General features: G+C 36.7%; 8 protein-coding genes across 32 annotated transcripts in view; 3 read left to right on the top strand and 5 right to left on the bottom strand.

Annotated features, from left to right (window-relative positions):
• The first annotated feature begins 4,909 nt into the window (after nt 1-4,909).
• sesn3 (sestrin 3) lies at nt 4,910-26,006 on the top strand. Of its 2 annotated transcripts, none has more exons than XM_067365425.1 (10): nt 4,910-5,129; nt 15,922-15,987; nt 18,311-18,505; nt 18,587-18,769; nt 19,083-19,331; nt 20,969-21,101; nt 21,384-21,502; nt 21,592-21,782; nt 22,164-22,308; nt 22,397-26,006. In XM_067365425.1, the coding sequence occupies exons 1-10, from the start codon at nt 5,076-5,078 to the stop codon at nt 22,481-22,483; spliced, it is 1,422 nt and encodes a 473-aa protein (XP_067221526.1). In that variant the 5' UTR covers nt 4,910-5,075; the 3' UTR covers nt 22,484-26,006. The 2 variants fall into 2 exon arrangements, with proteins under 2 accessions (XP_067221526.1, XP_067221525.1); XM_067365424.1 differs by lacking the exon at nt 4,910-5,129 and adding an exon at nt 8,057-8,332.
• Nucleotides 26,007-26,133: 127 nt separating this feature from the next.
• bloc1s3 (biogenesis of lysosomal organelles complex-1, subunit 3) lies at nt 26,134-31,083 on the bottom strand. Of its 4 annotated transcripts, none has more exons than XM_067365433.1 (3): nt 30,370-31,080; nt 28,100-28,259; nt 26,134-27,186 (listed from the first exon to the last, which is right to left on the bottom strand). In XM_067365433.1, the coding sequence occupies exons 2-3, from the start codon at nt 28,108-28,110 to the stop codon at nt 26,580-26,582; spliced, it is 618 nt and encodes a 205-aa protein (XP_067221534.1). In that variant the 5' UTR covers nt 28,111-28,259; nt 30,370-31,080; the 3' UTR covers nt 26,134-26,579. The 4 variants fall into 4 exon arrangements, with proteins under 4 accessions (XP_067221534.1, XP_067221533.1, XP_067221532.1 ...); XM_067365432.1 differs by having other exon boundaries at nt 29,199-31,080; XM_067365431.1 differs by lacking the exon at nt 28,100-28,259 and having other exon boundaries at nt 30,370-31,083.
• Nucleotides 30,098-44,144, top strand: slc19a3a (solute carrier family 19 member 3a). Of its 3 annotated transcripts, none has more exons than XM_067365427.1 (7): nt 30,098-30,224; nt 31,182-31,337; nt 33,865-34,519; nt 37,586-37,798; nt 39,763-39,955; nt 42,921-43,062; nt 43,477-44,144. In XM_067365427.1, the coding sequence occupies exons 2-7, from the start codon at nt 31,191-31,193 to the stop codon at nt 43,642-43,644; spliced, it is 1,518 nt and encodes a 505-aa protein (XP_067221528.1). In that variant the 5' UTR covers nt 30,098-30,224; nt 31,182-31,190; the 3' UTR covers nt 43,645-44,144. The 3 variants fall into 3 exon arrangements, with proteins under 3 accessions (XP_067221528.1, XP_067221527.1, XP_067221529.1); XM_067365426.1 differs by having other exon boundaries at nt 30,102-30,224; nt 31,176-31,337; XM_067365428.1 differs by lacking the exon at nt 43,477-44,144 and having other exon boundaries at nt 30,102-30,224; nt 31,176-31,337; nt 42,921-43,461.
• Nucleotides 44,145-44,283: 139 nt separating this feature from the next.
• On the bottom strand, nt 44,284-72,756 carry agfg1a (ArfGAP with FG repeats 1a). Of its 6 annotated transcripts, none has more exons than XM_067365418.1 (14): nt 72,306-72,754; nt 57,871-57,964; nt 53,194-53,309; nt 52,619-52,781; nt 51,813-51,972; nt 51,109-51,228; nt 50,249-50,320; nt 49,269-49,472; nt 47,615-47,774; nt 47,457-47,536; nt 47,269-47,373; nt 45,727-45,876; nt 45,474-45,559; nt 44,284-44,520 (listed from the first exon to the last, which is right to left on the bottom strand). In XM_067365418.1, the coding sequence occupies exons 1-14, from the start codon at nt 72,470-72,472 to the stop codon at nt 44,461-44,463; spliced, it is 1,737 nt and encodes a 578-aa protein (XP_067221519.1). In that variant the 5' UTR covers nt 72,473-72,754; the 3' UTR covers nt 44,284-44,460. The 6 variants fall into 6 exon arrangements, with proteins under 6 accessions (XP_067221519.1, XP_067221523.1, XP_067221520.1 ...); XM_067365422.1 differs by having other exon boundaries at nt 51,109-51,223; nt 72,306-72,360; XM_067365419.1 differs by lacking the exon at nt 50,249-50,320 and having other exon boundaries at nt 72,306-72,751.
• A 1,787-nt stretch (nt 72,757-74,543) lies between these two features.
• Nucleotides 74,544-79,468, bottom strand: mrpl44 (mitochondrial ribosomal protein L44). The gene is made up of 5 exons (XM_067365607.1): nt 79,255-79,468; nt 78,203-78,425; nt 77,884-78,129; nt 76,549-76,727; nt 74,544-75,396 (listed from the first exon to the last, which is right to left on the bottom strand). The coding sequence occupies exons 1-5, from the start codon at nt 79,422-79,424 to the stop codon at nt 75,219-75,221; spliced, it is 996 nt and encodes a 331-aa protein (XP_067221708.1). The 5' UTR covers nt 79,425-79,468; the 3' UTR covers nt 74,544-75,218.
• A 1,634-nt stretch (nt 79,469-81,102) lies between these two features.
• Nucleotides 81,103-97,309, bottom strand: mffa (mitochondrial fission factor a). Of its 5 annotated transcripts, none has more exons than XM_067365197.1 (8): nt 97,159-97,309; nt 90,402-90,615; nt 90,064-90,233; nt 89,829-89,920; nt 86,457-86,621; nt 83,943-83,996; nt 83,743-83,827; nt 81,103-82,403 (listed from the first exon to the last, which is right to left on the bottom strand). In XM_067365197.1, exons 2-8 carry the CDS (start codon nt 90,613-90,615, stop codon nt 82,272-82,274), a joined length of 912 nt encoding a protein of 303 aa, XP_067221298.1. In that variant the 5' UTR covers nt 97,159-97,309; the 3' UTR covers nt 81,103-82,271. The 5 variants fall into 5 exon arrangements, with proteins under 5 accessions (XP_067221298.1, XP_067221295.1, XP_067221296.1 ...); XM_067365194.1 differs by lacking the exon at nt 86,457-86,621 and adding an exon at nt 90,944-91,060; XM_067365195.1 differs by lacking the exon at nt 86,457-86,621 and adding an exon at nt 90,944-90,977 and having other exon boundaries at nt 97,159-97,296.
• egfem1 (EGF-like and EMI domain containing 1) lies at nt 90,521-176,213 on the top strand. 2 transcript variants are annotated; one of them, XM_067365191.1, is made up of 32 exons: nt 90,521-90,640; nt 91,508-91,605; nt 102,350-102,484; nt 106,907-107,016; nt 107,086-107,190; nt 121,135-121,257; nt 127,128-127,250; nt 127,853-127,978; nt 128,078-128,200; nt 131,383-131,505; nt 131,726-131,863; nt 132,490-132,606; nt 132,802-132,924; nt 134,036-134,266; nt 134,357-134,488; nt 136,616-136,744; nt 138,865-138,993; nt 139,074-139,208; nt 139,287-139,421; nt 140,622-140,753; nt 148,958-149,086; nt 154,572-154,700; nt 157,358-157,486; nt 162,056-162,187; nt 164,436-164,564; nt 164,778-164,906; nt 168,651-168,779; nt 168,948-169,076; nt 169,187-169,315; nt 171,739-171,864; nt 171,939-172,067; nt 175,092-176,213. In XM_067365191.1, the coding sequence occupies exons 2-32, from the start codon at nt 91,508-91,510 to the stop codon at nt 175,154-175,156; spliced, it is 3,951 nt and encodes a 1,316-aa protein (XP_067221292.1). In that variant the 5' UTR covers nt 90,521-90,640; the 3' UTR covers nt 175,157-176,213. The 2 variants fall into 2 exon arrangements, with proteins under 2 accessions (XP_067221292.1, XP_067221293.1); XM_067365192.1 differs by lacking the exons at nt 90,521-90,640; nt 91,508-91,605 and adding an exon at nt 99,197-99,342.
• A 19,700-nt stretch (nt 176,214-195,913) lies between these two features.
• Nucleotides 195,914-255,000, bottom strand: part of mecom (MDS1 and EVI1 complex locus) — a 236,012-nt gene continuing 176,925 nt past the window's right edge. Inside the window, exons 1-16 of one of the 9 annotated variants that reach the window (XM_067364508.1) lie at nt 228,805-229,231; nt 227,214-227,330; nt 220,322-220,424; nt 219,992-220,238; nt 219,577-219,724; nt 219,070-219,250; nt 212,913-214,314; nt 212,724-212,814; nt 211,053-211,079; nt 205,544-205,710; nt 204,546-204,623; nt 203,170-203,339; nt 202,903-203,047; nt 198,187-198,426; nt 197,917-198,088; nt 195,914-197,817 (exon numbers count right to left, since the gene is read on the bottom strand). In XM_067364508.1, the coding sequence (XP_067220609.1) occupies nt 197,689-197,817; nt 197,917-198,088; nt 198,187-198,426; nt 202,903-203,047; nt 203,170-203,339; nt 204,546-204,623; nt 205,544-205,710; nt 211,053-211,079; nt 212,724-212,814; nt 212,913-214,314; nt 219,070-219,250; nt 219,577-219,724; nt 219,992-220,238; nt 220,322-220,370 (3,246 nt within the window). In that variant the 5' untranslated portion in view covers nt 220,371-220,424; nt 227,214-227,330; nt 228,805-229,231 and the 3' untranslated portion in view covers nt 195,914-197,688. Of the gene's footprint in view, nt 197,818-197,916; nt 198,089-198,186; nt 198,427-202,902; nt 203,048-203,169; nt 203,340-204,545; nt 204,624-205,543; nt 205,711-211,052; nt 211,080-212,723; nt 212,815-212,912; nt 214,315-219,069; nt 219,251-219,576; nt 219,725-219,991; nt 220,239-220,321; nt 220,425-227,213; nt 227,331-228,804; nt 229,232-255,000 lie in introns of those variants that run through there. The other 8 variants (XM_067364507.1, XM_067364506.1, XM_067364502.1 and 5 more) reach the window with 8 other exon arrangements.

Genomic DNA, 255,000 nt, shown 5'->3' on the forward strand with positions numbered 1-255,000 from the left:
ATGAATTATATTTTGAGAATAATATCATAAAGAATTTTATTAAGAATCCCCAACCCTTTTAATGGTAGGCCTACTCTATGACTATGTAACTCACGGTTAAAAAAACAAAACTGCAAGCATTTGGCGGAAGAACATTGTTTTGGTGGTGCTCCGGCTCTGTGTGACTGTGTGGATGAACATGGTTCTTTCTCATAACTAAAAAATGAGAGAGATTATCCTACTGCTTATAAAACATCCACTACGAGGCTTAAGAGATATAATCAGTTTAGATGGAAAGGATCTCAAGCTGACTAGTTGAAGATGTTACTGAAGCTAAGAGCCATTAATAGACATGGTACTTGTTTAAAGGGTTAGTTCACCCAAAAATGAAAATTCTGTCATTTATTACTCACCCGTAAGACCTTCGTTCATCTTCAGAACACAAATTAAGATATTTTGGTTGAAATCTGATTACTCAGTGAGGCCTCCATAGCCAGCAATGACATTTCCTCTCTCAAGATCCATTAATGTACTAAAAACATATTTAAATCAGTTCATGTGAGTACAGTGGTTCAATATTAATATTATAAAGCGACAAGAATATTTTTGGTGCGCTTATATATAGTGCTACTTATATAGTGATGGCCAATTTCAAAACACTGCTTCATTAAGCTTCGGAGCGTTATGAATCTTTTGTGTCGAATCATGATTCGGATAGCGTGTCAAACTGCTGAAAACACGTGACTTTGGCGCGCTGATTCGACACGCTGATTCATAACGCTCCGAATCTTCCTGCAGCAGTGTTTTGAAGTCGGCCATCACTAAATAAGTCGTTATTTTGTTTTTTTGGTGCACCAAAAATATTCTCTTCGCTTTATAATATTAATATTGAACCACTGTACTCACATGAACCGATTTAAATATGTTTTTAGTACATTAATGGATCTTGAGAAAGGAAATGTCATTGCTTGCTATGCAGGCCTCACGGAGCCAATGGATTTCAACAAAAATATCTTAATTTGTGTTCAGAAGATTAACGAAGGTCTTACGGGTGTGGAACGGCATGAGCATAAGTAATTTATGACATAATTTTCATTTTTTGGGTGAACTAAACCTTTAAATAAATTCCAGCACAGCACTACAACACCTATAATGAAATGACCCTTCACAATAGATCTATAATAGATTAGATTTCTCAATAGATTTCTTCAGAACAGCCAATGCTGTTAGAGAGCTACATAGGATATGGAAATTTATCTCATCAATAAAATAACGTATTCACCTGTCGAGTAATAAAAACGCCATCACTGCGTCACTTTTACAACATTTCAAATCCCTCAGTTCTCGCCATCTACGAAAAGCCAAGCCAATGTTACTCCGTAGAATAGATACTCGAATATACTTGTTACATTAAGCTCTATCACGTTCTCCCCCACAGCATACACACGTAAAGTAGCCGGAGCAACTTTTCTCTACATACGGATATGACGAGACACACACAGGCGAGTGACGAATGTACGCGATTTCCCGCGAAAACCACTTATAATATAGTGAATCACAGTAAAACAAAACACATTTTGGATGATGTATTGAGTCTTAAAGGTGCCATCGAACGTTTTTTTTACGAGATGTTTTTACAAGTCTAAGGTGTCCCCTGAATGTGTCTGTGAAGTTTCAGCTCAAAATACCCCATAGATTTTTTTAAATTAATTTTTTTAACTGCCTATTTTGGGGCATAATTAGAAATGCACCGATTCAAGCTGCTGCCCCTTTAATCACTGAATAAACAAAGATCACACAGCTAATATAACCCTCAAAATGGATCTTTACAAAGTGTTCGTCATGCATGCTTCATGCATACATCGGATCATGTAAATATAGTATTTATTTGGATGTTTACATTTGATTCTGAATGAGTTTGATGGTGATCCGTGGCTAAAGCTAACGTTACACACTATTGGAGAGATTTATAAAGAATGAAGTTGTGTTTATGAATTATACAGACTGCAAGTGTTTAAAAATGAAAATAGCGACGGCTCTTGTCTCCGTGAATACAGTAAGAAACAATGGTAACTTTAACCACATTTAACAGTACATTAGCAACATGCTAACGAAACATTTAGAAAGACAATTCACAAATTTAGCACTAAAAATATCATGATATCATGGATCATGTCAGTTATTATCGCTCCATCTGCCATTTTTCGCTGTTGTTCTTGCTTGCTTACCTAGTCTGATGATTCAGCTGTGCACATCCAGACGTCCTGCCCTTGTCTAATGCCTTGAACATGGTCTGGCATATGCAAATATTGGTGGCGTACATATTAATGATCCCGACTGTTACGTACCAATTCAAGGGCACCTTTAATTCAAATGATGTAAAATTTGTACCTTTAAAGCAATGCATTATTACACAGTACAATTCAGTAAATACATTATTTGTCTTGTTTGGTTTTATAGAATGACCCTTGAAATGTTTTGCAAATGTTGAATTGATGGCTAAACCAAAAACTATAAACACTAAGAAAGTAATGATAGTTATTAATCAAAGCATCAAAAAGACACCAAAAGTGCTCTGGAATACACAAACGAGTGAAAGAAAAGGGAGGTGTTAGATTTGATTGACGAGTTTGATTTAGCCTACTGTTTAACTGGATCAAGTCTGATTTAATCAAAATTGTCATAGAAAGTAAGTCAATATGAGGTTATCACAGCTGAAATGCTTGTTTGACAGGCTCTCCCACTGTCTCTGTATCTAAACATGTAATACACAGGAAAGGCTTGCAGATCTTTCATCTGATAGAACAGACACGAGTCGGTAAGTCTGCGTTAAAACTAGGAAGTTAGGCCCATTAAACAGCAAATAATATACAGGGTCACTTTCATATTTGCATATAACTTTACAGTCAAAACTTTGTGGAAATGTGCTCGAATAGAATGGAAATGGGCTACACTTTGACAACATGTGTCCTTTGGCAGCAAATGAGCCATTGCTAGAATACAGGCATAGATACTAACTCACAAACTCACAAAGCTGGCTTCCTAAACAGCCCTTCACAGAATAGGAGGAAGTGGGTGGCAGTCCCATTGCAGGATTACATCCCGTTTAAAGCACCGCGCACACACACACAAATAAAAGTAAAATATATTATATTAGTGTACATTGTTCACATTAAATCAAAAGATTAAAACATTTGTCAAGCTATTTGCTTCAATGATAAAAACTAGTCTGTGTGCATTAGTTATAAATGAGTAAACAATGATGCAACAGTCTCAAAAAAGTTTCACATTTAGATTTTCTGGAGAAACAAACCATTACATGCTGTAAATTGTGTGTAAAATCAACTGATATGATTTCTAAGTGTGTTGCATAAAATTAGATTGTCTCAGGAAGTTCACACCAGCACCATTTAGTCATTGCTATGATACAGCATTGTGACCTCAAGGCTGATCAGTCAGCACTCTGATTGGCCGATTTCTCACTCTCCTGATGACATCACGTTGTTGCCGGGTGAAATTGAACTCTGGTGGCAGGGGAGAAAAAAAAAAAAAGACTTGTCAGTTTGTTTCTTTTTCAACCAAGATCCGTGCAGATTTTCTCGGCTTAAGGGTTTAATGTTTAAGGATCACCACAGAATTTGCTGACTTAATGCTAAAACACTGCTGTTACCCTGTCATGCTTTGTAACGGAAAAAATCCCCTAACTTTAAGTTTAGTGACATTTTGCAATCTGTCTGAACAGAACATCACAGCATGAACAAGTTTATGTAGGCCAGCATTCATTTCATTTGAACTCTGCAACATCAGTCTGAGATCATCGGAATGTTTTTAGTAGCACCCCGTGGGCCGCCTTCGTGAACCCATGGACAATAATCCTGCCGGGGTCTGGCTCCCGTCCACACCGTCTGATGGCCATTCCGCTCTGTCAGCAATTCCCATCTCTATTCAAGGCTCCTGTTCGCATGCACTGTAAAAGCCAATTGTTGAGTTGTGTTGCTGCATATGCACTCTAGACAATGATTGCCTTGACTTGTTTGAGCAGCCAGGCTTATTTTTCCTAGAAAATAAATCAGTAAAAGAGTGCGATCAAAATGTTTTAGAAAAAATATAGAGACGGTGAAATCTAATCAGACGTCCTGATGCAATACACTGTTTTATTAGATGTTATGTAGCCTTCTACATTATATGAGCCATAGACCTCAGCACAGAGTTTCATTAGGAGCTGTTAAGTCATAAAATGTTCACCCCCTGCCTTCATATATAATGATTGAATGGATTTACCATTGTGTGTTAAAAATAATACAAGGTCGCTCCCGACTTTCACAGAATGTCTTAAATAATTGTTTTATATGCAGCCCACTTAAAGTGGGGGGACATGTCTGGACAAGAGAGAAAAAGTTGGAGGGGGGAGTGGCTCATGCAGAGAAAATTGGGAAGTCCGATTCTTTTTAGCGAGTTCGTTCTTTTGGACGGTTCAATGAACCGATTCATTTGAGCCATCTCTCAAAGGGTTTTCGTACGTTCTCATTTTTTCATGTTAAATTGATGCGTTTCTAGCAAAATTTGGACAAATTAGCTATCTTAAGACATTTTAAACAAAACAATAACGATTCTGATTCTATAGTAATGTAAATAATGACAGTAGGCTATGTAGCCTATTGTTTGTCGATGTGCCATAGCGAAATGTTGCCTTATTTGTTCTAACATTATATATAAGTAACAATATTAATGATTAGTATTATTAACATTAATTATTGATTATATTCATAATCTTTTTTCCCCATCTCAACAGTTTTAACGAAGTCATCAGTTAAGTGATTCACAAGCGACTTACGAATCGGTTCACAAGAACGATTCACTCGGGAGTCGGAGCGAAAGAGGCCAGCTGAGGGGGCGTGTAGCGCACGTTCATGCTGAAGTTGGACACTTGGAGAGCTTTGCGCACTGCGAAGGCAGACACGAAGGGATACGGAGGGGTGCCCAGTCCTCCCTCAGGTCTTAATCGCCCATAGAAGAGCTGGCAGCGAACATGCCCAGACCAGTACATCGTCACTAAGACCGGGATTGAGCTCTTCGCCTGGTTGAAGCTTGCCAGAATGAACGAAAACGCAGATATCTGCAACCACTGTCGGAACATGATCAGGGAGAAGGTAACGTTGTTTTCCATGTGTTTAAATTTGTTATTCTGTTTTAGTTTGGGCTTATTGTGTCATTAAAACATGCAATTGATCCTGATGTTGATCTTGGTGATGGGAAGCTGCGTTGTAACGTTTGGGTTGTGCATGAGTATTACATATTTGTCATATCTCTGGCCATCCAGAGGTTTATTTAGTTACGTTTTTTTTTTTAATTAAATAACTAGTAATATATATATATATATATATATATATATATATATATATATATAAAATTATTCTAGTACATGTTGTTATTATTTCTTGTTTTTTATTTTTATTGATAGTTGGATTAGTATTTTTTTCAACAATAACTACAAATATATATATATATATATATATATATATATATATATATATATATATATATATATATGTATATATACCCTCATATCACGATGCGATACATATCACAATACAATATTATTGCAATACTTCAAGATATATGATAAAAGGTTAACAAAAAAACCAATTGTACCCCCCTGGTAACCCAATGCACAGGACAATGTTGATACTAGAATAAAAATATTCATTGTTCTGAAGCTGAAAATACAGAAAAATACAAGTGTTGCATGCTTGCACTCTGTCATTAAAGGTGCAATATGTAATTATTTTTGCAGAAAAATATCCAAAAACCACTAGGCCAGTGTTATATTTTTTTTTCACTTGAGTACTTACAATATCCCAAATGTTTACAACTATTTGTAAATCGTGAGAAAATTTTAATTTTAACCAAGGCTCCGGGACGTGTGAGGAGTCGCCTGTCAATTGCGTCTTACCCGCGTTACCCTCAGTTTCCGGTTTTATTTCGTAGAAACCATGGAAACACCAAAGACGCTTTAATATTGACATGTTTTATTAGGCAAAGGAACAACTGTTTCGATATATTTATAGACATAAAGTGAATAATTGTTATATAGCTCGACATGTTTAGTCTTATTGTTTAAATCTAATTTTCCTGATTTTTTGAGAGTATCATGCTTTACCATGCCTCAGAGAAAAACACTATTTTGTGAAGTAGCTAACATAGCTATTTTTAGTAACAGTAATACAGCATTTTCTCCATCATACAATATGTTTTAAATGTAATTGCCTGCCATTTATCAACACAAGCCATCCAGAATTTAAAAATCGGTTAAAATCGATCTTACTGCAGTGTGTCTCAAACAAGTGTCTCACAGCAGTCGCCGAATGAATGCACAGAGTAACGTTATAACATAATTTTAAACACACTCAAATGTATCTAATATGATAAACAGAGCTGCGTTACCTCATACTCATGACCGGAAAAGCGGAAGTGCTTCATACTACAGTAACGATAATAATCGCATCCATGAACATGATTTCTTCCCGAGTCCTATCCTTATTCTTTTGCACCATCCGTTGAGGTGAGGACCACATGTCCCACGATTCCGCGCTCAAACTTGGCGTCATCAAGCTACGCCTTTGTTTTGAATAACGCTATAGCGGACATACAACTAGATATATTTAAAATAATGTAGGCTGCATTTTACTGGTAACACAAGACATTTGGCATTATCAGGACTCTGTAAACTTGAATTTTTTCTCACACAGTAATTTTGATTTTGGGTGAACTATACACAATATATATATATATATATATATATATATATATATATATATATATATATATATATATACACACACACACATGTGTATCAGAGGCCAACTAACTTAGTGACCTACTCATCTCATGTGAAATTCTGCCATCATCTCTCTCTATTTTCTTTGGCTGGAAGATGTTATTTTTAGCTGTCATTAATCATGTCGAACACATGTGACCTACTTCTGCTCTGCACGTCTTCCTCTCACACACACCCTGCCAAAAGTTGTTTTAGCTCAACCTGGACTTTAATACAGAAACATGAGCTGGCATTTATCAGATTGAACTATTGGCTGAAGGCTTGCGAGCTGTTTGTTTGATCTTCCTGTCTCTAGCTGCAGCTGGGAGCAAATACTGCGAGTTATCCTGTGGCTGTATGCAAACCTGTATTTTGAGTGCATGTGTATGTGTTTGGAAGACGCCTATTATATGAGAATGGTTTGAGGGATTTGTGGTCATTTGGTCATGTTGAGAAGATTCTTCATTACCCGTTCCCTGGGCGTGATAACTTTCATCAGCAAATAACTAGTCTCTTCTCACCTGTTGCTCTAGCTGGTTCGGACAAATCAGTTCAAATTATTATCAGTCTTGCCTTGGCTTGCAGAAAAAAAATATTATAATTAGAGCCAAATTATAACCAATTATTTCCAATTAAAAAGTTCCACAAAGAACTTTTTATTCTCTAGTTCTTTATACCACTTACGTATTGGTGCATTAAATGAATAGTTCACCTAAAAATGAAACTTCTGCCATCATTCACTTATCCACATGCATTCCAGTCTACAAAATGTTTGGAATGACAAGAGAAAATTATGACAGAATTTTCATTTTTGGGTTGATCCCTCCCTTTAAAGAACTCATAAATCATATGAAGAATATATTATGTGACATCAGACACTTTTTAAATGCTTTTTAATCTTATAAGAAACTCCATTTTTCTCTTTTTATCACTCAATCCAATTTCTACCTCATCTTTATTGCTGTTTCTGTGACACGCTTCAAAGAACAAGCAACAATGACTCTACTGTGGATTCTGAACGCTAACAAAATTGAGTTGCTTCAATGCAACCAGTTTTGTATTTCAGTGTTCCTTGCTTGAAAGAGAGACAGACAGAAGCTCCATATAAATTGTGCAGCCAAACTGAGTTTTGCTGATTCAGCATCTGACACACTTCCTGTTCCCCCAGCTGCCGTGTGCGCTGGCGTGACATAATTGACCAATGAATCGCACTGCCACATTACCACATAGTGACCCGTCGGGAACAGCATCGGTGTCTGTACGTTCTGTAGTCATGCTTGAGCAGAGATCTGTGGGTAGACATCGCCATGAGGACTACAAATACTCAAACCACTAATTGAATGAGGACGCAAGTGCCGGCCGGGGACATTTGTCATGGTGCCACCAGGCGTCTGCTCAAGCAAAACTAAAACCTGTGCGTTCTGCCAGTGTTGCATAATCTTTTATGAGTTTAATGGCATCATTCAAGAGCCACAGATTCTGACGCAATCAAGTGATCACCAGGGAGAGATCCTCATGAGAGAAAGAAAGACAACGGTAATGCTGTTATGTCAGAAAATTATATATAAAAAAACCTGAAAAATGGCTTTTTCATGTTCTAAAAATATATATTTGCCTGTATTTACAGCACTTTTTATTGATTTTCATGTGCAACTGGTGTACCATAACTTTATAATAATGGAATTTATTTTATCAGTACTGGGGTTGAATGAAAATGCTATTCTTAAAATATTAATCTTTGGCCTGTAACTCGTCCGGCATGATTTGTGCTACAGTCATGATACCAAATTGTGTGGAGTATTGAGAACAGTGTTTTTTAGTAGTATACAATAATGTAATAGGGTCATTCCGTGTCAACTTAACCAGAGGTCCTTGGCTAAAATTTGTCATTTTGTTAATATTTTTTCTGTACAAAGACAAACATAAATAGTGATGAAATCCAAAATATTAAATGTCACAAATGTATATTTACTGAGTAATCCACTGTTTTGTAGAGGGGGGTCAAAATTACCATTTTCACCTGAGATTGAAGCCAATTTACAGGGGTGTAAAAATGACTGTCAGTATCATTATTTTATTTTTACACAGAGATTGGTAGGTCCATTAGTAAAATCTGTTGACTTTAGCAATCTTTGTTTCATTATATGCCAACAGTGATGGTTCGAAAATGGGAAATTTTGCCTCAAGTTTGCATGCCTGTAACTCAAGTAGTATTAAAAATATCTTAATATCTTTTTAGATTCTTAATGTCATTTTAGATTCTTGTTCTTATGAATCTTAATTTTTAAGGCCCTATATGGTTAAATCCCATAGATATAGTGATGTCAATGCGGTAACGTGTAGTATCGATACTGCGTATTTGAACTCTTGGTAGCTTCAGAAGCTGTTAAAATGAACAAAATCCATTCTTCCAAATATCTCTAAAACTAATTAAAATATAGATTCTTATAAGTGCACTTTTGAGAGCAAGTTAATGTGCCTCAACTTAACCATTTTCAACTTAAAACATAACTCAGAGAGAATTCTTTTGGTAGAGGGAAATAAGATATATTTATAGTTTAAACATTATTTATTCTTTAGACATTCCTCTTTAAATGCAATAAGTATCAGCTTTCTGCAAAGTGAACCACATTTGGTTTTCGATCACTGAAAATGGGTAAATTTCAACAATTTGAACATAGAACTGCTTTGAGATCCCCATCTCTATTGGACTGAACTATATAGGGCCTTGGAAATTAAGATTTCAAAAGGAAAGTTTATTAAGAATGAGAATCTAAAAGAATAAAAAAAATAAAATAATGATGCTGCCAGTCATTTTTACACCCCTGTAAATTGGCTCCAAATCTCAGGTGAAAATTGTCATTTTAACGCTCCTCTACAAAATAGTGGATTACTCAGTAAATATACATTTTTTTGACATTTAATATTTTGGCTTTCATCACTATTTACGTTTGTCTTTGTATCAAAAATTTGAGCCTAGGAAGTTTCCGAAATCGGTTGATTTGACACGGAATGACCCAGAATTAATTTATATTTTAATTTGAAATTTTAGTTTTAGCTTTTGGCATTTTTTAAAAGATGTAATATAAGTCTAAGGTGTCCCCTGAATGTGTCTGTGAAGTTTCAGCTCAAAATACCCTGTACAATTTTTTAAATAAATTTTTTAACTGCCTATTTTGGGGCATAATTATAAATGCGCCGATTCAGGCTGCGGCCCCTTTAATTGCTCGTGCTCTCTGCCCCCTCCTGAGCTCTCGACTCTATCATTGCATAAACAAAGTTCACACAGCTAATATTACCATCAAAATGGATCTTTACAAAGTGTTCGTCATGCAGCATGTCTAATCGCGTAAGTACAGTGTTTATTTGGATGTTTACATTTGATTCTGAATGAGTTTGATAGTGCTCCGTGGCTAAAGCTAACATTACACACTGTTGGAGAGATTTATAAAGAATGAAGTTGTGTTTGTGCAAAATGGTACCTCTGGTTTATTCTAAAACACATTTTAAATGCTCTATTGTTAAGACCTGTATTTTACTGTAAATTACACATCACCCTCAATTCAATTTTTCCTTGATCATACCATGCTAAGAACCTGATAAGGTAATCCCTAGTAAACCGCTCATAATAACTCTCATTACATTCTGTTAAAAACTTCACCGGAGATCAAACCTAATCCTAATCCTCACTGAGACTGAATATTTGTTAACATATCTGGATGCCGGAGACTCATTAGTGGCCTAGTGTGCCAGAATGTTACATCACACAGCTCTCTCACTCTCTCTCTGACCCTTCCTCTTCCATATTTCATCCATGTAGTCATTTCATGTTTCTCTCTCTTCAGACTCAGTCAGGGTAAGCCTTTATTGTTTAAACTGAGCACAAAGCGGCTGTATTGGTGTGTTTTTGTGTGAGCTTTTGTTCTACATCTACCTATGCTGTCATGAAGACAAACATTTCTGCACTTTACCCCAGAACATAGAAGACACAATCAGGCTGTGCTGACAGACCCACTTTTTTTCCTCCCTCTTCTCTCTTTTAAACAAACTTAGACTTTTTGCATCTTCGACTGAAGGCAGAGCGCCAGGAAGGGAAGGGAAGGGAAGGAAGCATATAGGATTCCTGGACAGCCATTTCGACTCAAAAGCTTGACTGGGCAAAAGCAGAGTGCTGGAACAATAGCATTCTTTAATACATAAAACCTGACATGTCTACAGGCCAGAGTTCTGACTGTTCAGACACCTCCACTGTAATCCAGAGTCCATTTGAGCATTTTTAACAGACTTAAGTAGATCAAAGAGTGGTTGTTTGACGCTTAAAAGCACAACCTTGACTTTTATGAAATGACCTGTACATACAGTACAACCATAAAAACCACACTTGTAAAAATGAACACTGGTAACCAAATTAAAATTGCTTGGGTGGTAACCTTAGAAATGCAGTATAGTGGGTTTTATGTAACCTATAGTTTCAAAAATAGATAAATCCATGAAATCATAGTACTGTGCTTATTGTAGTAGTTTACATGGTAAAAGTGGTAATACTATGATTGTAAAAGTAACATGGAAATTGTGCAGCCAAATGATAACTACAGTGTTAATGGTAGAGATATAGTACTAAAAATCATTCTAAATATAAAAGAGTAGTCCACACCACAAATATAACTATAATATTGTTGGAATCACTTTCAGAACGATTTTCTCCAGCTGGTGAACGATAAAAACATTGACAGCCAATCAGAATCCATCCTGCTTTAAAAAGCGTGAGCATTTAAAATGCACGCGCTTAGAATAAACAGAATGTTATTGTCCGTTGGTGTGGATGTTAATGTAGTTTATTATTAAAGATATTTTTTATTTTACAGATAAATAAATTTAGATATAATAATCAACATTCAAAAAAAAAAAAAACATGTAAATTGTACACAAGGCAGGTTTTGCATTAACTTCTAAATCTAATTATAAAATTATTTTCTACTCCAATTTATTTTTGAAATGATCATTTACACACTGTCATAACTTCTTTTCATGACAAATTTAAGACAATACTAACAGGTAAAGTAAATATAATGAATATATAAACTAATGTAGTGCATAGACTTGTACCGATATTCGGTAATGCGATAAATCGCGATAATGAATAAGCACGATATCGGCACTTCAGAATACTGTAAATAATAATTTATTACCAATTATTAATTTTTTTATAAGGCAATTAAGAATACTTTACCCATCAATCATATAAAATGCACAACGCCACTGTATTCTGCGTCAAAAGGACACGCGCTCAGATGTAAACAATCCCAACGTGCACGAGAAGCACATGGCGGAACCAGTGAAGGAGACGAGCTGAATGAAAGTGCGCGTTCACTCTCTGACAGCAGAGGGCGCTGATGGAACAGCAGCATGCAGCGGTTACCACGGAAACCGTGCAAACAAAGTAACTGCGCTAGTGAAGTTTTTAAAATGCTTCAAACAGCCATTCATTTTTTTGTAATTTCAGTGTTGTTCATCAAAGCACCAAATACTGAAAAAAGACTTAAAAGGATATTTATTTTCAAACCTAAACATTTTTATGTTTTAATCTGGACTACAACATGCCCTAATGATTAGAAATGTTCTGATTATTTGTTATTGTTCAGTAAAACTTTGAAAACATACAGCTTCATTAGTTAACATGTTAATTCATTATCACTAAACTGACAATAAAAATACTTATAAAGCATTAATTATTATTAATTAATGTTAATTTCTTAGTTACTGTTTAATAACATTGCTAAAATCGAGATAACTTAATGGACCTGAGATAAAACTAACAATGATCAGTTGTGTTTCTAAACTAACATTAACAGAAAATAACACTTTCTGTTACAAATGTAGCTATTGCTCAATCTTAGTTAATGCATTAAATAGAGTAAAGTGTTATCTGTTGTTCTTTATAGCCTCATTCTTTTGCATTTTAATCTGTTTGAAAATTTCAGTCAGAGTTGTTTTTGTTTTATTACAAAAAGAGTTCTTAAACCTGTTAAATTATGTTAAAAATTGTTTTGCAACTTATTTTAATACCGTGATAATACCGTATACCGTGATAAAAGCTTCATCAATTAATCGCAACATGAAAATTTGATACCGTCACATGCTAGTGCATATATTTAGTGAAATACTCCCTTCTAGAGTTAATTTCTCTAGTGAACTATCATGCTGTGGACACTAAATGACTTGCCTGAGGCAAATGTAATGCTATGTGATATATTATTCTCAAGTCTTTCCACAGCTGAAACACTGGTTGAGAGATTACATGTAAACATATCTATGCGTAGATTGTCTGTTCTTCTTCTTCTGCACTTTTTCCTCTTGTGGCTGTTAGCAAACAGCATTGCATTACCACGCGCCCCTTTCTGGATTCATCGTCTGAGACGTCCGTACCGTGACGGTTCAGGACGAATACATGTACCGCTACACCCCTACTAGTTAGTAAAATTTGTTAGTGTTGTTAGTACAGTTTATTTAAAAAAATTAATATTAGTATTGTATTGTATTAGTATTAGTATATTAGTATTAAATATAGTATTTGGCTTACTATGGTCAACTTTTGTAAAGTTTTTTAATTAATAATCACATTTTTACTTTTACCAATGAATAGTTCTACATTTTAATTGAATCCAGAATCTGATGCAAGATTTGACATTTTTGTTATCATAAATTGATATTTGGCTCTTTGTCAGTAGCCTTTCAGTCTTTTTTGTATTTATTCATGCGCATAGATTCAAATGTATTCATATGCATAGATTCAAATTTCAGATGTTCTTTTTTCTCAGACCTTTTACATAGAATTTACTTTTTGATTAACTTTCTTAATATTCTTATTAAAGATATGATTTTTTTTTAAATCTGGACGCCGTCCCAGACTGTTTGAGGAAGACGCTTTCTCTATCCGTGGACACTCATGCTGCTGTCATGACAACAGAATCGTTACCATAGTGCCACAGAATGACAGTCTCAAGCATTATCTGTGCTGATAGTATGCTGTGCTTTGATTGGCCGGGAGCGGTGATGCGATTTCATGGAGCAGGTCACAATGGTCACAGTGCTGTGTCAATGTTTCCGTGTGTGTCAAACAAGTCGGGATGGCCAATCAGTGCAGCCTCATTGCAAATACACACAAGCATTACATTAAGCACATAGAACAAATTAGTTTAACATATCCCGTGGCTCTCCTTCCGTCTTATCTGTATCTGTTCTCTCTTGCTTTATATGTTTGACTATGATTATGTAACACAGATGAGAGAAAGGCTTCTTGTGATGAATAGTACTTTAGGAAAATACACTCACAAGAAGACAAAGACTCATATCCTTTGCTTAATTAAAATGTACACTACTGAACCAAAACAATTATAGTTTTAGTTAACACTGACAACAATGGTGTGCGCACACTCTGAATGTTGGTTTCAAATGCCTTTTCTGTATTTTTTTCCCATCTCTGCCCTCTCTCTGTTTGCCGCTTGCCCTCTTTCTTTGCACAGTCTATTTACTCTCTTGATTTTATATGTAGAGTCTTGTTCTCTTTCAACAGAGCTGTGGAAGTAAGAAACCAACAAGTCCCAAAACAAAACTCTCCTTGTCTTTGTGTTGCTCAATCATTCCTCTCACAGTTTTTGCATCGTTGGAAAAACAACTTGACTGCAAATATCACCTGTTTGAGCAGTTGTGTGTGTGTGTGTGTCTGGGTGTGCAGAATCTTGGTAGTTCTTGGGTAGTGTTTTATAAACAGCACAGGTTTACATCAAGGCCGCAGAGTGGAGGCAAAACACGTCTGACCGCAAATACAACACCGTTTTGTGTATTTGTGGTGGTTAAGGGTAAGGGGTGGGATATCCTGAACAAACACACACCATGAAGAGAAGGAAGGAAGGATAGATAAAGTGCAAGGGAGGGTGAGAATGACAGGGAAAGAGATTTGGTGTGTCCAGGCTTTGGGCCACTGAACTGAAGTGACCCTTACACCCTTGTCATTATCGCCAGTTTAGAGAACACACACACGCATAGATAAAACAAACACAGCTTTCGTGGAACTCCTTACCTTTCACTGTAACAGGAACAAAAGACTGGGAGAGACTTTCAAAATAAACCCAAGCAGAGAGACTCAAAATCGACCTGTAAAATCAATGTTGCGCCCTTTAAAATATACATTAAACACACTATGAGGCTTTTATTACATTATCTATCTAGGATTTTCCTTCTCTTTGTGCTTGTTAGGCAATTTCTGAGGCAGCAGTGTCTCTAAAATAATGACTGCTTTTTTAAACATATTTTCACTTGCCTGCTACTGGTTAAATAAACTGATAGGCCCGCCCCCAGACGCATGCCATTGGTTGAGCGACTGTTGCTGTGCAGAATTAAGCTACAGATGGGTTACCTAGTTAGCTCTGCATATTAACCTGAAATTGGAGAAAGTATTTTAACATAAAAATACACACTTCAATAATAAAAAGTTTAATTCTATCAGGATATTTTCTAGCCTGACTTCGTCATACTCATATTCTAGGCAGAATGTGAGTCTGATACTGCTCCATTGCACTTGAATTATGGGGCGTGTCTTAACCGAACCAGTAAAAAAAAAACTCTGCACTCAATTGGATAGACCTACAACCAATCAGAGCAACGCAGTAAGTGACGTATGTTGAACTTGTACTTAAACTTTTGCCAAATCCCGTTGGAAGGACGGCAAACACATCTTTCCCATCGACAAATGCCGTGATTGCGGTTCTTTGTTCGTCTTTTAAAATTAATGCGCTGTCGATTTCTTTTATTACAGACGTGATAGCGGAATCTAAACATCTTACTTCTCCAGCTGCAGTCATCGTTGGTGAAAATCGATTCAACCCAATCGCTCTTTGATGACGTGGGTGGTTACGTAACCGCAGATAGCCTGTCCATCATCGATTAAAGCCCGCCCTGGCAATTTGATTGGCTCGGCCTTCTGGGAGCCGAGCATAATTACTCCACAATGGATCGAGTCCAGACCGAACTTCCCGTCCAAAAAAATGTTGTGGGCGGGGTTCGGGCTGGCACCCAGGCTAGATATTTTCATCATATTCATGATAAATGTTCTTGTTGTTCCTCAGGCAAAAGGAATGAAGATGTCAAGACACATATCAACAGGACCAAGCTCATTTATTCCAGAAAATGAGGTAAAACTAATAAAAAATATTATTATGTTTCTTTGTGCAGAGATGGTACAATGGTAACACCATGTTTCTTTGGTTACTCCATGTATATATACTACAATTCAAAAGTTTGGGATTTAGCAAGTTTTTTTATGTTATGTGTTTTTGTTGTTGTTGATAACTGTTTATTGAGTTTTTCTTTCTTTTCTTTTTTTTAAAGGCAAAGAAATTAAAGAATAAGTTTTTTATGTTTTTGAAAGAAGTCTTTTATGTTTACCAAGGCTGCATTTATTTTATTAAAAATACAATTTTAACAGTAATATTGTGAAATAGTTTAACAATTTAATAAAAATAACTGTTTTGATCTATTTTAAATCTATATATTGATGGCAAAGCTGAATTTTCAGCATCACTATTTCAGAAATCATTCTAATAGGCTGATGAAACATTTATTATCGATGTTGAAAACAACTGCTTAATATTTTTGTGTATATATACATTATACATTTATTTCAGGTTATTTTGATGACTAAAAAGTTAAAAAGAACAGCATTTATTTAAAATAATATAAATCTTTTGTAACATTACAGGGTTAGTTCACCCAAAAATGAAAATTATGTCATTAATGACTCACTCTCATGTCGTTCTACACCCGTAACACCTCCGTTCATCTTCAGAACACACTTTAAGATATTGTAGATTTAGTCCGAGAGCTTTCTGTCCCTCCATTGAAAATGTATGTACAGTAGACTGTCCATGTCCAGAAAGGTAATAAAAACATCATCAAAGTAGTCCATGTGACATCAGTGGGTTAGTTAGAAGTTTTTGAAGCATCGAAAATACATTTTGGTCCAAAAATAACAAAAACTACGACTTTATTCAGCATTGTCTTCTATTCCGGGTCTGTTGTCAATCCGGGTTCACGACTCCGCAGTGACGCTGCTGACGTAAGACGCTACTGACGTGTTATTTGGTGCGCCTGAGCTTCGTTTACAGTCTGAGGGAGACGCACGCTGTATTCAAGCTATTCTACATTGTATTTTGGTATTGCTATATTTTTTAAAATGGTGCGGATGTCCTAATTGCCAAAAAAAAATGACGTAAAAGTGCATTACCAATAGAATCAATTCAATTGGAATCAAATCAATTCAATGGAAAGGATTCCGGAAGAGGATACAATGCTGAATAAAGTCGTAGTTTTTGTTATTTTTGGACCAAAATGTATTTTCGATGCTTCAAAAACTTCTAACTAACCCACTGATGTCACATGGACTACTTTGAGGATGTTTTTATTACCTTTCTGGACATGGACCGTATACCGTACATACATTTTCAATGGAGGAACAGAAAGCTCTCGGACTAAATCTAAAATATGTTAAACTGTGTTCCGAAGATGAACGGAGGTCTTACGGGTTTGGAACGACACGAGGGTGAGTCATTAATGACATAATTTTCATTTTTGGGTGAACTAACCCTTTAACAATTAACAGTTATTAAGCTATTAAAAGTATTAATTTCGTTTGAATAGTTTATGGGTTCATTCAGGCCACTTTCACACAGCAGCAGAATACGTTTGTGAGTCCGGCTTGCGCATGTTTTACATTGAAGCTGCTGTCGGTTAATGAAGATTTGATGGATGAACTCGTGGCTTATCTTGACACTGTCCTGTCTAAAGTGATAAGACTTTTCAGTATTATGTACATCGCCTTCTTTTAAATGACTTTGGTCACTCTTGCTATGGTTACTAGTAAGAGAATACGGGCTTGACTCTCGTTGCACGTTCATACAGACAGTGTTCCAGACGCTACTGTAAACTGCTGTTTGAACGAGACATTTTGAGACTCACACATGTCAGCAAATGTGGTTATCAATCCCAAAAACTGACAGTGTGAACGTGGCCTCGGACCCGTAGTATATGTCAAAATACCACAGTATACTTTTTTTCTCTCTTCTCTCACACACTCACACGATCGAGTTCATCCAGCTCGAGTCAGTTGGTGTTCATTTCATTTTTGTTTTGAGTTCAGCTGGTTCAGGAGATGATTTTCACTGAATCCAAGTTAAGCGTGCCGGGAGATCTAAGAAAGTGTATTTGGATTGTAAATTGAATTATAGCATCTGTCCTCACTTCGTTGAATTAAGATGAACCTGAGCCAGAGTTCAAATCTTTCTTGGCTCTGATTCATAGCATCGCACATTGGTGCCTTCTCATGTTGCAAAATCAGACAGGCTTTTGTTCTATACTCCACACATTTAATTTGCATTACCATCTGACCACAGTACTATGTAAGGAAAATACAGTCAATATGTTGTACTGTAGTGAAATGTCCTATGTTTGCCCTCTCAGATCATCGGAGCCATGCCTCTGAGTGATTCCACAGTGATGTTCATAGACGAAGAGTTCAGCGGCCGCGTGGACAACCTGACGCAGGTGATGGGGCTCCACCCGCATTATCTGCAAGCCTTCCTGCGCTGCCACTATTACCTCTTGAGGATGGACGGCCCCCTACCACTCCATTACAGACATTATATCGCTATAATGGTACAAATGCACACAAAAACACTTTCAAGGGAGACTTTATTAAACTGTATTTGTGAGTGATTTTTCTTCCGTATTTTCCAGGCTGCAGCACGGCATCAGTGTTCAGCGCTGGTGTGTCAGCACGTGCAGGAGTTCGAGCAGATAGGCGTGTGCTCTGATTGGCTGAGAGGTCTGGAGTTCTGCCCGCAACGACTTCGCAACCTCAACGAGATTAACAAGATCCTCGCGCACAGACCCTGGCTCATTACAAAGCAACATATACAGGTAACACACTAGCGATCGTGTTTATTGCTCAGTATTCCAGCTCATTTTTTAGCATTTAATAAAGTTTAATAATAAACACTCCAATAAAAATTATATGAGTTGAATATAAACATTTAAATTGAGTTTTTTTATATTACCTTTTTTATTGCATAATTATGGTTCTACTTCAATTTGTTGTTGAAATATAAAGATTTAAAAAAATTCAAACACAAATTAAATAATGCAGTTAAGTAAAAATATAGCTTTTCTGAGATAAATGTAATGTTATGTGACGTATCAAATGTTGATGATCTTACCATCTTTTGTTTCTCAGGCTCTGGTGAAGACAGGCGAGCACAGCTGGTCTCTGGCAGAGCTGGTTCATGCTGTTGTACTGTTGGCTCATTTCCATGCCTTGGCTAGTTTTGTGTTTGGTAGCGGAGTCAACCCTGACCCTGAGGTCACAGAGGTCAACGGGGTCACGGATGACCTTTGCCCTCCAGCCATGGCGGGTTTATGCACCTGCCACCTAACAAATGGCAACCAAGCCAACGGGAACCCCCTGCGTAACCCTAACACTGGGGTAGGAAAACATTATAGAGTATCCATGTTAGGGATGTGCTCGTAGCCGAATACTATGTTGGAAAGGAAATGACGCATTCTGCCGAGCCCTAAAAGGAACGTGGTGATGGAAAAAATACGAGATGGGAGAAAAAATATATTTTTAGTGTTTTTGAGTTCTCTCGCAGTTATATAGTTGGGTAATTATATTGTATATCATTTTGGGGTATCAGGGAGTTGTTATCAATATGCGGGATATTGAAATCGCACGCTTTTTACTTTCACGATCACGCGTACTCTGTGTATAGGGAGCGGAGGTAGTGACCACACATTTTACAAGATAAGATATTTGTCAATGACCCTCAGGATGTGTTGCGCACCAGTATCTTCATGTGATAAGTGAAATCTGATGTACTGTAATGTAACCGACTACTGCAGTAAACCTAACTATGTCCCTTTAGGGGCTCCGTAGAATGTGTCTGAATTCGGATTTAGGCTTTAGGCACAATGCTAAACAATCTGTTTTTGTATTTGCATGTCAGAAAAACATGCTCAGATCACATTCAGATGAAAAAATAATAAAAAAAAACAAAAAACAAATAATAGTTCTATACTATATATTGTACATAAAATTATATAAATTATATATATATATATATATATATATATATATATATATATATATATATATATATATATATATATGTATGTAGTGGTGTTTTCTTTACCAAGAAAGTGGCAAGATGAAAACCACTATTTTCCGTTTCAAACTTTCACATAGCATCTTTTGGATATAAAAACATTAAAAATTCAAATCTACATTTTGATTTTAAAAAGTTTATTATAAAAACGTGTTATTTTTTTCCCAAAATGCAATAAATCCATGACACTTTTTTTCAAAATGCAATTAATCTATCAATGTAAAAGTGATTTTCAAATTGAAAATACACAACAAAGTAAATTTATTCACATGACAGAGTCTAAACTTTGCCAATATTTATATTATATACAGACATTTTACTAAAAATAGTACATTCAGCCGTCGCTCCCAAAATTGATTCAACGGGTCATCTTGTTAATGTTATAAATTATTTGTCATTACCGATTAAAGAGCATCTGGCGCCACCGCACAGTTAAAATAAACACATTTGCCCAGTACATTGGTATTAAAAACGCCTTTTTAAAAAAGCCTTCAATGTTTACAGTGCGTGGAATCGAGCGCTGTGATTGGTTGAGCGGATATATCGTGTTTTGCAGAAAAAGGAGACTGCCGTTTGTTGCGTTTTGGGAAGAAAGGGAGAAAACATGACAGAATAACACGACGGATATCGCATTTTGCCCAACATTAATAAATTACTTTTTAATACCGACCAGATACAATACTGATTTTGGTGGAAACTCAATTTTTTCGAAAATGGCGTTTATCGCGTTTTGGAACCAAACTCTTTATATGTATAAAATACCTTACATTATAATATTATACATATACATTTTTTATTTATTTATTTTTTTTTAGGGTGTGCTCTTTAAAAGTTTTATGACATTCATCTGTATATTAATTAAATGCGTATTCTGTGCAGTGTGTGATTCAAGATTTGTTTGGACAGCGTTTTTAAGTGTAGCATCTCATTTTTTAAACTCCATTCTCGTGTATTTTAGAGCGAGCTGGAAGCTCTGATGGAGAGAATGAAGCGACTGCTGGAGGAAAGAGAAGACGATGATGCGTCAGAGGAGGAGATGTTCACTCGCTTTGAGAAAGAAAAGAAAGAGAGTCTTCTGGTGGTGTCTGCAGGTATTACAACACAGATACTTTCTACCCATCTTCTCTTCTTCAGTTTCATACTACAACATATTTTCTTTCATCATGATATTACATACTAATATAAGCTGAAACTTTTAAATATGTGGTAAAGTGGGAATTAATATTAAATACTGTCATGACTGTCATCATCTACTCAGCTAGGATTTTATTTGCCAAGCTTGAATTTGAACTATTGCTTGAAAACAAAAAAATGATCTAGCAATCTTTTGTTTTTGCGTATTTGTATTAAAATGTTGTGCTTTGCATATTCAGGGTTTGTTGAGGAAGTGGTGCCCCCTTCTCCCGTGGCTCGGTTTGTAGACGACCCGTCGTTTGGATACCAGGACTTTGCACGACACGGAGAAGACAACCCACCCACATTTAAAGCACAAGTATGACAATCACATACACACATAAACAGCATTTCAATACCCTATTGAGAATGAATGATTGATCATATTCGATCTTGTTCACTCTATAGGACTACTCATGGGAGGATCATGGTTTCTCTCTGGTGAACAGGCTCTACTCTGACATTGGTCACCTATTGGATGAAAAGTTCAGGACGGCATGTGATCTGACCTATTACAACATGGCCAGTCACGAGGGGGTGGACACCAGCATGCTGCGCAGGGCTCTATTCAACTACGTCCACTGTATGTACGGAATCAGGTACGTCCACGAGTGCGTAATTAGCATTATCATATTTCCATTTTTTCAGTTTTCTGTTTACTCCAACTTAAGTTCAAATTTGTCTACCTTTTCATCGAATATTTATATTTTATTTCAGCTTTATTTCAATGAACGGAACTATTTTTAACAATAACAACAATGGTGTGCTCTATTGTAGACTGCACATTTTGGCAACTGTAGTAGGTAATCCGGGTCTCCCCTGCTTACAGATAGTAGAATGCAACTGTAAATCATAGTGTACACTATGTATGCCCATAGCGCCCCCTAGTGTACAAGCACAGTACAACCAGGAGTACTGAACCCGGCCCTTTACTGCCTAGTATTGAAACATGAACATGTTTTCATACTGTGTGTCTGCAGATACGACGATTACGACTACGGTGAGGTGAATCAGCTGTTGGAGCGCAGTCTGAAGGTTTACATCAAAACAGTGACATGTTATCCAGAGCGAACCACTCGCCGCATGTACGACAGCTACTGGCACCAGTTCAGACACTCCGAGAAGGTAAGTTATTTTTTCATGTGAAGTTTTTATTATATTATTATTTTCTAAATATGTTGATATTCTTAATTACTCTTTTTTTTGTATACAGGTTCATGTGAATTTGCTTCTAATGGAGGCTCGAATGCAGGCAGAGCTGCTCTATGCTTTGAGAGCCATCACTCATTATATGACCTGACCAATCAGACTTCACCATTTATATGACCTGACCAATCAGACTTACTCACCCACAATATGACCTTTATTGCTCATATGACATTATTATTATGGCGAAATTTAACCTAACATATAGTTTTGAATTTTTACAATTGTGCCCAAAATTGTGTATACTTTTTCTTGAACTGTTCAAATCGCTAACTAAATGAAGGACATTTGAGTATAGAGCATTCTGGGTATAATCACAAACTTTAAATTGGGCTCTAAGGGCATGTTTAAATCATTGGTCATCAAGAATTGTGGGTGGGCAGAAATGACTTTTGCTGGATTAATATATAATCCTTAATGGTCAGACAAATCCCCTTGGACTTGACCTGGTCAATAAGGCGATCATTTATGACATGACTTGACAAATCACATTTTAATGTGCAATACTTTCTCATTGAAATCTCAATTATACTGTAAGCTGAAATACTGGAGGACTGAGTTCATAATTTTTGAAACAGGAAGTTGTCATTTTTTTTCTTTTTTGCACATTTGAGAAAAACTGTATTTTGGAACAGAGTACGGTTTTCCTTTTGTAAGATCATAAATGACTAACAGAATGTGAGATTTTTTTTTCTTCTTTTTTTTAAAATCCCTTTTTTTCATTTTCATGTATTGTTTATTTCATATTGAATGTATTGTTTATATTTTTTTGTAGTTTGTTTCTAAACCTTTTCAGATAAATTTAGTTTGGTTTAGTTGTTTACCTGGAAACTAAGGCTTTTGTAGCATTATTACTGTACTATCAGTCCTTTACTATTTCCTTTCAATCTCAGTGTTATAATTCTACAGAAGAGGATTGGGGCCAAGCAATAATAAAAAAATAAAACCATCTCGAGATTAAAGTTGTGAAATTTTTAGAAAAATCTTGTTAAATCACGAGAACAAATTCGTTAAATTATGAGGAAAATGTCGTTAAATTTCGAGAAAAAACTCATTAAATTACAAGAAAAAAGTCGAGATAAAATGTTGAGAATAAAGTAATTAAATTACGAGAAAAACGTTAAATTATGAGAACAAATTCGTTAAATTATTAGAAAAATGACGTTAAATTTCGAGAAAAAAACTTTTGAGGAAAAAGTCGAGATAAAATGTTGAGAATAAAGTCATTAAATAACGAGAAAAAACTCGTTAAATTACGAGAACAAATTCGTTAAATTACAAGAAAAAACTTGTTAAATTATGAGAACAAATTTGTTAAATTCTGAGAAAAATGTCGTTAAATTACAAGAACAAATCCGTTAAAGTATGAAAAAAAAGTCGTTAAATTACAAGAACAAATTCGTTAAATTATGAGAAAAAGTCGTTAAATTACGAGAACAAATTCGTCAAATTATGAGAAAAATGTCGTTAAATTTCGAGAAAAAAAGTCGAGATAAAATGTTGAGAATAAACTCGTTAAATTATGAGGAAAAAAGTCATTAAATTACGAGAAAAATTTCGTTAGATTTCGAGAAAAAAAGTCGAGATAAAATGTTGAATAAACTCATTAAATTATGAGAAAAAAGTTGTCAAATTACGAGAAAAAAGTCGTTAAATTACGAGAAAAATGTCGCTACATTTTGAGAAAAAACTCATTAAATTACGAGAAAAAAGTCATTAAATTACTCATAATTTAACAAATTTGTTCTCATAATTTAATGACTTTATTCTCAACATTTTATATCGACTTTTTTCTCGAAATTTAACAACTTTAATCTCGATGGTTTTATTTTTTTATTATTGCTTGGCCCTAATCCTCTTCCGTAGAATTCAGATAACAACATTATTATTTTTTTTTTTATCATTATACGTTACTGCCAGCTGCAATAGCTCTACTAATCACATCTTGTAACTTTATTTCTGTATGTGTGAGCTTCAACATGTAGCGTGTCTTATTTCTGAATGTGTCTGCGTAGGACAAAGTGTTTGCACATCTGTTGTGCGTCTCTTTGCACTGGTGTGCCTCTGTGAAAGAAAACCGTGCACATGAGCGCGAGAGAGTTCATATGTGTGAGTGTTATGTGCAGGATTGCCTGTAGGGAGCGTCTGAAAACTAACTACTTTTGATACTATTACTGTCCATCAAAGCATTTCTCAAAGGTTTATTTATATCGCTTTAAGAATCATTGCTTCATATTTGCACAACTCTAATCAAGGTGCAGCATCAGTATCCTATCAGTAAAAAATAGATTAAGATTGTGTCTGAAAATAAATGTATAGTGAAAAGATAAGCTTTATAGAATGAGACAAAGTGTTGCCAATCTTTTAGACAGTGCCTTATTCATGTTTAGAAACACAGGTTTAGTGATTTAGTCATAGGTACACCAGAGATTGTTACAAATGTATCACTGGAGTAGGTGAAACTGTCATCAGAGTGCCTTTCAAACTTAGCTGTAGGTGTTTCAAAGTGTATGCAGCAGATATTATGGAAAAAGTCCTTTGAAAAATGGGCATATGTATCTGTTGCATTTTCTATATGTGATTATTCCGATCAAGGTGGTGCTATGAAGCTTTCATGCTCTCCACTCATAATAAATTTATACATTTCCAAAATGGCAGCACTGGAACTTCTCTCCAGTGGCTAATTCACATACCTGTATGTTTCAATAAAGTTTCTAAACAAAATCAGTCTATGAATGATTTTTTTTGTGGCTAAAGGTCTAAAAAAAGTATCTTCTGTTGCAAAACATGCAGCAGGTGTAAACAAATGAAATTCATATTTGTCGATTTGATAAGTAGTAACAGCAGTGACCTTCAGTGTGACATGGTTTAGTTTATATATATTTATATATATATATATATATATATCTCCATCCTCGATCAGGCATAACATTATGACCACCTTCCTAATATTGTGTTGGTCCCCCTTTTGCTGCCAAAACAGCCCTGACCCGTCGAGGCATGGACTCCACTAGACCCCTGAAGGTGTGCTGTGGTATCTGCACCAAGATGTTAGCAGCAGATCCTTTAAGTCCTGTAAGTTGTGAGGTGGAGCCTTCATGGATCGGACTTGTTTGTTCAGCACATCCCACAGATGCTCGATTGGATTGAGATCTGGGGAATTTGGAGGCCAAGTCGACACCTCAAACTCATTGTTGTGCTCCTCAAACCATTCCTGAACCATTTTTGCTTTGTGGCAAGGGCATTATCCTGCTGAAAGAGGCCACAGCCACCACACGGGCCAGCCTTCGCTCTCCACGTGCATCAATTAGCCTTGGTCACCCCATGACCCTGTCACCAGTTCACCACAGTTCCTTCCTTGGACCACTTTTGATAGATACTGACCACTGCAGACCAGGAACATCCCACAAGAGCTGCAGTTTTGGAGATGCTCTGACTCAGTCGTCTAGCCATCACAATTTGGCTCTTGTCAAACTCACTCAAATCCTTACGCTTGCCCATTTTTCCTGCTTCTAACACATCAATTTTGAGAACAAATTGTTCACTTGGTGCCTAATATATTCCACCCACTAACAGAGATAATCAGTGTTATTCACTTCACCTGTCAGTGCTCATAATGTTATGCCTGATCGGTGTGTGTATATATATATATATATATATATATATATATATATACACTGCTAAAAAGCCAAAAGGTGATTAAAAATTGTGAACCTAAAATAAAAATTTAAAGAAATGGTGACTATTTTTGGTATTTTTATTTTTTACTTCAATAACTAAGATACATTAAAGCAAATGCTGACTAGTTACATTCCCTAAATCATAGACTTTCCTATATACATTGATCATTTCAACCTGTATGTTAAAAAAAAGAAGAAAATTTGGTTTACACAACAGACAAGTTAACCTTTTTTTATATACCTATATAATTTATTTTCTTTATTTCCTCAGTGCATTCAGCAAATCAGCCCAAACTAATTTCAATGTTATTAATTTGGATGATCACTGATAATCATGACCATGTTGTGGTCAATAGGTTAATAACACCTTCCATTCTTCATGTAGCATACAAGAAATTTTTGTTTTTGCTTATATTGGACCTTCAACAGGCCAACAACATGCCCATATTAAACAATACGCAACATTTGTCATTTAAATTCAGCTGTCTCAACTTACTCTCAAACATTTGATTAAGATTGTCCAGACACCGGGTTAGGCATGGTGATGTCCGGCAGCAGGTGACAGCTCGTAATGATGTCAATCTTCTCAGACACTGACTTCAGGTCCTCTAGAATGAGTCTAATGCTGTGGGACGCGTTGATGATGCTTGTCTGAGAGTTGTTCAGATGAGCAGTGGCCTGTCTTATGTCCCTCGCAGCGTTCTGATACACCTGTTTCAGGCTTTGATTGACATCAGTGCACAATCGTGCATTGCTCTCCTGCAGTTTCTGCTGGAGTAACGTGTTAAAACGACCTGACTCAGGTCTGGACACAGGCGACAAACTGTCCTCCTGTCCGCACACTGTCGCAGGTGTGTTTCTGATCACGATGAGCGGAGGAAGATCCTTGCGGAGCATCTGTTGTTGGCTTTCAGAGGCCAGTCTGCGCGCTCTCTCCTCCTCATCCTCGCTGTCTGTCTCGGGTGCCTCTCCTGCCACCTTCATCCCTGATGATGATGATGATGATAACGCAAGGACAGGAGGGGCAGAGGTGATGTACACTTCATCATCCGAATCAGTTTCTGATGCTTCTCCCTGTACCACAATTTGAAATTTGTTGCTTGCCATTATTGCACACCTGGAAGATACATTTAAATCAGTTGATTACTCAATAAGCTTTACGAAAAAGTATTTTACCATGGTATAATATGGTGTATACATTATATACATACCATGATTACATTTCATACTTTATAGGCCTACATTTACATTTTATTCTACGTCAAGACACTTTTACATTTTACATTCATTTACATACTACTTCTACTTCAGGTATTTAAAGAAATATAATCAGCCTGAAATCGGCTGCCCCACGGCGCCTGCGGCTCAGACTCCGGGCCGATTGTGGCACATGTATATTTGTTACGGCTGTAAAGCACCGGGCCGATTGCTGTTCACAGTAACTGGCCCAACTTTGGCTGTAGAAATCTGGGCCACTTCTGCCAGTGACTTGGCTTGTTCACTCACAGATGGTATAACGTAGCAATAATTATCATAAAGTTGACTAAAATGACACATTTTAACTAACGAATTTGTCAAAAACATGTTTGCGGTAAAACTTAAAATAATAAAAGTGCCGTATAAGACAGAAAATTCTCCAATATGTATAATATCAAATCTATTTCTAAGTAGGCTAATTCAGCAATTCATTATTTTATACGTTTTTAAGTATTTTAAACATCGATGTTGTACGGTACCTGCAGAGATTTATATTAACCTCTTTTCTCAGCATAAATGACTGTACCCTCCCGTGAGGTGCATGCAGAACTCGGGACGTTTTAAGACGTTTAATGTGAAAAGCTTAACATGGTTTAATTTACTAAGGCAGTGTTATTAACAAACTAAACTTAGTAAACACTAAACTAATAAATCATGCTATGTACAGAAAAGCAGATGAGCCCAGAATATGAATGCAACACGTTTAATTAAGCATTTTACTCCCTTAAAGGATTAGTTCACTTTCAAATAAAATTTCCTGATAATTTACTCACCCCCATGTCATTCAAGATGTTTATGTCTTTCTTTCTTCAGTCGAACAGAAATGAAGGTTTTTGATGAAAACATTCCAGGATTATTCTCCTTATAGTGGACTTCAAAAACCTTCCCTATTCTACTTAAGGAACGAACGCAGCGCCAGTTCCATTTTTTTTCCTGTAAGTAGAATAGGGAAGACGTAGGACATACGGTGTAAGCTTTTTGAAGAATACAAAAGTGCGGTTTTGGCAGAAGCACTTGGAAGGCGATCATCTGTTTGTATAAAGCATATACATTTGTATTTTTTTTTTTTTTAAATGACCGATCGTTTCGCTAGATAAGACCCTTATTCCTCGTCTGGTATCGTTTAAAGCTCTTTGAAGCTGCACTGAAACTGTAATTTTGACCTTCAACCGTCTGGAGGCCATTGAAGTCCACTATAAGGAGAATAATCCTGGAATGGTTTCGTCAAAAACCTTAAAGGTGCCGTAGAACATCTTTTTAAAAGATGTAATATAAGTCTAAGGTGTCTCCTGAATGTGTCTGTGAAGTTTCAACTCAAAATACCCCATAGTGTTTTTTTATTAATTTTTTTAACTGCCTATTTTGGGGCATCATTAAATATGAGCCAATTTAGGCTGCGGCCCCTTTAAATCTCCTACTCCCCGCCCATGGATCTCGCGCTCGCCTTTAACAGCATAAACAAAGATCACACAGCTAATATATCCCTCAAAATCTTTACAAAGTGTTCATCATGCAGCATATCAGATTATGTAAGTATGGTATTTATTTGGATGTTTACATTTGATGAGTTTGATAGTGCTCCGTGGCCAACGGCTAATGCTACACTGTTGGAGAGATTTATAAAGAATGAAGTTGTGTTTATGCATTAAACAGACTGCAAGTGTTTAATAATGAAAATAGTGACGGCTCTTGTCTCCGTGAATACAGTAAGAAACGATGGTAACTTTAACCACATTTAACAGTACATTAGCAACATGCTAACAAAACATTTATAAAGACAATTTACAAATATCACTAAAAATATCATGATATCATGGATCATGTCAGTTATTATTGCTCCATCTGCCATTTTTCGCTATTGTTCTTGCTTACCTAGTCTGATGATTCAGCTGTGCACATCCAGACGTCCTGCCCTTGTGTAATGTCTTGAACATGGGCTGGCATATGCAAATATTGGGGGCGTACATATTAATGATCTCGACTGTTACGTAACAATCGGTGTTATGTTGAGATTCGCCTAATCTTCGGAGGTCTTTTAAACAAATGAGATTTATATAAGGAGGAGGAAACAATGGAGTTTGAGACTCACTGTATGTCATTTCCATGTACTGAACTCTTGTTATTCAACTGTACCAAGATAAATTCAATTTTTAATTCAAGGGCACCTTTAATTTCTTTTTGACTGAAGAACGAAAGACATGAACATCTTGGATGACATGGGGGTGAGTAAATTAACAGGAAAGTTTATTTGAAAGTGGATTAATCCTTTAACGTGGCTTGATGTAAAAGACAGTGGCATTTAAAGACCAATTTAGTAAACACTATACTAACAAAGCATAATACACAGAAAAAACAGTTTGTGCAGAATTTTATCTTTTAATATCATTTAGTAGGCTCCATTAAGCTTTTTCTTTATAACGATTTTCTATGGGAGGAAAACACAACCAATCATATTCTGGGCTCATCTCCTGCTGTACATAGTATGGTTTATTAGTATGATGTTAACGGAGTTTGGTCTGTTAATAACACTGTCTTCTTAGCACATTAAGCTAGGTTAAGCGTTTTCCTGGTATAAAAATCGCGCATCCTGTATTGTTTGTCTACAGGAAACCCATACGCTTTTTGAAGGCGGAAGCCGGAAGCTAGATATTTTAGTTCATTTCATAACTTGTAAATTTTTTTTTTTTTTTTTATACAGAAACGCATCGCTTCGCTTCAAAAGGCCTTTATTAACCCTCCGGAGGATGGATGCTCTTTCTTCAGCTCATATTAATTGTTTCCCGTTCACTGCCATTATAAAGCTCAGATGCATCAGGATATTTATTAATATAACGTTACCTCTGATTGTGTTCATCAGAAAAAGAAACTCATATACGTTACACCCAGGATGGCTTGAGGGTGAGTAAAGCTTGGGGATAATTATCATTTGAAAGTGAACCAATCCTTTAAATTGTTTAACGCGTAACTTAGGTTTTGATATTAATTTTGCACAGTAGTTGTATTAAGAAAGCCATTCAAATCAAATGTGCGTGTTTTTTCTAACCTGCTGGTGTTTGTATCCACAATCCAAATGTCATAAGATCTGTCACGAGAAAGCAAACATGAAGCAAAAAGCAGCAGAAACAGCATCAGGACTTTAAAATAAAAGTCCATCAGAATCAGAAGTTTATACGAATTCAAAATAAAGGCCCCAAAGAAATATAAACATGCGACATAAAAATAAAATAATAAAATAAAATAAAATAAAATAAAATAAAATAAAATAAAATAAAATAAAATAAAATAAACAAAAAGGTGTCCTCCATCCTCCAAAAATCAGGGGGAAAAATCCTATCCTAAAAAATGCCAAAAGAATTGGAAATATGTGTGAATTCAAAATATAAGCCCTAAAGAATAAGAAGTTTGTGAGACATTATAGTAAATTCTAGTAATCAAAAGTCAGAAGAGAAGTATGCTGCTGAAAGTTTGTCAAATCAATGAATTATAATCACGAATAAATTAAGGAAATAAGCAATGCATATGAATGAATGAATGAATGAATGAATGAATGAATGAATGAATGAATGAATGAATATCCATGTAGAAAGTATAAGTTAAAATAGGGAAGGTTTGTTTGGCTATTGCATGTTTCATTATCTGGTGAATAACAGTAATGCTCAGAATTAGTGTGTAATCAGAATGATCTAAGAACTTTGGTCACTGGTTGCTCATTTACAGCACACACAGAAACTCTGTGAGGTGATTAGAGGAAGAGAGGAACAGTATTTCTATGAAAACAGATCTCATACACCTGTAAAGGTAAACAGTGCATGCAAAAATAGTAAAATAAAGTGTTCTTTTTAAAATAAGATACAGATTTTGAAGATGGAGACTCTGAAGCGATGGATGAGGGACTGGAAGTATCCGACATCTCTGTTATGCATCTATGGGTTCCTCAGCACAGTAAAGCCCTTAGAACCATTTCTCATTCCATTCCTAACTGGACCAGACAAGAACCTAACCATTGAGCAGGTATAGTGACCTTTTAAATGTTTAATTATTAACATAATGTTTTTGGATTGCAGAATCTAACTGCATGACTCATGGCATATATCAATCTCAGTTGAGCTTAAAGGAATGGTTCACCCAAAAATTAAAATTCTGTCATCTTTTACTCACCCTCATGTCGTTCAAAACCTGGAAGAGTTTGCCTCTATGCAACACAAATGAGGATAGTTTTGTCCATACAATGAAAGGATTGATGTTCTGGATCCCATTGATGTTAATTGTATGGACAAAAATATTCAAAATATCTTCTTTCATGTTACACAGAAGAAAGAAAGTCACAGATTTAGAATGAGGGTACGTAAATGACAGATTTTTCATTTTTGGGTCAACTATGCCTTTAAATGGTAAATTAATTCCAGAGAAAGCATAACCTTCTATGGTCAATTATTGTGATTCTGATATAGTTACTGAGTTAGATTTGTGCAGTGAAAAAAATAAGTATCAATACTGTTATAAAAATGCAGTGAATAGAAATAATATTTTAAATTATTATAATTTTTTTTACTAATATATTGTATATATTATTTTTATAATACGCTCTAAAAAATGCTGGGTTAAAAACAACCCAAGTTGGGTTGAAAATGGACAAACCCAGCGATTGGGTTGTTTTAACCCAGCAGTTGGGTTAAATGTTTGCCCAACCTGCTGGGTAGTTTTATTTAACTCAACTATTGTTTAAAAATACATACTGCTTACTTAAAATGAACCCAAAATATCTTGTAAATTAACATTTATTAATATGTTTAATAAATGAACATTTTAATTTAATTTTAGATTAATTTTAAGTCAGCCATATAGTCATTTTCAAACAATAGTTGGGCAAACATTTAACCCAACAGTTGGGTTAAAACAACCCAATCACTGGGTTTGTCCATTTTCAACCCAACTTGGGTTGTTTTTAACCCAGCATTTTTTAGAGTGTAGTATTATATATTTTTTGTCTTGTTCTTTAGTAATTATATTAATTATAATCACTTATTTATAAATAATTATAATGCATTTTTGCATTAATCAATTATTGTGATTCTGATGTAGTTACTGTGTTAGATTTGTGCAATAAACATTATCTATACTGCTGTAAAATATGCAGTGGATAGAAATAATATTTAAAAATCTATATTTGGCAAGTTGACATGGCATTTCAAATAGTAACAGCATTGTGGCATGCTATATTTAATCTAAAATTATAATTATTTTTATTTACATATTATATATATTATTATTTGTATAATATGGAGCCCCACACATGACACGCAAGAAAAAAAAAATTAAATTGTGCGCACAATTTACTATTTCGTTCCCTCGATGCGCAAGATTTATAAATCGAAGGAACACAATTATAAATCGTGCGCATGATTTAGCTTACTATTTTTTTTCCTGCATGTCATGCCCAGGGCTCTGTAGTATATCATTTCTATATTATTATTTCTATTATATTGTTTCTTGTTCTTTATTAATTATAGTAATTAAAGGTGCATTGTGTAAATTTTAGCGGCATCTAGTGGTGAGGTTGCGAAATGCAACCAACAGCAGCCCACCCCACCCATTCGCGTGATTTGAGAAGCTACGGTGGCCGTCAAGCCGACACAAGACAAAGATGTTGTCGTCTGAGACATTAGTACGTTAGCCAGTCAAGCAATGAGGTTTCTTCTTACTTCTCACAAAGAACGGTTTCTGCTTCTAGTAAACCAGATGACTACTACTACTACTACATAGGGCTGGGCGATATATCGCATGCGATTGTCATGCGCATTTCGTCAGTAAAGCCGGTTCCCTGATTACCGCTAAATCGCCATCACCTGCTTTCAAATGGAGCGGCATTTAATAGACAGAGCTGTAGTTCACTGATAAGCCACGCAATATCGTGTTCATTATCGAAGGCGATTCATCTGCAATATGAGCGCGATATTGCGTAGCTTTTCAGTGATCTACGGCTCTGTCTATTAAATGCCGCTCCATTTGAAATGGGTGATGGCGATTTAGCTGTAATCAGGGAACCGGCTTTACTGACGAAATGCGCATGACAATCGCATGCGGTATATCGCCCAGCCCTACTACTACATGTGTATTCAATGTAGTGACAATGCAAGCTGTCTCTAAAAACACGAATGATTTAGAAGAAGAACAACATACTGACTAAACGCACTCTGTAGAGTGTTTGTCCGTTTAGGGCTACTGTAGAAACATGCCGACGCAAAATGGCGACTTAACATGTAAGGGGACCCGCGGTGTATGTAGACAGAAATGACTCATTCTAAGGTAATAAAAACATAACGGTTCATTATGTAAGGTCTTTATACCCACTGAAAACATAGTTATGTATATTATATTGCATTTCTGTCAAAAGATCCTCCCAAATTTTACACATTTCACCTTTAATTATAGGCTACATGCAGTTTTTTTGCTTGAATCAATTGTTGGGATTGTAATAGTTATTTGTGTAATAAATCTAGTTTGTTGTTGGTGGTAAGTAGTTGTTTTTTCCCTCAAGGTAACCAATCAGATATTCCCAGTGTGGACGTACTCTTACCTGACAGTGCTGGTTCCTGTCTTCCTCCTCACTGATTGGCTACGTTACAAACCTGTGGTGGTCTTCCAGTGTTTAGTCCTGTTCATCACCACAGCAATGATACTGTGGTGTAAGGGTGTATCAGAGATGCAGGCCGTGCAGTTTACATATGGAGTGGTGACGTCCTGTGATGTTGCTTACTTCACGTACATCTACAGCATGGTGGAGTTGAAGCACTACCTGAAAGCCACCTCGTACTGCCGGACCGCACAGCTGCTGGGATACACTGTTGGTTCAGTATTAGGCCAGATCCTAGTCTCTTTTGAACTGATGTCCTACAGCTACATTCTAGTGTTTACACTTGTTCTCACCGCTGTTGCGTTGATCACCTCCATTCTTCTTCCAATGCCTAAGACAAGCATGTTCTTCCACCAAAGGAGAAGAGCTAGTGGAGAGACCGATGGTGAAGGGCATGTTGGGACAGTTAAACCTCTGGAACCTGAGGAAGTGTCTATTACAGAGGTGGATCTTCAGAGCAATGAGCAAAAAGATGGTGCAGAGGTGGATGGATCCAGACGGCAGCAGGAAACACTGGAATGTTCCAGTGATAATACAAGTGCAAAAAGTTCCAAGACAGGTAGGAATCTGCCTCATTAGTAAAATCACATGGCTAATAATGTGTGATTGTGGAAGTAGCTAATAGACATTTTTAGACTTTCGGCTCCATTGTCTCAAAGTCAATGTTTTTTTTTTGACTTGGTCTTCGGTTAAATGCCTGAAATAAGGTCTGTGGTGAACACAAGAGCAAGATATTTTCATGTTTTATTCTACAACAAAGTTGGAATACGAACACAGCTGCAGTTTCGTTTTTTTTCATTAAGTTGAATAGGGAAGGCGCAGGACATTCAGCGTAAGCGTTTTGAAGAATGCGGAAACGGGAAGTACGTTCAAGGCGATATTTTGTGTTTATAAAGCATAAACGATTGTATTTTTTTCAAAAATGGCAGATCATTTCGATAGTTAACACCCTTATTCCTCGTCTGGTATCGTTTAAAGCTCTTTGAAGCTGCACTGAAACTGTAATTTTGACCTTCAACCTGTTGATAGCCGTTGAAATCCACTATATGGAGAAAAATCCTGGAATGTTTTCATCAAAAACCTTAATTTCTTTTCGACTGACGAAAGAAAGACAGGAACATCTTGGATGACATGGGGGTGAGTAAATTATCAGGAAAAGTTTATTTAAAAGTGGACTAATCCTTTAAGATATTTTTTATGAAGTCTGAAAGTTTTCTGTCTCTCCATAAAGATCCAACGCAACTACCACTCCAAGGTCCAGAAAGGTAGGAAAAATACATAATAAAATACTCCATGTGTCTCCAGTGGCTTAAACTCAAATTTACGAAGTGACGTGAGTGCTTTGTTTGCTCAGAAAAAAAACACAATTTACCACTTTATTTAGAAAATAATATTATCCAAATCATGTTCACGCACAATGCCAGCTCTCGCGTGAATGCAAAACACGTGTCTTGAAGCTTGAGTTGACGCATGAGTCTGAACACAACACGCTTACGTCTTGAAGATCTCATGAACGCATGTTGTAGATCAATATTTTTCTAAGTAAAGTGATAAATTAGTTTTTTTTTTTTTTTACGCAAACAAAGCACTCGTGTCGCTTAATAAAATTGCGTTTAAGCCACTGGAGTCACATTGAGTACTTGTACTAATGATGTCTACCTTTCTGAAACCTGGTTGCTTTGGATCTCTATGGAGAGACAGAAACTTCTCAGACTTCATCAAAAATATCTTAATTTGTGTTCTGAAGATGAACAAAGGTCTTACGGATGTGGAACGACATGAGGGTGAGTAATAAATGACAGAATTTAAATTTTTGGGTGAACTAACTCTTTAAATATACTTGGCTTGTACTGACAGAAAAGTTTAAATTTAAGTATATTTGGCTTATACTTGTACTCAATTTTTTGAGTGAGATATTTAAAAGTATAAAGTATTCTAAGTATATTTGGCTTGTAGTTGTGTTTACTCGACTATTAAATACTTTTTTTCAAATAGTTTTACATGCTGTCTTATAAACTTACATTGTAAATATAGATTTACAAAGAAAACAGATATGATCCTAATTCTGAGTATATGAATTTTTGTGTAGTCCACTGGTAGTGTACATAGAAATTTACTACAAATCTACTTAAAGTACAATATTTCAAGTATAAAAATTAATACCTAAATATGATCATAGTAGTATACTTAAAGTGCAAAAATAATATGTAAATACTACACTATAAGTATGATATTAAGTTCACTTAAAGAAAACTTACAAGTATACTTGCAGCATAAAACTACTAAACTTGTAATTTACTGAGAGTATACTTCAAAATGTACTTTCCTAAACTAAAAATGTGCTACAAGTATATAACTACTAAACTGTAGTGTACAATTACCTCAATATGCAATAAAAGACTCTGAGGTTTATATCTCTGAGGTTGATGAAGATAAGATACTCCAAATTATTAATAAACAATACAGCATTCATAAAAAAATACAGTGCCAGTTTGCTAAAGCCCTTGGTAAATTTGATAAATTTATCTATTAGAGAAAGTAAATTCCACTCAAATTGGGAAACGTCTATTATAAACCCCAATTTTTAAGGCAGGATCAGTTGATGAGGTTTAGAATTATAGATCAATTTCTATACTCCCTGCAATTTCTAAAATTTTGGAAAAGTTGGTAGCTGAACAACTTATCAACTATCTAGAAAAAATTGATCTACTTCATTCTAAACAGTTTGGTTTTAGGCCTAAGCATTCAACATAAATGGCTAACTGTTTTCTCAGAGTTGATAAAGGGATCTTTAGATAATGTAGTAGGCGCAGTGTTTTTAGACCTCAAAAAGGCATTTGATAGCGTGAGTCATGAAGAAGGTTGTTTTTCAGGGTTGGAGCTAAACTCTGCAGGACAGCGGCTCTCTAGGACCGAACTTGCCTACCCCTGGTTTAGATCATATCACGAGATCAGTGTTAAAATAAATTAGATCATCTTTATGAAACTGTGAGATGGGTGTCCCTCAAGGGTCAATTTTAGGTCCATTGTTGTTTTCCTTATATATCAATGATTTACCAAATTGTTGTAAGGAAACTAAATGTCAATTATATGCAGGTGACACATTTTGTGTATCAGCATTTATGTATCAGCACAGACTCCACGCCTAGATAGCAGATATATTAACAAATGAAATGACTGACGTGTCACAGTGGCTGCAAAACAACTGTTTGACCTTGAATTGTTCAAAAACTCAATGTGTTTTTCAATGGAAGGAAATGAGTGGTTTACTTAGTTTTGAAATTTTTTATAAATTTGTCTCGTACTTTTGATGAAATCCGAGAGCTAAATAATTTAACCGACACTTTCAAGATCCAGAAAAGTGGTTCAAACTTAATATTATGAAGTGACAAGAATACGTTTTGTGCGCAAAAACAAAACATAAATAATGATTTTATTCAACAATATCATCTTCTCTTCTGTGTCATTCTTATACGATTTTTACATTCAGCGCTTCCAGGTTCTACGTCAGATGCTGACACAGGAGCTGGCCAATACTGAGCCAGCGTTCTGACATAGAACCTGGAAACACTAAATTGGCCTAAATTGATGTAGTGGAATTCTGATTGGCCTGATAATATCCCAGGTGGCTGTGGTGATGTTCTGCTCCGGTTGTGGAGGGATTTCCTGCAGTGTTTCTCCTCCCGTACACTGCTTATCTGGTCAGCGTGGTGGGCACTGTCTACCTGCGGCTACAACCAGACGGTGAACTACGTCCAGTCACTGTGGGAGCATGTGGAGCCGTCTAATAACTTCACAGTGTACAATGGAGGAGTGGAGGCCCTCTCAAACCTGTTTGGTGAGTAAGGGACAGTAATTTGGAAAAAGTTGGCATTAAATGGAAGCTGCGACAGTCCTTTCTTCCTTATTGTGATGTATATCTGAGTTCAGTGGCTTCTCAAACAAGAAAAAATCTAGGCCGGGACTTGACTGGATGCTTGGATAGTTGTGATTTGCTATAGATTTCAACTGTGCCCGCCCCCTTTTTAGCGGCGTTGGTTCTGGAAGTATTTTTTCCATTCATTTCTCTCATAGGGATTTCAAAAAGTTTTAGTTAAAGCTTTATAAGCCATGAACCAATCCAACCAGCTATGAGGTGAAAGATAACATTACAAACTTTGATTTGAAACAAAAAAGTATTTGAAAATGAACAATATATTTTAAGTGCAAAATATGCATATATACACTCCTTCAAATCATTGAATTCAGGTGTTCCAATCACTTCCATTGCCACAGGTGTATAAAATCAAGCACCTAGGCATGCAGACTGCTTCTACACACATTTGTGAAAGAATGGGTCGCTCTCAGGAGCTCAGTGAATTCAAGCATGGTACCTGATGGTTGCCACTTGTGGAATAAGTCAATTCATGAAATCTCCTCACTACTAAATATTCCATAGCCAACTGTTAGTAGTATCATAACAAAGTGGAAGCAATTGGGAACAACAGCAACTCAGCCATGAAGTGGTAGGCCACGTAAAATCACAGAGCGGGGTCAGCGCATGCTGAGGCACACAGTGCGCAGAAGTCACCAACTTTCTGCAGTCAATAGCAACAGATCTCCAAACTTCATGTGGGCTTCAGATTAGCTCAAGAACAGTGTGTAGAGAGCTTCATGGAATGGGTTTCCATGGCCGAACAGCTGCATCCAAGCCTTACATCACTAAGTGCAATGCAAAGCGTCGGATGCAGTGGTGTAAAGCACACCGCCACTGGACTCTAGAGCAGTGGAGACGTGTTCTCTGGAGTGACCAATCACATTTCTCTGTATGGCAATCCAATGGTCGAGTCTGGGTTTGGCGGTTGCCAGGAGAACGGTACTTGTCTGTCAGTGCCAAGTGTAAAGTTTGGTGGAGAGGGAATTATGGTGTGGAGTTATTTTTCAGGGGTTGAGATTGACCCCTTAGTTCCAGTGAAAGGAACTCTTAATGCTTCAGCATATCAAGACATTTTGGACAATTTCAATTTCAACTTTGTGGGAACAGTTTAGGGATGGCCTCTTCCTGTTCCACATGACTGAGCACCAGTGCACAAAGCAAGGTCCATAAAGACATGGATGAGGGAGTTTGGAGTGGAGGAACTCGACTGGCCTGCACAGAGTCCTGACCTCAACCCGAGAGAACACCTTTGGGATGAATTAGAGCGGAGACTGTGAGCCAGACCTTCTCGCCAACATCACTGCCTGACCTCACAAATGCACTTCTAGAAGAATGGTAAAAAATTCCCATAAACACACTCCTAAACCTTGTGGAAAGCCTTCCCAGGAGAGTTGAGGCTGTTTTAGCTGCAAAGGGTGGGCCAACTCCATATATTTAACCCTACGGATTAAGAATGGGATGTCATTAAAGTTCATATGCATGTCAAGGCAGGCATCCCAAAACTTTTGGCTGAAATATATCGAAATATTTACATTTTTGAGAGCATAAGAAGACAGTCCCGATTATGTCATTTGCAATGCTTCATGGAAGTAGGTGGAGCTAACAAGATCTTTTGGTGTGGTTTGTTTCTTTCAACACTGATTGGATGGAATTTTCTGTACAGCATCATGGGTAATGCAGTGTTTCACCACAAATTCCACTGTTAAACATGATTATTTTAAAAGTAAGTTGAGATAATGTGAGCTGACGGCTTTATGCTGAATGCTGTCATTTAACAAACTTGTAGCTTACAGTAAGGCTGTCTTTAAAGTTTTAAAAGTTATTTCAATTTCTCAGAGAAACAGTAAATGTGACCCCCCCATATACTGGCCCTCACTGCATCACAGGGGCGGCAGCGGCATATGGTATCGGGTTTTCATCTGCAGACTGGTCTCGCTGGGGTGAGATGGCTCTGGGTGCGCTCTCTGCCCTGGAGGGTGGTGCTCTCTTTGCAATGGTCTTCAGCGCCAACATCTGGGTCTGCTACTGTGGCTACATCATTTTTAAGAGCCTGTACATGCTGCTCATCACCATTGCCATGTAAGTTCTGTTCAAAATATGTGACTTATTATATAAGCGCCTGCTTACAGCTCAGATGTTTATTTCTTAGTAAGTTAAATGTCATCATGAACCAAATTTTGCTGAATATAATCTATCCCTGCTCCAAACTAATGGCATTATTACTTGATAAACATTCAGAAATGTATACATTATCTTATCTGACCACTTGCTGTTTCACCTTAATTGGTGTAATGGTAAAGATTTTGGACCTGTAATGCTGACAGTCAGATTTCAGGTCCATTTGTTTTAGTTGAAACCTGATGATGTAAAGCATTATAAACCTTATATACAGTAGATGCAATAAAAAAGCACATATATCAAAGGGTAAGAGGGCAGAAAATTGCCTAGTCATGGTAATAAAGTTCTTGGAGGGTGGGCATGGGAGCACCAATAATCCTCTCAGCAGTCCAAACTATCCTCTGTAGGTGGTAAGTGGGAGGAGTGCTGGAGGGGTTTCTCCTGAAGTCCACCATCATCTCCACTGTTTTGAGTGTGCTCCAGGATGTTATGACTGCACCAGAAAGCAAAATGCTCAACCTCCTGCCTATATACAGACTCGTCACCGTTGTGTATGAGGCTGATGATGGTAGGGTCATCTGCAAACTTCAGGAGTTTGACAGAGGGGTCTTTGCCAGTGCAGTCGTTTGTATACAGGGAGAAGAGCAGTGGGGACAGCACACATCCCTAGGGGGCGCCAGTGCTGATTATGCAGGTGTTAGATGTGAATTTCCTGAGTCTCACTGGCTGTTGCCGATCAGTAAGAAAGCTGGTGATCAGGTAGAGGTGAGCACAGAGAACTGGGTTAATTTAGTCTGGAGGTATTGAAAGCCCAACGGAATTCCACAAACAGGATCCTCACATAAGTCCCTGGTTTGTCCAGATGTTGCAGGATATAATACAGTCCCATGTTGACTGGATCATCCACTGACCTGTTTGCTCAATAAGCAAACTGCAGGGGGTCCAGTAAAGGTCCTGTGATGTCCTTCATGTAAGTCCAGTCTCTCAAATGACTTCATGACCACAGATGTAAGAGCAACAGGTCTGTAGTCATTAAGTCCTGTGAATTTTTTTTTTTTTTTGGATGGGGATGATGGTGGTGCATTTGAAGCAGGCTGGTGAACCGTCTGGACCAGGTGCTTTCCTTGTAAGAAAAGCACCTGGAAGACCTTGAAGACCCGACACATCCTTTTCACAGACCTGTGCAGGAGGGGGAGGGGATTTGCTGAAGGTGTTGATCAGGTTTGCTTAACAAAACCAGCCCAACTGCTATTCAAAAACTGACCCAAACTAGCCTAATTGCGTTCCGAGGATTAAAAATCACGGTCCCTGGGTGGTTTGCATCAACCCGTGGACTAAAAAAAAAAAAAAAAACCCACGGCAACAGTGTAAAAGTAGCCCAATTCCGTGGGAAAACCGCGCACTTGGCAACACTGATGTTGATGGTGGTGTAGATAGACCATCAGAGTGGTTATGGGGTACGAGACAGTTTCAAATCTGCGGTAAAACTCATTCAGATCATCAGCCAGTTGTTGACATCTTGTAGTTTGTCTTTCAAGCCTTTCCATACTGAAGCACGGTCATTAGCTGAAAACTTGTTTTCCAGCTTTTTTGAGCAGCTCCTCCTCGGTCGGCTGTCGGGCAGGTTTTGTTCGTTGGCTGACTAAGTTTTCTCACTGTTGGCTGAAGTTGGTCCTTGTTTGCTTTTTTTTTTTGGCCGATTCGACATGTTGAATCCGTGTCGGAGCTCGTCGGTCCATTCTGATTGGCTGTTCAGCTGCGTGGTATAGAAAGGCGCTTCTTACGCAGGCACAGAACTTGGCCATCGGGTGTCAGTTTGGTGTGTCGGGGCAACTTTTGACCCAGATGTGAGCTGCCGACATGAGCCAACCCTGCAGCCTGCTTTCGTCGCAACTTGTTCAGCAGTGTCAGCTTGGTGTGTTCCGGGCTTAATCTCCTTTGTCAAGCCCTGTCCCAAATGGTACACTTCATGTGCACTTTCGGTCTTGTGGACTTACAATAGCCACTGCGTGCACGTGTCCGTTAAGTCCACAAGACCGTAGGGTGTCCCATTCGTCATTTAAGCTTAAAGAAGTGTGCTCGTGAGCGCCCCCTTTGCGCCTCAATGCACTTCTGCTGAGCCCGCAAGACTGTGAGCTACGCAGAGAACTTTACCTGGCAGTCAAAGCGGCATTACGTTGTGAAAGTGCGGACTCAGAGGAAAACCATGAGGGTTTAGGGTGCCATTTGGGACAGGGCCTCAGAGTGTTTTTGGCCTAGTTCTACAAGATTTTGTCCCCATTCCTGTAGGTATCTTCTTTGGCCTGACTTAGCTGAATTTCACTGTGAACCATGTTTTTTCATTGTTGTATGTTAAATAAGTCCTGGTAGGAATGCAAATATCCTTACAGAAACTGACAGAATCTGTGAGCTCATCTAGATCTACAACTTTTCTAGTCAAATAATATTTTTTTTGTTTTTGTTTATAGAGATTGCACACAGAAAGAGCAATGTCTAGACCAGTGGTTCCCAACCATGTTCCTGGAGGCCCCCCAACACTGCATATTTTTTTATCTCTCTTTTGTTTGACACACCCATTTCAGGTCTTGGATGTCCCTACTAATGAGCTGATGATCTGAATCAGGTGTGTTTGATAAAGGAGACATGTAAAACATGCAGTGTTGGGGGGCCTCCAGGAATGTGGTTATAAACCATTGGTCTAGACAATTAAAAACTTTAGAAAAGCCTTATTAAAATTACCTAATATTTAATAGTTTTCATTGACTGTGACAACCCTGTGAATTTCATTGTTACTTATCACAGGGTCCCCAGACCTAATGAATTAATTTTAATAAAGCAGCAGGAAGAAAAGAAAACACATCTTCTCTAAAATCAACTCTTCATAAGGTAATGAATGCACTATTATATCCATGTCCATGTTTCATAGGTTCCAGATAGCAGCTGGGTTGAACATGGAGCGTTACGCCCTTGTGTTCGGAGCCAACACCTTCTGTGCTCTGGTCCTCCAGACAATCATCACCTCAGTGGTGGTGGATAGCAGTGGGCTTGGTCTGGATATTGTCACACAGGTGAGGTTACACTCTTTGTATAAATTATGTTATATGGTAAAAAACAGCATGACTCAGATGCTAAATTTCTATTGGATACAAAACAATTGGGCTTTTCACACTGCTTAATCCTGCTTCTACATTACAAATGAGAAACGTTACTTTACCTGGGGTTGAAAGTGGGGTTAACACTGCTTTTTACCCAGGATTATGACAGCCTACTCCAGAGCAGGGTTAACACTATCCAAAGCATCTTTTAAACCAGGGTTGACCCAGGTTTTATCAATGTACAGTGTGAAACGGCAACTTTTGAATACCCAGAATTAATTGGTAACGCCAAGTTAATTATGAATGTGAAACTAAAAAACTAAAATGTGACTAAGATGCCAGAACAGTGTTTGCATTCAGACGGTTGTTGTGTTACTTGTCTTACAGTTTACTGTCTACGGGGGATATTTTTCTGTTATTGCCATCGTTTTCTTCTTGAGGGGTTTGTATATTATAATGTGCCGAAAACCTGAGATGGAAACACCGAGAGAGAATCCAGAAGAAACTTTAAAGGAAGTAGATGATGCTCAAATCATCACTGCAACAGAATTCTGAACAAAAGGAACAGGAAGTACAAGAAGTTTAAGCCATTTTGATTAATAAGCAAACTTTTTTTTTTTTTTTTTTTAGGTAAAATTCATTTTAATATATATTGTATATTTATTTATATATATATATATATATACACACATTAACTTAGATTTCTGTAACATAAGTGGTCTTGATTCAGAGTCTTATGAGTTCAGGAGGAGTTGACATCCAAAAAGAGTCTTGTAGCTCCTCGTAATGTTTTTTTTGCCTCATTCTCAGAAACTCCAAAAGCACAAAAAGGCGATGTCAAAAAGGAATTCCACATTCTTGCTTTATGTTATTCACAGCATGGCGGACGTCAACGCCATATATGCAGCATATGTATGTGTGCGTACGTGTGTGTATGTGTTAAAGATACAAATACTGATATGCACAAAGATCTAAAATTTAGCAATTTCTATGAAAGAATTATATACAGAATTGCAGCATTAACATGAACAGGAGGTTTGCAATAACTTAGTTATCCGCCACGTTGTGCAGATGATTTCCAGGCCAGTTCACAGGAAAGACAAAAGGAGCATGGTAAAAAAAGCTCCTTTTCTCCAGACAACCCTGCATCATGTTTTTTTTTCTGATGCTATGGATGTTGCCATAGACAGGATCATGTATTTATTCTTTTTTTTTTTTTTTTTTTCCTTTTTCAGTCTTCTGATCTTAAAATTCAGTAAAAAAAATTATTTAAGAAATTGATGTTTTTTTTTAAAGCTACTTGCGCAACAAAACAGTGCAAGAGGTGCGAACGAGTCGCAGGTCACCCGCCCGCCGGAGGCCAAAGGAGTGCTATAAGAAGGGGTTTGTGGATGAGCCTCCTGCAGGAAACTGTGCTGCTGGTGCCCCTGCCTGGAAGAGAAAAGAAAAAGAAAAAGATAAACAAAAACCCTTTAAATTGAACTTTTAATTTTAATTTAACTAAAATTAAAATTCTTTGTAAAATGGATAAATAAATAAACAAATACTCAAACATTTGGAATTAAATGTAGATTTAATAAAGATTATGTAAAATAAGCAAATAAATACAAATAGGAGTCAAATTAACATTTAGAATAAATGTAATTATATAATATTATTAATTACAATTTATAATAAATTATCAATAGATATACAATATATAATTTAAAATATTAATTATAATTATAAATGAATTCTAAATAACAGATATACCTTAGAAATAAAAAAATATTGTGTAAAAAATAAAGACTCAAATGAACATTTGGGATAAAATGTAGACATAAATATTATAATTATAATATTTTTATGACTAGTTACAGTTTATAATTATTAAATTCTAAATAACAGATTTAGCTTCAAAATACAAATACTTTGTAAAATAAATAAATTAATTAGATAGATAAAGAGACTGGAATGAACATTTGGGATAAAATGTAGACTTAAAATATAATTAATATATAAATTAATAACAATTTATAATTGTTAATAAATTCTAAACAACAGATTTAGCTTCAAAATAAAAATATTTTGTAAAATAAATAAAGAGACTCAAATGAACATTTGGGATAAAAATGTAGTTTTAAAATATATAATTGTAATATATAAATTATCCATTACAATTTATAATTGTTAATATATTCTAAATAACATACTTAACTTCAAAAATAAAAATATTTTGCAAAATAAATAAAATTCAAATTAACATTTGGAATGAAATGTAGACATATATATATATATATATATATATATATATAATATATATATATATAAATAAAAAACATAATTAATAAAATGAATGAAAAAATAAAAATTGCAGTCTTGCAAAAATGTGTTCTTTTACTCACCAGGAAGGGATTGTTGGTTATTCCAGGACCCGTCATGTTCTGTCCAAAAGGAGCGACCTTACCCTGACCAAATGCAGCAAAACCTCCTAACAAAACAAATAAGTGACTACAAAAAAATGTGACCATGTGAAAATCTTTTTTGCTAAAGTACAGCAGAATCATTCTACAAAAAGCTGCATAACGGTGGACTGAATTATAAACAATCAATATAATGACATTAAAATCTGTGCAACAAGTTTTTCTGAGCCCTTACCGTTGGGTTGTTGGGGATACGCGTGTGGCTGGTTGAACGGCTGTCCAGGAAACGCCTGCTGGAAGTTTCCACTGAAGCTGGTGGGAAGGTTGTATGCAGCAGTGTTTCCAAACCCAGTCGGCATGCTCATGGACGGTGGACCGAAAGAGGCTACGGGATACAAAGAGCTGTGCGTTAACATCTCAGGTTTCTAACCCTAATCCTAAAAGTCAGAGCAAGTTACTACATTTTAATTTTAAATGTAGAAGATGAATCATTTGAAGGAATCATTCAAAATAAGAACAGTAAATAGGATCATGTTGACTTAAAAAAAGAAAAGAAAAGAAAAAAAATTTTTTATCCCGAGTACAGAAATCTCTGGCAGTAAACCTGTAGAGCAGATAACAAAACATGACAAATCACTACAGCAGAAAAAGAAGGAAAGAAACAATACACAGCCCTCAGAGAAGAACAACCAACAGATATACAAAAATGAAATTGATCAAAAGTGACAGGATCATGTGACACTGAAGACTGGACACTGAAAAACACGACAGCCCCCCCCATTAAGTTACTTAAACTTATTTCTTCTCCTTAACTCCAATTTTCGTGACAAGTTTTGGATTTTGAACTCAAGTTAATAAGTTTTATAAGGGTATAAAAGTTAGTTCTTAGTAGCATCATTTGTTTGCAGATGACACTTGGTTTAATATTTTGTATCTAATGAAATCATTTTTAATTGCCTACTGAAAGTATATGCATTTGGTCAATTTTCTGTGACAGCTGGAGACCACTGATGTGAACATGGGATATCAATGCAAAAGGATAATAAGACAACACATTATCTGGGGTTCATCCACCTCAGATGAAAGACAACACAAGCACACCTTTCTTTAATGGGGTCAAAATGTCAGGATGACCACAGAACTGTGGTCAGTGATGTTTATATTATCCTACTAATCTATGTCAAATCTAAGCCCCAGAAAAGGAAGAGAAATAAGGGAGAAAATGAGAGAAAGAGAGAGATGGACATACCAAAGTGGGCTGCAGGGTAAGCCTGACCCTGCAGGGGTCCTAACATGTCTGAACAGCATGTCAAGAACACAACCAAACAAAATCATCAGTCCCGTTCTCATTTTTGGCCTATATATATATAAAAAAATCTCCTAAATCAAATTTAAATGAAGACGTCTTCTCTGTTTTCTTTCTCTCTCTGGAACACGAACACACGCTCTGAACATTTATTCGCCGCAGGGATATAGAAATCTCTGCAGCTCTTCTGCAGTGCCTTTGTATCGCGCGTGTGTGTGTGTGTGAGCGATCTCAAGCTGTTAGCTCCTAGCATGGAGACTGGGGGTATCTGACCCACTTAAAACTCTTCACAAAGCCCTCTGGTGTGTTAAATAAATAATGAGACACAAAACAAGAGCTGCTTCTCCTGTCTTAAACTCTTTCGACACCGAGGACAAAGTCTGCTGTGAATTCAGAGAAGATTCTCTGCAAAGAAAACGCAGAGTTTGACCGATCGACTCATAAACTAAGATTTAGCAGCTACGCCGATACCTGCTGTGGCCACGCCCACTCCTGGTGCTGCTCCTCTCCCATTGGTCTGAAATGGGTTAGTGGCCTGCGGAGCCCCGGGAGCGACGAATGGATTCGTTGAAGGCCCTGTTAGAAAACGCAATCGAGTTGTAGGAAATACGATGAAGGCGGCAGAATGGAAATCTCCAACAGATCTGAAAGACGTTTACCTGTAAAACCCTGAAGCATGCTGGGTAAACCCTGTTGTGCTTGAGCTGGAGGAACGGCTGTAGAGGATCCAAACATAGACCTGAATGAGAGAAAGAGTTCAACACGACCGAGAAATAGACGATGAGAGGAAAAGAGACATGTCTCTTTATAGCCTCACCCTTGTGTTGTGGTGGCAGCGTTGTAGCCGCTCACATTTGGTGCTGAGGAGCAAAAGACAGTGTTCAGTTCAGCTAGAGCAGAGTAGCGATCGCCGCCCAAAAGAGCTGCCTGTGGAGGGGGCGGACCCACACCTGCTGATGGAGGGGCGGAACTCGTACCTGCAGAGGGAGGCAGAAATTGGCTATTTTAAACCATTCTTTGTTCACATGGACCCAAGCACTTTGGCATTCATGCTAGCAGAGATAATTGCTGAAGCTTTAATCATGATATATGGTATTATCACGATATCGAAATAATTTGCCAAAAAATTGTTGTCATACTATAAAAGGTTTAATAACAGTTCGTTCATGTTAGCTCAACTCCATTAAATAATAGTTACAACTTTTGATTCTAATAAAGTGTTATTAAATGTTGAAATTAAGATTAATAAATGCTTTAGAAGTATTTTTCATTGTTCGTTTATGTTAACTAATGAATTAACTAATGTTAACTAATTAAGCCTTATTTTAAAGTGTGAATGAACAGAATCAGAACGTATGCAAACATAACCTAGGGCATGTTGTAGTAGTCCAGATTAAAGCATATAAATATATTTAAATTTGAAAATAAATAGCATTAAGTCTAAGTATTTGGTGCTGTGATGAACACCATTGCGAATACAAACATCTGAATGGCTGTTTGAAACATTTAAATGCTAAAAGGTGGCAGCTCCTTTGTTTTACAGGTGTTACCGGGGTAACCGCTGCGTTTCTGTAAGTGCCATTTGCTGTCAGAGAGTGAATATGCATTTTCATTCAGACCATCTTCACTCATTCTTGGGCTTGATAATTTTAATTTTTGGGTGAAATAACCCTTCAATGCACAGGACTCTAAAGGTCACGATACACAGGGCAACTTTTTGAGCAATGTTGCCGAGTAATATTGCTTGGGCACTTTCCAATTGAGAATGAGCAACAAATTTATATCTGGATACTTTAGATCGGTCGTGGGCAATTTTTTGAGATCCTCCAATCAGAATGCTAGCAGTCGATCACGTGACCGGTTTGGAGATTTCTAAAAAAATTCAAACAAGATGGCAGCCTCTCGATGGCAGTGGAGCGAAGAAAAGTAGAGTGAACTTATATCTTTTTACGCTGAAAAGTTGTCATGTGTCAACCCAAAACAGGAAATTTACCTCATTTAACGCTTAAAATAACAACAGGCATCCAATTTAATGTGTGTTGGCTGTAATTTAGCAAACAAATGTTTTCAGTTAAATTCTAAAAAGACACGTTCTGTTTATATTCTGTAGTAGCATAGGCTGTAGGGCAAATGGCATGTGAATTTAGCTTTTGACGCGATCGACGTGGGTTCGAATCCGCCTTTTGCCAAACTCGCTCTTCTCCCTTTTCTTATCAAAAATCAGATCAGAAAGGCATTTATATTTAATAAAAATTAAAATATTTGAAAGGTTGAAATAAAGTGCCTAACAAGTGTTTATAAAAAAGTATTTATTGGGTTGGCAATAGATTTGCTCCTCTCTGATTAGTTGCTGCCAACTGTCCGTTGCCTGTCTCATCACCTTAATACAGTCTTTTAAATGTTTAGAAAAATGAGTCTTGCTCAAAAATTGTCATTTCATGCCTAGACAGGGTGAGTATGTGAAAATGTACCTTGCTCAGGTTTGGTGCTGAATATGTTGTCAAGGTCGGCGAGGGCTGCGTATCGATCCGCAGGGACACTGCCTGCGTCCACTTTATGCCCCTCCGCCACAGAGTTACTCTGGGTGGAGCTAAACGAGGCAAAATCAGCACTGCACGATTTGGGGAAGTTATCGAAGTTCGCAAAGTTGGCATTAACTAGTCCTGATGAGCTACCTGTGGAAGGAAAAGAAAGGATGAGCAAGTATGTGACAGAGGGAGAGAAAAGATTAATGTTCCCTCTAAGTTTTGTTGTCGTGGAGCAACAACACAGTAGAAAGGCTAATTAACAGATTGTTTTGGGCAGACCGAGATTTTTAACAGAACCATAAACTTAAAACATGGACATTTTTTAAATAAGTATTTATACAATAATCATTTAAGCATTAATAATAATAATAATAATAATAAGAAGAAGAATTATTATTATTATTATTATTACATAAATAATTACATAATTTACTCAAATTAATTAATTCAACAGTATTTTTTTAATTTTAGAGTTTTCTGCAGAGCTGCTTTATAGCCAAATTTTACGGTTTTAATTAAATTTATGACATTAATTTTAAAATGATAAATATTATTTTTATTTTATTTTATTATTAAAATGATTTTGTTTTATCTCAAGAAATCTCAAGAATAATGTGTTTTGTTCACAGTAAGAGTATGTGCTGAATGTGACCCAAAACATTCAGTTAGCTCAGGATTCAAGATTTTCCCTATACAGGTCAGCTTTATCCATGTTTTTTCCATCTAAACAGGAGCAACAACAGAAGCACAAAGCTTAGAGGGAACATTGAGTGTCCTTCAAATCAGAGATATCTCAGGAGAATACCTGAGGAGCTATATAAGGAAAATCGGATTTGACAGCGTCAGGAAAACCACTTCAAACAGCAAATTAATAGGGGGGGTTAGTGTGTGCACAAGACACATACACACAAGCTTTGACTTACTGTGCATGGCCAGTGGAGGCAGCGTTGAGGTAAACTCTCCCACACTTCGACTAAATGGGAGACTGTTGTACACTGACGTACACAGGAAATGAGTGAATGACAGCGCAGGTATGTTAAGAAAAGCAGGAAAGAAAAAAGTAAAGTAATAAAAATTATTAAAAGTTAATTTTAATGTTTTTGAAAGAAGCCTCATATGCTCATCCAGGCTGCATTTTTTTGATCAAAAACAGTAACAGTATGAAATATTTTTATAATTTAAAATAACTGGTTTTGTATGCTAATATAATGTTATTTATTCCTGAAATGGCAAAGCTGAATTTTCAGCATCATTAATTCTTTAGTGTCACATTCTTCAGAAATTACTCTGCTCATTATTAATGTTGAAATCTGTTGTGCTGCTTAATATTTTTGTGGAAACTGTGATACATTTTTTATTATTATTTGATGAATAGAAAGTTCAAAAGAACAGCATTTATTTGAAATAGAAATCTTTATAAATGTCTTTACTGTCACATTTTGATCAATATAATACATTCTTGCTAAATAAAATTGCTCATTTAAAAACAGAAGGAAAATAAGCCAAGCTGATATAGTGAGGAACTAAAAAAATGACAGAATAATAAAATCTAATTTTTTTTATTAAAAGAGAATTAAGTGTATAATTAAAACAAAACACTGATAAAAAGAAGGAATGGCTGAGAAGCGAGAATGTAAACAATCAGTAATGAAAAAAAGAGACAGAAAGACTTTCACCATCACATTTCAAACAACACAACATGGACAAGGATTAATTTCTTAAGGGGAGGCTTGAGCTAAATGGATGTTCATGAATCATGTGCCTGGCTGTGTTTGTGTTATACCTGGATGTGTGGGCTGAAATGAGTCCTGTGGAGCTGGTGGAAATGCTGCTGCGGTTGGAGCAGCAGAACTTTTGAACGCATCAAAATTGGCAAAGTCTGCATTAGCATTCGCATTCTGCTCTGTTGGGGTCCAGACATACAAACACAAACAGAAAATGGGATGAGGAATGAAACTATGGGATGAACGTGTCCAGCGTTTAGGTCAATTTAGTTTCTTTTCGGTCAGGAAATGGAAGATAATTGAATTCTTTAGATTAATTTATTCTCACATTTCAGTTAAAATAAAATCTTTAAAAAAAAGCTGACTTAAACGCTGGTTGCGTATGAAGACGTTGAACACACTGATATAAAGTGGAATGATACAATGATGAATTGGACAAAACTGCTAAAACAGAAATTAAAAAAAATAAAAAAAGATGACATGAACAGAAAACCTCTACCCAGAAGCGCTAGCTCCAATCCAGCCATACAGACCTCTGGACCTGGTTACTGGCATTAACCAATACAACTTAAGACCATTATTCTCAAGAGACACCAGTGGCATTAGTGGTTTTATATTTCATGAGGGGATTTGTGGCCGTGGCAACACTGTCAATAAGTCTAGTGCAGGATGATGGGAAACCAGACCACATCAGAGTTTGTCCTGAACCTTCAAGTACTGATTTTTAAATGGATGGTTTGTTGTAGTGTGAGTGTGTTCTTACCCGAATGACTGTTGAAATGTGCAAAGTTGGCAAAGTTTGCGTTGCCTGTGGATTGAGAATGCGGACCAGCAAAAATGTCGCCACCCAGTTCGCTGAGCAGATCGAACTTCCTGTCCTGATACTGCTGCTGGGCCAACTGAGCACGTGACACAACCGGAGACTGAGAGGGCAAAAATAAGACCGGAAACTCTCATTAGGAAAGTAAAGATGGCCAATATTAATGTAATCTTAATCACAAATATAATTTGGGGTCGGTAAGGAATGTGAAATAATATAACAATTTCGTAACATTAAAAATGTCACTTCTGATAAATTTAATACATCCTTGCTGAATAAAAGTATTAGGGAGCTTTTACTCTTGGTTCGACTGCCTGGTCCGAATCAAAGTTCGATTGTTCCCCCCACTTGATTGTGTTCACATTACATTATTTGGATCCGAACCTTGATGCGTTTGCATCACAACGACACAGGAGAAGGCGGAAAAATGCATAGCGTTGCTCACCTCACTTTTTATATTTTGGTTTTTGAAAATGTGGTTTTGATTTCAAAGCACTTGCATCTATTTATTATATCAGCAGTAAACTGTACCAGAGTTCACATGAATCGCACCCCAGATCACCATTTTTATGCAGACTACTGGTTTGTGGGTGCACACCTGAAGGATAACTTCATTCAAACTAAACAATCTCTGACACCAATCAGACCCAGATGGGCACCAAAAGAACTAGTATGAAAGCAGCCTAATTTCTTAAAAAACCCCCCCAAAAAACTAAACTAAACGGTTGCGTATATATCAGTTGTGTTACCTGGCTGGGTGTGTTTTTGCTAAAGTGTAAACTGGGTACTGATTCCTCCAGTAAGGTTTTGAGAGGTCGGACCTCTGGAGTACTGCTGGTGCTGCTAGCAGATGAACCAGATTTAGATGCATGAACCGACGCCACAGTCTTAGCCTGCTCTGGAGGAACATACCTGAGAGAAAAGATTGAGAGAAAGACATTTAAATGAGCAGAGCCCACATACACCGTGATGCGTTTATTTATTATCTTTATCATGCCAAGAAAAATATTTGCCTATGCAAATCCAATCTTTGAGGCGTACAGTGAACACTGGGGAAGTTTCCAGAAATACCATGTAATACTTAACCATTATGACACCTCAAATACAATAAAGTGCAAATCAAGATTATATGAATCACTTACATGTGCTATATTAATATTTTATGATATAACTTATTTAATTGGTATGTACCATGTAGTCATGTAATAAAAGGGATAATGTACAGCCCACTTTGTGTAAGGGTTTGGTTTTTAATAACAATGACTGACTGTTCATGATTCCTCAAATATCAAACATAAACATTTCAGCCTGTGCTCTTCCTCACCATCGCTTCTTTTCGTATTTGTCCTGAAGAAACTCTTTGACCTTCTGAGGTTCTCTGAAGTCTGGGATGGCCAAGTTTCTGTCGTCATAAAGGCCGAGCCATATCTGTTTACATGCCTTCATATGCATGAAAGCACACACACAAAGAGAGAAAAAGATCAGACATTTAAAGAGCAAATATACCATAAACGTGTGAAACAGAGATTCATCCATGTCAGAAAACATGAAAAAGACTTGATTTCAATAGATTTTAGAGAAACGCAGTCCCTTTATTTCTCAGTTTATTAGACAGCATCTCTTTCCCACTGCCTCACGTGTGCAAAAAAAGCCAAAAAAACAATGCAGGCATTCATACTAAGGAAAGTCTTGCTTTGAATACATGCACTCACACATTCTCAAGAAGGAAACCAATATCTCAAGACGACATCTTAGAAAACATTAACACTCTGAGGTCTGACGGTATCGCCGGCGATACCACCGTGGTTTTTTTCTTATCAGTGTGAAAGAGACTCAAAATACTCTGTCAATGTTGCACATACAATTAAGAGTTATACACCATTTTAATCTGTGGAATATCTTCTTTCATTTGTGTACACTCAGAGTAAAAACAGAATGTTGTGCTTTTTGTAAAATAAAGAAAACTAACATGATGCGTGATCTCTCCTCTCCCTCTGAACGAACTCCAATCTGATAGTTCTCAGAAAATGAACTGTAACTTAGTGAATACTAATGACAAAAAAATTACACTTATGTCTAAAAAAACGTTAAGATGTCAGGTTTTAAATCATGTAAGTCAAATCGAAAACAAACCTTCTTTGTTTATGTAATCTGTATGAAAAGAGAGCCATGTCAGAAATCCGTGATTCAGCTCATTATCTGCTAATGCGGCCACGCCCACGGAGCCAGCGCTATTCAGACGCTAATTCAGTCAATACATGCATTCATCGTCTCAATCGTGTATTTATTATCTTGAAAAGTGTTTATCTGGATGTAAAAGTCATGGTTAGCGATCTCTAGAAGACATGCAGTTACTTCCTGTTTACTTGTCTTCTACAGATGAAGTTTAGATGAGTTTTTGTTTCTTTAGCGCCCTCCGGCTGCAGTATGTATTGGAAACTCCATTCATGGAATAGCCTCTTCTTCTTTTAGATGAATTTGTGGACTAAAATGCACAGAGCGCCCTCCGACTTCAAGGATGAATTGAAAACACCAGCGCTCATAGTAATGACAATGAATATTAAGTTAATATAACTCCTCTGTATAGAAAATTGACATAAGCATATGAGAATCCAATATTTCTCCAAATGTGCATGCTTTTAAACTAAAAGCCTATATTCAGACTCTTTGCATCACAGAAATACATTATATTTTAAAGTATAATATAAAACCATTACTTTATATTGTAATAATATTTTTCTGTATGTTTCATATATCATGATGAGCTTGAGACATCACAGAAGGTTTTTTTCACAGCCTACCTGACTGAAATGCCTCATTAATATGCAAGTCATTTCAGCTCATTACTATCCAATTCTTTTGTCTTCTCAGGTGAGAATGGCCCATTTTCAGTGGTGATTCACGCCTCCTCGCATACTGTGTTTCTTGGCAAAAAGTGTCTTACAAAAACTAAATCAATATATTGTTTTATATGAAGGAGTAGGCAGCATAATTTTTACATAATTTTGAAGCAAAAACTCTAGTCTACAACCTCCAATACCCTAAAGTCTTATGAACACAGATTTATTATACTTTTTTTGGCCTTATTTCAGTGACTTAAGTTTTTTGTTTTTTCAACAACCACGCATAAATGTTATTCCTTCAAAAACACAAACATGTACATACATGTTCCTCACACATTATTGTAGCCTAGTTTGTGCTGAATACAGTGTAATGACACTTTTTCCATTAATATGTTTATGAACAACTGAAAAAAGCACAAATGTCAGGGCATGTCAAAAGTTCTCCAGGCCCCAAATCAGCCTCAGACTCCAGAGGGTTAATAAACTCTTCTTGGTGAGTCATGCACACACCAAGATCTCACAACTGATAAATAAATAGGCAAAGCTTAAGGCAGGACATGCTGTCGGTGTGTGAGAGAGAGAGAGAGAGAGAGAGAGAGAGAGAGAGAGGGAGAGGAGAGAGGAGAGAGGAGAGAGAGAGAGAGAGAGAGAGAGAGAGAGAGAGAGTGTAAAGCCTCTCAGAGCAGTGAAGACACTGCCTCCATTTAGAAATAATCAATGCAGACACACATTTGTGTGTGTAAACACACACACCCCCTTAAGAAATAGTGGTAGCAGCTTATTAATTATGTATAGCAACTGCAGAGTGAAGACACACATTATCACTTGACTCTCATAAGAAGCCCTACAGACACTCAAGGAAGGGCTCTTTGACCCTCAAACATTATGTTTTTGTATGAACTCATGCTGATCCAGGAGAGGCCGGGTTGGGCTCATCCATGAGAATAAAGCTAAAATGGTACTATATGGTACTAATACTAACTAAACTGACCACTGCAAAGTACACAGTACAGTATATACTGAATACTATCAAAAAAAGTATGCATTTTTGTTCAAAAGTTTTATTGTAGCATTAGGGATCAAAACTATCAAAATACCAATAAACTGATAATTACTTTTGTTTTTTGGCCAATAATCAATAAATGGTCAATGGTAAGTTTTTGTTGTTTTAAAGGAATTAAATAATTAAGTATTAAAAGGATTAAGGGAATAAATAAAAGTAAACATTGTAAAATAAATAGGCCTGATCAATTTAAACTATTTGCAAATAATATTTTGTTTTAAAATATAAGTTCACTCTACTGATATCTGATATGTCACAAACGCAAAATGTTTCTTGTCTTCTCACATTCAGTTATGCGTTACATTAATCAAATGTAAATTATGCCATATTTTACATTCAAAACAGACATTTTTTTTGTAAAAGTTGAGTTGTTTCCTGTATTCCAGTAATATCCCTGGATATTACTCTCGGTCATTCAGCATTCACACGAGTTCACGCAGTTTAATATTGATGTTTAGCTGTTAATTTCCACGCACTCTTTCAGATAAAACTAAAGCGTTGCACTAGAATTCATCCTCGTCTTCTGTAAGACCCGCCTTCTTTGATTTGATTGGCCATCTCACTCATTTCGACATTGACGAGTGCTGTTAGACTATTGAGACAGAGCTACCTAAACTTTTAAAACTTTTTGTCCTCCAAAAAACAGTTACGCGCAGCTGTTTAAGTGCCCCCCCCCCCAAACTCCACCTATGCCCTAATTTTAAGACATAAGACATGTTTAAGTTATAGTACCATGTTTTTGTGACAACTGGTGGGCTTTTTCTCATGGGATCATAGACAGCAGGAAAAAAAAACAATGATAAATGCAAAAAATAAAACACAAATAGTGATATAACTTTGCATAGTTAGAACAGCAAAACATACCAGCTGTTAAGAGGAAGGTGAAAACGCTTTACATAAACTACTGTTCAAAAGTTTGGGATCAGTAAGTTTTTTTTGGAAAGAACTTAATATTTTTATTCAGCAAGGATGCAGTTACTGTTGCAATAAAAATACATTTATAATGTTTCAAAGAAATACTGCTCTTTCTATTATCAAAAAATCCTGAATTTCTTATCAGCATATTGAATGATTTCTGAGGGATCATGCGACACTGACAACTGGAGTAATTATGCTGAAAATTACATAAATATAAAATAAATTACATTTTAAAAAAATATTAACATATATTAAAAGTTATTTTAAATTGTAATAATATTTCACAATATAATTTATTTTTTGATCGAATAAATACAACCTTGATGAGCACAAGAAACTTATTTAAAAAAAAAAAAAAAAAAAAAAAAAACATTTCTTACAGACCCCAACATTTTGAGTGTTTCTTGTGTTGTTCAATAAGGCAGTGTGTGCATATTTTTGGAGCAATGCATCAGTCACTTACTAAGCTGGACAAATTACTGAAGATCTGCCAACTTCAACAGTTTGCGTGACATGCCCTCATCATCGAAAACCAAATCATAAGTTCAGATTGACTGATGCTGCGAGACTTTAATACACCAAACCCGCTGTCTGATCAGACTGGTTCGAACTGGACCCACATAAAACAACTTCATAAAACAAAATGTGTGCACACGATCATTCTGAAGTTCACCATGGTTTAAATGGAGGATTATAGCGTGTGCGTAATGAGACACAGAGCGCTCAAATAAGTCGAGTCTCCTCGGCACGCAACATCATTTCCAGCTCATCCTCGTAAATCATGCCTCACGAGACCTGGGAAAAATCCCAGGAATGTTGAGAAAAGGAAGGGGGAGATGAAAAGTGGTCAGAAGAAGCTCTTAGAGAAAAACAGATCAATCGATCTATCTGTCCGTCTGTCTATATCTCTCTATATATACACATAGGGCTACTCTATTTTTAGAACAACTGTCTCATTATTTTATTGATGTAATTCGCTGTTGAAGCAGGGCGTTTTCAACAAGAAAAAAAAAAAAATACCAGAAATTCCATTATCTTATCAACATGCGACAGTGACATTGTAAATCATAAACTCGGTGGCGTCCAACTATCAGCACAAACAGTCCACAGAGATGACGACACAATCGCTGTGTCAATAAAAACATCACTGCACTTTGACTATGCCATCATCAATTACCTCATTTCCATGCTTCTGTAGAAATTCAATTTCCTGTTGCGTGAAAGTCGTCATGGAGATAGACTTCACTCTGTGGGGAGGATTCAGGCCTCGTCTAAAGGGGAGAGAAAAAGAAAAGGGTAACAGATTAATTAAATAAAGGAAAGGTTGTTAATCTCCTGTAGTGTGAATTAGATTTTCTGCTCACTCTCGCTGTAACTCTTCATTACAAACCTGCTTATTACACACAGATCTAGGACAAGGACAAATTCAGACTGCTTGGCACCTCGCCAAATCTGTGTGGGGAGAGAACGAGGGGTATGTGTGTATGCGGGGGTGGAAGAGACTGATAGTTTAAAGAGAGTGGCGAGCTAATGCTGCCTTCAAATCACATCGGAATGATCGCATTTAGGTAATGAGCCAACATAAACGGCACTAGACTGCTGTAATTCACTGTAGGATTATATTGAGTTTAGACTTTTTGAGCTGGCAGAATGTCAGTTAAAAGAAAAGCTAATAGAAGCTAATTGATATGGGTCAGGATTAAGTTATTGTAATTTAGTTTGGAAGTATTTGTTTGCTGTTGAAGCTTGTCAGAAAAATAATGCACATTTAGCCATTTCATGAGGCGAAAGGCTTTCCCCATCATACTTTGTAGCAGAACTAGAATGATACAATACATAAATCATTAATTACACATCCAAGGCCTAGTTAAAGAAAACTGAATTTCTGTAAATCATTAGTCAAAGCGTTCTTACATAAACTATTGAAATTAATGCATCGACTAGAAGGATGGTTTACAAATTATAAAATTAGTTTCGCTCCTTTTTTGGTGAACAACATCCCTAATGTCATCTTTAGCTCTTCATTTTATTGTAACACTGCTAAAAACGTTTCCTGTTTTTGCCAGGAAAATTTAAAAAAAGAGAAAACGTTCAAAGTCTCTTATGCTCAACCATGGCTACATTTATTTGATCGAAATACAGTAAAAACAGTAATAATATAAATTATTTAAAATGTAATTTATTCCTGTGATCAAAGCTGAATTTTCAGCATCATTACTCCAGTCTTCAGTGTCACATGATCCTTCAGAAATCATTCTGATATGATTTGATGATCAAGAAATCAAATGTTCTTATTGTTTACTCCAAACATTTGAATGTTAGTGTAATTGCCCAACACATTGTCCATTTTCTTTCCACATAACTTCATAATTAGCAAACTCTAAATTACAAAACATAGGAGCTGAAGACAAATGGATGACCATCTGATGATCCAATGTGTCTTTGAATAGGTCCGTGCACAGCCTCATCATGATCTTTGAACACTTGATATCTGAATGCCCAAGAGCAATGTAAACATGTGTAAGGGCTGCCCATTAGAAAGCCCGCTTCCTTCCTGTATTTACCCTGTTAGCTTGCTCAGATTTGCTCTCTAGGGATCCGAGTGTGTGTACTGGAGGACATGCTGCCTCTGATTCTCTTACGCATCCGTTTTGTTATTTCCACCCCCTGATCTCTTCCATCTAATGATGCCATTTATAACTAACAGCTAATAACTAACAGGAAGTTCATTTAGGTGGTTAAATGAAACAATTCACAAAATATCGAAAATTCATTTACTAAACCTCATGATATCCTCTCTTTTGTGGAACACTCATTTTTGGGTGGACTATTGCTTTAAGAAAGACTCACAGACGCACCTGTTTCTATGCCAGTGGAATGGGAGGGAGCGTTTAGTACGTGTAAGTATGGAAAAAACATCTAAATCTACTCTGCCGTCCCTCTGTGCTGAAACGGGTGACGGTTCATCTGACACCTGAGCTGCAACAGATGTTCAAAACACCATTCACACAAACACGCTGCCTCGAAACCCCCAAAAGGCACATCCAAACACGCCAACACAGCACTTCTGCACTAACAATCGCTGGCTGTTTGCATATGGAAATGCATGTCATGTACACTGGTAAATTCCCTCCAAAACATTTCCCCCTTCTGGGGATGTCACCTGTAACTTCCTCTATATATATATATATATATATTATATATTATATATTATATATTATATATTATATATTATATATATATATAATTTTGTGTATGTGTGTGTGTGTGTATTTCCCCTATGGTGACACGAGGCATTCAGTGATAAATTCTGAAGGGCATGAACAGAAAGGCCTTGGTAAGATTAGACCAGGTGCTAAATTATTCACACAACCTGCTGCGGGCCATTGGCATGAGTTTGGGATTCTGTAACCGTGGCCACCAAGAACCGGCTTCAACAAATTTCCTCAAGCTGAACGTCTAACTTTCCCAAAGGTCCCAAAACTGCCTGTAACCAATGCACCAGTAATAATACTTCAGCAGCCTCATAATATAACCTTTAATAATTATGTAAATGTGCTATGAATATGTTTTTACATTATTCACTTGACAAGATGTTGTCAAGCTCCTAAAAAGATAACAACAGCCACATAAAATTGATTATACATCTTTTGCACTATATTACACCTTTTCTGAAATCATACACTAGCTTTGTGTAGGAAACACACAAGCATGTACAATGTTTCTGGCATTTTTCTGCTTTAATGACAAAGCTGCTCATTTTCAAACACACACACACACACACACACACACACACACACACACACACACACACACACACACACACACACACACACACACACACACACACACACACACACACACACACACACACACACACACACACACACACACACTTTATATAAGAACACTTGATCAGGGGAGCAGGGAGCGCGAGATTTAAAGGGGCCACAGCCTGAATCAGTGCATAGTTAATGATGCCCCAAAATAGGCAGTAAAAAAATAAATTAAAAAAATCTATGAGGTATTTTGGGGGAATAAATTAAGGGAACAAATTAAAGTATGATTTTAGCTACATCTTGATTTTTAGCTGTTTTGGCTAATTTAAAACCTTGTTTTCTTTTATTTTAAGAAATATAAGCCAACTTGCAGCCCACTTGGGAGTGTTCTTGGGTCGCCTAGCCCCGGCCCCCTTATTGTGTAGCTCTCAAAACAAGGGTAAACTAAGTCCAATGAAGTCATAAGATTTGATTGACATGATGGAGATTAAATGATGAGAAAGTTTACATTTTTTGGTGAACTTCTAACCATAGTATTTCTAAAATTCATCAGATCTCTAGTGATTGACGCTTTACTGGTCACAAAATAAAATTAGCCAGTACACACAGAATACAAACAGAGAACCAAAACATATTCCTCATATTTAAAATGCACATATTTTATATTCACGTCATTGTTAAAGTTGTCATCAAACAGAAGTTGTGATAGTTCTTCTGTGTGATAGTTCTATTGTGTGACATATATACGGTAAACGGCATATATGTCACACAAAGTTATTCTGATTTAAGATTATGACAGGGCTTTAAAAAAAAAATGTACACTGATAAATCTTTTAAAATAAAGACTACAATATTCCATAACAAAAGAAACTCATTTCAACTCAATGTTAACTTTAAAAACAACCTGGCTGTTCGTAAATGGGATCAACCTCAAAGTGGGTGAACGGTCTCCTGTTATTCAGCCTGCATTCTATAAAAAGGGGGTCCTCATTTCATCAGGCAAAAAGTACGTCACACACTTGCCAGACAAGAAGCATCAGAGACAGCGACTGGCCACTAGAACACTAAAGCATCATTATGATGCCATCTTAGGGGAGGGGCTTTCTGAGACAGCTGTCCAATAACATATGAATCACAGCCAGTTATTGAGAAATGACACAAAAAGATTTACTCCAAATCACCAGGATAACTGAACATCATTTAGATCATAATTCAGGACACCACTAGATGGATTTTTACACCAATGTTGGGCAGCACTTCCTAATGAATGACCCTGACACACATACCCACAGAAACATGAAGAGAAACACAGGCCTGATCCCACGTGTACTGGGTTACTTGTATTTGTTCACAGGGTTTTTATTTGAATAAAGTGCTGCCACACAAGAGCAGCTTTCAAAAGAACGCCAATGTTTTGTTTTAATGTTTGAGATGGAAAGTTAGCTAACTGTGCCTAAGGCCAACATTTAACCTTTAAGAGTAGCGTGTGAGAAAGCCATTTTAGATGGTGGTGAGAACTCTGGCATCAACTTCACACAACGGGTGAGCCTGCAGATGCCGCATCTGGTTTCAGTAATGAGAAAAGCCACAAGTGTGAGATGTGCTTGTGCCATTGGTGGTTGTATTGGGGTTGTGCGTGTGATGATGCTCTGAGCAGGTGGATGATGGGCTTGGGGAAAATGGGTCAGAAACTGGGCGAGAGGCCAGTCTCCTCACAGTGATAAATGTACGGCAAGAAAAGAGAAATATGTACGTTTATGAGGTCGGTGAGCGTGTGAGTTTAGAGAGTTTACACAATACTTTAGTTCCTCTTAAGAAATCACTGCCAGCAAAAATGCTGAAACTTCCTCTGAACACATATCAATGGAAGCCATCAACAAACCCACAAACACGTACACACAAAAACATCTGACATAGCATGTCTGCAGAAAAGTATTCATACCGTTCAAATGTTTGGGGACAGTAAGACTTTTATTTTTGAAAGATATTAATGCTTTTATTCAGCAAGGACACACTAAAATTATCAAAAGTGACAGCAAAGACATTTATAATAAATGCTGTTCTTTTGACTTTTTTTTTTTTTAAACTGAAAATACAGAATGTTTTACAAGAAAATACTATTTTACTTTGACATCACAGGAATAAAAAAGTATTTTTAATGACTGTCTGTTTTTTTGTTTTTGTTTTTTTGTTTTTTTTATAAATATTACTATTTTAATATATTTTTAATCCAATAAATGCAGTCTTGGTGAAACTTATAAGAGACTTAAAAAAAAAAAAAAAAAATCCTTGTACCAACCCCAAACATTTGAAAAGCACAAACTACTCATCAAACTGCAACATTGCACAACTCACTTCATATTAATCTTTTTAATAATAACAACTACATGCACCATTTAAAACCTTTACCATGTCATCACAATACAGCATGGACTTGGAGGCTTTTATGAAACAATTACTGCTTAATAGGGGTGTAACGGTACATGTATTCATCCCAAACAGTCACGGTACAGACGTCACTGTTCCGTGCATACAGTCAGACACCGGATACAGTCAATCACAGGCGATCCACACTCCAATCCAGAAGGGGGTGTGCAGTAATGCAACGCTGTTTGCTAACCAACACAACAGGAAAAAGAGCAGACAAAGAGACGATCTATTGCACCAACCCAAAGCAAGAGTTCAGATGGCACACAAGAGATTGCTAACCTGCCTATACACCGAGTTTCAATTAATTTTGTGACAAGCTCCATTAATTAACATCACAGAAAGGAAACCGCAGTGCATCCCACACATATCTTTACTAGGCCAGCATATTTGGGGACAATTTTTTCCTTGTATTATTTTTATCCTCTTATACTTTATCCACCCGAGATAATGAAACCATCCACGATTGAATAACTAGTGGAAAATCTGTGCGTGAGAACTGTTTACTCCTGCCGACATTCCCACGTGTGCTGCAGAGACGCGATGGATATTTCACAAAGGCAGCGCTGTTGCACGTTCTACAGGCTTGCGCAACTGCACTTCAGTTCAGATTGTTTCAAAGTGATTCCCAATCAATGAATAGCGCACATTTATGCCAAGCAATTGCTACTGAACTCGTGTTGATGAATTACGACAACGCCTACTTTATGGACTTTATATATGTTTTAGAGACGGTTGCAAGAATGCATTCTCTCTCTAATCTGAAGAATCAGCCCGCAATAGCATATACATTTCAAAATATTATTCAATATATAGATTTTACTAGTATCAGTAAAATCTGTGTCCCATTTACTGAGAGAGACACTATTAGTATTTTAAGCTGTTTCCGTTGTTATAATGAGACAAAATCATTTGGCATTGTGCCGATTTATGTTGTGAAAGTCTCATAACTACAGTCCAGAAATGAAATATGCGTATCCTAGAAATGGGAAGCCTCAGGTGCCGCTTTACTCGCTGTCTCCTCGTGGAATTTTATCGCACGGCATTGGTCAGTCTATCAATTAGAGTAACAAATCAACAATTCCTTAATTTTTTATTTCCTAAATCCCAAGAATCGATTAGTCTAGTCTGTTTATAGTTGATAAACGAACAGAATGTGCAGTGCGCCTCCCATTCAATAAATCGCAGTAATTTTTGTGCTGTTACTTTTGATATGAAGCAAAGTCTCAGAATTCAAATGACATCAATCTTAAACCATTTTGCCGCCGTTTAATGTGGCATGACAGATCGCTTTAGCGCCTCAGTTAAAGAGAAGCGGCAGTATGGAGCGCATGTGAACATCTTCTCCTCCGCTTTAATACCAGTTTAAGCGGGAAATAAACATGACTAAACATCTGAAGGTATGTTAAAATATACAGTACAACTTACCGAAATCCGTATCATGTCTCGTGTAATAGCTCAATCAGTGTTTCAACCTCGGAAAGACGTCAATAAAACAGCTACGTAACGTCACATTTACCTCAGAAAGACATATTCAGTGACCATAAACTCATTAGTCAGCTAGAAAAGTGCTCTTGAAAGCAGCATTCTGATAAATATATGCACCGTTACATATTCATTATAATTTTTAATGTTCTTCAATATTTAATGCATGTTTGCATAAATCAGTTATGACAGCCGTGATTTAAATGTTTATATTTAAAAAAAAAACGAATTGGAGTAGAAATATGATTATGTAACTAAAAACTTTATTTATAATAAAAGCATCGAGTGTAATTAAAGTGTTTGTATACAAATACTTTAATTAAATTAAAGTATTAATTTAACCTTCAATATTATTATAGTAGTACCAACTGACTCCTATGTGTAGTTTACAGCATTAGTTGAGAGATTTTTTTCCTCTAGAAAATTTGCCATTTACAGTATCTGAAAAACTATATCCAAAATAATCGATATTGAATCGAATCAAAATCGTAATCGAATCGCAAGCATGTGAACAGTAATCGAATCTAATTGTGAAAATTGTGTCAATACCCAGCCCTAGTAAAAACCTGAAGTTAAGGAGGCAAACCAGATAAAAGGAAACATCACATGCCTAAACAATTAGTGTGAGACTAAAATCAAGACAAGACCTGTGGTGTCTGATATATCAGTGACTACGGAAGCAAAATAGAGAGAAAACAGAAAGAAAGACAAAGAAAGACTATGTGGGTAAGAGAGTGTGAGAAGGTGAGAGATAAAGTGAGTGAAAGTGAGTGAGTGGAAGATAGAAGAACTGAGTAAGAGAGAAAGAGACAGATGGACCCACCCTGTGCTGGAATGTGTTTACCCAGTAACTGACCTCGCCATAAACTAACAGGGAAATGTTTGTGGGTAGCTTGACTTCACCAAATCTCTACTCAGGTAACGCTCCTCGCCAAAATAACTGTTTTCCTATTCAGAGATTCATGGAAGGAAATCAAAGTTGGTCAGCTGACATGGCTTTTCACAATGATGCTGTCCTGATTTCTTGAAAGAAGGGTGATCAATGGCTAATATTACACTGATAATGTATTTAATTCTGGTAAGGTATGAGTGGAGCAATGGCCTTCTTACACATACACACAACAACTGACAGGCTCTGAAGCGAGAGGACAATGTGTTCTTCCTGTCCTACTGTTTCCACTTCCTGTTCACATGCAGACCACATGATGCTGATGCAGCAATTACTTGACATGTCACTTCCTGTTTAAGAAACATACCGTGTTCATGTTCCCCCATATACAGTCATATGTTCAAGCCAGAGAATGACCAGAGTGATTATAAAAAGCACAGATTAGAGAGTGTGATTAAAGTTCAGATCAGGTGAGAGGAAATGTAGCAAAATCTCTACAGAACATATTACTCACAAACACAGAGCTGAATAACTTCAAAGCGATTCTTAACCTCGTTCTAATGTTAATGAATTTGGAGTATTCTAAATGAGTGGCCACGAAAACAAGGTTAGTCATTTGCATAAAACACACCCAAACCATGTCCATATAAGGGCTTTCCACACACCCTTTCCTTTCATCTTTCGTTCTTAAGTGGTTTCAGTTGTTCCTACATTTGTTTTTTGTAAATTTACAATACATTTTAGAACAAAAGTTATTGACTAATAACGTTTTGTTCGTGAAAACATTCATACGCAGATTTCATGCATGGTTGTTGAATGAGACCCACTGTGTCTGAGCAGCATGGCAAAATTATTCAGGATTAAAACTGGGAATCGCTGGCACACTCGTGAATCCGGGCAAGGTCAGAGGATCATCTCCCCATGCAAATGCCCTAATTAAAATCCAACACCTAATAGCTCATACATTAATAGCATGTTAATCGTTCACTTTTCTACAACTCACCCAGGGGGAATTGTGCATATATTTTCCTTCTGACAATCAGATAAAATATAAGGTATTATAAGGTGAATTGCTAAATGCAGAAGCCAAAAGTAGTATAAAAAAAAAAAATCTAAATCGCCCTGGCAACAAAGATCTTGAGGATTTAAAGTGTCAGAAGACATAACTTCTGTGCACGCTGATAATAAATCATCCCATGGTGCCAATGCTAATATAATTATCGTTTTTTGTGTGACTGAGCAGGAACGTTTACAGTTGCATTGTTGTCTGTCGGTTGTATGTTGTTAAAGAGGTTGCAGATTGGTTGTAAGAAGACTCCCAAGCTTTGGCTGTCTGACATCTGGTGCGTACGCTCCAGTGCACAGAGCAGACGTCTCTCCGGTGAAGTTGAAGTCATTTAAAAGCTGGTGCTTAGAAAAGAACCCAATTATCTCCTCTGATGGAGTTTACTAGCTCACCATTATCAGACATGCAATTATAGAAGGTTAGGATACCCTACAAGTACATATACATGCCAGTAAGCCTGCATTTACACTGCAGGTCTTGATGCCCAATTCCGATTTGTTGACTATAACCGATTTTTTGTTGACTATATTAACCGACCAGCTAACATCTTTTAAAAGTGACCCATATCCAATATTTGCATTTATACTGTACACTTGGCAAAACAAACCCATGTAGATGTACTGACCCAGAAAAGCTGAGGCCAAACAGTAAAAATAGAGCGATCTGCAATGGACGCAGATGAAATGATAATACAAGTTTTTGCTTTAAATGTCTTTAAAAGTCAGCAAGACAAAAAGAGGAGAGCCCTTGTTGCAGCCTATGCGAATGTAGCAATGATCGCTGCTGTAATAGCTGTGGTTGGGGAGTTGACGTCATTCGCCACTGTCGCCTTTTCAATGATGAACGACTCGCATTGACGGGAATATTCGATCTGTCCACTTACATGGCAGACGCAAATGCACATATCCGATTCATATCAGGTTTGTTTCCACATATGAATGTATCGGAATCCATGTGCTTTTTTCCTGCTTTCACATTCATGGGTCATATCCGATCTGCGCCACACGGGAGGAAAAAATGGGAATTGGGTCACTTGAACCATATAACAGAAATGCGGTCTAACGGAGTGCTGCAGGACTGAGTCAAAAACCCAGAAACGAGTAGGCTTTTTGCACTTCTGGGTCCATGGTCCTGAAGTCAATGGGATATTTAAACAGATTTTTGGTTTAATGCCTGATATAAAGTCCTTGGTTAATACAAACTTAAGATTTTTTTGTTTTGTTCTATGACAAAATACATCAGTAAACTCATTATTTTTAATCTTTTACATGACTTGGAAAAAGGTAGTTGTTAACAAGTGGCTAAATGGGACTAAAGAGGTTGTCGGACATATAAAACATCTTCACGCTGAACAGGTAAACTCATCTACTGACTAGTTCGCTTTATGATTGCCTCGTTGCGTTTATGATTGCACTTTTGCAAACTATTCTATCTCAAACTTTTAATGATTAGGGATGTGCAAGACTAGTTGACTAGTTGACTAAAAAGGCACAGCTGCTACTAGTCGACAATTTATCGTTAAAATAACTGTCGTATTAATGTGAAGGGGTGGATTCTGGAATCCACTGCCGCTTCAATATATATATTTTGAGTGATTTACAATCAAGCTATTAAATCAAGATTTATCCTTCTAAATATAAAATTATTTGAACGACTTCAACTTATGTTAAAGCATATATTTTCCTTTTCATCTTCAAACACTAGAGAATAAGGATGAATATTGTCTGTACCACTCACTGAAAGAAAAGTACAGCTTATCAGAATGTTTTGGGAAAGTTTCCTGCTTGTTCAGAGCAGATCTCAGACCAACTTTAACCTTGAAGAAGCTGTGAATCATGTGTATCCTTGTATGTACGCTAATGTTATGTATGCAGGTCTTGCACCTAAATCCAGGGTCCGAGCGTCAGCATCATGATGGATGAAGATACGCTTCTGAATATCTGTCCATGTGTGGAAGATTACTAATTTTGTCTATTTTTTCTTAGCCAATCAGAATCGTTTAACCTGAAGTAATGACATAGTTAGTGGACTCTTTTGGAGTATAATTGTTGTAGAAATGTGAATGTACACGAAGTAGCCTACGAACTCCTTGTGAGACTTGAAGCTGGCTTCTGCTGATGAAACTGCAAACTATTCTTCAGTAAAATTTTCTTCAATTTATTATTACTTTTTAAAAACTGACTCTGGGTCATCATATCTGGTCTTTTGGCTCTTCAACTGTAAAAATTCCCCTACAAATGTTACTGTGATGAGCAGAGCGTGGCCGAGAGCCGTAAAAATGGAGTGAGGTGTAGTTCTTTATAGCCTAACTTCTTTGTAGCTTTTTACTTCTGCCGATTGTATTATGCTTCAAAAAGTTGCGCTCATTTGTTTTGCTCATTCATTATCTTGATAAACAAAATGTGTAAGAATCATAAACTTTTGTTGTTCACAGAGCTTATTTTCTGCAATAATCCAAAAGCCAAATGAAAAATCCTATTGGCTTTTTGTCAAGGGCACCAGTGTGATGCTTAGTTCTAGGCTGGCCTGCAAACATACATAATCCTTGGAGTACTCTGCTGTTAGTTTTTTTTAAGTTAGTTTAGTTTTATTACCGATTATCAGACTCACAGCTGTGCACAGGCTTGTTCAAATACACCTGATACCACTTCCAAATGAACTGACATGATCCTCAGCCCTCTTCTCACTCCAGGACTACAGAAGAGTTCAGCTAGAACAACAAACTTGCTTTGGATTTCTTTTATTTGCTCAATCGATCGCACTCATCTCACTATCCTCTCCTCTGCCTTTGGGAGAATTATTGACCATTTCTTTGCAATTCTGTCGACGGGTCACTCAGAACAAGAGTCCTGCATTCCAGAGATCCAGTATCTGGACAACAGGAGGACATCAAACCACACCACACTACTTCAGTAAGATCATTTATCAATTGCTTTACTCAAAATCAATGCCAATCTGTTAGACAGTTTGGTGCATTCCTCTCTGAAGCGCTTAAATGGAAAGCAGATGGTTCTTGTGAGATACAATGAGAGATCATTCTCAAACATCTTGTCATTCTTTGAGTGAGTAGCTCAAATGTAACTGTTTGGAGGTGACTATTGCAATACTCATCCACTTGACCGCTGGGAATTCAAACCCATTTTTAAGCAAACCCACGAGACGTTCCTCATCATGTTTCAGATGTGACTAGTTCAGGCAAGTTCAGAATGTATGAGACAATTCATCATCAGAAACAGAGATGTGAAGAACTAACAACTATGAAGACTTAATGAATAAGTGCATAGGAGTATAAGAATTGATAAATGCTTTTTAATAATCCCATTTCAAATTCTGCCATCAAGGCAAATATGTGCAAAAATGGGAAAAAGTGGGTCAGTTTTAATCATATTCCAAACCAAGAATAAAATTAGGACTGAATTACACAGCAGGAATGCACATTCATTCAAACACGATGGCATTGAGCCCACTGCAACAGATTATAGTACCAATGTGTTCATAAAAAAGCAATTTAATGCATTTTTAAATTATAATAATTAATTAATTCTATAAACCAATGAGGAACATTATAAATACTATAACTGACTGCCATTCTCACAACAAGCTCAATAAATGGGCATAAAATAGGTTTATAGAGCAAAAAATATGTTGGTAATTTCATTTCAAGTGGTTCAAAAATTGAAAAAATAAAAATGGTAAATCAACTTCTTCTATTGGACCACTTGAGATGCAAAAGGGTGATATTAATTCAGTAAAACATGGCTGTCAGCTCCATAGATGCAAAAACCTCTAAACCACACCCATGAAAGGAAGGTAGTCTGCTTATTTCCAATATTTACTTAAATTCAAGCAAATCTGCATCACTTACTTGCAGGATGACTCTTGCAATCTGAATTAAAAACGAATTATTTTAGGAAGCATTTCCAACTCTAATCCAAAAATCCCCTGCAGTAAACGCCTGTTACACAACAGGGATGAAATGTTGATACAGGACACACAACTGTCCATCATCTGAGAGAACCTCACTTTTAAATGTATCTTTCAATGGATATTCTGCCCATTTAATGCGTGCTTCAGCATTCATTCCTGTGCCAATTTGATGCCTATCAACTAATGAGGAAGGATCATTACATGGAAATTGACTTCCATGTAAAGGTCTAAACTACACAAGATGTCAACTTCAGATATCAAAAAGCATGCTGCAAACTGAGCAATGCCAACCGGAAGGCACGACATGACCATATAAATGCAGGTTATCTAAACCACATACCACAAAATATGATCAAGTTTTATTAAAGAGTTAACAATGAGATTATGTGGTTTTTATAATCATGTTTTACTAGATTGACAAAATGTGTCACCGAAAAAGTCATTCGGTTTAACCAAAATTTCAGTTTTACTGAATGACAATATCTTCAAACAATGCTAACAGGCTGATATCTAGCTAGCTAGCAAAAGGACAATCAAACATTTTAGATTTAGTACAAGTTTTTAAAATATTACAACATTTTCCATGTTTTATAGCGGTTGTACTGAATGACCTGATGTTTCAGGACACGCGTATGAGCAAGTGAAAACATGAATTTTTCAAATAGTTAAAAGAGAGTTAGTTACTTTGCTTCATGGTCATGTGGTTCTTTGCAGGTGTCTGAATGATGTCACATCCTGTCACATGATACTGACCACATGACTTGATCTAAAATGGTCCCTTTATATTGGTTACTCCAAATGACATCAATGAAATTCATTTTTTCTCATAACAAAGCAATGACTTCTTCACATAATTTTAATACCATTTTGCACTGTTGAAATATGTTATAAAATCATGCCAGAATAAAAAAATATACATTTATTACATTTTAAGATATTTTAATCACAAATGAAATGGCTGTATTGGCCTTTGGACGGTTAAACTGAATGACCTTTTGAGACTTCAAAATCTTTAAAATACCTTTATATGTAGCAAAATAGTATTAAAACCTTTTGGATTCAATAAAAGAGATCTAGTTGTACTGCCCTTACATTTTTTATTATTATTACTTTGGACAAAAAAAAGACCCATCACACCACTGGCTCATGCATAAAATATTCCGAAAATATTTAGTTTTTACTACTTAATATAGTACTGTATTGTTATTTTAAATAATTTAATAAATGTATTTTATTCAAAATGATTTTATTTGTATATCTAACCATCTCAAACCATCAATCTATTGATATATCATTGCATTTTTCTTCTACTCAATATAGTACTTAACTGTTAAAGGTATTTATTTAAATTTTAAAAATACATTTATTTTTATATTATTCAAAATATTTTTTAATTTTTTAAACTGTTCTCCCTAGTACTCCTGATCTTCATTCAAGCACGTATAAATCCATCTTCATTTAGGGACTGCCAAGCCCTCGCTATCATGAGAGCAGTGCAGGGGTGCGCACACACCCTTTGCCACATGTCACCATGTGTCTGTGTGACTATCCAGCTCTTCCACATGCTGCATAGAGGTTTATCTGATCGACAAGGGCCTCTCCTTACTGCTAGATAACACAATGCAACACACGAGGAGTATGAAAAGACCAGTGATATATGCCTACAGGTAGCTTCTCAAGTTTGCTGGAGTATCAAGACACACATGATTTTACTGCATTAGCCCAACAAGCACCCACCCAAAATACAATTTACCCACCCATTAAGCCTTGTTAACTGACAGATAACCAACCCCCAATAAGACAACAACCCATTTACCCACCCTTATTTACATTTTAACCCCCCTAAGAAATACATTTATGTTAATGATTCAACAGCTGGGTTGAAATAATCGTTTCAAACCCCAGTGAGCTGCTTAACTAGACATGTTTATGTTAGATAATATGGTTATGATGTCTAGGAAGGCAGCCCACTAGGTTTTGAGACACGGTGAGCGAAATAAAGAGGCTCAGACAGACAGACAGACAGGAGGGTGGCTCACAGGATGCCTGAGCAGGACGTGCAGACGAACGAGCCCACGGTCATGTTGGCGTAGGTCGGGCCGCGCTGGTCGCAGTCGAAGCACTTTCGGTTGAGCGCTAAACTCGTCATTTCCCGCAGCATCTTCAGGTGCTTTTCCTCCTGTTTTCGCTTCGCGCTCGCTGCCATGGCCGGAGCCGTTAAAAAACCGTTGGTCAATTCAAAAAAGAAGGTAATAAAAATCCAATAAGGCAGTAAGGGTCCGGAGAAATATCAGACAGGGACTTCTCTAAAACAGAAAGGTAGTCAAGGCGAGCCGGAGTTGTTCAGAAGGGCCTCGCGTCTCACGAACAACGGGCGAGAAGCGCCGTAGTGAAGAGAGGAGGGTCCTGAGGCGCAGCACTTTCCTCAATAGCCAGCCTACCCACTCCACTTTCACTGCTCCGACCAGCCCTCCCACTCTGCATTCATGCCTCAACCGCTGCAGTTTAACACAACGGCCAACAGGGGGCGAGTATCTAAACGGATGAGAAACCAAACGGCTAAAACTGTCCGTAAGACTTCTTGTGCTGTGTAAATCTGTATGTAAATATAATAAAGATACACTAAAACTGTTTTTGCTCAATATACGTGCTTATAAGTGAGAAAAAAAACTAATGTTTTTGTGAAACAGGGTTTTTCATTTCACAAACCCGCTAGCACTGGAGCGAAAACTCTGGAAAGGGAGAACGAGTAGCCAATCACAGACGCCAACTAGGCTCACGTGACCCCAATGCGCGTTCTCGACTTTATTTAAATGTTCTTCTTAGTCCGCAGCGCCCTCTAGAGGAACATATTAACAGCAAGAGTGACCTAATTCAGAGGATTTGGCTCGACGAGGACATGAATTGACTTTCTTAATCACCCTTTGTTTCTAAGATGGCGATGAATGAAGTAATAAATGGCGCGGTGTAAATAAAGCACTGTTGTTTCATTAGCCTAATGCTGTTTGGTGGAGACTGGGGCTGGATGTCACACTTTTTACTCAGATTTGTCATCATCTACTACAAATACAAAACTATTGCCCAGGAAATTGAGCTCACTCTGACATTATGTGAGAATAGCTGGGTTGTACATTTTCAAATGATAATGAACTGCCACAAATTGTCATCTAAAGGATTAGTTCACTTTCAAAAAAAAATGTTTTTCCTGATAATTTACTCACCCTCATATCATCCAATGTTCATGTATTTCTTTCTTCAGTCGAAAAGAAATGAAGGTTTTTGATGAAAACATTCAAGGATTATTCTCCTTATAGTGGACTTCAATGGCCTCCAAACAGTTGAAGGTCAAAATGACAGTTTCAGAGCAGCTTCAAAGGGCTTTAAACGATACCAGACGAGGAATAAGGGTCTTATCTAGCGAAACGATCGGTCATTTTAGAAAAAAATACAACTGTATATGCTTTATAAACACAAATGATCACCATGCAAATGCTTCCGTTTCCGTATTCTTCAAAAAGTTTACGCTGTATGTCCTACGCCTTCCCTATTCTACTTAAGGAAAAAACACAGCGGCGTTTTTTCCGTAAGTTAAACATTTTTTTATTTGAAAGTGAACTAATCCTTTAATTATGGAAGAGGATTAGGGCCAAGCAATAATAAAAAAAATAAAACCATCTCGAGATTAAAATTGTTAAATTTCAAGAAAAAACTCGTTATATTTTGAGAAAAAAGTCAAGATAAAATTACGAGAACAAATTCGTTAAATTTCGAGAAAAAAGTCGAGATAAAATGTTGAGAATAGTCATTAAATTATGAGAATAAAGTCATTAAATTACGAAAAAAGGCGTTAAATTACGAGAACAAATTCGTTAAATTATGAGAAAAATGTCTTTAAATTTAGAGAAAAAAGTCGAGATATGTTGAGAATAAACTCGTTAAATCATGAGAAAAAAATTTGTTAAATTTAGAGAAAAAAGTCGAGATAAAATGTTGAGAATAAAGTCATTAAATTATGAGAATAAAGTCGTTAAATTATGAGAAAAAAAGGCGTTAAATTTAGAGAAAAATAAAAAAATTAAATTAAAAAAAAAATTAGCAACCACCAATTACTCTCTCTATATGCTGCACCATGTAAGGCCAATATTTCAATGTGCTAAATTAATCAGTGAAAGAAAGATGAGGTAAACCTACTGAAACTTTTAGTTTTCATTAAAACATAATCCCTGCTCTGACCTTCCATTAAAAAGAAGTCACAGATTGGTTTCTTGTATATTACAAGTTTATTTTATTAAGTTTGGCTGGCATTTAAAACATTATGCACATGGAGAGGATTATACCCATGTGGTGTACTCATCAGGGTTCATTAGGATTAGATATATGGCAAGACGTATAAAGTGGTAGAGGAAATACTACAACATATGGAACCTTCAAACAGTTTTAAAGACATTTTAACTCTCAAAAGAGCAATTATCTGCATTTCTAATCATCACTCTGTCTGTACGGCTGGTGGCCAAGTAGAATCTGGCTATTTTGATCCAGAGTCCAACTTCTTAATGTTGAGCCAACACAAAAAGTTATATGCCTTAAAATTCTTTTTGCATTCTATACACAGAACACTTAAAGTAGAACATTTTGTTCAGTACTTTTATTATTAGCAACCAAAGTTTAACATTTATATACATCAATTTGTATGTAGCAACAGATCATCCAGCTCTTAAGGTAAATGTATGCAATCTTAGTTTGTGGTACACCAGGAGTTTCAGTGTCTCAGGCAAATACAATTGGCCTCCAGTGTCTCCACATTTCAGCAGAACAAATCAAGTTTCACCCTACATGTAAATGTGATCAAGTAGATGATGATGAATGTATACATTTTGGTTCTTCAAAAAGCGTCCCACTGAAATCTGCTCTTCAAGCCACGGTACAAAACATAGACCGCTTGAGTCTGTCATCTATCCACTGGCGAGAGCCCGTGCGCTGGGCTTCTGAAGCTGCCCGGTAGGGGCGGTGAAGTCACATGGTCTGCGGTTCTCGGTGAAGCCATAGAGTTTCCTCAGAGCCACGCGCGCTGCCTCCTCTTCGGCTGCCAGGACGGTCTCACCCGGACCCTGAGCCAGCAGCTTACGGTCACTGGCAAAAACAAAAGAGATAAAAAGATTTGACATTTTAAAAATCAATCAAAAACCTAAACTACGAGGGAGTATTGACTGTTAGCAATAGCAATGGGTCTGAAATTGTTTCCTAGAGGAGACCAAAATAAATCTGACTTGACCCTGAAATGACACATCAGGGTTAAAGGGATAGTTCACCCAAAAATGAAAATTTGATATTTATCAGCTTACCCCCAGTGCTTCCAAGATGTAGGTGACATTTTTTCTTCAGTTGATCACAAATGATGATTTTTAACTGCAACGATCGGTTTGTGTGAGAAACCGAACAGTATTTATATCATTTTTTACCTCTAATACACCACTATGTCCAACTTCGTTCAGCTTCCGGTGAGTGAGGTCAGATTGCGCTCTGACAACGGAAGTGATGTCTCGCGCTCATTGAAGTATATGGGCGAGACATCATTTCCGTCTTCAGAACACGTTTTTTGACCTCACTAACAGGAAGCTGAACGAAGTTGGACATAGTGGTGTATTAGAGGTAAAAAATGATATAAATACTGTTCGGTTTCTCACACAAACCGATCGTTTCGTCTCTTAGGACATTAATGTGTCGTCATGAGCTGCAGGTTTTCATATGGATTTGTCTAAGCAAGGTTTATTCACTCTTATAGATGAAGTTCCCATCTACTGCAATGATTTGAATGACAGAGGGCAGTGGTTGCAGTTAAAAATCATCATTTGTGATCGACTGAAGAAAAAATGTCACCTACATCTTGGATGCACTGGGGGTGAGCTGATAAATATCAAATTTTCATTTTTGGGTGAACTATCCCTTTAATCAACTAGAACTTTATTTACAGACTATGGAGTAAATAGATCAGGGCTTAGATATTTAGCAGCATGATTATTACACTGTTTTACAAATGTTAATTTTCTGTTCTAACTTAGCCAATTTATACAGTGAAATGTGACACAAAGTGACAAACTGAAATTTATTGTTGCAGCTAGGAGTGGGCGATATGACCAAAATATCATATCATGTCGAGTGAGTTAATTTTACTTTTTTTTTTATACCATTGAAATTTCATAATTCTTGCCACTATTTTCAATATTACAAAAACTATTACTTCTATCCTACAGAGCAGCTTTTTTCCTAGCAATTGTGTCATACCTGTAAAGCCCAACAAAATAGAGAGGGAGGACAGTACTGGCACCAGCAGACCGGATGAGGCGGGGCTCAGGTAGCGCTACACTTTTACGGGTCAGTTCTTTAACCAGCAGCCCCATGGGATCAACCACCCTCCACATGTCAAACAGATCTTTCCCAATCACTTGAGTCACAAGGAAATCCTACAAAAACAACACCCAACAGATGGATCAAACTTTAGTGCACAAACAAAGATTAAGGCCTGGAATACAACATATAATTACAAAATATTATATATTATATATTATTATGTAATATGACAAATAATTAAACATTTATATATAATTAAATACATAAAACACAATTTTAATTAGTACAATTTTAAAATATTTTAACATAGGATTAACACATAACTTTCATATTATTTATAATAATACAAATATATACATTTATTAAAATAATACAAATTATATAATAATAAAAATATAAAATCAGAATTATTATGATTAATAATAAAACATTTATATATGCATTTAAAATATATATAAAATACAAAATATAAAAATATATAATTACATATTAGTCTTAATTACAATTGATTTTTTAACAACATCACAATCATGTAAAATATACATAACAAAAGAATTATATATATATATATATATATATATTAAATACAGTAATTAATTACATTTTTAAATGGTCTATCTATCTATCTATCTATCTATCTATCTATCTATCTATCTATCTATCTATCTATCTATCTATCTATCTAATTATTTCCTATATATAAAAAACAACATAAGGCGGGTGCACACTGTGCGATTTTGGTCGTCTGAGACAAATTTTTGAGAATCCTAAAAGATTCCTGTAATCCTAGGCTGAAATCTGTAGTCTTTGTTCGCTAGTTTGACATGTTCACAGACAGCCAGTTAATGACCGATGTGATCAAATTTTACCTCCGATGAAATTCTGGCAGTGTCAGAAGATTTGGCACACAGTCCTGCAGAGTGACTTCTCCTACAATGAATGTCAAATTGTCTTCGTTTTTCAAGACAAGCCGTGATCAAAGTTAACCGTAGAGATGTCTTTGTTAGCCACCATTTCAGTCCTGTGTGTAATGCAGCTCACAGTCACCAAACAAGTGTGGGCTGATGATGTAAAACTCTGGACGAGTGTCTGTTTTTAACGCATCTTGATTGTCGTACAGTCTGACTTAAATGATGGCTAAGATCCCACAGTGTGCCATGAGGATCACGAACATACAGTCGACAAGCAACAATCATAAAGGACTGTTAGAAACCACACTGTGTGCACCCAGCGTAAAATATGTTAACTGCAATGGGACACTTGTCTTACCCTAATAAAAAGGCCGGCTCGCACAGGCCCGCTGCTCTGCTCCAGAGCACCAATCACAGCGAAGAACGTTCCCTGCAGTGTGTCATCTGGAATAGGAAACTCTGCACTCATCGTCAATTCCTCCACGGCAAGGTTCCGTGCGACATGACACATGACCTCTGACCCTGTCAGATGACCTACAACGGCTGCCACACCCTCCTCAGGCAAGCTAGGAAAGCTGCCCCTGCACCAGTCACTGAGGAAACCCTGTATATAACAATGGAAAGTTAATATTAATATCATACCAATTTTTCCAGTATAAACTCATCAGTGTTCTCACCTTTGTGAACTGTTGACCGTGCGCACGCAGCTCGCCGTTGTCTTTCAGGTTGAGGGCGGTCGTCTCCGAGTCAAGGCCCAGCGCTCGCCTCCTCTCCTCCTCAGATCGCAGGTAACACGAATTCACAAATGCAGTCTTCAGAAGATCCAGAGAGAAACTCTCCTGCAGACGGGTGCTGAAAGCCTCCACTTCAGCATGATAATCAAAGTTTGGCTGCTGGGAGCTGATGGGAAGAGAAAACAAAACGGGTTACAACAAACACATGTAATTCAATATGCAAGATATATATCATATATATATATTATATATATCATATATATATATATATATATACATATATATATATATATATATACATATATATATATATCTATACATATATATACACTACCGTTCAAAAGTTTGGGGTCAGTAGGATTTTTTTAATGTTTTAAAAGTAGTATCTTATGCTCACCAAGTCTGCATTTATTTGATTAAAAATACAAACAAAAACAGTAATATTGTGAAATATTATTCCAATTTAAAACAGCTGTTTTCTATGTCAATATACAGTAAAGTGTAATTTATTCCTGTGATCGAAGCTGAATTTTCAGCATCATTACTTCAGACTTCAGGCTGAACAAGTATGTACTGGTATTACATTTTTCTTTCAAAAAAACAACATTATACTCTAGATTTCAAGTTAATTCTGTGACTATCAGTTATGATTTCTCATGATTCTAATGAGAAAACTTTGTAATTGATGGGAAATTATGCAAAATATGACAACCCCAAAAATATGTAATGACAAGAATGCACGAACAAGACATCTGCAGCTTTAGTGGTCACAATAAAAACAGTAATAAAGAGAAGACAAGATACTCAATATCACTGTGTTTATATTGAGATTAATAACAAAAACCACTGGCTGTGTCTTAAAACCTAATAAGCTTAGAAAGCATTTTTGGGCATCACAGATACTGCCCAAAGCGCCTAAACATACAGCCTTGGCTCAATATGATTCGAGTCACAGCCAGAGAGTAACACTAGTGGCCTTGAGATGTTCTACTGACCGCGGCTTTGGAGGTGGAGGTCCCTCCAGCTTTCTCTTCCTCTCCATAATGAGTGTGTAAGCCTTCATCCATCTCTTCTTCTCTCTGACTTGTGTGAGCATCACTCCTCTGGACACATGATAATGCAGAGGTATCACAGCGCGACTCACGAGCGCCCTGCACGCCGCCATGACAGCTGCGACCTGCCTGTCGAAAGAGCGACGGAAAGAGGGAGGGAAACTGTCCACAGCGCCACCACCGGTCCGGAGCACCGGCATAAACATGCCAAGAAGAGTGATTAAAATTACCCAGGGAAAGGGAGATTTCTTTTGGAAAATTGTGTACTGAAGTTGTTTTTTCTTCGCATTCACAGTCAAGTAGAAATTGAACGACATTTTTCTCATAATTTAACGAGTTTGTTCTCGTAATTTAACGAGTTTATTCTCAACAATTTATCTCGACATTTTTCTTGAAATTTAACAAGTTTATTCTCAACATTTTATCTCGACATTTTTCTCGAAATTTAACAAGTTTATTCTCAACATTTTATCTCGACATTTTTCTTTAAATTTAACGAGTTTTTTCTCATAATTTAACGAGTTTATTCTCAACATTTTATCTCGACATTTTTCTCGAAATTTAACAAGTTTATTCTCAACATTTTATCTCGACTTTTTTTCTCAACATTTAATCTCGAATTTTTTCTTGAAATTTAACAAGATTTTTTTCTCGTAATTTAACAAGTTCATTCTCAACATTTTATTTTGACTTTTTACTTGAAATTTAACGACTTTTTTTCTCAATTTAACGAGTTTTTTTCTCGTAATTTAATGACTTTATTCTCAACATTTTATCTCGACATTTTTCTCGTAATTTAACGAGTTTATTCTCAACATTTTATCTCGACATTTTTCTTGAAATTTAACGAGTTTTTTCTCATAATTTAACAAGTTTATTCTCAACATTTTATCTCGACTTTTTTCTCGAAATTTAACGAGTTTTTTCTCATAATTTAATGAGTTTATTCTCAACATTTTATCTCGACTTTTTTCTCGAAATTTAACAAGTTTTTTCCTCATAATTTAATGAGTTTATTCTCAACATTTTATCTCGACTTTTTTCTCGAAATTTAACAAGTTTTTTCCTCATAATTTAATGAGTTTATTCTCAACATTTTATCTCGACTTTTTTCTCGAAATTTAGCGAGTTTTTTCTCAACATTTAATCTCGAATTTTTTCTTGAAATTTAACAAGATTTTTTTCTCGTAATTTAACAAGTTCATTCTCAACATTTTATTTTGACTTTTTACTTGAAATTTAACGTCTTTTTTTCTCAATTTAACGAGTTTTTTTCTCGTAATTTAATGACTTTATTCTCAACATTTTATCTCGAAATTTAATGACTTTTTCTCAAAATTTAATGACTTTATTCTCAACTTTTTATCGACTTTTTTCTCAAAATTTAACGAGTTTATTGTCAACATTTTATTTAGACTTTTTCTCTAAATTTAACGATTTTTTTCTCATAATTTAATGAGTTTATTCTCAACATTTTATCTCGACATTTTTCTTGAAATTTAACAAGTTTATTCTCAACTTTTTATCGACTTTTTTCTCAAATTATTTTTTCTCGTAATTTAACGAGTTTACTCTCAACATTTTATTTAAACTTTTTTTCTAGAAATTTAATGACTTTTCCTCGAAATTTAATGACTTTATTCTCAACTTTTTATTTCAACTTTTTTCTAGAAATTTAACGAGTTTTTCTCAAAATTTAACAACTTTAATCTCGAGATGGTTTTATTTTTTTATTATTGCTTGGCCCCAATCCTCTTCCATAGTAATTCAAAGTAAATTCAAGTGCTTTTCTAAATGTCTTGCATTACCATATATTTTTTTATCATCATTAACCCTTTTTATAATCATTAATACACAAATTGTTTCTTAGTTAAGAAAGTTCTAATGTTGTTATTAAGTAAAACTATTCAAATTTGTTTTCTGTAACTAAAATAAAGCTGAAATAAAATAAAATACAAATATTAAATGAAAAACTTAAACATGTATTAACCAAAACTTAATTTAAAATGAAAATACTTTCAAAATATTAATAAATACTATGATGGTATAAAAATAATGGTATAAAAATAAATACAAAAATAACACTAAGTAGCTGATTTCCAGCTTTGTTTGGAAAACTTGCTGACTTTAATCAGTCATGCTTAAGACCAGCATGAATGAAACACATGGAGCTGAAACAAATCCAGTAGATTAAAGCAGGCAGAACAGAGTGCAGTTCACTACTGTTGTAATTTATTCAAATAAAAGCATTGTTTATGGCTCTGTGAAAGGAAAACTGAATCTGTATAATTTCAGTAATATCCTGCAGAAATGGGCTGTAGCAGAATTAACACCAGTTTCACATAAATAATAACCAGGACTGAACTCACACTAACAAGTATGGATTCTATGTTGATGTAAGGTAACATATAGACGTACATAATGTACCTAAAATCACAACAGTCCATAACATGTTACTATTATTTCATTTTATGCATTTCTCTTGTCTATGATATCAGTACGTCTGATTCCATTGGTCTTTGTAAAAGTTCACGTAATATTTTACTAATTTGTATAGTAAAACTATGGGAAAAAAAATTATTACAGCCAAAGCTCAAAGACACGTGAAGTAATATATATACATCTGGTTCATGCCTGGCTATGCAAAAAAACAACAAAAAACAAACAAACAAACAAAAACAAAAAAAAACACCCCCAAAAAGGAATTTAAAACATACAAAACAAAGAAAAAGAGCAATTGTACAATTGTACAAAAAAAAAAAAAAGTCTATAAATACATATTTATAATAATAAAAAAAGGCTGGACCAACTCAAACACAAAAAGCTATCCCTGACTTTACCGCTTTTGCCATGAAGAAAACAAAATGTTTTAGCCAATATAAAATACGGCTAAAGTTTGACACATAGAAGCAGGCCGGGTTTTGATTTTGCCCCTCCCACATTGTGGAGTCCATGTAGCTTTAGCGCCGGAACCAAACCCAGCTGTTGATAAGCCAGAAAGCCACAGTGATGGAATACATGATCATTTCTCGCTTGGCTCTCTCTTTGTTCTCCTCCTCTATGAGCTGCAAACGCCGGTTCAACTTGACAATCTGTAATGACACAAAATCAAAGAAATTAATAATCCATCTTTGAGATCAGTTATTGCTCATTTATACACACCACTGTTCAAAGTTTAGAGGCAGTAAGATTTATTATTTTCTCTTTGTGTGTGAATTACACATCCTTCCTTGCGGGTCAAAATGACCCAAAGCATTAAAATTAGACCTTTTTTTGTCCAGAAAGTTTGTATCGTTTCATTCTGATATTTTCTTCTTTTTTAATGCAGTTTTTTTTTTCTGCATTATAAATGTGTTCAAATCGAACCCTAAAAAAATAAATAAATCTAAAACCTAAATTGAAAAAAAAAAAAAAAAAAAAAAAAAAAAAAAGCCCCATTTCCCATTCATTTTAATGGGAATTTCTAGTTTGGTGTGTGTGTGTTCTGCATTTGGGATGTTCTATGGTCTTATCCCTTCATTTGTGTGTGTGTGTTCTGGATTGTACCAGATTTTTTAAATAAAAAAAAAACCTTTTCCCATTTCTCATTAATTCCTATGGGGGTGAATTTGACCCACGAGGGAAGTATGTGTTACTATTTTTATTACAACCACAAAAAAAATCCTTGAATCCAGTCAAAAATTTGTTTTTGTGTATTCCTATTTCAAGTGTGACAAATGTGACAAGGTGTTGTACCATTCTGATGAATACTTCATTTTTACTTCATACTTCAAGTGAAAAGAAATAAATTTTGGGTCAAAATGACCTGAGGAGAGGATTTAAAGAAATGAATTTAGTCTGGAAAGTACACATTAAATTAAAAATCAAATAAGTGACAGTAAAGACATTTACATTGGTACAAAAGATCTTTATTTTAAATAAATGCTGTTCTTATGAACTTTCTATTCATAAAACAATCTTGCATCACAGTTTCCACTAAAATATTAAGCAGCACAACTGTTTTCAACACTGATAATAAAAAATAAATGTTTCATAAGCACCAAATCATCATATTAGAAATATTTCTAAAAGATCATGTGACACTGAAGACTGGAGTAATGATGCTGAAAATTCAGCTTTGCATCACAGAAATAAATTACACTTAAACATATATTCAAATAGAAAAAAGTTATTTTAATTTGTAATAATATTTCACAATATTACTAATTTTACTGTATTTTTGATCATATAAATGCAGCATTGATGAGCAAAAAATATCTATCTATATCATTTTTCTTAAGGAATAATTTAATAATAAAACAAATGTAAGAGACTTTGTTTTTCTGAATGGTAGTGTACATAAAATATATTTCTACATTTCTTAAAAATTCTATTTTCTTAGGAACTGCACTCTATCAAGCGTATAGAGTTGTTTTAACAGCAGAATAATACCTGTCTGCGTAGAGAGGTGGCGTCCACAACAGCCATGTCATCTGCTCCTCCCTCTAGAGTAGAGTCCAGCGTGGCCAGGGCATACCTGCCAGAAACATTATACATTTCATAAGACATTGAGATTGTATTGAGAGGTAGAGAGAAAAACAAAGAGAATAAAAGAGATGATGGAAGAAATGAGAGGAAGAGCCAAGAGTTACCTGTTGTCATGCTGGGGGTTAGAGAGGGTTGAACCCCCTCTGAGAGATGGCTTGCTGAGAAGCGGATAGGAAGAAAGTGAGAGAGGGAAAGGATGAAAGAAGACAGACAGACAGACAACTTTAGTAAGATGCAAATGTGTTTTAATGTACATGTTGCAGGGGGTCTGTGTCTCACAGACACTGTCAACATTTTATTTTATAATCAAATAAGCCTTGCAAAAGAAATGATGATTTCATGACAAACCAGCCAACTGCACAGATGTAAACACATTTTTTTCCCTTATTTTTAGAAAGAAAATAGGACAGTGAGTATAGTTATGCTGGTTTTACATAAACCTAGAGCTGAGTTTAGTGCCCATCAGTGGAGCTGAAGTTAATGCCATTCTACATCAGAAGCCAAGCAAGTCACGGGGCACAGGAAATGAGCTCACGGATACCACCTGTGCGGGTATCCACAGAAATCAAAATAAAAAAAATGAATGTTCTGGATTCAATATAAGTTAGGCTGTATCATTTCACAGCGTTTGTGGCATAATTTCAGTTACCAGAGAAAATTATTCAGACCTGTTCCCCCCCAAAAAACCAAAACAAAATAAAACAAAACATTTGGGTCAGTAAGATTTTGAAGTGAATTAATAGCTTTTCAGCAAGGATGACTAAAATGGATCAAAAGTGACAGTAAAGACATTTATAATGTTAAAAAATATATATTTTTCAAAAATAAATGTTTTTTTTTTAACCTTTATTTCATCAAATACTGAAAAACATATAATGGTTTCCACAAAAATATAAAGCAGCTGCATTGATGAGCAAAAAATATATGTATATGTATATTATATATATATATATATATATATATATATATATATATATATATATATACACATACACAGTACAGTCCAAAAGTTTGGAACCACTAAGATTTTTAATGTTTTTAAAAGAAGTTTGGTCTGCTCACCAAGGCTACATTTATTTAATTAAAAATACAGTAAAAACAGTAATATTGTGAAATATTATTACAATTTAAAATAACTGTGTACTATTTAAATATATTTGACAAAGTAATTTATTCCTGTGATGCAAAGCTGAATTTTCAGCATTGTTACTCCAGTCTTCAGTGTCACATGATCCTTCAGAAATCATTCTAATATGCTGATTTGCTGCTCAAACATTTATGATTATTTTCAATGTTGAAAACAATTGTGTACTTTTTTATCAGGATTCCTTGATGAATAGAAAGTTCAAAAGAACAGAATTTATCTGAAATACAAAGCTTCTGTAGCATTATACACTACTGTTCAAAAGTTTGGGGTCAGTAAGAATTTTTATTTTTTTGAAAAGAAATTAAAGAAATGAATACTTTTATTCAGCAAGGATGCATTAAATCAATCAAAAGTGGCAGTAAAGACATTTATAATGTTACAAAAGATTAGATTTCAGATAAACACTGTTCTTTTGAACTTTCTATTCATCAAATAATCCTGAAAAAAAAAATATTGTACACAAATATTTTGTACAATTGTACACATTAAATGTTTCTTGAGCAGCAGATCAGCATATTAGAATGATTTCTGAAGGATCATGTGACACTGAAGACTGGAGTAATGATGCTGAAAATTCAGCTTTGCCAACACAGGAATAAATTACTTTGTCAAATATATTCAAATAGAAAACAGTTATTTTAAATTGTAATAATATTTCACAATTTTACTGTTTTACTGTATTTTTAATTAAATAAATGTAGCCTTGGTGAGCAGACCAAACTTCTTTTAAAAACATAAAAAATCTTAATGGTTCCAAACTTTTGGACTGTACTGTATATATATATATATATATATATAAAATTGTTCTTAAGGAATAATTAAATAAAATATAAATATAATAACATGCAAAGTTCGCATGTGACCAAAATATAAGCTTCACATTTTAGCTTTTAAATACAGATGCACTATGTGCTTTCAAAAATTAAATATAACAATTAAAAAATATTTTCTGTGGTAATTATGCCACAAATGCTGTCAGAAGAACTTAATTTTTAATGAACCCGAACATTCCTTTAAAAACTATACACCAGTGCCACAAACTTATGTGTAAATTTAACTGAAATCAGGAAAAAAGAAAGGATTCAAACAAAAGAGCGAGAAGTAAAACCCCAAACAAAGAGGCGAAGGAAGAAATGGAGCTTAGTGAAGCAGCGTGTCCACATCCAACAGCAAACAATACAGCGACAAAACTGTCATCTAACAAACTACCTCCTAAAACTTAAATATGTAGGGGTTTATGGTTAGTGGTTGACAGCATCATATTTCGAGGAGGAGTGTGTCTGCAAGTGCAAATATCCTATCTCACCTAATCAATTTGTCATCAGAATGACAGAAGAATGTCTATCAGTCGTAGAGGACTTTGTTCTTGGCTTAATCTAATACATTCGATTAGTTACTCTGTGAAGCAACATCTAATTTAGCCAAAAGTCAGTCTTTCAGGAAGATTCAGGGGTCTGATGTCAAAGGTCACCTGCGCTGGTTCTCGTCCAGGACCTCCAGGACCTGCTGGTAGGCCCGGCGTGTGGTTGACTGGATGAAGGAAAGGACACCGTGGGCGCTGAAGAGGTTAAACCCATCCTCGGTGCCACCGAGGGGAGCCATAGTGCGCAATGCAGCAGAGGGGGAGGGAGTCATACTGACCGCACCACAGAGAGAGAGAGAGAGAGAGAGAGAGAGAGAGAGAGAGAGAGAGGGAGAGAGAGAGAGAGAGAGATGTAACGAAAGAACAAGAGAGGAAAAGTAGAAGATTGAAGAGAGAGAGTGTCAAACAAATGTAAGGTTTCAGAAAGAAGGAAATAAAAGTAGAAAGAATGGAACAGAAGTCGGATAATGGAAATAAAGACTACATTTCATTGGCCCAGAAGAAATGGAGAGATGTCATACAATAGATAGGCAACAGCCTCACCATATAAAAATAAACCTACAACCCAAATACAAACCCTTCAACAAGCGGAAACAAGCAAACTCTTGTCGTTTTAACAACACAAACACACAAAGCAGTGTCTGAGCATCACGACCACAAGCCTCAGAAGCCGATACGAAACGGATGAGCTGACATCAGACTAACGATGAGGCCGTTTACTGACCTGTAGAATCCATCAAACAGACACAACTTCACCTCTGAGATCCAAACAGCAGTCCGCCTTAAAATAGTGCAAAATTATAACTCCGGTATTTTGATAGGTGAATCTCATAAAAACATGTCCAGGTCACATTACACTGGCCCCATTTTTCATAAAGAAATGTCTAACCAGTCTAAGAGAAACCAAAATGTTTTATTGTTATTATTATTATCATCAATAGCCACTATATTATGTTTGTAAATATTATTATATTATAATCCTTACAGAATAACGGTTATATATTGTTTCATATAATAAATAAATTATATACATTTTATTATTGTATTGTACAGTATTATTTTATATAAATAGATAATATTTTATATTATAAAATATGTTTATATTAAATAATTTAGCATAATGTTTTAGTATTAGTTTTTTTTAAAAAATGTGAATTAGAACTGTCATTGCCAAGAAAATAAACTCAAAACATAAGTTTCTTTTTTTTAAAGCCAAATGTACATTTCTTGTATCTTTCTTTTGATTTTTTAAAAGGTCCCGTTCTTCGTGATCCCATGTTTCAAACTTTAGTTAGTGTGTAATGTTGTTGTTAGAGTATAAATAAAATCTGTAAAATTTTAAAGCTCAAAGTTCAATGCCAATCGAGATATTTTATTTAACAGAAGTCGCCTACATCGAACGGCCAGTTTGTACTACATCCCTCTACTTCCTTCTTTAATGACGTCACTAAAACAGTTTTTTGACTAACCTCCGCCCACAGGAATACACAAAAAAGGGGGCGTGGTCTTGTTGCGCTCCCACGGAGAAGAGCAAGAGTTGCGTTTGTAGAGTGTGTTTGTCGCCATGTCGTCGAAACAACGTTATTTTCATCCCGCAGTCCAATCACCTTTGTTTGGCCTTCCCAGGGACGCTGTACTTAGAGTTCAATGGTTCCCGAAAATTATAATTGTGGTATCCTTACTGCATTAGTTACTGTTGGACTGCAGTGCACATAATGGCCACAAGAGGGGACTATGTTTATGTATATGGCTGTTTTCCGTATGAGGTACTCTTCTGAGTGAGTGCTAACGTTGTACATTTTCTGTCGCTGTTTGTGGAGATTAAAGAGTTCAGTCTCTCGGGAATTATTGTCTTTTGTGTTCATTCGGCACAACACCACAATAATCCACGTGTAAAACTATGTGCAGCACACGTTATGGTAAGAGGCGTGACCTTTCCGGGCAAGGAGCGCTAAGCTGCTGTCGAATCACAACACAGGAACCGCTGGCACAATCAGAACTCGTTACGTATTTCTGAAGGAGGGACTTCATAGAACAAGGAAGTCATCAGCCCGTTTTTATGACAGTGGAAACAGCGGTATACAGAGAAGTAAATTATGTGAAAAATACTGTGTTTTTTTACACGCGAAACATGAACACATGTTATATTGCACACTATAAACACAATCAAAGCTTCAAAAAAAACACGAAAAACGGGACCTTTAAGGTGAAATAAGAACTGGACATGTTTTTGTGTGATTACTGATGTGACAAGGAATTTAAGTTTATTGCTGATTTTGTGTATTGTCACAAGTTGTTCGTTTTTTTTTTTTTATTGTTAATTAATATTGTTAGTCAACATTATTAAATATTTAAATACACTAGCGTTTAAAAGTTCGGGGTCAGTAAGATTTTTTTTAAATGTTTTTGAAAGAAGTCCCTATGCTCACCAAGCCTGCATTCATTTATTTGATCAAATATTATTACAATTTGTGAAATATTATTACAATTTACAGTAACTGTTTTCTATATATTTTAATATGTCATTTATCCCTGTGATCAAAGCTGAATTACTCCAGTCTTCAGTGTCACATGATCCTTCAGAAATCATTCTGATTCAGAATTTAATGAATCAAAAGAACAGCATTTTTAAAAATAGAAATCTTTCAACATTACAAATGTTTTACTGTCACTTCTGATCAATTTAATGCATCCTTACTGAATAAAAGCAATAAAAAAAACACTGACCCTAAACTTTTAACCAGCAGTGTACATTTAAATACAAATTATGAAATTATGATTAAGTTAAAAATGTCATTTTTAGTTGTAATTTAGAGTAAAATTTGATAAAGGACAGTTTGGCTGATGGACATGACATTTAGATCAGTAGCAGAAGCCATACTAGTGTTAATTTCATTGGGGTCTAGAAAAAAAAGAAAAAAAAAAAAGAAAAAAGAGGTGCTGGTCATTGACGGGTTTAAGTACTTCTACAGACCAGCCAATCAGAAACCATCATGTCAAAACAAACCAACAATTGTTTAGTTGAAGGAGAATGACTGATCTGTTTTTTTAAAAAGTACAAACCCTCAATGTAAACAGCTCCTCAATCCCAGAAGTGGCCATTCATTAGAGTACAATAGAGCCGTCAGGCAGTCATGGCATGAGGGAAACTGACAAAGCAACTCTAAACTACACTGACCAATACCATATCACAAGCCGTTTTATATTGTGATAATATTGGTTTTCACCATGACTGACAGGTGTGATCAGGCCACTCCTGTACATGCAATAACATGCACTGAGGTTCAAAAAGCACCAAAGCCAAACTGAAAGGGCTTGAAACTAAACAATACACATGCATGGTTCTAACTCACCCCCTTTGAGTCAGCATCATGAAGGGAGAAAGAGAGACACCAGGGGGAGGAAAAAACACATAATGGAGTGAGAGGGCCATGTTGACAGGGCAGAGGTATGTGTGTGTATTCGTGGCTTTGCACTCACATGGAGTCGTTTCTGGCGAGCTGGCCATTGTGTTGCACACCTATGTTCTCGCTGACCGAGCGTTCTCTACGTGTCTTGGTTTGCGTGCGCACCTGTGTGAAGCAGAGAAAGTGGACAGGTGTTCCTTATTTTACTAAACCCAAACTGACATGTCGCTGTTCTTTTTTTAGCGACGTTTGTTACCACTCAGACCTACACATCCCACATCTTGCTAAATTTGGTCTGTCCCACTTACTTCTTCGCTAGGCTGACTTGCAGAGCTTGCCTGCTCCATTTCCAGGAAGTCGAAGGGCTGTTCGTTGAGCGTGAGGACCCGAGGTGGCGTCTTGAGGGACAGTGTTGACTCCAACGGGGTGGACTGGATGAGGTCCAGATCTCGGTGAAATTGCATGTCATCACCGTCTCCTACATAGAAAGATAAGTGACCAATCAGATATTCATCCACTCTGAAAATTGATGTGGATTATTCAAGTGAAACAAACTGCCTAAAAGAGAAATTCACTCTCATGCCGTTCCAAATCTGTATGACTTTCTTTATTCAGTGATAGATATTTTGTGCTGCCCATCTCGTACCTGCCACTACGATTCTCTCGGGAACGTGCATCATTGCCGTGTGGAGTGTTTCACGCTCTGGAAGTTCCTGCTCTTCTGAGCTATACGGAGCCACTTTGAGCTGCTGAGGAATGCGCATTCTCTGACTGATGCCCTCTGTGTATTCCAGCTCATAGTGGATCCGGTTCATCTCCGCCATCTCGGCTGTGGGAGAGGGGAACGCCGCTCCACTCATCTACAGGGTATAGAGAAATTACCAGGTCAGCTGTGATATACAGTGAGAAAATTCCAAAACGTGTCAATCACATAGTCAAACAAAATTCCAAAGGAATGTGAACAGAAGCCCTATTGGAATTTTTTCATACTTTGTAACCATAGGATCATATAGGAATCCTCTAAGAATCAAATATGATCTTATTGGACGTATACATTCTTTGATTCTATGATATTTTCTTGTACTGCGCTGAATAATGCTTTGCTTTTGGACAGTTAAAAGAAACCAGATTAGAAGCTTTAAAGGGATAGTTCACCCAAAAATGAAAATTTGATGTTTATCTGCTTACCCCCAGGGCATCCAAGATGTAGGTGACTGTGTTTCTTTAGTAGAACACAAATGATGATTTTTAACTCCAACTGTTGTGGTCTGTCAGCCGTATAATGTATGTCAATGGGAACTCCGTCTATAAGAGTAAAAAAAAAAACAAAAACAAAAAACATGCACAGACAAATCCAAATTAAACCCTGCGGCTCGTGACGACACATTGATGTTCTAAGACACGAAACGATCGGTTTGTGCGAGAAACCAATACACCACTATGTCCAACTACCCTCCACATCCGGTGTGTGAGGTCTGAATGCACTCTGATGACGGAAGTGATCTCTCGCACTCATTGAAGTATAAGCGCGAGACATCACTTCCGGCATCAGAACGCGTTTTCTGACCTCACTAACCGGATGTGGAGGACAGTTGGACATAGTGGTGTATTAGAGGTAAAAAATTATATAAATACTGTTCGGTTTCTTGAACAAACCGATCGTTTTGTGTCTTAGGACATCAATGTGTCATCACGAGCCTCAGGGTTAATTTAGATTTGTCTGTGCATGTTTTTTTTTTTTGACTCTTATAGATGGAGTTCCCATTGACATGCATTATTCGACTCATCATCAATCATCATTTGTGTTCTACTGAAGAAACAAAGTCACTTACATCTTGGATGCGCTGGGGGTAAGCAGATAAACATCAAGGGCCCTATTTTAACGATCTAAACGCAAAGTGTAATGCGCACGGCGCAGGTGCACTCAGGGCGTGTCCAAATCCACTTTTGTTATTTTAATGACGGAATGGGTTGTCCCTATTCTCTTAATGAGTAATGGGCGTAACGTTCAATAAACCAATCAGATTGCCCTTTAAGAGCGTGATGCGCTCGTGCCATGGCGGATTGCTATTTACATGGCGGAATTTGTTGGCGGCAAAGCTGAACGCTTTTCAAGCGAAGAAACCGATCTGCTCGTGCGCAAAGTCAAAGCTGGCTTGAAAATGCAGGCTTTCAAATAGCTCCGCGCAATGAGTCAGTTAATATATATGTGTGTGTGTATTGGCACGATTGTTCAATTAATTAGCCAATTTCCTTCATCATTATAAGTAGTAATAGGCTGAATTGAAAATAGGTAGCCTAATTCTAATACACACAATGACTATTCATCATTACATTTTTATATTTATGTAGCCTACACAATAATGTTCTTTTACACTGTAATCCTTTTGTTTTTAATATTTGGCATGTTTGTGTGATGCGCATCCCTGTGTGTAATAAGCAAAGTCAACGCGCACTGTGGCAGTTTCTACCAACGCGCTCTAACAAAAAAATATTGCGCCATTGACTTTAGACTTAAGACCAGGTTTGAGTTGGTCTATGGCGCAGTCTATTTTCAGCTCCTTAAAATAGCAATGCGCCGGCAATGCGTCTGAACACACCTCTTTTTTAGACCAAACTGGCGCAAATGCATTTACTAATTTAAGGACGTGGCGCTGAACGGGAAAACGCGAACGGCGCCGGACGCAAACTAGCAAACACAATTGCGCTGCGCCTTGCGTCGCATTGCGCCGGGTGTATTATAGGGCCCCAAATTTTCATTTTTGGGTGAACTATCCCTTTAAAATTCTGAAAGATCCTTTTTTCATTTCTCTTGCTATCTTACTGGAGCATTTTATCCTATAGATTATAGTTATTTTTATTATTATAGAATAATTTTTATACTAAAATAATACTACATTTAATTTAAAAGGCGCCTTTCAAAGCACTCAATGACATTGTACAGTTGAGTGATAAGTCATAAAAACAAATCAAGACAGCAATACAACAAAACAACAGTTGTTTAACATTAGATAATCTAAAATTGATCAGAGAAAGCTAATTTAAATAGATATGTTTTAAGACATGATTTAAAAGCAGCAAGACAATCACTTTCTCGTATAGATTGTGGAAAAAAATTCCAGAGGTGAGGAACAGTGCAGCTAAATGCCTAGGACCACATAGTGACTAATCAAACAGAAGGTACAACAAGAGAAACAGTTGAAGAAGATCGAACAGTACGCTTTGAGGTGTAGAAATAAAGCAAGTCTGAGAAATATGAGGGTGTAAGAGTGTAAAGAGCTTTAAAAGTGGGAAGCAGAATCTTGTACTCTACTCGTTATTTAACAGGAAGCCAGTGTAGATGATAGAGAACAGGAGAGATATGCTCAATGGAAGAGGTTCTAGTAATTATACGGGCAGCGGAGTTCTGGACCAACTGAAGTTTATGAAGGAGGTAACCCAAATAGAAGAGAGTTAACATAATCAATGCGTGAAGTGACCAGAGCGTGTAAAAGAATGGACGAAGACGGCTGATGTTCCGTAGGTGGAAATATGCAGACCGAGTAATATTGTTCACATGTATTTCAAAAGACAAAGTACCATCAAGGACGACACCCAGACAGACTCTTAACATGAGAAGATGGAGGAGAGATTGTAGAATTATCAATGGAGAGTGAAAAACAAATTGACAAATTGGATTTAGTGCCAACAAGAAAAACCTGTTTTATCAGTGTTCAACTTGAGAAAGTTTGCATGAAAACCTGGATTTCATTTCTTCAAAACAGTCCAAGAGAGGAAGAAAGAGTAGAATTTGGCTTGGATGACAAATAGAGCTGGGTGTTGTCCGCATAGCAATGAAAACTAATGCCATATTTCCTAAAAATACCAAGTGGTAATAAGTAAATGCTAATTAAAAGAGGGCCCAACACAGAGCCTTGAGGAACACCAGTGCTAACAGATTCAAGTTCAAGTTATTTATAAAGCACATTTAAAGACAACGTGTGTTGTACCAAAGTGCTGTACAATATTACACAAGATATAAAAGATCATAAAACTAATACATAAGATAACATATAAACATGCAGGGTAGACCATAAACCACTCAAAATACCTTATATAATTCAGGCGACATCATAAGCTAAAGAAAATAAATGAGTCTTTAGGCTAGATTTAAAAGTGTCCAAAGTGGGTGAAGACCTCACGTCAACTGGAAGCGCATTCCACAACTTAGGAGCCGCAACTGCAAAAGCTCGGTCACCCTTGGTCTTTAAGTGGGACCGGGGAACAGAGAGGAGGAATTTATTGCATGAGAGGAGAGATCTTAGAGCAGAATGTGGATGAAGAAGATCGCAAATGTACTGTGGTGCTAACCCATGTAAAGCATTATACACATATAGCAGAACCTTGAAGTCAACTCTGTATCTGACTGGTAACCAATGTAAGGTGGAGAGAACAGGAGTTATGTGTTCTCTCTTCCTAGTTCTCGTCAGAAGTCTAGCTGCTGCATTCTGAACCAACTGCAAACGGTGAAGATGATGATCTGAAATTTTTAAGCTGGACAAAATAAGTGCATCCAGAGAGATAAGATCTGAACCAGGTGAGAGGAACACCTGTGATACCTGTAGAGAATAATCTATCTAAAAGAACTTGATGGGAAATAGTATCAAAGGCTGCACTTAGATCAGAAGTTCAGAACTATTTCTGAACTATTACAGTGTTTATTAAAGGTGATAAAGAGGATCTTTTCGTCGAATGAGAAACCAAAGACTGTTACTGAGTTTTTGAAATGAGCGCATGCGTAAGAACAACCCCCTCTCCTTTCGAGGGAACGCCTCCTAAAACTCGTGCACGTAATCTGCAGTTGTTGCTCCTGTCTCCGGAAAAAAACATTGCATGCGGCGCCTGTGGAGTGTGGAAAGTTACTGGAGCGCGCAGCCGTGGTCGTCTCTCACAAGGAATGTCATGGCAGTGATTGACAAGTCAGAGGGCCAATCGCTTACGCGATGATCGCGTAAACGATTGGCTGATGTTTTTAAGACCCTACCTCGTGCACAGATTATGTATATTAGGGTGCTTTCACATTAGCACTTTTGGTGCACACCCGGGTTCAATTGACGTCAGAGTTCGGTATGTTTGGATGATGTGAACACGGTCTTCTGAACTCGGGTGCGCACCCGCGAACTGTACCCGAGTCCGCTTAAAAAGGGTGGTCTGGGGTGCAGTTCAAGTGAACTCCGGTACGGTTCGCTTCTGATATGAATGCAAACGTACCAAATTGCGGAAGTGAACCGCTATTAATGCCGTATTATTTGATAAAAATGTGTGTTTGTGTGTGTGTGTTTCACTCACTTTCCCAACGAGCGTGACTGACGTGCTGCAAGCAGAGCTGTAGTGTGGCCTTTCTTATTTCTCCTCACCTTCCGTACTACATTCGCGGCAGATAGAGTGGCAGAAGTGTCGTTATGAACAAAACCAACGGTTCAAAAACAAAAATATGAAAGTGAGGAGAGCAACGTTATGCATTTGCCGCCTTCTCCTGCGCCGTCGTTACTAAGCAACGGAGTAAACAGCTGCTGGTTTGATGACGCAAACGAACCGCGGGTCGGACCCAAATAATATAATGTGAACACAGTCCAGTGGGGGCAGGGGGGAACAATCGAACTCGGGTTTGGTCCAGGCAATCGAACCAAGTGTGAAAGCACCCTTAATATTATTCCTTTCAGTGCACCTAATAAATAGTCTTTTATCAGTTAGTAAAGACAGTTTCAAGTAATATTGCAAAAATGTATAAAACAAAACATCCTCTTTAGCACCTTTAATATTAGCTTATATTTTTAGTTTTTATTTTAATTGTAGTTTAAGATTAAAAGAAATGTTTAAAAGAAACAAAATTTTTGTTTTGTTTTTATATTTCTATTAAAGGGTTAGTTCACCCAAAAATGAAATTTCTGTCATTAATTACCCACCCTCATGTTGTCCCAAACCTGTAAGACCTTCGTTCATTTCCGGAACACAAATTAAGATATTTTTGATGAAACCAAGGGTTTCTGAACCACATAGGCAGCAACGTCATTGCACTTTTCCAGGCCCAGAAAAGTAGTAAAGAAATCGTTAAAATAGTCAAAGTGACTACAGTGGTTCAACCTTAATGTTGTGAAGTGACGAGAATACTTTTTGTGCACAAAAACAAAATAAAAATAATGACTTCATTCAACAATTTATTTTCTTCCCTGTCACTCTCCTATGCTGTTGACGTTGTAAACACAGTGCAGCACTTCCGGCTCAGTATTGGCCGACGCTGTACACGTGAGCAGCACGACTCATGCGTGTGATGCTGACGCAAGAGTTGATGTGAACTATTTTAACATTTCAGGGCCTTAAAAAGTTTGTGGATCAGATACCCTTGGATTTCATCAAAAATATCTGCATTTGTGTTGTGAAGATGAACGAAGGTCTTACGGGTGTGGAACGACATGAGGGTGAGTAATTAATGACCGAAATGTCATTTATTTTTGGGTGAACTAAGCCTTTAAGCTTTCATTTATTTTTATTTCAATTTTTGTAATTTTTGTACTTCAACTTAGTTGCCGAAACATAATATTTTTTGTTTATTTCATTTCAGCTTCATTTCAATTACTGAAAACTAATAATAGTTTCAGATTCATGATAACACTGGCTCTAAATGATCTGGTTGTGTTATGCTGAAATTAAAGAAAAACTAAAACCAATAAAGATCTTAGATTTTTTTCCTAATTATAAGAGAAAATACCTTCAAACCATCCTGCAAATCATGCATCAAAATCTCTCGTACAACAAAACCGGAATCACAGGTTGTCCAACATTGTCTGTGACATTTACCTCTAATTCAAAGAGAGCTCATAAGAGACTGCAAGTTTGATGCAACTAAATAATATTACTACAATGTAGATACATAACCGATCCACGCACTACCCTCCGGCTAAAATGAAGCAGAAAGGAAAGCAGCTCTCATCAGTATCTTGTGGTCAAATCATGAGATCAACTATTTCAGGAAGCAAAATGCCATTGAGCACACGGCCAACTCCACACTTTAATCTCTTAAGCATTCCTACTGAATCAGTGCTTCGTGGTTTACGTTTTAGAAAATTATTCAAACACAAATAACGTCAATATGGACGTTTTTGGTTTCATTTTTGCTCGATATGCAGCAGTACTACAGTAAAAGCACCAACAGTATTTTGTTTTAAATGTTTGGGTGGATCCGATCAAACCAAACAGAAAATACATAAGGTCAAATACTTTATAGTATCATAATTAGACCCTGAAAAACAAGAGATATCAATGAATGATGAGTACATCAGGGGCCCTCAAAAGTACATCAATGACAGCTGATAAAGGGCTAAAGCATAATCAATAATCACATCACAACTCATTTAGACTCGTACCTTCACCGAGATCAGATCCACTGATGGATTAGACACGTTAAAGTGAAATGTTATCTTATAATCCGATGATTTTGTGGGTTTTTAGAGAAAGAGAATCATCCAGCAGTACAGCACAGACCAGCTCAACCCAGACCGCGCCACAGCTGCGTGAAGCCGGCGGACACCGAGGAGAGCTTAGAGGCGCTTTTCAAATTAAAAGTCTCTCTAGGGACTTCATTTAAAAGTCACGGGTTTTCTCTCATCCCCAATAGTTCATTGTCAGAGTTCGTCAATTCCCTTTAAAATAACATAATTTTATTATATTAGAAACTACTACACACAAAATTTTGTTAACAGTTACATAGAATAAAACCTAATATATTTGTATTCTAGCTAGCTATTACAAATGCAAAATTATATTCATCAACAGTGTTGGGGTAACGCATTATAAGTAACATGAGCTACATAATCAGATTACTTTTTTCAAGTAACTAGTAAAGTAACGCATTACTTTTAAAATTACAACAAAATATCTGACTTACTTTTTCAAATAAGTAACGCAAGTTAGGGGCGATATTCACGCAGAACGCGTCTTTGCATCTAAAAACACTCAGGAATGGTTTTTAAATAAACGCAGCGTAGAACGCGAGGGTCTCGAGACGCGCTTTTGAGACGTGATGCAATAACGGAAACAGAAATAGGCAAACAGCAGAATTGATAGAAGCATGCAACGCTTGCCCCGCCTCCGAGTTCTTCTGATTGGCCCACTGTTTTGGAACTGACATTGATGAGCAGCGCTGCGTGTGAAGTTGAAATTCTTTTAAATCGACGTGGCGTCTTAAAAACGCGCCGCTAATGTGCGAGGCGCTGCAAAAATATGGCGTTCCGAATGGCTCAGATATGACTTTGTATGGAAGGCCAAAAACGTGTGAATTTTAACATGTCAACAACACGTTAAAGTAAAGTAAAATATAAGTAAAGTTACATCCAAAAGACGCGGGACGCGAGCGTATGCACGTCCGTCAAACGCATATTTACATAGAAAAACAATGGGAAAGTAGCGCATTGAAATAGAAAAATGTGTTCTGTGTCTACATCCTATAAAACAAACAAACAAACAAAAACATCCTATTCTTCTGCATTCCAGTTCCAGAATGGCAGCACAGCTGAAAGACTTGTTTGAACTGCGCCCTCTGCTGTACAGACGTGAATTTGCATTTCATTCAGCCTGAGGCTTATTTAGTTCACTTTTGGTGTGAAAAAGGGCCTTTACATTTACCCAATATATAACTTTTTTGTTGTTACAAAAACAAACAAACAAACAGCCCAGCCTACTGTAATTGAATTACTTTTCCCTTTAAAAGTAGCTAAAGTAAGGGATTACGCTTATTTTTTTTTGTAATTTAATTATTCTGATGTAATTGCATTAATAGACTACAAAACAATTCTATATAAAACAACATCAAAAGTTAACGTCTATGATAAAACTATTAATGTAACCCTCTCCCTCTAAATACTTTGGTCAGTTCAAGAATAAGGTAGCCTATGCAATTTTATTTTATTTATTTGAACAATCATTTTAATTTTATTTATTTTAATTGTATTATTCAACTGGTCGAGGTTGATATGAGATTTACAAATAGGCTAGGCTAATTAGTAAGTAGCTAATGCATACTTTTTAGAAAGACTCATTTGTAGGCTAAAGGAATCTAATGAAGATGTAATTAGCTAGTAACAAATGAGTTTTTAGAGTAACTTACCCATCACACATATCACACAGAACTTGAGAAACAACCGCTGTTGAGCACCGTGTTTCCATCGTGGCCCCTAGCGGTGTGTGTGTGTGTGTGTGTGTGTGTGTGTGTGGTGGGAAGAGCGCTGAGCGATTGTCCAGTCTGTCTCAGTGTGCTCCCAGTTGAGGACACCAGCTCCAGGACTCCAGGATGCTCGATTATTTCAGTTTGCAAGGAGAAAACATTTAGCGCGTTCACAAAGATATATTAACTACAGCCCCACTCGTGTATAATGAAGTGATCGGACCCTGTACAGTGGACGGTGGGCCCCTGAAACCTGCTCACCACAAGCCCTGAAGAGTGTTTGCTGCATGTGGATGCTGTAAACGATGTGCTGCTCCGTGGCACTTCTGCTCTGCGGTGTGATCGTGTCTCTGATCGGCGCAGCATCACTGGACCTGCAGCCCGACATGTGAGTCACGCTCTATAGCCTCTGTATAAGTTTTTTTGGTCACTAGTCTTGACATTTTAATTAATTTAAATGTTAATTTTCATTTAATTAGAACATGCATGAACTTCAGATTTTTTAAAAATAGCCGATTTTTGTGTGTGTGTGATTAAAGTAATCTTAAAGTGCTATTTGAATGATACCAATCATCACAGCTGAACATGTTAAATGTGTCACCTGTGTTTTTTTTTTAAAGTGTAGGCTAATTCAATCAATTGAAAGCATTTCGCTTATGAAAAGTTTATTTTTGTCACTAGGTGTAACACTAGTTATGCCTTAAATTACTATTATTATTATTAATAATAAGTAATCAGTTTGGTTTCTTACCGTTAGCTCTTTGTTTTGGTACCAATAGCGCAATAATTTGGATTGTGAAGCTGATAATTAACCGTGAAGCGTTATTTCTGATGCCCTCTAGGTGTCGCCAAATGCGATTCCATTTGAAATGTGAAATTAAAATCATTATTTATTACATTATTTAATTTATTCTGTAAACACTTGATTATCATACCATATATATTCAGTTGCTTTGAAACAGTACAAACTGACTTGACTGAAATACTGCACTGTAAGAATTTGGAAATATGTAAAGCGTGACAGAGGCCGGTGAGTCAACCCCTCTCTGTGTCTTTGACACACACTGACTCCAGGGCTGATCCGGCGTGTGACTGTGCAGTTTATCTGAGAGCCCCCTAATTGACTCAGGATGTGCTGTATTAAGCCCAGATGGTCATAGGAAACAACCTGAGAGAGAACATGACCCTCTGAGGCAGAGCCCAGACTCACCACACTCGCTCGGTAAAACTAAAATAAAGAGTTTAAGAGCCAGACTGTCACAGATGGATTAAAACAAATCATTCTACAGCAGTCCTGATGTATTTATGAAGTTGAAATGCATTTTCAGCGATATTCCATACTCTGAGCTGTGGATGAGGTGCTTTAACCTTTGGATAACCATGAGGAAGATTTAAATCAGCTAACAGTTCCTGACAGACATGATATGAATGTAAGGACAAGTGAAGGAAAGCTGAGTTTGTGTGTAGTACTTAGCTATAGTTTAGGGCCAAAATTATCCCTAAAAATGGTCTAAATCTGAGAAATCCTCCTTTTGGAAAATATTTAGGTGCACTCAATTGAAAAATCTATTCATAAATAAAAGAAATAATTCTAAAAATTCAAAAACTTTTTTTTTTTCAGGGGCAGAATTTGGCTTAGCAGGGTTATTTCGGTACTATTATAGTATTTATTAATATTCTGAATTAGCTTTTATTATTACATTTTCAGTTTTCATTTTAATTTTAGTAATTTTATGGTTCTTGTTTTTGTTTTTAAAAATATTTCTATTTTGCTTTTATTTCTATTTTAGTTATTTTAGTACTTTGACTTTGACTTAGACTGAATTTTATTTCAGTTAATGGCAAAAAAAATAATAATTTCATTTATATTTTATTTTATTTCAAGTTTATTTCAGTTAAAAACAACACATTTTATTAGATTTAGTTTAAAAAAGAAATCAATTTACTCAGTAAAATACAGTTTTCTATTGAAACAGCAATATACTGTAAAAACAATGCATTCTGGGTAATATTTGTCATTTTAAGAAAGTGGCCTATAGACTACTTTCTCGAAAATGACAAATAATATTACCCAGAATGCACTGTAATATACAGAAGTAATATACTGTAAAAACAATGTGTTCTGGGTAATATTTGTCATTTTCGAGAAAGTAGCCTATAGGTTACTTTTCTCGAAAACGACTAATAATATTACCCAGAATGCATTGTTTTTACAATAATGGAAAATTATATTTTACTGTGTAAATCTGTTTAGTTTTTTTTTAGTTATATATTATAAATTTTAACATTTTGAATTAGATTTTATATTCATATTTTCTGTTTTCACTTTAATTTTAGTTTAAGGTTTAATAATTTTGTTGTGTATCTTTTCATTTTTGAAAAATATGTCTGTATAGTATTTATTCATTTTTAGTTATTAGTTTTAGTTTATTGAATTTTTTTTTGGATTATACTTAAACTTAAACTAAAGGAAAATGAGCAACGTGCTGAAATAAAATAAGTTTGGATCCTGAACATGTGGTTCAGCATGTTCTTTGAGGATCAAACTTTACAAGCTGTGAGAACATTTTGTCAACATCCTAAAACGAGCTGTTACAAGATCTAAGAGTAAGATCATTGGATTTATTTCCTCAATGCATCATAGTGTCAGCATGAACAGAGCTTAACTCATTATAGATAGCCTTATAATCAAATAATGCAGTTATAAATCACAAGAACAAGACACTTTTCCCTTTGTTTAATGCAATTAAACTACCCCTCCCCCCAATATAGTTTTATTTTTGATAGACAATTCTTAAACATGTGGTCCCCAGTCCTGAATACATGGTTACATCCTTGCGTAATTACCTTGTCCCAGTATTTAGTGCAGGAACACATGCATATTGGTGTCTGTATGTCTGCTTACTGTCAGCTGACAGCTACACATGCTGACCCACATTCTTCTGTGAGCATTTATGATGAAATGACCAATGGCTTTTTTTACTACTTGAACAAGATGACTAATAATGACATCACTAAAAGAGGGGTTTTGAATTTTAAAGTTCAAAATGAGACACTTGATGTGGATTTGTGGCTCATGAGTGCCCCCTATATGCGAATGATTTACCCTGAATATACCCGGGGCTGGTCTGGATTTCACAGAGCACTACTATCCAACAATCCATGCAACATTACATAACCAAAGTAAGGATGACCACGATGGATCAGGCTACAAATTTGGGACAGAAGTTTATAATGCTTGACACGTGAAATAACAGTCAGAAAAATCAATTATTGAGCCTTTATAAAAAGTTTGCATAAACATGCATGGGTTTTTTGCTGAGTAACATATTTGATACATCAGGATATTATGGTTCTTATACACCGATCAAACAATCTTTTTCACTGTTTCTCAGGCCGAATGTGTGTGAGGAGCAGGAGATGTCTATGCTGGGAGTGAGGCAACCGTGCGTTCAGGCGTTCACCCGTATGGTGAAGGTGTGGCGGCAGGGCTGCTCTTCTCAGCGCTGGTGCATGGGCTACGAGAGGAAGTGAGACACACAAAACTATTTACATTATTTCCATCTCTCAGTCATTATCCCTTAAATCATTTTCTCTTAGCAAATATGACTATCTCTCCCCAAAGAATTATCTCTTAAGTCAGAGGCAGTGACTTTTCTTTCCTACCGTTCAGTACAAGCAAATTTGCCAAGTACCATAGCAGATGCTTTCCATTGACTTAAGTACAAGTTTTGGGAAAGCTCTTCTGGAATTGTCTTCTGGGGTTAAGTGACTTGCACAGCAATAGTGATTTAAAAGGAGTCATAAGCAACTCTTGCTCCTCTGAAAGCAGACCACACTATCAGCCAACATATGTTCTTAAAGGGTTAGTTCACCCAAAAATAAGATTTCTGTCATTAATTACTCACCCTCATGTCGTCCCAAACTCGTAAGACCTTCGTTTGTCTTCGGAACACAAATTAAGATATTTTTGATGAAATCTGAGGGGTTTTGATCCATACATAGGCAGCAATGACATTGCACCTTTTGAGGTCCAGAAAAGTACTAAAGACATCATTAAAACCATCGACTTGACTGCAGTGGTTCAACCTTAATATTGTGAAGTGACGAGATTTTGTTTTGTTTTTGCGCACAAAAAGTATTCTTGTCACTTCACAATATTAAGGTTGAACCACTGCAGTCACGTCGATGGTTGTCTTTAGTAGCCTACCTTTATGGACCTCAAAAGGTGCAATGTTGTTGCTGCCTATGTGTGGATCAAAAACACTCGGATTTCATCAGAAATATTTTAATTTGTGTTCTGAAGATGAACGAAGGTCTTACAGGTGTGGAATGACATGAGGGTGAGTAATTAATGACAGAAATTTAATTTTTGAGTGAACTAACCCTTTACGACTTCTATCTGGCATGTTGAATACTGACCTGCTGATCAATATAGCAAAATTTGGCAAAACATGGTAACTATGACAACACTGAAACTGGAGAAAAACAGCTCAGAAATTTTAAAAGTGCATTGTATGTTTTTAATCGGAGCACAGTGAAATCGTCTGTTACAGGAAAGATCACACTGGTTTTTCAGTTGAACAAATAACAATGTAAAAATTGATTGAAAGAAAGAAAGAAAGAAAGAAAGAAAGAAAGAAAGAAAGAAAGAAAGAAAGAAAGAAAGAAAGAAAGAAAGAAAGAAAGAAAGAAAGAAAGAAAGAAAAAGAAAGAAAGAAAGAAAGAGAGAGAGAAATAACATATTTCACAATAATGCTGTAGCTTACTATTGGAAGTACACAAAAACATAATAATGTAACACAATAGAAAATAAATATTTTCCAATCAGTAGGCTATGTTACACATACTATTCTTTTTTCACAGTATAAATGATCATATTTTACATCTAAAAGATTGAAACCACTGAACTAGAGAACCATTTGCACTTTGAATCGTTTAGAATGTTCTTGTGAACTGGTTCAAAAGATTAAAGGTGCCCTAGAATTAAATATTGAATTTACCTCAGCATAGTTAAATAACAAGAGTTCAGTACATGGAAATGACATACAGTGAGTTTCAAACTCCATTGTTTCCTCCTTATATAAATCTCATTTGTTTAAAAGACCTCCGAAGAACAGGTGAATCTCAACATAACACCGACTGTTACATAACAGTCGGGATCATTAATATGTACGTCCCCAATATTTGCATATGCCAGCCCATGATCAAGGCATTACACAAGGGCAGCCAGTATTAACGTCTGGAGCAGCACGGCTGAATCATCATACTAGGTAAGCAAGCAAGAACAACAGCGAAAAATGGCAGATGGAGCAATAATAACTGACATGATCCATGATATCATGATATTTTTAGTGATATTTGTAAATTGTCTTTCTAAATGTTTTGTTAGCATGTTGCTAATGTACTGTTAAATGTGGTTAAAGTTACCATCGTTTCTTACTATATTCACGGAGACAAGACTGTCGTTATTTTCATTTTTTAAATACTTGCAGTCTGAATAATTCATAAACACAACTTCATTCTTTATAAATCACTCCAACAGTGTGTAATGTTAGCTTTAGCCACAGAGCATCAAACTCATTCAGAATCAAATGTAAACATCCAAATAAATACCATACTTACGGGATTAGACATGTTGCATGACAAACACTTTGTAAAGATCCATTTTGAGGGTTATATTAACATTAGCTGTGTAAACTTTATTCACTGTTTAAGGCAAGCGCGAGCTCCATTTCTAATTATGCCCCAAAATAGGCAGTTAAAAAAATTAATAAAAAAAAATCTATGGGGTATTTTGAGCTGAAACTTCACAGACACACACCTTAGACTTATATTACATCTTGTAAAGAAACGTTCAATGGCACCTTTAATTGAAAAGACTCGAATCAAACAAATGACTCTTCTCAGGTCTCTTCTCGGTTCTTTTCACAGAATGCGGCGCTTTTTTGTTCCACTGTGCTGCTTTGACGACTTTGACAGCTGTGCCGTGCCTGGCTGCTTTTTCAGCGTTTTTTGCTTATTATTTATGACCGCATTTTCAAGAAGCCTTGTCAAGTTAAAAGAGGTTCAACAAGCGGAAGATTCAGCAAGCATCGTGAGCGCGTGATTATAGGCTCTATTAGTCTACGTTATTTCCGGAGCACAGAATGAACAAAATGTTTATCTTGTGGTTTGATTAAATTAATTATTGTGTTCATTTAATTTCAGCAATGTTATGTATGTCTCATTTGCCATCGTAAAACAATTTATTTATTATATTATGTCGCATTAGACCTATCTCTACATACAGTTGTGGCCAGAATTATTAGACCCCTTCATAAATATGATCAAAGATGACTCTAAAAATAAATCTGCATTGTTTATCCTTTTGATCTTTAATTTATAAAATTAGCAAAAATCTAACCTTTCATTGAAGGAAAAGAATTGAAAGTGGGGGGAAGTAACATTATGAAATAAATGTTTTTCTCCAAAACACGTTTCCCACAATTATTAACACCCTTTTATTCAATTCTTTTTGCAACCTCCTTTTGCCAAGATAACAGCTCTGAGTCTTCTTCTATAACGCCTGATGAGTTTGGAGAACACCTGAAAGAGATCAGAGACAATTCCTCAATACAGAATCTCTCCAGATCCTTCAGATTCCCAGCTCCAAGTTGGTGCTTCTTCTCTTCAGTTCACTCCACTCATTTCTTTAGGGTTCAGGTCAGGGAACTGGGAAGACCATGGCAGAAGCTTCATTTTGTGCTCAGTGACCCATTTTTGTGCTGGTTTTGATGTTTGTTTTGGATCATTGTCCCGACGGATGATCCAACCACAGCCCATTATAAGATTTCTAGCACAGTTGGTCAGGTTTTGATTTTTTATCTGTTGATATTTGGTAGAATCCATGATGCCATGTATCTGAACAAGTTGTCCAGGACCTCCAGCACAAAAATAGGCCCACAACATTAAAGATCCAGCAGTATATTTGACCGTGGGCATGGGGCACTTTTTATCCATGTGTGCACCAAAACCATCTGGTGGGTTTGCTGCCAAAAAGCTCTTGTTTTAGTTTCATCTGACCATAGAAGCTTGTCCCGTTTGAAGTTCCAGTCTTGTCTGACAACTGAATATGCTGGAGATTGTTTCTGGATGAGAGCAGAGGATTTTTCTTGAAAACCTCCCGAACAGCTTGTGGGGATGTAGGTGCTTATGATAAATTTTTTTTAGGCTTTCTGAGATTCAAGACGCAACTAATCTCTGCAATTCTCCAGCTGTGATCCTTGGAGAGTCTTTGGACACTCAAACTTTCCTCCTTACTGTGCATTAGGACGATTTAGACACACGTCCTCTTTCAGTCAGATTTGTAACATCTTTAGTTGATTGTAACTTCTCAATTATTGCCCTGATAGTGGAAATGGGGATTTTCAATGCTTCAGCTATTTTCTTACAGCCACTTTCTATTTTGTGAAGCTCAACAATCTTTTGCTGCACATCAGAACTATATTCTTTGTTTTTTCTCATTGTGATGAATGATTAAGGGAATTTGGCCTTTGTGTTTCCTCATGTTTATACTCCTGTGGAACAGAAAGTCATGGCTGGCCAATTTCATGTTCATGATCACCCCGGTGAGCTAAAAAAATTTAAATAAGAATGGGAATATACTTCAGAGATATTTTACTCATAAAAAATTCTAGGGGTGTTAATAATTGTGGGCAATGTGTTTTGGAGAAAAACATTTATTTCTTAATGTTATTTCCCCCCCACTTTCAATTCTTTTCCTTCAATGAAAGGTTAGATTTTTGCTAATTTTATGTATTAAAGATCAAAAGGATAAACAATGCAGATTTATTTTTAGAGTCATCTTTGATCATATTTATGAAGGGGTCTAATAATTCTGGCCACAACTGTATAATCAACCTGTTAACGCTATTTTTGCATCTGTTTCTCCCTGTCTATATCTGTCTCAGGACAGGCTATTATACAGTGTATAGGCAGGTGTATAGTATGGAGATGCAAACTGTGTACAGGTGCTGCCCGGGATGGATGCAGAGAGGAGAAGAGAGAGGCTGTCTTCATAGTGAGTATAATAACACTGTGTGTGTGTGTTATGGATACAGAGTATCTGAACAATGCGTGTTGTCTACAGGAGTGTGTTCTTCTGGTACCTGCTTTAATGGAGGGAAGTGCTCTGAGACCAGTGATCAGCTATGTCAGTGTCCAGAAGGGTTCGAGGGAACACGCTGCCAATACGGTGAGTCTTTTGTGCCTTTTGAAGGGGTTGAAGTTTCAGCTGCTGAATATTCAGTGGCTTATTTACCTTTTCAGTGTTCAAGAATGGGTTCTGTGGTCATATTTTCAGGCTGTTTGTGTTTATGCATATGAGTTTGTGTTGATGCATCTGTACATTAGAGTGTTGTATATTTCTAAGGCGAGGGTAATTGGTGTCTTTGAAGCTTGTTTCCCTGGAGTTTCCCACTCCCACATTCTCTGTCCACCACCTGTGAGTGCACTAAAGTGAGTTTTCCCAGGCAAACGTCACTTTGGTTTGTTAGATTTTCACTTGTTTCTGCCCCCTCTGGTTTGTTTTGACAGCACATGTGAGGTTTTCACACTGTGAGGTGTCGAATTAAGCAGAATAAGAGTGTCTGTGTTCTGGTAAACATGATTTACCAGATCTGGTTTAACAGCAAAGAGTTTGACTTCAGTTGAAATCAGCAGAGTAAATATACATTTGAGCATTGAAGCAGCCTCACACACAGTAGTATGTGAACGAGATTTCGTGTTTGTGTCTTAACAGTAAACCTCTAAGTTTAGTTAGAGATTTTTGTGTGTTGGATCTGCAGCTTTACTCCTGCGGTTTTGTGCTAAGATGACAGTTTGTGCTCCTAAAATGTATTTTCAGAGTTTCTAAAATTAAAGTTTTCTTCTGCATGTCCATAACGCAGAGGGCTGATGGCTAAACAGTACGGCGGTGAAATGACTGTGATGAAAAATGTCTTTTCCATGTTGGACTGGTAAACCTATTAAGCTCATTTGACTCAGAGACTGTGTATTTGTGCGTGTGGAAGAATGTTTTTACAGTGCTCTCTTTCAATAGTCCCTGCCACTGTTACCCAGGACATGCTGTAGCTCAGCGGGCCTTTCCTGTTGGACTGATTGGCTGCCTTTAAAGGCCACTTGTCACTCAATTCTGAGAGGGAGAAAGCAGGGAATACTATTCATAGAATAAGAAAGTTAAAGGAATAGTGCATCCTCATGTTGTTACAAACCTGTAGGACTTACTTTCTTCCGTGGAACAAAAACTGAGATATTACACAGAATGTTCAAGCTGTTCTTTTCCATATAATAAAAGTTAATAGTGACCAGAAGCTGTCAAGCTCCAAAAAGGAAAAGTCACAACAAAAGTATCATAAAACATGTGCATAGACTAATTTTAATGGTACTTTTATAGTGTTCTTTTATCATTTTTGAGGCTTGACAGCTGCTGATGTTTTATAATAGACTAGTGTGAAAGAGTTAGCTCACCCAAAAATGAAAAATCTTTAATTAATTACCCTCATGTCGTTCCAAACCCGTAATGAAATCTGATAGCTGTATGACTCCTCAATAGACAGCAATTTAGCCACCACTTTCAAGGTCCTGAAAGGTACTAAAGACATTGTAAAAATGGTTGACGTGACTGCAGTGCTTCAAACTTAATGTTGTGAGGCGACAAGAATACTTTTTGTGTGAAAAAAACCCAAAACAAAAATAACGCATTTATTCAACAATATCTTCTGTCCTGTGTCATCTGCCTTCTGAAGTGAAGCGATGCGTTTGTGTAAGAAAAATATCCATATTTATCACGCTATAAAGTAAAATATCTAGCTTCCACTACTTTCCATATTCAACTTACGAAGAAAGTGTAACTGACGTCACGCAAGCTTTTTTCGTAAGTTGAATACGAAAAGTGTAGGACGTAGAGTAAGTGTTTTGAACTGCAAGAGGCATTACACTCTCTTCACAAGTTGTATACGGAAGGCAGTCTGGCGGAAGCTAGTTATTTTACTGGCTAACTTGTTAAATATGGATATTTTTCTTACACAAACGCATCACTTCCCTTCAGAAGGCCTTTATTAACCCCCTGGAGCCTTGTGGAGTACACGTTTATGACGGATGGATGCACTTTCTTGAGCTTCATACTAGTTGGTCTCGTTCATTGCCATTATAAAGCTTGGATATGTCAGGATATTATTAATATAACTGATTGTTCATCAGAAAGAAGATAGTCATATACACCCTTGAGGGTGAGTAAAGCTTGGGGTAAAGGCTCCGGTATACTTCAAACGATCTTCTTTTTCGTTCTTCATTTAGGGGTAAAATGAAGTTCGAAATGTGTGACCAGAGATATACTGTAAACGAACATCTGACGCCGCCCACACTGCTGAGAGTGACGGTTAGATGAATATGCAAATATGTGCCGTGCACTTTCTTCTCAGTAACAAAATAAACACAACAAAAATGAGAAAACAGTAAGCATTTATTATAGAAAGCATAAGAAAAGCGCCTGATCATAACAGCATGGGAATGTTAGCATGAGCTCTGCAAAGTAGCACTCCAGTCACGTCACGTGTTCATATAGCACTTTATTTAATGGATTGCTTAAAATCAAGCAGCTTTACAGTATCAAACATGAAAAACAGTGTTAGTGCTTCATTTTTTTACAAGCACAACTTCATTTTGTACTATAAAGCAGCTATCTAGTCTTTTCATGTTTTCACCTGCGGAGATCTTACCTTAACAAACTCTACAGATCAAATGAGTCAGAGACGTGGTCCACGCGAGTGAAGGCGGAGCCTCTGCGCACACCTCCTATTACGTTATCGTCACCAACCAATGGTAGTACGAAGGTGTTTTGGTGCTGGAATTAACTTTTCCTGAAAGTTCGCTTTGGCAAGCCATTTCGAACTTTACTACCCTCCAACCATCTTAGTGTTCCTCAATCAATTCATTCTAAACATTATAACAAGAAAAAAATAATAATAAAAGAATGCCTGTTTTTCCATTCATTTTTTGTAAAAATTGTATAGGGTCGCTAACGACCTGAGGTATGTAACAGTGTAAGTATATTTTTTCCAGTGTTGGGCACGTTACTTTAAAAAAGTAATTAGTTATAGTTACTAGTTACTTCACAAATAGTAACGGAGTTAGTAACGGAGTTACATCATTATAAAAGTAACTAATTACCAGGGAAAGTAACTATTGCGTTACTTTAAAAAAATTAAAATATGTCAAATAACTAAAAATAAATTATTCTTGATCCGTCTCGTGACTCATGATCCGCTCTTGCTTATGAAATTTCTCTGTACTGTCATTAAAGAAAATGTAGTTTTATATATATGTTTAAATAGTCCTATGTTATGTTTTAAATTCATTTACTTGATTATGAAAACTGAACACCATGAGTAAGATGCAAGATATATAGTATAGTCATGGAGTGGGTTAGACATGATTTTGACCACTTCATTAAGTTTTGTTTTATTGAAAGCCTTTCTTAAAAGTGAATTTCGTTTTGTAAAAATTCTATCTTAATTTTAATCAATGTTTCATAAACCAATTGCCTGGATTTAATAAATAAGAATCAAATATAGCAGACAATATAATCATGGATGCACGGGCGCGATCACTGGCGCATGAACTGGAGCGCGACTAAATGAACCGAAACTCAGCGTATAAGCTGCTTGCCTCGCAGACATGAGAAATATATCTATAGAAAGTTTGAAATATCTAAAAATGAAAAGAAATACTCTACTCTGATTATGTAGCCTAATCCGAATGAAATGTACATTCTCTCGTTGTAACGGAAGAAAAACTACTTTGTTTGATTACTTGTTACTGAAAAAAGTAATGGCGTTAGTAACGCCATTTATTTCTAACGCCGTTATTCCCATCACTGATTTTTTCTGCACAACAATAATTGAATACCCAATGATGACGTGATGTTTCACTCATAGTTAGCGCAGGCAGAAAACAGAAGAATAAGAAGAATCATAAGCAAAACTTGAAATGGCTCAGCGATTTACTGCAGATCAAGTACTGGACATAATCAAGTCACTTGATGGTGGATCTGGTGATAGTTAGAGAATATGTTTGAGATCGCAAATATGAGCCAGATGCTGAATGTCCTTGTTAGAGCTCATTTTCCCATACAGTGATGATGGTATAAAACATCTGCTCAAACTGGCTCCAAAAGGTAACAAAATATGCTTTATTTTATTCTTCTGTAATTCTTACTCTAGTTTCAGGAGAGTTTTATATTATCGTGACAGGTAGAGATCCATCCGTGTTAGATATAAATCCGGGTCACTAAAGACCCGAATATGTAATAATGATTGGCGAAACATTTATGCATTTAAGGATTAAACTTTTAAAAGAGATGCCATTTTTAATTTTTTTTTTCATTCAACATGTTGTTCTACTAAACAACAGTGTCTTCCTGATGGAGTTGAAGAGACTCGTGGGAAACAAGCTCTTCACTGTCAATTACTGCAACTTTCCTGTTTACAGGTTTACAATATGTGCTGAGTGAACAGTGTTTAAAGATGTGTCTGTGTGTACTGAGTGTGTTTGATACAGTTTGCCTGAGGGTTTCCTTTCCTCCATCTTGTTTGCTCTACACTGGAGTTAAGACTTACAACCCCACTGAGGGTCCTGACTCTACATACTTCCCTGGAATACTGCAGTGTATTGAGGAGTTCAAGAGTTCCTCATCCACAAACAACTTTTTTAGACCCCCCTTTAAACTGGGTCACATATCTCACATTCTTTGCATGGACACACACAGCTATCAATATATTATATTATTGTAGTCCAGTTGACATCTTTATAATTTTAGTACAGACCCAGCCTCAGTGTATTGAATGCAGAAAGCCATTTGCATTTCATCACCAAAAAAATTAAAATCACTACTCACCTTGATGAATACCAAACCTGTATGACTTTATTTCTTCTGCAGAACACAAAATAAGATGTTGTTTTTGTTTTGGTCTCTATTGACTTTCATTGTGTGGACAAAAAGTTAAAACATTCTTTAAATACGTCATACAGGTTTGGAATAATACGAGGTCGAGTAAATGTGAGAATTTTCATTTTTGGATTAATCGTTCATAATGTTTCACAATTTTGAGTGTTAATGTAATGTACATGTATAAGGTAATAATGTATATCATAGCCAACATCTTTACTGGCGTCAATGGTTCCGTTTAGAACCTTAAACATCCATGAAACCTTTCCATTGCAGTTTCTTTATAGTGGAAAAGGGTTCTTCAGATCATTATAAAAAAATTTTTTTTGATTTTAAAGATTTTTTGGGGAACCCAAAATGGTCCTTCAATGGCATTGTAGCATCATGGCACAGACTTCTGCATAAGAAAGCACCAAAATGAAAGAATCTTGTTGGCCAATATTGTTCCCCCCCGCCATCTGCATGGCTTTGATTATGTCAGCAGAAAAGAAAATTCATTTCAGAGCTGGAGAAAGTTTTAATGAAAGATTTTTCCTCAGAATAACATGTCCTGATCAATCATGCACATTGAGACCCGGAACATTTATTAAGATTTGTTTTTCCAGTTTTCCACTTTCTCACTGCTCTATTCTGTGTCTTTATCCTTCAGTTCAGTCACCTTCTCTGAACTAAAGCATGACATGTTCTGATCCAGCACAAATATATCTGTTAATGCAAACTTTGACTGAGCGGTCTGTAAATTATGATTGAGGTCATCAGATTACGTGCTGTTTGAAAGCTTGCTTATCCAGGACGGCCAGACCTTTCAGTTTAAGTTGTACTGACACGCTCCATGTGCTGGTTTGGTGAGAAACTCACATTTGAACAAGAACTTCACTGCTGCAGGATGCTCTGGCAGACACGGGCTGTTGAAACGAGAGTCTGTGGGGAGAAAGGATTACTGCACGGCAAAGACTGGCAATGAAAACAGAGTCCTTGAGAGTGTGGAGTGAGTTTCCTGGTCAAAAGGTTATTTCTTTTTGTTGAGATGGGCTTGAGGAAGCAGTGAGTCTGGCACATTAAAAAGTGAGAACTTCAGAAGGAAATTAATTTAACGTCTCCACTCAGCAGGTGATCTCAGTTGAGAGACAGAGAAACCAAATCCTGCTGTGGAGAAACATGAACCAGTTGTGTGTGTGTGTGCTGGAATGTTCTGTTGCTTTTAACTCAAAACCCTCTAGACTTCTGAAGATCTGTCTTTATACAGTATTTGCTCTCAATATTCTGTGTTGTAAAATACAAGTTATTGAAGGAAAATTTTATTGCTTATTAATGGTTCATGAGACTTAATGTAGTCTAAATGGAGCTTTCAGCTTTCTCAGGTGTTTCTTCTAAAATTCCTTGTAGGAGAAATAGACAAAATAGAGACACAAATTATTGACATACAGAAAGAATAGAGCGCTATAATAGCATAGACCAGATATATATTGGAAAAATGTTTTAGTTTATTGAAACTGATCTTTGATTGCAAACTTGGCTAATATGAGCATAGTTGAGACATTATTGAAATCTCTTCTGAAACTCTAGAGGAGACAAAAGTAAGATTGACTATCGTGATAGTGTCTTTAATATTTTTGTGAAATGTATATAATTTAAAGGGGTTCTTGATTATGATTTCACTTTTTTAACTTTAGTTAGTGTGTAATGTTGCTGTTTGAGCATAAACAACATCTGCAAAGTTACGACGCTCAAAGTTCAATGCAAAGGGAGATATTTTCTTCTACAGAAATTGCTTTTTAAGGATTACAAATGGCTGGTAGGAACTACAATGAGCTTCTTCCTATGATGGTGACATCAAAAACCTCAAAATTTACATAAACCCTGTCCCCGGGAACACGCATCAAAGGGGTTGAGGCCATGTTGGGCTGCTTTAGAGAAGAGGAAGAGTTGTTGTAGTAGAGTGCAGTAGAGTTGTTACCATGCCACCATTTTACACTGGACTGCTTCACATATGAGGGTCAATTCAACGCTGGATTTGCACACAAGATTAACATGACGGCACATGCTAGTCGATGAGTTGAATCAACTCCACAGCAACTACATAAATTTATCCACTAACCATTCAGAAACGTCTAGATAAATTTTAAAAGTTGTAACTTCTTCCTGAGTCTCTCCATCAGTGTCGACTCCGGTTTGAATAATGTAAGACTGAACACCATTACTGACAATCCTCATTTTGGCTGAGTGAGATTCTCCAGCTTTGTTGTTGTTGAGCAACCGGAGCACGAACGGTTAAAGCTCCGCCTTCTTTTGGAAAGCAGGCAGGGAGCTTTAGCCATGAAGCACTATCAAACTCATTCAGAATCAAATGTAAACATCCAAATAAACACCATACTTACGCGATTAGACATGCTGCACGACGAACACTTTGTAAAGATCCATTTTAAGGGTTATATTAGCTGTGTGAACTTTGTTTATGCTGTTTAAGGCAGTCGCAAGCTCGGGGGGCGGGGAGCGGGAGATTTAAAGGGACCGCAGCCTGAATCGGCGCGTATTTAATGATGCCCCAAAATAGGCAGTTAAAAAAATGAATTAAAAAAAAAAAAATCTATGAGTTATTTTGAGCTGAAACTTCAGACACATTCAGGGGACACCTTAGACTTATATTACATCTTTTGAAAACACGTTCTACGGCACCTTTAAAGGGACACACAAAAAAACAATGTGTTTTTGTTTACACCCAATTAGGGGCAGATTTGACAAGCTATAATAAATGAACTGTGGGGTATTTTGAGCTGAAACTTCACAGACACCAGAAACTTACACCGTGTCCTAACCAGACGCGATGCGATGCCTCGACAAGCGATAAAATGTATCTTTTCCATGTTTTTGTCCTGACCAGCCATGACGTCATAGTGTATTCTATGACAAAGATTGGTTGTACTCTGTAAATAATGTTTAAATTGTGTAATATTTATGAATTTTACTTGCCTACTTTGCTCTTGCCGAGAGAACCCGTCCACACTCTCTTCTGATTGGCTGTGTTTTTTGATTGATTTTATCGCTTCTCATTGTCGCGTCACGTCTAGTGTGGACAGTCAAATTGCTCGCTGCTGGAATCTTATCGCATTGTGTCTGGTTAGGACACGGTGTTATAATATATCTTGTGAAAAGGGCATTATAGGTCCCCTTTAATATAATTAATTGAATTGATACTTCCATTCAGCAAGGGCACATTAAATTCATATTTGTTTACAAAAATAGTGGTAATTTGTTTTCTCTTTTTCAAAATTAGTTATTTTCATAGAGTCAGTAAAGCACCTGTAACTTAATATTTGATCGAATATTGAAACATCCTGTTGGTAGCTGTATACAGATCAACCAGTAATTGCGGAAATGTGTAATTAATGTGCAGATGCTTGCCAGATGTTTCAGAGTCCCTTGCTGTTTAAAAAAAGAAGTCATGCTTGAATGTGAGGCCTAGTTTGGATGTGTGAGTTTATGTAAGATAATACAGGACCAAATGCAAAGATCTGTGGTATCACAACAAAAGACATGTGCCTCTACATGCTGAGAGATGGGCAGACATAGCAGCTGAACAGTTACAGTATACACAGAACTATCCTTTTCTCTGATAGGACACACAGTTAGCTTAAACGTTTTGTAACTGCTCTGCCTAAACCATTAAAGAGGATCTCCCAATGAAAGGACAGGGGATATTCATGAGAAACTGCTGCTTTTCCTCGAAGCATTCATAACCCTGAGAGATAACCAAACGACTTTAACATGCGTTGAGAAAAAGTAGACAAAAGGAATGAGAGAGAATGAAAATACCCAATCTTTATTGCGTTATGTTTCCTTTGAGACTCATTAGTGTATTTAAAAGCAGTAAGAGTTTATACCTTAAATTAAAAGGTCTAACGGTGGCAATAATCCTCTTATTCACTTCTGAGGGGGAAAAGACACTATGTAGAGACCTTGTGAGGTCTTGTCAGCTGTCGTCTGTAGAACGCATCAGGCGAGTTGTACTACGTCCAAACTGAGGAAAGGATATCCCAGGAAAGATGGCTATGGTTATTAGATTTCCGTTCTCTCTGTTCGCTCTGGCCCAGAAATGGCCATCAATTAATATGTAATACTTCTCAGTATTTAAATGGAAGTAACAAAGATATGTGTTTTAAATAGCAACACACTGGCAAACACACAGAATATCATTGCAATGTGGTGGCAAGTTTTGCACAAGCAATCTCCAGTGACAATTTCTATATATACATTTTTTACATTTCATAAATGGGTACATAAAATGTTTTGGAAATATATTTTTTAAATGTACAGGTATGTTTTTTTTTAATAGATTTGAATTTATTTGTATATTTTACATTATATATATATATATATATATATATATATATATATATATATATATATATATATATATATATATATATATTTGTATTATTATATTAAGGCACTTATAAAATCCTGTATTTTTGCAACAAAGAATACGTTCTATTCTCCTTGAAAATTACAAAACATTTTGATCATACACCCAGCGCAATGCAAATGTTTTTTGCTAGTTTCAGCCTGACACAGTTATCATTTTCCCGTCCTGCACCATGTTGTTTAAATAGCAAATGCATTTGCGCCCGTTTATGAAAATGAGGTGTGTTCAGATGCATTGTTGGCGTGTTGCTATTTTGAGGCAGCTGAAATAGATTGCGCCATTGACCAACTGATCAACGCAATATTTATTTATTTTTTGTTATTTAAAGAGCGCGTTGGTAATGTGCACCTATAGGCGCACTTAAACACTGCTTATTACACACACAGGGACGCGCAGCAACATGCCAAATAATAAAAATAAAAGGATTACAATTTAAAAATTGCAAATTCCGCCACGTAAATAACGAGTCTGCCATGGTGCGAGCGCAACTGGCTTTTAAAGGGAATGGGAGATGAGACTCTGATTGGTTTATTCCACGTTACACCCAAAACACACCCATTACTCATTAAGAGAATAGGGAAAACCCTTTTAGACCATGCACCGGATGCGCCGTCCATTTGTCCCATCGTTAAACTAGCAAAAGTGGATTCAGACAAAAAAAAGCAGTGCAGTGGAATACATTTTTTTGTGTGAACGGGCCCTTGTACATTCTTTGTGGCATACAGAATATATTCAGTTCAAAAACCTCTTTAAAATATATAAATGTTGACAGAATGTGTAAATGTTAATATCAATAACATTTTAAAACAGTCTTTCCATTTGCTTTTAATTTCCCGTTGTTTATTCTTGTTTTATTTCTAGATGTTTTTCATCGTTCTTTCCCCTGTTCCTGTTTGCCAGTCAGAGCCAGAGCAAGATTAATGACAGAGGTCTGGATACAAAACAGATCTAGATTTAAAATGACAAAGAGAATGATCACCAGGTGTGAAACATAGAAAACAGGGGCTTAAACAAGCTAAACAGATGGCAGAGTGGATGTTTATTCTCAGATGTATTTGTGTGTGTACTTTTGCGTGCATGTCAGTCCTTATCAAGACGCACATTTTAGCCACTGCAAATGCATTATAGTTTTGTGAAATCACTTAAAGGCATAGTTCACCCCAAAAAAAGAAAATTTGGCATTATTTACCCTCATGATGCTGTAAACCTGTATAAGCGAGTCGACAGCATCACAGTTAGAACGCTTAACTTACATTTGTAAATCTGTCCTTGTCTTTCCACAGGAAAGATGTTGTCAGCACTGTGTATTATTATTATTATGGGATGTTTGTTTAAGGTCATTGCCGTGTCTTGGAGTCAAAGGTTGTTAGGGAGACATGACTCCACGAGATCAGACAGAAGAAAACAGATGGAGATGGGTGAAAAATAATGTGTGCAAATTTGTGAACATGTATCTTGAACATGTAGGCCTGGTTTCACAAACAGGGCTTAAAATAAGCCAGGATTTTTATAAACATGCCTTAGAAAAAACATTACTGTTGTGCATCTTGATAAAAGAACAATAGCACTGACAGATTTGAAGATATATCAGTGCAAGATTCTTTCAGTTCAAACATGCATTTTAGTCTGGGACTAGACTTAAGCTTTGTCTGTGAAACTGGGGAAAGATTCTTAAATATTATAAAACCTGGCTTTGGGCAACCAACGACATTGATTCATAAATATTTTATAATTTTAGATATTATAATAGTCATATTTGGAGTTCATCTGGTGATGCTGTGTTGCCTTCGAAACCAAGTGTGGGTGTGGCCTGAACATTTGCTATGGCGACCCATCCTTGGTTTCTGAGGCTTACAGAAACACACACTATCAAATAATTGTATTTATTTATCAATTGATTTTTAAGATAAGTTCTCTTGAACTTATTGTGAAACTTTTTTTTTTTTGAGTTTGTGTGTACTTGATGAAAACCTGTTGAGCAGAAGGCAGCTGTTTAGACCAGCTTGGACTTATTACCTGAGTCTGAGTGCTGTGTGTTTGTGTGGGGGTTGGTTTGTGTGGTTTGTCTGTTTATGTCTGTGTGATGATTATGTTAAAATGACTGCACAATGTCCTGTTTAAAGACATGAGACAGGAAACATTTTTACAGAAAGTCTTTACAGATCTAAACAATATGCTGGAGAGAGGAAACTATTGAAAATATAAAGAGGAAATAGATGGATAAAGAAATAGATTTTCCAGATGATGTTAAAGGGTTAGTTCACCCAAAAATTCTGTCATTAATTACTCACCCTCATGTCGTTCCAAACATGTAAGACCTTCATCTTCTGAACTCGAATTAATAATTTTTTTGATGAAATCTGAGAGATTTCTGTCGTAAGACTAATCCATATAAATGAGTGGTTTAGTCCAGACTCTTGCTTTATATGATGAAAAGATTGAATTTAGGCTTTTACTCACTTGTTAACATTGATCAGCAAACATAAACAGAAGCTCAACTGAACCTGCTTGATGCGTGAGAACAAACCTCTTCTGGAAGTTCAAACTTGCTGTGTAACTAATGAGGTTCATTCTCGTGTGTTACGCAACACGTTTGAGCTTCCGGACGAGGTTTGTTCTCACGCATCAAGCAGGTTTGGTTGAGTTTCTGTATATTATATGTTTATATGTGACTAAAAGAAAATTTGGACTGAACCGCTTAATTCATATGGATTAGTTTTATGATCTTTTTGAAGCATCAAAGTGGTAGTAGCGTAGCTAATTCGTTCTCGTAATTTAATGACTTTTTTCTCGTAATTTAATGACTTTATTCTCAACATTTTATCTCGACTTTTTTCTCAAAATTTAACACGTTTTTTTTCTCGTAATTTAACGAGTTTATTCTCAACATTTTATCTCGACTTTTTTCTTGAAATTTAACGAGTTTATTCTCAACATTTTATCTCGACTTTTTTCTTGAAATTTAACGATTTTATTCCCAAATTTTATCTCGACTTTTTTCTCGAAATTTAACAAGTATTTTTTTGTAATTTAACGAGTTTATTCTCAACATTTTATCTCGACTTTTTTCTTGTGCAGAATATCATTGCAACATTTTATCTTGACTTTTTTCTCGAAATTTAACACGTTTTTTTTCCTCATAATTTAACAAGTTTATTCTCAACATTTTATCTCAACTTTTTTCTTGAAATTTAACGAGTTGTTTCCTCATAATTTAACGAGTTTATTCTCAACATTTTATCTCAACTTTTTTCTTGAAATTTAACGAGTTGTTTCCTCATAATTTAACAAGTTTATTCTCAACATTTTATCTCAACTTTTTTCTTGAAATTTAACGAGTTGTTTCCTCATAATTTAACGAGTTTATTCTCAACATTTTATCTCAACTTTTTTCTTGAAATTTAACGAGTTGTTTCCTCATAATTTAACGAGTTTATTCTCAACATTTTATCTCGACTTTTTTTCTCAAAATTGAATGACTTTTTTCTCGTAATTTAACGAGTTTATTCTCAACATTTTATCACGACTTTTTTCTCGAAATTTAACGAGTTTTTTCTTCATAATTTAATGTTTATTCTCAACATTTTTTCTCGTAATTTAACGAGTTTATTAACATTTTATCTTGACTTTTTTCTTGAAATTTAACGACTTTTCTCAAAATGTAACAAGTTTTTTTCTCGTAATTTAACAAGTTTTTCCCTCATAATTTAACGAGTTTATTCTCAACATTTTATCTCGACTTTTTTTCTTGAAATTTAACAACTTTTTTCTCGTAATTTAACGAGTTTATTCTCAACATTTTATCTTGACTTTTTTCTCGAAATTTAATGAGTTTATTAACATTTTATCTTGACTTTTTTTCTTGAAATTTAACGACTTTTCTCGAAATGTAACGAGTTTTTTTCTCGTAATTTAAGAAGTTTTTTCCTCATAATTTAACGAGTTTATTCTCAACATTTTATCTCGACTTTTTTCTCGAAATTTAATGACTTTTTTCTCGTAATTTAACAAGTTTATTCTCAACATTTTATCTCGACTTTTTTCTCGAAATTTAACGAGTTTTTTCTTCATAATTTAATGTTTATTCTCAACATTTTTTCTCGTAATTTAACGAGTTTGTTAACATTTTATCTTGACTTTTTTCTTGAAATTTAACGACTTTTCTCAAAATGTAACAAGTTTTTTTCTCGTAATTTAACAAGTTTTTTCCTCATAATTTAACGAGTTTATTCTTAACATTTTATCTTGACTTTTTTCTTGAAATTTAACAAGTTTTTTTGTAATTTAGCGAGTTTATTCTCAACATTTTATCTCGACCTTTTTCTTGAAATTTAACGAGTTTATAAACATTTTATCTTGACTTTTTTCTTGAAATTTAACGAGTTTATTAATATTTTATCTTGACTTTTTTCTCAAAATTTAATGAGTTTATTTTCAACATTTTATTTCGACTTTTTTCTCAAAATTTAACAAGTTTATTCAAATGAGTTTATTTTAAATCAAAATTATCTAAAGTACTGGATAGATGGGGAAAAAATGACCACAACTCCATTTAATGGGGTTATCAATTTGATTGTTTTTGTTGTTAATCTTTGTCTTTTTCTTATTAGCATATTAATGATTTTATGTTTCTAAAACACAATATAGTTATAGTCTATATGGATTCTCAGGGTTTTTCTTTCTTTCTTTCTTTCTTTCTTTCTTTCTTTCTTTCTTTCTTTCTTTCTTTCTTTCTTTCTTTCTTTCTTTCTTTCTTTCTTTCTTTCTAGATATAAACGAGTGTGCAGACAGTAATGGCGGATGTGAAGGCACGTGCTGTAATACTATCGGCAGTTATTACTGCAGGTGTCCTGACGGTAGTAAACTCGGAGATGATGGGAAATCCTGCCAAGGTGAGCGCACAGTCACATCCATCGAGTTTATATCATGTTTCTAAAACCATTTAACCGCTCTATAATCAGAGTGACCCACTTAAAACCAATATTCGAGAAAGGTGCCCACAATATTAATATCTAAATATAAGCAGCAGTAAATTCAATCATAAATGTATAATATTGTGTCCTATCTCCATAAAGCATTCAGACACTTTTAAGACCAGGTCTGGCATTAATGCTTTGAACTGTCATAATCATAAGTAAGAGTAGTTTGTAATGCTCTCTGTTAATGATATGCAGGAAAAACCCTTTTAATCCATCCTGTGCATGTGATTGCACCGGGAGCTTGTTTAAGGTCATTTGTTTGGCTTGGTTTCATCATGAGATGAAGGATGATGTATGATGGGCTTTGTGTGGGCAGTAGTGCCTGAATGTGCTGAGAGAGATGGTTCTACATCTGTGTCCATCTCAGCTGTTAGTGTGTTAGTGTGGGAATGATGATCCTGCCTGCTGTCTCAGGTCCTACTGGACTGAAAGACGACAGGTGAGGAAACCGGTGTATGAGAGATGCCAAATTTACAACGTAAAGGTGGCACAGAAGCACTTCTGAAGTGGCAATTAGGTGTCTTTACGCAGACTGTTTAATGTTGCTGGAAGGTGGCATAAATTCACTTACACAGCAATTTCAATAGTATAATTTTATACTAGGGACTAAGGTGGGTCAGAGCAGGCATCATTTAGTCTATTTTTTGTGTCCAAGTGCATTATTTTCTTTTAAAATAATTTGATAAATTAATGACATATATCACTTTATTCTGTTCAACCTATTTAGTTTGAATTCAATTTTAATACATTTAAATAATAAATATTGTTTTATGTTTTGTCTTAAACCCCCAAAATGTCAGGTGGCCGAACAAATGTACAGACTAAGAAAACTAATCCGTTTAAAATAGTGTCTTATAAAAAAAAAAAAAGTGAACACTAAATACTATGGCATCATTTGTTTTGTTTGAAACCTTATATATAAACAAGTATTATAAATATTAGTAGTTTTAAAGATGTAGTTGAAAAGCTTTTGTCCAGCAATATGTATATTCTCAAATGTCAGGGTGGCAACTGCAAACATGTCTCTTTTATTATGAATTGACAAGATAGAGTAAACATGACCCCAAATTATCCTTGTAGCGGAGTGAAAAGGTTTCGAAGATCTCTCTCAAATACTGGTAAAAAACGGCTCATTTCAATTATTTACATACAACTATTTGGTTGTACCGTCTGACATCAAATTTTTTATTTAAAGGTACCCTAGAATTAAATATTGAATTTACCTCGGCATAGTTGAATAACAAGAGTTCAGTAAATGGAAAAGACATACAGAGAGTCTCAAACTCCATTGTTTCCTCCTTCTTATATAAATCTCATTTGTTTAAAAGACCTCCGAAGAACAGGCGAATCTCAACATAACACCGACTGTTACGTAACAGCCGGGATCATTAATATGTACGCCCCCAATATTTGCATATGCCAGCCCATGTTCAAGACATTAGACAAGGGCAGAACGTCTGGATGTGCACAGCTGAATCATCAGACAAGGTAAGCCAGCAAGAACAATAGTGAAAAATGGCAGATGGACCAATAATAACTGACATGACCCATGATAACATATTTTTATTGATATTTGTAAATTGTCTTTCTAAATGTTTCGTTAGCATGTTGCTAATGTACTGTTAAATGTGGTTAAAGTTACCATTGTTTCTTACTGTATTCGCGTCATGCAGCATGTATGACGAACATCTTGTAAAGATCCATTTTGAGGTATATATAAGCTTTGTGATCTTTGTTTATGCACTGTTTAAGACAAGCACGAGCTCAGGGGGTGGGGGAGCACGAGAATTAAAGGGGCTGCAGCCTAAATCGGCTCATATTTAATGATGACCCAAAATAGGCAGTTAAAAAAAATGTATAAAAAAAATCTATGGGGTATTTTGAGCTGAAACTTCACAGACACATTCAAGGGACACCTTAGACTTATATTACATCTTTTAAAAAGAAGTTCTAGGGCACCTTTAAACATTTTGAAATTAAATAAAACTTGTTTAAACACATTGTTCATGACTCAAAAATATGCATTACATCAGTTTTGAAAAGATTTTAAAAAAATTTTTTAAAGCTTCTTGAAGCTATTTGTCAATGACCAAATACATAATGACTAAATGTAATGAGGGCGAAAGAAACAGAAAAAAATTGGGTTGATACTACCCTGTATAATATTGACAATATTTTACAGTAATTCTGATGAAGAAATAATAAAGAATACTAAAATCAATGCAGGCTGGTTAAATTATTGTGTGTGTAAATCTGACTCTGTTCAGACTCTTTGTTGTGGCTGCTCTCGGTTTGTGGGAAATAGTCAGATGGCTGTAATTGAATTCATTAGGGTCTGAAGGTTTAATTAGTGCTAATGAACCACATTCAATAATCCAGTCATGGGGCAGGCAGTATGTTACAGCACTTTGACCTATAGCTGACTGCATACATGCGGAATCTGTAGGAATTCATCCCAAGACAAGAGTCTGACAAAACTCATGTAACACCAAGGAGACTGTAAATGATCTCTCAAATAACTACAATATCATGTATTTTTGAACATTTGCAATGGCTTATACTGGCCAATATATCATTACTGGGAACAATATATCATTACTGGGAAGTAAGTTATGTTGATTTTGGACAGAGTTCTTTGACAAAGTAGTATGAAACTGGACGTTATGCACGCACATGTGAATGTGTTCAGCATAATACATAATATACTGAATGATCAGGTATCATACAGCAGCTCTCTGATTCTAGAACATTTCTCTGAGAATTCTAAAGTTTGATATTTTAAAATTGTCATTGTCAATTTTCTGAATAGGGATGAAAAGGGGTGGAAATTTTCTGGTAAATTTCCAGAAAATTTCCAGGATTTTTGGAAACTTTCTGAAAATTTATCAGAAATGTTCTGCCCCTTTGCATCCCTATTTCTGAACAATTTTCACTTTAACAGTTATATTTTTCAACACAAAAGCCTAATAGTAAGATCTGACAGCTTAGTTCTGTTGTGTTATGACAGTGTGAATTTCTGATAGGAAATCTGCAATGAAATTATGTCTGTGTTTTAACAGATAAAGATTCTTATGATAAAATAAGCAGATGTATAGGATGAATTAAATTTTGTTCACTCCAGACTTATCCATAACTCCATAATCCATATGATTTTCCCCTCAAACATTAACTCCCCCCTTCATAAATACATTCTTTACTGCTTTAACAGATGTTTGCATTTTAAAATGTATGGCATGAAACAAGGCTGTATGCACATTCCTCATAGTGACAGTTTTACAATTACTATTTATGGCAAAACTCTTATTCATTGAACATCATACAGAACTTTTCACAGAACAGAACCAGCACTAACAAAAAAAGTATCTGGTCGTGTTTTTGTACATGAAGACTTCAGATGCAAAAACCTCTAAGTGCATCTGACATTTTTCTTTGAAGTGAGCATTTTTTTTGTTTTTAAATTTACTCTAATCAGTGACATTTGTGAAAATAAGGCAAATTTGTGAAAATTTCTTACTGACTTCATTTGATTTGATATCTGAAGTACCATGCTTACTAGCACAAAAAAACATGGATTAAATTATTTATGAAATAATATTATTTTGTATTTACCAGTGACTTTAACATTTAGATTTTTTTGCTTTACACTGCCCCTATCAGAATCTCCCACTCTGTTGCATTTTGACCCACAGCCATATTTAGACATAAAAGTAAATAAATAAAATTAATTTGGAGACAAATTTAAAGAGGACCTATTATGCCCTTTTACAAAGTCTTGATTTTGTTTTTGGGGTCTACTAGAATAGCTTTTCATTAAGGGTGGGAGAAAAAAAATGATCCATTGATGCATCGCGATTCTCTCTCCAACGACTCTGGATCGATTCTGAGCTAAGTTTTTATTCAGCTGAGCGATGGTGCTGAGTGTGATTTAGAAACACCCAGATTCTGCTTGCTTCCAATTCCTGACACACATACACCACTCAAACCTTCCGTTAAATAATCTTTCATAAAGTTCGGAAAGGTTGAAGTGAATTACAACGACATTCACAGGTTCACTGCACAGGATGCGCTGTGAGAGACGCTTTGTTTGATGTTGCAGTGCGTGGTCTCGCTTGTCGTATTTTCCTTACAAATGCTCTACGAAGGCATCATTTATGTTGTTTAGAATGCATTAGACTTGTATATTTAAAATATGAAAGTCACTTACAAAAGGCTGCTTTCAAATTTCAAAGTGGTTCAATGTACTTGCGTGTCAGTGAAGCCTAAACACAGCCAGTTTTGTATTAAGGGATTAAATGGATAGGACAAGCCATATTACTTATTATATTTCAAAAGAAATCCATGCGTGAATGCAGCTTATTAGATCTCGTGCTGTTTAAATGACAGTAAACATAGAGAAAGTAAATGTTCAGATAATATTAAATAATGAAAGCACTCTTTGTTTATTGCTTGTAATATGTTTCGTTGCTCCTCTTTATTATTTGCTACTTGCTTGTATGTTTTGAAGTTAGCCTATATTAGTTTAAAATTCTTAACATATTGTTTTTTGTATGTTAATTACATTTTTTCAATTTGTAATTAATTTAAAAAGTAGGCCTACTTATAATTACTTATGTAAGGATGTAAATATAAGGATTGTAAGGTTTTTAAGTCGGTAAACTAATTAATTAATAAGAAAAATTGTTTTGGAATTGGATCGTGACTCCCAGAATCGGAATCTGATCGGATCGTGAGGTGACTAAAGACAAAGACTATAGAATAACACAAAACGTGTCACTCGTACTGTTTTGAATGGGAAAAAGCGTAACGTGCAATATGGCGGAATAAGTCCCGCCTTCTAAATAAGAGCCAATCGTGGACCGGTAAAGTCATCGCGTCACTTCATCGGCTGTTGGAATCACCGGTTTCTATAGAAACAGTCAGACGGACATTTAGGTCTGTGCATGTGCATTAGCTTGATCCAGCCTGAAAAATAGTTTTTTTGTCATGATTCGAGCGTTTAGAAACGAAATTTATGAGCCGGTTGTTGTTAGATTTCATTGGTGATTTCAAATATGAAATTTAATCGTAAGGTTGGCGAACAGTTTTGGATAATTTGATGTTTCTCCATTCAAAGAGATAGGAGCTGCATGATGCCCAGGATGCCCGAGAACCGTTTCAAAGATGGCCGCCGAGTGAAATGACTTGTCTTAAAGGGACTTTGCTAAAGATTCCCACCCCTACTTTTCATACTTGAATATTCAAAAAACATAATTTTTTACATATTTTACATTGTTGCAGCAACTCTCTTCCCAGTCTGTCAGTAACACTCTGTTTAGTTCCTGTCTCTATGAAGCTCTTCCTTCTTGAAAATAAGCAAGATGACCAATCCGAGCACATTTCAGTGTGTTCTGATTGGTCAACCGCGTGTTTCGAAAATATCGCGCCCTTCCATCATCTCAACACACAACTAAAACAACTCAACCAGGCCTCGCCACATTTAATTTGCGCATGACTTGGGCAGGAATTTTTTTTAATTAGCAATTTTGTGACTTGAGAAAAAAAACTCAAGACTACAATCAAGGCGTTTCAGGGAGTTCAGAAACAATGCTTGCTGATATAGAGAATAACTCCCTTTGGAGTGACTTTGCAGACCTTTTTCATGTTCAAACAGCAACATTACACACTAAAGAAAGTTGAATAATAGGACCTCTTTAAATAAATAAACAAAAACATTAATCGAAATTCATCAAGTGAAGCCAGAGCATGTCTCAGTTGTTGCATATGTATGCATGCTGTCCCCACAGATGAAGATGAGTGTGAGGAGCTGAACGGTGGTTGCCAGCAGACGTGTGTGAACACACTGGGTTCGTACCACTGTGAGTGCAGTGAGGGTTTCCGCATACATGCCGATGCTCGCACATGCATAGGTAAGATCTTTAAAAATCACATACATGCTCACAAACACATGTATCATGAATAGTATCTCTGTCTTGAGTGGCATCTCTAGCAATGCACTCTGGGAAGGAGAGCAACAGCAGGCTGCCTACAGCCTATTATTTCTGCTAGCTCAACAAACAGCATCAACACAGCAAGTTGAGCTCTGGTTCTGCTGATCTCATCACCCTAAAACAGCCTTTATCCTGTTTTACTGGAGTCTGGATGTGTCATCACTCGGTGACAGGCCTGGCGATGTCATCACAGTAAGAGTACAGCGCTGACCTGTCCCCTGAGACGCCGTAAATCTGCCAACTCAGACACGACATGGAAACATCATCAGTCAGAGAGAAGGAATGAGAACTTTCCAAACTTTTCAATATATACACAAACTCCAAACTGGATTTGATTCAGAAATGTTTTCCCTTCACAATAAAAGCTTTTCTTCCTGTCCAAACAGAAAATCTTAGTTTGCCATTAAAATCTATCAGGGGGTCAGAAGTCTGGGATGTTGGGTACCTGAATGGTAAATAAATGGTTGTAAGAGTGTTAAGAAAGCACTGAGTTGCTGTTTGTATGTGGCCCTTTTTTCCAGTGGTCAACTCTTGCTCCGTAAAGAATGGCGGCTGTGAACACAGGTGTGTCGATTTGGGAAACGAGCAGTACAAGTGTGAATGTCACAGCAACTACCAGCTCAAAAGAGACGGAAAACACTGTGAATGTGAGTTTACATGCATATTACTCTATCTTTGACTTACGTTTTTACTGTAGTAATATTGTGATGGTCATGTGAACACTTGTCTGTGTGTTATTCTCTCAGTGAAGGACCCCTGTAAGGAACATAATGGTGGATGTCCTCATATCTGCAGTAATGTGAATGGACAGGTGCAGTGCAGCTGCAGACCAGGATACAAACTGGCAGCTGACTTCAGGAGATGTGAAGGTTTGTGTACACAGACATGTACCCACATATGCACAAACCTTTTTTTTTTACAGATAAATATTGTTTATCTTGTGCCAGCTTAGACACTGTTTTGTGTCATTTTAATTTCTACCAATAGAATAATTAATAGTCAGTTATGGCTCGTTTCCACCAAGTGGTACGGTTCAGTCCTACGGAAGAGGATTAGGGCCAAGCAATAATAAAAAATAAAACCATCTTGAGATTAAAGTTGTTAAATTTTGAGAAAAAACTCGTTAAATTTCAAGAAAAAAGTTGAGATAAAATGTTGAGAATAAAGTCATTAAATTACGAGAAAAAAAGACTTTTTTCTTGTAATTTAACGACTTTATTCTCATAATTTTATCTCGGCTTTTTTCTCGAAATTTAACGAGTTTTTTCTCGTAATTTATCGCCTTTATTCTCAACCTTTTATCTCAAACTTTTTCTCGAAATTTAACGAGTTTTTTTCTCGAATTTTAACGAGTTTATTCTCAACATTTTATCTAAACTTTTTTCTTGAAATTTAACAAGTTTTTTCTCGTAATTTAATGAGTTTATTCTCAACATTTTATCTCAACCTTTTTCTCGTAATTTAACGAGTTTATTCTCAACATTTTATCTCGGCTTTTTTCTCGAAATTTAATGAGTTTTTCTCGTAATTTAATGACTTTATTCTCAACATTTTATCTCAACTTCTTTCTCCAAGTTTAACGAGTTTTTTACTCGTAATTTAACAAGTTTATTCTCAACATTTTATTTCGACTTTTTTCTCTTAATTTAACGAGTTTATTCTCAACATTTTATCTCGACTTTTTTCTTGAAATTTAACGAGTTTTTTCTCGTAATTTAATGACTTTATTCTCAACATTTTATCTCAACTTCTTTCTCGAAGTTTAACGAGTTTTTTACTCATAATTTAACAAGTTTATTCTCAACATTTTATCTCGATTTTTTTCTTGTAATTTAACGACTTTATTCTCATAATTTTATCTCAACTTTTTTCTTGAAATTTAACAAGTTTTTTCTCGTAATTTAATGAGTTTATTCTCAACATTTTATCTCAACCTTTTTCTCCAATTTTAACGAGTTTATTCTCATAATTTTATCTCGACTTTTTTCTCGAAATTTAACAAGTTTTTTCTCGTAATTTAACGACTTTATTCTCAACATTTTATCTCAAACTTTTTCTCGAAATTTAACACGTTTTTTCTCGTAATTTAATGAGTTTATTCTCAACATTTTATCTCAACCTTTTTCTCGAATTTTAACGAGTTTATTCTCATAATTTTATCTCGACTTTTTTCTCGAAATTTAACGTGTTTTTTTCGTAATTTAACGACTTTATTCTCAACATTTTATCTCGGCTTTTTTCTCTAAATTTAACGAGTTTTTTCTCGTAATTTAATGACTTTATTCTCAACATTTTATCTCAACTTCTTTCTCGAAGTTTAACGAGTTTATTCTCATAATTTTATCTCGACTTTTTTCTCGAAATTTAACGTGTTTTTTTCGTAATTTAACGACTTTATTCTCAACATTTTGTCTCGGCTTTTTTCTCTAAATTTAACGAGTTTTTTCTCGTAATTTAATGACTTTATTCTCAACATTTTATCTCGACTTTTTTCTCGAATTTTAACGAGTTTATTCTCATAATTTTACCTCGACTTTTTTCTCGAAATTTAACGTGTTTTTTTCGTAATTTAACGACTTTATTCTCAACATTTTATCTCGACTTTTTTCTCGAATTTTAACGAGTTTATTCTCAACATTTTATCTCGGCTTTTTTCTCTAAATTTAACGAGTTTTTTCTCGTAATTTAATGACTTTATTCTCAATATTTTATCTCAACTTCTTTCTCGAAGTTTAACGAGTTTTTTACTCGTAATTTAACAAGTTTATTCTCAACATTTTATCTCGACTTTTTTCTCGTAATTTAACGAGTTTTTTCTCGTAATTTAATGACTTTATTCTCAACATTTTATCTCGACTTTTTTCTCGAAGTTTAACGAGTTTTTTACTCGTAATTTAACAAGTTTATTCTCAACATTTTATCTCGACTTTTTTCTCGTAATTTAACGAGTTTATTCTCAACATTTTATCTCGGCTTTTTTCTCAGTTCAGTACATTTTGCGATGGAAAAAAGTCCTTTTGGTAAAAGTACTATTGGTACTATTGTGCTAGGTACCCCAACGGAAAGGTTTCAAAAAAGTGGTACGGTTCCATTCACAACTTCTGAACCGTACCGCTCGGTGGAAACAAGTTATTACAGACATTGTTTTGTTTTTGGTTTTGTTTTATAAATTTAATTGTCATTTACAGATTTACACTGCAAAAAAATGCTGTTCTTACTTAGAATTTTTGTCTTGTTTCCAGTCCAAAATAATCTGCCCTTGGGGTAAGTAAAATAATCTTAATCCAAACTGAAAACAAGATTATATATCTTATTTTCGGTTTGGTATAAGATTATTTTACTTAGCCCACTGGCAGATTATTTTGCTGCTTTTAAGGAAAAACTCACTTAATTTTGACTTATTTTTCTGAAAACAAGAAAATAATTTTTACTTGTCAAGAAAATGCTTCCTGATTTAAGAACTTTATGATATTTTGACTAGAAACAAGACAAAAACTCTAAGTAAGAACAGCATTTTTTGCAGCATTTTTGTTTTTGTTTTATTTATTTTTATTTTATTTTCCTCAGTGCAATTCCATTGGCCACAGCAAATCTTTCTTCAGCTGTGCCATAAAACTGAACTGAACAGTGTCCTTCTCTCTCTCTCTCACACACACACACACACACACGCACACACACACACACTCACACTCACACTCACACACACAGACACAGAGCAGATTACTGCTGTAACGAGCCTGTTGTTAGTTACTGTGTGTGCAGTCTAGTGTAAAGCCATTGATCTAAGTCATGGGTACACATGTTTGTCTGGACCTCATTTTTATGTCCAGACTTTATGAGACAACCTCAGCTGACCCCATGAAGAGACTCTCACCCCTGCTGTGCACACACATACATTGCCACGCTTACACACAGACACATACACACACTCACTCATATTACTGGCATTCAAACTGAATACATTGTGTTTATTTATTTATTGTAAAATACAAACTAGTAGTGAGTTTTACACTGGCATATTTCCTAATTACCCAATGTTTTCCTCTCCCAGACACTGATGAATGTGTGTCTGGTCAGGCTAAGTGTGCTCACGGCTGTGTTAATGTGCCGGGATCGTTCCGTTGTGTGTGTAATCCAGGATTCGAGCTGGGTGCTGATGGGAAACAGTGCTATCGTGAGTACACATACACATTAACACATGCTCTGCGAGTCCTTTAAAATAATGTTAGGTGGAAATCTAAAACACTTTGGAAAACTATTATCAGATTATCTCAGTAGTTCACTGACATGTGGAATTGGTTTATTGGAGCCAAACGGTCTGTGATTGGTCAGTGTATTTGACATGCACCAATCAGTGATCAGAAAACCTTAACATTGAGTGACGCATTCTGCAGGTATAGAGATGGAGATCGTGAACGGCTGTGAGAAAAACAACGGTGGCTGCTCTCATCACTGTGAGCACACCACCAGCGGGCCCCTGTGCTCCTGTAACCAAGGTTACCAGCTCGCTGAGGACCTCAAGACGTGCATAGGTACAGTATGTGCCCCGCTTGATGGTTGTCTAGCAAATCCTTCACTATGTAAAAAGTAGTTATTTTTATATTTTAAATTACTCTACCATATATGTACATTACCATACGCTAAATGTTTTTGAAATAAGTAAAACGGTTATATTGTGAAATATTACAATTTTTAATTCCTGTAATTTTGTCATCTAAAATATTCATTTTAAATAATATAATTCTTTGTAAATGTATGCACAGTTTAATTGAATAATTGTTAAATGATAGACAACAGAATCCCAATAAAAATACATCTGAATTACACTAATTGTATAAATTATATGCAGGCATGTTTTTTAATTGTCCACAAATCCCTAATTAACAATTAAACATATTCAAAATAGTAAAAGTTTAATATCCAACATAAAATTCTCAGGTCACTATTATTCAATGCCAAACACTTAATTTAACCTCAAAACCATTCAGATGGAATAAATCTCACAAATGTTGATGTTCATATGAAAAGTCAAGATGAACCATTTGTGTGTTTTTTGTGTTTTCTACACATTCATTATTTAAATACTTGGCTGCTTTTGTGTGTTAATGTTAACTGTGGATTTTTTTCTCTCTCTTTTTTGTGTGTGTATCGTCTACAGACACTGATGAGTGTGAAAACGGGGAGGCGTGCTGTAGTCACTTCTGTAAAAATTACCCAGGAGGCTATGAGTGTGGCTGTAGACCTGGATACACACCCAACGGCTGCACATGTGATGGTATGTGTGTGCTTTGTTTCATGTCTTCCTCATTTAATCACAGATTGAGGCTTAAATTGATGCTGAACTACATCTTTAACTTTATAGCCTTATACATTATTCTGTTTTTCCATGTTTTCCTCATAAGTGGGCTGTTTAAAGTTGATTTGAGCACATTTACACGAAGTCTGTTTTAATATGAATGTCTCTCTTCAGACATTGATGAGTGTGTGTTCGAGACGTCAGGATGTTCTCAGTACTGTGTAAACACCCTGGGCTCTTATGAGTGTTTCTGTCAGGTGGGCTTCAGACTGGACTACGACCAGAAATCGTGCTCACGTGAGTACAAGTTTGATTGGCTGTTGTTTAGTGCTGACCACATACAGTATGTTTTGTAAATCAGTGTTATTGACACCCAGAAGACATGTTTTGAATTGGTGGAATGTTATATAATCTCTATCAGTGTTATTTTAGTATCATTAAGGTACTATCATGGTTTTTATTAATATTTTGAATTATTTTATATATATATATATATTCTGTTTTCATTTTAAATGTAATTAATGTATTTTTTTTTTTTCAGTTTTAGTAATATTTAAAAATTTTATTATCTATATAATTTTATAAGGTTTTATTTCTGTATTATTTTGAGTTATTTTAGTACATCAAGTTAAACTAAATGAAAAAGAAATGTTAAAATTTTTGGCAATAAAAATAAATAAAACATACTAACATGTTAATATAGTTTTTATTAATATTTTGAATTTGTTTTTATTTTTATATTTTATGTTTTAATTTTAAATTCAGTAAAAGAATTAGTAATTTTGTGTTGTTTTTTTGTTGTAGTTTTTTGTTGTTTTTTATTTTTGTATATTTCTGTTTGTCATTTTTATTTATTTTTTATTTTTTATTAATATTTTGAATTAGTTTTTAATTTGTATATTTTATGTTTTAATTTTAAATTCAGTAAAATTATTAATAATTTTGTTTTTTGTTGTCATTTTACAATTTTTTATTGATATTTTTGTTTGTCTTTTATTTTGTATTTATATTTATTTATATTTTTATTAATATTTTGAATTAGTTGCTATTTTTATATTTTAGGTTTTCATTTTAAATTCAGTAAAAGTATTATTAATTTTGTGTTTTGTTTTTTTTTTAGAAAATTTTTAAAAAATTAAATCAACATAATTTTTTTATAAAATGTTATTTCAGTTGTAGTTTTAGTTAATTTAGGACAGCAAGTTAAATTAATTGACAAGGACAAATGTTGCCTTGGAAATAAACATTTTAAGTTTTTTAAAAAAAAGATTTTCAGTTAAAGTTTAATTTATTTCAAGTCATGAAAGTTATTTTTTATGTTTTTTGTTTTAGTTAACTATAATAACCCTAATCTCTGTTTCTCTGTATATGTCTCTATTCTTCAATCTCTTCCATTTTGCATGTTTAGCTCTCTATGAGAGGGAATTGGAGGAGGAGGAGGAGGAAGAAGACGTGGTTGGCAGTGAAAATGAGCCTGAGGTCCTACGTTTGCCAGACTTGCTGTTCCGGCGCCCCCCTCAGCTGCTGCATTACACTGCCGCTTTACGCAGACCGTATGATGATGACACACACACTTACTACGCAGAACACCCACACAACCAAGAACAGAGAGAGGAGCTGACCATCATCAGCAAGATTAGTAAGAGAAACTAGCAATGTTAACATCAGAACTGTGACATAAACATACAGAAAAAGGATGGACACATATATATTGATCTCTGTGTATCAGTGTGCGAGGAGGGATCATTCGGTGACGACTGCAGTGTGAGCTGTGAGGACTGTGCTAATGGAGGAGTGTGTGCATTAGAGAGGGATCGCTGTGTGTGCGCGCCCGGCTGGACTGGGGTCACCTGTAATGACAGTGAGTGTCTTTATTCTCTACTATCATTGACCTCTGACCTTAACTGAAGCATTAAAGAAATAGGGTTTCATTGTTAAAGGATTAGTTCACTCCAGAATTAAAATTTCCTGATAATTTAGTCACCCAAGATGTCATCCAAGATGTTTTTGTCTTTCTTCACTTGAAAAGAAATTAAGTTTTTTGAGGATTTTTCTCCACATAGTGGAATTCAACAGAGTTCAATGGGTTGAAGGTCCAAATTGAAAGGTCACGAGTGACGTAGGTGGAAATACTGCGGTAGGGCGAAAAACTAGTCTCATTTTCTCCTCCAACTTCAATCGTCTGTTGTTTTGCGTTTTTTTGTAAAGGCTGTTTGACTTAGTCTTTGCATGTTCACTTTGTAGACGCTGGATCGGTACTTCTTCCTTCCGTTATTTAATTATTTATTTTGAATGGGAAAAATTCTTCACAGAAAGATAAAAATCAGCTTAAAAATGCTAATAGTTTAGGGACAAATGTTTGTGTATATTTTGTATATTTTATAGTTTTGTGTCGTTTCTCACATATGATTTAAAGGATTAGTTCACTTTCAAATGAAAACTACCCCAGCGCTTTACTCATCCTCAAGCCATCCTAGGTGTATATGACTTTATTCTTTCTGATGAACACAATCGTTGAAATATTAATAAATATCCTGACGTGTCCATGCTTTATAATGGCAGTGAACGAAACCAAGGAGTATGAGCTGAAGAAAGTGCTTTCATCCACATCCATCCATCATAAACATATTCCACGCGGCTCCGGAGTGTTAATAAAGTCGTTTTAAAGCGATGCGTTTGTGTAAAAAAAAAAAAAAAAAATCATATTTAACAAGTTATATAGTAAAATATCTAGTTTTCGCCAGACCGCCTTCAACTTATGAAGAAAGTATAAACTGGCGTCGCGTCAGTGCTTTTTCCGTAAGTTGAATACGGAAGGCATAGGACTTAAGTTGAATGCGGAAGACAGCCTAGATATTTAGATATTTTTTACACAAATGCATCACTTTGCTTCAGAAGGCCTTTATTAACCCCCGGAAGCATGTGGAGTATGTTTATGATGGATGGTTGTGTATGGAGACACTTTCTTCAGCTTCATACTCGTTGATATCTTTCACTGCTATCATAAAGCTCGGATGCGTCAGGATATTTATTTCTTAATATATCTCTGATTGTGTTCATCAGAAAGAAGAAAGTCTTATACCTAGGATGGCTTGAGGGTGAGTAAAGCTTGGGGTAATTTACATTTGAAAGTGAACTAAACCTTTAAGACTGAAATACTCTGCATGACTTTTAAAATCAGAAAAGTTTTTAAAATACTAGGCATCATACAGTTGCTGATTGTTACATTGGAAAACTGGGCAACCTACACAAAACATCTGAGGATCATACAATACCAGACGTTCAAATTGTTCCGAACACAAAAAACTCACCTCATTGCTAGGAGACGCTTGACAAATTGTCTAAAATTTCGACTTCTCCAATTAGATGGAATCTGCAAAAATCTTTCTTCGTAATTCTGAATACTCAAAATCTGCAGACAGGCTCTGACTTAAAACAACTAACATTAAATCATCCGGACTGCAAATCAAGGCAAAAATCTTAGCAAAAGTTGTGTAGTTGGAGTAACATATAGATATATAAACATGCCAGAATATTAGACTGAGTATAAGACCTAAATTCAGTATATAACGACACACAGGTGCCATTTTTCCTGTTCTTCTTCTTCTTCCCCATCTAGCTGATGTTCAGCTCCCTGCTGTATTTACTCTTACCCTTACCCTTACTTACACAGAAATCCCATCAAGCCCCTGAGCAGAGCAGTTCAATGACTCTAAGCAAAGTACGTCCTGTAGAGACACTATAACTCAACTAGTTCATAACATAAATTGACAGCATGTTGGAAAGCTGCAGTCCTAAGAGCATCTCCACACCCATCATTGTGAATTCACAAGAGCGTGATTTGAGTTTTCCATACCGTCTCATTTTTAATCCACCCTAAAGTCAACAGAAAGTACAGTGGCTGCTGTATATCTCTTGGCCCTTGGCTCCTCTGAGAACCCTAAACATGTATTTACTTATGCATTCTCTCTCTATATATTTCTTTTAGCTTGTGCTGAGGGCACATATGGTGTTCAGTGTAACAGTCTGTGTGTTTGTAAGAATGGGGGCCGCTGTGACCCCGTGACGGGGAAGTGCTTGTGTCCTCCAGGGGTCCAAGGTCTGCACTGTGAAAACGGTACAGCACACATGCTTTATGTCTTCTCTTCTCATTTAACTGTGTTTTTAACATCTTCCAATTCTCATGGCTTGTGATATTCCTCTTTCCTCTGTACTTGCAATGTGTCAATATTCATAACCTTTTTTTTTGTGCTTTTTTTGCATCTCTTTTTTTTGCAATGTTTATTTTTCCCTCTTTTCTAGTCTTTTCTGGGCTGCTGCTTGTTTGATACTCTTAGTGTCTCAGTCTCATTACAATACAATGTATGTCATTTTTAGAAATAAAGTAGCTGTTTTTTTTTAAAGGCAACTTTTAAGGCTAAAAATGTGATTTTATATATATATATATATATATATATATATATATATATATATATATATATATATATATATATATATATATATATATAATATTTTTTTTTTTTTTTAGGTTCTGTAAGTTTTTGGAAAGAAAATAAGATAACACTTTACAATAAGGTTCATTAGTTAACATTAGTTACCTACATTAGTTGAAATGAACCAATAATGAACTTCTACAGCATTTATTAATTTTTGTTAATATTAATTTCAAGATTTACTAATACATTATTAAAATCAAGAGTTGTATTTGTTAACATTAGTCAATGCACTGTGAACGAACATGAACAAACTATGAACAGCTATATTTTTATTAACCAACATTTACAAAGATTAACAAATACAGTAACAAATGTATTGCTCATGGTTAGTTCATGTTAGTTAATACATAAACTAATGCTAACAAATGAACCTTATTGTAAAGTGTTACCGAAAATAATACTTTCATTCAGCAAGGACACATTAAATTGATCAAAAGTGACAGTAAAGACATTTATAATGTTAAAAAAAAAAATTCTAATAAATGCTTTTCTGTTTATCAAAGAATTGCAGGTTTCACAAAAATATTAAGCAGCTGTTAGTGTAACAGTTATTTTAAATTGTAATAATATTTCAATTTTACTGTTTTTACTCTATTTTTAATAATAATTGCAGCCTTGCCGAGCATAAGAGACTTTAAAAAAAAAAAAAAAAAAAAAAGATCTTACTAACCCCAAATTTGACATTGGTGGTGTATTTTTGAAAACTTTGAAAGTACAAATATTCTGTAAATTTTTTAATATAATAATACCAAAATCTTTTTATCCATTTTGTTGGCTCCTTTATTATAAGTATGATTAAAAGAAGTCACAAAAGTGAGTGTTAAAGCTGCAGTCCGTAACTTTTTTTGGTTAAAAATTATCCAAAACCAATTTTTGAGCAAGTACATAACCAGCCAGTGTTCAAAACTATCTCATTATCTTGTCTCGATCCAGAAAGATTCAATGACAATCCTTAGTGACAACTGGAGATTCACCTGTAGTCAAAAAGCAAAAGACTTCGGACTGTTGAGTGGCTACAGAAATTGAAATCTACAGGTAACGCTAATACACACTAAATACACAGTCACGCAATGCTGATGTTGTTAACAATAACAATTTGAGAACAAAGTATAACAGTAATAATAATTTGCACGGTTTGGCATGATCCGAGCTAAGCGATCATTAGATTTAATCACTAATGGCAGCGTGATTTATTGTAATGCTTTTTTCCTCAGTTGGTCAGAACAAAAGTGGCAGAAATGTTACTTACTTGTTCAGTTGATATTTTCCAGATATTGGTCATACTTTTAAGGCGTAGAGTCTGTGATTCTGAAGTTCAGTATCTACACCGGTGTGCTGACTGACAGCAAACATTAGATTCATTCGTGCTGACGTGTTGTGCCGAGGCACAACGCAAGTACAGATCACTGTTCCGCATATGACTGCAATCGCATGTTTCAAACAGAGATGGCGACAAACAGGAAAAATTGCGGACTGCAGCTTTAAATTACAAAATGTATAAATAAATGCCAAGTATCCCTCAGTAGACTAGCTGGAGCTCTTGGGTTTAAGTTCCTCATTCCTCCTTCTCTGTCTGCCCTTGGACTTTCCTTGTCTTCATCACATCATCCATCAACCACTTATCTCTGAGATTCCTCTCAGATTAGAGCTGGTCAGATAATTCTTGACATTTCTTGTGATATATTACGCTTCGTGGAAATCCAGAGAGGAATTTCACTGATGTACCGTGTGATGTCATCAGGTTGTCCGCAGGGTTTCTACGGCAGGTTCTGTCGGAGGAGGTGTAACTGCCCCAATAATGGACGCTGCCATCGTCTGTATGGGGGTTGTCTTTGCACACCCGGAAAATACGGCAAATTCTGCCACCTGCGTAAGTATTTAGTATGTTACAGTCAAAGATTGTTATTCATCTCCTTTCAGTTATTTTGAGATAGTGTTTCTCCACATTAGCATGTCCCAAATGGACCCATGGTGCGGGTTGCTCGGAGGAATGTGAATGTTTGCAGGAAAACTCTCTCTCTTGCGATCCCCTAAAAGGCACCTGCACTTGTAAACCTGGTTACCATGGCGACCACTGCCAGGCAGGTAGGTGATGTTTGTACATCCGTTTGAAACAGTTGTGTCAGAAAGGTACATGGATATATATGTTGTGTTTCTGTATAGAATGTGATGATGGTTTCTATGGCGATGGCTGCCGTGAGCGATGTAACTGCACTGATGGTGAGCCATGTGACCCTAAAACTGGAGAGTGCCAGAAGATGTGCCCACCCGGATACCATGGAGGGAAGTGCCAGCTGGGTAAGACTAGCAGACATACACAAAGTCAGCGTTCTCACCTATATAGATATCACCATACTTCCCCAGTTTTAAATATGCAAATGAGGCATTATCTAATTAAATATGCACTCATTTACATACATTCAGAGATCTGAAAACTGGATAAAGCCAGGTTTAATTTTTTTATCATTGTGTTGATGTTAGTTTCAAATGGTTTTGCTGAGTGGATTTTGAATATCTCCGTTTATCTAAATCAGAAAAGTGCTGCTAACTTTTAAATGGGACAATAATGGCTTTGCATCGCCCTCTAGTGATTGTCAGATGTCGGTGCACGCTTAATGGCTCAGTTATTTTAATAGCTCAATAATGTCTGCATCAGAGATCAACTGTGAACAATCAATCATCAGACAATATGCCCTTTTTAAAATTCCAAGCAGCAGATGCACTAAACACTCAGACATGACGACACCCTGACAGCTGTAAGTGGCGGTAATTTCAGTTCAGCTCAGTAGCTTTGTGTTAAAGAGTGAGTGAAGGAATAAATGTTTTATGTAGCAAGATTTATGCTGGACATCTCTGTTATGTTATGAAAATGATATATTAACACACACACTGTGTGTGCGTGTATATAAATGGGTTTTCCCTCTGTTCGCTGAAGAGAGAAATGAATGAATTTGGAAAGAGCGTCGTGTTTTAATAACATATTTGAAGTGTCTGTTTTAGTTATAAGTCGTTCTTGATCACTTACATACATTTTTTTAGTCTTAATGGCTTAAACAGATTGTAGTTTGGTCTTAATGCTAAAACAGGCCCTTTTATCCCATCCTCAGGGGGCGATTCTGGGTAATTGAAGTGAGGTTGAGGGAGAGCGCTTTACAGTTTCTATGTAGGACAAGAAAGAGAGAGTGAGTGAATTCAGAAAGGATAGACAGACAGTCTTGTGCCAGTTTGAACTAAGTGCTTCTGCTAGCTTGTCTATTACCTGTCACCTCATTTGAGGTGAACAAACTGTTTTCACCTCATTTTCACTGAACAAACAAAAATTGTGGTTTCTGTCTCTTTCTCAATCTTGTTTTCAGAGAGTGTGATGCTGGCTACTACCATAATAGTATTAATAAAAATAAATACCTAAATACCTACAAATTGCATATATTGCTTTCTCAAATTTCAAATGTTTATGTTTGGATTTGTTCACATTAATAACAAACATTCTCTATGCAGTGTGCGAGACAGGTTTTTGGGGCGCAGGCTGTGCCAATGTGTGCCATTGTGCCAGTAATGCAGTAACCTGTGAGGCCAGCAGTGGGCGCTGTGTGTGTGAGGATGGATACACTGGAGATCAGTGTGACAAGAGTGAGTCTGTTCTGTCTCTTTTTCATCCTCTTTCTCTCTCCTTGTTTCAGTGTTTTATTCTTTTTATTTAAATGGTACAACATGTAAACATTCAGGCACAAATGTTGAATCTGATGCTGATTAAGATGCGAATGCTGCCACCTTGTGTCGATGTAATAAAATTACTACTCATACTATTTCTACAGTATATGGCAGGGGTCTCCACTGTCCTGAAGAGCTCCAACCTCAATTAAACACACCTGAACCAGCAAATCAGTGTCTAATTAGGCAGTTTAGAAACTTCCAGGCAGGTGTGTTGAGGCAAGTTGGAGCTATACTCTGCAGGACAGTGGACCGAGTTTGGAGACCCCTGGTATGCATAAACACAGTAATGTGCACACAGTATACAACATTTAGGAAAAATAGGTTTTTCATACATACAACCTACAATATTAGGCTGAAGTAAACAAGAGAATGTGGTGTGTGAGGTACTGTATCCTACAATGCAGTGCAGTTGATTTAACCTTCCATTTACATTGTAAAAGTAATTACAGACACAGGTTAATCTATTTTTTAACATGATTTTTCAGTTGATCTGACAGCAAGAAGTATTGGCAGTGACAAATTTTGTGTTCGCAGTTTGTTGCTTCAATATTTGTAAATTATTTTTTCTCATTTCTATGGTATACTGGAAAACAATGATAAGATTTTAGAAGTTTTAAAGGCTTTTATTGGCAAAAACATTCAATATACTCTACCAGTCAAAAGTTTGGAAACATTACTATTTTTAATGTTTTTGAACGAAGACTCTTATGCTCATTAAGGCTGCATTTATTTCATAATAAATACAGAAAAAAAACGCAATAATATTGTGAAATATTATTACAATTTAAAATTATGGTTTTCTATTTTAATATACTTTAAAATTAAATTTATTTCTGTGAATGCAAAGCTGAATTGTCAGCATCATTACTCCAGTCTTCAGTGTCACATGATCCTTCAGAAATCATTCTAATATACTGATTTGATGCTCAGTTATTATCAATGTTGAAAACAGCTGTGTTGCTTAATATTTTTTTGGAACCTGTGATACTTTTTTCAGGATTCATTGATGAATAAAAGGTTAAAAAGAACAGCGTTTATTCAAAATATAAATCTTTTCTAACAATATACATCTGTACTATCACTTTTTATAAATTGAACACATCGGTGCTGAATAAAAGTATTAATTTCTTTCAAAAAAAAAAGAAAGAAAAACAATTACTGATCCCAAACTTTTGAACGGTAGTGTATATTGTTACAAAAGATTTTTATTTTAAATAAATACTGATATTTTTTAACTTTTTATTCATCAAATAATCCTGAAAAAGTATCACAGGTTATAAAATAATATTAAGCAGCACAACTGTTTCCAACATTGATAATAAATCAGCATATTAGAATGGATCATGTGACACTGAAGACTGGAGTAATGATGCTGAAAATTCAGCTTTGCATTACAGAAATAAATTATATTTTAAAGTATATTAAAATAGAAAACCATAATTTTAAATTGTAATAATATCACACAATATTATTGTTTTTTCTGTATTTATTATGAAATAAATGCAGCCTTAATGAGCATAAGAGACTTTGTTCAAAAACATTAAAAATAGTAATGTTTCCAAACTTTTGACAGGTAGTGTATATGCAAAGAGTCAATATTTACAGTGTTGACCCTTCTTCTTCAAAACCTCTGCAGTTCACACTGGCATGCTGGATTTCAGCTTCTGGCCCAAACCCTGACTGATGGCGATCCATTCTTCCCTTATTAGGGCTCAGAGATGATCACAATATGTGGACTTCTGCTTGTTCACTCACATTGAGGATTGACCACAGGTTCTCTATGGGATTAAGATCCAGGGAGTTACCTGGTCATTTCAAATGTATTGATCTCCGAGCCACTTCAATATCACTCTTGCCTTTTAACATGGTTCTCCATCATGCTGGAAAATGCGTGGTTCACCACCAAATTGCTCCTCCTGAGTCGTTGGGAGAATTTCCTCTTGTTGGACGATACCATTCTTTATTCATGGCAGTGTTTTTGGGCAGCATTGTGTTAGAGCCACAACTTTGGATGACAAGCAACACATGGATGGTCTCAGGATGTTTCACTGTTGGCACAATACAGGCCTCACGGTAGCATTTACCTTTTCTTTTCTGGACAATCGATTTTCCAAATGTCCCAAACAGTTGGTAGTGGGCTTCATCAGAGAAAATAACTTTGCACCGGTCTTCTGCTGTTCAATTCTTGTACTTCCTGCAGAATTCCAGTCTGTCCTTTATGTTTTTCTTGGAGAGAAGTGGCTTCTTTGTTGCTCTTCTTGACACCAGGTCATTGTCCAAAAGTCTTGGCCTCACTGTGCGTACAGATATTAAGCGAGCTCTGCACCGGTGATGACATGATTCCATAGCCGAGGAGACAGTTCTGGTGCTTGCTGGACATTCTGGGACGTCCTGAAGTCGTCTTTACTGCAGTTGAACCTCCAAAGTCTCTTTCAGGCAAGTCACTTCACTCGGCGGCCATCTTTGAAACGTCTCTCGGGCAGCTATTTTGGTCATGCAAGTGCATCTTTTATTTTTTAGAATGAGGAAACATCAACTTCTCCAAAGCTCACCAAGCTTGTGATTAAATTTCATATTTAAAATCACCAATGAAATCTGACAACAACTGTAAATGTCATAAAGAACCATAAATGTGGTTTCTATGCTCAAATAGTGTTAAAAAAGCTTATTTTTCAGGCTAGAGCAGCCTGCATTGCATTTATTCAAACTTCAACTGATCACGCTACACCATAATCTAGAAACAATTTGAATCAACACCACAACAACTGAAGCAGCAAACTTTGCAATACACAAAATGTTTACACAAAATTTAGAAAAAATAACTTTTAAAAATAACTTTTTTTTTATTATCAAACTGGTAACTGCACCACCCACATTCAACATAAGGAGGTCATGTGACAAGTGATCTGAAATGTTTACCAAAATATCCTTTAAAAATAGTGTGCAGTATATACTGTGCAGCATTTGGTAAGTATTGCAGTGCTGTTTATATACTATTATAGAATTTGTTAATGTTTTGAATTATATACAGGTGCTGGTCATATAATTAGAATATCATCAAAAAGTTGATTTATTTCACTAATTCCATTCAAAAAGTGAAACTTGTATATAGGGATGTCCCGATCACGTTTTTTTGCCCTCGAGTCCGAGTCCGAGTCATTTGATTTTGAGTATCTGCCGATACCGAGTCCCGATCCGATACTTAATAGCATACATAAAAAAGAATAAAGAAGAGCGAAAAAACAGATCCAGGAACAGTGCTTTTCAGGTTTTTCAGGTATTCAGTTTTCACATAGTAATCAAATATAAAATATCACTGCATATTATCTTTACTGTATAAAATAAATAAAGATTAATCATTATTGAAGTTACAAGTTTCTTTGTTTTTTGTTGTTTGATTTAACATTAAATACAGGCAGCACGAATAGTTGTTTTCCCTTTAAGACATGCACGATCCCGTACATATAGCTACTGTTCCACATGCGCTGTCTTTCTCGACTAATATACGTTCACTTAAGACATTACCGACTATGTTTGCTAGGATACTCGCTAGGACGGGCATGTTGACATAATTTTTGTATGAATGTGGCCGCCGAAGCGCAAGACTTGAAAGAGAACTCAGTATTTGCCGCTGACTGAAATAAGCGTGTGCGCGCTTCGGATGAGCGCACACAAATCTTCTCACAGCGCGTGCGAGTTCTCTTTCGCGTCTTGTTCTTTAAGGTTTAAATCAGCAAGGCTTAAATGAGTTAGTTTAAACACAGATAGCAACGTGTGCTGTTCAGGTCTCACCTGCGCTCGCGCGCTATCAACACCCGGGTGATGACGGCGTAAATGACTGAACATTAGAGCAGACGGCACTCGCAGTTAACAGTTTACAAAGAGTGACTGTTTTGTCCACGCTTTCTGATTATCGTTGTTGTAACGTTTTGTGCATCCATCGACTGAAACATACATTATCTGAACTCTGTCTGTTTTCCACGTTGCTATTTTAAACAAACCATATAACCAATAGATGCGTCGTCATTCGAGATGGACCGCAGTGCAAGTGCGGTCCGTAAGTGGAGAACCGTCCTAATCAGTGGTGTAGTCTACGTGATACGCAAGTATACGCCGTATACCCACTAGGAAAGGTTAAGGATTTCCGTATACACACTGAAAAAAGCACGGGGATACGTAACCATCCAATAAATCACAATAAGATTTGTGGTTTGTTGCTTTTGACATGAAACAAAGTCTCATATTTCAAATTCTGCCCATTTTACTACGTAATAAAAAAAAACTAATACCGTTTCGGCGCTCTTTAATGTGTCGTGACCGCTGTATCGCCTCATCAGTTCAAGAGAAGCGGCAGCGTGAAGCGCACGTGAACTGGTTCTCTCTTCCGCTTTAATACCAGTTACAGCGCGAAATAAACATGAATTAACTTCTGAAGGTATGATAAAGGATACAGTTCAACTTACTGAGATCCGTATCATGTTTCGTGTATTCGCGTAATCAGTGTTTCAACCGCGGAAAGACGTTACAGCTTGTAAACAATGCCACGTAACGTCACATTTAGGCTAACGTTACCTCAGTACAAACATATTCAGTGACCATAAACTCATTAGTCAGCTAGAAAAATGAACTCTAGAGAGGAGCATTTAGCTAAATATATGCACCATATTACATTATAATTTTTAATGTTCTTCAATAGCCTATATAGCCTAATGCATGTTTGAATAAAGTTGACAGCCACCATTTAAATGTTTTATATTTCAAAAAACGAATTGGAGTACAAATTATTTTAAAGTGAGCTATTATAACTTTATTATTACAAAAAATTCCTTAAGTGTAGTTTAAGTTCGTATGCAAATCAGTTCATTTTAACCTTCAATATTAATGTAGTAACTGATTCCCATGTATATTTTACAGCATTAGTTGAGATATTTTTTTTTCTTGAGGAAATTTGCCATATACTGACCTGATATACAGTATATCCAAAATAACTGATATTGAATCGGATTTCAAGTTAGTGAATTGAAATGCATAACTATGATGACAGACTGGCAAGAAATGGTGCAAAACAGTCCAAGCAGGGTGATATTGTGACATGCTGATAATCCTCATCTTTCCATTATTGTTACACTCTAAAAATGCTGGGTTAAAAGCAACCCAAGTTGGGTTGAGAATGGACAAACCAAATGATTGGGTTGTTTTAACCCAGCACTTGGGTTGTTTGCCCAACGTTCTGGGCAGTTTTATTTAACTCAACTATTGTTTATAAATGACTGTGGCTGGTCAAAATGAACCCAAAATAGGTTGGAAATTAAAAATCAGACAATTACTAGAGGCAACAATAATAATCAAAAGGTGATTATTAATAAACAATTTAATAAATGTTTATTGTTGAATTATTATATTTTAAATAATTTATTATATTCCCAACATATTTTGGGTTCATTTTAAGCAAGCAATACAGCAATTTTTACACAATAGTTGGGTTAAATAAAACTTCCCAGCAAGTTGGGCAAACATTTAACCCAATCGCTGGGTTTGTCCATTTTCAACCCAACTTGGGTTGTTTTTAACCCAGCATTTTGTAATAATAGTTGCAACTTTAACTCTTAAATGTGCATTGAAACTTGCCAGCTGATGATCCAGAGACCATATTCATATACCATCTAAGGCTAAATGTAGATCTTAACTGGTTTAGTTAGATGGTGATTGACACTAAACAGTAGAAAATCAGTCCAGAGCTGTTAATGTCATTGGCTGTTAAAGTCTTGTGTTGATTTATAATAAATTGACATGTTGATAACACACACATAAACAGTCTTTCAGAATGCCCTCAATTTCATGTAGCCTAGATCAGATACATACTATATGCATTAGCGGGTGTGGTGGTGCTTATGGGGGCGCGTGAGTATGAGGTTGTGAGGGAAAAATCACAGTATACTCACTACAAAAAACTAGACTACACCACTGGTCCTAATACATATATATCCGAGTCCTGATCGGGAGGTAATGTCCGATTCCGATCGAGTCTGAAACGACATGATCGGGCCCGATTTCCGATCATGTGTTCGGATCTGGACATCCCTACTTGTATATTATATTCATTCATTACACACAGATTGATATATTTCAAATGTTTATTTCTTTTAATTTTGATGATTATAACTGACAACTAAGGAAAATCCCAAATTCAGTATCTCAGAAAATTAGAATATTGTGAAAAGGTTCAATATTGGAGACACCTGGTGCCACATTCTAATCAGCTAATTAACTCAAAACACCTGCAAAGGCCTTTAAATTATCTCTCAGTCTAGTTCTGTAGGCTACACAATCATAGGGAAGACTGCTGACTTGACAGTTGTCCAAAAGACGACCATTGACACCTTGCACAAGGAGGGCAAGACACAAAAGGTCATTGCAAAAGAGGCTGGCTGTTCACAGAGCTCTGTGTCAAAGCACATTAATAGAGAGGCGAAGGGAAGGAAAAAATGTGGTAGAAAAAAGCGTACAAGCAATAGGGATAACCACACCCTGGAGAGGATTGTGAAACAAAACCCATTCAAAAATGTGGGGGAGATTCACAAACAGTGGACTGCAGCTGGAGTCAGTGCTTCAAGAACCACTACGCACAGACGTATGCAAGACATGAGTTTCAGCTGTCGCATTCCTTGTGTCAAGCCACTCTTGAACAACAGACAGCGTCAGAAGCGTCTAAAGACAAAAAGGACTGGACTTCTGCTGAGTGGTCCAAAGTTATGTTCTCTGATGAAAGTAAATTTTGCATTTCCTTTGGAAATCAGGGTCCCAGAGTCTGGAGGAAGAGAGGAGAGGCACACAATCCACGTCGCTTGAGGGCCAGTGTAAAGTTTCCACAGTCAGTGATGGTTTGGGGTGCCATGACATCTGCTGGTGTTGGTCCACTGTGTTTTCTGAGGCCCAAGGTCAACACAGACGTATACCAGGAAGTTTTAGAGCACTTCATGCTTCCTGCTGCTGACCAACTTTATGGAGATGCAGATTTCATTTTCCAACAGGACTTGGCACCTGCACACAGTGCCAAAACTACCAGTACCTGGTTTAAGGACCATGGTATCCCTGTTCTTAATTGGCCAGCAAACTCGCCTGACCTTAACTCCATAGAAAATCTATGGGGTATTGTGAAGAGGAAGATGCGATATGCCAGACCCAACAATGCAGAAGAGCTGAAGGCCACTATCAGAGCAACCTGGGCTCTCATAACACCTGAGCAGTGCCACAGACTGATCGACTCCATGCCACGCCACATTGCTGCAGTAATTCAGGCTAAAGGAGCCCCAACTAAGTATTGAGTGCTGTACATGCTCATACTTTTCATGTTCATACTTTTCAGTTGACCAAGATTTCTAAAAATCCTTTCTTTGTATTAGTCTTAAGTAATATTCTAATTTTCTGAGATACTGAGTTTGGGATTTTCCTTGGGTGTCAGTTCTAATCATCAAAATGAAAAGAAATAAACATTTGAAATATATCAGTCTGTGTGTAATGAATGAATATAATATACAAGTTTAACTTTTTGAATGGAATTAGTGAAATAAATAAACTTTTTGATGATATTCTAATTATATGACCAGCACCTGTACAGCTCTCATTTTAATCTTAGTTTAGTAACACTTTAGTTTAGGGTCCAATTCTGGCTATGAACTAGTTGCTCATTGGCATGTACAGTATAATACTAGGATATTGGCTGTTTATTAGTACTTATAAAGCACATATTAATGCCTTATTCTGCATGACCATATTCTACATCCCTTAATCCTACCCAATTTAACAACTACCTTATTAACTATTAATAAACAGCAATTAGGAGTTTGAGGCAAAAGTCATAGTTAATAGTGAGAATTATTTTAGAACCCTAAAATAAAGTGTGAGACCCTTAGTTTAAGTTTGAGCAATTTGATGTGCTTTTTTCAATTAATAGTTTTTTGTTATCTTCAAGTTTTTGAAATTAAGTTTTAGATTTAGTTAATAACATGACTGAAGTACTGAGCTAGTCTGAACACAGCCATAGTGAATACATAATTTTCACTTATGTAAGTTCTGTTCTTGTGTCCTAAATCTGCATTTCTATTGATGCTTTGTGTCAGAGTGTCCGGAGGGCCAGTATGGAGCCGAGTGTAACCGAGTGTGTGAGTGTGAGAATGGAGCCGAATGTGACCACGTCAGCGGAGCTTGTATCTGTACCGCCGGCTGGGTGGGATCACATTGTGAAAAGAGTGAGTAACAAACAAATGCATTCAAATTCAGAAAGATTTACATATACAAACCACACATATCACATTTACGTAATCAGCAGAGTTGTCAGTATAATGATTGTCAATGCATATTATTTTGTATTTTCCTGGCCATTTATCTTTCTCCACCGTAAAGAGTGTTTTCATACCCCTAATGCACTGGGGCCTCTTCTTCACCAGAGAAACAGGAAGTCTCAATCAGTCTTAGAGGGCAACCCACCCATCATGCAATCTGAGTGTGTGTCTGTGTGTAAAATGGAATGTTTTTGATTCCCGTACGCTCATTGAAACACTCACTCATCACACACAGTTTAGTTTGTTTAGTGTGTCATAATGACATCAATGCTGGAAACTAAAATCACATGTTTCAAAATATCTAGTTAATAAGAGCTAGAAGCAGGTAAGAAGGCTTTGTCCTCCATGACCTGTCGTTTCTGCCTTCTAGTGGTTAATCTGAGCAACTGACAAAACATCTCACAAACATACACACACAGACACACCCTGCTGGATCCATGACAGCATCCTCTGCTTAATGAGACAGCCACATCCAGCTGGTGCACTTTATGAGGAAACCACAATGCACAGACATACACACAGTGCCAAACATAGACTCCGACTCCTATCTTAGCTGAAAAAAAAAAAGCAAAACCCCACCACATGTAAAACACACTCACACATACAAGATGCCAGACAGGCAAACGGGCTCATACCTTAAAGGGTTCCATGCATTTGTTTTTGCACTGGTTTTCAGCACCGCACAGCCTACCACTGAATCTATGGCAGAGTTTGCAGCCTATATTGAATGTGGTGAGATAAAAGATTTGTACCTCAAAATAATGCCAAGAAAACAACTATTGAGTTGTCCTCGGAATGAAAGAAATAACGACTCATATGAACTGATATGAATGACTCATATGAACACATTTTAGTGAATCTCAACCAGTGTAGTCTGATTCATGAACAAATGACTATTTAAACCAGATCATCTAGTAACATCCTGTAGATGTTTTTAAACTTACGATTTTAGTTTCCTGCATTGATTTCATTATGACACATTATGAAAACGTTGTTTGTGTGTTTCTGTGTTGCTCAACTGTGTGTGATGATTGTTTCAATGAGCAAACAGGAATCAATTACATTCCATTTTTCCAAATATACAAGGCACAATGATTCACGAATCGAGCCAATCCTTTTTTAGAGAATAAAAAACATATAGTGCAACCAGTGTAGTGTGATTCATGAGCAAATGACACTTTTAAACTAGTTATTTTTTAATGGATCGAAAATATGTAGCAAAACTGGTGTAGTCCTATTCACAAAGAAATTACTCTTTTTAACCGGTACTTTTTAGTGAATCAAGCACATACAGCTCAATCAGTGTAGTCTGATTCACAAACAAATGACTCTTTTAAACCTGTTCTTTTTTAGTGAATCAAAAACATAAAGCTCAATCAGTGTAGTCTGATTCACGAACAAATGACTCTTTTAAACCTGTTCTTTTTTAGTGAATCAGAAACATACAGCTCAATCAGTGTAGTCTGATTCACGAACAAATGACTCTTTTAAACCTGTTCTTTTTTAGTGAATCAGAAACATACAGCTCAATCTGTGTAGTCTGATTCATGAACAAATGACTCCTTTAAACCTGTTCTTTTTTAGTGAATCAGAAACATACAGCTCAATCAGTGTAGTCTGATTCACGAACAAATGACTCTTTTAAACCTGTTCTTTTTTAGTGAATCAGAAACATACAGCTCAATCAGTGTAGTCTGATTCACGAACAAATGACTCTTTTAAACCTGTTCTTTTTTAAGTGACTCAATAACATACAGCTCAATCAGTGTAGTCTGATTCACAAACAAATGACTCTTTTAAACTTGTTCTTTTTTAGTGAATCAAAAACATAAAGCTCAATCAGTGTAGTCTGATTCACGAACAAATGACTCTTTTAAACCTGTTCTTTTTTAGTGAATCAGAAACATACAGCTCAATCAGTGTAGTCTGATTCACGAAGAAATGACTCTTTTAAACCTGTTCTTTTTTAGTGAATCAGAAACATACAGCTCAATCTGTGTAGTCTGATTCATGAACAAATGACTCTTTTAAACCTGTTCTTTTTTAGTGAATCAGAAACATACAGCTCAATCAGTGTAGTCTGATTCACGAACAAATGACTCTTTTAAACCTGTTCTTTTTATGTGAATCAGAAACATACAGCTCAATCAGTGTAGTCTGATTCACGAACAAATGACTCTTTTAAACCTGTTCTTTTTTAAGTGACTCAATAACATACAGCTCAATCAGTGTAGTCTGATTCACAAACAAATGACTCTTTTAAATCTCAAAAAGTCTGTAGAGAAAGGACGTAAGCCCAAATAACTTCTTGTATCCATGTGATGTGGTTGAAGGTGCAGCGAACTATGATTCATATGACCAGGGCACAGAATGGATCTAGATTCTGTACAGCAGGAGAAAATAGTAGACCTGTCTAAAATCAATTGAAAGCCAACAAAGGAGATTTAGACAGGGCAAAACCAGGTCTTTAAGACCATTAGTGTTCCATCTCCATCTGTATCAACTCCACCATCATAGATTTAGACGCATAAAAGCAGATTGTTTTGGTTTATAGTGGACTTTTACATTCACGGATTTCATCTTTAATAAATCAGGCCCTGACTACAGAGATCAAGTCTCCGTAGGCCCACAATTCCACCCGTCCGTTTTGGGACGTTTTCAACTCGGTAGTTCATCTGGATGTAGCCAGCAGTTCCACTCATGTTCCATAGGCTCAGATGTCTTCCATGCTTCTTAATCATACAAACCGACTGAATAACAGCAGACTCGCACACACATGTGGCGGGTCTTTAGCGAGCTCTTGAGTGCTATCATCGGTCTCCATCTCTGAGGGCCTCAGCCGTGAAACACATTTTACCGGCTGCAGCCCGATCACAACCATCCGCTGCCGTTACACACTCACGCACACGCGCTTTACAAGATCTTATCAGGCTGATGGAGTACAAGACCGATCTTTTGTGATCGCGTGTGTCTGCGAGCCATATGCGCCACGATTGTATGGATGTCTGTCTACACTTGTGTTCATACAGGGGGATTGTGATTTCATTTGCTTGTGTGAGTGTGTGTGTGAATGAAAGGCAGTAGAGTGGAATCTGTGCAAAGTTTTTTGTCTTGTTGAATATTTTTTTTAGAATAACTAAATTAACTTTTTTATTATTTTATTTTATTTTATTTTATTTTATTTTATTTTATTTTATTTTATTTTATTTTATTTTATTTTATTTTATTTTATTTTGAGAAACCCTGGCCAAGAAACTGCTCCATTAAAGGTGCCCTAGATTCAAAAATTGAATTTATCTTGGCATAGTTGAATAACAAGAGTTCAGTACATGGAAATGACATACAGTGAGTCTCAAACTCCATTGATTCCTCCTTCTTATATAAATCTCATTTGTTTAAAAGACCTCCGAAGAACAGGCGAATCTCTGTTACGTAACAGTCGGGATCATTAATATGTACGCCCCCAATATTTCCATATGCCAGCCCATGATCGAGGCATTACACAACGGCAGGATGTCTGGTGTGCACAGCTGAATCATCAGACTAGGTAAGCAAGCAAGGACAATGGCGAAAAATGGCAGATGGAGCAATAATAACTGACATGATCCATGATAACATGATATTTTTAGTGATATTTGTAAATTGTCTTTCTAAATGTTTCGTTAGCATGTTGCTAATGTACTGTTAAATGTGGTTAAAGTTACCATCGTTTCTTACTGTATTCACGGAGACAAGACTGTCGTTATTTTCATTATTAAACACTCGCAGTCTGTATAATTCATAAACACAACTTCATTCTTTATAAATCTCTCCAACAGTGTGTAATGTTAGCTTTAGCCACGGAGCATCAAACTCATTCAGAATCAAATGTAAACATCCAAATAAATACAATACTCACATGACCCGAAGCATGCATGCAGTATGCATGACGAACATTTTGTAAAGATCCATTTGAGGGTTATATTAGCTGTGTGAACCATGTAAATGCACTGTATTATAGAGTCGCGAGCTCGATGGGCAGGGAGCACAAGATTTAAAGGGCCAGCAGCCCCTGAATCGGTGCATAGTTAATGATGCCCCAAAATAGGCAGTTAAAAAAATTAATTAAAAAAAATCTATGGGGTATTTTGAGCTGAAACTTCACAGACACATTCAGGGGACACCTTGGACTTATATTACATCTTTTAAAAAAAACGTTCTACGGCACCTTTAAAGCATTAAAGGGCTAGTTCACCCAAAAATTACATTTCTGTCAAACCCGCATAATCTTCGTTCATCTTCGGAACCCAAATTAAGATATTTTTGATGAAATCCGTTTTTTTTAATCTCCCATAGGAAGCAACAAAATTACCACATTTAAGGTCCAGAAAAGTAGTAAAAACATGGTTAAAATAGTCAGTGTGACTACAGTGGTTCCACCTCAATGTTATGAAGCGATGAGAATACTTTGTGCACAAAAACAAAGAAAAAATAACAACTTTATTCAACAATTTTTCATACGTAGTGCTGCTCACTTGAACAGAAAACACGGAAGCTCTGCACTTGTTCACTGCGTCAACAGCATAGGAGACTGACAGGGAAGAGGAAAATTTGTCATTTTTGTTTTGTTTTGTTTTTGCGCGCAAAAAGTATTCTTGTTGCTTCATAACATTTAAGGTTGAACCACTGTAGTCACTATTTTAACAATGTCTTAAGTAGCTTTCTGGACCTTGAATGTGGTAATTTCATTGCATTCTATGGGAGATAAAAAGCCTCTCAGATTTCATCAAAAATATCTTAATTTGGAACTGGTCTCACAGGTTTGGAACGACATGAGGGTGAATAATTAATGACATAATTTTTATTTTTGGGTGAACTAACCCTTTAAACCCCATTTTGGCCAGGTGCACTACATTTTTTTTATGGGACTTTTGCATGAAGTGTGATGAAAACCTGTGGAAAAAATAGCAGTTCAGGGAATATTTGCACAGGAGGCATATTTCCGTACCCAGACAGTGAACCTGTGTGCTCAGCAGGTGTTCTAGTTTCCTAGAAATGTCTGTCTATCTGTCTTCCTCACACACACGTTGACTTTGTTGTGGTGAGGATGTGCCGCACATGTGGCGAATGAGATCATGCAATCAATGCTGATGAGAGCAATTCACACGCTGAGCATTCGGTAGGTAATGAGACATGAAAAAGAGAGATGAGCAGGACGAAGGGATGAAAAATGGATACGTCCACATGGATACTAGTAAAACAGTAACCTAATTATAATCGAATCAGAATGCTGACACTCTGTTGGCTCTTTGTTGCCTCTGGGGGGGATCTGTGAGCATGACTTTCCAATGATGTACCGCACATTATAACACACACACAGACGCTGCTGACTCAAATCTCCTCTCCTCCATAGGATGTCCTGTTGGGTTTTACGGGCAGGACTGTGCGCAGATGTGCCAGTGCGGGAATGAGGCCCAGTGTCACCACATCACAGGCGCCTGCCGCTGCACCCCTGGCTGGGCACCGCCGCAATGCATTCTGGGTAAGCCGCCCACATCATTAAAACGGGGTGTGATTGGAGGCTCATCTCCGGCTGAACGCCGCATCCTCGCACTGAAATAACCCTACCCTGGATCGCTCATCCAAACACAGTTTATCAGCTCGCAGAGGCAGTCGATGCAGTTTTTAAAGTGCGTGTGCATGCGTGTGTGTGTGTGTGTGTGTGTGTGTATAAAGAGAGGGTAAAGCTTCCCGTAGGGCTGCAGAAAGGTTAAATGCATCCATGTTTTTAATCGCCATAGGATGCTTTTAAAAATGTCTCATCTGTGTATGTTTGTGTTTACTGTGATGCTTTTTAGAAGTGTTCCGCTTGTGTGTCTGTCAGTATTTTATTAGGGTAAGATGCTTTTTTTAAGAGAGTTCTGCGGCACATTGGTTTAGTACCATCCGTCTTCTCATGCGATCTCCCGTCAGTAGTTTAATAGATCAGGGGCCCAATAAAGATTTATCTCTCTTTCTCTTTCACTCTCCCTCTCTTTTTAATGAAGTGAGGTTTGTGTTAAAGATCCCTCTCTCAGATGTTTTATTTTTACGTCTGGCTTTCCCATGACATGTTTTGCAGGGCAATCTCGACTGTGATGAAACCTCTCTGGAGACGAGTGATGTTATTAGTTAGTTTTGTGGCCCTCTTTTAAAAGAGTGCAAATCGTAAATCATTATTTAGATTTGCATCTGCTTTTTTTAGTTTATTATTATTTTTTAGTTTCGCAGTAACGTAATGTCATGCCAGTTGTGTCTGCTAAAGCAAGTGTGTTCAGGCTATATACAACTCACTGATAGGCATCAAATTAAGTGTTTATAAAGTAGTGTGTTCTTCATACCTCGTACAAGTTTTTTACTTTTCTTTTTTTGTTTATAATAATGTTTAATTTAGTCTTTTTAAAGGTTTAGTTCACCCAAAAATTCTGTCATTAATTACTCACCCTCATGTCGTTCCAGATCCGTAAGACCTTCGTTCATCTTCAGAACACAAATTAAGATATTTTTGATAAAATCCGATGGCTCATTGAGGCCTTCATTGCCAGCAAGTTAATTAACACTTTCAGTGTCCAGAAAGCTACTAAAAACATATTTAAAACAGTTCATGTGACTACAGTGGTTCAACCTTAATGTTATGAAGCGACGAGAACTTTTTGTGCGCCAAAAAAACTAAATAATGACTTTATTCAACAATATCTAGTGATGGGTGATTTCAAAACACTGCTTCATGAAGCTTTACGAATCTTTTGTTTCGAATCAGAGGTTCATCTTTAATGTCTGCTTTAAAAATAGTAAGCAGTCAGTTGTTTTTAGGTTTAGAATGTAATCTTTCTATTTTAACCCTTTTTTGTTTATAATGTACAGCATAAACTACATAGATACATTCACTATATTTGCTTTATATTACACATTGTTTTGGACATCATTGGGCAGGATGTGGAATAACATTGTTTAAAATAATGGATTGATTTTTTTTTATTAGGAGTGCAAAACTTACAACATAGGGTGAACACAAAACACAACAACAAAACACAAAAAACAACAATAAAACAGCAGTGATACCAACAGCAATGAAAAATAAGCAAAAATTACAAATAACAGTAGTAATAGTAGAAGTATTTAAATAGTAATAGTATGTATGATAATAATGATAATATTTTGAGGTGACAGCAACAGTAATAATAATAACAGTAATAATAACAATAATGATACTAAAGATGGTGATGATAAGTTGTGTTGACGGCAATAGTTATATCAATAATAATAGATAACATTGATAATGATAATAATAACAGTAGTGGTACTAATACTAAAGATGGTGATGATAATATCTGTTGACGGAAAATGTAAAATCAATAATAATAATAATAATAACAACAACATTTGTATCAATAATAATAGCAACAGTAAAAATAATAGTAATAATAGTAATACTAAAATTAAAATTAAGATTCAATTTTTTCTTAACGAATAATAATTTTAAGACTTTTCATCCAATTAACCGATTAATCGAAAAAATAATCGACAGTGATCAATTATCAAAATAATCATTACTTGCAGCTGTTAAAAAGACGAGAAGTTTAATGTTAGTTTTTTCTTTTATTCAGCAAAGATGCAATGTTTTATGTTGCAAGTAAATGCTGTTCCTTTGAACTTTTATTTTTGATTTTTCAATGATTTCTGAAGGATCATGTGACACTGAAAACTGGAGTAATGATGCTGAAAATACAGCTTTACCATCACAGAAATAAATTACATTTTAAAATATATTCAAATAGAAATCAGTTATTTTAAATTGTAATAATATTTCATAATATTGCTGTTTTTACTGTATTTTTTTATTAAATAAATGCAGCCTTGGTGAGTATAAGAGATGATAAATCTTATCAACCCTAAACTTTTGAACTGTAGTGTATTAGTAGCTGATTTACAATCAAATGTGAATATGAATAAAAATAAATAGTTCTGTGACATATCTATTTAAATCAACATACTAATAGTTTACATTTGCTGTATTTGGAACATCTAGAATAGAACATCTGTTTCTTCACTGAATATATTATATATATGTATATATATATATATATATATATATATGAGTGAATGAAAACATACAAACGTTTTTAAAAGTTTGGTTTGTTTCATGTGTTTGTATTGTAGCTTGTCCAGCGGGTACATTTGGTCCCAACTGCAGTCAGTCATGTGACTGTCACAATGGAGGGTCATGTGACCCAGTGAGTGGCCAGTGCCAGTGCACACCTGGGTGGACAGGAACCAACTGCCAACAGAGTGAGTTAAAACACGCACACAAACACACACATATGTTGGGTTTTCATGTTATATGGGGATTTTCCATAGACATAATGATTTTTATGCTGTACAAACTGTATATTCTATCCCCTGCCCTTAACCCCATCCCTAAACCTACCCATTTTTACATTTTCAAAAAATGTTTTTTAAGCTGTTTTCCTCATCCGGCCCAAAAAAAGTCCCCAAAAGGTCAAAAATTACTGGTATTACTATCGATCTGGTCCCTATAATGTTCGAAATACCACACACACACACACAAATCTAAAACTCATATTTAATGTATTATTGTTGAATATGTACACAAATACACAGTCTTTACGCACATGCTTCAATACCCCAAGACCCTATATACTCATAAACACATCTGTCTCTCTCTCACAGACTCACTCAAGAGTGCTTTATTTGGCTGTAGTTAGTAAGATGTAAGTGATTATGGTGATTTATAGTGAGGAGTTTGTAAGCACTGATAGCCGCGATTCACATGTCATCACACAAATTACTGTATTCTGTCTCCATTACACACTGGAATGTTCACATGGGTGAACGCGGGCCGCTCACTCTGCAATCCATCTACTTTCTCTCTCACTGTCTGTATGTTGTGTGTATAGCCTGTGCATCTGGATGGTTTGGTAGAAACTGTGAGCAAAGATGCATCTGTCCAGTGGGCATGGCCTGTGATCATGTGACGGGCAGATGTGGATGTCCTGCAGGGTACACTGGGAACAGCTGTGAGACGAGTATTTCATACATCCCACTGATTCTTAAGACAGCTTTTAAAATAGCAACTACTTCTACTTTTAAATCTACCTGTAAGACTGTAACTCAGTACTTTATAGACTAGTATATATTAAACAGTCTCTTATGTTCATCAAGGCTGCATTTATTTGATAAAAAAAATACAGTAAAATCTGTAATATTGTAAAATATCATTGTAATGTAAAATAACTGTTTTCCATTTGAATATATTTTAAAATGTAATTTATTTCTGTGATCAAAGCTGAATTTTCAGCATCGTTACTCCAGTCTTCAGTGTCACATGATCCTTCAGAAATCATTCTAATATGATGATTTGGTGCTCAAGAAACATTTATTATTATTTTCAAAGTTAAAACTAGTGCTGCTTCATATTGTTATTATTATTTTTATATTACAGTTAGTCGGTAATGCAATTGTGTAATGCAATTGTGCTTATTTACTGTATATTTTCTGTCAAAAATGGTAAAGAATATATATATATATAGTTTTTTAATTTCCCTCCATTTATGTAGGTCTAATTACTGTAGCAAATTAAATGGCTGCTGTATTAAATACATGTGTGAAATGCAAGATTTTAGACATAAATCTAAAATTATATTGTAGTCTCAGTTATTAATTTAGTGCTAGATTTGCTAATATTTATAATGACACAAATGTTCTGAAAAAAAGAAGCAGCAGGTGAATTGTACTCAAACACAGTGTCTGAAAATATTGCCTGTTTTGTTGAGGTACTGAAGAATCAGTGATCTCTCCATTTATACATCCATTCATCTGACCAGCTTAATCAAAACGAAGGGAGTAAAAGACTAACACTAATTTTTTAATTCACAGCAACTCTTTGTTGCATTCAAATCTACGCTAAAAAGACATACAAACAGCCCCACACAAACTTCGACCTCTCATTACACACGCTGGGGTTTTGCTCCCCGACTCTTTCAACACCCGCCCATCTCTCTCACTCTCTCTTTTTCTCTCTCTGTGGATGTGAGACATCTGATAAAGGTTAGTGCTGAGCGGCCAACTCAAACAGCAGGCTTTGTTTTGTCTGTGTAAGGATAAGAAGTCTGGAACAGACATGAACGCGCATACACACACACACACACACACTGCAGTAGACATGGCTAATGACAACAGTCTAATTATTCTCTTTAGTCTGGAGTCTGAGCTTATCTCTTACACATGCCAGTGGGGTAAATACACACACACACACACACACACACACACACACTTATAGTAACAGTAAGGACAGTAAGGATCATTCAATGACCTGAGGCCGGTGTGAGAGACTTTCAGGCCAGTTGACAGACCTGTCTTTTGTCAGTTGGGGCCAGTACTGCGTTGTCACCACATGCTATGTTTGTTGACCATGTACATGTGTTGCTATGTCTTGGAAACTTAAACATTTATTTTTTGAGATAAGATTGAAAGTTACTGTGCTATATATAGTGTATGTACGTATATTATGCAAATACTATTTATCATATATTTATTTATATTAAAATATGGCAACATTATTTGGCTGTGTAAAATAACAAAACATTGTTTTTGTGTACTCATTTACACTGAGCACTGTGTATATGTGTATAATTGAAGACTTCAGATGCAAAAAGTGCTGTCTGAAATTTTTATATATATATAAATAAAAGATATATGATATAAGATATAAGGGATATATAAGAAAAGTAACATTTCAAACAATATGTAAATGAACACAAAAACAATTTCCAAAATGTTGATAAGACTAAGTTTTATATAACATCTGTTTAACTTATAACATGAAAGTAAAGTTAATAATATAACTTAGAGAACAAAATGTTCAGTTTTACTCAAATTAGGGTGATGCAAAAATGAGTACACCCCACTGAAAGTCTCTGGAAATTTTAGACTACAAATGTCTAATTTAACAAGAATTCAACCACAGGTGAGTCTAATTATTCATTACACAGGTGTCCAGCAGACAGTTGACTATAAAAAGGTGTTAAAACCCCTTCCCATTTCATGCTGTCAGCAATGGCACCACATGGAAGAGAAACGTCACAAGACCTGAGAAAGAAAATAATTTCTTTACACTAGAAAGGTGAAGGCTACAAGAAGATCAACAAAGCTTTACTTATCAGTCAGAATACTGTAGCAAAAGTACAAAAAATTTAAAAAGATGGTCCAGGTCGTCCACAGAAGTTAACACCTCGACAGGAGCGTCTTCTGATGAGAAGGGTTGAAGAAAATCGGCATGAAAGTTCACTGCAGTTATCTAAAGAAGTAGAAAGCCAAACTGGGGTGACTATTTCCTGTGACACAATACGGCGTACACTGCAGAGGAATGGCATGCATGGGTGCCGTCCATGAAAGAAGCCTCTCCTAAAGCCCAGGCACAAAAAAGCCCACCTAGAGTTTTCCAGGGCCCATGCTGACAAAGATGAAGACTACTGGGTCTCTATACTCTGGAGTGACGAGACCAAGATAAATGTTTTTGGAGCTGATGGCTTCAAAACTGTATGGCGTCGCAAAGGTGAAAAATGCATGGTGCCTACAGTGAAACATGGTGGTGTCAGTGTCCTTATGCGGGGCTGCATGAGAGCTGCTGGTGTCGGGAGCTGCATTTCATTGATGGCATCATGAATTCACAGATGTACTGCTCTATACTGGAACAGAAGATGCTACCATCACTCCGTGCCCTTGGTCGTCGTGCACTTTTCCAACATGAAAATGATCCTAAAAGCACATCTAAGGCCACTGTTGGATTTCTGAAGAAGAACAGGGTGAAAGTGATTCAGTGGCTCCTGATCTGATCCCATTCGAACACCTATGGGGAATTCTGAAGAGATAAGTTGAGCATCACTCTCCATCCAGCATCCAGTCTCTAAAAGAGGTCATTCTTGAAGAATGGAAAAAGATAGATGTTGCAAAATGTCACCAACTTGTTCATTCCATGCCTAGAAGATTTGGTGCTGTCATTAAAAATCATGGAGGCCATACAAAGTTCTGGATGTAGTAGTTTTTTTTGTGGGGTGTTCTCATTTTTGCATCACCCTAATTTGAGTAAAACTGAAAAATGTGTAATCTAAGTTAAATTATCAACCTTACTTTCGTGTTATAAGTTAAACTTAGTCTTGTCAACATTTTGGAAATAGTTTTTTTGTTCATTGAGATTTTGTTTACAATGTTACTTTTCAAAGGGGGTGTACCCATTTACGCTGAGAACTGTATATGTATGTGTGTATATATATATATATATATATATATATATATATATATATATATATATATTATACACTTTTTTTAAAATATGCCAACATAATTTTATAAAAAAACAATAACAAAAAAGGTCCATCCATCCAACCATGCCAAAAATTTGTTGGCAAAAATTTATTTATCAGATCTAAAGCACTGATCCGACTATGCCATTAGAAAAAATCCTTACTGTTCAGCCATGAATATTTCTATTTAAATATATGTATTTTCCATATAATCTTGTTTCAGTGTGTGTGATATGCATTTGTGTGGTAATGCTATGTAATGGACGCATACCCACAAACACATTCATAAGGCCTGTCTTCTGTCAGATACTCTGGACGTATGTGAAAGTGTATGAATGTAAGCATGTTTGAATGACGTTACGTGAAATGTCTAGCCTCCCCCTTCATATCATATCATATCTCCTTCCTGTCTGAGACCTGATGCCTTTTCAGGAATGTGTCTAGACAACTGGACATTTCTGTGGAAAATTCACACATGCTCTTAAATTCATCTCTGTATGTTTTGTGTCATTTTCTAACGCTCTCTCTTTCTCAGTGTGTCCTCAGGGCAGATTCGGCCTGAACTGTTCTCAAGTGTGCACGTGTTCTGGAGATCAGTACAGCTGTCATCGCGTCACTGGGAAATGCAGCTGTCTACCTGGTTACTATGGCAACCGCTGTCATCTCAGTAAGACATTTTCTGCAAATCTCTACTGTTTGACATAATACAGTTTTGTTCATAGTTGTTCAACCAACCCACAGCTCATCAACAATGCGAGCTAATAGAAAAATGTTATATAATCATATACACTACCATTCAAAAGTTTGGAGTTATAAAGGTTTTTTTTATAAGAAATTAATACTTTTATTCAGCAAGGACATATTAAATTGATTAAAAAATGACAGTAAATAAAAAGTTAATATGAATGATATATGTTAATAAAAGTCATTAATAAAAGTCGTTAATAAAAAAAAATTGTTTTGCTAAATGGAAAAGTCCACACATTGGGTCTCATTCATGAAACATTGGTAAATATACAAGTAAATATGTGAGTGATTTGCGCGTAAAGAGACTTTCCCGAAAACTCTTCTGCTGATTCACAAATACTTCATAAACGTCAGAAGTGATAGTGAAATGTGTGTGTGTGTTAATGAATTCCAATCAGTCGTAAATGGGACGAGTGTGCACGCTCATTCTCAATTACCATAAATCCCGCCCATTAAATCCGACTGATACTATATATGGGCATCATATTATGACACCAAACGAAGGATTTTGGCCATTTGGGGCCATTAGTTTGCCCAGCCCTATTGAAATCAATTAATTATTTGATTAAAGTGCTCCGTTTGCAGATGCTATTACTGGCTCTCACAATAAAAGTAAAAAGAAAAAACGTATGTAATTACTATATATAATATTTTTTCAAAATGCTGTGTAAATATGTACCTTATTAAGGGGAATTAAAATGCAGCCTTATTAATGAGCAAAACGTTCGGATGTTAAACACACTATTTACGCGTGGCTGGGAGCAGGTGTAGATTTCTTTCGTACCAACTAACATTTGGAAAATACAAACGTTTTAATGAATCCGAAAATTTATGCCAGAACCACTTTACACACAATTTACACAAAAATTCGTTCTGCTCATGTTTCATGAATGAGACCCATTGCATTTAAATGAACACGCATTTTGATTGGTAACGACGGTCATACGTCATTTCATGACGACAGACAGAACACGACACTGTCATTATTTTCACTCCAGCTAGAGGGCGCATGACTTTAAAACGTAAATATAGGTCATAATAAGGTGCTTGAAAAATAGTTTTTTTGGAGGACATTCTGGTTAATAAAGTGAATTTAAATACATAAAGTATATTTGTGTAATTTAATATAGTTAATTATTACAGGTTTGTGTAAAATTCTAAGATTGCATTTCACTGTTTTTATTCATTTTGAGGAATACTGATCGTTTTCGTGCAAGTGAGATGAGTAAATGCATGTTCACATTTAGTCTAGAACTACAATAACCATCAATTTCACACATCGCACACAATATCTCTGCACTTTATTTCTCTCAACATGGGGACAGGAGAGCTGTCAGTCACTAAATGTGAAAAAGTAACTTGCATTACTTATTTGAAAAAGTAACTTGGATATTTTGTTGTAAATGGGAAAAGTAATGCATTATTTTACTAGTTAAAAAGTAATCTGAATATGTAACTCAAGTTACTTGTAATGCGTTACTCCCGACACTGCTGTTGTGTCCGACGTTGTAGAGATAATACATAAAACGCATTACCATTCTGATAGAATGACTTGCAGACGACCCTGTATATTTCACTCTTCCACTTATTCTGAATCGGTTTCTGGTTCAAATATTTATCTGAATTAAACCAATATTTCTACTTGCCATTACTAAAGTTGATTGAGTGGATCAGATAGTCTGAGTTGGTGTGATTGAGTGGAGGCGGGGCTATTTTGCATATTCATGGATCCGTGTATACTAAACGAAGCAAGGGTGTAGAGTTACATTCAAGCTATTTTAAGGCATTATTTTCACAGAAAATGTTGAAATATGTCATTTTGGTTATCGATGAGTTTTAAGACATAAAATTATTAACTGCAAAGGGACTTTTAAAAATCTTACTGACCCCTAACTTTTGAACTTATTGTATCTGTATATTGTTGTGTAGTTACATATAATTACTAATATATATATATATATTATATATATACACACACATATGCATTGTTTTTAAGTGTACTAAAATCTACCTGTATTTAGAATACAGGAATTATAGACTTCAAATTCCAGGGTGATTTACAAGAACACTACTAAACGGAACATGCATAATTAACATTAATGACAACTACTAACGGACTGTGTATATCAAAGATACACTCCAATGTTGCCCCTTCCTGCTCCTCACAGGATGTCGAGAGGGCACCTACGGCCCCTACTGTAAGAAGAGGTGCAGATGTGCCAATGGAGGCCGATGTGACTTCAGGATTGGCTCTTGCCTCTGTCAGCCAGGATACTTGGGACCCAACTGCAGCACTAGTAAGAACCTGATGCTCAATCCATCACCTGAATGGGTGTGGCTATGGTTAATCATCTATGTAAACACGCATCAGATGGACATCTTCGTCTATTGCACATCATCTTGCTGCCTTTCAACATCTTATGAAAGTGTAAAGTTTTAAAAAATGCATGTTGAGACCGCTCTGTTGCATTCTGCATTTCTAGTTAATAACATCCGTCTTTCTCTCTTAGGTTGTCCCACAGGTCACTACGGGAGAGATTGTGCTCAGGTGTGTTTGTGTGGAGAGAGAGGACAGTGCCACCCAGAGACTGGGAGGTGTAACTGCGCCCCTGGAAGAACAGGACCGTCCTGCGAACAAGGTATATATCTCAGTGGATAGCAGTGTTATTTACTTATTATTATATTATTTATTTTTATTTGAGTTAGCTGTTATTTTTTGTATTTTCATTTTAGTTTGTTTTAGTCATTTTTTGTTTTTATTAGTTTTATTTAATAGTTTTATTTAGGTTTAATTTATTTTCTTTTCAGTTTTAGCTATTGTAATTGCATTACTTCATCTTATTTTATTTAGGATAGCTGCCAAGGCAGCATTTGTTATTTAATATATATTTTATTTTATTTCAGTTTTATTTTAATTAGCGAAGAAAAAGTTAATCGTTTTAATAGTTTTTTGTTTAACGACAGCGCTGGTGGATTGCTGTACTATTCTGTTTTTCCCCCCTTTTCCTTCCACTTATTTGGCTTTTTTCCTCCACTTATCTTGCCAATTTCTCCAACCTTCCAGTCATTCATTTCTTTTTTCCTGTCTTCACCCATCCATGGTCCCTCCCTCCCAAATCAACAACATCCACATCTTGTTAGAATCTGAAAGCCGTAAGTGTTATGATGACTTCATAAGCAAAACAACACTGAAATATATTGCGTCTCACAGTCTTGCACTTGTAGAAACTATTTGTCCTCCTCCTGATTTTCTCCCAGGGCTTATTTACAATATTTAGTTAACAAATTTCTCCAGTTTCCTGCGTGAGGGAATTTGAACGCAGCAGCCCCTTTCCTGAAGAACAGAAGCGAGAGATCAGATTCCTAATCTTCGTGTTTCATCACTCATCAGCTGAAATGGAACGGGACTTTCCAGGAGGGATTTTCTTAGCCTCCTTGAAAACGCCGGCTCAGAGCGTCTCACAGACGTGCCACTGCTTACGTTCCCCATGTTTAATGTTTACAGATGACTATAAGTAGCTGGTTCTCTATGTTCCGTGTCGGCGGATCCGCTGGCGAGGAAACAAATAAATAAGCAAGCGAATCAAAGCGATTGGCTTATTGTTTTCCCAATCTAAATTACCCAAAGAAACATGATTGCTCTTTAGCTGTGCTGCCAAATCAGACCCACTTTGCCATTGCACTAATGATCTAGAGCTTAAGTAAACTTGTGTGTGGCGTGTGTGTGTTTGTGCACGTGTGTGTGGCTGTTTGTGATCGAGTGATTGCATGTGTGGCTAGTTCTTTAAATGCATTTTGAGGGATGAGAGGGCCTTGGATAATTGTAGTAATTGAGAAATTCAGAGTTTATTTGAAAATAATGCCATCTGTGCTCTTGTTGTTACTGGAAGTTTCCGTCTGGACCAGGACATAGTTAATAGATAAAACGATGAGGTGTTTTGCTTAAGGGAAGGTCTGCTGAATGTTTGTCCTGGTACAGTATAACAATGAATCCTGTATGAATTTGGGACCTCTGTAGAGTTTCTGTTTTCTAGATGTGGAACATGTGATATAATGTTATGTATATGATTAACAGAACAAACTAAAGTACACTATTACTTTTGGCCCTCTAGCGGAAGAACTTTTTTTTTGGTTGTGCTTCGGCTCTGTGTGACTGTGTGGATGAATATGGTTATCGTACTGCTCATAACTAGTTTAGATGGAAAGGATCTCAAGCTGACTAGCTGATGATGTTACTGTAGATATACTGAATTAATAGACATGGTACTATCTTGAAAATAAATTCCAGCACAGCACTGCAACAACCATAATGAAATGACCCTTCACAATAGATAATGCTTTACAATGAACTCTGTTAGAGAGATACTTATGGCAATTTATCTGTTCAATAAAATACCTTAAAGGTGCCGTAGAACGTCTTTTTAAAAGATGTAATATAAGTCTAAGGTGTCCCCTGAATGTGTCTGTGAAGTTTCAGCTCAAAATACCCCATAGATTTTTTTTTATTCATCTTTTTCACTGCCTATTTTGGGGCATCATTAAATATGCACCGATTCAGGCTGCGGCCCCTTTAAATACTCACGCTCCACGCCCACGGAGCTCGCGCTTGCTTTAACCAGCATAAACACAGTTTAAACAGCTAATATAACCCTCAAAATGGATCTTTACAAAGTGTTTGTCATGCAACATGTCTAATCCCGTAAGTATGGTATTTATTTGGATGTTTACATTTTATTCTGAATGAGTTAGATGCTCTGTGGCTAAAGCTAACATTACACACTGTTGGAGAGATTTATAAAGAATGAAGGTGTGTTTATGAATTATTCAGACTGCAAGTATTTAAAAAATGAAAATAACGACAGTCTTGTCTCCGTGAATACAGTAAGAAACGATGGTAACTTTAACCACATTTAACAGTACATTAGCAACATGCTAACAAAACATTTAGAAAGACAATTTACAAATATCACTAAAAATATCATGTAATCATGGATCATGTCAGTTATTATTGCTCCATCTGCCATTTTTCGCTATTGTCCTTGCTTGCTTACCTAGTCTGATGATTCAGCTGTGCACAGATCCAGACGTTCTGCCCTTGTGTAATGGCTTGAACATGAGCTGGCATATGCAAATATTGGGGTCATACATATTAATGAGTCTGACTGTTGATGTTATGTTGAGATTCGCCTGTTCATCTGAGGTCTTTTAAACAAATGAGATTTATATAAGAAGGAGGAAACAACAGTGTTTGAGACTCACTGTATGTCATTTCCATGTACTGAACTCTTGTTATTCAACTGTGCCAAGATAAATTCAATTTTTAATTCTAGGGCACCTTTAATCACCCGTTGAGTAATAAAAACGCCATCTCCGCATCACTTTTACAACATTTCAAATCCCTTTGTTCTCGCCATCTTTGAAAAGTCAAGCTGATGTTGGTTCTTGTTTTATTACAAGCTCTGTCAAGTACTCTTTTGCAAACAGACTCTCCTCTGTTCTACGTATTTTTATGGGTGATTCCCCAGAGTTTCAAGATTTAGCTGCTCCACGTCAACCTTTCTTGTGCATTGAGACAACTAACCTCTGCCACTCCCACACCACACACACATCAACGCAGCCAGAGCAACTTTTCACAATTTACGAATATGACGAGACGCACACAGGCGAGTGATGAATGTATGCAATTTCCCAGAAAAACCATCCCCTCAGACTAAAATATAAACACTTTAATAGGCTTACCATATAGTGAATCAGGGTAAGACAAATACACATTTTGGAAAAAGAATTGATGATGCATTGATTCATTTAAATTTTAATTTTGAGCAAAAAAAAAAACATATAGAATGTATCTTTAATAAATCTTACAAACCCCAAACACTTGAATGGTTGTGTATTCCTGTGACACACAAAGGTAACATCCTCAATTGAATAGTGCTTTTGTTTACTTATGAAGATAAATTGTCGACAATTGTGTTTTTTGTAAAGTTTTTCAGTCGGGCACTGTACCTCAGGAAAAAAAATAAATAGATTCATTAAGATCAACAAGCCAAAGCTTTTTCTTTTTTGCTGTACAAGAATAAGTATGGTTTCAGGCTAAAATGAGATATACAGTGGAAATTAAGTGTTGACAGTATAATTTAGTGCTGGATGAGGATTAATCAGTGCTTGGTAAACCATCCTCATGTGGTTCAAATTGAAGACAGATCCATGTGACTTTGCTGAAACACAGAGCGTACAGATCCAGTCAAGACATACAGATGTATCTACGTTGGTTCTACGTTATGAAACAAAACAATACTTTTATCTCATATTTATGCACAGCTTTTTAGTATTTTTGCTATGTCAAATTATTGCTGATAAATGTGTAATTCTTCTCGATGCAGCATGTCCTAGGGGGCGCTATGGAGTTCAGTGTCGGAGTTTCTGTACATGTGCGAACGGAGGAGTGTGTGACCCTGTGAATGGGACGTGTAGATGTGGGCTGGGCTGGACCGGACAACATTGTGAAAAAGGTGAACAAGCACACAATGCAATTAGTTCTATGGAATTGCAATCTAAAATAAACAGGAAAAAAAAGGAGAACACTTTAAACTGTGTAATTGGATTTTTAATTCAGAATGTGTTCAATTTTGGCCACAAGATGATAAATTCACCTTAATACTTTTGTTTGCATGTGATAGTTTGTGTCCCAGGTTACTATGGTGTGAACTGTGAGCAAGAGTGTGTGTGTCAGAATAATGGAACATGTGATCGCTTTACGGGATGCTGCTCTTGCCCGTCTGGATACTACGGTCCCGCCTGCCAACACAGTGAGTGACAGACTTATCATCTTTACTTTTAGAATAAATCATGTTTGCTGCTCTTCTGATCAAGAAATATGATATTATATAATTTCATATGAAATTGTTCCATATTCCAGGATGTCCTGCTGGCTTTTTTGGCAAGCTCTGTGCACAATCATGTGACTGTAAACACAGGCACCTGTGTGATCACGTGACCGGAAAGTGCGTGTGTCCTCCAGGTTACCATGGTGAACAGTGTGAAAAACGTAAGTTATCTCAACTTTAAAATATTTACATTATCAGCATGAAATTAGACTGGATACTTCACCTGAGAATTAAAGCTACAGTTCATGACTAACTTTCTTTAGTGGAACTGAATTCGATGTTTCAGTGTCCCTTCAGTTCTACTCTCAAAGAAAACTCTCAGTTGAATTTCCAGGTTGCAGGAGCTTTAACTTTATTGACAAGCAACAAAGTGTGATGCCAGCTGTTCATCTGAATTTGTCTCTGGCTAAGGCACAGTTCTTATACAGTTTTCTTATCTGTTATTTTGCAAAAAAAGTGACATAATTCTCTGGTAAAATTCACCCCTCCGGTTTTCCCACAACTAAGTTATACATCTTTTACCTTGCTCCCTAATTGTGGAATTCTGCCAACTGATGGTCAAACCTTTATCATAGGCAAAATGTAACATTGTAACAAGGACAATCAACACTCCCCAGAGGCAAGAAGCCTCCAAGTGACATATTAATTTCAGACCTCTTAATAATGGTCTTGGTCTTTCACAGCCATCTGTTGTTTACTGGAAAACCCCTGACTTACAAAAAACTGCTCAATCGGCCACAAAACTACATCTTCAAAATCAATATTTTGATCGCTAACGGCTTCACCAGATCCATCCAGTAACAGTTACAGTCATATTTGATTGCGTTCAGTACTTGCTCTGCAGTAAATCGCTGAGCCATTTCATGTTTCTCTCATTATTTCGTTTTCTGTCTGAATGAGTCATCACTTCAGCATTGTGTATCAGATATTACCACCTTGTGGAATAAAGGTGAATTGTACTTATTCCGTCATCTAAGATTCAATTATTGTTGTGCAGAAAAAATATACGTACACTCATACACACCTCGGGTGGTTAGCGACCCTATACAATTTTTAGAGAAAAAAAAATGAATACAAAATTAGGCATTGTTTTATAATTTTATGATTTTTTTGTTGTTATATTCTTTATAATGAATTAAGGAATACCAAGAAGGTTGATGTCTAACTTTAAAAAATGAACGAGGAGGAGGATAGCTTAAATGCATACCTCGGGTCACTAAAGACCCGAGGTATGCATTTAAGGGTTAAAATCTTGACATTCATTCAAGCTCTTTTTGCACTTTCATGAGAGTCTGTTTTGGATCTTTTCAATGAATATGGTTCTTTACAATTTGACAAAACCAGCACTGGTTCTGTTTTGACTCACTGACACAGTGTTTAACAGCTCACTGATAAGGAAGATTATTAGTGAGTAATGATTTAAATAATGTCTGTTCATCATGCAGAGCTATCATATGTATGATTTATATCGACTACTTTTATGACACATGCTTTTGAGTCCTTTCTATTATCACTAATAACAAGGGTTTCTGAATTCAGTAACCTTTGTTATTAGCGACACAGGTGGCCGTTAAGTGAACTGCAGCCAGCAACTCATTGTTTGTGCTCGCACTCATGCACATGTAATGTACAAGAGACTAAATGTGATTCAAGGCCATGATATATTCATGGCAAAGTGCTTTTTTGTTCTTTGCTTAGAAGTAAAAAGAAGTTGGAAATGCCTTTGCAGCAATACTGTTAACGAACATCCCGATGCCGTCCATGCTTTTGAGACATTTGTTAAAAGGGTTAGTTCACCCAAAAATAATTAATGTCATTTATTACTCACCCTGATGTTGTTCTACACCCGTAAGACCTTCGTTCATCTTCAGAACACAAATTAAGATATTGTTGATGAAATCCGATGGGATTTCATCAACAGTGAGGCCTCTGTTGAGAGCAAAGCCATTCAAACTCTCAAGATCCATAAAAGTACTAAAAACATATTTGAAACGGTTCATGTGAGTTCAGTGGTTCTACCTTAATATTATAATGCAACGAGAAGACTTTTTGTGTGACAAAAAACAAAAGACTTTTCAACAATATCTATATGGACTGATTTCAAAATACTGCTTCAGAGCTTTACGAATCTTTTGTTTCGAATTAGTGATTCGGATCTCCTATCAAACAGCTAAACTGCTGAAATCACGTGACTTTGGTGCTCTGATTCACTGATTCGATTCATAAAGCTCCGAAGCAGTGTTTTGGCCTATATAGATATTGTTGAAAAGTCCTTTAGTTTTCTTTGGCGCACAAAAAGTATTCATATCGCTTTATAATATTAATATAGAACCACTGAACTCACATGAACTGATTCAAATATGTTTTTAATACCTTTATGGATCTTGAGAGTTGAGAGTCATCGGATTTCGTCAAAAATATCTTCATTTGTGTTTGACAGATAAACGAAGGTCTTACAGGTGTAGAACGACATGAGGGTGAGCAATAAATGACATTATTTTCATTTTTGGGTGAATTAACCCTTTAAGCTGCATGCACATATGTGCAGTTTGATGGTCTCTCTGACTGTGTGTTTGTATGACAGGTTGTGACGCTGGGCGTTTTGGGCGTGATTGTGCAAAACTTTGTGAGTGTGATGGGGCGCCCTGTGATCCGACCACTGGACAGTGTCTCTGTCCACCGGGAAAGACAGGAGAACACTGCGAGAAAGGTACACACAAACATCTTAATGCAAACTCTCACAATTCTTACTTCAAACTTCAACTTTCATCTTCTCTCTCTCAGTGTGTGACAGCAGGTTTTATGGTCCAGGCTGTTCTTTCGTGTGTCAGTGTGCACATGGAGGCCAGTGTGACCAGCGCACAGGTCACTGCTCATGTCCTCTCACCTGGCTGGGACCCACCTGTCAGGAAGGTATGTGTGGGATTACTTGGCCATACTTTGGGAATAAAACTGTTAAAATCTAATATAAAAATTTGGGCTGTTGATTTGACATGTTCAATGAGTATAATAATATTAATAATATATATATATATTAGTATTATTATTTAAATGAATCCACATGTAACACTAGAAATGTATGGTTTTCTTTCTTTAGTTAAGTAAACGTGTGTGTGTGAGTCAGCTGTATGGTCTCTAACTCAAACCGCTCATGCTGTTTCTTTCTCTTTCTTTTATCTTTCACCATCTCAGCATCTTTATTTCCCAAAATTCAGCTTCTCACTTTATTCCTATCAGTCATGACACAAACCCAGCTCAAACGTTTCTGAAAGCGTGTGTGACAGCGTGTGTGTCAGCCTCAGTCTGATGGACCCCTGAGCTGTTAAGGGCCTCCTGTCTGTCTGTGTAACGGCGCCTCTCTCTGACAGTTATTTTAACTGAATCGCAGCAGGACATTTCTCAGTGCGTCTTTGTGAGCTTTGTGAATGAGTGTATGTGAGTTAATGAAGGTATGATAGTGTGTGTGTGTGTGTGTCACAGTGCAGTTACTGTATATAGTCCATCCACAAAACCTCTAAAAAACTGTACATCCCCTAAAAATACAAATAGTTGTTTCACATTTCACATCTTATTTATGAGACTGTTAAGATATGTTCAAGGATGCACCGATATGATTTTTTTGGGGCCGATACTGATATTAACAAACAATAAACAATACAGCCATTATTGATTATTATTTGTCACTTCCTCTCTTATTTGAAATTTTGTCATCAAAATAGATTAGTATTTTGATCATGTTTTAAATAAGCAAAGTTAAAAAAACACCTGCATTAAAATATACTAGCAGGTTTATTGCTGCATAATCAAATATTTAATGAACATGGATTAGATCCATTTAATATTCAGCAGGCCTATATAAAGACAACAGATCAAAGATACATATGAAATAAACAGTGCTTTTTAGGTAGATTTAAAAGTTTTGAGGTAAAAGTTTTGAGGTAAAGAAATAAAGTAAACAAATGTTAAATAGCACTGCTCATTCTTCACTGTATAAATTACATACATATTAATCCTTCTTTATTGTAACAGACTTAATTGTGATTAATCTTCTAATTTGTTTATGTAAACATTTTATTTGTTAATTTATTTTGTTAATTTATTTTGTTAATTTGTTTTATTTATTAATTTTTTATTTTTTTGTAAGTTTAAATATGTATGAGATCTGCACTCCTTTACTAAGGCGGGACTCTTATTTTGACAGCTGTTCTCATCTACGGACTGACAAGGAGTGCACGCAGTTCTTCAGAGTTATTTTGCAGATTTAAAGTTTGTCAGTTTATTAAGCATCCCCGAAAAGGCATAAGATGTATTTGTTAACTGTTAGTTGTAATAAGTGTTTTGAGTAATTCGCTGTATGTTGATGATAATGCAATGGAGAGAGAGTTTAATGCGCACTTCTTGTGCTCTGTATTGTTTAGCTTTTGTGGTGATTTGTTTGGCATGAAAACGGACGCAACAAAGTTTATAAAACATCGGTAAAGTTTTAAAGTTACAAAAGTTATTTAGTCAAGAATAGTGTGCGATCTTTTGTTATTTGATTAGCATTAAAGTGCAGACAGCAGCGCTAGGATCAGCAACAGACATTATAAAGCTCAGCGAATTTACGCAGTTAATTTATAAACCATTGGTTTGTTATATCGGCCTTTTTCCTGCTATCTTCCTCTTATAACGTTTCTTTTTGTACTTATTTTATGTATAAAGCATTTTTTTATGGAGGACTTTAGTCAATAAATAAATATGTAATGGAAAATCAATAATAAATACTGTAAATGAATAAAAAAACATAAATAAATAAATGTAAGAATAAATAAATATAATTATTATGTTGGCTTGACAAAGCCAACACACTGATGTACTATTTAAACTTATTGTTAGCCTATTCTTCTGAGGCAAAATGATTTCAAGCTACAACCACCAATCTCAGGTCAGACCTTCAGACTGTTCTGACTTGGGTTGTTATATCTTTTCAAACTGATCCGACTTACAATTTTTGTTAAACAAATCTATGAAAATTTCAATAGACTTTCATTGAGGAAGGTCAAGACTTGTACTATAAGACTAGCAACATGCTAATTCATGCTAGCAAGCTGCTAAATCATGCTAGGAACTTGTTAAAACATGCTAGCAACATGCTAATTCATGCTAACAACATGTTAATCATGCTAAGAACCTACTAGTTCATGCTAGCAAATTGCTACAACATGTTAGAAATGTGTTAAAACGTGCTAGTAACATTTGTTTTTAACTTTCTCTGAGTAAAACCTTCAACTTAAAGCTGTTTAGAATTATTTTAAACCTTCAGACCTGGCTTTGTCAAGCCAACAAGTTTGTCACTAAACTTTACTCATCTAGTTTATTATTATTTTTTATTAATTTAATGAATACATCTGTAATTAATAAATACATTTGACTAAATTGCGCAATTTGAGTTCAATTTTCCAGTGAATTATTGGCGAATACATATCCTTTATTTCTGAATTTATACATTTATGTACAGTACATATTTATCATTTAAATTTATTTAATGCAGTATACATATTTATCATTCACATTTCCTCTATTTATAATTTATTTTGTGCAGTGTACATATTTATTTATGCATCATTTACATTTTCTCATTTCAACTATGACTTCGACACTGGGGGTTTAAAGAGTGTGTAAATCTTAAAATTAAGATTACATAAAAGAATGTTTTTGAAAATTTGTGCTGTATATATTATAATTTTACTATCCTAAAGTAATCATGTCTGAAAGGGTTGCAGGTACTCTACTACATTTACAGTAGTTCCTAACAGCATCCTTTAACCGTGACTATATTCACAATATGGCATATCCTATTGTAACTTATTACTTGATAAAATAAACCAAAAAATGATACAGTTGAAATCAAAACCAGTCAGTAAAGATGTGGCAATAATCACTCTGTCTTTCTCTCAGGTGCTTCTATAGATCACGTGTCCTCTCACGTACAGAAGAGGCGACGGCGTGTTTCACACTCCTAGTCCCCAAGCACACACACACTCCACTGAGATCCCACCAGAAGGCGAGTGACATGGGTGAATGAGTGTGTGAGGATCTATGTGACTTGTTATTATGGGTTTTTCCCCCAGACGACCAAGCCACAGGAGAATTAGTACGAGGAAGCAATGCCGAAAAACACAAACACACACAAACATCCCCTCTGGATGCACACAAGACCACTGACAGGCTGTCATTGATTGGCTGTGTATATGTTTGTCTTTGGAAAAGGGACACATTGTGTGAATGAGTGTGAATATCACTCACACAACATGGTGGACTAGTTTGATGTGACTTAAAAATGCTTGTTTTGTGAGCTCTGTGTGTATGTTTGTGCATACACACGCTATTTCTTATAAGTCCCACATCAGACAGTCAAACCAAACCATCCGATCGGCCAAACGCCCACCGAGCCACAAACCCAGACCGAACTTCTTTATTACAGGATCAGAGTGAAGCCTCAATCGCTCATTTCTATAGTACACACCACAAATACACCACTAAAGTGGCACATCAGCACTCAATGGGATTATTGCCTTCCATACATACCATACGCAGTCTAAAATGTACCTTGTAAACATGCACCAACACTAAATTTAACTTTTTTTTTTTAACTACGTTGTCTATAAAGTCCTTGTTTATGGTACTTTTAGGGTTTTTTTAAGTAATATGTAGCATGAATCGGGAACATTTGTGCTATAGATATCCTTTTAAAATCCATCTGGTTGGCTCCTTGTGAGCGTGATGTATGTCCTGCGATGCGATTTCTGTGACAGCCTGACTGTAAATATTCACAGTATTGTCACCCATCATCGTGCCATCTGAGGTAAATTGTTAAAGTGGAGCTGTCCGACTGGATTTAGACACAATCTGATGCTTGTAAACTGAACAGACAGTTCCTCCGACAGACGTCTTATATGCCAAACAAATCTAATCTTTATAAATTACGGTTCTTAGTGCTCACTCAACAGTCTTTTACTGTAAAAAAAAATGCTGTAAAGTTTTTTTGTTTCTGTTCTGTCTTTGTTTCTCAGGATGTTATCAGAGTAAAGTCAAATTTCCCTGTACAGTGAAATGTATTGGTTCTTAAACTTTTAATTAAATGTTTGTACAGAAAATGTGTTTGTAAAATGTTTTTGTTTTAACTATACTGTAAACATGATTTTCTCACTCTGTATTTTTGCAGTACAAATATCTTAAATCAAGATATATTTACTTGAAAAGCAAAATATTGTGAGATTTCGGTTAGCCGATAGCCTTGTGGGCAGCGCATCGACATATAGCGCTGTTGCGCTTTGGGCAACCCGAGGTCGAGTCCCAGCTCGCGGACCTTTCCTGATCCTCCCCACCCCCACCCCCTCCCTCTCTCCTACCTTCTTGTCCACTTTATACTATCCTATCATAACTCTTTCCCTGCCGGAATTTTCTGTTATTTATGAGAAAATGCTTCCCTGCCAAACACGGAATTTTCCATGTTTTCACTGTTATACACTTGGGGGCGCTATTACGCATCTTCTGAACTATTACAGAATCTCCTGAACGAAAACAGACGAGGAAGACGCAGAAAAAAAGAGCAGAAGCACATGAAAAATAATGCGATCATCAACAATAAACGAGACGATAAAGTCAAAAATTGTCAAAAATAAATCTTTAAAAAAAAGTTTATTTTTCTTACCCCACTGGAAGATTTTTTTTTTTTTTAAATAAACAACTTTAGATTTTTTTTTTTTTGTATAGATATATATATAGAAAGATTTTTTTTTTTAAAAGATCTCAACCTCAGTGTAAAGCACAAACAATGCTATTATTTTTGATCACCCGAGTGAAATGTTGTTTGTAGGACAAGGATATATATATATATGTAGTGGGACTTTGTGGATAGCATGTTCCTCTGCACCTCTCAGATGAGAGGGTCAAATGTATCAAAGGTCACCTGCCTACACCTGTCAGCCCACCTGAGTGGAACAGGCCTGTGTGTGTGTCTGTGTCTTCATCACTGGCACCATTGCTGTGTCATTTCTCAAGTGCAGCGGACCGTCACTGCAGGTGGGAGAGCCAGGCGAGGACCCCCACACCCTGACGTGCGCTGCCCGGCGTGAGTGATGGAAGCTCGGGGGCTGTCGGTGGACAGAGGCCTTGAGTCTGATGGATGGGATGGGGCTCCGCTGGCCGCACCATGTTGTGACAGCCTACAGATGTTCTCCAATAATGTTTATCAGCCCGAGCCTCCAGCAATGGATGACACACACCTGTTTCCAGTCAAACAGGGCTCTAGAGGCCATCCATCCACACACACACCTGAGTCCAGTCAAACAGACCGCCGTAGCCCATCCATTCATTACGGTCTGGGTGGCCGTGGTACTGTACACCAGCTTTGATCAGCGGACGGGTGGCACATATACGGACAATCGACTGGACAAAGGTCCATCTTGTCTGTCAGGGTTGCTAGAGCTATACGGCTCAAAGCCAGCAGACTTCTTATTTAGCTGTTGCTTATTGCATCTTCACAGTTCTGTAGTTTTGGGCAAAATGTCAAGGAGGCGAATGCAATTTTGCTGGGATGGTGTTAAGATGGATTTAGTTTTACTGCCCTGGCCTCGGTGCTTGCAGTTACCAATCTGTGTGTTCAATAAAAAGTATAATTAAACTGAGGCATGTAGATAAATATGAACTGTATTTAAAATTTCTTCTTAAAATGACTGTCTTGCAAAGCAAGGAATTGGCGCCGGTGGTTTGTTAGACAAGGCCAGGCATAAAACATGTCCTGTGTGTCAGTTTATCTCTACTCATTTTGACGATATTTTAAACAAGTTTTTTTTTTGTACACAACCCAGGCTTGTGTGACACATATAGGTTGTTTAATAAGCCTCGCGTTTTGAAAGATGGCCAGATCAGTGGTTTTGTGATGAAAGAACCCATTGAAGAGGTCAGATCAGATGCGATCTGATGGGAACTTTAGCACGGAAATTATGCGTACAGCAGCAGCGAAGCGACGCTATCACCGCGCTGTCTTTTCGCACCGAAGAGATTAGACTCTTCTCTTTCTGCGCTTACCCCGTTCCCGGAGGACCGTGACTTTTTGAACCGCCGATAAAACTGAAGAGAGACCGAGGGAAATCAACTCAATAGGGTCTCGCACCATTTGGGCCACTTGTTGGACTGAAACAACAAATTCTTAAATGCCTGGAGAGCTGCTCTGGAGATAAGTATCAGCAAACTCTCCCACACTTCCCGTCTGTGAACGCATCTCGGAGGGTGTAAAAACCTCATCGGCCTTGTTTAGGCTGGATGGCTTTTTTTTTTTTTCGAATGAAAATGAGGCTTTGAGGGCTAGGCGGACAACAGTGGGTTGTCGTAACTCGTGCACCTTGGTTGCAGACGTTCAGCTGACATTATTTACAAGTAGGTACATCTTAAAAAAATCCTGGGGCCCATTTCAATAAGGAGGTTAAACCAACTCTGAGTTAAAACTTGAACTTTGAGTTGACTTACCCTGAGATGGGAAACTGAGTTTTTGGTTTCAGAACAGCTGAACCGAGTTGGTTCAATCAACTCTGAGTAAGTTGACTCGGAGTTCAGCACATACTATGAAAAGCCATAATCAATGGAGCTCTGATATTATGATTCACCATGGCAACAGCACCTGACAAAAATATGTCCGGATACTTCTGAGTCAATGCAAGTTTAATTCTTATCACTGTTATAATATCAAAAGTGAAAACAATGGTAAGTTATTGAACTAATATTAATTTTCATGGTATCCCACAGGGAAAAATAAAATAAATAAATAATTTAAGTGCTTTTTTCTTATTTTGCAAATTATCTGCCAATGGGGTAAGAAAAATAAGGCAGCGTGGAAATAGCATATTTTCTTAGAGATTGATGTTATTTACACAGTGAAAATAGCGATATAGGCTCTTCTATTTACCATGTAAAAGTAGCAGTTCTTTGCAATAAGTGTAAATAGTAATTCAATGTTATTTATACTTTATATGGGCAGATACATACTATTTGCACCTCAGTTGTAAAAATAATAATAACATCCCCCCCAAACCCCCCTGCAATTTTTTTTAGATATTTCTACTTGACATAAGACAAAAATACTCAGTAAGAAAAGCATTTTTGCAGTGTGAATGAATGAATGAAGTATTTAAACATTGCTTGCTCTTTAAAAATGGGGAGGAGGCCGAAAGAAACTGGGTTTACCGAAGAAAACCTACTCCTGACCAGGTTAGGTTCACAGAGTAAGTTACCATGGTAACTGACTCTGAGTATAAGTTACCTCTCTTTCAGAAATGGGCTTGACATACCCTGCTTTCTAGAGTTTGATATACCTCCCATTCTGAAACGGAAAACCCAGAGTTTCCCTCATTTCAGGTTTAACATACTCAGAGTTTTCACTAAACCTCCTTTCTGGAACGGGCCCCAGGTGACAAAAAAAAAAAAAGGAAATATATTTATATTTACATTTGAGAGTGTTGAAAATGATGTTATAATGTTACTCTGTGTGTTCGCTCAGCGGCTGTTGTGAGACACTTGTTGCACACTGCAGTAAGATAGATCGATTTTAGAATAGCATATTAAATGCCGGATGGCTTGTGTTGATAAATGACATGCAATTAAATTTAAAACGTATTGTATGATGGATGTATTACTGTTACTAAAAATAAAGCTGCATCTGATTATGCTATGTTAACTACTTCACAAAATAATGTTTTACTCTGATGCATGGTAAAGCGTGGTACTCGAAAAAAAAAAAGAAAAATTAGATTTAAACAATAAGACTAAACGTGTTGAGCTACATAACAACAATTAGTTTTATGTCTATAAATATATCAAAACAGTTGTTCCCTTGTCTAATAAAACATGTCAATATTAAAGCGTCTTTGGTGTTTCCATGGTTTCTACAAAATAAAACCGAAAACCGAGGGTAACGCGGGTGTGACGCAATTGATAGGCGACTCTTCACACGTCCCGGAGCCTTGGTTAAAATTGCAATTTTCTCACGATTTACAAATAGTTGGAAACATAGGCGCCGATTTATGTTTCTGCCGGTGGGTGTCCACATCAAAAAGCTCCAATCTATTTTTTATTGGTTAAAATCAATGGAAAATATCTCGTATTTTTCTGTGGGTGTTCGAACATTTCAGCACCTATAGTTGGAAATATTTGTGATATTGCAAGTAAACAAAAGTGAACAAAATATATAACACTGGCCTAGTGGTTTTTGGACATTTTACTGCAAAATTCTTTCATATTTCACCTTTAATTTGCAAAAAACATTAAATTTTTTTTAAACATTACAAAAATGGCTTACAGTTACTGAATTGAAAGTTTAACAATTTTAACTAGTAATTTCTAATTTTTAAGTTCGCTTTTAGAACGCCAACTGCGTGATTCAATTTCTGAACGAATGACTCTTACGAGAGACTTTTATTTTAGTGAATCAAAAACATAAGCTGTAAGGCACGAACTGGAGATTACTGATCGATTGATTGATTGATTGATTGATTATTTGATTGATTGATTGATTTTTAATTAAGACAGTATAGACATAGAAACAGAAAAACAATAAAAGTGTACACACATGTAGCCAGAGTGACAAAAAGAAAAAAGGGGAACAGGATTGTATCTCGAATCTCAAAGGAATGAGTCTGTTCTTTTTTAAGAATCAAACCACTATTAGTATGGTTACTGATGTAGGCTACTGACCAATATATCCTTGTCCTACAACCAAGATTGCTTTAGTCATGTCCGACGAAATTACCCAATAAATTACTGTTATGTTGTAGGCTACTTAAGAATCCTTAGACTTTAAACAGTGTTACTGCAGTCCAGCCCATGTCAGTGATAGGCCTATTTTATATTATTAACAATAATAGCCCAAATAATAATAATAATGTGAACATTTTTGTTCATTTGTTTGTTCATCTTAACACGTATGTAAAAAAGTCAAAAGTACGTGTAAACACACTTTCAGATTTCCATTAAGGATCCCGAATCGTTAGCCTACCTTCTGCTTTCCATACCTAGCCTTCTTGACAGTCTACTAGACGGACACAGTTGTGCAAGTAGACCGACAGTTAAAAACAGCCCAGGACTGAACGCAAGAACGCATGTGTGAACGCCACATTAGACACTGGAAATCCCCTCGATTCACTGAAGAAAAAAATCAACACACAACATCTCTGTGTATACGCAAACAGCACTGGCATACTTTTTTTCTTTTAACAGACCCCGTCATTAATCTAGATTATTCAGGGATCATTTAGCAGGTTCTGGGTGAATGTCAATGAGCAGGGCTTCGTGCAGTATGGGTCGAGGAGGGCCACTAGGTGGCGCCCGATGCGGTATTGTGGCGTGCCGGTGGTCAAGCCAGAACCTCGGACACACGCACCTGACGAGCCACAAACCACATCTGCTTTACCATTCATGTGGGGGACACCGGGGATAGGTCAGTTTCTGTATTGAACGTTTCCAACGTTACTGACCATGAAACGAGATCACTGAGCATGTGTGGAGGCATGTTGTCAATCGGTAAGATATTTGTCATAATGAAACCTGCAATTATAACAGTAAAACTATTAGGTCTATGAAACACAAGTAGGCTAATGAAATGTCAAACCATGTTTTTGGTCAACAAATATTTTAATTAATAAATGGCAAACATTTTAACACTTCAAATACATCCAATAAAAATTACACGACCTAACACTGAGGAAAAAATACTCTTGTCCAGAGTTTTGTGTTTTCGTTGTGCAGTCTGAATATGTTCAATGTGGTTCTGTTTATTTGTTTACCCAACAGCTTTTCACCAAATATGAAACTATAATTTACGTTTGGGTGACTGAATGGATGAAAATGATTGTGATTTATTTATTTTGGCGTTTTTGAACTGTATTCAAAACCAACATACAAAACAAGTCAAAGCACTTTGTATTGGTCTGCCATATAACTGAGCAGACCTGTTAAAGCAATTTCTTGATAATAGTCTTCCGAATGTGGTTTTAAAAATGAACATTAAAGTACCGGTGCTCAATCAGACAAGACTGTGATTGGGTTTTTAGATTGTTGCACTAAGTGGTGGGTGTATCAGCACATCACTGAAAGGAAATGTGGCAGCATATTTCCACAAACCAGTGAAAATATCTTCAGGGTCCTAATTATAGTAATAAACCCCTAACTATAGTCGATGAGCAACCTTTAATTTGAGTGCGTCATGCACGATATCTAAGGTAAGTCAGTTTCCAAGTGCACAATTGACTTTTTATCCAATTCCAGAGTGAACGGCGCTTTACGTCAGGTCCACGGACCTCTGAGGCATTTTAAACAGTAAACCGTTCTCTCTAACACGTCTGGTCGTATTAAAACCATATGCATGGCGGCATCCACCGCTCGCACTGAGTGCCCATCAATAACGCTAATGACCCGTTTCCCGGGGGATCACAACAAATACCCGAATGAAACCGCCACTCTTTAACGGGGCTGCCGCTCCTTCCGCGGCTTACGAGCTGTCACGTATCCAGCCACAGCTGCCACCGGCCTGACTTTATCAAAAACAGCGAGGGATGAAAAGAGTGTGCGATCTGAGAGAGAAGAAACCTCACTAGAGGGCATTTATGTAATCATATGGTCCTCATATGGTCTTCTGTCTGTGCCAACTGTAAGACGGTCTGAGCTAATCATTCACTGAAGTAAACAATTCTATAGCCTATCTTTTTATATCGACTACTCATGCTGTGCAGTGAAGATCGTTAAACAATTGTTTAAGTTTAGGTTTTTAATATCAACTTTGATTTATAAGTAGGCGTAAGCGTGATATGTGGTTAACACAATTATAGACTTTTGTTAAAAAATGTAAATTGCTAAATGCATAATCAATCGGTCAACCGTTTGTAGCGACTTTAAAGGGTTAGTTCACCCAAAAAATGAAATTTCTGTCATTTATTACTCACCCTCATCATGTCAATCCACATCTGTAAGACCTTCGTTCATCTTTGGAACACAAATAAGGATCTTTTTGATAAAATCCGAGAGGTCTCCCATTGAAAGCAACATAATTGACGTTATTCAAGGTCCAGAGTAGTAAAGAAACTGTTAAAACAGTCGACTAGACTACAGTGGTTCAATCTTAATGTTATGAAGCGACGATAATATTTTTTATGCGCAAAAACAACGACAATTATTCAACAATTTCTTCTCTACCCTGTCAACTTCTCTAACGCAGTTCAGCGCTTCCGTGTTTACAAAGCGCGAGTCCTGAAAAATGAAGCCAAAGCGTCTCGATCGCCCCCAGGAGGCTGGATGCAGTATACGTCATAAACCCTGTCCTCTCTATGTAATATAAAGGAACGTGAGAACTAAACAGTCAAATTATACATCAAATATTTTTTTACAAAGATGGTTTCTGTCATTTTAGGCAGTTTTTTTCATGTTGGTGTTAAAGTGTTTGTTCTTTAAAGCTGCAATCCGTAACTTTTTTTGATTAAAAAAAATGATCCAAAATCAATGTTTGAGCAAGTACATAACCAGCCAGTGTTCAAAACTATCTCATTATCTTAGCTTGATTCACGACGGTAAGCTTGTAATAATGTTTTATAATAAGAGCAACAAGGTGGATTTTCTACAGGAAATTCGAGCATGCAGCAGTTTGTCTGTGCGTCATTACGTCACGTTACGTCACGTAATTAAAAATCATTTATGATGATGGATTGTAATCCAGAAAAAGATCCAAATGACAATCAGCAGTGACAACTGGAGATTCACCCGTAGTCAAAAAGCAAAAGACTTTGGACTGTTGAGTGGCTACAGAAATTGAAATCTACAGGTAACGCTAATATACACAGTTATAGTAATGCTGATGTTGTTAAAGGTGCCCTAGAATCAGAATTTTAATTTACCTCGGCATATTTGAATAACAAGAGTTCAGTACATGGAAAAGAAATACACTGAGTTTCAAACCCCATTGTTTCCTCCTTCTTATATAAATCTCATTTGTTTAAAAGACTTCCGGAAAACACTCGGATCTCAACATAACACCGACTGTTACGTAACAGTCGGGATCATTAATATGTATGACCCCAATATTTGCATAATGCCAGCCCATTTGACGCATTAGACAAGGAAAGGCAGTATTAACGGCTGGATCTGTGCACAGACAAGGTAAGCAAGCAAGAACAACAGCGAAAAATGGCAGATGGAGCAATAATAACTGACATGATCCATGATATCAGGATATTTTTAGTGATATTTGTAAATTGTCTTTCTAAATGTTTCGTTAGCATGTTGCTAATGTACTGTAAAATGTGGTTAAAGTTACCATCGTTTCTTACTGTATTCACGGAGACGAGAGTCGTTGCTATTTTCATTTTAAACACTTGCAGTCTGTATAATTCATAAACACAACTTCATTCTTTATAAATCTCTCCAAAAGTGTGTAATGTTAGCTTTAGCCACAGAGCATAGCCTCAAACTCACACAAAATCAAACGTAACCATCTAAATAAATACTTTACTCAAATAATTTGAAGCATGCATACAGCATGCATGACGAACATCTTGTAAAGATCCATTTGAGGGTTATATTAGCTGTGTAAACTTTGTTTATGCGATGTATATATAGTCGAGAGCTCGTGGGGCAGAGGGAACGCATCTCTTAAAGGGGCCGTGCTGAAAAAATCAGTGCATAGTTAATGATGCCCCAAAATAGGCAGTGTCTAAAAAATCTATGGGGTATTTTGAGCTGAAACTTCACATTCAGGGGACACCTTAGACTTATATTACATCTTGTAAAAAAAAACAATCTAGGGCACCTTTAACCCTCTGGAGTCTGAGGCTGATTTGGGGCCTGGAGAACTTTTGACATGCCCTGACATTTGTGCTTTTTTCAGTTGTTCATAAACATATTAATGGAAAAAGTGTCATTACACTGTATTCAGCACAAACTAGGCTACAATAATATGTGAGGAACATGTATGTACATGTTTGTGTTTTTGAAGGAATAACATTTATGCGTGGTTGTTGAAAAAACAAAAAACTTAAGTCACTGAAATAAGGCCAAAAAAAGTATAATAAATCTGTGTTCATAAGACTTTAGGGTATTGGAGGTTGTAGACTAGAGTTTTTGCTTCAAAATTATGTAAAAATTATGCTGCCTACTCCTTCATATTTAACAATATATTGATTTAGTTTTTGTAAGACACTTTTTGCCAAGAAACACAGTATGCAAGGAGGCGTGAATCACCACTGAAAATGGGCCATTCTCACCTGAGAAGACAAAAGAATTGGATAGTAATGAGCTGAAATGACTTGCATATTAATGAGGCATTTCAGTCAGGTAGGCTGTGAAAAAAAACCTTCTGTGATGTCTCAAGCTCATTATGATATATGAAACATACAGAAAAATATTATTACAATATAAAGTAATGGTTTTATATTATACTTTAAAATATAATGTATTTCTGTGATGCAAAGAGTCTGAATATAGGCTTTTAGTTTAAAAGCATGCACATTTGGAGAAATATTGGATTCTCATATGCTTATGTCAATTTTCTATACAGAGGAGTTATTTTTATTTAATATTCACTGTCATTACTATGAGCGCTGGTGTTTTCAATTCATCCTTGAAGTCGGAGGGCGCTCTGTGCATTTTAGTCCACAAATTCATCTAAAAGAAGAAGAGGCTATTCCATGAATGGAGTTTCCAATACATACAGCAGCAGGAGGGCGCTAAAGAAACAAAAACTCATCTAAACTTCATCTGTAGAAGACAAGTAAACAGGAAGTAACTGCATGTCTTCTAGAGATCGCTAACCATGACTTTTACATCCAGATAAACACTTTTCAAGACAATAAATACACGATTGAGATAATAAATGCATGTATTGACTGAATTAGCGTCTGAATAGCGCTGGCTCCGTGGGCGTGGCCGCATTAGCAGATAATGAGCTGAATCACGGATTTCTGACATGGCTCTCTTTTCATACAGATTACATAAACAAAGAAGGTTTGTTTTCGATTTGACTTACATGATTTAAAACCTGACATCTTAACGTTTTTTTAGACATAAGTGTAATTTTTTTGTCATTAGTATTCACTAAGTTACAGTTCATTTTCTGAGAACTATCAGATTGGAGTTCGTTCAGAGGGAGAGGAGAAATCACGCATCATGTTAGTTTTCTTTATTTTACAAAAAGCACAAAATTCTGTTTTTACTCTGAGTGTACACAAATGAAAGAAGATATTCCACAGATTAAAATGGTGTATAACTCTTAATTGTATGTGCAACATTGACGGAGTATTTTGAGTCTCTTTCACACTGATAAGAAAAAACCACGGTGGTATCGCCGGCGATACCGTCAGACCTCAGAGTGTTAACATTAACAATTTGAGAACAATATAACAGTAATAATAATTTGCATGGTTTGGCATGATCCGAGCTAAGCGATCATTAGATTTAATCATCTATTAATCACCATTATTGTAATGCTTTTCCCCTCAGTTGGTCAGAACAAAAGTGGCAGAAATGTTACTTACTTGTTCAGATGATATTTTCCAGTGAACATTCTTATTTTTGTCATACTTTCAAGACGTAGAATCTGTGATTCTGAAATACAGTATTCACACCGGTGCGGTGACTGACAGCAAGCTTTAGATTCATCCGCGCTAACGAGCTGTGCTGAAGCACAATGCACGTGTACAGATCACTGTTCTGCATATGACTGCAATTGCAGGTTTCAAACAGAGATGGCGACAAAGAGGAAAAATCACGGACTGCAGCTTTAAATAAGTTTGTTTTTAGTTAGTTATTTGATGATATAAAAATGTGAGCTGAGATTGACAGCCTCTCTGAGTGAAGTAGTCACTGAAGCATCAACAGACTTTTTTTTCTGGATCTTCAGGAGGAGATTGGAACTTTAACTTGAATTTTTACATTTCCAGAAATGTTTATTTCACAACTACATAATGAGTTGTTCTGCTTTATTAATCGATTCTGTGGGAGTGTGGGCAGGACCTTGATATCACGGCTCCACTTCACGCTCACTATGCTCAGACTCGAGAATCAAGATGTCAGCGCTATATTGGCACACTGGCGGCTTCACTTACTACAATGGAAGAGAGTGAAGGTCCATCTTTCTTCATGTCAGAATGCCGGCTCAGAGCAGCACGACACATTTAACGATGTCTTTACTACTTTTCTGGACCTTGAATGTGGTAATTACCATGGGTGCACATAAGTGTTACGCAGGTACGTATGCACAGTAAAAATAAACGATGCACACCAGAAAACATGGGAAGCGCATCATTTTTGCGGACTGGTTCACAGGGACACGTTTACTTACTGGAGCAGCATTTTTCTCCATCTCTGGAAAGATAGCAATCATGATGATATAAGTGTGCTCTTTAATTATTAGGTGTATCATCATCTACCATGTTCGAGAGAAAACAAGATAGTGAGGAGAGCAGTCAGGAGGAAAGTGATGAATACAGCTTTCAGGATAAGTGTGAGTACCAAGCAACATCTCCCTTGCTCCCTTGAGAACCAGACCAAAAAAGTTATGTGCAACCCTGGTAATTACGTTGTTTTCTATGGGAGATAAAAAAACTCTCGGATTTCATCATAAAGATCTTCATTTGTGTCCCGAATATGAACGATGGTCTGATGGGTGTGGAAAGACCTGAGGGTGAGTAATTAATGACAGAATTTCATTGGGTAAACTAACCCTTTAAAATTGATGTCATGACTGAAAAGCGTTTTAAAGGGATGGTTCACCCTAAAATGAAAATTAAGTTATAGGCTGCATCTGACACCCTGGATTTGTTCTAATGCTGTATGCCCTTCTTTCTTTTATGGACTATAAAAGGGCTTTCGCTGCTATAATGGCAGTAAATAGCGACCAGCATCAGGCTTTTTAAAAAAGACGCAAATGTATCACAGAATGATCCCATGCGTATATTCCAAGTGTTCTGGGGGTATACGATAGGGTTTAGTAAAAAACAAACTGAAATTTAATGTATTATTTAATGAAATTCTTGACCTTGGCTGTTGGTCTTCTCTGCACATTCATTAAACTCTATTAGCGTCACAGTTCACTGCGTCTTACCCAGAAAAAGTGCGCAAGTTGTTAGAAATCAAACAAAAACAAAAAATGAAGTACAATGCTTAGAAATCCCAAAAAAGTATCCATGTACTTCCTTCAGTATATCGAATATCACCGGACCGGAACTCGAAGGTCTTACTCTTTTGGCATGCTCAGCTTTTTTTTGTCTGTCTGATTGGTGGAATTTCTTTACAGAATCATGGGAAATGTAGTTTTTACACTGTTGAACATGATTGTTTTATAATTACGTTGAAATAATGCAGACTGACGGCCTCAACATAAGAAAATACCATCAATTAACAACCTCATAGCTCACAGTATGCTGTCTTTAAGGGTGCACAAGTTATCGTTAAAAATCAGTTTCCCTATGGAGAAAATGAATGGATATTTCACCTTCAGAACCCGACTGTTTCACTCTATAACAATATTGAAGTCTGGAGAGTTCTGATTAGCTGTCAATATTATTGTTATTGTTCATCAGCTGGAAAAAAAAAAAAATCTTCTGAAAATGATTCCAGTTATATTGTTCCTCTGTGACATTATCGTTATGTAGGTGTGAACTTCACTAAATTCTTGCAGACTTAAAAAAAATGTATAGTTTAAAGGGTTAGTTCACCCAAAAATGAAAATTCTGTCATTTATTACTCACCCTCATGCCATTCCACACCCTTAAGACCTTTGTTAATCTTCAGAACACAAATTAAGATATTTTTGTTGAAATCCGATGGCTCAGTGAGGCCTGCATAAGGAGCAATGACATTTCATCTCTCAAGATCCATTAATGTACTAAAAACATATTTAAATCAGTTCATGTGAGTACAGTGGTTCAATATTAATATTATAAAGCGACAAGAATATTTTTTGGTGCGTCAAAAAAACAAAATAACGACTTATTTAGTGATGGCCGATTTCAAAACACTGCTTCAGGAAGTTTCGGAGCACTAATGAATCAGCGTATCGAATCAAGATTCGGATCGCCTGTCAAACAGCCAAACTGCTGAAATCATGTGACTTTGGCGCTCCGAACTGCGGATTCATAACGCTCCGAAGATTCATGAAGCAGTGTTTTGAAATCGGCCATCACTATATAAGTCGTTATTTAGTTATTTTTGCTGCACCAAAAATATTCTCGTCGCTTTATAATATTAATATCGAACCACTGTACTCACATGAACTAATTTAAATATGTTTTTAGTACATTAATGGATCTTAAGAGATGAAATGTCATTGCTGGCTATGCAGGCCTCACTGAGCCATCACATTTCAACAAAAATATCTTAATTTGTTCTCAGAAGATTAACAATGTCTTACGGGTGTGGAACGACATGAGGGTGAGTAATAAATGCATTATTTTCATTTTTGGATGAGTTAACCCTTTAAGTTTGTTGTAGTTATCGTGCTTGTGAATGGCCTTTAAGAATCAGCAATGTTAAAGATGCAGTAAGCGATTTCTGAGAAAGGCTGTTGAAAGTGGATCCGACCGAGCACCGAGTAGCCAATCAGCAGCAGTGGGCGTGTCCACTCAGGCACCTCCCTCCTCATGTGTCGCATAGCGTGTTTGTGAATTTGGGGGAGGAGCTATGATTCCTTTGGGTAGGGGCGTGTTTGTTTTAGTCAATTCAAATATCAACATCTTTCTCAGAAATTGCTTACTGTACCTTTAAGAACACATAGTCACTCATGGCTTAGTTTTGTAGTAGAAATCACTTTAAAGATGTTACTCCCTATATGCCCATCATGTATGAAAGCGCAGTGCCATATGTACCAACCCACACCTAAGCACAGGGGGTGCTGTTTCTTTTGGCAAGGGGGCAAGTAACAGTGCCAAGTTAATCAGGGAGAGAGTGCCAGCAGTGTCACACCCTGCACTCAGGGGCCATGATAGATGTCCCGACCAGGGCTGCGGTGCCACTGTGGGGTGGTGGCAGAGTGTACGGGCATGTTTCAGTCCACATAAAAGAGAGGGGCCCGTGTTTGAACACACATATGAGAGTGGGATGTCGTGTGTGCGGCTGTTCTGTACCTATGCCAAAAGACTCATTAGTTCATTAGATAGATCCATACACTCTGATGAGAGCAATGGGAAATTCCACCATTAAACACAACCGCTCCCTTGAGAAGGACAAATGTGACCGCGTGTGTTCGGGAGGGGCTCACACACACTGGTATTGACAGTGTTGGGATGCTGCCCTGCACAAGCCGCGGCCTGTGATCTTTCGCGCCATCGCACGCACGCACATGACAGACGTACACGGCAAACAGCTGGTCAGTAATGGTCCATGTTGGCCTCTTTTCCTCCTCTGTAGACCCATTATCACCTTCACCCTACTACAGCACCCACAAACCCCTATCCAGCCGACCTCATCAAAGTGGGACGACCTGCTGTGACCTCATCAGAGCTGGCTGACCCATGATGACCTCATCAAAGCAGGACGCCCCGCTGAGCTCAGCGACTGACGGCTTGCACTGACCACAAGCGGGCCATCAATTATCAGTGAGTGTGACACCGCTTTTACTGTTCATCTGCTGGTGTGAACCTTACATTTCAGTTTCGACTTAAAGGAATAGTTCATTAAAATTTCTTGATAATTTACTCACCCCCATGTCATCCAAGATGTTTATGTCTGTCTTTCTTCAGTAGAAAAGAAATTAAGGTTTTGAGGAAAACATTCCAGGATTTTTCTCCATATAGTGGACTTAAATGGCTACTTGAAGGTCCAAATTGCAGTTTCAGTGCAGCTTCAAAGGGCTCTACATGATCCCAGCCGAGGAATAAGGGTCTTATCTAGTGAAATGATCGGTCATTTTCTTAAAAAAAAAAAAAAAAAAAAAATAGATACTTTTGAACCACAAATGCTCATCTTGCATCGATGCGATGCGCCACGCATTACATAATCATGTTGGAAAGGTCACGAGTGACGTAGGCAGAAGTACAGAGGTAGGGCAAAAAACATCTAATTTTCTCCTCCGACTTTACTTTTTTGCAAAGGCTGTTTGACTTAGTCTTTGCACGTTCACTTTATAGACATTTGCTCGGTACTTCCTCCTACATCGCGTGTGACCGTTCAAATGTGATTATGTAATGCGTGGCGCATCGCAAAGTTGTGCAACATGAGCATTTGTGGTTAAAATATATACATTTTTCCACTATATGGAGAAAAATTCTTGAATGTTTTCCACTGACTGAAGAAAGAAAGACATGAACATTTTGGATGACATGGGGGTGAGTAAATTATAAGGAAATTTTAATTCTGAAGTGAACTAATCCTTTAAATTCGGTCTCGGCAACACTGTACTAAAAAGCCCATTAGGTCCAATGCAGGAAATTACAACTAATAAATGAGCATTACATTTGTTACAGTTTTTATTAATCATTGGTAGTTAACAAAAATACAACTGTTCAATCTTAATGTTAGCACATGCACACTCTAAAAACAACAACAACAACAACAAAAAAACATGTTAACGTTTTCCACTAGAATTTTTAACTTAATCCAATTGGGAGAATTACATTAATTCACAGCAATATTTTGAGTTGATCCAACAAAATGTTTTAAGTAAGGTGAAGAGGTTTTTTGCCACAATAAAAAAGCATTTCTAAGTAACAAACTTAATAATTGTCAACATGAATGCAACTATTTCAGTTGATCCAACATAATGTTTTAAGTAAGGTGAAGATGTTTTTTTGCCACAATAAAAACACATTTCTAAGTAACATGAACTTAAAAATTGTCAACATGAATGCAACTATTTAAGTTGATCCAACATAATGTTTTAAGTAAGGTGAAGACGCTTTTTGGACACAATAAAACGCATTTCTAAGTAACATGAACTTAAAAATTGTCAACATGAATGCAACTATTTAAGTTGATCCAACATAATGTTTTAAGTAAGGTGAAGACGCTTTTTGGACACAATAAAACGCATTTCTAAGTAACATGAACTTAAAAATTGTCAACATGAATGCAACTATTTAAGTTGATCCAACAAAATGTTTTAAGTAAGGTGAAGAGGTTTTTTGCCACAATAAAAAAGCATTTCTAAGTAACAAACTTAATAATTGTCAACATGAATGCAACTATTTCAGTTGATCCAACATAATGTTTTAAGTAAGGTGAAGATGTTTTTTTGCCACAGTAAAAGGCATTTCTAAGTAACATGAACTTAAAAATTGTCAACATGAATGCAACTATTTAAGTTGATCCAACATAATGTTTTAAGTAAGGTGAACACGTTTTTTTGCCACAATAAAAACACATTTCTAAGTAACATGAACTTAAAAATTGTCAACATGAATGCAACTATTTAAGTTGATCCAACATAATGTTTTAAGTAAGGTGAAGACGCTTTTTGGACACAATAAAACGCATTTCTAAGTAACATGAACTTAAAAATTGTCAACATGAATGCAACTATTTAAGTTGATTCAACATAATGTTTTAAGTAAGGTGAAGACGCTTTTTGGACACAATAAAATACATTTTTGATTAACTGAAAATGTTAAACTATGACAAATCATGATAGTATATCGAATCAATAGGCATAATTTGTGTCATCCAAGCTCAATAAAATAACAAGTTAGAAGTCTAACAGCATTTCAGAACTTGATTTTTTATTTCACAACAATATATATATTTAAGTAATGACTAAAGGTCCCCTGAATTTGTTTTTTTTAGAGTGCAGGTCCATTACATAATATTAACAGATACAACTTTAGTATTTTTCATTGTTAGTAATGTTAATAAATTGAACCTTAGTGTAAAGTGTTACCTTGGTCTCAAATAAATATAATTTTAACTTGAGTCAAAGATGTCAGATCCAACTCTTTGTTTTACAAAATGGCGAAAAATATTTGCATTGATTTGACATCAATAAATCACACAATTTTCATGCCAGTTTACACAGTCCCAACAAAACCAAACCAATTTTATTATTATTATTTTTTTGTTGAATCTGTGTGAACCTACGGAGCCCCTTTAAGGGGACTTAGTGATGAAATAAATATGACATGGGAGTAAATTATTATAATGCTTTAGCGTTCGCTTACAAAAGTATTGCATTTCCCAAAGAAACTTTGCATTCTCCTTTGCGTTTGTTCGCAAAAGCACAGAAATATACTATTCTCTCTCACCTCATATTATTTCACAAAAGTTTTGCAACTGATGTTTCTCATTTTGCAAGAGAATAGAAAAGTATTAAAATATGTTTCCTCCCATCTAATTTTTTTACCATCACCATGTCCCCTAAGGGATTCCATATGAATCAGCCTAAAAATATGATAATCATCTCACCTTCATGTTGTTCTAAATGTATGACTTTCTTCTGCAGAACAGATTTTTTTTTGTCCGTATAATGAAAGTCAATGGGGTCCAAAATTACATTATTGACTTTTATAGTATTGACATTTTTCAAAATATCTTGTGCTCTGCAGAAGAAAGAAAACCATACAGGTTTGGAACAATATGAGTAAATGATGAATTTTTTTCATAACTCAACGTGTAGTTACTGTGTTTTGTCTTTGCACGGCAGTGTCGCTATAACCCCGTAAGGCAGAGGGGACAACAAAATCAGGATTATGTTGAGTGAAAATGGCAGGAAACACAAAAGAGGTCTTAACTAATTTTCCCAAGCAAATCCCACCCAGCCTCTCATCACATACAAACACACAAAGCCTCGATCCCAGACAAGCAGTCATCACCCCTCTGTCCACAATGGCCATCCACCCACTACAAATCAGAAAGAGAGAAAGAGAATAACAGGGTGAGGAAAAGACAGAAGGAGAAGAATAGATGGACTGGAAGAGAGAGTGATAAAAATGGCATCCCTCTGGAAATGTAAAAAGAAAGACAATCGGGAATATGATTAGGAAGGAAAGAGGGAGAATTACGAGGGTGAGAACGAGGCATTCTGACCGGGTTGGCAGGAGAAGTTGGATCCCGTTTAAACAATGAGAGAGAGATGTCAGTCGAATGTTGTTTCTCATTGAGAGTTTGAGCGATGAGCCAGGTCATCACATCTCTCCACCTCATCCATCATTTCCCTCAAACAAACGAGTGCAGTGCGCATTCTTGCCTCCCTCCTCTCCCTTTCAGCCGCTTTTCTCTCTCTCTCTCAGACTCTCGCTGGCTGTGGGACAGTGGGCCTGTGTGAGAGCGATGACCGGGGATCAGACTCGCGCTGTGTCCGTCTGCCAGCGTGTGTGAACGAGATTTTTATGTGTCTCGGTGTGAAATAATAAGAGTGGGTGTGTGAGAGAGCTGGTATCAAAAGGGTTTTATGCTGTTCTCAGAGAGATGTGCGTCTGCAGCACATTGACTGTCTAAAATCAAGTGGCACCAGCAGCTTTTGCTCTGCAATTCAGAAACAGAAACTCAATGGAAAGCTGAATACATTTCACCTAGAAAATTAAGCCTATTTTAGGATTTTATTGTTAATTTTGACATTATTCAGTAGCCTAAAGTAATGAAAAAACAAACAAAAAACAACACCTTTACTGTAATGTAATAACTGTATTTCAATTGTAAAATGCTACTGTAAGAATTTTATGTAGGCCTACTACATTTATTGCTTATACTGATTTTTTTTTTTTTACATTAAATCAGCATGAATTAAAAGAAGTATAATAAATACTACCATAAAACATACTTTATGTACCTGTTAGACCTTCGTTTCAACTCCAGGACACAAATTAAGATATTTTTGATAAAATCCGATGGCTCAGTGAGGCCTGCATTGACAGCAAGTTAATTATCACTTTCAGTGTTAATTAAGCTACTAAAGACGTTTTTAAAACAGTTCATGTGACTACAGTGGTTCAACTTTAATGTAATGTATAAAGTGACGAGAATACTTTTTGTGTGCTAAAAAAACAAAATAACGACTTTATCCAACAATTTCTAGTGATGGGCGATTTCAAAACACTGCTTCATGAAGCTTCGAAGCTTTACAAATCTTTTGTTTCGAATCAGTGATTCGGAGCGTGAATCAAACTGCCAAAGTTGCATCAACTATTGAAATTACGAAACACTTATGACGACTTATAACGAAGCCTCGTTTACTGAAATCACGTGACTTTGACACTCCGAACCATTGATTGCTTCATGAAGCTTCACAAATCTTTTTTTTTGAGTGTTTTGAAATCGCCCATCACTAGAAATTGTTGAATAAAGTCATTATTTTGTTTTTTTGCCGCATGAAAAGTATTCTCGTCGCTTTATAACATTAAGGTTGAACCACTGTAGTCACATCAACTGTTTTAAATATGTCTTTAGTAGCTTTCTGGGCACTTGAAAAAGGAAATTAACTTGCTGGCAATGGAGCCATCGGATTTCATCAAAAATATCTTAATTTGTGTTCTGAAGATGAACGAAGGTCTTTACGGGTTTGGAACGACATGGGGGTGAGTAATTAATGACAGAATTTTCATTTTTGGGTGAACTAACCCTTTAATTAAAAATGTTTTCACAATGCAAACAATCTTGGTCCTACAAATAGGCCTCATTTTCTTTATGCATTCTATAATTGTATATTATATTATATATTTATTTTTTTCCTGTTGAGTTTGGGTTGACATGTCTTTCATGAGTCCACCTGAAAGAGATAAAGAGACCAAGGGAGACAGAGACAGTCGGAGAGTGCACAGTCCGCCCACACAGGAGTTTTTTTATTTCTCAGTAACTCCTCCCACAGTATTGAATTATAATGCAATACAGTTACATTGTAGAAAGCATTAAAACAGAAGTACCTCAACTCACTGATTACTTTTAAAAATGGGATTATAAACATCGACAAAAAACCCAAACAAACAAACAAACAAAGTGAAATAGGAAAGATCTGGTCCTTCACCTCGTGAGGATAAACAAAATCTGGCATTTCTCATAGGTTTGGCACAAGAAATCAACATGGACCCAAACGTCACACAAGCTTGCAGACAACCATAGAAAATGTCAGGTACAGCTTGGACCAATCATGCGTTTTATGAAGAAATAATATCAGCTGTTTTTATTCTTCTTACCTTTTTTTTCTCTCTTTTCTCTTTTCTTTTTTTTTAATATATTTTACAGTTGAATCAATAAATTGTCATACAAAAAAAACCTAAGTAATATCTATATCATTTACCAGTTTTATTAGAAGTATAAGCTGTGATGGAACGTTTAATACTATCTGGCATTCAGACTTCTACAAACCCCAGTAGAGTCATGTCCCCCAAACTTTTCAGTGAGAAATTCTTCATTTCAACACAAGGGGGCGCTTGAGAGCAGTGCTATTCAGTAAACAAACTACAGTTTGCAGAGAAATAAATACAACTTTCAAGATACACAGCAATAACATTGACGACATCAACCAAGAAAACAAACAAAGCATAAAACAAAGTAACAAACGACAAGGGGGGGGGGGGGGATTAAACAAGGAACCCATGATTGTCTATAAATGAAAGACACACGAGGACGGTGAAGCTAAGGACTAGCATTCAGGCTATTTAGTGGTATGGTTCACCAACTAATGGAAAAGGTTACCGTGGAAACGATAAAATGCCCTTTACGCGAATTCTACAGATTCAGTTCTTAAACTAGTTTTTCCTCAATTTAGAAAAAAAAAATTGCTATCATTTTTTTACAACCACTCTTCCAACTTAAAAAGAAACTAATTAAAAAGAGCGTCTGTTTTCGCACAAACTGGCGGGAAAGTGGGTTGAAGGTAATGCAGTGCTTTAATTAGACAGAACTTGAAAATAGTCACTGTCTCGCTCCTTACTCCCTTTTTTTTAACAAGCAGCGTCAGTGAGAGGTCTAAAGGTCACATCTTTTCTGTTTACGGTTTTTAAATTCACAAACTTCTGGAGAATATCTTAAAAGAGAAACACTAAACCCCTCGCATAAGTTCGCAAACTTGTACGTTTCTGTACAAGACCTAAACGAAACGGTTAAAAACACACATGGTAGTGTTTTGTGTCTGTATTTGCGTGTGATGTTGTTAATTGTAAGTATATTCACAGGCCGGTAGGCGTCCGTCACATTTGTCTTGTGGAAGACTCTTATCTGTTACTCTTAGTAACCTAGAGGACAAAACTCACAAACATGACACCAACGTTTCATTAGCAATCTCAAAAACTGTTCACCAGCTGCCACTGCTGTGCAAAACATTGGAACTTGACAGAATAAATACAATTATTATTACGTATTACTACTATTGTCATCATCGTCTTCATCATCACCATCAATATTACTGACACTACTGTCATTCCTACTAACTGTACTTGATAAAACAGTCAATCAATCAATAATTTGTTCATGTACATGGGATCTTGGTGCATATGGTATAAGTGTACAAGGATTTGGGCACTTGTGCAGGTGAGTGTGTGTGTGGACCGGTAGTGTAACACAATGTTAAGTTAGGTCACATGGTTACACGGGGGTGTCATACGTGACTGAGAGACTGAATGGCGCTGGGTTCTGCAGCGCGGGCCAAACTGTGCCACATCGGGGCATTATGGGTAGACGAATGGAGTGGATCCTTATCAGCTAGAGACAGCATCATAGCATATGCCTATAAACAAGAGAGACATACCGTTATACACAAACTATGGAAAATTTGATACTTAATTTGACTATAGTAATCAAATAAGTACATTTAATTTTGTGATACCTGTGACTTAGACTTCCTGTACAGAGGCTGCTTAATGCCTTCTTGCAGGTGGGCGGGGCCAAAGCTGCCGACATCACTGTCGCTAAGATCCCCGTCCTCCATACTAAAGTGACGGATGTGATCTAGCGTGGAGAAACTGCTGTGATCTTCATCATCTTCATCCTCATTAAACCTGAAAACGATGGCGAGATTATTTAAAAAAAAAAAAATTCATTTACAACCCAAAAACTTTTTTTTTTTTTTTTTTTTTTTTTTTTTTCTTACACGTACCTTTGTGGTGAGGATTTGCTGTTCATCTCCAGATCATCTGGTCCCTCGTAATCCATGTCATCGTTTATGATGTCATGGTCCAGACTGCTAGGCACGCCATCCTCGCTGGGTTTCCTGGCACTGTCGCTATGCTCCGCCTCCTCTTCCTCTGCTCCGAGCTCCTCCCCTTCTTCTTCGTCCAGGTCACGTGACCCCTGGCCAGGCAGGGTTTTGTCGCCGTCAAAATGACTGCCATTTAGCCTATGGAGAACAGAGAGAATCATTTGTAATGACGTTGTGCAGGCATGAGTTTTCGACTGATACGCCAATCCCTGAATACAGAAAGAAAATCATTTAGCGCTGAAACCTAGTTCTGTTTGTCTCGAACAAATAAACCACCTTAAAAAGCAGAACCACATGCCCACGCTTTCTAAATGAGAGGAAATGCTCAAAGAAAGAAGGCGAGTGTGTGTTGGAGAAAGAGACTGTTTGTCATCAGTTACGAGGGCCCCTGGTTGGCAGAAATGAGCCGCCCATCGGCAGGGCACTTAGACGGCAGGCCTCTACACTTCCTCTCACTTATTTTCAGCTCTCTTTCTCACTCAGACAGCTCACATCTCCTCTTTCCCTAGTTTATTTTCTTCTTTATCTCCAATTCATCTAATAGGCCAAATATTTAGCTGACAGTCCATTTGGTGAGTGGAGAGAAGGAGCTGCCAAAGCAGCCATTTCCCCACAGAGACAGAGGCCGGCTATCCAAACTCACACACACACACACACACCAGCCAGCCAAAGGAGACACATTAAGGCTGAATCACTCGTTTTGTCCTGATTCTACTCTTTCCTCAACTTAAAAATAGCAATTTCCCATCTGAACTTTAAAAACAGAGGGGAGAAATTGCAAATACAGAGAGGATAAGAAAATATACATTTGTGTGTACGGATGTGTGCAATGAAAATTTCTCAGAGAAAGATTATCTACATCTAATCGAGATATCTCAATTGACTATACTGTAAGAATTTTATATGTTGTCTATTAATCACTTTTTATTGCCAATGTGTGAACAGCTTGTAATGACACTTAAAAAAGAGACCTTCCTCGACTTCTTAGGTTGTCAATGAAAACCTATTTTTTAAAGATTTGGGATGTTTTTGCTGGGAAAATCAAAAGTATGTGGTTTACACACGTTCCCAAGAGCCTCTTTTCTGTTCTATGCCACATGAAATGAATGCTTATACAATGTTCAAAGCCGAAAGAGCCATTCTGTACTGTAATGTCAATGTGCAATGCTAAGGAAAAGGGATTAATTCAAACTATAGTAATGATGACCATGAATTGCAGAGCTGGTGAAAACATATCAACATCGCTATGATCAGATGCTTTCTTAACTGCTGTTTTCTCACTGCTGTCATTTTTGTTGTGTGTTTATTTTGTTTTTGAGAGGAAAGCATGCAGCACATATTTACATATTCATTTACACGTCGCTCTCAGCAGCATGTATGGCGTTGGGATGTTTGCAAACAGTTTTGTATATGATAATATTGGGGCCTTGAATCACATTCAGTCTCTTGTACCTTACGTGCACATGTGCGCAAGCACGAACAATAAATTGCCGGCTGCAGTTCACTTAATGGCCACCGGTGTCGCTAATAACAAGGGTTTCTGAATTCTGCATATAGCCCCTTTAAAGGTCCAGTGTGTAGGAGGATCTATTGACAGAAATGGAATATAATATGCATAACTATGTTTTCAGTGGTGTAGAAAGACCTTACATAATGAACAGTTTTGTTTTTATTACCTTAGAATGAGTCATTTCTAGCTACATACACCGCGGGTCCCCTTACACCGAAGTCGCCATTTTGCGCCATGTTTCTACAGTAGACCTAAACGGACAAACTGGTCTACAGAGCGTGTTTGTTTGACTCAAAGTCACGTGATTTCAGTAAACGAGGCATTGTTACTTCATAAGTGTTTCGAAATGTTTCGAAATTTCAATGGTTCACCACTGGGGGGGTGTGATTTTGGCAGTTTGATACACGCTCCAAACCACCGATTCGAAACAAAAGATTTGTAAAGCTTTATGAAGCATTGTTTTGAAATCGCCTATCACAAGATATTTTTGAATAAAGTCATTATTTTGTTTTTTTGGTGCACAAAATGTAGCTTTATAACATTAAGGTTGAACCACTGTAGTCACATGAGCTGTAAATATGTCTTTAGTAGCTTTCTGGGCATTTGAAATTATCTTGCCATCAATGCAGGCCTCACTGAGCCGTCGGATTTTATCAAAAAATATCTTAAATTTGTGTTCTGAAAATGAATGAAGGTCTTACGGGTGTGGAATGACATGAGGGTGAGTAATAAATGACAGAATTTTCATTTTTGGGTGAACTAACCCTTTAACAACCTCCATTATGTCTGCTGAGCTATAAAAGAGCAACCTCTGACCAATAACATTTTCCTCTAGGTTTCATCTCTAACCTCCGTTCTTTCCTCAGATTAGCGTAATGGCGCGAGGGTTAACCCTTTTCACATCTCGGATAATCCCCGAAATCACCCCCTCTCATCACTCTGCACCCCGCTAATACCGCGAGAGAGGGAACGCGAGAACGAGAGAGGCGGCGATGGCGTGATGATGAAAAAAGATCGGCTAATTAGAGAGAGCTGTGGTAATTTGTGGAGGATAAAGTATCTATCAGGAGCAGTCACTCTGACAGGAAACATTCAGCGACCTCTGACCTCCTCTCCCACACCTACTTCCTGTTCACAAACACATGTTGGGACCAGATGTGGGACGCGCAAAAACACACACAGTCGATGTTGTAATGACTCTAGGATCCTTTTAATGAAACAATGAAGAAATCAAAAAACAAAAGCCTGCAAGATCTTTATCTGACTCAATCTGTCACACACACGGATGACCAGGTCAAACATTTAAACCGTCATCCAACCTGATGATCATTTCTGGGAAATGATCAACGGTAATTATCATATGCAGATGGCAAAATTCATGTACGCACACGCAGCCAAAAGTCAACAGCGTTCTGCACGCGCTCGCAATCGGCCAATCAGTAATCACGTCCTCCTGGAGACCTGCCCCAATCTTTGCTCTTAAAAACCGCAGGCGACAGGGTAATGATTAACAACCATACAGAATATATGTACACACACAGATACGTTCACATGTGCGGTTAATACACACTGCAGTACCAGTCCGTTCCTTTCATGTGATGGTATTCACTCAGAGGTGAGGGTTAATGAATAAGGCATGAGAAGTGTTGTGTTCAGTAATGTTTGTGTATAATAACCTCCATTCTGCCTGAGGCAACTAGCGCCAACTGATGACTGACAGCCTAATAGACACTTCGTTTGCGGGTGAGTTTACGTGTGTGTGTGTGTGTGTGTGTGTGTGTGTGTGTGAGAGAGAGAGAGAGAGAGAGAGAGAGAGAGAGCCTGCACATGACACATGAGTGAAGTTTGTTTGTTAGTTACTAAGTGTAAGTTTGAGTTCATGTGAATACCTGAAATTTAACATAAAAGATCAATTTAACTTCTGACATACTTTGAACTGATAAAAAGAAATAAAAATAACTGAAATGAAGTTTTTAAAAAAAGTCATTAAAAAGTTATCTAATAAAATATAATAAAATTGATACATTAATAATATTATAAAATAAAAGTCCGATTTGACAGAAGGAAATGGACTGAGAGCCGGTGTAAAGATTTATTTGAACCTGTGCCACTTGTACAAGCTCAATGTTTGAGCAAACTTTATAGTTTCATACACAATGTGTATCTGATATGAATAAAACTACGGAAGAGGATTAGGGCCAAGCAATAATAAAAAAATAAAACCATCTTAAGATTAAAGTTAAATTTCGAGAAAAAAAGTCGAGATGAAATGTTGAGAATAAAGTCATTAAATTACGAGAAAAAAGTCGTTAAATTACGAGAACAAATTTGTTTAATTACGAGAAAAATGTTAAATTTCGAGAAAAAAGTTGAGATAAAATGTTGAGAATAAAGTAATTAAATTATTAGTTAAATTATGAGAACAAATTTGTAATTTAACTAATTTGTTCTCATAATTTAACGACTTTTTTCTCGTAATTTAACAAGTTTATTCTCAACATTTTATCTCAACTTTTTTCTTGAAATTTAACATTTTTCTCATAATTTAACAAGTTTTTTTTCTCTAAATTTAACAACTTTAATCTCGAGATGGTTTTATTTTTTTATTATTGCTTGGCCCTAATCCTCTTCTGTATAAAACACTTTGTCAATTTATAATTGAAAGAATTATTATTGCAGCTTCCATAGACATCCATAGTATGGAACTGGATTGAACAAACTCTAAATGTCTTTTTTATGTAGTACTTTATTTAAATGTCTGAAACCTCAAATAAACATTATGTGGTTAAAAACACTGAGTAGTTGTAATATATGAAAAGCACTGAGCGCGTCCGTCTCTGGCTCAGCTCCAGCCACGTTTGAATTTAGCAGTGATGCATTGAACGTTATAATCACATTGCTGTAGTCGTACTCGTCAAAAGGTTAAAATCAATCCCATTTCGGGGGTGGAGGGGGAACAAATTGAAACTGAGGGGGCACGAATCAGATCTGAGGGGGCAACGCCCCCTTTTGCCCCCTCGTGGCGCCGACCCTGCCACTAAAGGTTATATTTTGTATATGACATTGTATTTATTAGTGTAACAGAGGAAGAAGATGGTGTTTACCCTTCCTCGGAGTGCGACGGAGATGTGGCGTTCCGTGCCGTGTTACTGATGAAGTTTCTTATTTCATTAAAATACGAGTCCTCCTTGTCCTCCAAGATGGCACTGCCACTGTCCAGCTCTGAACGGGGCGACGACATCGCCGTGCCTAAACATGATATACAACACATAGTAGTATAATAAATAATAATAACCATTAACAGCTGCTAACAAATGTAATTTACAAAGTGATAATAAAATTGTATATATATATAATATGTGTGTGTATACCTGATAAATTACCATTCTCGTGCTTTTTGAGGTGCCGGTCCAGGTTGGTTTGTTGCCCGAAGCAGCGGTCACAGAGGTGGCATTTGAAGGGCTTCTCTTTGTTGTGGATGTTACGGATGTGACGCTGAAGATTTGATGAAATACTGAAGGAACGATCACAGTACTTACATCTGCGGACACACAGATATACACATGTACATAATTAGACAATACAGCATTTACAATATACAGACACGAGAAATCAAACTCTCTCGCTTTATCTGTTTCGCACACACGCAGGGTCCTAAACACATGATTGAGTGGTCATGAACTCTTTGTCTCTAATCTTTGGCCAACTCAGTAACACTCAAACTCTCTCGTCCACATCCTCCCACTGCCTTGAAAACGACTGCATGTGCCAAGTCTCTTCACGCAGAATTATCCCGTATGATTACGTGATCATATCTTCCCCTCGACCGTAGAGTTGTGCGCTAAACTGCGTCTCCCAGGAACCTGTTATCTCTCCCTCGCTCTCTCCGTCTCGCCCCCCTCCAAAAGCAACAGAAAAAATAGAAATTAAATCGTAGTTAAAGGCTGATCACCGGCTCGTTTAAAGCCCTGCCAGCACGAGGAGATTGAGGCTATCTGGAAAGTAACACAGCCCTGTACAAACCTCCCCTGTGGTCAGACGGACCACAAACGCAGTGTGTGCGCACGCCTGTTTCTGTGCAGTATTTTAATACTCCCTGAAAGAGTCTGAGGCCCAAACACGGGCCTAATTACCCAGCTGCCTTTGCTGGCCCACAGCTGTACGGCACTCATCGCCTCTATTATTCATGCACACTTCCTTCAGTCTCCTTGTCTGTCTGTCCTTCTGTCTCGTGGACTTCACCTCACTCTCTCCCAATGACAATAACTGAATATTTCAAAGACAAAAAATCACATTTAATATAGAGATTTCCATGATATTTTAGAATTTTATTAAATTTCATGACTTTTTTCTGTCCTAAAAAACACAAATTTAACCTCTCTCATAGTTCCAGGACAGGACAGGACATTTAGCCCTAAAATCTTTTCCCAAAGATGATATCTGCTTATATCATGGTTATATTTAATGACACACTCTATATATATTGTGGACAGATAATACTGGCATGATTGAAAAATGTAAACAGAAATGACATGCTTTTATAAAATGAAGATAGCAGTCAGTAATTGGTATCATCTCAGACCCATGGTATTACCCATATTTGGTCATTAATACTCTCGGATTTATCCACTATTCTTCGTTGTATACAGGAGTACACTGGTCTGCTACATGCTATTTGCTGAGTATGTGAATAACTGATTACATCATTCAGTATATATTAGTGTGTGTGTGTGTGAGAGTGTGTCACCTGTAAGGCTGCTCTCCTGTGTGTGTCCGTAGATGTCTTGTAAGGTTGGCCGAGCGTGGGAATATCTTGCCACAGTATCTATAGGGGAAGGAAACAGATCTCCAGGAACAATACTCAGCAATACACACACAAACACGCTTCCCAAAAACCCCCTGCATTCCATGCTCAGTGCTGTCAACACTCATTAAACATCAAACAAAGGTTTACTGAAACATCTTATTAATAAAACAAACAAAAGTTATTATAAATATGATCACCATAATAAATGATATAATAAATAATAATTTAGTTGATCCTAGGGTGTAATAAAATACACACATTGGCGATAAACATGATATTTAAAAAAATAAAATAAAATTAAATATGATATTGTGTCAATACTACATGTACAATAATATACGTAAATAATCCAGTGCCAGTTACTGTAGTTTATAATTGAAAACATATAGTTTACTATATAATTTGTTTCAAATTGTTTAATTAGTTACTATACAATTTGGTTTCTTTTGTTTAATTAGTTTTATTTGTTCACCAGAGCATTAAGTAATTAATTACTGTAATTTAATTACTTTCCCTTGAAAAAGTAAAGTAAGGAATTACTCTTCATTTTTCTGTAATTAAATTATCCTTCTCCCTTTGGTCAGTTCAAGAATAATTTATGCAGTTTTATATTATTTATTTGAAAGAATTAAAAGAGCAGTTTCATGTCTATATTGTTCATTTAGAATTTAGAAAGTAGTTAGTAATTAGTAATGCAATAATTTTTAGAGAAAGTAATTAGTACAGTAATCTAATTATTTACATTTGTTTGTTTAGTTACTATACAATTGGCTTTGTTCTGTTTAATTACCATTTACTGTTTTTAGATTTGTTTTAATATATATATATATATATATATTCACTCATGGTATTTAAAAAGTAGATAATTCAAGTGTTTTTTTTTATAATTTATGGCCATAATGTTCTAGGAGGAAGTCAATGTTCATTGTCATGGTTACCTGCAGGTGTAGCGCTCTTTGCCCTTGCGTAACAGTGTCTCAGGAAGGGTGGTGGGCGGAGCCCGGAAGTCGAACATGGAAGGAACGGAACGCATGATGTCACCACCGTCTGGCTTCAAAGAGCTGAAGGATTCCAGCTTTTCGGCCATGTTTTCAATCGCCGACATCTGTGGGAGATAGAGAAAACTTTTATTACCTTATTGTGAGGTCTTTAAGGACACACATGCCCACTTGTGTTACCCACATTTATTGACATGGAGTTGCGTTCTACCGCAGATGTGTGGGGGGAAAAACACCGACCGTGAACTTTCACTCTCGGATAACAGTGTGAAATGCTTTTACTGATCTGTAATGTCCAATTTTGGCGCACAAACACAAATAACATTGCACGTTATAAGAAGGACCACACATGTGCGCGCACACACACACACACACACACACAGATTCATGTGGATAAGAACCACTGCCAATTTACTAATTAAGCCTAACAGTTGCTTTCATCAGAAATGGACACACTCTCAAAGGGGAAGGAGCTACATGTGTGTGTCAGCCAGAGAATGAGAACAACATAAGGCCTGTGTGTGTGTGTGTGTGTGTGTGAGGCGCACTGAAGAGCAGGAGTGATTCATGTCCTATGTTGGCCATAAAGCATTCAGTGCACAATATGAGCAGACAGCACATTCGTCAATATGAAAGATGTTGACATTACTGATCAAGGCTGAGACAGCAGTAATAATGATATCATAGGAAGGAGAGGGAGGGGACGCAGCTGAGGGAGGGAGGGCTGGAGGGTCCCTGTAGGCGAGCAGGCCTATCAACCGCGGCGCAACAGTGAGGGCTTTCTGAAAGCACAGCGGATTTGCATTATTTCATGTGTGTATTGAATTTTCCCCTTTTCTTATTTCGGGTTTTGGTGACAAATCAGTCCTGATTCACAGTGAAAGTCATACATGACACACACACGCACACATACTTGCATACATTAACACACACAAAAGATGCCTGTTTCCTTCAACAGAAAATACAGTACAGACGTTTTAAGAAAGAAAGAAAGTTTCTCCTAGACACCAATGGAGAGGCAATGGGGGCTTGTGACTCCAACTCCCGCCTGATCTCAACAACGTCTCAAATTGCGCTCAGATTTTCTGTCTCCAATCAGAAGTCAAAGATTTCAATATAAACTCAACTCATTTCTCATCAAGTTCCTCCAAGACTAAGTAATCTGAGCTCCGTTATGTAGGATGATATAGACAAAAAGTTTGTTGACATACAAGTGAAATGAAATTAATGTGGATGGAATTGCTTTGGTAATCTTAGAAAAATGTAATATCGAGATCTTTGCAGGTATGAGATGTTTTGTAGTGTTTTCCTAGAAGAAAAATATAAGAAAGAAAGCGGATAAATCTTTACAAGTAGCCTATTATGTGAATGAAAAGGACAAAAAAAGGGGGCACTGAAAGAGAGAGAAAGATCAACATGAGATAATTTGGACGTTTGATGAGGAATGACAGCTGGGAGTTAAAGTTCTCCATTGGAACGTCAGGATCACATCCTCCGGGAGGATGTGAAGTGTCAGACCTGTTTGACACCAACTCTCTCTCCCTCTCTACATAAATCACAGACAGAGAGAAGGAGGGTGAGATGGACAGAGACACAGACGTATATCTAGTGAACTACTGTCATGTATCTAGATGGTGTGCTTTCTCTACTAACGCTCTATTAATATTAGCACTTCATTTTTCTTGTCTTTCCCCCCTTTTTTCTATTTCTATTCTCTCTATTTATATTTAAAAAATCCTTTGCATAACTGGGACTTGACATGGCATTTGCACTCATGTTGATTTGATTGCTTCTGTTGTTCTCATTTATTAGAAAAGCGTCTGCTAAATGATTCAATGTAAATGTATTAGCATCTATAACTCAACAAAACATTGTAATTTTTCACTTATCAGCCTGACCACTAAACCACAACACTAGGAGTAAACACATTTTTATCTAAATGAGCGCGCACGCTATATAAATATACAGTCATGTATGTATTCTGTCATAAAGTAAATATATCTACACTACTGGACAAAAGTTTTTGAATGGTAAGATTTTTTTAATGTTCACCTCCATTCAAAAGTTGTTGTTGTTGTTGTTTTTTTAAAGAAATTAATACTTTTATTCAGCAAGGATGCATTAAATTGAAAAGTCACAGTAAAGACATTTATAATGTTACAAAAGCTTTCTATTTGAGATAAATGCTGCTCTTTTGAACTTTCTATTCATCAAATAATGCTGAAAAAAAAATTATGCACAACTTTTTTCAACATTGATGTTTTTTGAGCAGCAAATCAACATATTCGGATGATTTCTGAAGGATCATGTGACACTGAAGACTGGAGTAATGATGCTGGAAATTCAGCTTTGATCACAGGAATAAATTACATTTTAAAATATAGAAAAATAGAAAACAGTTATTTTAAATTGCAAAAATATTTCACAATATTAATGTTTTTGCTGTATTTTGGATCAAATAAATGAAGCGTAGGTGAGCAGAAGAGACTTCTTTTAAAAAACATTAAAAAATCTTACCATTCAAACACTTTTGCCCGGTAGTGTATATATACTGTAATTAATGAACATTTTCCCTTTAGTTTTGACAGATTTACTATATCTTGTTTGATAGATAGAAAAATACCGCAGTAATTTCATGTGACTCCTTTCGATTTTCTGAAGAGAAACTGTGCTCAGATTTACCAAAATAGTAAAGTCTGCAATCAAAAGTACATATTAATACGAGCTCAAACATGATCTGCACTATGCTATCAACATTAATTTAATAGCTCTATGATCTTACTGCATGTCAACAATTGTCTCATTTGTGTCTATTTCCATTTCTCCTTGGGGATTTTAGAAGAAACATCTGAGACAAAGTTCCATGAAACATAACAGACTCCATTAAGACTTCTGAGCTACGAAAGAGCAATAAAACCTTCCTCCGGGCCACAAAGTACATATAGGTCAAAAAAACACATGTTCGCATTCACACATGCATATTTTATAGTCCTTTTGATTGGTCCTTGAAGTCTAAACATATTACCATAGATTGGTATCTCTATGATTGCTGTAACAACTAAGTCCAAAGAAATCTGTGATCGGCAGCGAATGGACTTCCTGGATCGTTAAGTAGCCTTCACCCTCTCCATCTCTCTCGCTGTGGTAGGGCAGCTGTTGAGTTGCCCATTCTCAGTAGTGTGTGTCTGAGAGGCCCTTCATTAGTAAGAGCTTTTTCAATTGTTGATCTTATCAGGGTACCAGATGTCTTGGTTCTGGAAACCCCCCTTGTGCTATCACACACACTCAGAGAGGGGTCCCAGAGAGACTGTTACCCCTCCAGTGATGCGATGCCGTACGGGGAGTGTCGCCACCCCAAATCAGAGCCGTGGTCTGTTACTCTCTCTATGTAAATAATCACATTCACTGCATTATCAGTGGTAGCCATCAGAAATAACAACTGTTCTGTCTGGTTAACACACACACACTGGCACACAAGAGTGCTCCAAATGACACATAAACACTGCAGATTCATTCACACAGGCACAGTCAAAAGACATTCTTCCACTGTTTCATTTGAAGACTTGTTGTGTGTTTTATATATATATAGAAGATCAAATGTGCTGTTTTATTGTGCTTAAATCCAAAAAACGAATCAATCTGTTGCCATGCATTGAACAAATAATAGAAAAAGTGCAAAAGAATGGATGTTTATCAACTAAACGTAAATCTTCTCTGAATGGAAATGACTTTGGACCATATTTAGCTCCTCCAAGTACGATTTGAGCCACTTTTCCACCATCAGGCCAAACCGTTTTCATTGCTTAACAGTTCCATTCTGTGCCGATTCGGTCCAGCAAGTGCGGACATGGTTTAATTTTCCATTGTGGGGCTGATAACAGAGCTCTTTGGAATGTAATACAAATGCATCAGTCTTACGGAGTTTTATTGTTAATTTGTTTACGTCGCTCAAATATCACGCTTAGCCAGCTACAGAGAAAATGGTAGCCAGGCAACAAACAGGTGACCAATTCTGAGTGGTGACGTCATGTACACTTAGATGTACATTTGTGAACTTCCTTAAGCACTTCCCCTCGGGGGAATCCCCACCACCATTTTGAAGTGCGTTCAAGTGAACGCGGGAAGTTTATTTGGACAGACCCTCGCCTCGACTCCTCGATTTTGACAGAGGGAGCGAGTCTACTCAACATTTACACTTCAGGCAGATCCATTGACCACAATGCACTATGATTGTGACGTCACAGCAGACTGTGCTTAATTTACCCCCACCCCACACACCTCTAGTGTATGATATTGGCGTTATTTTGAGTATTTGAGTAATAAATGACAGAATTTTCATTTTTGGGTGAACTAACCCTTTAAGCTGACATAGCTATAGTTTATTGTATAGTTACATTTTTGTTTGTGTATTTTTGAATAGTTTATATTTAATATAAATATATGAATTTATACAACAGTTCTGTCTGGTTCTCGAATCTGATTGGCTGATAGCCATAGCCAATATTTCAGTGATAAATATAAGAATATATTCAATATATATATTTAAAATGTGTTTATATTTCATTTTTTAACAGCCCGGGCATACATACAAGCCTACAGAATGGTGCATAAAACAAATTCATAAGGAAAAAAACTGTAAATAATAAATCAGCGCCATTGCGGATTCCAAGTGATCAATGGTTAAGGCGTTTCATTTAAATACATTTCAAGGGTTCCGCCAGTAGTGGGCACTCATGCAACGTAAGCAATGACGTACATCTGAGTGAACGAGACGGAGGGAGGTTAGCGAGGGAAGGGCATAAAAAATTGGACTTAAACACAGCCTCATTCTACCAGCATGGTTCAACGGTTAGCCAACTGTGATGAGAACAGTTGCCGTGCCGAACCAAGCTCAAATTCAAGAAATACAACTGCAACTGTTCCTTACCACACTGCAAAAAATGCTGTTCTTACTTATTTTATTCTTGTTTTTAGTCAAAATATCTTAAAGTTCTTAAATCAAGAAGCATTTTCTTGACAAGAACAAATTATTTTCTTGTTTTCAAGAAAAATAAATCAAAACTAAGCAAGTTTTTCCTTAAAACTAGCAAAATAATCTGCCAATGGGGTAAGCAAAATAATCTTAGTCCAAACTGAAAACAAGATTATATAGTTTATTCTTGGTTTGAAATAAGATTATTTTGCTTACCCCATTGGGGGTATTTTGACTAGAAACAAGACAAAAACTTTTTTTGCAGTGCATTCTTAGAACCGTTTGGCCCAATGGTTGAAATGCAGCTTTGGCCCATGCATTTGTTTGTTTGAGCCATGCATTAAATCTAGCATGTCATGTTAATAGTGAGCTGCAGTGTACATGTAGCAACAGGGTGATTGACATGAAATTATTAAGCATGTGAGTGTGTGTGTGTGTGGTGAAAGCACATGAATGATTTGGTTTGGAGTAACTTACCCATGTTCTCTGATCAGGCATGCGAAACTGGGGGCAGGACAGAAGGGAAACAGCAAATCAAAATCAAGAATCAGACTGATTGCGTGTGATTATGCAATGTGATGCTTAGTAAAGGTTAACATCCCACACTTATACAATTTTATTTTATTTTATCCAGTGGTTATCTAACTATTTTTTTTTTTTGGTGGAATGGAAGAAAATAGCAAATATAGTGTTTTTTAAAACACTAAAGATAAAATATTAAAAATATATATAAATATAAATATATATATATATATATATATATATATATATATATTAAAAAAGTAAAATATGAATATAATAAAACAATAGTAATAATTATTATTATTATTATTTATTGCATAAAATGCAACTGGTGTGCTCTGACTATAAAATCATTAAAATTTGCATTTTAATGCTAAATTAACTTATATGGTATGATTTCTTCATCAAGCATCAAACTAACACAGTACATTTTAAACTGCCTTTCCCATAATACATCTGTGCTGTCAATAGTATCCCTGGTGCTGATTAGAGAGTCCAGTGAGCATAGTGCAGTAAAGTGGATGCTGATAGGTCACCTCGTTAGACAGTGTGTCAGGGACATGTGGATATTATCTCACGCAGACACAAAGCATACACAGGGAATAAATCAGGCCAATGAAACAGCCCATAAAACACTGTCCTGAAACAGCCAATAAAACACTACACCAGTATGCGTATATGTGTGTGCTTCAGGGTTTTTATGTGTACCAGACATGTGTGTGGGTTTATACGAGAACTATGTATTATTTTTACAGAACACTGATAGTGAACACACAATGACATAAAGCAGACAGGTTACTTAATACACACAAATGAGGTTACATAGACACTCAGGCACAAAACCACACATTACACTCTGACGAAATCACTCATTCCAGATGCACAAATCACATAAATCACATAGATTTACAACACACACACACACACACACCATCCAGGGATATGGGTCAGTGTCTGGCAGTTTAACAGGGTATCATATTGTGACATCATAATCAAAGACACCCACACAGAGACGTGTCACAAAGCTCCCACCCTGTCTGAATCTCACATCTGGACCTGATCACTCAGTAAAAGAATCACACGTAGGAACATGGGAGTCTCTATGCTAATGCTACAACACTGGGGCCCTGTAAAGCTACTGCCAACATACTGTAGCTATTACGTCAATACTAGCGTCATGAGGAGTTATTTTGTCAATACTGGAAATTGCATTCAATGGGACAAGTAATATTATGTTAGCATTTAAAATTGCTTTGAATTTGGTTAATGTACTGAACTGACTTTAAAGCAGCTGTAAGTGATTTCTGCATCCAAAATACACTAAACTAAAATGTCATTATTGCACAAAATGTTGACAGTAAAATAATGGGATTCTTGATGTTTTTACCATGGAATTTATGCACCATTGGTGCACTATTGGTAGGAACTGACAGATGAGAAAGCTTTCAAACTGGTCATGGTGCACATATAGTACTTTTTATCTGTGTTTGAGTCTAGAAGAGCTTGCAGTAACAATGACTGCAATGACACAGAAAGAGGCAATTGAAAATAGGCTAATGATTTGTGCAGGACTGTGGGGATGAGGTGATAAAGTTAGCAATGGGAAAATATTCAGACAAATCTCACCTGTGGGTGAAAGAGAAATCCAGGAGCCGGCCGCATATACTTGTCCTTGAGGACTTCGAATGGATCATTCATCTTTCTCTTCTCAACCCTGCTGATGTTAAATTTCTATCAGTTCTCATAGCGAGTTTAACCAAACTAAATCTATACCGTTACGCTAACACAGTAGGAAGCACATGTGATTGACAGTACCTGTAAATGGGATCCATGAAGAAAGGCGTAGGTCTCGCGTGTTGGAGGGATGGGTCGGTTTTGGGTGGCTCTGGTTCCACCCTCTCCTCGCAAAAGACGGGGTTCTTTTTTAACTCGTCCCCTCTTACGCTCTTTCCTCGACTTCGCCCGCCAAGACTGAGGTCCAGTGGCTGATCCTGGTTGGCTGATTGTACATGCGAGGCTTCTGGTTTTGAAGGGGCACAGGTGGCCGCAAGACGTTCTTCCTTCCGCTTGGTGGTGAGGTCAAAAGGTGATTCAGCGTTTCTGCCCTGAAGTTTTTTACCCTCAACTGGAGGGCTTTCTGGCTCCCCTTTGTGGCCTGGAGGTCTAAGTTGCTCCCTTTCAGGGAAAGGATAGACTGATGGAGAGAAGGCAGGAAAGAACGATAGAGGGAACATGGAAGGGTATGGCAATGCCCCAACTTTTTTGTCTTGCAGGCCTGCAAGTCCAGTAGAACCAAAGTATTTCTCAGCAATGGAGGCAATCGCCTTGATCGAGTCATTAACAGCACCGGAAACAGCCGTTTGCTCGTCCAAAGATGGTGGTACGAGCCCCGGCACAGGGAAGTCTTTTCCATTATTGATGTTACTACTACTACTGGAGCTAACAAGAGTTGGGCTTTGGGCATCGCTGAACCCGCTGGATTTCCTTTTCGGCCCTTTCCCATTTTCCCGCACTCGCACTCTTTCCCGGTCACTTTCTGCTTCACTCTCCAACTCTGAACCTGAAGTGCTCTCCAGCTCACTCCCACTTGGAGTGCTGACGTCGTCCAGATCGCTACTCTCCGACTGGTCGCTCATCTTCCCGCCGTGCCTCGGCTTGGAGACGGATCCTTCTCTCTGACTCTCCATGCTCTCGCCCTCCCCGTTGAACGAATCCTTGCGTAAACTCTTCAAGAGGTCATGCGACCCAGAAATGGGTGAAGATACCAGCGGACTCTTCCGTAGTTCAGTGCTCGGAGGGCCATTAATGGGTGATGTGGATGGGATTAGAGGGGGCCGGTGATAAAGTCCCGATGGGAAAAGTCCTGGAAAACTGAACGGGAATGCTGGAGGGGCTGCTGGGAATGTCAGCCCACCATGGTGCCGGTTCGTCCCAAAATAGTCTGCTAAACCAGGACTCCCATGGCTCATTCCAGCTAGTGCGGACTTGTCCAGGCCAGGGGTGCCAGGGAGGGCCATGCCTTGGGCAAATAACCCTCCTGCAGCAGCAGCGAAATGGTTTTTACCCTCGCAGAAGCGCCGATGTTTGTTTAGGGATGACGTGGTGCTAAACATCTGGCCACAGTCTTTGCACTTGATCTGAGTGCGACAGTCTGCGTGCATGCGCTTGTGGCGGCACAGATTGGAGAACTGCGTGTAAGATTTGTGGCAGACCTCACCTAAAGACAGTGAGACATGGACATACGGCATAAAAGGACGGTCGGTTTTGTCATGTCGCACACATCCATTAACAAAACAAACAAAAATGCAGGATAAGCAAGGATGGCAGATAAAAGAATGCAATGTCACACGCAGGTGCACACACACACATACACACAGACAAGGACATCACAATGGCTCTATTTTAAGCGTGAGAAGGAAACAGAGTTGAATGAATCCTCTCCCGTAGGTCCGTTCCCATGGACCAAGCGACGTCTCTGTCTATCATACACACACACATATAGCTCACATCATTACACACTATCTTCAAACAACATTCTTGAAAACTCAAGATGGATCCTAAACTCTTGTTCATGTCATTGCACACACACTCCGTCCTCACGGCAGTATATACAGTTAAATCCTTAACGCACACTCCGAAAGTAATAAAATCACCCTATACATTACCAATCTAACACCTCTAGTGTGAAATGAAGCCTTTTAACCACCCGCATTTCTCATCATAATCACATATCTTATTGCAAACGTGACATTTTTTGAAATTTATGGAAGCTAGGGAGTCTAGCAGGGTGGTTTTGCTAATCCCTGTCAAATTGCATGAGGTGTGATGTGCGGAATGAGAGGATGTTCTACCGAGGGATGTGTTTATGGAGTCGGTCACTCACAGAGACTGATCAAGAGATGGGATGTAAATATTAGTGCAAGGTAAGAGGACGACTTAAAGATAAAGCAAAGAAAATTCTATCATTATTACTCACCCTCATGTTGTTCCAAACCTATATGACTTTCTTTCTTCCGAAGAATAAAAGAGAACTCTTTTTGTCCATACAGTGAAAGTCAGCGGGGTTCAAAACAACATTGGATCCCATTGACTTTCACAGTATGGACAGGAAGAAAGAAATTCTGTCAAGTTTAGAACAAAACAAGGATGAGTAAAAAATAATGACAGAGTTTTTTGCTAAACTATCCCTTTAAGAGTTCACGGTGGGTTTTTCTGTACACACACACACATACTTACTGCTTGGATATTGTACATTCAGGAAACACAGCAGACATACACACACACAGACACACACTCCGCTTTATAATTGTGAACAAATGGATAGACTCGGATGAACAGGTGTGAAATCTGGGGCGTGTGTGAGGGAAGATCTGTGGGCACTTTAGAGTGCTGTGTTTTGTCAGGTCTTAATAAACCGTAACAAAATATTATAAACACATTCCGCAGTGGTGAACAGCAAGTAGTATAATAAACGTGCATGAGTGTTTGTGTAAAAGAGAGATTTTCTCTTGTAGTTTAACATAATTTGCAATATTTTTGTCAATGTTTGTTTTAGTAATGAATGCAGAATGAAGTATATGATCACATACATGCAAACGAAGGCACATGTGTGAGCCTATGGCTCCGTTTCAAAACATGAAACCTCATAAGTGACTAATTTGGAATGCTGAAACTGAGTACAATTTGACTGAATGGTATTTTATTAATACTTTTCAGTTTTTAATCAAATATAGGTATATTAATTCATTATAAAAATAAGACTATGGAGGCAGCTGACTGGAGAGCATATATTGCCTGTGTATGCATCAAAGTGCATGTGTGTGGTGCATTCGGTGTGTGTGTTGTTGCGAGGTCATTAAGTGTTGTTAGCTGTGCTTGTTCAAATGCTGATTGCTGTAAATGGCTGTGTGCTAGTCTCTGTATGAGCTGGGCTGCATGTGGTAGTGATTTTCCTGGAATGGCCAGAGTTAGCAAGCTAGTTACTGTCTGATATGTGGTGGTGGTGGTGGCGGGGGGGAACGTCTACACGAGCTGTGTGGGATCAGCACTCCGAGGGTCAATGCAAGAAGTTCATTTGGGTAAAGTTCAGAGGTCGGAGTACGGTTTAAGACGTTTAAAGCATTATGAGGGGAAAGTGAGCTATTTATGCAGGATGAAATTAAGAATTCAGGTCATTCGCGTATGAGGTCGGAGGTCAAAGGTCATGCGTTGAGATTGCAGAGCATTGGGTAAACATGCATTGCAAAGATTCAAAGTTGATATGATTATAAGAACATGACTAAATTGGTATGTATTAATATAGTCAGTAACATTTACTCTAGATTTGACCAAGAATCAAAAGAGTCAGGAGTTGGAAAGTGAACCATCACACACCACGGCACAAATAGAGTGTACACATTAACAGAGACCACACACTTACAAACACACACAGTCAGTAAATACAGTGCATCAAACATCCTAGCCTGTAAAAAAGGCAGTTTTAGGGTTATAGCAAATGAACAGAGAATAAAAAATAATATTAATGTTAATTAAATGTAAATATTAATTAAAGAGGACCTATTATGCCCCCTTTTTTGAAGATGTAATTTAAGTGTCAGGTGTCCCCAGAATGTGTCCGTGAAGTTTCAGCTCAAAATACGTCACAGATAATTTATTATACCATGTTGTAAATACCCATTTTTTGCATGTGTCTTTAAATGCAAATGAGCTGCTGCTCCCCGCTGCCTTTCCAGAATAGCGATTCCTTCAACAGCTCCTGCCAAATACTAACAAAACATCTGCTTGATTTCGATTATTATCATGAAATATGTTATAATCTTTCATCATGAAAGTTATTATCTGCATGTGTTTTAAAGTTATATCAGTTTAAACTTCTAATTTACCGTTTTCTGAACACATACATGTGAAGCACGCGCACAGAAAGCTGGCTGTCAGACGGCACGTCTTTTGAGTATTAAACTAACTTCTCTTTCATATCTTATTGTGTTTAAACTGTCAAATACACACAAGGTTGTGTCAAAAACACAAAGCTCACCAACATAGTCCATTATGTCGGTGAACGTAAACAGCAGGGACAGAAATCGCATGTGTATATTAGATCTGGGGCGCATTCCCTTCAAAAATAAAACTAATCCACTGCGTCTTCAGCGGCACAGATGTCGAGAGTAAATGAAGACTGTTGTGTTCTCTCTTACATCAACCAACAAAACACCTCAATCGCTTAAGAGTCATTATTGTCGCTACAGCTGCTCCGGCTTTGAGAAAATGGCAGACAGTGTATAGAGGGTATGCATCGACGTCACTTTCCCGCCGAAAGCGCACTCCTTCAGCTGGACTGAGTGGCAAAATAAGCTGCTGCGTGACTGGATTTAACAGGGGAAACTGCGAAAACGCGAGTAAAAGTGACGAATTACACTAAAGGTTGGAATTGAATGTGTTCCTTACAACTTGTCAAATAAACCTAATCCATGGATATTGACATGCAGCCAGGAATCGTGTTTCCTGACATTTATATGTGCCTGATTTCGACGGCGGGGAAACACATAAAGCAAATCTGCCTGTGAATATTTTATATAACTACAATATAGGTATGTTTAAATCCGCGTAATTACTTATATCAATGTTATATAGTTTTATTGTATAGTTTTTGTCAGTGTTGTTTATTGAAAAACACCCAATTATGCATAATATAAGATGGAAAATATTTAATTAATGAGTTGTCAATATAATATATAACAATACAATATATACGGTGTGATTTTACCTAAAAATCCAACAATTTGACACAAAATGATTAAATCCATGTTTATCTGCTGAAATCAAGTTGTTTCTGTGAATTACAGTGATCCATTTGCTTCTTTTTTCTGTAGCTTTCTTTAGCGGTCTTTAAATATATACCTCAGGTTTTGTGTCAAAGCTATTTGTACAGTCGATCACAAAGCTCTTTCCCGTTTTGGAAGTGTTTTGTGAGTTTTTCGCGACATTTACGCTGAAAACCAATGCTGCCGCTCAGTCTTTCGCCTCTTAGTGGACGCGACCGCGGTCATAACGGTCGACGGTGACGTCACGTGCATACCCTCTATAACTCGCTCAGGGCGGAAACTATGCTAATATGGCAGAGTCCGTCAGCAGTTGTGGGCGAGGCCGGAGCAAAGTGATGTCACGTTTCCCAGAAAATTAAAACAGCTTGTTCTATGAGACTGCTGAGGTTTTATGAGGATTAAAACAAAGGAGTGGGTGGATTTTTATCATTATAGGGTGGTTACACACAGCTGACACACATTTATGCTCAAACACTACATAAAAGTGAATTTTGCATAATAGGTCCCCTTTAATAATCATAAACAATTTCACATTATTATTAATTATTATTATTAATAATAATAATCAATATATAATATTAGTACAATTGTAGATTATTGGTTATTTAATTCTCAGTATCTGGTGTTAAAGACAACATGAGATCAAAATTGACCCCATTTTATTTCATAAAACACATTCATGCTCTTATTTATCTCTAAAACAGCTTCACTTCTCTCACTGCTCCTTTTCACAATCCAATTCCTGATGAATAAAAAAGCTTGTTTTGTTTGTTTGTTTGCTTTTTTTCTGGCAGAATATTGTTTTTCTGTGAAATGTGTCTTTTTGGAAGTAAAATGGGTTGTAAATGCTGTTTCATGTTGACTTTAAAAAGTGCAAGATCGGGATGATAGACAGATCTGACATCAACATAACTGCTGGATAACCCAGGCCAGCCGGAGAGCTCCACCAGTCTTTCAAAAAACTTTTGTTTGGTAGATTCTTTTATTTAAAGTGCATTATAGTTGTATTTAACTATACGACTATAAAAAGTGGAGTGGAGCTATCTAGAATGCAGAATCAAAGATTCAAAATTTGTCAGGAATTTCAAAAGGATGCTGGAGCTCTCCAGCTCTGCAGTGTGGTGTTCAGAGTAGAAAGCATGCAGACTTACATATGAAGGGTCTGAGTGACTTACATATGAAGGGCTTGACGGAAGAGTGGATGTGTTTGTGTTGTTTAAGGCCCGAGGAGGTGGCGAAGGTTTTGCCGCAGTCGGGGCAGGCGTGAGCTCGAGCCCCCACGTGCTGAGAGCGGATATGCCTTTGCAAGTTACTGGGGTCTGTGAACACCTGCTGGGTAAAGAGAGAGAAATATAGGGAGAAAGTTTACATACACAGCCTACAGATATTGGAGTGGTTTTGCTTCAGGATGTACATAGCACACTGGACATCATGCGATACCCCAAAAATACCAGAATTAATTATTGTACAAAAGTAAACAAAAACCTCTTTGTAAACAAATACTGACATCACAGTAGACTCTGATTGGACATACAACCTTTGAAGTCAACAACAAAGAATGTTCTCCTCTATTTTATACATTGATAAGACTATGCATGACTATACGGTCAGTTGCACACGTTTTTGCGCAAACGTCTTTGCTAATGTCTGGACTCTACCTTTGAGCAGTTTTCACATTCATAGTGCTTGCCACTGTCATGTGACATCTGGTGGCGAATCAGGTTTGATTTCCAGTTGAAGGCCTTCGGGCACTGATCACACTTATACTCTCTCTCGTCAGAATGAGACAGAGAGTGAGTGTCCAGACTGAGAGAAAAAGAGAAAGACAGATTTCATCATGTTTGGGTTAAAAATAGAAGGGAGCTAAATCTCTTTAGAGACATCCAAGGCTGTTCAACTTCTCAAAACGCTTAAAAGCATGTATAAAAAAAGAAAACAATGCTTCATATAAGGGACAACAGTTGAAATTTAGCTTATACTGTTACAATATTTGTGTTTGGGAATTTTCATAAAACAAAATAAAATAAAAAATAGCAGTATAATAAATAGGCATAAAAATACCATAGTTCTAACCTCTGTGCATCAGGAAAGACCTGCTCGCACTCCTTACACTCCTGTGGTGAGCGGGGTAAGTTTAGGGGGAGAGAGTGTAGGTGCAGCGGGTCAAGATCAGCATCGTCTCCGGCGCTGGGCAGACCCTGTTTAGACAGCTTGAAGCCGGAGGAAGGCGGAGTACCGCACGCATGCTTCTGATGGTCCAACAGCTCTGAACCAGACTCAAAGTTTAGGTCACAGTCCTCACAGCGGTATTGACGCTCCTCTGCGGGACAACAAAAAAAGTGAGTTGGCAAGCGAGTGTATTTGTGTGTGTGTGTGTTTATGTGTGTATGAGTGCAAACTCACCGTGTATGTCTGGAGCCATGGTCTCACATGAAAACTCCTCAGCCTTCATGAACAGTAAGAGTTCCTCACCCGGCTGGACCTCTCGGACCACACGGTAAAAGATCTAGAGAGAGAGACAGACGTTTCACATGGGACAAAACACTGATAGACTACCGTTCAAAGCTTTGAGGTTAGCAATTTTAAAAAGAAAGTAATACTATTATTCAGCAAGGATGCATTACATTGATCAAAAGTCACAGCAAAGACATGTATGATGTTACCAAAAAATTCTGTTTGAAATTGTTAAAATTTCCAAGGATCAGCATCAGGCAGACCAAACCGTAAGTTGTAGAGACTTGAAACTTTGAGGGCTGGTAGTACTCACACTGTCTAAAATGTCACCAAGGCACACCCCGATTGGCCTAACAAGGGCCACTTTTACTAAGATGGCTATAACTCATGAAAGGAATGAGATATTTTCACCAAACTCAGCACACCTATGTTAGAGCTCATGACTCAGGACTGGCCACTTGGTGGTGCTATAACAGGAAAAAAACAGCTATAACTCCTTCACTGTTAGTCTGATTAACTTGAAAATTGGCATGCAGTGTCTTCTTCCAAGGTGCCATGATTATCTATGAGGACACTGACGTATCTCAAAAAACATGACCGTCAGCAGCCAATGAATTTTGAGCAGCTATCAGAAAAGGTTAATGAATTTCGATTTTAACAAAACTCTCTGGGTCTGTTTGACTCACGGCCCTAGTGGCCTGTGAGAAATTTTTAAGAAATTGGCCACCGGGGGCGGCTTCGCATTTTCACATGCTAAAGGATTGTATATCGCACAGTTTTTCGCACACGCCCACAACATTTGTACCACATGGCGTAACTCCTCATTCTGAGCAACTTTGCCTCTAGGGCCGCTGCTGTTCATCGAATCGTTCATTAAATATTGGGGATTATTTCAAAAACCAACTTTGGCAAACTAGTCCTAGGTTTTTGGCTTAACCTCAATAAATTTTAAAAAGGTTTAAAAGCCATATATTTCCTATGGTAAATTACCTGTAAATTGTCTTTTCGATCTATGATCTTGCTAAATAAAACATAATACCTTTTTACGCATGTGCTTAAAGGCCTTAAAGGAACACTCCACTTTTTTTGAAAATAGGCTAATTTTCCAACTCCCCTAGAGTTAAACAGTTGAGTTTTACCGTTTTCGAATCCATTCAGCCGATCTCCGGTTCTGGCGGTACCACTTTTAGCATAGATTAGCATAGTTCATTGAATCTGATTAGACCGTTAGCATTGCGCTTAAAAATGACCAAAGAGTTTTGATATTTTTCCTATTTAAAACTTGACTCTTCTGTAGTTAAATCGTGTACTAAGACCGACAGAAAATGAAAAGTTGTGATTTTCTAGGCTGATATGGCTAGGAACTATACTCTCATTCAGGCGTAATAATCAAGGAACTTTGCTGCCGTATCATGGCTGCAGCAGGCGCAATGATATTACGATAATTGCTGTTTGCTGCTATACTTTAAATAAATACTGTTTTCTTTCTATTCATCAAAATTCATCGTAAAAAATGTATCACAGTTTCTACAAAAATATTTGGCAGCACAACTAGTAACAGATCCTGAGGATTCTCCAAACGGCACAACTGTCTGCATGTGAAATAAATAAATGATGATTTGAAACGACAACACATTTTGATGGACAAACAATGATGGGAACTTGAGCTCGAGTGTGTGTGTGTTTGAAAGAGATGGTGTTAAGGAATCCGAATGGAGACCTATCTGTTTGACACACACACACTTCCTGTGTGAACACAATAGGTAGTGGGAGAAAGAGTTGTGTTATTTGGAAGGTGTTATTTTTGGCAAGCCTTAAAGGCATTAGATGGGTCACTTCCTGTTCAGTCCGGTGGTGACATTTGAGCATTCTTATTAGAGATGTCACACAATCAGACAGACACACACAAAACTTCTGATAATATGAAAAAGGCAACGTGAGGTCGAGAACTCTCGGAAACGCCACGGTCATTATGTGTGTGTGTGTGTGTGTGTGTGTACAAGACCCAGCAGGCCGTGGGGGACACGGAGGGACCGAGTCGTGCTCTATTGTTTAACAGGAGAATACAGGGAACTAGCAGAACCCTCAAGACGACATGAGAACAGAGTCTCTCACACACACTTTCACGGCCCGTCTACCCCTTCTGGTGCCTTCCTGCAGATCTCTGATATCTTGTACTTGTAATGTCACAACCGACCCTGTTTCTTTGCGTGTATGTGTGTGTATTTATCACACACACTCGTGCACAAAGGCAGGGAGCAAAGGGCCACAATAATATTGTGAGTATGAGACAATGGCAGAGCTGTTCAAACGTGGTGTGAGGGGCTGTGGGGTGAGTGATATGGGCACACACATTCATACAACTTGTTGGCCGGGGACGCAGCCAGCCAACCAAGCTCAGAGATCAGGGGAGTTTACTGGGCATCACTCCTGGCAACCCCTCCTGGGCCATGGCCTGGTTCCTCAGTGCCAAGGGTGAGTGCCAACCTGCAGGTCTTTTCAGATGCCACAGAAGCGTGTGTGCACAAACACACACTCACAAACTATGTTCTGAGAATAAATGCGTATTGTCAGGAGGATTCTTGAGTGGTAACCACAACAGAAGGTTACATATCAAGATGAGTAAGACAATGCCACTATAGGTAGACAAAATTTACTCCAGAAGAAGCTAGATGTGACAAATCCACTCTGGATGTTCCCAAAGGCAAAATGATATTTAGATAATATTAACAAATACATAAAAAGGAATATATATATAAAAAGTGAAATGTCTCTATAGTGAATGTACTAAAAGTAAATAATTAAATATAGTTCCCAAAGGATATTTATTTATTTATTTATTTATTTATTTATTAAAGATGCACTAATATGAAAATTGTGGCCGATACCGATAACTGATAATTTTTTATATTTGAAAACCGATAACCGATTTATTGGCCGATAAATCTAAATCAAAATTTTAATATAATTTTTGAGAGCCTGATTACAAAAACAAAAGTCTCACCATTAAAAGTCATGTCCCAAGCACACAATTATAATGTTATCATTATAATATTATGTAGCCTATATGACTTTGCACTACTGTATTTTCCTTTTTGAAGTGATTTCAATCACATTACAAGCAATTCAAAACCATAATAGCAGACATTGCACATCTGAAGTGTCTCAGATGAAGGAAATTATCCATTATTTATCTGCTATAATATAATCTGCCCAATTTGTTTTATCAATAACATTAAAAATGAACATATATCGGAAAATACTGATATATATATATATATATATATACATATATATACACAGCTATGGAAAAAATTAAGAGACCACTTAACATTGATTTCTGAACTTGGAGTGGTCTCTTAATTTTTTCCATAGCTGTATATATATATATATATATATATATATATATATATATATATATATATATATATATATATATATATATATATATATATATATATACACAATAAATTTATCAATATTGCAATATTTTCAGAACATGCAAATAGTTTTTTTTTTACGGAGTTACCAAAACCTCCTCCATTTTTCCACTAATTTCTTACAATTAAACAAAAATAAAATAAATAAAAGTTAATACATAAAATGAATATAACAAAATATGAATATAACCAAAACAAAGAAATGCTCACTGGATTTTCCCAAATGTAAAAAGAAGTTAAGAAAATATTAATAAACACATATATATATATATATAAATATGAACTATTTAATAAAAATAATAACTAAAAGTAAATAAATACATACTCCCTGGACGTTCTCAGATAAAAAAAAAAAAAAATACTCATAAATAAATAAAATGGTATCAAAACAATTTTTTTTAAATTTATTTAGGAAATATGATTTAGGTTAGTCTATAGTCATTTGAATTATGGTCTTCCAGTTCAGGTATTTTGTGTGTATTTCATTAAATATAGAGCTGCTTTTAAAGGAGCGAGCAAAGACGAGCATAACCGATGTCCATCGCAGAATGATATTTAAAATTTATTTTATTTTTCTCCTTCTCACTAACATTTGGATATTAAAATTTAATCAAAAATAACTAGCTAGAAAAGGTGATTACCTAAAAAGTCTGAAAATATCAGCATCAGTTCATAATGCTGTTAACACTTTCTCCGACAAGCGGATGCGATGAGACCTTTTTTCATGTTTGTTCATGTGACGTCCAACATAAAGCCTATTAAACAGCTAGGTAAACGTGCAAGTGTGTCTGGGTTATAATGTCGTTTAGGTTAACAAACCGATAAGTGAAAGTTGTAAACTTGAAAGCTTTTGGTGGCCTATAATAACAGATTAAGTCAATTGAGTCTACCTTAAACAAACACACACAAACACAGAGTCAACAAACCAGGCCTCTCCCACACCTAGACCTCAATATACATGGAGATTTAACATGATCCTTGCAAATCTTTGACCCACAGAAGACAAATCCTTAAATGTTTATAATCAGGGATTATTACTGCAAGACTTTAAGAGACACAGGCACTTGCACTTGACTTTGAGGGCACTGAGAAGTGCACTAGATAATCGTTACCTTGACTTCAGTGATTACTGAAGCAAACAGTGCAAGACTTTCCTCTCTCTTGTGTTCCAAGTAAGAGAGGTCACTTCATATACAAGCACCACCACACACACACATACACTCGCATAACTCGCCTCTATTGTGTAAGTGTCTATGAGAAACGGATGTTAGTCGACTGATGTCCTGATAAACAACTCCATTAGATCCTTCGTTCAGCACTGTAGGAATGAAAAACACTCTCGCACCGACCAACGCCTCACACTAAAATCCCCCTTCCCCAGGTCCAGTGAAAAGGTGACGAGTGATAAGCTGGAATAATCAGCCAATCAGCGTTCCTTGTGTCCAAGTCGATCAATATCTGTCCAACCATGGATTGTTTTCATGTTAGTTAATTGCTCTATGTAATACTTCAACTAAGCAAAACAGAAATTATTCGTTTCACGCTTTATCTTTTTCCTCAATTTTAAAGTGTTAAACAGCAACATGATAAATAGCGATCTGGTATTTTGACCTGTTAATTTGCATCATCTTAAGGAATACCTATGTTAATAGTGCGCTTTGAAAAAGAAAAGCACATTCTTTCACCTCCACGCAAACAAAATTCTCCATTCTTTCTGAAAACTGATAACGGTCAGTCCTTTCTATCTCTCTCTCCAGGTTTTGTCGCTATAAGGAGGTACAGCGTGATTATAAAAACATGTGGGTTGCCGGAAACCATAAAGTCTAAGCTGAACTCTTTGTTATGACAAGGTGTCATAGTTTAACAATTATGGCCCATATCATAATGCTGTGTCTGAACAGGTTCTCTTCCTCCGTTTCTCTCTCTCTTCTATGTAACCCTTTAGAAAAGTAAAATATTTAGAAAATCTAGACCTCCCAGCCATCATATTGTCCTGCTTTTTTGTCACTCATGCGCTGGTCAAACATCAAAAACACACTTGAGATTGAGAAACGTTTTGATTAGATTCTTCTAGTGGATCTCACTTTGAAAAGCTGAATATGGAAAAGTACAATTGGCCTGTTTAACATCTGAATGCATCCTCAGCATACGTCATTTCACTTGAAAAGGCTGACTGGTGCTTCAAGAGCTCTTTGTTATCTGCAGATAGGCAAATGGCAAATCAATTTCATAATGGCTGTGTCCAAGGCTATCTCATGACCAAATCATATGTATGAATTCATGTGATTTGTCTAAACCCCAGTGGCGGGATGGTTTAGGGGCGGGGTTAGGGGTAGGTTATTCGTACGAATTAGCCACCTCATAAAATACGTACGAACTGCCATGAGATTGGGTTGGAGTATCTCACAGTGTGATTTGGATGTCCAGAAGAGTGTGATTGCCAATATAATCCTGATAATATGAACTGATTGCAATGTAGTGGTTCAAGAAAGCACAACAAAACTAACTCAACCCAATCCAGATAAACGTTACTTCAATCCACTTGTCTCTAGTCCAGATCAACTCACTCTGAATTTAATCCAGTCCATCTCTATACTCGTCACAAGTCCTGTTCAGTTTGCTTAAACTAATCTTAATTTAATCTTGCTCAACTCAATTTGACTCATCTTATTTTTTCCAGTCCAACTCAACTCAATGAAACTAGGTTTAATCCAGCTCAACTCAGCTCATCTTAATTGAATCCAGCTCCAACCCTATTAACTCAATTTAATCCAGCACAACTCAACTCAATTTAATCTCAATTCAATTCAGACCAACTCAACTCAGTTTACAATTTAGTTGAATCCAGTCAAAGTCAGTTCAGTATAACTCAATTTATTCCAGTTTACTAAATTTCTCCTCAAATATGGACATAATAGCTTTTAATATTTTTAAAAGTTGCAATTTTAAATTACAAACTAAACAGAATTTGTTCAACCATTAAAGAAAAAAAAAAAAAAAGGTAAACAGTAAAATTTTGTGGTGTGTAAAATACTTGAATTTACAGAGGTGACTCAGTCTTTTTCAGAGTCTCTTTCTCACTGTCTTTCACTCCATAAGGATTCAGGAATTTGTCATCCCTCATATCCGAGTGCAAAGATACAAAATGTGTGATTATCATCATGCTTGACCGAGAGAGTGCGTGTGGGTGTGTGTGTGATCCTGGCCTGTGGTCCTTCACGCTGCAGCCAAGATACAAAAGACCACAACACAAAAACACAGTGACACACACACAGAACCAGAATGCAGAAGGAATCTTCTATTAAAGATAGCAGAAACACCTTTAAACACTTCATTATGTTGGCCATGCAGGTGCTCCGAGCGTGTGTGTGTGTGTGTGTGTGTGTGTGTTCGCCACGTACCTGCTCATGTATCTGGCAGGCTGTGAGGTTGTGTTGGTGGGTGGATGGAGAGATCTGGACGTGCCTTAGCCAGCTCCTGCTATCACATATGCTCCCATCCAAACCTGTCTGCTCGCCCTGAGAGAGAAAGAGAAAGAGAGATCAGTCTTTGATCTTGAACTTTTACAGATTGCCGCGCAGTGACTAAAATCTCATGCCACCCACTGAGGCTTAGAAAACGGCATTACAGATAAGTCAAACTTATCGACACACACACTTTCTCTAAGACACTCATACAGGCTCTGACAACATCTTCTTTGCACACTTCACATCTCTCCCTCTTATAGGCTCATCATGTTTACTTTCTAGTCATCAAGTGAATGTCACAAACAAAACAAGCTTCATCTTAAACATCATCTAGTGGCTGGCGTCTGTTCAAGTAAGTTTTACACATCAACAACACAGTATTTTTTTCAGTTTGATAAAGTATTGTTGTCAAATAGACAAAAATAAAATTTAAATGCATAAAATATATCATTTCAGTTAGCATATTTCGTTTTCATCACATATCCGTGTCAAACATTTGAACGGTTTTACATTTGCATTTAAATGTAAAATGGAAACGCTTTAAAAGCATGCAAACAAAATGATTTTGCAAAGACAAAAATACCTAATAAAGACACGTACTTTGACGTCAGCTCAGTAACAGTTCATTATCACTTTCTGCCAAAAACCTCAAAACAAAATAACGATTTTATCTTTCACAGAGCTGCCAAACTACCGTACAGTGCACTTTCTCTCTCGCTCTTTTCATGATGTGAAACAAATATGAACACATTGTCAACGGAGAAAAAGCGAAAAAGTTCCTTCTAAATTGCAAACTAAACATTTCTTTAATATTTTGTTCCTTGAGTTTATGTAATTTAAGGTCAAATAAATCACGCGCACGCAAGCTCGCCCCCCTCCCAAACACACCGACAACACTGATCCTCTCAGTGCACTTCACACACTTACAAAAAAATACTATTGGAACAAACAATTTGGGTTAAAATAAATAAATAAATACAAATTTCAGAAAATATACAGGCTATGTAGAAAAAGTGCATGTTTAAAATAATGTGCTTTTTGTAGAAAAAGAAAAACTTTTTTTTTATTGCACTCTGAACTCGTAAAACTAGAAACATTTGTCCAGTTGTAATTCGGTTTTTATTTTCCATTGTCTTTTGATGAGAACATTTCTGCTGCTTTCACTGAACAAAATTCGTTTCACTCGAAAAACGATTAACACAGTGGTTTAAAACAAAAATAAAACGTGAAATATCACTGAGAACATAATTTACTCGAATGCTACTATTGAAAGGGAATAAAAGTCAGTAAAATGTTACTCAGAAAAACTAAATACTACAAAAGTACAAAACGTGAAGACGAAGGGAAAAAGCTATAGAGATCTTAGCACTGTATTTAAGAGCTAGGCTTCAGAGAAAAGAACCAAAGCCCTTCGTTTCGATACAATTAAACAAGTTCAAAGGTGAAGGATGAATGGACTTTTATTTGACCATTAATTCGCGGCTTGTCAGAGAGAAACATTGATATAACGACATAAACCGCCTACCTTACGGAAATCTCACTGGGAAGAATGAATCAATGAAACGGCACCAAAAAACTCACAACAGCCCCGAAAGAAGCTCGTACGCGAGCGTTGTGTTTTGCGGCATGTATCCCGTGTCTCTCGCTGAAGAAAAAAACAAAAAACCAAAACGTCGTCTCTCTCCTCTCGTTTTGCTCTTATCAAGTGGACGACACTCTAAATTTCCCCGCGGACAAAAACTTTGTCCAACTTCAGTCCGTTCTTCCACGAAGCACGCGGTTGAAAGTCCCCAGGTGTCGAGTTTTCTGACTGGCGGTTTTATTCACTGTCCCTCTTCCTGGCATCGGATCGCGAGCGCAAGAGTGTGAAAAAGAAACAGTGACGGCGGGGATCGTCCACCTTCAGTGATCCGAACGTGTAGGAGTGTCTCCCTCTGTCCCGTTCAAGTGGATCCTCTCTTGTCCCATGCGAGGGAGATGCGCTGAGGAGGAGGAGGATGAGGAGGAGGAGGAGGGGGGGGACCTGTCTCGCGTGTCCACCGGTCGGAAGTTGCGCGAGTCTCCCCCACGTTCGCGGAGAGGCGAGGTCAGCGCGAGGTCGGGACGGGGCTGCTCGTGGATAGACCCGAATTTAACCGCTTTGATGAAGCCATCCAGTAATCAAGAAATCAGCGGCGTTTTTTTGCTCGCGCGGGGGGACACGAAAACGAGGGAGGCTCGTGCAAGTGAAAGTGCACTGAGGTGTAACTCTGTTCGATTGTTTTCTTTAAAACTAAATGACGTATGACTAACATTACGACTAATTTAAGAACTAACATTTATGTTTAGCTTTAATAAACACAAATAGTGCTACTTTAACTCTTTAAATAACTCTTTTTCCTCTCATACACCTGCTCCTAGACAGTTCACGCGCCCACGAAAATTCCTCTCCCATCTCTTCTCACATACAAAACAACAGTCGTTATTTCAAGATTTAAAAACAACAATATCGACAGCCTCTTTTGTAATTGAAAATTAATTTCCTATCTTTTCAACAGCATCTCCGTGAAATTAAATGCGTTTTCGTGCAATAAAGAAATTAGATTCACCTTTTTTTTTTTTTTTTTTTTGCTTTTTTAAATCTAGCGAATTACTTAAACGTTTCATCAAGTGGTTTAGCAATTAACACTTTTTTTAATCAACCATTCCCCTTTATCTGGGTTCTGGAGTTTCTTCCAACAACCTTAAAAAGTTCATCAGATTTTCAAGAGTGAGAAGAGAGACTTTTTCTCGGAGTCCAGCGCATGTCCATTGACTGGACTCTAATGACTCTGATGAAGATGAATATGTCTCCCTGGCCTATCTTTGACATTGAACTCAAGGTCCAGATAATGTCCATTGTTAAATGAAATCGCAGGGCAGACGCGGAGGAAGGACAGGAAAAATCATGTGTAAATACGGCGGACCTCGCCAAAGATTCCCATACACCCGCGCTCCTTGAGAACCGCAAAGAGACCCCGGTCCGCCGCGCATCGATTTCCTGCCATTCCTCGACTTGTCCATTGTTGGAAGCCTTTTTAATTTAGCCATAAATTGGGAAAGCTCAAGCTATGAGCTGTTCTATTTTCTCCCTGTCAGGATGAGGGATTTGGTTTATGATGCATTGTGTATTAAATACAAGTAATCTGGGAAAGTGATTGCCTGGCCTCGCCGGGGTCTGATGGAGGCTGGTGATAGAGGCTCCTCAGCTGAATTGTTCTGAAAAGGAGGAAGCGATAGCAGATAAACAAAAGGGCCGGTGGTATCTGTACCAAGCCAGGGGTAACACGGGGTAAGAGAGCCCACAGGGCAGGGGCAACTCCTGAAGCGTCGCTTCTCGCCCGCCCCGGTAGATGGCGTAGTGAGCTGAGTTAAAACTGGGGAGGAAAACTTTCCGCTTTCCTCAGGAATGAAGTTGCATTTTTTGCATTGGTGACACGTTGTTTAATGTCATATGTGTAGGAAAAACCTGCAGGCAGTATTTGAATGGGCACAAATGTTTAATTCGATAGATTCGTGGAGTCGAGAGACTGTATTATTTAGAGAACTGCCCGCCTCTCGCTCGCTCTCTCTCTCTCCCTCTCTCTGGAGGGAAGCGCATCAGTCAAGCGCGGAGCTGTGGAGCTACCGAGACCGGGAGTCATTTCTTTTCACGGCTGCGAAATTGCTGCACACAACGCCGTACACATTAAGGCGTCAAATTGCTAGATGGAACATGAAAGATTCAGTTGTATTGCCTCCAAATAGAAAATCGCCCGAACGACCTACAATGCAACTCGACGCTTAACTATGATTGAATTCAATAAAACTGAATTTAATCCGACCCTATAATGAATTTAGCTATTAAATAAAAGGACTATCATTTAGATAGTAGATTTTTTTGTTTTTGTTTGGGTGTTTGTTACAGCTGAATGCATAGGGGCCAATGACAAATTGCTAATGATATTAAAGAAATCCTTAAAACGTGCCAAGTAAACAACAAGCAAACAAGTAAAATGTACAAAAAAAAAAAAGGTCATGAATTATGTTTTTTTTGTGTTCAATTTGACCTAAACAAAACGTACATTTTCATAAAAAAAATAAAAAATTAGGTGATATTAAAAATGAACTTAATGGACTTGACGCACGTGGTCCTCTGTTTTTATGGTTTTCTAGACAACAAAATGGCTTCCTGCACGTTGGATACGCCACTTGTTTCATTTGATGTATAGGCTACATTTTAACTAACTATTAATAACATTTGAAAACAAAAATGCTATACTGATTAGGCTATTTTTAAATAAAAAAAAATAACTGATTGTTCCAAGCTACATATGCCAACAATTATTTTTTTCAAGATTTTCAGCATTTTAATTAGCCTCAACATTTTTTCTCCGGACAACTACACCACATAACATTTTTGCCTTTTTAAGCATATTGTCTGTATGAATTGCATTATTTTTTAATGTGTTTTTGATCGACCTAATAGATCAGGAGGACACCCACACTGTGACCATTACAATAACTAGCCTAGCAAAACATGTTTGTTGTGTTTCATAAGATTTTAAACGTTTTGGCGTTTTAAATGTATTAATAAACACTTTGAACAGAATAACAAATATTTTTTTGTTGAGAAAATGCTTTCAAGTTGTGACAAAATCTTTCTATGACTACACTTGTTTTTATTTGTTTGTTTGTTTTGGAATACTTTAAAGCTGCATCTTGTATTTTGTTTCGCTACATAAAACCTGTATGCTAAAGTTTGGGTGAAGCCAATGCTTTTGTCGTCCCCCTCCTTTCAAAGAGCAATCCTTTGGCAGGCAGGCAGCGCTGCAGCTCGGTTTTGTTTATTTGCAGTGGACTAGCGCTAGACTGCGCGCATTAAGCCGTTAGCTAAAAGTTGTGCGGAGGGGAATCCCAGATGGGCGAGAAACTGACGCCGAGAAGGAGCTGCTCCCCGCGGTCTCCCTCGGCCCTGGAGCCGCGCTCTAATGGAAACACTGTGTACGAGATGCATTCCTGCACATCCTAACGGGAAAGAGGGGAGGGAAAGAAAAGGAAAATATCGCAGCCAAATCCACATGAAATAGTTCAACCATTCATCGAGATAGACCTCCCATTGACAGGAGCGAAAAGCTGCATTAAGCTTGCACCGCGCCTCCCTGCAGACGCTGGACTCCACAACCAGCTATTAATTTAAAGTGCGGGGCCACTCAATCAATGGGCTCAACCAAAACTCATTTAAAACTGCTCCAACCGACCAATTTAGAGCCCGGGGCTGAGACTCCTTACCACTTAGTCATCTTTTGTTTGCCTCTAATAGCTTGAAAATCTAATGAAAAAAAGCTATATAATGTTCTTAAAGGTGGCTAGATGAGCTTCATAAATTTTAAATAGCTACTAAACATAACAAGAACAACGTCATCACCAATAACATTAATAACATTTTGCACAATGAATATTTAAGGGTCAATAATCAAATAAATAAATAAAAATACAATTCATATAGACGTAAAGTAAAAAAATGCGTAGGTGATGTAACTGTTTGGACATTGTAAAAAGGGGAAAAAGTCTCATTAAAATGCTGAAATTCTTCAAAGAAGAATGATTGACATTATTTGTTGTTGTAATCTTTTATTATTAATTCTTAAAAAGTTTGTTTATGCCCACATCAAAGTGTGAAGCATCCAACTGCCGGAAGCCATGTTGAATGTCATGTGACAAGAAAACCATAACACAGAGAGGAGCCGTTTGACTGCATGTCAAAGTCATTAAGTTTTTAGTAATATTGCATTCTGACCTTTTTATGAAAAGGTTTTGTTCATGTCAAAAGGATTAACCTTAAGAAAACAACTTGATATTTAGGCCTATGACTCCAAAATTGCCAAGAAAAATATATTTGAAATACTTAAAACACATGCGTTCAGATTGCAAGGAAAGTATTATAGTATTTTTTTTTTTTACACCATTTGACATTTCAAAATCAATCAATAAATCAAGTTTTTTGATGAAAGTGCTATAAATGTTTTTCTAAAATGTATGAAACCAAAATAGATACATCTTTTTTAAGTTTTTGCATTTTTCTTTAGCAAAAAACGCAAAATAATTAGCATAAAAAATGAACAAACAAATCATATCAAGTCAAAAATTCACAAGATTAAACGTATTAAACATGGCACATCTGTGGGTGCAATTCTGCACATTTTGACATTTAAAAAAATATTGCATGTGTGGCACACAAAACTGCCACTCTTCTCCATCTGTATCCCTAAATAAAACGCTCTTGAGGGGCTTTGAGAGCTCTCTTTCCTAACACCAAGCAATTACCATTAAAAGAGAAGGGAGGAAATGAAAGTGGAAAAATGTAAATAAAAAATTTCCTCGGATCTGGAAGTAGGCCCGTAGAGCGTGCGTTAATCTCCACCTCGGTAATTTGGTTCTCTGAGAGAGGTACCGCATCCCCGCTGCTGCGCCCTGCGTGCCATAAATCACAGCTTTATGTGGACGGGGTCAGAGCGACCCCCCCCCCCCCTCCGAGGTGCCCTGGCTTAGTCCGTCGCGCCTGCGCCGTGTTTACCCTCTCACCCGGTCCCTGGCTCGCTTCTAATTATTTCAGATTATTTTCATTCGCCAGGGTCACAGAGAAAGAGAGAGAGCGTGTTTCTGCCGTCTATTTCAGGAGTGAGCCCTCTGCGTTGTGTTGAATTAGTACCCCATCATCTTGGCCCCGTCTGTGCAGTCTCACCCGTCGCGGCCCCCGTGGGCCCAGGGGCCCGGCTGTGTGACGAGGGGCCTATGTTTCATCTCCACGCACACAGCCAAGTGAAAACAAAACTGGCTGAGCTCCCAAAACTTCCACCTACATGCTGAATAATGACATAAAATGACATCTTGACATAAAACTGATTGTTTAAATGCAGTATGCACGACTTTATAGCAACATTATGCGTTTTCAATTCATCATTAAGAACCGAAAAAGTCGCTGCGGTCTTCTCAGAAGGATCGGTTAGTACAAGCATAATTTATGTTTTGGATATGAAACGCGTTCGTGTAAGTGGCTGGATCTGTTGCGCCAGACCGTCGGGTGTGAAACAGATAGATTGTGTTCTCTGGCTAACATGAAGTTAATTGCTTTGACAGCGGGAATGACAAGACGTGACTCGGGCGCAATAACACAGGCTGGCCTAAAACAGAACCAGTAGTCTGCAGTACAATGCGCTATTCAAACCGTGAGACTTATAGGGGCCACGGGGGGATCCGTTTTTTTTTTCTCAAAAAACATAGGTGGGAAGTGCTGGACTTGTATTCACACCGCTGATTTTCGGGGTTGAGAAGTCTCTCTCCTGAAGTGTGGCCTCAGGCACCGCGCGGCACACGGCCGACCGTTGGAATGTGCCACCTCGGGGGGAGGGGGAAAAGAGGGGTTTATGATACGGGGCTGCGGTAATCACAGGTACTTCCCTTTCGTTTCCACACACACATACACAGCCCACAACTGTATGTCGGCCGTGGGGTGCGATAAAGTCCATAGCGGTGTCAGAGGTAACGTTTTTAAAACATAAATTAGGTGAGGCTGGAGAAAGACGAGCATATCTAAAACGCAACGGGACACGCTGGAAATTTCAACTTCATTTACCACAATAAAACACACACATATAGACATCTCAGGGCTTTGGAAGGTAATTAGAGCTTGTTATTGGACTCTGCAGGGAGAGCAAATTGCCTCTTAACCCTATGCAAATTTCTAAAGCCTCTAAATTACCATAGGTGACAATATCACAATCTACTACATAACTTCTGCCCTCTGATTGATAATTCATACTTTTTAGCAAGTAAAATTCCTTTTAGTATAATTCTAAAAATGTCCACCTTCATATTGTCAATCTTTAAAGATTTAATATATTATTTCATGTATCAGGCTTTACAAGGTTAAAGGCCTGTAGATATCATCTTTAAAACTATTTTAATGCTAACATAGTAGAACGTACCACCTCTGGTCCGAGGCGGGGGTGTAGAACATTCATTACATTTATTGAGCTGTCGGAGAGCCTTTGATGTGTGATGCACTTGAGAGGGAACAGCGAGCTCTCCCGTATGGCGTGTCCAATTTAAAGCCTAATATTTAATATTTGAGAGATAGGCCTATCTGGTGTGCTTACCGGCAGAGGAACAGACACGCACACACACTCACATGCTCCTTCGTAATAAGAAATTAGATACCACAAAAAAGGCTCATTACATCCACAGGCCGTCGCTCGGTGTCTTAAACCGAGCGGGAAATGAAATTCCTGTGGAGCAACGGTGGCCATTAAAACAGTCAAGTCTACGTTTTAATAATCGCGCATGTAAGAGGCACTTAGCGTGCTACGCAATCTTTTCAATGCCACCTTTTAAACTGATGTCATTAGTGCTGGAAAAAGCCTTTAAAGGCTGATTTCTTTCCTCCTCCCGCAAACGCAGGTGTTTCAGAGGCGACCTGGCGCACACGTGTTCCTGGTGTGCTAGCAGGCGCGCAGCAGCTATCTTCATTGTGGCTTCACACCTTTTTAATTAGGCGCAAGTCAAACAAGGTGACAAATCGCGAGCACTAAAAGACTGTTAAATAAAAGCCATTCTGTTTGCGTGATTTAATCATTCGCCGTCTTAGAAATGGAATTTTGATATTTCAAACAGTGTTGGGGTAAGGCATTACATCATTAGGCAAGTAACGTGAGTTATGTAATCAGATTACTTTTTCAAGTAACTAGTAAAGTAATGCATTACTTTTAAATTTACAACAAAATATCTGAGTTACTTTTTCAAATAAGTAACGCAAGTTACTTTGTTTTCCCATTTATTCTTCTTCTGCAGCTTTCCTGTCCCCATATTGAGAGAAATCAGGCAGAGGCGTGAACATAATGCTTATAGACAGGGGTGGACATAACTTTTTTTGTCTGGTTCTCAAGGGAGCACCTGGAGATGTTATTTGGTACTCACTTTACGCGACACGCTTATCCTAAAAGCTGCCCTCATCACTTTCCTCCTGACTGCTCTCCTCACTATCTTCTTTTTTACTAACATTAATGACACAGACAACAGCAAGAATATTAGGCTGCTGTCACTTTAAGAAGGAAAGCACGGACCGAATAACTGACGCACATCCGGTTTCTTTCTCAACTGTTCACTTTTGACATTACTGGGCGAATACTTGCCGGGACAGGTATTTTGACATAATTTTGTGTGTATGTGTCCGTTAAAGCGCAAGTAAACGCGAAAGAGGAATTAATTCGGCGTTCGAGCATGCTCTCTCTCTCTCTCTCTCTCTGCATGCGCGTGTTTCGGGGGTGTGAGGCTGTGTGCACAGTTAACAGCTCACGAGTCCCGATTTTCGCCTCCTCTTCCACTTTTAAAATCGTTTGAATCTGTTAATTGGCGAGACAAAACACTCTATGATGGTTAAATTTAGCAGTTAATACGCGTGCTGAACCGCTGGACCTTATCCGTACGGATCACAGATGAAACGCCATCCGTTGCACACCTAATAATTAAAGAACACACTTATCATCATGATTGCTATCTTACCAGAAATCCTACTCCAGTAAGTAAACTTGTCCTCAAAAAATGTTGGTACTCAAAAGCGCTTCCCGTCACGTTTTCTGGTGCGCATCGTCTATTTTTACCGCGCATGTGCACCAGTTATGTTCAACCCTGCTTATAGACTAGTTCTACACTAAATGTGAACATACATTTACTCATTTACTTATTCTCCTGCATCCTATTCTTCTGTATTCCAGAATGGCAGCACATCTGAAAGGCTTATTTGAGATGCACCCTCTACTATACAGGTGTGAATTTGCATTTCCTTCAGCCTGAGGCTTATTCATTTCACTTTTGATGTGAAAGGGCCTTTACATTTGCCAAAAATAGAACTTTTTTATTGTTATAAAGAACAAACAGCTCAGCCCAGATGAGAAAAAAGTAACGCAAAAGTAACGGAATGCATTACTTTCCATAAAAAAGTAACTAAGTAACGCAAAACTTTTTTAGGAAGTAACTCAGTATTGTAATGCAATACTTTTTTAAAGTAACTTTTACCAGACTGAAGCAACTTATGTTTACTGGATAATCCATACATCATTTTTTTTTGTTATTTCCAGAAAAAACGTTCCAATCAACCAATCAGATTTGAGGGACACATTTTCAGTTTATGTCAAATTTAGGCTTACTTTCCATAAAAACGCAAATAGTTACTTTTTTAAGGGAGTAACTCAATATTGTAATGCATTACTTTTTAACACTCTGAGGTCTGAAAACGCGCCGGCGCGTTTTGCAGGTTTTTTTTTCACATTGCAGCAAAACAGACTTAAAATACTCTGTCATTTTTTGTCATAGAGACATAAGTAATATATCAATTGAAACTATAGAATATCTTCTTTTATTTATATACACTCAAAGTAAAAACAAAATGTTGTGCTTTTTGTAAAATAAAGAAAACTAACATGATGCGTGATCTCTCCTCTCCCTCTGAACAAAGTCCAATCTGATAATTCTCAGAAAATGAACTGTAACTTAGTGAATACTAATCACAGAAAAATTAAACTTATGTCTAAAAAAACGTTAAGATGTCAGGTTTTAAATCATGTAAGTCAAATCGAAAACAAACCTTCTGTGTTTATGTAATCTGTATGAAAAGAGAGCCATGTCAGAAGTCCGTGATTCAGCTCATTATCCGCTAATGCGGCCACGCCCACGGAGCCAGCGCTATTCAGACGCAAATTCAGAGGCAATACATGCATTCATCGTCTCAATCATGTATTTATTGTCTTGACAAGTGTTTATCTGGATGTAAAAGTCATGGTTAGCGATCTCTAGAAGACATGCAGCTAGTTCCTGTTTTCTTTTCTTCTATAGATGAATTTTAGATGAGTTTTTGTTTCTTTAGCGCCCTCCTGCTGCAGTATGAATTGGAAACTCCATTCATGGAATAGCCTCTTCTTCTTTTAGATGAATTTGTGGACTAAAAAAGCACAGAGCGCCCTCCGACTTCAAGGATGAATTGAAAACACCAGCGCTCATAGTGATGACAATGAATATTAAATTAATATAACTCCTCTGTATAGAAAATTGACATAAGCATATGAGAATCCAATATTTCTCCAAATGTGCATGCTTTTAAACTAAAGCCTATATTCAGACTCTTTGCATCACAGAAATACATTATATTTTAAAGTATAATATAAAACCATTACTTTATATTGTAATAATATTTTTCTGTATGTTTCATATATCATGATGAGCTTGAGACATCACAGAAGGTTTTTTTCACAGCCTACCTGACTGAAATGCCTCATTAATATGCAAGTCATTTCAGCTCATTACTATCCAATTCTTTTGTCTTCTCAGGTGAGAACGGCCCATTTTCAGTGGTGATTCACGCCTCCTCGCATACTGTGTTTCTTGGCAAAAAGTGTCTTACAAAAACTAAATCAATATATTGTTTTATATGAAGGAGTAGGCAGCATAATTTTTACATAATTTTGAAGCAAAAACTCTAGTCTACAACCTCCAATACCCTAAAGTCTTATGAACACAGATTTACTATACTTTTTTTGGCCTTATTTCAGTGACTTAAGTTTTTTGTTTTTTCAATAACCACGCATAAATGTTATTCCTTCAAAAACACAAACATGTACATACATGTTCCTCACATATTATGGTAGCCTAGTTTGTGCTGAATACAGTGTAATGACACTTTTGTCATTTATATGTTTATGAACAACTGAAAAAAGCACAAATGTCAGGGCATGTCAAAACTTCTTCAAGCCCCAAATCAGCCTCAGACTCCAGAAGGTTTCAAAAAGCCAAATGGGTTTATGGGCTGATAATGTAAATCATAGCCTATTATTGTAATATTATGTTCTTTGAGTTCCTCTCACTTAGCTGTGATACTCATTGTAGTCTCGAGGAAAAGAATAAAAGACCAATTTCCTCTTCAGGCCTGTGATCTTTTTCTCTGATTGGATTCCTATAGGCTTTTGCGCATGGGCGACTTTTACTGAGGACTTCTCCGAAGGCTATGTTCGAGAGTTTATCTAAGGAGCGTTTAAAAGGAAATGGACACCCTTTACTTTAATTACAAGCAGAACTAACCGAATGCAACATTTCAAAGGGGATAAAAAAGACAACTCGGCCTAATTAACTTGTCGTAGTGAGATTTGGTTACTCCTATTTACAGCTTCGCTGGTTTCCAGTAGCTTCAAAGGGGAGTGAAGTTAGAGTTGGTTTATATTTAACCCAGAGTAAAAGGCGCAAGACGCTAACACAAAAACTCACGCTTGGCCACATGTGTTTGTGTTTATGAGTTAGTTGTAAATTAAATGTATGCAGAAACACAAAAAGTCTTTCAGAAGACTTTAGTTTGCGCACGTGTGCGTACCAGGAGCTGATAGACTTGTCAGACATAGGCGTCAATAGTGCAGGTTTATTCAATTCCAGCCCAATCATGGAGGTGTCACATGCTTTTGGGCGGCGTGCGGGCACCGGGCAGGCCTGGCCTGATAAATCTGCTTTTATGAGGGCCAGTTATAGCTTTTATGGCTGAATGTTGGAGAGACTGATTCAGTGATCAATCATGTGTGTGTGTGTGTGTGTGAGCGAATAAGACAACGGTGAGCGACGCACACACACACACACACACACTCAGGTACAGGTGGATCGATGCTTATTGTGAGTTTGGGGTGATGGAACACTACTGGGATATGACTAGATCATCTCTCTCTCCCTCTTTATTTCCCTCCTTCGTCGCTCGTCATCTCTCCATCCCTCCAATATTTCACTCTTCCATCTTTTCTCTTGGCATAACTCTTCATTCATCTTTCATCGCATTCTCTACATTACTCACAATGCCAAAGCTCTTTCTTCGGCTCTTTCCTTACATCGCTCTCTCTCTAGTCTTCTCTGTGATGATGTCCTAATGCAAGACACGTCAGCGAACTTTATATAAACACGCTCTCCTTACATAAACTAACATTGATGCATTTCTCTCCCTCTCTCGTGGATGAACAACATCTGTATCGCCATGAAATATCGATCGGTACAGAAATAGGCACACACTTGTACATGTACAAACACAATGACCACACCAAAGACGGTAGTTTCCCTAAAGTTGTCAGTAGACAGAGTTTGAAACAAAGGCCGAAGAGAGAGGGGCCCTGTAGACGGTGAGACAGGAAACGGCTACTGATTACATGCACATTCTCTTCTTATTAACACACACACACACACACACACACACACACCCCGCTTTAGATCCCATCTTCAAAGCAGTGCACTCATATACATTTAAGGAAATGTTCTACCAGACACTTTAAAGGTGCCCTAGAATTAAAAATTTAATTTATCTTGGCATAATTGAATAACAAGAGTTCAGTACATGGAAATGACATACAGTGAGTTTCAAACTCCATTGTTTCCTCCTTCTTATATAAATCTCATTTGTTTAAAAGACCTCCAAAGAACAGGCGAATCTCAACATAACACCGACTGTTACGTAACAGTCTGGATCATTAATATGTACGCCCCCAATATTTGCATATGCCAGACCATGTTCAAGGCATTAGACAAGGGCAGAACGTCTGGATCTGCACAGCTGAATCATCAGACTAGGTAAGCAAGCAAGAACAACAGCGAAAAATGGCAGATGGAGCAATAATAACTGACATGATCCATGATAGCATGATATTTTTAGTCATATTTGTAAATTGTCTTTCTAAATGTTTCGTTAGCATGTTGCTAATGTACTGTTCAATGTGGTTAAAGTTACCATTGTTTCTTAGTGTATTCACGGAGACAAGAGCCGTTGCTATTTTCATTATTAAACACTTGCAGTCTGTATAATTCATAAACACAACTTCATCCTTTATAAATCTCTCCAACAGTGTAGCATTAGCCGTTAGCCACGGAGCCCAGCCTCAAACTCATTCAGTATCAAATGTAAACATCAAAATAAAAACTGCACTTACATGATCTGATGCTTGCATGACGAACACTTTGTAAAGATCCATTTTGAGGGTTATATTAGCTGTGTGAACTTTGTTTATGCTGTTAAAGACAAGCGCGAGCTCAGGGGGCGGGGAGTACGAGAATTTAAAGGGGCCGCAGCCTGAATCGGCGCATATTTAATGATGCCCCAAAATAGACAGTTAAAAAAATGAATAATAAAAAAAAATCTATGGGGTATTTTGAGCTGAAACTTCACAGACACATTCAGGGGACACCTTAGACTTATATTACATCTTTTGAAAACACGTTCTACGGCACCTTTAATAGCTTGAAAATCTCATACAGCCAATAACAGTTTATTAGTATTCATTACTAGAGGTGTTAATCGTCAGAAAATAGATGATTCTGATTTCACTTAATTAATTAATGTATTAAATAGTAGTGCTTTTAAATACAATATTATGAAATATTATTGAATGTTATGAAACTTATGGAGATTAAAAAAAAATCTAAATGAAAAGTGCATTTATTTGTTATTTTAAAACAGTAAAAATATTATAATATTTTGTTTAAATAGTATATACAAGTATAATATTTATAATATAATATTACATAATATAATAATATTTTAAATAACTGTTGTATATTAATATATTTTAAAATGTAATTTATTTGTGTACTGTCAAAGTTGATTTTTTTTTTTTTTAATTAACTACCCAAATGTTCCCTTCTACAGTCAGTTTTTTTATGTTTATTAGAACAAAATCGCCCTGCAATAAGCAAACACTAAAGTACAGGACACCTACCACAAGCCAAAGTGCACACGCCTCCAAAAATATCTCATAAATATCCATAAATTTCCTGGTGTTAAGCTTCCCTTCACCCCGAAAGCCTAAATCTGTCAAAACGTAAATCACATCAGTCATACAGAGACCCCTGCACTCCCCTCTCCTTCTTTCCATGTCTCTATCTGGAGTAATCCCCTCCTCCATCTGTTTATAAAGAGTGAAAGTTGGTGATTATGAAGACGAGGAGAGTGTGTACACAGAGCGCTGCGGCTCCACAGATGAGCTCGCACTAAATATCTGTTTGTTTGACAAGAGAGCTGTAGTCTCGCTTTTATCTGTCCCACTCTTTCCTTCACTCCATCGCCCTCTTCTTTTTCACTTTCTTGAGTTCCCGACTTCCCATTTTTCCTTCAATTTCTCCTCCAAGTATTATGACTCTAGTTCTTTAACTTTTATACTTCCTTTTTACATTCTTGATTGTCCTCTTTCCTTCCTCACTTTCTTTGTCTTCTTTCCTTTTAGACTTACCATGTTAATTCTTCCTCTCATAGTTTTTTCTTTCCTTCCTTCATTTCTTTTCTTGTCTTCCTTACTTCCTTTTCATTCTTTCCATGCTTCCTTTTTCTTTCAATCCTTCTTTCTATTCTTTCTCCCTTCCTTTCTTCAGGGAAGTTCATTTCATCCTTCCTTTTTTCTTCCTTCCTTGCTTACTTCTTTCCCACTCCCTTTAATTTCTTTTCTTGCCTTCTTTTCTTTCTCACTTCCTTTTTTCTTTCCTTCCATATATCTGTCCTTATTTCCTTTCTTGCTTTCTACTTAACTCTTTTTCTTTCTTCCTTCTTTTTTGCCTCCTTTTTCTCTCTCCCTTCCTCCATTCCATCTGTACTTCCTTTCTTCTTTCGTTACTGTCTTACTTTTTTCCTTCCTCCTTCCCTCCTTTTCTTTCTTCCTTCTTTCCTTGCTTCATCGCTTCCCTTTTCCTTCCTTCCTTCCTTCCTTCCTTGCTTCCCTTTTCCTTCCATCCTCCTTCCTTCCTTCATTGCTTCAGGTAAGTTAATTCCATCCTTCTGTACTTCCTTTTTTCTTCCTTCTTCTCTCAGTTCTTTCCTTTTTCTTTCATTCACCTTTCTTTCTTCTTCATTTTTCCTTCCTCCTTGCTTACTTTTTTCTGAATTCCCTTTAACTTCTTTCCTTGCCTCTTTTTCTTTCTGCCTTCCTTCCTGTGATCTTTCCTTCCATACTCCCCCCTTCTTTCCTAACTGCCTTACTTCTTTCCTTCCTCCACTCCTTTCCCTTCTTCCTTCTTTCCTTGCCTCCTCATTTCCATTTCCTTCCTTCTTTCCTTGCCTCCTCATTTCCATTTCCTTCCTTCTTTCCTTGCCTCCTCATTTCCATTTCTTTCCTTCTTTGCCTTCCTTCCTTGAAGTTCATTCCATCATTCCAAACTTCCCTTTTGTTCCTTCATTCATCTTTTCTTTCTTTTTCCTTTTTTTCCTTCCTTCCTTGCTTACTTCTTTCCAAACTCCCTTTATCTTCTGTCCTGGCCTCCTTTTTCTTTCTCCTTCCATACTTCCTCCCTTCTTTCCTAACTTCCTTGCTTCTTTCCTTCCTACTTCCTTCCTTTTCTTTCTTCTTTCCTTGCCTACTTTTTCTCTCTCCCTTCTCTTCCTTCCTTCCCTTACTGTCTTTCCTTCCTCCTTCACTCCATTTCTTTCTTCCTTCTTTCCTTGCTTCCTCCCTTTCTTTCTTTCACAGGTTCTAAAAGAATAGCAGCAACACACATGGATGATTCTGGAACTAGGGCTCATGTTTATGATGTCATAATAAAGAGGAGAGGTTAATAAAGCGGTGTGTGTTTGGCTGAGGACCGCTGCACTCAGGGGCAGCTGTGAGGTGTGTGAGGGTTGGCTCATGTTTATGATGTACTTATGTCTCCTGGTCGCAGGTTTATGATGTATGCTGCAGCTGTACAGAGCTTTAAAGTTTACCGCAGGCTTTAAGACCAGGTGTTATGTGGTCAAAAGGGAAAAAAAATATTTTGTTTGGATTGCGTCTGTATAAAATACGAATGTGTGTCAGTGTGTAGGTGTGTGTGAATGCATATGTGGATTTAATGATATACTTATGGGTTTCCCTAACAGCAAAAGCAAGAGGGGGTAAAACCAAGAGAGGGATTGTCTATTCATTGGAGAAAATAAAGGTTTAATTGCTAAAATATTTAACAGTAAACACTTAAAGGCAAAATTAAATGGCATTCCGAACTTCTGATTTTCACCTGACAGATGATAAAACAGTACCTTAAAACAGAAAAAAGTAACTTGTATGCTACAAAACGTTTGGGGCCTATAAGATTTTTAAAATGTTTTTGAAAAGTCTTTTATGCATTTATTTGTAAAAAATACAGTAAAAAAACAGTAATATTTTGAAATATTATTACTGTTTAAAATAACTGTTTTCTATTTTAATATGTTTAAGTGTAATTTATTCCTGTGATGACAAAGCTGAATTTTCATCTCCAGTCTTCAGTGTCACATGATCCTTCAGATATCATTCTAATATTCTGATTTGCTGCTCAAGACATTATAAACATAAAGTCTTTACTGTCATTTTTGATACATTTTTTGCTATATATATATATATATATATATATATATATATATATAACTTTGAACTGTGCACAATAAGCCCATTAACTCATTCAAAATATAAAAAAGGATCAATATTTCCTGGTATCTTTTAAACGGTTCCGTTTGATTCTATTAAACAAATTAAAAACAAAACAAATGTTGTCATTCCTCTTATAACACTCTCATATTCTCTCACTCTTTTTCACCCCTGCTTTACATTTTCAGGTCAGGGTTAACATCCAAGAACATTCCCTGCACCTGAACATACACTCTCACATATAAATACATGCTTACATGCATAATGAGGAAAACTGCAGTGGAATATTGTATGTCATTATGTGCATGTGAAGCCTGAGGCTGTCTGCGACACAGTGTGATGTGTGTGTCCAGCGCTTTTAGAGTGTAATCTAAGCGCTGATCAAATGCATGAGTGTGTGTGTGTGTTGTGTGTAAGAGCTCTTAATAGAACCCTGTCGCAGGGCTGCCAGAGTGAGAAACAAGCAGGGTAATGGATGACTGGAACCTCAGCTCCCAGAATTCCCTCTGGTGACCCTCGCCGGCCAGCCATGCCGCCTACGGCAACTCCACATAAAAAGGGAAGCGGAGAGGAAAGGGAGAGAAAAAGAGAACGAAGGAGCGGGGGGGAAGAAAAAAAAAGAGAAAATGTGAAATTGATGAGAATGAAAGAGAGAAACACAAGAGATATGTTGACAGTGAAATTACCGAAAGGCCTTAAAGCATGACACAAAAAAAAAAAAAAAAAAAAAAAAAATTTATGAAAAGAGAAAAATGTTAAAAAGGCAGTTAATGAGATACAAAAGGAGGAAAATAGTGAGTAAAGGAGATAATTTTTTGGGCTGGTAGTGTATGTGAGCATGTATGTGTTTATATATGTGTGTCTGTGATTGATGACAGTGTGTGTTACTAAGAGGGGACCCATCACATGTGATCACATAAACACTTATTCAGTGTTTGTGGAGCTTGACGAGGCTGCGCACAGCTCTGTGTGTGTGTGTGATTGATGAGAGAGTGTGTCGGTAAGTGATCTTTGAGCCTGACATGGCCGAATGCTGCTTTGTGTCGTCACAGATATCACAAGAGCGAAAACACACACCATTAATCAAGCTTAATTAACTTGCACACAAAACCCTTTCAGAAAACCTGAGCAAAAGTCAGTTTTAAGAGTAAGTACATTTCTAGGCAATATGTGCATGTATGTGTATGTCATTTGGTCGGTTTGTTCGGGAAATGGACATCACTTTCTCCGTGTCTGTCTTCAATTTTCATTTTCTTTCTCTTGTTCTGGCAGTCTTAAAGTTATAGGGAGGGAAATTAACGCATTTCCAGCCAAATGTAGGTACTTTTTGCATTTGTAGTGATGGGCAATTAAAGAAGAAATATATAATTTCATATAATTAAAGAAGAATATATAAAAACATTAATGTGCATGTCTGATTGCCTGTTTTTGTCCAACGCGAAATTAAATTAGCTAGTAAAAATCTAAGTTGGAGGTCAAATTGGACACTTTTGCACAAAACTGGGCAGCTTTGCATTGGCAAAATGTTTATTTCCCACTCTGATCATAACACTAAACATACTGCATGTTTGTCTCAGGATTTGCCAACCAAATGCCCACACAAGGATACTAAAATACCTGAAATTAACTGTCAGGACAAGCAAACACTTAATAAAAAATGCTCAAATGTTTGTTTGAGGGACAGATTTAAAGAGATGAAAATATCATTAGCTCAGTATAAAAACAATAGACGTGAAATGAAAGTCTCCGTCATACCTAAAGAATAACTATCTCATGTGCTTCTAACTCTCTGACCCCATCTCGCTCCTTCTCAATCTTTTTTTTTATTTTATTTTTTTATATCTCCACGGATGAGTTGATATCAAAATAACGATGAGCCACGGAGAAATGTAAAATTTTCATCTGGGGAGAGTGATCAGTAAATGATGCATGTAAATCCACATAATGAACTCAAATCCCTCAAACAGACCTCTTAAAGACATTACCATGCCCTACACACACACACACACACACACACACACACACACACACACACACACATCTATCACTGTTCACTCACAGGGTTGTCAGACACTCAATGTCGAGTCTGAGCATTCAGTAAGCAGCTGTTTTACAGAGAACAGAGTGTGAGAAAAAGCTCATGAGTGCATATTAAAGATGCCATATTGAGTATTTTGAATTATAATGTTAGTCAGGTTTCTTGCACCACAAAAGCCATAACTTTCTCTCCATCAGACATCTAGAATTAAACGGGGTGTTTTTGCTGCTGTACCTTTAAGACTTCTATATGTAAAAAGTGTGTTTTTATAGTCTTCACCATTAAGTTTAAACATCTAATAATACATTTTGTCATTATTAAAAGGGTCAGTTCACACAAAAATGAAATTCCACACCCGTAAGACCTTCAGTCATCTTCGGAACACAAATTAAGATATTTTTGATGAAATAACAGAGCTTTCTGACCTCCCACAGCAACATCATAACAAATTTCAAGGTCCAGAAAAGTAGTAAAGATATAGTTAAAATAGACTGCAGTGGTTCAACTTTTAATGTTATGAAGCGACGAGAATACTTTTTGTGTCTGACTATTTTAACAATGTCTTTACTACCTTTTCGGCCCTTGAAATTTGTAATGACGTTGCTGTGTATAGGGAGATCAGAAAGCAATCGGATTTCATCAAAAAAATCTTAATTTGTGTTCCGAAGATGAACGAAAGTCAAAGGGGTTTGGAATGACACAAGGGTAAATTTTCATTTTTGGGTGAACTAAACCTTTAACGCGGGGATAGGGAACATTAATCCCATTGTCCTGCAGAATTTAGCTCCAACCCTGAAAAAAAAAAAAAACACTCACCTGCCTGTAACTTTAGTAATCCTTGATAGAAAACCTTGATTAGCTTCAGGTGTGTTTAATTAGGGCTGGAGCTAAACTCTGCAGGACAATGGCCCTCTAGGATTGACGTTCCCCACCCCTGCTTTTAGGGAACGTTTACACGGCAACAATGTAATAAAAACTGAAAAATTTCTGTATTTCCGATGCGTTTTTCACGTACAGACGACAACATTTTCAAAATTATCCCTGTTCACACGGATCTGCGAAAACAACTAAAAACGCTGTATTATGCTGCCAGGCCGGTAGATGGCGATGTCACTTTGTAAAGAAACAATACACGCTTATAGACTGAACACATAAATGGGTCTCATTCATGAAACACGAGCAGAATGAATTTTTGTGTTAATCGTGTGTAAAGTGGTTCTGGTGTAAATTTTTGGATTCATTAAAATGTTCGTATTTTCCAAATGTTAGTTGGTACGAAAGAAATCTACACCTGCTCCCAGCCACGCGTAAATAGTGCGTTTAACATCCGAACGTTTTGCTCATTAATAAGGCTGCATTTTAATTCACCTTAATAAGGTACATATTTACACAGCATTTTGAAAAAATATTATATATAGTAATTACATACGTTTTTTCTTTTTACTTTTATTGTGAGAGCCAGTAATAGCATCTGCAAACAGAGCACTTTAATAAAATAATTAATTGATTTCAATAGGGCTGGGCAAACTAATGGCCCCAAATGGCCAAAATCCTTCGTTTGGTGTCATAATATGATGCCCATATATAGTTGTCAGTCGGATTTAATGGGCGGGATTTATGGTAATTGAGAATGAGCGTGCACACTCGTCCCATTTACGACTGATTGGAATTCATTAACACACACATTTCACTATCACTTCTGACGTTTACGAAGTATTTGTGAATCAGGACAAGAGTTTTCGGGAAAGTCTGTTTACGCGCAAATCACTCACAGGTTTACTCGTATATTTACCAATGTTTCATGAATGAGACCCAATGTGTATGCGCATTACGTCACAGTTTTCACAAATTTGCATGAAAACGCAATTGTTTTCAAAAACCCATTTCCGCCATTGTTGTGTATAAACAGCCAAATATTTTCCATTTTTATTTGAAAGAGATGCTATGTAAACGGCTCATAAATATATGTAATATATTAAAGCGGCTTTGGTGTTTCATGCTTTCTACAAAATAAAACCGGAAACCGAGGGTAACCCGGGTATGACGCAATTTACAGACGACTCCCGGACATGTTCCGGATTCTTGGTCGCAATTTTCTCACGTTTTACAAATAGTTGGAAACATTTGGGATATTGTAAGTACTCAAGTGAACACTGGCCTAGTGTTTTTTGGATATTTTACTGCACAAATCTTACATATTGTGCCTTTAAAAACACTTATTTTTAAGTCTGTTAACTTCTAAACAACCTTAAAAACATGCAGCGAGTAATTGGGATAACATTTTTATCATTATACAAAATGCAACGGACTACAAGGTTTCATTTTTTAAAATAAATAAATTAGTTACACCCCTTTTTTAGACCTGACGCCCATGGGTGCATCCCAACACATCTGTTATAAGGAGAACAGAGATCTACTTGGATCAGTTTAGGGATGTAATTTTCCCCCTGAGTGTCATGAAAATGAATTCTGGGCATCTGGAACAGGCTGATCGCTGTAGCTAGAAGGAAACAAAACCAACATCCATCCGGAGTGGGAAGCAGCTGAGCCCAGAGCTGAGATGCATGTAGAGGAGCAGAAATGATAGACACGCAGGTAAAAGACCAGCACGTGTGTGTGATCCATTTCACTGGACATGCACAAAAACCCCACAGATCCTGTTACTGCTCTGACAGCTTCTTTTTCCAGGCTAACTGTAGAGACTGGGACAGACAGGAGCTAGAGAGGAAACAGGGAGCAGAGAGAGAAAAACAGGCTGAGAAAAAGATAGAGGGAGGATGAAGGAGAGAGCCGCATTCCTGTGGTCTCAGCTGCAGCGCTGCAATGACTTAAATGCAATGTTGCTTCAACGCTGGCTGAAGTGGATGCTTTACAAAAGAAATAAAACTGCAGGGCATGTCTGCTAAACCAATCACACACACACATAAACACAAACATATCTCTGCACAATGCTCAGTACCAAAACCTAGAGAGCTGCTTCCATAGGCAGCCTTTAAAGGGATAGTTCACCCAAAAATGAAAATAATGTCATTTATTACTTACCCTCATGTCGTTCCACATCCGCAAGACCTTTGTTCATCTTCCGAACACAATTTAAGATATTGTTGATGAAATCCGAATGGCTCAGTGAGGCCTCAGTTGAGAGCAAAGCCATTCAAACTCGCAATGTCCATAAATGTACTAAAAACATATTTGAAACAGTTCATGTGAGTTCACTGGTTCTACCTTAATATTATAAAGTGACACAAATACTTTTTGTGCTCCAAAAAACAAAATAAACATTTCAACAATATCTAGTGATGGCCGATTTCAAAACACTGCTTCAGAGCTTTACGAATCGATTCAGTGGTTCGGAGCACCAAAGTCACGTGATTTCATTAGTTTAGCTGTTTGATAGGAGATCCGAATCACTAAATGCAATCCGAATCACCTTGATTAGCTTCAGGTGTGTTTAATTAGGGCTGGAGCTAAACTCTGCAGGACAATGGCCCTCTAGGATTGAAGTTCCCCACAACAATGTAATAAAAACTGAAAAGTTTCTGTATTTCCGATGCGTTTTTCACGTGCAGATGACAACGATGTCAAAATTATCCCTGTTCACATGGATCTGCGAAAACGACTAAAACGCTGTATTATGCCGTCAGGCCAGTAGATGGCGATGTCACATTGTAAAGAAACAAAACACGCTTATAGACTGAACACATAATATGTATGCGCATTACGTCACTGTTTTCACAAATTTGCATGGAAACGCTTCAGAGCTTTACGAATCGATTCAGTGGTTCGGAGCACCAAAGTCATGTGACTTCAGCAGTTTAGCCGTTTGATAGGAAATCCGAATCACTAATTCGAAACTAAAGATTCATAAAGCTCTGAAGCATTGTTTTGAAATATGGTTGAAAAGTCATTATTTTGTTTTTGCCGCACAAAAGTATTCTTGTCGCTTTATAATATTAATATAGAACCACTGAACTCACATGAACTGATTTTTAGTAGCTTTATGGACATTGAGAGTTTGAATGGCTTTGCTCTCAATAGAGGCCTCACTGAGCCATCGGATTTCATCAACAATATCTTAATTTGTGTTCGGAAGATGAACGAAGGTCTTACGGGTGTAAAACGATATAAGGGTGAGTAATACATGACATTATTTTCATTTTTGGGTGAACTAACCCTTTAAGGCATCAAAGGTGCTTCAGATACAAATGCTGCTCATAAAAGTAGGCAAAATAATTATGTTGACTTCTACAACTCCTTACAAAAAGTACTGTGGTGATACCATAGTACAGTGCTGGTATCAGATGGTAAAACCATGGTACTTCGAAGTACACCAGTTACTGAAATTCATGTACCATGGTATATTTTTAAAGGCACTTTCAAAAATACTATGGTGGTACATGTCCAAATTACCATATTATATTTCTAAAGTACCATGGTATACGTTTAAAATACCTTAATAGTTCATGGTTGTATAATATAATATATATATATATATATATATATATAAAACTATAATATAAATATCAAATATGACTACTTTAATATAATACTATAACTATAATATAAAACTACTTTACACCAAAAATGTTTGTTTTATATGTGTTTTTGCTTATTAGTGCATCATGTTTCTCTCGAGTCACCTATATTGAAATCAGAATAAAGCTGCTGCCAAATCAGTCGCTTACACCTGCTAGGATGCTGCTTTAGAAGGTGGTAGGCAGCAAGAAAGCTCACTAGGTTTTGGAACACAGCTCTGTTTTTATTCCATCTCTCCTCATCTATCCTTTAATTCCCTACATATTTCTCAAATTTCTCTTCTAGTCTTTCCATCGTTCAGCTTGTACCTATCAATTTCCTCAGTTCTTGTCTTGATATTTCAGGGAACTTTCCTCTCTCTCTCTCTGTCTATTGAAGAATGATGAGCCACACTGGTCTATATTGAGCTGTGTGTGTTTATGTGTGTATCTACTTTTAGAGACCTTCTAAAGCCCAGTCCATCCATCTTACAGACGACAGCGAGGGCAGAGTTTGGGTCAGAACATTCACTTCTCATCCTCTCATGAACTCACTCTCTCTCTCTCTCTCTCTCTCTCTCTCTCTCTTTTCTGTCTCATGTCATCTCTCTTTTTCAAGCAAGCCTCATTCCACAAAAGACCACGTGTTTAGGCAAACCTCATGTTTGGAACTTAAGCTTGTCATCAAGTTTGGATCTAAGTAATTGTTTCCTTTGCAAGCTAAAGTTGGCTTTGGACCGTTCCGCAGGCTTAATTTTTACTTCGTCTCAGAAATAGCACCGCAGAACTGCAGCTCATTAGTTTACAGACACCGCAGATGTTCATTTTGGAAGTGGAGAGAATAGTTTTGTTGATTGCTGTTATCTATCAGATGACAGGAGTCAGATGTAAAAACACTGTAATCACTTTCAGAGGTTTCTAGACGGTGTCATCTGTGCTGCAGACACTGAATGGCATTACTTGGGTCCATTTGATAAAGATGTCTAGACAAATTGAACGTTACAAGTTACATTAGCTTTGAGGAACCAATTTTCTGACAAATACACCTGGTATTATGATGCATTTTGGTCGATCGGATCACAAGTGGATGACGCTAAATACTGATGTTTTGAGCTTGTCCACGTTCGACCACTTCCAGAGGTAGTCGAAAACACATTTGACCGGATTGTTTTCGTAGTGGAAACGCTCATGTGGTTGAATGGGTTCGAACAGCCACAAAAGACCATCTACTCTTGCCCATTTAAACTTTGTCAGCTGAAGACGAAAATGTAATAAGCACAATGTTCTTCACCATTCCTGATTTCTAACACACGCTCACTGCATGTGGTGTGGTCATGCGGCTATCAGAGCAGAAACGAAAGCTGCTGCTCTCCGTATGTTTTTTTCGCTATCTCTGGACGCATTCATATGTAAATTGCGCAAGCTTATTTTGTTCATTAGATCGAAAGATCTGAAAATCCCATACATTTACCCGCCCATAGAGCCTCCTCTCAAAGAAGTAGTGAAAAGTGAATACAGTCAGCTTGTAGAGATGATATGAGTTATTGAAGCAGCAGCAATTGTTCGCAATGTCTTTGTGAGAGTGTCACTGGTTACCAGTGGTAATTGAGAACAGAAGGATTTACACAGAGACAAGACTATCTGTCTACTCTCATAATTACACACGCTTACACACACACACTCACAAACACATTGTGGCATAGCGGAACATGGTTATCAGTGCATTCTCACACTCTCATGCACTCATCTGCATATCACACATATACACAGACGTCAAAAGGACACAATGATACAAAAGCAATAATGAGGCATCAGAACAATAAGACAATAAGATGCTCGAAAGAGATTCTTCACAACTCGACAAGCACACAGACGGTGTGGAGAAAAATTTTACCAGATTTGATACACAACTAATAGACTGTAAACCCTAACGCTCAAAATAATTAATTGGTTTGAGTAGGACAAACTTAAATTAAACAAATTAGTTCAGTCAAATTAACTTTTATGAGTATTTAGCACTTTCGTTTTCTTTTAAATTTACAGAACTGATATATTTGAAGTAAACTGAACTGTTTCATTGCTTCTAGTTTTATGAACTCTTTTGTTTTAATTTAGATGAACTTAAATTTAACCGAAACTGGGCTTGGATTTCTGTTTCCCAGCATGCTTTGCCCATTGCACTTGAAAGGGAAAGTAAATGCTAGTTTTAAGTGTTTTTTTTTTTTGTGCAAGATTATTGTTAAGTAGGAGATTTAGGGCCCAATTTTAATGATCTAAAAAAAAAAAAAACTGACTTTAGACCAGGTTTCAGTTGGTCAATGGCACAGTCTTTGCCTCAAAATAGTAACGCACCAACAATGCACCTGAACACACCTCATTTTCAGACCAGTTTTCAGCACAAATGCATTTGTTATTTAAGCAACGTGGCACAGGACATGAAAATAAACTGCGTCGGGCTGAAACTAGCAAAAAACACTTGCGTCACGCCTGGCGTCGCATTGCCTCAGGTGTATGATAGGGTCCTATGTAGTGATTAATGTTTTGTTATGCTAATTTAGTAGAGTTTCTTTTAATGTGGGTTTTTGTAGAGTTACCATCATGGTGACAAGTGGTTCATGCGGCTTGGTTTGAGAGCAAGTATCTTAAATGCTTTATATTGCTGCACTCATTCATTCATGCTATTGTTAACATGTTAGCAAATTAGCAAGTTAGCATTTTCTGTATTATCTAGTTATATTTAGCTAATAATAAAAAACATTAACATTATGTTTAATTATCTTAACATTATCTTAACGTTTACATTAAGATTACATGATAATTTAAGTTAAATGTATGAATTAGTTTACTCAAATATTTCAATTTAAGAACAATTAAAAGGTTTGAGTACAAAATAAAAAATCTGCCAGTTCTGCTTACTTTGAATTTCTTAACTTAAAATTTTTGATGTAACTGACTGCCTCAATTTTTTTGAGTTTTGCCAACTTATTTGGAGATACAGCTTGTCTCGGTCTGTCTGTCTGTCTGTCTGTCTGTATCTATCTGTATCTATCTGTATCTATCTATCTATCTATCTATCTATCTATCTATCTATCTATCTATCTATCTATCTATCTATCTATCTATCTATCTATCTATCTATCTATCTATCTATCTATCTGTCTGTCTGTCTGTCTGTCTGTATCTATCTGTATCTATCTATCTATCTGTCTGTCTGTCTGTCTGTATCTATCTATCTATCTATCTATCTATCTATCTATCTATCTATCTATCTATCTATCTATCTATCTATCTATCTATCTATCTATCTATCTATCTATCTATCTGTATCTATCTATCTATCTATCTATCTATCTATCTATCTCTCTGTATCTATCTGTATCTATCTATCTATCTATCTATCTATCTATCTATCTATCTATCTATCTATCTATCTATCTATCTATCTGTATCTATCTATCTATCTATCTATCTGTATCTATCTATCTATCTATCTATCAAATTCAAATTCAAATTCAAATTCAAAATTGCTTTATTGGCATGACTGTAAATAATACAATATTGCCAAAGCATACATATAACAATAATAAAAACATCTGTATAATAGAAGAAAATATAAAATATTATAATGCTATCAAATATTACAACATAACAAACTTAAATTAACAGTGTAACACAATAGAACATGTCTGAACATTTGTTACCACAGTGGTTAAACAAATATACACACACATGTACGGAGG

Source organism: Chanodichthys erythropterus, chromosome 17, assembly GCF_024489055.1.
Source record: "Chanodichthys erythropterus isolate Z2021 chromosome 17, ASM2448905v1, whole genome shotgun sequence".
Classification (NCBI taxonomy): Eukaryota; Metazoa; Chordata; class Actinopteri; order Cypriniformes; family Xenocyprididae; genus Chanodichthys; species Chanodichthys erythropterus.

What these genes read in the sequence shown, in the direction of transcription:
- slc19a3a (XM_067365427.1), top strand. Translation starts at nt 31,191, where the DNA reads ATGGAGACTCTGAAGCGATGGATGAGGGACTGGAAGTATCCGACATCT. An exon ending in GGCCCTCTCAAACCTGTTTG is followed by an intron (nt 37,799 to 39,762) that starts GTGAGTAAGGGA and finishes ACTGCATCACAG; the next exon opens with GGGCGGCAGCGGCATATGGT. An exon ending in GTCTGGATATTGTCACACAG is followed by an intron (nt 43,063 to 43,476) that starts GTGAGGTTACAC and finishes CTTGTCTTACAG; the next exon opens with TTTACTGTCTACGGGGGATA.
- sesn3 (XM_067365424.1), top strand. Translation starts at nt 8,171, where the DNA reads ATGGTGCCACCAGGCGTCTGCTCAAGCAAAACTAAAACCTGTGCGTTC. An exon ending in GACATTATATCGCTATAATG is followed by an intron (nt 18,506 to 18,586) that starts GTACAAATGCAC and finishes CGTATTTTCCAG; the next exon opens with GCTGCAGCACGGCATCAGTG. An exon ending in CACTGTATGTACGGAATCAG is followed by an intron (nt 21,783 to 22,163) that starts GTACGTCCACGA and finishes GTGTGTCTGCAG; the next exon opens with ATACGACGATTACGACTACG.
- agfg1a (XM_067365418.1), bottom strand. Translation starts at nt 72,472, where the DNA reads ATGGCAGCGAGCGCGAAGCGAAAACAGGAGGAAAAGCACCTGAAGATG. An exon ending in ATTTCAGCCCACACATCCAG is followed by an intron (nt 50,321 to 51,108) that starts GTATAACACAAA and finishes TGTGTACGTCAG; the next exon opens with TGTACAACAGTCTCCCATTT. An exon ending in CAGCACCAAACCTGAGCAAG is followed by an intron (nt 47,775 to 49,268) that starts GTACATTTTCAC and finishes CTCCCTCTGCAG; the next exon opens with GTACGAGTTCCGCCCCTCCA.
- bloc1s3 (XM_067365429.1), bottom strand. Translation starts at nt 29,431, where the DNA reads ATGGAAATGACATACAGTGAGTCTCAAACTCCATTGTTTCCTCCTCCT. An exon ending in CAGCTGAATCATCAGACTAG is followed by an intron (nt 27,187 to 29,198) that starts GTAAGCAAGAAC and finishes TGTATCTTCCAG; the next exon opens with GTGTGCAATAATGGCAAGCA.
- mffa (XM_067365197.1), bottom strand. Translation starts at nt 90,615, where the DNA reads ATGAGTGGAGCGGCGTTCCCCTCTCCCACAGCCGAGATGGCGGAGATG. An exon ending in CTCGCCAGAAACGACTCCAT is followed by an intron (nt 86,622 to 89,828) that starts GTGAGTGCAAAG and finishes TGGTGCGGTCAG; the next exon opens with TATGACTCCCTCCCCCTCTG. An exon ending in CCACCTCTCTACGCAGACAG is followed by an intron (nt 82,404 to 83,742) that starts GTATTATTCTGC and finishes GTGTCATTACAG; the next exon opens with ATTGTCAAGTTGAACCGGCG.
- mrpl44 (XM_067365607.1), bottom strand. Translation starts at nt 79,424, where the DNA reads ATGGCGGCGTGCAGGGCGCTCGTGAGTCGCGCTGTGATACCTCTGCAT. An exon ending in CCTCCACCTCCAAAGCCGCG is followed by an intron (nt 78,426 to 79,254) that starts GTCAGTAGAACA and finishes TCTTCCCATCAG; the next exon opens with CTCCCAGCAGCCAAACTTTG. An exon ending in ACGGTCAACAGTTCACAAAG is followed by an intron (nt 78,130 to 78,202) that starts GTGAGAACACTG and finishes TGTTATATACAG; the next exon opens with GGTTTCCTCAGTGACTGGTG.
- egfem1 (XM_067365191.1), top strand. Translation starts at nt 91,508, where the DNA reads ATGGAGTTCCCATTGACATGCATTATTCGACTCATCATCAATCATCAT. An exon ending in GACCATCATCAGCAAGATTA is followed by an intron (nt 134,267 to 134,356) that starts GTAAGAGAAACT and finishes TCTGTGTATCAG; the next exon opens with TGTGCGAGGAGGGATCATTC. An exon ending in AGGTCTGCACTGTGAAAACG is followed by an intron (nt 136,745 to 138,864) that starts GTACAGCACACA and finishes TGATGTCATCAG; the next exon opens with GTTGTCCGCAGGGTTTCTAC.